The 282,792-nt window shown below is 43.0% G+C and overlaps 21 protein-coding genes and 1 non-coding gene across 69 annotated transcripts in view; 13 read left to right on the top strand and 9 right to left on the bottom strand.

Annotated features, from left to right (window-relative positions):
• LOC110491516 (rho GTPase-activating protein 44) overlaps nt 1-27,653 on the bottom strand; it is a 79,628-nt gene extending 51,975 nt beyond the window's left edge. For all 5 annotated transcript variants that reach the window (XM_036946392.2, XM_036946390.2, XM_090202126.1 and 2 more), the window contains exon 1: nt 27,328-27,653. In XM_036946392.2, the coding sequence (XP_036802287.2) occupies nt 27,328-27,380 (53 nt within the window). In that variant the 5' untranslated portion in view covers nt 27,381-27,653. The remainder of the gene's footprint in view (nt 1-27,327) is intronic.
• A 2,330-nt stretch (nt 27,654-29,983) lies between these two features.
• stx4 (syntaxin 4) lies at nt 29,984-37,010 on the top strand. Of its 2 annotated transcripts, none has more exons than XM_021565026.3 (11): nt 29,984-30,234; nt 31,165-31,269; nt 31,628-31,727; nt 32,043-32,117; nt 32,242-32,312; nt 32,427-32,535; nt 32,725-32,798; nt 34,932-35,069; nt 35,240-35,350; nt 35,435-35,523; nt 35,672-37,010. In XM_021565026.3, exons 1-10 carry the CDS (start codon nt 30,205-30,207, stop codon nt 35,510-35,512), a joined length of 891 nt encoding a protein of 296 aa, XP_021420701.1. In that variant the 5' UTR covers nt 29,984-30,204; the 3' UTR covers nt 35,513-35,523; nt 35,672-37,010. The 2 variants fall into 2 exon arrangements, with proteins under 2 accessions (XP_021420701.1, XP_021420700.1); XM_021565025.3 differs by having other exon boundaries at nt 29,985-30,234; nt 35,435-35,551.
• Nucleotides 37,011-37,267: 257 nt separating this feature from the next.
• Nucleotides 37,268-66,813, bottom strand: srcap (Snf2-related CREBBP activator protein). 5 transcript variants are annotated; one of them, XM_090202120.1, is made up of 33 exons: nt 66,713-66,813; nt 64,345-64,419; nt 61,019-64,221; nt 60,284-60,331; nt 59,704-59,958; nt 59,348-59,533; nt 58,676-59,015; nt 57,809-57,987; nt 57,590-57,668; nt 57,402-57,491; nt 57,049-57,225; nt 56,673-56,884; nt 56,238-56,415; nt 55,980-56,116; nt 54,406-54,575; nt 53,943-54,135; nt 53,663-53,799; nt 53,249-53,435; nt 52,808-53,129; nt 49,013-49,219; nt 48,666-48,830; nt 47,820-47,969; nt 47,328-47,720; nt 47,104-47,246; nt 46,571-46,881; nt 46,128-46,330; nt 45,599-45,768; nt 45,193-45,389; nt 44,802-44,916; nt 44,581-44,706; nt 44,082-44,264; nt 43,884-43,967; nt 37,268-43,762 (listed from the first exon to the last, which is right to left on the bottom strand). In XM_090202120.1, the coding sequence occupies exons 3-33, from the start codon at nt 63,938-63,940 to the stop codon at nt 38,792-38,794; spliced, it is 13,230 nt and encodes a 4,409-aa protein (XP_090058246.1). In that variant the 5' UTR covers nt 63,941-64,221; nt 64,345-64,419; nt 66,713-66,813; the 3' UTR covers nt 37,268-38,791. The 5 variants fall into 5 exon arrangements, with proteins under 5 accessions (XP_090058246.1, XP_090058243.1, XP_090058244.1 ...); XM_090202117.1 differs by lacking the exon at nt 66,713-66,813 and adding an exon at nt 65,897-66,161 and having other exon boundaries at nt 49,013-49,222; XM_090202118.1 differs by lacking the exon at nt 66,713-66,813 and adding an exon at nt 65,897-66,161.
• Nucleotides 44,452-44,531, bottom strand: LOC118939614 (small nucleolar RNA SNORA11). The gene has a single exon (XR_005036647.1). It is a non-coding gene; the product is annotated as a small nucleolar RNA SNORA11 (small nucleolar RNA).
• A 128-nt stretch (nt 66,814-66,941) lies between the features above and the next one.
• Nucleotides 66,942-82,250, bottom strand: fbrs (fibrosin). Of its 4 annotated transcripts, none has more exons than XM_021565021.3 (18): nt 80,403-82,250; nt 77,825-78,010; nt 77,111-77,146; nt 76,963-76,992; nt 76,794-76,842; nt 75,317-75,677; nt 74,935-75,149; nt 74,415-74,713; nt 74,265-74,306; nt 74,039-74,137; nt 73,849-73,932; nt 73,156-73,194; nt 72,624-72,695; nt 72,071-72,224; nt 70,925-71,002; nt 70,559-70,642; nt 70,237-70,441; nt 66,942-70,034 (listed from the first exon to the last, which is right to left on the bottom strand). In XM_021565021.3, exons 1-18 carry the CDS (start codon nt 80,700-80,702, stop codon nt 68,441-68,443), a joined length of 3,927 nt encoding a protein of 1,308 aa, XP_021420696.3. In that variant the 5' UTR covers nt 80,703-82,250; the 3' UTR covers nt 66,942-68,440. The 4 variants fall into 4 exon arrangements, with proteins under 4 accessions (XP_021420696.3, XP_021420697.3, XP_021420698.3 ...); XM_021565022.3 differs by having other exon boundaries at nt 73,849-73,917; XM_021565023.3 differs by lacking the exon at nt 73,156-73,194.
• A 473-nt stretch (nt 82,251-82,723) lies between these two features.
• Nucleotides 82,724-86,541, top strand: chmp2a (charged multivesicular body protein 2A). The gene is given in 6 exon segments (NM_001165070.2): nt 82,724-82,859; nt 84,416-84,583; nt 84,685-84,864; nt 85,052-85,182; nt 85,351-85,412; nt 85,562-86,541. Coding segments are annotated over 5 exon segments (663 nt in total). The 5' UTR covers nt 82,724-82,859; the 3' UTR covers nt 85,684-86,541.
• Nucleotides 86,542-87,323: 782 nt separating this feature from the next.
• Nucleotides 87,324-95,039, bottom strand: msl1b (MSL complex subunit 1b). 6 transcript variants are annotated; one of them, XM_090202124.1, is made up of 10 exons: nt 94,743-95,039; nt 92,967-93,742; nt 92,669-92,865; nt 92,260-92,588; nt 90,864-90,928; nt 90,646-90,713; nt 90,334-90,458; nt 90,100-90,172; nt 89,631-89,692; nt 87,324-89,068 (listed from the first exon to the last, which is right to left on the bottom strand). In XM_090202124.1, coding segments are annotated over exons 2-10 (1,578 nt in total). In that variant the 5' UTR covers nt 93,624-93,742; nt 94,743-95,039; the 3' UTR covers nt 87,324-89,066. The 6 variants fall into 6 exon arrangements, with proteins under 6 accessions (XP_090058250.1, XP_021420692.3, XP_090058249.1 ...); XM_021565017.3 differs by having other exon boundaries at nt 94,107-94,789; XM_090202123.1 differs by lacking the exon at nt 89,631-89,692 and having other exon boundaries at nt 94,743-94,843.
• Nucleotides 95,040-102,450: 7,411 nt separating this feature from the next.
• gip (gastric inhibitory polypeptide) lies at nt 102,451-104,416 on the top strand. The gene is made up of 5 exons (XM_036946382.2): nt 102,451-103,231; nt 103,469-103,564; nt 103,683-103,820; nt 103,963-104,059; nt 104,196-104,416. Exons 2-5 carry the CDS (start codon nt 103,479-103,481, stop codon nt 104,196-104,198), a joined length of 324 nt encoding a protein of 107 aa, XP_036802277.2. The 5' UTR covers nt 102,451-103,231; nt 103,469-103,478; the 3' UTR covers nt 104,199-104,416.
• A 1,832-nt stretch (nt 104,417-106,248) lies between these two features.
• Nucleotides 106,249-113,276, top strand: snf8 (SNF8 subunit of ESCRT-II). The gene is made up of 8 exons (XM_021565018.3): nt 106,249-106,625; nt 106,732-106,782; nt 107,431-107,569; nt 107,714-107,818; nt 107,909-107,981; nt 112,196-112,337; nt 112,596-112,670; nt 112,843-113,276. Exons 1-8 carry the CDS (start codon nt 106,572-106,574, stop codon nt 112,978-112,980), a joined length of 777 nt encoding a protein of 258 aa, XP_021420693.1. The 5' UTR covers nt 106,249-106,571; the 3' UTR covers nt 112,981-113,276.
• A 25-nt stretch (nt 113,277-113,301) lies between these two features.
• Nucleotides 113,302-122,122, bottom strand: calcoco2 (calcium binding and coiled-coil domain 2). Its single transcript, XM_021565013.3, has 16 exons — nt 121,954-122,122; nt 121,246-121,421; nt 120,934-121,036; nt 120,553-120,713; nt 120,221-120,346; nt 119,997-120,113; nt 119,400-119,525; nt 119,185-119,307; nt 117,481-117,596; nt 115,912-115,981; nt 115,590-115,763; nt 115,315-115,503; nt 115,038-115,133; nt 114,758-114,935; nt 114,591-114,613; nt 113,302-114,404 (listed from the first exon to the last, which is right to left on the bottom strand). Exons 2-16 carry the CDS (start codon nt 121,411-121,413, stop codon nt 114,240-114,242), a joined length of 1,935 nt encoding a protein of 644 aa, XP_021420688.3. The 5' UTR covers nt 121,414-121,421; nt 121,954-122,122; the 3' UTR covers nt 113,302-114,239.
• A 16,430-nt stretch (nt 122,123-138,552) lies between these two features.
• Nucleotides 138,553-158,560, top strand: ttll6 (tubulin tyrosine ligase-like family, member 6). The gene is made up of 15 exons (XM_090202115.1): nt 138,553-138,753; nt 139,716-139,829; nt 143,721-144,081; nt 148,307-148,425; nt 148,536-148,666; nt 150,831-150,987; nt 151,288-151,431; nt 151,735-151,820; nt 151,941-152,166; nt 152,691-152,869; nt 153,571-153,759; nt 153,929-154,079; nt 156,056-156,298; nt 157,064-157,337; nt 157,481-158,560. The coding sequence occupies exons 4-15, from the start codon at nt 148,405-148,407 to the stop codon at nt 157,723-157,725; spliced, it is 2,046 nt and encodes a 681-aa protein (XP_090058241.1). The 5' UTR covers nt 138,553-138,753; nt 139,716-139,829; nt 143,721-144,081; nt 148,307-148,404; the 3' UTR covers nt 157,726-158,560.
• A 1,209-nt stretch (nt 158,561-159,769) lies between these two features.
• LOC110492883 (homeobox protein Hox-B8-like) lies at nt 159,770-161,220 on the top strand. Its single transcript, XM_090202114.1, has 2 exons — nt 159,770-160,291; nt 160,613-161,220. Exons 1-2 carry the CDS (start codon nt 159,874-159,876, stop codon nt 160,909-160,911), a joined length of 717 nt encoding a protein of 238 aa, XP_090058240.1. The 5' UTR covers nt 159,770-159,873; the 3' UTR covers nt 160,912-161,220.
• Nucleotides 161,221-163,739: 2,519 nt separating this feature from the next.
• LOC110491505 (homeobox protein Hox-B3a) lies at nt 163,740-187,385 on the top strand. Of its 2 annotated transcripts, none has more exons than XM_090202113.1 (3): nt 163,740-164,270; nt 185,258-185,673; nt 185,930-187,385. In XM_090202113.1, the coding sequence occupies exons 2-3, from the start codon at nt 185,349-185,351 to the stop codon at nt 186,556-186,558; spliced, it is 954 nt and encodes a 317-aa protein (XP_090058239.1). In that variant the 5' UTR covers nt 163,740-164,270; nt 185,258-185,348; the 3' UTR covers nt 186,559-187,385. The 2 variants fall into 2 exon arrangements, with proteins under 2 accessions (XP_090058239.1, XP_036802271.2); XM_036946376.2 differs by lacking the exon at nt 163,740-164,270 and adding an exon at nt 179,696-184,341.
• On the top strand, nt 164,278-168,619 carry LOC110491508 (homeobox protein Hox-B6b-like). The gene is made up of 2 exons (XM_021565007.3): nt 164,278-166,969; nt 167,534-168,619. The coding sequence occupies exons 1-2, from the start codon at nt 166,552-166,554 to the stop codon at nt 167,785-167,787; spliced, it is 672 nt and encodes a 223-aa protein (XP_021420682.3). The 5' UTR covers nt 164,278-166,551; the 3' UTR covers nt 167,788-168,619.
• On the top strand, nt 168,850-171,334 carry LOC110491507 (homeobox protein Hox-B5b). The gene is made up of 2 exons (XM_021565006.3): nt 168,850-169,853; nt 170,375-171,334. Exons 1-2 carry the CDS (start codon nt 169,262-169,264, stop codon nt 170,620-170,622), a joined length of 840 nt encoding a protein of 279 aa, XP_021420681.3. The 5' UTR covers nt 168,850-169,261; the 3' UTR covers nt 170,623-171,334.
• A 131-nt stretch (nt 187,386-187,516) lies between the features above and the next one.
• Nucleotides 187,517-190,109, top strand: hoxb1b (homeobox B1b). Its single transcript, XM_021565005.3, has 2 exons — nt 187,517-188,962; nt 189,247-190,109. Exons 1-2 carry the CDS (start codon nt 188,344-188,346, stop codon nt 189,549-189,551), a joined length of 924 nt encoding a protein of 307 aa, XP_021420680.3. The 5' UTR covers nt 187,517-188,343; the 3' UTR covers nt 189,552-190,109.
• Nucleotides 190,110-199,970: 9,861 nt separating this feature from the next.
• LOC110491502 (src kinase-associated phosphoprotein 1) lies at nt 199,971-235,503 on the top strand. 2 transcript variants are annotated; one of them, XM_021564995.3, is made up of 13 exons: nt 199,971-200,527; nt 201,775-201,880; nt 202,324-202,349; nt 202,535-202,651; nt 216,185-216,265; nt 216,354-216,437; nt 216,563-216,687; nt 216,796-216,859; nt 217,649-217,852; nt 218,444-218,497; nt 218,860-218,969; nt 231,731-231,834; nt 232,481-235,503. In XM_021564995.3, the coding sequence occupies exons 1-12, from the start codon at nt 200,488-200,490 to the stop codon at nt 231,821-231,823; spliced, it is 1,104 nt and encodes a 367-aa protein (XP_021420670.3). In that variant the 5' UTR covers nt 199,971-200,487; the 3' UTR covers nt 231,824-231,834; nt 232,481-235,503. The 2 variants fall into 2 exon arrangements, with proteins under 2 accessions (XP_021420670.3, XP_021420671.3); XM_021564996.3 differs by having other exon boundaries at nt 199,972-200,527; nt 235,371-235,503.
• Nucleotides 235,248-253,224, bottom strand: LOC110491501 (uncharacterized). 6 transcript variants are annotated; one of them, XM_021564990.3, is made up of 8 exons: nt 251,623-251,948; nt 251,463-251,539; nt 250,968-251,026; nt 250,464-250,550; nt 237,914-238,014; nt 237,689-237,784; nt 237,266-237,487; nt 235,248-236,782 (listed from the first exon to the last, which is right to left on the bottom strand). In XM_021564990.3, exons 3-8 carry the CDS (start codon nt 250,992-250,994, stop codon nt 236,092-236,094), a joined length of 1,224 nt encoding a protein of 407 aa, XP_021420665.2. In that variant the 5' UTR covers nt 250,995-251,026; nt 251,463-251,539; nt 251,623-251,948; the 3' UTR covers nt 235,248-236,091. The 6 variants fall into 6 exon arrangements, with proteins under 6 accessions (XP_021420665.2, XP_021420664.2, XP_021420667.2 ...); XM_021564989.3 differs by having other exon boundaries at nt 251,463-251,542; nt 251,623-251,934; XM_021564992.3 differs by having other exon boundaries at nt 251,463-251,542; nt 251,728-251,934.
• On the top strand, nt 250,784-261,629 carry cbx1b (chromobox 1b). Of its 19 annotated transcripts, none has more exons than XM_090202106.1 (7): nt 250,784-250,958; nt 251,290-251,369; nt 254,190-254,274; nt 255,701-255,872; nt 255,989-256,151; nt 256,241-256,335; nt 260,905-261,629. In XM_090202106.1, the coding sequence occupies exons 3-7, from the start codon at nt 254,220-254,222 to the stop codon at nt 261,041-261,043; spliced, it is 624 nt and encodes a 207-aa protein (XP_090058232.1). In that variant the 5' UTR covers nt 250,784-250,958; nt 251,290-251,369; nt 254,190-254,219; the 3' UTR covers nt 261,044-261,629. The 19 variants fall into 19 exon arrangements, with proteins under 19 accessions (XP_090058232.1, XP_090058231.1, XP_090058224.1 ...); XM_090202105.1 differs by having other exon boundaries at nt 255,677-255,872; XM_090202098.1 differs by having other exon boundaries at nt 255,437-255,872.
• A 181-nt stretch (nt 261,630-261,810) lies between these two features.
• nfe2l1b (nfe2 like bZIP transcription factor 1b) lies at nt 261,811-269,502 on the bottom strand. 4 transcript variants are annotated; one of them, XM_021564986.3, is made up of 6 exons: nt 269,262-269,502; nt 266,923-267,764; nt 266,053-266,274; nt 265,865-265,957; nt 265,552-265,710; nt 261,811-265,458 (listed from the first exon to the last, which is right to left on the bottom strand). In XM_021564986.3, exons 2-6 carry the CDS (start codon nt 267,475-267,477, stop codon nt 264,076-264,078), a joined length of 2,412 nt encoding a protein of 803 aa, XP_021420661.3. In that variant the 5' UTR covers nt 267,478-267,764; nt 269,262-269,502; the 3' UTR covers nt 261,811-264,075. The 4 variants fall into 4 exon arrangements, with proteins under 4 accessions (XP_021420661.3, XP_021420663.3, XP_021420662.3 ...); XM_021564988.3 differs by having other exon boundaries at nt 265,865-265,918; nt 269,262-269,497; XM_021564987.3 differs by lacking the exon at nt 269,262-269,502 and adding an exon at nt 268,509-268,894.
• Nucleotides 269,503-272,267: 2,765 nt separating this feature from the next.
• si:ch211-194k22.8 (uncharacterized) lies at nt 272,268-275,329 on the top strand. Of its 3 annotated transcripts, none has more exons than XM_021564998.3 (7): nt 272,268-272,570; nt 272,698-272,793; nt 273,214-273,273; nt 273,399-273,504; nt 273,608-273,849; nt 274,077-274,263; nt 274,623-275,329. In XM_021564998.3, exons 1-7 carry the CDS (start codon nt 272,493-272,495, stop codon nt 274,775-274,777), a joined length of 924 nt encoding a protein of 307 aa, XP_021420673.2. In that variant the 5' UTR covers nt 272,268-272,492; the 3' UTR covers nt 274,778-275,329. The 3 variants fall into 3 exon arrangements, with proteins under 3 accessions (XP_021420673.2, XP_021420672.2, XP_021420674.1); XM_021564997.3 differs by having other exon boundaries at nt 272,311-272,579; XM_021564999.3 differs by lacking the exon at nt 272,698-272,793 and having other exon boundaries at nt 272,311-272,570.
• A 5,036-nt stretch (nt 275,330-280,365) lies between these two features.
• cdk5rap3 (CDK5 regulatory subunit associated protein 3) overlaps nt 280,366-282,792 on the bottom strand; it is a 4,666-nt gene continuing 2,239 nt past the window's right edge. Inside the window, exons 8-14 of the mRNA XM_021564985.3 lie at nt 282,714-282,792; nt 282,409-282,519; nt 282,164-282,242; nt 281,935-282,023; nt 281,472-281,677; nt 280,668-280,839; nt 280,366-280,561 (exon numbers count right to left, since the gene is read on the bottom strand). The exon at nt 282,714-282,792 is cut by the window's right edge and continues 66 nt beyond it. Coding sequence (XP_021420660.1) covers nt 280,496-280,561; nt 280,668-280,839; nt 281,472-281,677; nt 281,935-282,023; nt 282,164-282,242; nt 282,409-282,519; nt 282,714-282,792 — 802 coding nt within the window. The 3' untranslated portion in view covers nt 280,366-280,495. The remainder of the gene's footprint in view (nt 280,562-280,667; nt 280,840-281,471; nt 281,678-281,934; nt 282,024-282,163; nt 282,243-282,408; nt 282,520-282,713) is intronic.

Here is a 282,792-nt window from a genome sequence, read left to right as displayed (position 1 = left end):
ACTAAGAAGGATTAGTAAGACAGTCAGTGACAAATATACAGTAACACGACCATCTAGCATATTCTAGCATCTAGCATCTTCTAACAAGTGTTAAGATATATGAGCTTGGTTGATTAGCTGGCCGGCGTATGTTGCGGACATATATGACATGCACAGAGACATAGAATCATATGACATGATTGATTTGGTAGGCACAACTGGGACCTGTGGTCCGGTCTGTGGAGTAATATTGAGGCTCCTGAAAGTGAAGACAGGTTGTGGGGAAACAGGATTGTGGAGATGGAGTCGACGTGAGAAATCAGGTCACCAAAACAGAGAAACCCACTTAGCAGGTCGGGAAAACTGGGTCAAAGCTTTGTTAAGTACGCCAGAATAGCTGCAAGTAGCTAACACACACACACGCACACACACTCACTCACACGTACACAAACACACACACACACGCTTGACATATAGAGGTGCCTCAAGAAGACAGCTCGCAGCCTAAAAGCTGACAATAGATGGGCGAAAAAGTATACTGAGAGACAGGATAGTGCTCTTCACAAACTGAACAGGTTTCTTCAGTGGGAGCAAAATGTCTGCAGCACAAATCAAGGAAAGGCTCATCATTAACCCTGTCAATCCCGAGACGTCCAGCCCTTATATTTAGCCTAAAAATGAAGTGTTTCGCCATTTTATTTTCAGGACAACCAGGGCTACAAGTAGAACACAAATTGATGTAAACAGTTGCATCCATGGGTTTTATTGATAAATGTCAACAACAACAAAGAGAGGGTCCACCAAAGCAAAAAACCTGAAAACCCTCATTTATATGAAATGAATGCTGTAAGTACAGAAATGGTTTGCTCAGCGGGAAATTAATATCCAACTAGGCAGTGACAACTGAGTGGACAGTAGATGAATAGGGAAGGTGTGTACAGCAGTAGTTATATAGGATGAGCCTTGACTAGAATAGAGTATATAGATATGAAGTGGGTAAAACTGTGTGTAAACATGATTAAAGTGACCAGTGTTCAATGTACATTGGGCAGCAGTCTCTAAGGTGCAGGGTAGAGTACTGGGTTGTAGCCAGCTAGTAACAGTGACTAAGATCAGGGCAGGGTACTGGATAATAACCTAAAACACAATGTCAAATATACACTGGAGTTGCTTACCAAGATGACATTGAATGTTCCTGAGCAGAGTATGTGAGCGGAGTGGAGCGGGATTTTGCTCATCGCTCGTGGAGTGGTGCTCCGGGGCTCCACGTCCTTTCCAACCACTCTGCTAAAAAACCTTCCCTGATCCCAGAAAAAAAAACTGCTGCTTCAAATTCGCTCCATTCATTAAAATCACAATTTAACCAACACCCATCTATTTTTGTGACTGCCTAGACCTACCATTTGGTTTTGAAGTTTTGAAACCAATCCATATGGATTTGAATGAAAAGTATTTGCATAAACATGAAAAGGTGAATATAAGAAGCATTCGTCATTTTAAATAGGCTATATGTCATATTACACAGCATATAAACACTCTATTAAATACAAATTAAACAAAACATTTGGCGCAGTCTACAGTGCATTTGAATTCATTTTTAGAAACATGAGTTTGGCCAGAGTCTGTGGCTTCATGCGACGGTGCCTGGAGAGCAGGCCAGCAGCCGAGAATATCCTCTCCAGCTTGCAGAGCCACTGGGGATGCTAAACACCCTTTTGGCCACTCTTTCCAGGCTGGGCAGAGATGCAGAGTTGTTTTTTATAGGTAGGCCTAAAGGTTTTTAGGCAAAATAACCCAATCAAAACAGAAAGCTCCTTGAAAGTGGGAATAATGAACGACATGTTTAAGAGATCTGATTTTTAGTTAATAAATACTTTACTACAATGGCGCAGTTATCTTCCCACGTCCTTCCTTTCTTTTAGCATGTGCACGTAGTAAGTACACCATCATGCTTTCGGGATAAGTGTCTTTTCACATTCCACATTGACAATTGAGTTGTGGACACTACATCACTGCATTCTCTCTCTTGTTCTTGGTCCTCATCTTTGTAAGCCATCTTGATTTTGCACCTGTGTGTTTTATTAGTTCCTGCATGAAAATATTTAGCCAACTCCATGACATTAGCTAAAGCAAGGGGCTATAGCAGCACACAAGTAGACTACAAATGCATGCTGGGTATGCCCTGAGCTCATGAAGTGAGCAGTACTGGAGCGCTACTGGAGCGAAATTGGAGCAGGCGAGAAGCCCGAAGCTCCAGCCTTTAGGAATCTCGCTCCTCGCTCCAGTCAAAATGGTCACGCTCCGCTCCTCGCTCCAGCTCCGCTCACATACTCTGTTCCTGTCACACCCTGATCTGTTTCACCTGTCTTTGTGACTGTCTCCACCCCCCCACCCCCTCCAGGTGTCTCCCATCTTCCCCATTATCCCCTGTGTACTTATACCTGTGTTTTCTGTTTGTCTGTTGCCAGTTCGCCTTGTTTTTTCAAGTCAACCAGCGTTTTGTGTCTCAGCTCCTGTTTTTTCCAGTCTCTCTTTACTCGCCCACCTGGTTTTGTCCCTTGCCTGTCCTGGCCCGCCTGCCTGACCACTCTGCCTACCCCTGACCCTGTGCCTGCCTGCCGACCTGTACCTTTGCCCCACCTCTGGACTACCGACCTCTGCCTTACCCTGACCCTGAGCCTGGCTGCCTTCCGGTACCGTTGCCCCACCTCTGGACTACCGACATCTGCCTTAAAGTTTTGACTTAAATCGTCTTGAAAATCTTTGGCAAGACTTGAAAATGACTGTCTAGCAATGATCAACAACTAGTGCTGAGTGATTAGTTGTTTTTGAAGTCGGTCCGATTCTTAAAAAATAATCACGGTTTTCAATTTCGGTTTCGATTAGGCCTATTTGGGTTGAATGCTGTAACAACACAGAATATTTTTTTTTATAAAAGTCCCATGATGGTAGTGACTGACATTACGGCTTGTCACTTATTAAGGGAAATGAGGATACCTAGTCAGTTGTACAACTGAATGCATTCAAACCATCATTTATTCACATTACTTTACTTTAATGAAATATTTCATTGATGTGTATATTTGTTGTATTTGACGACTTTATTATATAATTCCAAGTCATCATCTCTATAGAGCCGCTGTCTGACAAAATCACTATTCTGTAGTTCTTCAAAGTAGATCTGGCATACTTTAATGACTGCTGAATACCAACTATCAATGACTTGGATTATGTATTTTCAGGTAGAGATACCTCGTTAAGCAACAGCTGCTCTCTATATCCCCTCACGATCGCGCATTTTTATGTCTCTTCCTTAGCAGGCATAGAGAAACACCGACCGACAAGTAGATGTGCAATGGATAACGGTAATTGTATTTATTTACTATGTTTTATGCGCTAAACTATGTAGAATATTGGCCTGTTAGAACTCCCTACTACATCACACAGTTCAGGCTGGATCTGATTTACCTCTAGAGAAACTGTGCAATGTGCGCTTGGAGCTCACAGAAAACAAACGAATGAAATGTAATTCAAATAATTGTCTGTCAATTATTTGTTTAAAACCATAAAATTACAGACATTTCGATAAATCGCTCAGTGATATTCACTGCCATAAAACCAGTGCGGTCACCGAGGAAATGGCCTGTATCAATGTCCTACCAGTTATGCAGAGATCAATGAGCCAGTGATTTAGCTGGCAGAGATCAGCACTGCACTGAGTTATTCACACGCGCGCACAACCCACACACACAACAGGAGGCACGTGAGAGTGCATGCTGCCCACTTCCTGGTGTGAGACATTTATCGTTCCTGAATGAGGGTGTTGGCGTGTTTGTGTGAAGGAGCTGCCTGACGAAGTCCTACAGGACAGCCTTGCTGTGGGCTAACCTTTCCAGGTTTCGTCATTCATTCAAGCCATTCGATACGGTGCCATTTGATGCGTTGCTGTTGGTATGTTTAATGTTTGTTCCTCACCTTAGGGTGCAAAGACATCCTTTCAAATCAAATCGTATTTGTCACATGCGCCGAACACAACAGGTTACTTACAAGCCCTTAACCAACAATGCATTACAAAGTATTAACAAAAATAAGTGTTAGGTAAAACATTGATAAGTAAAAAATTGCAAATAAAAGTAACAAACAATTAAAGAGCAGCAGTAAAATAACATCAGCGAGGCTATACACATGGGGTACCGGTGCAGAGTCAATGTGCGCGGGCACCGGTTAGCCGAGGTAATTGAGGTAATATGTACATGTAGGTAGAGTTTGATTAGCTGTTCAGGAGTCTTATGACTTGGGGGTAGAAGCTGTAAAGAAGCCTTTTGGACCTAGACTTAGCGCTCCGGTACCGCTTGCCATGCGATAGCAGAGAGAATAGTCTATGACTAGGGTGGCTGGAGTCTTTTACCATTTTTAGGGCCTTCCTCTGACACTGCCTGGTGTAGAGGTCCTGGATGGCAGGAAGCTTGGCCCCAGTGATGTACTGGGCCATACACACTACCCTCTGTAGTGCCTTGCGGTCAGAGGCCGAGCAGTTGCCATACCAGGCAGTGATGCAACCAGTCAAGATGCTCTCGATTGTGCAGCTGTATAATATCCTTTTGAGGATCTGAGGACCCATGCCAAATCTTTTCAGTCTCCTGAGGGGGAATACGCTTTGTCGTGCCCTCTTCACGACTGTCTTGGTGTGTTTGGACCATGATAGTTTGTTGGTGATGTGGACACCAAGGAAATTGAAGCTCTCAACCGGCTCGACTACAGCCCCGTCGATGAGAATGGGGGCATGCTCTGTCCTCCTTTTCCTGTAGTCCACAATCATCTCCTTTGCCTTGATCACGTTGAGGGAGAGGTTGTTGTCCTGGCACCACACGGCCAGGTCTCTGACCTCCCCCTATAGGCTGTCTAATCGTTGTCGGTGATCAGGCCTACCACTGTTGTGTCGTCGGCAAACTTGATGATGGCTTGGCGTCGTGCCTGGCCATGCGGTCATGAGTGAACAGGGAGTACAGGAGAGGACTGAGCACGCACCCCTGAGGGGCCCCCGTGCCGAGGATCAGCGTGGCGGATGTGTTGTTACCTACCCTTACTACCTGGGGGCGGCCGTCAGGAAGTCCAGAATCCAGTTGCAGAGGGAGGTGTTTAGTCCCAGGGTCCTTCACTTATTGATGAGCTTTGAGGACACTATGGTGTTGAACGCTGAGCTGTAGTCAATGAATAGCATTCTCACATAGGTGTTCCTTTTGTCCAGATGGGAAAGGGCAGTGTTGAGTGCAATAGAGATTCCATCATCTGTGGATCTGTTGGGGGGGTATGCAAATTTGAGTGGGTCTAAGATTTCTGGGATAATGGTGTTGAAGTGAGCCATGACCAGCCTTTCAAAGCACTTCATGTCTACAGACGTGAGTGCTACGATCTGCTTGAAACATGTTGATCATGTTGATACAGACTCAGTCAGGGACAGGTTGAAAATGTCAGTGAAGACACTTGCCAGTTGGTCAATGCATGCTCGGAGTACATGTCCTGGTAATCTGTCTGGCCCTGCGACCTTATGAATGTTGACCTGTTTAAAGTTCTTACTCACATCGGCTACGGAGAGCATGATCACACAGTCGTCCGGAATAGCTGACGCTCTCATGCAAGTTTCAGTGTTACTTGCCTCGAAGCGAGCATAGAAGTAATTTAGCTCATCTGGTAGGCTCGTGTCACTGGGCAGCTCATGGCTGTGCTTCCCTTTGTAGTCTGTAATAGTTTGCGAGCTCTGCCACATCCAACGATTGTTGGAGCTGGTGTAGTACGATTCAATCTTAGTCCTGTATTGACGCTTTTCCTGTTTGATGGTTAGTTGGAGGGCATAGCGGGATTTCTTACAAGCTTCCGGGTTAGAGTCCCGCTCCTTGAAACTGGCAGCTCTACCCTTTAGCTCAGTGCGGATGTTGCCTGTAATCCATGGTTTCTGGTTGGGGTATGTAGGTACAGTCCCTTTGGGGATGACATCACAAATGCACTTATTGATGAAGCCAGTGACTGATGTGGTGTACTCCTCAATGCCATCGGAAGACTCTTGGAACATATTCTAGTCCGTTCTAGCAAAACAGTCCTGTAGCTTAGCATCTGCTTCATCTGACCACTTTCTTATTGACCGAGTCACTGGTGCTTCCTGCTTTAGTTTTTGCTTGTAAGCAGGAATTTGCCAAAAGGAGGACGGGGGAGAGCTTTGTGTGTGGAGTAAAAGGTGGTCTAGAGTTTATTTCCCTCTGGTTGTACATTTAACATGCTGGTAGAGATGAGGTAAAACGGATTTAAGTTTTCCTGCATTCAAGTCCCCAGCTCTAGGAGTGCCGCCTCTGGATGAGCATTTTCCTGTTTATTTACGGCTTACAGCTCATTGAGTGCGGTCTTAGTGCCATCATCAGCTTGTGGTGGTAAAGACAGAATATAGATGAAAACTCTCTTGGTAAATAGTGTGGTCTACAGCTTATCTTGAGATACTCTACCTCAGGCGAGCAAAACCTCAAGACTTTTTTTTAGATTTTGTGCACCAGCTGTTGTTTACAAATATACATAGACCGCTGTTCTATCCTGCCGAAAAAGCTTAAAACCAGCTGTATGTTATTCATGTCATGGTTCAGCCACGACTCGGTGAAACATAAGATATTACAGTTTTTAATGTCCCATCGATAGGATATACGTGCTTGTAGCTCGTCTATTTTATTATCCAATGATTGTACATTGGCTAATAGGACCGATGGTAAAGGCAGATTACCCACTCGTCATTGGATCCTTACAAGGCACCCAGACCTTCGTCCCTGATATCTCTGTCTCTTTTTCCTGTGAATGACGAGGATGAGGGCCTTGTCGGGCATCTGAAGTAAATCCTTCCCGTCCGACTCGTTAAATAAAAAGTATTCCCCCGGTACGGGGTGAGTAATCGCTGTCCTGATATCTAGAAGCTATTTTCGGTCATAAGACAGGGTGGCAGAAACATTATATACAAAATAAGTTACAAACAATGCAAAAAAACACACACAATAGCACAATTGGTTAGGGGATCGTAAAATGGTAGCCATCTCTTCCGGCGCCATTATCATCAGGGCCTTGTCTATCACATAAAGCGGTAACAGGTAAGCTGTGTTAGTGAAAGAGTTCAATCTCCCCTTCCACCAACATTTACCTCTATCAGATCTGAAACCGCTCGCAGCAGGAGGCTACAAAGAGCCACACTTCTCCTAAAAAGCTGTTGAATATGGCTTGAACGAAGCCAGAATCTGGGCTAACATTGCCCCTGGTGTTTACTGGCTCATTATCACTTTGTCATCTTCGTCTTTCATCAAAGATTTTCATCTCTGAGTTATGATTGGTGCTGTGCGAGGCTTCTAGACAAACATGGAAACTTTTTTTGTAGAGAGAGAGAGAGAAAGAGGGCAACTGAAGTCCATGAGTTAAAATGAGGTTGCTCCTTGTCAGTGGATGGAACATGAACAATTCACAAACCCAGAGGGAGGCTGGGAGGGCTTACCAAAGTCACATCGATCTCTCTCGGGTTACCTGTCCGTAAAAGCACACCTGTTTATTCGTGTGAGAGGGTGTGTAGGGGCGGGTAGTGTGCCCTGTTTGACTGTCTTGTGTGTCTGTGTCACCTACTGCATTTCTCCTCCAATACAGGAGTTGGCGGTTTCTATCACAGGAAAGTTGTTACCATAGTGCACTCAGAGAGTCACAGTGTGTACCCAAGGTTCTTCAGAAGTGTTGATACTGTATAAAAGGACCAATTCATCATCTTCATTATCCTGTTTTGATGGAGGATTTAGTGAATGGAGTTTGCCAACGAGTTTTGTTAAAGACTCAAATTGGAACTCCACTTTGTGTGGGGCACTATAATGCTGACAAGGACAAGAGGAGTTATTTTAGCATACGACTCTTACTCAAAAATTGAGCGTAGAGAAATAAAGGAAAAGCTTATGTCTATCCAGACAGTGGAGTCTGAGAGGATGCCGGTGGCCTAGTTTTCAGTGTCTCCACGTCCAATATAATAGCGTTAAAATCCAAAAAGGAGGAGTCCATTTGCATTTTTCTTAAAAGGGGCACATTGCTCTGCTCATGCAGCGCTGTCCAATTATGTTACTTTATTATGAAGTGTTGGAAAACTGAGCTCAGTTAGAGCATTAGCCACGATGCTGTTCTTTACAAGGTGTGTGGGGATAAGGAGATTTGAGGCCCCTGCCAGGAAGGGACATCTCTGATTTCAGCAGGAGCTAGCTCACAATGTTTTCTATCTCTGCACAGCAAGACAAAGCTGAGAGTCCAGTCCTGCACATTGCTCACCTCAATGCAATTCCAGCATTATCCAAATGAAGTTCTGCATTGATTTCAATGATTCAATAATTGAAAATAAAACAGAGGTTTAAAACCGAGCTCTTTCCAAGGTCCATAACAGCATCTTTCACACAGAGACAATAGCCATTGTGTTGTTCAAAGGATATCCTATAATGAAAACATGATCTGGGGGGGTTGGAAAGCTTATAACATCTACTCTCTGAAAATGATGAAAAAATCCTAAGTATGCTCATGTAACCGATGTGAAATGGCTAGCTAGTTAGCGGTGGTGCGCGCTAATAGCGCTTCGATCGGTGATGTCACTCGCTCTGAGACCTTGAAGTAGTTGTTCCCCTTGCTCTGCAAGGGCCGAGGCTTTTGTGGAGCGATGGGTAACGATGCTTCGTGGGTGTAAGTTATTGAGGTGTGCAGAGGGTCCCTGGTTCGAGCTCAGGTTGGGGCGAGGAGAGGGACGGAAGCAATACTGTTACACTCATAGATGATTCTCCCCAGCTGATATTGTTGATATTGTTGTTAAAATATGCTTAATATCTGTGCTCAGGAATGCAACACATTTACATCACTGCCGTGGCCTCCTGCGTGAATAAATCAACCGTTGCCATGGTATTCCTGTGTGGAAATGAGAGCGTGTGGGCCGGGGCCTATTAAAGTGATATGACAGAAACTAGCAACTCAAGGGGTTAATGCTGCGCTGAGGAGAGACATACGCTACAGAGCAGGATGCAGGAAATTAAGGGGAGAGTTTTTCAGCTCTCTGCCCTTTTCCCTTCAGGCATCCCCTTTCTCTCTCTCTCTCTCTCTCTCTCTCTCTCTCTCTCTCTCTCGCTCTCTCTCTCTCTCTCTCTCTCTCGCTCTCTCTCTCTCTCTCTCTCTCGCTCTCTCTCTCTCTCTCTCTCTCTCTCTCTCTCTCTCTCTCTCTCTCTCTCTCTCCTATGCCAGTCCAGTCCTCACCTTTCCTCTGTCGACCTACCCAGTACCCCAAAGCTGCCCTCCTTGGTTGGCATGGCAGCTCCACTGACACCTGAGCCCCAGAGGTTTGACTTGCCATTAAAGTTTAACTGGCAGGTGAGGAGAGGTGGTTTGGCATCCTGAGTTCACAAAGCAAACTCCAATCAAAGGTAGGCGGAATGATCTTAGTGGTTATTTAGAAATGTATAACACATGCACACACACACACACACACACGCGCGCACGCACGCACGCACGCGCACACACACACACACACACACACACACACACACACACACACACACACACACACTGTAATGAAAGGGGGCTTTTTGTATTATTAGATTACCAACATTTCATTTAATCAATTATGAGGTCTCGTCATCATCGTCATCATCGTCATCATCTTCAAATCAGATTTGCCATAGCTGAACTGACTTTCCCTTTACCAGTGTCGGAGGTGGAATTCTGTTACGGCCCATATTGACTATGGACGAATTTGCACGATGAAATCGCACGAAGCCATTCATTTTCAGTGGAAGGTGATGCGAGCATGGGCGAAGGAGCGTGAACAGGGCCAATCGAAGCTCACAATTGCCTCCAGCCCCGACTGGATTGGTTTTTGATACATAGCACTACCGAGCATGCTGTCGGCTTGTTAGCACCCACAAGACAGGCGAAGCATCGCTGTCTGTCAATCACGGCCTGTAAGAGCCTTCAAATCCACAAGCTGCTCCCGGCATTATACCTAAAGTGGACATTACCATTGGCTGCACGGAGTCTCATTTAGAATTCATCTGCAGACGTGTTTACAAATTCGAACACTGGAATGTGTGATGCAATCTACACCAAGATTAGATTGATAGAAATCCTCATTATTTTGTTTAGTGAGTTTCAATTTGAGTGTCATTATTTCTATATACAGATGTAGGATCTCAATTTGATCACTCTTTTGTTGCTGAGAATATTCCTGCACCGCAGAAAATACAGATGAGCTTTGTGATTTACATAAATTCACTGAAAACCCACACAAAACACTTGGTTATATTAACAGTATTGCACTTTTCATGTAGCCTACTTTTGGCCAGCTAATAGCCTAACCACAAAACGTTAAAATCCTGTTGCTGGAGGATTATTTTGCTGTGACAATATAGGTCAAATTAAGATCCTACATCTGGAGCCTCCACTTTCTTGTTCTGAACTTCTAACACGAGTGGGACGGGAGCGGTTTCATGACAATGACCACACGAGCAGCCGCTCACCGATTTGACAGCTCGAACGCCGTTACACCTCCGACACAGTCAAAACACCAGCTATGCGGGCGTCGGCTATTATGGCTTAACAATTGATCTGACGGAATCTAGGCTTTAATTGATCCTTTATACAGGTGACCCAATTGTACACAAGATCTGTGACTCCCCAGAGATGTCTGTAACCCCCCCCCCCCCCATATGCAATAGTCTCAACACAATCTGTCTCGGTCACAATGGTGCACCAAATATAAAAGCCCTGTAAAAGGAAAAAGAAACCAACGACTATCCACCTGGGCAGCCAACCCCACTGGACTATTTCTGAGAAGATTAGGCTCAGCCAATGTCACTCCACAGGGGTAGTAGTGTGCCAGCCAAAGGCCACCATTACAACGAATGAAAAACAGCCTCGGAGGACGGATATGTGGAGGGAAAGGAGCATGAAAGAAGAAAAATGTTGCCCTATAGAATGTGGGGAATGAGTCGAGCTCTCCCTGTGAGGAGCATCGAGCTAATGTGAACAAAATGAGGACGGTCCCTCTCTTTCCTTCTCTCTCTTCCATCAGCCTCATCGTCCTTTATTCCTCACTGTTACACTGCTTGACGGGGAGCGTGGTGGAGAAGGAGATCTTTAACCATGCAAGCGCCATTGGCTTATGATAATGTTTATTAACTACAATGGAATAAGAACGAAGAGGACTGACACTGTGATTACTCATAAAACCTCATTATTGTTATTGCATAGTATTGAGTTGAGCATTTTTGTTGTTATTACACAAATGGAACAAGGACCATTCCTTACTATCTACTGTAACAATATGTTGTTACTATAGTAATTACAATGCTACTGAATTACAATAAGAACAACTTAATGTAAAGTGTTACCTTCGACTAATCTAATAACAGAGAAGAGTGAAAACACTAATGGTGCTTTTCCATTGAGACAGGTGTCAGCCCCTGTAGATGGAAACAGGAAAGTCTGACCCGTTTGGGTAAAACACTAGGGTAAATCCTCAATAGAGGCGGCAGGTAGCCTAGTGGTTAGAGCGTTGGGCCAGTAACCGAAAGGTTTCTAGATCGCATCCTCCAGCTGACAAGGTAAAAAGCTGTTGTTCTGCCCCTGAACAAGGCAGTTAACCCACTGTTCCTAGACCGCCATTGTAAATAAGAATTTGTTCTGACTTGCCTAGTGAACAAAAAAAAAAAAATAGAAATGTGCATAACAGGAACGAGAGGTTCCGTCAGTGCTTTTGAAATGTTTACTCACTGAATCCTCTCATCATCCCTGATTAATGGCCAATGTAACCAATTATATGTGGTGACGACAGGAGGACTATGATGTGATGTATTTTCTCTGGGACCTTGTCTGACAGCACTCGCAGCAGTCGACACTTCAGTGTAGAGAATGTGACAACTCTGAGTTAGACGTCAACGTACTGGAAAGGAGATGTGGTCACTGAGTGAGATTCATACATACTCCCAATCCCAACAGGCAACAATTAGCCTAGCGTATATCATTACAACACCGAAATCTCAGCTAGAGCCCTGGGATTGATACTCAACCCAACTCATTTCCTGTCTAGCTGAGACCAGGTCTTTTCGTTCATGTTGACGAAATACTCGTGTTTCAGAGTCGGAGGCGTTTTATGTGTATGTAGAGTCATTTTATTGAGTGTGTTCACAGAGAAAGTCAGTTTGTTTTCATGCCAGGTGGGATCTCAATCTGTTTTTGTAATGTTGAAATTCAATCACAGAGTTTGGCATGGCGTGAGGCGGGCATGCAGGAAAGGTGTGGCGGGTTGTGATGCCACTCACGGGCATTGCCAGAGTAGGGAACACCTGGCTCTTAATGACCTGGGTTGCCCCGGTGATGGAAGAATATACAATGCTGTAATACCCATTGGCCCCCTCTCTGACTCACTCGACATCATTGGTTCCTTCCCCTCCCTGCACCAGCCCTCTGGATAACTCTTTGAGGATATGCTACACAGCTGCATCGTTCTGACAAACACTCACTTTCCTTGCCCCTTGACTGTGAGAGACATGGAATGGAAAATTACGAGCCAAAATGACCAAAAAGGCTGCCATTTTGGAGCTAATATTTCTGTCATCGTGGATAAACGCAGTGTTTTTCTCCGCTAGGAGAAAAACACTGTTCCTCCAGTCCACCTCTTATCCTCTGATCTAGAAGATGCTGTCATCGGGTAGAGCGGAGAACGGTTGGGTGTGGCGTCTGCATGGTCTGCATGGTCCTAAGGGGATCCAACTCACACTCCAGTGGCTGCAGCAACACTTGTCTGCAGACAGCAATGTCTCTGACTGAGATTCTCCCAAGGTTAAAGAGAGAAGAGGACAGATGATGTCCCACAGGAACATACTGAGAAGCCCTCACAATCTACTGTATCTGTCTCAGTCAGATTACTTTTGACTGAGACTCTAAAATCTAAAACCTCTAAACCTCTAAAACCAATGATATTTCAGTAGAGGCCTATAGGTACTGGTAGGGCCCTGAGCATTTCCTGACCAGGAAAAAAATCAGGGTCCTACCCCTAACTACTGGGCCACTTCCAATTCATTCAGAAGGTCCTGTTTGATCATGATCAGTGGCACGCACAGAAAACAAGATTGTTTCATCGCTCAGAGGCACATTTTCTGCACCACCATATCTGGAGAGGCTCCCCCCCCCCCCCCTCCACAGAAGGATAGACTGCAGTGGAAGAGGAGTGATGCCAGAGTGACATGACAAAGTGGAGGGAATGAGGAAGAGAAGAAATGGAAAGGTAAATGGATGAGTGGAGCAAGTAGAGAGAGATGCATAGGGAGAAAAGAGATGGAAAGTGTGTGTGTATGCTATTGGGAGAGAGACGCGGTGTGTGTGTGTGTGGGTGTGTGTGTGTTCAGCTCTTCCCAGCCCCCTCTGGCAGCTTCCTAGCGCCTTTCATTTTCTTCTAATTACAGTGTAGCCCAGAGATAGCGCCCGGCCCTAATTGCTTGCAGGAATCTGTCATTATTACTACACTATCGCCATGATTAACAAACACACACACACTCATCGAGTGTGAAGAAGGTGATGGTGTTGGTTGTTCTCACCCACTGTGCCTCAAAGCCTCTCAACACCTCGGTGAGGTGCAACACTTCACACTATAAAGGTAATGTCACACCTGTCAGCACCCATTAACTGGTCCACTACTGAACCCCCTGTAGCAATACAGCACTCAATTCATCTGGATTGAGACCTTAAGAGTCGCGTTAGCTCCCCCGAGCTAATGCCTTGACTTTAGCTCAAAGGGCTAACACAATATTGTAGAGTGCAAATGATGGTCAAACCTACATGATTTATTTTGACTTGCACAAAAAAAAAATCTAATTGTATTAGGCAGCTGAGACACAATACTGATTATGTTCCAAGTAAAGGACAATCAATTCATAAGCCCAGTTGTGAAAATTACCATACATTTGGGCACTGATGTTGAGCGATTAGGCCTGGCTCACAGTCTGCGTTCAAATTCACCCCAAAGGTGTTCGATGGGGTTGAGGTCAGGACTTTATGCAGGCCAGTCAAGTTCTTCCACACCGATCTCGACAAACCATTTCTGTATGGACCTCACTTTGTGCACGCTGGCATTGTCATGCAGAAACAGGAAAAGGCCTTCCCCAAGCTGTTGCCATAAAGTTGGAAGCACAGAATCGTCTAGAATGTCATTGTATGCTGTAGCGTTAAGATTTCCCTTCACTGGAACTAAGGGGCCTAGCCCGAACCATGAAAAAACAGTTCCAGACCATTATTCCTCCGCCACCAAACTTTGCACTGTGCATTCAGGCAGGTAGCGTTCACCCAGATTAGTCCGGCCATGGGGACATCCATGCAGATGTATATGAGGTCAGGGATTGACAGGGAATTCCAGACTGGATTTAGAATCACTGGGGAATTCTAAACTGTTGACAGACACAGTCAAGTGCTACACGCCAGCCCTTGTATCAGCATGTAGGAAATGCTGATTCAACATTGAGGAAAAACTCAACTCCGAGATGAACCACCACCGTTGCCCCTGGTAAGAAATGAACTGGTTTGATAGTAAATGTTCAGAGAATTAGGTCATAGAGACATAGGCTTACTGTAAGTACAGCAGCTCGAGGGAGAAACTCTGGATCTGTCTTCAATGAGACCTCAGACAACTTGGGGATTCCACATGCAATGTTTGGAAGCCATGTCCCATCATTCTCTTCCCTGTCATGTGTGTCACTGACTCTGCATGCTGCCACAAGGTATGTAATGTCACCTATCTTCACACAAGGCATTGAACAGGGTTCACCATCTCCAGTGTGGCACTTAAACTTCCACGACCAAGGCCCAGAGAAAAGCCAAGTATAGTTTGTTGTTTGTCATTGAACGACCCCATTCATCAATCAAATAGTCCAGACACGGCTATACATCATACTCTGCCTTAGTTTTGACAGGGAAATAGTAAAAGCATAACATGGATACCCCGAAATTGAAGACATTAGTAGCCTGCCTGGCTTTTTCCCTGAGAAAAACATGCAATGGCTTTAATCATCAGTCATAGCAGGGCAGAATGACCGTCAGTCAGTAATGGTATGGCCAGAAATTTATGGAGGCAAATAATGTTCCAAGGTCTGACAGTCTAAACAAATCATAAAGTGACCAAAAATAAACAATGTCCCAGACTGTTTCTGAGGATAAGGAACGCATTTTCTAAAATCCCCATTCACTGGAAAACATTTCCGTAAAAAACGTTATCAGTCCCCACATTCTTTCACTTCCTTTGCTGACCCAGCAGTTTGACTGACGCAAAATAAGAAAAATCCCCGTTTTGGAGATGAAATCATCCTTTCCTAAAGAGATAGCTTTCCTCTACTTCCAGCTAACATAACAGTTTCCCCTATTCACGACCTCACCTCTCACAGAAAGTCCAATCAACACAAAAACCGTGATTGAGAAGATAGCTCAAAATAAACAGCAGAATAGTGATCCAGCCAGACGGATAAAAACACTCCTCTTCATGACTTTGCCTCCCTCACCACAGCCACAAGACAGACCGTCGCACATTTTCACACAGACACACATTTTTATAACACACCCTTACACAGGACTAATAATGGAGGTTCAGGGTTTGCAAATACTCGTTACTGGGTGAAACCTTTCGATCATGTTCACCATGCTAAAATAGAACAACATATCATTGAAAAGGCCTTTGCATTTGCACATGCTCTACCTATAGCCTACTGAGTCAGCAAGTGAAAGCCAAGTATAGTGCCGACGGCTGCCAAGGTCACAGAGACATCCCCATTTACGTACATGGATCCCCAGCAGTCAGGAGCCATGCTGGAGCCGCTGCCCTCTAAATATGACTAATTGCCCCTGCTGTTCCACTTCTTAGGATACAGGTTATAACTCATTACTGGGGTGTTACGCCTCAGTGAGCTAGTGCTCCATGCAGCAGTGCCAGCTCACAAGGAAGACAGGGAAACACACAAACACAAACACACCTACATATACACTTCTGCATGCATGCACACATACACACACCCTTGTGCATGCATGCATGCACACACATGCACACACACACACACACACACACATTCCCAGACACACACAGCTGGCTCGGACAACACGTTGATGCCATCACAAGCGTGCAGTGATATAAACACACCCCACCTGGCTGCACCCACAGGGCAGGGGTACAGCATGCACGCTTCGAATCTCTTACGAAGATACTAAATGAGATAGCAACACTTCCTCTGCTTCTCGTGAGGCACACATAAGACTCTACTGTCTAGCAGCAAGACAAATCTAATCTAGCTCCAGATTGCATTCCATGGTCAAAAGGGAATCCTCCCAAGGCTTTAAATAGTGACTCATCCTTTCTAAATGCCCTGATGATACTGGTTGGAGGATATGATCCAATACCCCTCCTGAGTTCCAGTAATGACTTTTAACCAGCCATTAAACTGCTTTCATCACAGTTTCCTATTACCTCTGCCTGCCAAGTCCAATCTGTTGAGAGGTAATACCTTTTGCATTGATGAACACCTATATCATTGTCCGACTGACTGACTCACCGAAGGGAAAGTCAGCAGGCGAGGCTATATGGACGGTGTGACATAGAAAATCCTGTAGGTGTGTGCCAGCGTCATCCGTTAACATCGTGTCAGACCCAGGCATGAAAAACAAACTGGTTGTAACATACTTATACCACCGCAAGGATGTATCGGAGTCAAATTGAGATGAACCTGGGAACTGAAACTGGTTAATCTGGTTGTGGCACATAAATCATCGCCTTTGTGTTTAATCTGACTTGCAGGTTCTGTTTGCCAATTTTCATTACCTGAAGAATAAGGAGTTGAGTTTCAACAAATACAACATTGATTCTGCATGGGGTTATGCAACAGTGACAGAAAGAAGCTTTTCAGTCAAGCGACAAAGACACACTGTTGACATGAGTTTGACTTTTAGTTACCGTATGAGGTTGAGTGGTACAAATAAAAGAAAGAGAAAAAAATATAAAACCAGATTACTGAGGGAATGGAGCTAAAATCTCACCCCTTTTCTGGTCTCCCGTTCTCTCCTACTGTATCCCTGTCACAATTCAATTTGGCCCCAGAGTATATGCGTGGCCTTCACCCCACTGACATAAAAACCACTAGTGCTCTTGGCTCTGCTGTTGCCGTAGTAACTGAGACACAGATTTTGTATTTCATTGATTTTTTTTATTTATTTAACCTATATTTAACTAGGCAAGTCAGTTAAGAACAAATTCTTATTTTACAATGACGGCCTACCCTGGCCAAACCCTCCCCTAACCCGGACCACACTGGGCCAATTGTGCACCGCCCTATGAGACTCTCAATCACGGCCGGTTGTGATACAGCCTGGGACCGAACTAGGGTCTGTAGTGACGCCTCTAGCGCTGAGATGCAATGTCTTAGACCGCTGCGCCACTCGGGAGCCCATAAACACCAGTTCAGACTATATGACATGCAGGCCTTCTGTCCATACAGTACATGCAAATATAGAACAGGGCATCGAACCTGTGTCTACACTCTTAGAAAAAAGGGTTGCAAAAGGGTTCTTCAGCTGACCCATAAGAGAACACTTTTTGGTTCCAGGTAGAACATTTTTTGGTTTCAGGTTGAACCCTTATGGGTTCCATGTAGAACCCTCTGTGGAAAGGGTTCTTTGTTGAACCCAAAAGGGTTCTTCAAAGGGTTCTACAGGGACAGATGACGAACCTGTTTAGGTTCTAGATAGTACCTTTTTTTCTAAGAGTGTACCAAGGGCATTTCTAGGATTTGAGGCCATCAGGGGCTTAGCCAAAATCCAGAGGTGGAACCCTAATAGGGGGGTCCGGGGTATCCTCCCCCGGAAGAAGAACATTTTAATTTCAACAGCTAAATGCATCAATCTGGTACACTTTGAGATGAATATGTAAAGATTGTATCACTAAAAAAATACATAAAATAATAATGAATATGTAGAGGAACCATCCCTTTAAAATAGGGCTTGAAGAAAGCCCTGCAGAGGGGGATGTTTTTATGTTGATGGTATAATAATTCCTTTCTACAAGTCACAAAACCTTCAAGACAAATCTAAAGGTGGTTGAGGCTGACTAGTTGTAGACACTTGTCATCTTGCAATACATACAGTAGGCATGATCTTTTGCATTTATGAGCTATTGAGAGTCCCTTTGCCATCTCTGACCAGAGGATTGTGCACACTACTAAAATGACAAAATCATTTAGTATTGTATTAGGCAGCTGAGACACAATACTGATTATGTTCCAAGTAAAGGACAATCAATTCATAAGCCCAGTTGTGAAAATTACCATACATTTGGGCACTGATGTTGAGCGATTAGGCCTGGCTCACAGTCTGCGTTCAAATTCACCCCAAAGGTGTTCGATGGGGTTGAGGTCAGGACTTTATGCAGGCCAGTCAAGTTCTTCCACACCGATCTCGACAAACCATTTCTGTATGGACCTCACTTTGTGCACGCTGGCATTGTCATGCAGAAACAGGAAAAGGCCTTCCCCAAGCTGTTGCCATAAAGTTGGAAGCACAGAATCGTCTAGAATGTCATTGTATGCTGTAGCGTTAAGATTTCCCTTCACTGGAACTAAGGGGCCTAGCCCGAACCATGAAAAAACAGTTCCAGACCATTATTCCTCCGCCACCAAACTTTGCACTGTGCATTCAGGCAGGTAGCGTTCACCCAGATTAGTCCGGCCATGGGGACATCCATGCAGATGTATATGAGGTCAGGGATTGACAGGGAATTCCAGACTGGATTTAGAATCACTGGGGAATTCTAAACTGTTGACAGACACAGTCAAGTGCTACACGCCAGCCCTTGTATCAGCATGTAGGAAATGCTGATTCAACATTGAGGAAAAACTCAACTCCGAGATGAACCACCACCGTTGCCCCTGGTAAGAAATGAACTGGTTTGATAGTAAATGTTCAGAGAATTAGGTCATAGAGACATAGGCTTACTGTAAGTACAGCAGCTCGAGGGAGAAACTCTGGATCTGTCTTCAATGAGACCTCAGACAACTTGGGGATTCCACATGCAATGTTTGGAAGCCATGTCCCATCATTCTCTTCCCTGTCATGTGTGTCACTGACTCTGCATGCTGCCACAAGGTATGTAATGTCACCTATCTTCACACAAGGCATTGAACAGGGTTCACCATCTCCAGTGTGGCACTTAAACTTCCACGACCAAGGCCCAGAGAAAAGCCAAGTATAGTTTGTTGTTTGTCATTGAACGACCCCATTCATCAATCAAATAGTCCAGACACGGCTATACATCATACTCTGCCTTAGTTTTGACAGGGAAATAGTAAAAGCATAACATGGATACCCCGAAATTGAAGACATTAGTAGCCTGCCTGGCTTTTTCCCTGAGAAAAACATGCAATGGCTTTAATCATCAGTCATAGCAGGGCAGAATGACCGTCAGTCAGTAATGGTATGGCCAGAAATTTATGGAGGCAAATAATGTTCCAAGGTCTGACAGTCTAAACAAATCATAAAGTGACCAAAAATAAACAATGTCCCAGACTGTTTCTGAGGATAAGGAACGCATTTTCTAAAATCCCCATTCACTGGAAAACATTTCCGTAAAAAACGTTATCAGTCCCCACATTCTTTCACTTCCTTTGCTGACCCAGCAGTTTGACTGACGCAAAATAAGAAAAATCCCCGTTTTGGAGATGAAATCATCCTTTCCTAAAGAGATAGCTTTCCTCTACTTCCAGCTAACATAACAGTTTCCCCTATTCACGACCTCACCTCTCACAGAAAGTCCAATCAACACAAAAACCGTGATTGAGAAGATAGCTCAAAATAAACAGCAGAATAGTGATCCAGCCAGACGGATAAAAACACTCCTCTTCATGACTTTGCCTCCCTCACCACAGCCACAAGACAGACCGTCGCACATTTTCACACAGACACACATTTTTATAACACACCCTTACACAGGACTAATAATGGAGGTTCAGGGTTTGCAAATACTCGTTACTGGGTGAAACCTTTCGATCATGTTCACCATGCTAAAATAGAACAACATATCATTGAAAAGGCCTTTGCATTTGCACATGCTCTACCTATAGCCTACTGAGTCAGCAAGTGAAAGCCAAGTATAGTGCCGACGGCTGCCAAGGTCACAGAGACATCCCCATTTACGTACATGGATCCCCAGCAGTCAGGAGCCATGCTGGAGCCGCTGCCCTCTAAATATGACTAATTGCCCCTGCTGTTCCACTTCTTAGGATACAGGTTATAACTCATTACTGGGGTGTTACGCCTCAGTGAGCTAGTGCTCCATGCAGCAGTGCCAGCTCACAAGGAAGACAGGGAAACACACAAACACAAACACACCTACATATACACTTCTGCATGCATGCACACATACACACACCCTTGTGCATGCATGCATGCACACACATGCACACACACACACACACACACACATTCCCAGACACACACAGCTGGCTCGGACAACACGTTGATGCCATCACAAGCGTGCAGTGATATAAACACACCCCACCTGGCTGCACCCACAGGGCAGGGGTACAGCATGCACGCTTCGAATCTCTTACGAAGATACTAAATGAGATAGCAACACTTCCTCTGCTTCTCGTGAGGCACACATAAGACTCTACTGTCTAGCAGCAAGACAAATCTAATCTAGCTCCAGATTGCATTCCATGGTCAAAAGGGAATCCTCCCAAGGCTTTAAATAGTGACTCATCCTTTCTAAATGCCCTGATGATACTGGTTGGAGGATATGATCCAATACCCCTCCTGAGTTCCAGTAATGACTTTTAACCAGCCATTAAACTGCTTTCATCACAGTTTCCTATTACCTCTGCCTGCCAAGTCCAATCTGTTGAGAGGTAATACCTTTTGCATTGATGAACACCTATATCATTGTCCGACTGACTGACTCACCGAAGGGAAAGTCAGCAGGCGAGGCTATATGGACGGTGTGACATAGAAAATCCTGTAGGTGTGTGCCAGCGTCATCCGTTAACATCGTGTCAGACCCAGGCATGAAAAACAAACTGGTTGTAACATACTTATACCACCGCAAGGATGTATCGGAGTCAAATTGAGATGAACCTGGGAACTGAAACTGGTTAATCTGGTTGTGGCACATAAATCATCGCCTTTGTGTTTAATCTGACTTGCAGGTTCTGTTTGCCAATTTTCATTACCTGAAGAATAAGGAGTTGAGTTTCAACAAATACAACATTGATTCTGCATGGGGTTATGCAACAGTGACAGAAAGAAGCTTTTCAGTCAAGCGACAAAGACACACTGTTGACATGAGTTTGACTTTTAGTTACCGTATGAGGTTGAGTGGTACAAATAAAAGAAAGAGAAAAAAATATAAAACCAGATTACTGAGGGAATGGAGCTAAAATCTCACCCCTTTTCTGGTCTCCCGTTCTCTCCTACTGTATCCCTGTCACAATTCAATTTGGCCCCAGAGTATATGCGTGGCCTTCACCCCACTGACATAAAAACCACTAGTGCTCTTGGCTCTGCTGTTGCCGTAGTAACTGAGACACAGATTTTGTATTTCATTGATTTTTTTTATTTATTTAACCTATATTTAACTAGGCAAGTCAGTTAAGAACAAATTCTTATTTTACAATGACGGCCTACCCTGGCCAAACCCTCCCCTAACCCGGACCACACTGGGCCAATTGTGCACCGCCCTATGAGACTCTCAATCACGGCCGGTTGTGATACAGCCTGGGACCGAACTAGGGTCTGTAGTGACGCCTCTAGCGCTGAGATGCAATGTCTTAGACCGCTGCGCCACTCGGGAGCCCATAAACACCAGTTCAGACTATATGACATGCAGGCCTTCTGTCCATACAGTACATGCAAATATAGAACAGGGCATCGAACCTGTGTCTACACTCTTAGAAAAAAGGGTTGCAAAAGGGTTCTTCAGCTGACCCATAAGAGAACACTTTTTGGTTCCAGGTAGAACACTTTTTGGTTTCAGGTTGAACCCTTATGGGTTCCATGTAGAACCCTCTGTGGAAAGGGTTCTTTGTTGAACCCAAAAGGGTTCTTCAAAGGGTTCTACAGGGACAGATGACGAACCTGTTTAGGTTCTAGATAGTACCTTTTTTTCTAAGAGTGTACCAAGGGCATTTCTAGGATTTGAGGCCATCAGGGGCTTAGCCAAAATCCAGAGGTGGAACCCTAATAGGGGGGTCCGGGGTATCCTCCCCCGGAAGAAGAACATTTTAATTTCAACAGCTAAATGCATCAATCTGGTACACTTTGAGATGAATATGTAAAGATTGTATCACTAAAAAAATACATAAAATAATAATGAATATGTAGAGGAACCATCCCTTTAAAATAGGGCTTGAAGAAAGCCCTGCAGAGGGGGATGTTTTTATGTTGATGGTATAATAATTCCTTTCTACAAGTCACAAAACCTTCAAGACAAATCTAAAGGTGGTTGAGGCTGACTAGTTGTAGACACTTGTCATCTTGCAATACATACAGTAGGCATGATCTTTTGCATTTATGAGCTATTGAGAGTCCCTTTGCCATCTCTGACCAGAGGATTGTGCACACTACTAAAATGACAAAATCATTTAGGGAACAGGCATTTCAATATAGACTATTCTCGTTTTTATTACTTAAAATCAACATGTACATGGCATAGTAAACTTACACACAGCTCTGACACACACACTTACCCCACCAGACATGCAGCCAGGGGTCTTTACACAGTCCCCAAATCCAGAACAAATTCAAGAAAATATACAGTAGTATATAGAGCCATGTTTGCAGGGAACTCCCTTCTATCTCAGATTGCTCAAGTGAACTGCAAACCTGTTTTAAAAAAAAAAACAGATAAAGAAACACCTCAAGGCGCAACGCTTCTCCCCTATTTGACCCAGTTATTTTGTGTGTATGTACTGATATGTAGGCTATGTGTGACGTTTACATTTAATGTCGTTCTGTCCTTGAGCTGTTATTTTTTATTCATGTTCTGTATTACGTCATGTTTCCTGTTTTGTGTGGACCCCAGGAAGAGTAGCTGCTGCTTTTGCCACAGCTAATGGGGATCCTAATAAAATACCAAACACCAGATAAGCAGTTACACCTGAAATATTAGGAAGAAGTGGAATAATAAAAGAAGTATGAGGAAAAACAGTAGCCTCCTGTCATTTCTGACAAGCATACAAATGATCCTATTATATGATAGCCCATCATAAGAAATAGAAATGGTTCCACTGACTTAAAATAAAAACAGAAAATATCCTGAAGACAACATGGTATAGCCTAAATCTACCCGGGACACACTACGCAAATTACGTGTATTTATTTTTGTTCCACTCCCTGTGGAGAGGAAATGTTACCAGGTTGTTAGCTGTCCAGTTACCAGATTGTTAGCTAATAAGGTAACACGACGGAACAAACATATTTGTTATTGAACAAATAAGTTAATTAGCAGTCCATGAGTAGCCTAGTTTTAAAAGGGCCCAGGACATGGTTTGTTTATCAAATGGTTCCTGCAAATTTGCAGTAGAAAAAAAACCCTAGCTCTGGTAAAATGGATCATATCTTTTCAATGGTTTGGGCTAAAGACAAGGTTTTCAGTAGATGAATGGTGAATTATGGCATACTGTCTAGTGTGTAAGTGATGCATTGTTATGGGAACTCATATCAGACATAGATCCTGCAATCAAGGTTTGGAACCGGTTAAGGGAACAGAACCGAAAACCAGAAAATAACTAAATTATTTGAGGAACAGGACCCGAACCGAAAATGAAAGTGATCTATACTGTTCCGGAACAGAACCATATAAAAGCATGGGAACCGGTTAATAACATTATTTTACATTCCGGACATTTTTTTCCAGTCCCACAAAAATCGCAACAAAGCCCTATGCAAAGCCCTCACTCTGTCACTCAGATTTTTTTTTCTGGTGGTGCTCTGCACACACAAGCTAGCTAGCTAACGTTTGCTCTGGTCCAATGTTAAACCAACTCGGAAGTTCAAAGACATTCAAAGTTCCTCCATAGAAGCACTCCTCCGTAGGTATAATTCTGTGGGACTAATTCAGATAATGAATATCATAACAAGATGCTGAGCACTTCAAGGCAAGCTTTCTCCATCCTCTCTCCTCAAAATGTCAGTTGCATCTCGCACCCTACACTCTGACTGGTACAGTGCCTTGCGAAAGTATTCGGCCCCCTTGAACTTTGCGACCTTTTGCCACATTTCAGGCTTCAAACATAAAGATATAAAACTGTATTTTTTTTGTGAAGAATCAACAACAAGTGGGACACAATCATGAAGTGGAACGACATTTATTGGATATTTCAAACTTTTTGAACAAATCAAAAACTGAAAACTTGGGCGTGCAAAATTATTCAGCCCCCTTAAGTTAATACTTTGTAGCGCCACCTTTTGCTGCGATTACAGCTGTAAGTCGCTTGGGGTATGTCTCTATCAGTTTTGCACATCGAGAGACTGATATTTTTTCCCATTCCTCCTTGCAAAACAGCTCGAGCTCAGTGAGGTTGGATGGAGAGCATTTGTGAACAGCAGTTTTCAGTTCTTTCCACAGATTCTCGATTGGATTCAGGTCTGGACTTTGACTTGGCCATTCTAACACCTGGATATGTTTATTTTTGAACCATTCCATTGTAGATTTTGCTTTATGTTTTGGATCATTGTCTTGTTGGAAAACAAATTTCCGTCCCAGTCTCAGGTCTTTTGCAGACTCCATCAGGTTTTCTTCCAGAATGGTCCTGTATTTGGCTCCATCCATCTTCCCATCAATTTTAACCATCTTCCCTGTCCCTGCTGAAGAAAAGCAGGCCCAAACCATGATGCTGCCACCACCATGTTTGACAGTGGGGATGGTGTGTTCAGCTGTGTTGCTTTTACGCCAAACATAACGTTTTGCATTGTTACCAAAAAGTTCAATTTTGGTTTCATCTGACCAGAGCACCTTCTTCCACATGTTTGGTGTGTCTCCCAGGTGGCTTGTGGCAAACTTTAAACTACACTTTTTGTGGATATCTTTAAGAAATGGCTTTCTTCTTGCCACTCTTCCATAAAGGCCAGATTTGTGCAATATACTACTGATTGTTGTCCTATGGACAGAGTCTCCCACCTCAGCTGTAGATCTCTGCAGTTCATCCAGAGTGATCATGGGCCTCTTGGCTGCATCTCTGATCCGTCTTCTCCTTGTATGAGCTGAAAGTTTAGAGGGACGGCCAGGTCTTGGTAGATTTGCAGTGATCTGATACTCTTTCCAGTTCAATATTATCGCTTGCACAGTGCTCCTTGGGATGTTTAAAGCTTGGGAAATCTTTTTGTATGCAAATCCAGCTTTAAACTTCTTCACAACAGTATCTCGGACCTGCCTTTTGTGTTCCTTGTTCTTCATGATGCTCTCTGCGCTTTTGACGGACCTCTGAGACTATCACAGTGCAGGTGCATTTATACGGAGACTTGATTACACACAGGTGGATTGTATTTATCATCATTAGTCATTTAGGTCAACATTGGATCATTCAGAGATCCTCACTGAACTTCTGGAGAGAGTTTGCTGCACTGAAAGTAAAGGGGCTGAATAATTTTGCACACCCAATTTTTCAGTTTTTGATTTGTTAAAAAAGTTTGAAATATCCAATAAATGTTGTTCCACTTCATGATTGTGTCCCACTTGTTGTTGATTCTTCACAAAAAAATACAGTTTTATATCTTTATGTTTGAAGCCTGAAATGTGGCAAAATGTTGCAAAGTTCAAGGGGGCCGAATACTTTCGCAAGGCACTGTATGTGTGTTTGTCTTTCATTATCATTAAACCAAAATCAAACCAAAATACAAAATATTTTCTCTCTAATTCTCTCTTTCTTTCTCTCTCTCGGAGGACCTGAGCCCTAGGACCATGCCTCAGGACTACCTGACATGATGACTCTTTGCTGTCCCCAGTCCACCTGGCCGTGCTGCTGCTCCAGTTTCAACTGTTCTGCCTTATTATTATTGGACCATGCTGGTCATTTATGAACATTTGAACATCTTGGCCATGTTCTGTTATAATCTTCACCCGGCACAGCCAGAAGAGGACTGGCCACCCCACATAGCCTGGTTCCTCTCTAGGTTTCTTCCTAGGTTTTGGCCTTTCTAGGGAGTTTTTCCTAGCCACCGTGCTTCTACACCTGCATTGCTTCCTGTTTGGGGTTTTAGGCTGGGTTTCTGTACAGCACTTTGAGATATCAGCTGATGTACGAAGGGCTATATAAATACATTTGATTTGATTTGATTTGCTCTTAACGACTTTCCTATACAGATTAAATCGCTTAATCACTCCACAGCAAGCTGCTCTACTCGCACTGACTAGTGAAATAATGTAATGTTGAGGTAATGTAAAAAAAAGAAAAAGTATATTTCAGTGGTTTAAAAAGGAACGGAAATTAACGATATAAAACAGTATTTATTTTGGTTTAAACCAGTTCAGAACTTTATTTTGCTGGTCAGAACAGTGGAAAAAATATATATATTGCTTCTGTTCAGGATGAAAGATTGGAAAATAACTTTGGCTCCAGCCCCTGCATCAAAAGACCATCAAAAGGTTCAGGGCTGGACCAAAAACATTCGGGGCTGCAGTCCTGGAAGCCTAGGCCTAATGACGCCACTGGAGTGTACTGTGACTGTGGGCTTCATGATTTTCTAATGCAATGCAATTTGGACGTATTTTATCTTAATATGGTGGATAATACTCTTTAATGTAGTGAATAAATGGGTTTATTACCCGGGATTAGCGGTGCAACATTGTTTTTTACATCAAGACTCTCCCTTTGATTGGCGAATAGGCTAGCCAACATGAGATTTGTCTGGATTGGACCTTTAAATTGCATAGGCTATGCACCAGGCCTATGCTATTTAATCACAGTAAAGCATAGAATAATTTGCGATGTCCAAGAGTGCAGCATCAGCTTGGAATGGTGATGGTACCCAAGCAGTCACATTATTATTTCTCACCCTCCCCGATTGTGCGCGCGCTACCACTGTTAGGCTACATAAATTACGGTCATATTAGGCATAAAGAAAAACTAAAACCAGCAGTATTGCATACAGATCATCTGCTATATGAAAGCTGTAACTTCACATACGATTCATTCAATCATTTTCGACCGAGATGTCGGATGGAGCATAATGGCAGCCTATTCTGCCACATCGAAGTCCTTACAAGATTGCAGAACTGAATGGGTTTCTCAATACATTTGTCCTTACCTGCCCACTGTTTGGTTGGCGAGCTGTCGCATTCGATTGAATTGCTTCTTCATCTTGTATTTTCTGCGTTAATACCGATGGATAGAGCGACTCCACATATCTCATTGACAAACAGTCCGGGTCTCCAACGAGAATAACGAGACAGTCCACCCTTTAACAATCCGAATGTCCATAGCTATAAGGAAGGCATCGCTAATAAAGAGGTATATGTGAGATACTTTTCAACGCATTGTATGGTCCCTGTCACCCAGTCAGTCCACTGCTCAGAGATGCTATACCAATTTCTCCCCGGGCGAGTGACAGCTCACGACACGACGCTGCGCACTAGCGCAGTATGGGGAATGTAGTTTTACCAACCAAACGTTAAGCCTACAACGAGACCATAGCTGTATTTCAGTGGTTCCCAACCCTTTTCGGTTACTGTTCCACCAACTGAATTTTTCTCTGCCCGGAGTACCCCCAAGTTCCTCCTCATGTGCATTTTACCAGTATAGTCTCATGAGTCTTCTCAAGTACCCCATGTGGATAGACCAAGTACCCCCAGGGGTCCTAGTACCCTTAGTTGGGAACCACTGTTTGATATGATACCGTGTTCAAAACAAGGTGAATCTGTTTATTTCAACCTGACAAAAACAAATGTAGCGTATACCCTTTTACCCTTGTTCAATTTTAAAAGTGATTCCATTGTTCTATTGCAGTGGTTCCCACATTTGTATGTTCCGGGGGCCACCAAATCACTGCCCAAAGCTCTTGAGGACCACCAGTTGCAGAACATTAAAATAAAAGATCTAGTCAATTTTAGCAGTGAATGTAACAAATTAAAGGCCTATTTGCATTGTAAAAAGACATCTGACATTGATTATAATACCATTAACCACTAATAACACACATAATACGACTAACTGTTACTATGTTTGAAAGAAGAAGAATTGCAGAGCACCTGCGGTAGGCTACTCACGTTTTTTAAATGTTTTTTTATTTGACTAGGCAAGACAGTTAAGAACAGATTCTTATTTACAATGACGGCCTAGGAACAGTGGGTTAACTGTATTGTTCAGGGGCAGAATTACGTAATTTTACTTGGTCAACTCAGGGATTTAATCTAGCAACCTTTCGGTTACTGGCCCAATGCTCTAACCACTAGACTACCTGCCACACCGTTACTTAGTTGAAAACCACTGCTCTATAAGTTACATTGAAAAACAAGAATTGAGTGGGATTTTAATGTTTGTATAGGCCAAGGTCTACTACTTACAGACCCAAAATGGCAAAATAAATATTTTGTATTTCATTATGGGCAATGCAACCTACTTACAATGTTAGGTGAAATATGCATCTGAAACACCATATCAGACAATGTCTGAGTAACCTGGTTTGATACCTGTAGGGTCAGTCACACACATACCCTGGCACATGTCCCTAGAATGTTCTTTAGGCCTACATTGACCAATTTGGTTTGTTAATAGTATAATAAAGTATTCTGATAGTGTAACTAGTTTAGGCAGGCCTACTCAGCGGAAAACTTTGATTCTGTGGTTTAGTAAGGCAAACAGCATCATCTTGTGGCTATGAAAGCAGAGTATCCTACCACACACAGATTTCTTTATTCATTTTGTTCATTCTGTTCCCAATACAACATTTCCAAGGGAATAAGCTGTCATCAAAGACATAACTTTGGGTGCTATTCAGTAATTATTAGGCTACCATATCTGGGAATTTCCTCAGTACATGCATTATATTTCAAAACATTACTACACTGAGAACGTATGTTTAAATTGATAAGTGATGTTGTGTTCTCTTAACCTAGAAATTCTAATTTAGGTTTTAATTGAATCTGATCTGATTTGGATGATCACAGTGTATTGTGTATTGTATCTATACCTTCCATCCTCTCCCTTTGTCGATTTGGAGGCCTCCTCGTAGATTGACCAAATTCAAATGAATTCAGTTTAACACCAAGGAATATTTCACTTGCTGTAAGGTCTGGAATTCCATATTCCGAAGCCATTTTGAAAGATTGAAGCATCTGAAATAGATAGCGGGATGTATGTTCTTCTTATAGACACGTTATAGCAGGTGTTCCAATACGTTTTTTGACCAGAGACCCCATTTTGACATCAACATTTTTCCCCCTACCGTGTAAAAAAGTTATGTATTCAGCAGCAAGAGTTAACTTTTCTAATTGGGGCTATGACAGTCTATTACATTTGTTGAGAGTATTTCAATCTGAAGGAAGTATGGTTTGAAGTGACTGAAATGCATCAGAAAGGTATTGTGAAGTTCAGAAGATCATCAGGCAATAATTGTGCATGATGTAGTCTGATTTAGTGCTTGGTCTTGTCCACTTTGTTCTAATGAATCCTGAGCTTGTGGGCATTGTAGAAGGAAACAGAAGACACCTATGAGTTCCTGGGAGTCTTATATTCCAGGAATGGGGTCATAAAGTTAGAGCCAAATTTGTAGGAAGAAAACAGAAACTGCTCTGTTTATTACAACCGCATTTAGCTGTTAGCGAAGGTTACTGACATACCTGCAGTTCTATGAACCAAGCGCAGAGTTCAATGAAGCACAAACTAATTATAAACGTAACCATGTTTAATAACAGCGGAGGGCTAAATGAACTAGCGTATTTAATCGACAGTCAAACAAAGAAAAAAGCTCCAGTACGGTAGGTGGCGTAGCTCAATGTGTTCTAATGTGGGCTGTCTTTCTCTCTAACATCCTAAAGGGAAGACTAGTTTAGCCGTGTAGATTACTTGTTGAATGACACAAGCACCAAAGTTATTTTTGTGTATGTTTTATTGCTCATTTGTTCCAATTTTTCTTCACCTTGATATAGGATATCGTAGTAATACATTGCATTTGGACTGAGAAGAAATGCGGGACCGAACCAAGGAACTGGGCAATGTGAGTTTCAAGCTAACTTATGCTAACCAATACCAATTAATTTAGCAATTGGTCAATTTGCAAGGGAAGGTTTAATGCAGATTTGTTAGCTATTTCAGGGTATTCTTTATCTGGTAACTAGTTATTAGTGCTAGCTACATTGCTTTTTAATCGGAGAACTTTGCTAAAGTTAACGTACTTGTTAACTTGGCTAGGCTAGCAAGCATAGCTGAAATAGTCTACACCCCAAGGATAGGCCAGTGGGTAGAAGTGTATTAAAAGTTAAATGCCGCACTCATGGGTTGCATGTTGGATTTACATGGCAATGATGTGCAATAGAGCTCGCTAGCTCGTAGTCCTAAAAAACGGAAATAAATTACCTATGGTTCGTTCAGCCATTCCTATGGGGGAACTTTTGATTTATTGTTTTTTTTTCAAAGGTATTTTTCTTAACTGCATTGTTGAATAAGGGCTTGTAAGTAAGCATTTCACTGTAAGGTCTACTACACCTGTTGTATTCGGCGCATGTGACAAATAGAATTTGATTTGAAATTCAAGGGAAAGGTTGGGACTTTGGGATGAACGCCGAAAATAAGGTCTGAGGTTAACACAGGTTTAGGAGATCTTAAACGTTTTGTTCTATGATATATCATTCAGTTAACTTGGCCTTTATGAAATGTGAAGCCTTTATGTGGTTGTTTTGATTACATAAATACTTCCAAATGCACAGTAAGTGACGTTAACTGATGATTATCTCATAACAAAACTATAAGTTCTCCTAAACCTGTTTACCACAGACCTTTTTTCCGCGTTTATCAACATAAAACCCCCACAAAAAAAACACAAATTTCCCCATAGGCGTTGGCCAACGAGCCATGACGGAGTTAATGCCTACAAAAAGTTGAGGATTGTGTCCATTCTTTCCCCCTCTTGCTCTTCCTCACACACCAGACTGCCGAGGTGTCAGACGAGGATGAAGAGGGCAGGGCACTTATGATCAAACCAGGGACTTCTACAGTGAGGGAGGAGAAGGAGAATGATGCATTTTTCAAGAAGGTGAAATCATGCAACCTAATTCAACAGTCAAGCCATCCGTTTGCATTTTATAATGACTTGCTGTCAGTTTCAAGTTGTTGTTCTGCAGTACTTTTCTCTTGGCTTGTGGATGCCAAGCACAGGAACAGTTTGTTGTGTCAACATGAAATTACTGTGCCAATGTGATCTGGCAAGTTATAATCTGAAATACTGTCAAGTTAAAACCAGCAGCTTTTCTGTATGCACAATTTACATCTTATGCAAAAACATAGGATGATGCAGAATATGTCTCCTGGCCCGTTCTCAAGTGCCCCAAACAACCAAATTCACTGATTTAGCTCATCTTACGTTAACCAGCCTGTTTATCCCTTCATATCAGGTCCAAGAGATTCGAGAGGGACTGGAGACGCTTAAAAAGGTGGTTTCTGACCTTGAGAACAAACAGAAGACCGTGTTGGGTGTGGCACTGCCAGAGGACGGTCAGTAGATCAACACTAACACATTGATGTTAGTGCTAATATGCTGTATGTAAATATATGCTATGGTGGTACTGTTAGGAGTTATGATATGCATAGAATGTATAATGTGAGCTGTAGCCTAATTAATCACTGCACCTCAAAGGATCACATTCCACTAAGAAATGTCTCTTTTTATCATTTTTGGTGATAAAGCAGTTGTGCTAATTATATGATTAGGTGCCATTATTCCCCTCAGGCTGCCTATTCTGAGGGATTAGTTAGTCTGCCTGTTGACAGTTACTGAAGGTGATGTCGTAAGGTTTCTTTCTGGTTCAGGCATGAAAAGGGAACTCCAAACCCTTCGGGAACAGATCAAAACAATGGCAATGCAGATCCATAAGAAACTGAAGAGTGAGTATTCTTAACTGAAGTGACATGATCAGCTATTGACTATTGATCGCGGGTGTTTCGGTGCCCCCAGCGGATACACCTGAATTCAGAAATATCAGACCCATTGTTTAGTTTTCTTTCACAGTCATTGAACCCAAGAAAGGAGAAGATGATGGGAAATACATCCCCATAAACCTAAGGATGCAGAGAGCCCAAGTGAGGCTTCTAATTTCCGAAAAATAAATAGATTTTCAGTCATATAGTTTTACTGTAGGCTGCCATTTAAATGAACACTTTCCCCATCCCTCTACCTCCTTTGACTCTCTCCAGCATGGCGTCTTGTCTCGGGAGTTTGTGGAGTTGATGGGCCACTGTAACACCATCCAGGCTTCCTACAGAGATCGCAACGTGGAGAGGATACAGAGGCAGCTCAGAATCAGTGAGTCTACATCTATTACTGTCACTGTGTGGCTGTTCAGAAAGGGGAATCGTAAGTGATTTCAACACCATGGATTTTTGTCTTCTGAATTCAAGACTGCAATGCAGAAGTTCATCCACAAAGGTGATTTCCTATGAAAATTAAATATACCCAAAAGCAGCAACTGATAAAGTTATTATATCCCTCTAGCTGGCACCAATGTAACAGATGAAGAGTTGGATGTTATGCTTGAAAGTGGACAGACTGATGTTTTCACACAGAATGTGAGTATGACTGACTGACAGATTCACTGACTGACTGAAACTAACCACAATTAATGAACTCATCTGGAAACCACCTGCTGGCAATCACACAAGTGTTTTCTTCCTCTTTATGTTGGGTAGTATTCTGACTTTTCTCTTACTCAATCAGGCTCTGTGTTTAGCTGAATAACAAAAAAAAGCATACAGTGCATTTGGAGGTATTCAGACCCCTTGACTTTTTCCATATTTTGTTACGTTAGTCTTATTCTAAAATGGATTAAAAAAGAAAAATCTACACACAATACACTATAATGACAAAGCAAAAACAGGTTTTTAGAAATATTTGAACATTTATTTAAATTACAAAACAGAAATACCTTATTTATACATAAGTATTCAGACCCTTTGCTATGAGACTCGAAATTGATCTCGGGTGCATCGTTTCCATTGATCATCCTTGATGTTTTTACAACTTGATTGGAGTCCACCTGTGGTAAATTCAATTGATTGGACATGATTTGGAAAGGCACACACAGTTGACCGTGCATGTTGGAGCAAAAACCAAGCCATGAGGTCGAAGGAATTGTCCGTAGACCTCCGAGACAGGATCGTGTCGAGGCACAGATATGGGGAAGGCTACCAACAAAAGTCTGTAGCATTGAAGGTCCGCTAGAACAGTGGCCACCATCATTCTTAAATGGAAAATGTTTGGAACCACCAAGACTCTTCCTAGAGCTGGCCACCCGGTCAAACTGAGAAGGGCCTTGGTCAAGAACCTGATGTTCACTCTGGCAGAGCTCCAGAGTTCCTCTGTGGAGATGGTTGTCCTTCTAGAAGGTTCTCCCATCTCTGCAGCACTCTACCAATCAAGACTGTTATGGTAGTGGCCAGACAGAAGACACTCCTCAGTAAAATTAACATGACTGCCTGAGTGGAACTTGCCAAAAGGCACCTAAAGGACTCTGACCATGAGAAACAAGATTATCTGGTCTGATGAAACCAAGATTGTACTCTTGGCCTGAATGCCAAGCGTCACGTCTGGAGGAAACCTGGCACCATCCCTACGATTAACCATGGTGGCGGCAGCATCATGCTGTGGGAATGTTTTTCAGCGGCAGGGACTGGGAGACTAGTCAGGATCGAGGGAAAGATGAACGGAGCAAAGTACAGAGAGAGCCTTGATGAAAAATTGCTCCAGAGCGCTCAGGACCTCAGACTGGGGTGAAGGTTCACCTTCCAACAGGAGAACGACCCTAAGCACGCAGCCAAGACCATTCAGGAGTGGCTTTGGGATAAATCTCTGAATGTCCTTGAGTAGCCAGGACTTGAACCTGATCAAACATCTCAGGAGGGACCTGAAAATAGATGTGCAGTGACGCTCCCCATCCAACCTGACAGAGCTTGAGGATCTGCAGAGAAGAATGGGAGAAACTCCCTAAATACAGGTGTGCCAAGCTTGTAGCGTCATACCCAAGAAGACTCGATGCTGTAATCGCTGCCAAAGGTGCTTCAACAAAGTACTGAGTAAAGGGTCTGAATACTTGTAAATGTGATATTTCATACATTTGCAAAAATGTCTAATCCTGGTTTTGCTTTGTCCTTATGGGGTATTGTGTGTAGATGAGGGGAAAAAAACATGTAATCAATTTTAGAATAAAGCTGTAACGTAACAAAATGAGGAAAAAGTTGAGGGGTCTGAATACTTTCCGAATGCACTGTATGAAAGCGGTACTGTCTGGGACGACGACAAATGTTTCTACATTCTCTTGGGAGTAAAATGATGACAGATTTGTTTTGTTTAAGACACTCTACTCTTGATGGCTTGCACTGGACTACAGGTTTGAATTTGGTAAGCACTCATTGAGTTGCCTGTGCTGTACAGGACATCTTTAGACATCTGTAACCTGTATAGTCGCCATAGCTGTGAAAGAGAACCCCACGTAAATGGAACCCTTTTGGCCCCCACTTGCTTTTAGAAGATTGACAACTTTAGCTGTTTCAGTTCAACTGTAGTTCTCTTTTGCTGGATGTGTTTTTTTTTTATGAGCAGTTAAATAGAAATGTGTTGTCATTTCTCAGACATCATCCGTGTGACATTTTTTTGTTGGTCAGGCTCAACCTGATTTGTAACATTTACACTCTTCCGCTCTGTAGATCCTGATCGACGCTAAAGCCACTAAGCAGGCGCTGAATGAAATTGAGTCCCGGCATGACGAGATCCTCAAACTGGAAAGGAGCATCAGGGATCTGCATGACATGTTCCAGTACCTGGCCATGGAGGTGGAGGCTCAGGTAAGACTGTCACCCCCAGGAGGACAGACTGGAGCCATAATATTTTTCCCACCCAAGTGTGTACTTGTTCACTCCCCGTGAAAAGCACATTTTCATGAAATGGGCTTTGAGAAAGTTGGTTGGTGGAAACCTTAGTGAGGTGTTTGCTGAATTGACAAACTGTTTTGCAGGGGGAGATGGTCAACCGCATTGAAGCCAACGTCCTCAACTCAACTGATTATGTGCAGAAGGCAGTGGTGGAGACCGAGAAAGCTGCCACCTACCAAAACAAAGCACGCAAGGTAGGAATTAATTTAAGGTTGTACGGCTAATTATTGGTCAGGTTGGCTAATGATACTTGATACTACCCTTCTCTCCCGCTACAGAAGAAGATATGGATCGCGTTATGCTGTGCCATTCTCCTCCTCATTTTAGCCATCTCATTGGCGATCACCTTCTCCTGAGATCCAGACACGTGAGTTCACTCTTGACGTGCACACGAGGTTTGCAAATATTGCCATTTCATATAAATATCATATCAACGTGTTCATTTACTGCAAATACAAAGCTTGGAAGTATTGGTTGATTAGTAATCAAAACCTACTTTTTTTGTTATTTTGCAGTGTCTTCCCTTGACCCACTCTCCTGCCCTGGGACCTTGGAAAAAAAGACATGTCCTGTCTTACTGATATCACTGAACTTTTGACTAACACCACTCGCATATAGACAGACACAAACAATCATAGTCTCTCATGTTAACAGCCCCACTCTCAGCGAAAGGCCATGCTGAAGGCTTTTTGGCCCCCCTCTGTGGTGCCCTTTTCCATTTAGGATGCCATTGAAGAAATGTGTGGACAACTCATTACTCAACGTGCTGGACCCCTATGTATCCACAAGCACGGAAGAATGCAGTATTGGAACTGGCACTGATCTGATTTACTCAGGAAAAACCATAGCTAAGGTGGTTATTTTACGAAGTGAAAAACTTTTTAGGGCTTGTTTTTAAATGCAGATATAGAATATAATTGTATATCGCCCATTTTCTTATTTGTTGAGTAATTAAGACATTAAGGCAGTTTTATAAACCTTTCGAGATGTCTGAACTGGCTTCCATGTTGCCCCTGAAATTGATCTCTCATTAAGACTATATTGTCTGATCACTACAATGAATGGCCCACTCCCATGTTGTCCTATTTACATCAGTATTTATTTATAGTTTGAATATTGTTGTGGAAGCTGCTATTTTAATAGTCTTGCCACAGCAACAATCAATGGGAATCCTTATGGTTATGGTGCCTTTTTCCGTATGTGCTGACGGACAGCGCCAAGGGCTAAGAACAATGTAGTGTACTACCTTATTTTGTAAAGAAGGGATGGAAACTGCTGTAATTATTCAATGCTTCCGCTTCAACGCATTACCCATTTTTTTTACATCTGTATTTTTTCCAAACAGTTAAGATCTTAGCCTTATTGAACTGTGCTGACATCACAAAAATGGGTCAGAAGTCTGTGTGTAGTGAATCTGGATGGCCAGAGAGCTAGCAACAATGACAAGCTGCCATGTGAGGAATCGTAGGTGCTTGTTCAAGTGTTGTTTTGTCCATGCTGACCAACTTAGTCCATAAGGAAATCAGTGAATTTAAATGAATGCATTTCACATAACTGGGAATACCCATACCATAACCCCAGCACAAGGTGCACCTGTGTAACGATCATATGTCAACTTTTAGGTGGATGGATTATCTTGGCAAAGAATACTAACAGGGATGTAAACAAATGTGTGTACAACATTTCAGAGAACTAAGCTTTTTGTGCATATGGAACATTTGCTGGGGTCTTTATTTTCAGCTCATGAAATATGGGACCAACACGTTGCATGGCTGTTTAATTTTGTATAGAACTTTCAGCTCATTTTAATGCATTGTTCAAATAAAGTTGCCTTCTGTGCTTGTATGGGTTTAACTGTTGCCCAGATTCAAGTTTGTGAAACGTGTGTGCCTCTTTTCTGCTACAATGTTCGGAGAGAAATGGTACGATCCCCAGAATTACCTGGATAATCGCAAGAGGGACATCTTGCAGATTTTATTGTAAAATCCAGTACCATATATGATGTCAAAAGCGATAAGATTGACAAAGAAATGGCACCTACTGAGATGTGTCATGCAAATACATTTACACTTTATTTTGCAGATGGTCTTATAAAAAGGTTAGACACCCAATACATTTTTGGTCTTTTATTCAACTGTCATTTTGTCTTTCAAGTAAAACAATGTGGAATTACAAGGGAACAAAGGAATGTAACAAATTAAAGGGACAAATCAAGATAAGACCATCACCATATTCCACCCATTCACTCAAACATCACCCTGCCCAAAAACTGCTTTGACAAATGCAAGTCCTCAAAGTTAATTGACAATTTATAGAGCCATCTGCACCATTTTAAGTCCTTACATGAAAGAGGAGCAATGAAATGATAGAAATTCAGATTTAAAAAAATAAAGAATTTGGTAGCACTGGTGCATTACGGTGCTTTTCTCGTGATTTACAGAAAGCATATCCTTTTTTAGTGACAAATGACAACTCAGTAAGTTCCACACCCCAACGTCAAGTACTTTACAAAGCAAACTGGGATCTCCATTCACCCACTCGGCCTAATAGGCACTAATGTTTTTTTTATTCACACTGATTCAATACCCTTTTAGTATAAACTACATGAAATGTTGACCATACTGTCTGACTTTGGAAAGGTGAGGAGTTAAATCAAGGTTCTGCTCCCGTTTCTTTCTGCATTGCCAGTGAGTAAAATAATTTGCATCTTCGAGATGCATAACAAGCTTGAGAGAGACAGCCATATTTGGAGTTACATTTGTGTGAGGTACCAGGAACGTAGTAGTAATTTGATTGAATTTGATGTAAAATACTACACCACAATGCACTCAGATGCTGAGGACATGTCAGATGCAAAGGAAAAATGCAGGCTGGATTTAAAAAGTCAGATGGACAGAAAATGACAAGATACAGAGGCCAAAGCAAAGAGTAGCTCCAGCATAGTGCAGCAAAGATCACATTTACAGATCTGCTCTCTTCCTGGAAGAAACCATAAAATATCCATAACTTATCAACAGAGGTCAGAACAGCTGACAAAATGTCCAGAACCCAAAAAGTCTAAAACCTTCAAACGTACGATACAACTGTCACTCAAAATATTATTTTGAATGTCGCATGAATGATTCCCACCGATAACCCTGGCAGAGGATAAAATCTGCATATTGGGCGCAATCTAATCCTCTCTCGAACACATACATCTCTTAGTATTCCAGTCTTTTTAAATGTTTTACAGTACATAGTGTGAACTAACAAATAACTCACTCGCACCCACCTCGTCCCAAAGTCCCCGGTGTGCAGTCAAGCCACTGTCCGTATGAAGTGACACCTTCAGGACTACAACACCTCACTTCTGGAAGGGCTCTACCATGGTGGCACCTTTCTCTCTGCAAACAGTCGGGCATCTCTAAGCCTTTCCCCAGTTGATGATGGCTGAACTGGAGAGGAGACCAGCTCTAATGTGGGGTGGGGGAAGAGGGCCCAAGAGGGAGGGAGGTCACTGACCTGCACAACACAGTTCTGCTCTGGCCTCCGTCAGTGTAGACAAAGCAGCAACTTTAGAGGCCATTTCCCCTCCATTTCCCAGTCAGAATCCCTCACTCCCTCTCCCAGTTTAAAAAATATATATTGTTATTCCATCATGTCTTGTTGTGTTGGGCAGAGGAAGACCGGGAGGAGCGGGTGTTGGCTGCCGGTGTGCGGGCCTGAGCTGCTGCCATAGCCGCCACGCTGCGCAGCACCCTGTCCGGGGTGCCCTCTCCCGAGCCAGCGTTCCCTTCCTGCGAGAGCCTCTCCCGCTTCTGGGCGTGCCTCTCCTTTCTTTCCTTCCGGGTCTCCCTCCCCCAGCCTTCTCCTTCCTTCCTGTGTCTGCGCCTCCTGCCCCTCTCGGTGCTGCGTTCACGTTCGCTGCTGGAGGATGGTGCTCGCGAGCTGTTGAGCCTGGGCCCGGTGCTCTGGGAGCTGAGGCTGTGGGTGCGCTGGCTGCTGTTGCTGCTGCTCAGGCTACTCCCTCCACCATCGCTACTCACGCTGCTGCAGGCGCTGTGGCCCCTGGACGAGCGAGTCTCCCTCTCGCCCCCCTCTTCCTTCTCCTCCGAGGGCTTCTTTTTTTCTTTTTCACTCTCCTCCTTCTTGCTCCCCCTCTTGTTGTCTGTCTCCAGGGGCGGGACGAGGGCGCCAGGGCACTGGCGGGTGGAGCGGGCGGCGGTGCGGCTAGACTTGGTGGGAGTCATCTTGCTGATTCCTGCTTTGTTGTTGCAGTTTGTTTGCGGAGTGGCTGGTGCACTTTTAGATTTGGACTTGTGGTTCTTGTCAGAGGAAGCGGGAGAAATGACATTCTGCCCAGCAGCCTTAGCCGCAGGGTCTTTCCTGCTGCCAGGGGTGTCGACCCTGCCTCGCATGGCAAGGAGTTTGGCTGCAGCGTTCAGGGCTGAACATCTCTTTCCCAGGACCTCTGGCTGGGGAGGGGTAGAGGGCACGCTGTTAGACTGGGGTTTACTCTCCGAGGTGGGCAGAGGACCAGAGGATTTCCGGGTGACTCTCACAGAGGATGTCTCGCTACCAGACTCCCCAGTACCGGTGTTGTTGGACACAGTCCTGCCCTCCCATTCAGAGCTCCTGGCAGGTCTTCTTCTCCGCCTGTTGCCCTCTCCATCCCCCTCTTTCTCCTGCCAGCTCTGGGACGAGCGGGTGAGGCGTTCTTTCCTGGTTTCACAGGGGTCCGAGTCTGAAGAAGAGGACCTGGACTGCCTCCTCCGAGTGGCGTTGGTGGACTCTTTCTCAGTCTTCCCCTCTCCCTTCTCTGGGTCAGACAGAACCTCTCCTCGCCTCCTCTTGGCAGGTGCTCTCTTCTCTGCACTCTTCTTGTATTGGGCTGACCGGGTGGGATTGGATGTGGAGCACACCGAGGAAGGAGAAGAGGAGCGCACCGACTCCTGACTGCTCTGGCGACTGAGAGGCCTCTTCTTGCTGGCGGCTTTGTCATCTCCGGCGCTCTCCTCTATCTTCTTGTTATCTGTTTCCTCTGGCCGAGGAGCCACTGGAGTCTCTGGGTCAGCGAGAGAGGGAGTGGAAAGGACACTGTCTTTGGCTTCAAGAGAATTCTCAACTTTCCTCTTTTTCGGTTGAGAGTCACTAATCTCCTCTTCTCCATCCTCCGCCTTTTTGTCCACTTTAACTGCCTGGGTTTCCACCTCCATGTCTATTATGTTCTCTGAATCTGGATTCTGGGCAGTCTCCACAGCCTGGTTCTCTGTGGCAGCCACAGCAGTAGAGTTGCTGGAGAGGGTAGATGTAATAGGAATTTGGGCCAGGGGCAGGACTAATGTTGAACTTGGAGTGGGGGCTGGGGTGGATATCTGGGTGACGATTTTGTTGGTAGTGGAGTTGTGTACTTGGGAACGGGTGGGGTTTGGGGTAGAGATTGGGGTAGGAGTTGATGTGATGGTTGTGGCAGCGGCTGCAGTAGCAGTGGTGACAGTTCTGGGTGGGGGTGGTGTAGAGGTGGTGACAGTTCTGGGTGGTGGCGGTGTAGCAGCGGTGACAGTTCTGGGTGTGGTTGGTGTAGAGGTGGTGACAGTTCTGGGTGGGGGCGATGTAGAGGTGGTGACAGTTCTGGGTGGGGGCTGTGTAGAGATGGTGACAGTTCTGGGTGGGGGCGGTGTAGAGGTGGTGACAGTTCTGGGTGGGGGCTGTGAAGCGGTGGTGACAGTTCTGGGTGTGGTTGGTGTAGAGGTGGTGACAGTTCTGGGTGTGGTTGGTGTAGAGGTGGTGACAGTTCTGGGTGTGGTTGGTGTAGAGGTGGTGACAGTTCTGGGTGTGGTTGGTGTAGAGGTGGTGACAGTTCTGGGTGTGGTTGGTGTAGAGGTGGTGACAGTTCTGGGTGTGGTTGGTGTAGAGGTGGTGACAGTTCTGGGTGTGGTTGGTGTAGAGGTGGTGACAGTTCTGGGTGGGGGCGGTGTAGAGGTGGTGACAGTTCTGGGTGTGGTTGGTGTAGCGGTGGTGACAGTTCTGGGTGGGGGCTGTGAAGCGGTGGTGACAATTCTGGGTGGGGGCGGTGTAGCGGTGGTGACAGTTGTGGTAGGGGCTGGTGTAACGGTGGTGACAGTTGTGGTAGGGGCTGGTGTAGAGGTTAGTGTGGTGGTCGGTGTAGGGGCTGGTGTGGGGGTTGTGATGGTGATTTTGGTAGAAGTTGGTATGGAGGTTGTTGCAGTGATGGCGGCGGTTCGGGCTTGTGTGACGGTGGTGACGATTATACTTGGGCCTGGTGTGGAAATGGTGGTCAGATTTGCGATTGAGGTTGTGGTGAGTTTGGTGTGTGTTGGTACATGGGTTGCAACAATTGTGGTAGGGCACGGAGTAGGGGTTTGTTTGACATTTGTGAGTGTTGGTGTAGGGGCTGGAGTGGGGGTGATGGTTGGAGTAGAGACTGATGTGGCCATTTTGGAGATTTGAGCTGGTGTAGGGATAGTGATTTGGGCAAGGGGAGGAGTGGAGATCTTGTTGGGGGTAGGGGTGACGATTTGTGTGGTAGTTGTGGAGATTGGTGGAGAAGTGGAGACTCTAGGTCTTGAGGTGAGGAATTGGGCAAGGGTTGAGGTGAGGACTGCAGTTGGAATTCGAATGAGGCCAGAGGTTGACCTTGAGGTAGGGCTAAAGGGCGGCCTCGATGTGGATACTGTGGGTAAGCTTAGGATGGAAACTGTGGATGAGCTTGAAGCAGGAACAGAGATTGAGTTTAAGGCGGGGACTGTGGGTGAGCTTGTGGCAGGGACTAAAATTGGAACCGGGGTGGAGATGGTTGCTGAGCTTGAGGTGGAGACAGAGATTGGAATTGAGATGGGAACTGGAGTTCGGCTTGGCGCAGGAATAGCGGTTGTGGTAAGGATTTGAGCTGGGCTTAGTGCCAGGATAGCAGTTGGGGTTGTGGTAAGGATTTGAGCTGGGCTTAGTGCCAGGATAGCAGTTGGGGTTGTGGTAAGGGTCTTAGTGTTTGGTTTTAATGTTGCGGTAGAGTCCTCAGCTTTGGTAGACAGAGAGTCTTGGCTGGTGCAGATAGCAGAGGCGGCCATAGTTTGAGGCTCAGTGGGGGCAGATGGGAGTAGTGGTTCTGGGTTAACAGCCTCAGACAGGGAACCAGGTTGGCTGGTGGTGCTGGAGGTTGAGTTATGTCCTGCACCCACAGCATTCTTTACAGTTGTCGAGTCCTTGCGGGGACGACCCCGCTTGCGTTTTGGGGAGAGAGCGGGGCTCCCCTCACTTGCTGAGGTGGGCTGGGGAGGAGATACATGCTCTGGCTGGGATACCGCCAACCTGAGGGGAGTTTTGGGGGGTCGGCCCCTCTTTCGTTTCACTGGTGGGGTCGAGTTAGCATTATTAGCGGGTGAGGACACGTTGCCGTCTTTTCCTGGCTGATTGTCCATTTTCCTGTGGTAGTTCCCTCCCCTCCCTCGGCCCAGCTCTCCTAACTGCGCCGCCACGCGAGACTCGCTCTCCAGCCGCTGCCGCACCGGCAGGTTCCTCAGCACCGGCATGTCAGGGGATTGGTGGGGCGGGGAGTAAGGGAGGTAGCTTCTGGCAGGATAGGTGTGTGTTGAGGGGGATTCTTGGTCCTCTGTGAGTTTGGTGGTCGTTGAGTATTTTGAAGCAGTCCCTTTCTCTTCGGGTGTCTGGCTGGTTTTGTCAGGGGTTTGGGAGTCTCTGCTTAGCTCGTCTGAGACTCGGCCCGACTCAGCGTTCTCCGTCTCCTCTGATGAGCATCCTCCTGTCCCGCTGCCTCTCCTCCTCCTCTTCCTGGGCTCCTTGTCCTCCACCACCGTCACCAGGCGACCAGGGAGCTTCCGCAGGACCTTGGCCGACGGGGAATGTTCCGGAAGGCCTAGCAGGACCTCCCCGTCAGCCGACTGGCGCTTGCGTGGCGACCGGGAGAGAGGGCACACAGAGTTGGGAGACAGGGACTCCTGGTCCCTAATGTCATAGTCCCTGGCCTGGGCAGAGTATGACTGGTGGTCCACCGGACACGTGGACTCTGAGGTGATACACACTGCCCTCTCCCTGCTGGGTGACCAGGTGTGTGAGTCCCCTGGTAGTGTCATTGATTTCCCAACTAGAGGACTGGTGGCAGTGGAAGGCACTGAGCTGGAATGGGACTGGGATCCGAGAGGTGGCGCTGCCGACCCGGATTTGAGGCTGGAGTCTCTAGAAGGAGAGGCCGGGGTTGTGGATGCAGGTTTGGCAGATTCCTTTGATGAGGAGGTGTGGGCCCTGGGGTGCTCTGTGCGGGACGGTGTGGTGGTAGTGTCTTTGGTCCCCCCTCGTCCTCTCAGAGCTGAGCGGAGCCTTTCAGGCACTTCTCTGGGGGTGGGGGAATCGGACTCTGGCTCTGGGGAAGTGGGCGGTGGGGAGGCGGTGGCTCCTCGGAGCCTACCGCTGATTCTGGTGGAGGGAGCGCCTTTCTCTTTGTGTTTGCGTGGGCGACGGCCCGACCCGGGCGGCGAGGGCTCCTCCGCTGGCTGTGATGCGAAGTCCTCGTCGTCCGAGGAACCTGCATGCAGCTTCAGGCCCTCCTCCTTGGCCTGGTCCAGCCCCTTCCTGGCAGCCTCCACCTGCTCCTGTAAACACAGAGCAGAGAGATGGGCTTTTTATTCGAACCCAGGTCTCTAATAGGGTGAACCAATTAAACATGGACACATGGCAAGCTCTCCTAAATGCACTGAGAAATATCAATCTAACCTCTGCTTGCTTTAACTCCTCCTTGCACACGTCCTCCAGCGAAGCCTCCAGGAAATTCATAGCGTAGCGCTCTATAGGAGTGAGCTGAGATACGAGGGGGAAAAAAGATAGGTTGTCAGGTTTGGCAAAAAAACTCAAAATAGTCAAACAACACAGATGGAATAGCCAAAAAAAACAGGGATATTGAACAACAATCACCTGCTCCACAAGAGCCGCTATCTCCTGCTCGGCCTTGGAGAGCTCCTCCTCTTCCGGGTCCCTCCCTTCGCCAGCCTCGTCCAATGGGATGGCCTCGTTGAACTCTGCCAGTTCAGCTACCTGCTCTGCTTTGGCTTGGGAGGCAGCGACGATGTCCTCCTCATCCTCGGCACGACAAAGGGCCTGTGGCAGAGAGAGAATTCATTTTTGGGAACAGTGCCACCTGGAGTAGAGATTGATGTGTCTTGCTGACTTGTACAATTCCTAAAACAGTCATTTGACCTCAAATAATCTTGTTTATTTTATCAAATAAAGCTTGTTTGTATGGAGTCAGTGCTGGTCCAAACACTCAGCTGCTGGTTTCTGGTTGTCTTCTAGACTCCTGCTGTTGTATGGTGTGGTATAAACAGGTGTCTATGGTCTGAGAGACACCTGCTCTGAACACACCAGTTAAACTCAACTACATACTGTTATTACCAGTGTTTTGGGTGTGACTGACCTGCTCCAGGATGGTGGTGCTCTGTTTGTTGCCCGTCTCTTCCTCCTCTGGCTGGGGCAAAGACGGCTCTGGGGTCACCTCCTTCTTCTCCCCCTCATTCACGTCAAACAGCTCCCTGATGGTTTGCTGAGAGGAGAGAGGGGAGCGTAGTTCGTCTTGAATTGCCCTCGATTCAGAGTGAATGGACGACGTCACAGAGTGTTACATCGGTGGAGACGTACCTGTTTGAAGAAAGCGGTGGTGAAGTTGCCTCCTTCTATGGCCATGTCTCCCAGCATTCTTTTCTGGTTGGCCTTCTTCAGGATGTTCTCCTCCACCGTGCGCTCACTGATCAGCCTGGGGGGGTGGAGAATAGTCACACCAGATGCTCAACAGACTAGCTAACATAGTGGCAGAGTAGTAATCACTGGCTCTATGCCTACCACATTAATATCTTCAAAGTAGAGGTATGCACACTGTTCATGCTACTTCCGGAGACTTTCAGATCCTGCTTGTGTCCAATCTAAAGGAAACTAAAAACCGACTGTAGTGCTGAGACGATTTGACTTAGAGGGAGTTAAGTGTCAGCTTGGTTCAACAGCCTAAGAGGCAGGGGAGGGTTTCACGGTGTACCTGTAGATGTGGACGTCGCGGGTCTGTCCGATGCGGTGGCAGCGGTCCTGGGCCTGGGCGTCCATGGTAGGGTTCCAGTCACTGTCGTAGAACACCACCGTGTCGGCGCCCGTCAGGTTCACCCCCACGCCGCCGCTGCGCGTGGACAGGATGAAGCAGAAGATGCGGCGGTCCGCGTTGAAGCGATCCATCAGGGACTGAGGGAGTGGAGGACAACAGTCAGCATCCTTTATCAGTTTCAGGACAATATTGATATCCGGGTCAATTCCGTTCAGCTCAGCCAATCAAATCGCAAAATGTCCAAAATATATTACATGGAAATGGAATTGACCCCCAACTGAGTTGCTGAAGTCCAACACAACAACAGTATCCCATAAAGCTCAGGTCTAGTCACGGCGCCCCTCACTTGTCTCTGCTCAACGCGGGTGCTGCCGTCCAGGCGGAGGTAGATGTGTCCGTGGTAGTTGAGGAACTGCTCCAGCACGTCCAGCATGCGGGTCATCTGGGTGAAGATGAGAACGCGATGTTGGCCCTCCTTCAGCCGACGCAGCAGGGTGTGGAGCGTCTGCAGCTTACCTACACACACACACACACACACACACACACACACACACACCAAAGTGTTATCATTCAAAGGCTCATACCGTTTCTCCTCATTTTAAAAATACCTCTCGTCTTCAACTGAAGGACACGCTGCTCTGGAGAACTGAACGTGACCCTGACCCAGTGACCCTAGAGACAGACTGTGTCCGTATCATCGCTGAAGTAACAGCACTTCCACTTAAGTGTCTTTTCATGTCATGGCCTTTGCAAACACATAGCCAAACTGATTGAGGTGTCAGAGTTAAAATTCCTCAGCCAATGCCGAGGTAAAACAAGACAAGTTTCCTAAGTCCTAAGGAACACACAGTTGTGTTGTCTGAGTGAGGACTCACCGCAGTCGTACTGGATCAGCCTCAGGTCAGGGAAGTGGGTCCTCATGTTGCACTGGATGCGGTGCAGACTGCGTGCGAGCGGGGCCACCTGGGAGGAGAGCAGCGAGGTGAACACGGCCTGCTGGTGGCTCAGAGACGGAGGGGGGTGGCAGCTGTGCATGGTGATGGCTGGAGCCTCCACCGGCGGGATCACAAACGTAAACCTGAAGGTTAGGAAATAGGGTCCGATTAGAAATGGTCATATTTACCCTTCATCAATCCCTGGGGCATCACAAGAAAGATAAACAGAAGGTGCTTGAAAACTGACAACCGATTCAACTCATGAAGGGCTTGGTGATTAGTGTGGTGATTTGTTAAATCAGGTGTGTTAGTGCAGGGATAAAACAAAAAATGTGGACCGTCTCGTGGTTCCAGACAGTGGACAGCAGCAGTCAGCGTGTTACCGTTCGATCACATCTTTGAGCAGCTGCAGCCTGTCCTCGGTGGTGTGGATGCCCTCCCTCAGGGCGCAGCTCTGGTCCCAGTAGTCTGTAGTGCTGTGGGACTGGGCGAACAGGCAGGCGGCGTGGCCCGAGCGACCCCACTGACCCAGGGCCCTGGGGGCCGGAGCAGGGCAGGAGCCCGGGAGGAAGGTGAGGAAGTCCAGCACCTCATGGCCAAACACGGGCTTGGCGCTGCAGTGCAGGTCGTTGATCCGGATGATCTGGGCCAGGCGGCTGTCTCGCTGCTTCTTGCGGCTGTCTGCCAGCCATGACTGACGGGGGGAAAGGGACAGTTTGTCAGTTGATAGGACAACAACAGTTAAAGGGACATGACAGGAGTCAATTTAAGAATGTTGCTGTGGGCTGATAACTGACAGAACTAAAAAAAGGTACTACTGTGGGATATACGCAACATCAATTTCATACACAGTGATTGAAACAAGTCACAAACAAAAGAAAAGAGGTTTGTAAATGAAAGCAGATGTAGCTAGTACCATGTAGAAGGGGGAGCGAGGAGGTGGGCGAGGTTGTGCCCGAGGTCGAGGGGGGACAAATCCACCCACATGGGACCCTGATTTAGGAACGGCTGATTTGGTGTCGCTGCTCTCCTCACACGTCAACGTAGAATTCACACGCGCTAGAGTGGAGAATTTACTTGTTCAATACAGGGATTGTAAATACAGAATCATAAAATTATTCTTTGCATTCATCTCTTCACCTTTCTGTTCTGTGCTGGTTTCTGCTGGTCCCGTTACTACCTTAAGCACTGGGCGAGGGGGCTGGGACTGACTGAGGGCTGAGGTAGGATTACGGGGGGGGGCAGGGGTTCGAGGGGGGGCTGGGGTACAGGTTCTAATTGTGACTGAGGTAGGGGTTCTAGGGGGGGCCAGGGTGTATTGAGCAGTGGTGGGCCCGGGGTGGCGATGGGCCGTTTGCTGGGGGGCAGGAGTTCTCACAGCAGTATTAGCATGATGGTGCATGGAGGTTGACGCCTGGGGGGCTACGCGAGGAGAAGGGGGCACTGCCAGGGTGGGTACACCCCCTCCCTCCTTGCTTGACTGGCGTACCACGATCTTCACAATCCCAGAGCTGGTCACCACGGAGGAGGGCACTGGAAAGGCAGGTAAGAAGACAACCGTCACTGAACCAGGGCAAAAGACCACGAACGAAGATCAGTGACCATAGTCTTAAAAAGGGGATGCTGCTGTACCTTGAGAAGAATTGCAAGGCAGCTGGATTCCCGAGGGTACAGGAGAGGTGGGGACAGCGTGGGTATTGGCTGAACTGAAAACTGCTACTTGGGCTGGCTGGCTGATGAGGTGGTGCTGCCCTCCGCTGGTCACCAGATGCATGACGTTACCTGCAGAGCCCACAGTAAGAACCACACAATTTAGACACCCCTGTCAGTACAGGATAGATACTGTACCCCTGACTTAAATAGAACACTAATATGGCTGTCTATATCAGCACGTTCTAGAGTTTAATGACATAAGCCATTCTGGTAATATACACTGAGTGTACAAAACATTAAGAACACCTTCTTAATGTTGAGTTGCACCCCCTTTGCCCTCAGAACAACCTCAATTCATCAGGATATGGACTCTACAAGGTGTTGAAAGCGTTCCACAGGGATGCTGGCCCATGTTGACTCCAACGCTTCCCACAGTTGTGTCAAGTTGGCTGGATGTCCATTGGGTGGTGGACCATTCTTGATACACACGGGAAACTATTGAGCGTGAAAAACCCAGCAGCGTTGAAGTTCTTGGACACAAACCGGTGCGCCTGGCACCTTCTACCAAATATTTTGTCTTGACCATTTACCCTCTGAATGGCACTCATACACAATCCACGTCTCAATTGTCTCAAAGCTTAAAATGTCATTCTTTAAACTGTTTCCTCCCCTTCATCTCCAGTAATTGAAGTGGATTTAACAAGTGACAATAAGGAATCCTAGCTTCACCTGGTCAGTCTGTCATGGAAAGAGCAGGTGTTCATAATGTTCTGTACACTCGGTGAATCTCCATGTAGTGTAGTTAGTGCTGGGATCTGACCTGACCTTGTACTGGGCGTGGAGGTGCCATGGGAACCTGGTGGAGCTGGGTCCCAGACAGGGTGAGCTTGTTGCCCTGCAGCTGGAAGGTGACAGGCTTACTGCCCTGGCACGATGACACAGGACGCCCGGCCAATGAGGCCAGTTGGGCGATACTCACTACCTCCCCAGCTGAGATAGAGAGAAAAATGGTAGATATTAAAATGTAGATGAGTTTCATTTCACCAGTAGAGATAAACAAAAAAAATATCATGAATTTACAGTCTAATACATTTTCAGTTTCTTCTTATGCACTGTTCATGCACATTCGTTGCCCGACAGAGAGAGTGTTTGTGAGAATGGCAGGTACTCACAGGGAAGCCGGGCCTGCATGTCTGGGCTGAGCAAAACCCGTTGGGTCAAAACGTTGCTGGGAGGAGGGGTGAGATGGGTGGCGGGGTTGCAGGAGGTGGTGGGTGGGCGTACGGCCAGGACTGGCATTGGGGAGCCGGACCTCATGACAGAGGGGCCACTGGGGTGCAAGGGCGGGCGAGGAGGGGCTGTGGGTGCCACTGAACACACTGCTGAGGGTTCATGGAAACAAGGGAAGAAAGTATTACATTATGTCTGTTTGTGTAGAATAGAATCGTTTGTCTGGCTTAGTAGAGGTTTCCACAAAAAATGTTTAACGGCATTCAAGGTTAAAGGAAAAGTCAAAAAGTATATATTTTGGTATATGTTTTTTATTAGTCCACTGTTGATAGTCCCAGAATGTTTTGCACGTCGGCAGTAAAGTTAAGATATTGGACTTTCAAGAAGCATCATGATGCAAGAAACATCATCAAGTGGCAGGTGACACTATGCTTCTTGAAAGTCCTATATCTTGACACTAACTGCTGACATGCAAAACATTCTGGGACTGTATCAGTGGACTAATGAAAAAAATCTAAATATAGTTGGAGTAGAATTTTCCTTTAAAGCTGCAACATGCTACTTTTTGGGCTTGCCCCCCAAAAAATGCACATAGAAATGTAAGTTATAGATCTGTCACTCTCAGAAGCGGTAGAGATCGGTTTCTATGTGCGCCATTTCTATGCTTCCCGTTAAGTTTCGCGTTTGCGTCTTTTACCTTCGGTTTCGTACACCAGCTTCAACCAGCTGGAAATACAATACGTTTGGATATGTAAAATATATTTCACAGCGGTGTAGATGGTACAATGTTTCTCTACACAAAACACTTGCTTGATTTTGTCACAAACTGAAATTAGGCAAACTATTTGAATTTTAGCAACCAGGAAATGGCAGAGCGATTTCTGCATAGTGCATCTAAGATCAGACCATTACAAAAACACTTGGATCATGTTTGATTTTTTCCCATGTAAATTTAGCAACTACTCAAGCAGTATTTACAGTGCATTCAGACCTCTTGACTTTCCACTTTCTTACGTTAGACTTATTCTAACATGGATTAAATACAATTTTTAAAAAAATCCCCAATCTACACAAAATACCCCATAATGACAGAAAGAAAGGTTTTTAGAAATGTATAAAAAAAACAGAAATACTTTATTTACATAAGTATTCAAACCCTTTGCTATAAGACCCAAAACTGAGCTCAAGTTTCCATGGATCATTCTTAAGATGTTTCTATAACTTGATTGGAGTCTACCTGTGGGAAATTAAATTGATTGGAAATGATTTGGAAAGGCACACACCTGTCTATATATGGTCCCACAGTTGACAGTGCATGTCAGAGCAAAAACCAAGCCATGATGTCGAAGGAATTGTCCGTAAAGCTCTGAGACAGGATTGTGTCGAGGCACAGATCTGCGGAAGGGTACCAAAACATTCCTGCAGCATTGAAGGTCCCCAGGAACACGGTGGCTTCCATAATTCTTAAATGGAAGAAGTTAGGAACCACCAAGACTCTTCCTAGAGCTGGCCGCCCAGCCAGATTGAGCAATCGGGGGAAGAAGGGCCTTGGTCAGGAAGGTGACCAAGAACCCGATGGTGACTGACAGCGCTCCAGAGTTCCTCTGTGGAAATGGGAGAACCTTCCTGAAGGACAGCCATCTATGCAGCAATCCACCAATCAGGCCTTTATGGTAGAGTGGCTAGACGGAAGCCACTCCTCAGTAAAAGGCACATGACAGCCCACTTGATGTTTGCCAAAAAGCACCTAAAGACTCTCAGACCATGAGAAACAAGATTCTCTGGTCTGATGAAACCAAGATTGTACTCTTTGGCCTGAATGCCAAACATCACATCTGGAGGAAACCTGGCACCATCCCTATGGTGAAGCATGGTGGTGGCAGCATCATACTATGGGGATGTTTTTCAGAGAAGAAATTGGTGAAACTACCCAAATACAGGTGTGCCAAGCTTGTAGTGTCATACCCAAGACCACGAAGCTGTAATCACTACCAAAGGTGCTTTAACAGAGTACTGAGTAAAAGGTCTGAATACTAACACTACCAGTCAAACGATTGAACACGTCTACTCATTCAAGGGTTTATTTTATTTGTACTATTTTCTACATTGTAGAATAATAGTGAAGACAAACTATGAAACAACACATATGGAATCATGTAGTAACCAAAAAAAAAAAACACAAAAAAAGTGTTGAACCAATCAGCATTTATTTTATATTTGAGATTCTTCAAAGTAGCCACCCTTCGCCTTGATGACAGCTTTGCACACTCTTGGCATTCTCTCAATTAGATTCAACTGGAATGCTTTTTCAGCAGTGTTGAAGGAGTTCTCACTCTGTGGTCCAACTCAACCCAAACCATCTCAATAGGGTTGAGATCATGGCATTGGGAAGGCCTGGTCATCTGATGCAGGACTCCATCACTCTCCTTCTTGGTCAAATAGCTCTTATACACCTTGGAGGTGTGTTGGGTCATTGTTCTGTTGAAAAACAAATGATAGTCCCACTAAGCCCAAACCAGATGGGAATGCATTTCACTGCAGAATGCTGTGGTAGCTATGCTGGTTAAGTGTGCCTTGAATTCTAAATAAATCACAGACAGTGTCACAAGCAAAGCACCGCCACAGCACCTCCTCCATGCTTCAACGTGGGAACGAAACATGCAGAGAACATCTGTTCACTTGTGTCTCTTGAATACACGGCGGTTGGAATCAAAAATCTCACATTTGGATTCATCAGACCAAAGGACAGATTTCCACCGGTCTAATGTCCATTGCTTGTGTTTCTTGGCACAAGCAAGTCTCTTCTTATTGGTGTCCTTTAGTAGTGGTTTCTCTGCAGCAATTCAACCATGAAGGCCTGATTCACAGAGTCTCCTCTGAACAGTTGATGTTGAGATGTGTCTGTTACTTGAACTCAGTGAAGCATTTATTTGGGCTGCATTTTCTGAGGCTGTTAACTAATGAACTTATCCTCTGCAACAGAGGTAACTCTGGGTCTTCTATTCCTGTGGTGGTCCTCCTGAGAGACAGTTTCATCATAGCGCTTGATGGTTTTGTGACTGAAAGTTTCTTCAAGTGCAATGTTCTTGAAATGTTCCAGATTGACTAACCTTCATGTCTTGAAGTAATGATGGACACTACTGGTCTTTTACCAAACAGGGCTATCTTCTGTATACCAACCCTACCTTGTCACAACAACTGATTGGCTCAAATGCATTAAGGAAAGAAATCCCACAAATTAACTTATGCACACCTGTAAATTTAACGGCATTCCAGGTGACTACCTCATGATGAGAGAATGCCAAGAGTGTGCAAAGCACTCAAGGCAAAGGGTGGCTACTTTGAAGAATATCAAATATATTTTGATTTGTTTAACACTTTTTTGGTTACTACATGATTCCATATGTGATATTTCATAGTTTTAATGTCTTCACCATTATTCTACAATGTAGAAAATAGTAAAAATAAAGAAAAACCCTTGAATGAGTAGGTGTGTCCAAACTTTTGACTGGTAATGTATGTAACTGTGATATTTCAGTGTTTAATTCTTTAGAAATTAGCAAAAATTGCAAAACTGTTTTTATTTTGTCGTTATGGGGTACTTGTGTGTAGATTGATGAAAAAATGACTTAATCCATTTTAGAATAAGGCTGTAACGTAACATTTGGAAAAAGTCAAGGGGTCTGAATATTTTCTGAATGCACTGTACTTGTAAATCCAAGGTATTTAGTACTAACTTTGTTGGACTGGCGGTGTAGGGGTTGGCGTCACATCCTGGATGAGAGGGGTCCTTGAGGCCTGAGCAGCAGGGGTGACAGGGCAGGTGGGTCGGGGTTTGTTCACCACCAGCACCGTGCGACCATCAGCCTTAGGTAAGGGCTGGAACATCCTGTTGACCTTCATGCGAACGGGTTTGGGACGGGGAGGGGGGTCGGGAGACTCCATGACCTCCTGGATCAGCTGACGGGTGACCTTCCTGGAAGGCAGAAACACGTCGGCCTGGTACCTGGACACGTTGGCCTCCAGACCCACCAGGTCAAACATGGACAGGTCGCAGCGCTGGGGACGGAGGAGGAGGGGTAAGGTTATGGACGTTTAGATAAGTACAAATGCATTTCAATTAGACTGCACAGCTCCAGTGACACACCCCATCCCCAGGGGGCAGTGGGAGCAGTAACCTTGAATGGGGAGACGTCCAGGGCTCGCTGTACCAGGGAGGCAGTGTGGAAGACGATAGGCTTGGTGATGAAGGGGGAGTGAATGGGCCGAGGGTCAAACAGGTTGGGGTGGTTACACACTTTACGGAGCTGCATCAAGATGTTGATCACAGACATGAAGTGACCACTAGCCAGCGTTTCCCGGGTCCTGCGAGAAATAAAAAGGGTGAAAAGGGGTTTCCTTTACAATATTAACTAGTAGATGATCTAAGCAAACCTACAGTAGAAGCTGACAACATCATAGTGATGTAATAACATTCTGGCAATGAAGAATAAGAATATACAGGTAAAAAGCGTATTACTGGCAGAATTTCAAACCAATGAGCCCTCCTGCAACGCATCATTTGCTTCCAGTAACCCCCTATAGATACTTACGAGGCCTGTGCCATGAAGTCATCGTAGAGGAAGCGCTGCCTCTTGGACAAACGGCAGCGCACCACATGCTCATATTTCTTAGGCATCTGCTTCTCCACATCCACCTTGATTCTCCTCAACAGAAACGGTCTGAGCACCTAGAAGGAAAAACAGAAAGTGGTGATATGTCAGGTTAGGGAGCAGAATGTCGTTGACAACATCTCAACGTGCATTAACAGTTCATTTGGACCCCCCTACATACTCTGACCAATCCACACCCCCTCGCAGCCGGAGTCCTTACCTTATGTAACCTCTTGACCAGGCCCTCGTTGTATTCCTGGCTACCCTCGATCATACCGGTGAGGGGGTTGGAGAACCACTCCTTGAACTCTCGGTGGGACTGGAAGACGTGGGGCATGAGGAAGTGCATCAGGGACCACAGCTCCATCAGGCTGTTCTGCAGCGGGGTGCCTGTCAGCAGCAGGCGCCTCTGACTGGGTCCAGGGAGAACGTTAAAATGACACTAGGTTAGGATTTAAGTTGATTATATTCTAAGTGGACGAAGAACTTTCAGCTTAAGTTGTCGTAATTTGGACTGATATTGGTTCAGGAAGAATGCAGAGAAATGGGAGCGCGTCGTTTGAAGGATTTTAGAAAAGCGCTATAAAAATGGTGTATTATTACTATTCATAAAATGAGGATTAGGATGTTCACTGGCAACACATACTGGCCGTCTATAAACATCCCCTTCCCTTAGTGCGGACCTGTTGAAGTTGAGCAGGCTCTGCCAGCGCTGGGACTTGAAGTTCTTGATGTTCTGGGCCTCGTCCAGGATGAGGTAGCGCCAGGACTTGCGTCGGAAGGCCTGGTGGTCCTGCAGCACCAGCTTGTAGGAGGTGATGCACACGTGGAAAGCGTTGGGCTTGGTCCAACCCTGAGTAGAGAAAGGAGAGAGAGGACTTTTTTCATTAGCTTATTGAAACAGTGACACTTCAGAGGGCCAGGGCTTTTTGTTCAGTTGGAATGAGGAAGCACCAGAAAAGAGAGATGATGCAGCACCAGGGAAGATTCATTTGGAACACGAAAAGGAAAAGAGGGCGCCAAAGAAACACAGGGGAGGCAGGAGTTTACGGCAGACACTAAGAAAACCGGCATGGGTGGAACTAGGGCTTTGTGATACATCAAATTAATTTGATTCATTAAAATGTGTGTTTTTGCGTGATATTCCAAATGCCTGTATCTCAATCAAGGTTTTGTTATTTTTTCGTTTATGTCCACTTGTCATGTTGTATTTTTGAGCTCTCCTTTTACACCAGAGATCTGCATATAATTCCAACACATTCCAACACACATATTCCAACACATTGAGACATTATTTACTGTAATAGAGAAGTTAACTTTTTAAACTATGCCCTTTTTATGTCTCAACTCCTCAAATAGCGCACAGAGCAGACACTACTAAAACAACAATCCATGTTTAGTCTGTAGCAAGCGGTATTGGTACAATGTACCATTAATATAACAGTGTGGCTAAAATGCTGCTGTCTAGTCTGTGTTTCATAAATGAGCAATAAGCATAAAACAATTATAACGAATTGGCAACTCGTTGTCATTCTGAAAAATAAGGTAGGCCACTTGATTTCAACGCCCGAACCAAGTGGACAGGCTAACATGCTTTTCAAACATTTGGAGACAGGCAGAAGGGTGTGTTCATAACAATTCAACTTTGTTAGCTAGCAAATAGATCCAAGTTGGCTAAACTTAAATATAAAAGGTTAGCTGGCTAATCACTAGCACGAGGCCTTGAGGTTGTTGAGACCCGTGTTCTTGTTCTATAGCCAGATGCCTACTACAAGAAGTTAGTGCATTATGCATTGTTCTAGTTAAATTTGTAACAAAAACGGCTTTCTTCATTGACTTGAAAGCCAGAAAAGTGATTATTGTAACAACAGAAAAGTAGCAATTTATTTTCATTATTTTATCAAAATAGTTTATTAGTGGGTCTTATGGTTGTGGAAGGCTTATATTTAGCCTAGGTATAACTTCACTAGCCCTTAATTATTCAGATCATTGCTGTCTGTTGAAATGCGTGTATTTTACCCTTAATTGCACAACAACGCTTATTTAGAAAATAAACATCACAAAAAAAATGTTTTAAAAAACTATATGATTTTTAGGCCATATCGTCCGGCCATAGACGGTACAAGCTGGAGGACTGCCCAGAACAAAGTGCGATGGAGAGCGGTCCTCGTGAGGAGCGATTTGTGCTGAGTTAGTAACAATTTGATGATTTGTATCCATTTACAAGGGGATTTGGTGATTGTTGGTAGTGGTTTACCTGTCTCTTGAGTTTCCTCTCCTTCTGACTGCCGTAGTAAGTGAGGATTTTGAATCCGGGACACCAGCGCTTCAGCTCCATCTCCCAATTCAGCATCACACTGGTTGGCACGATGATCAGATGGGGCCCCCAGTTACCTGAACAACCAACTTGATTAAGTATCCGATATCCAGGCTATGTGCATATCTTCTATTGTCCTGGTAAAACGTCAGTGTATGAATGGACGAAAGGACTGTAATGAATGACTCGATGTCTTACTCTTTTCACAGGCGAGGTGAGCCAGCAGGGCGATGGTCTGGATGGTCTTCCCAAGGCCCATCTCGTCAGCCAGGATGCCGTTGAGCTTCTTCTCGTACATGGTGACCAGCCAGTCCAGGCCGATGTGCTGGTACTCACGCAGCTGGCCCACCAGCAGGAAGGGAATGGGAGTTTTGACCTATTGACGAAGAACAAAAAAAAAATGACACAAATAAAGAGATGCAGACTAGTTACATTTCACTGCATCATGGTGGAATCCTAGCCACCCAAGCCAGCGGAGGCTGGTGTCGCTTTAGAAGTGGAGGACAGGCTTATTGGAAGGGGATGAATGGAAAAGTATCAACCTTCCCCTTAAGTCATCAACAAGTTTATAGCAAAGGATCCTTGTTTCATGTTTGATCATCTGGCCAGTGTCGGAAGGCATGGGTTACCCACCTTGGTTGTGGCCAGGGTATAGCCTTTGGGCTGGAGGCTCTCTGCAGTAGCAGCAATGTGGCTGATCTCCTTCTTGGGCCGCGGGCCGCTTGGCAGAGGGGGGCTGTGGTCCCCCTCCTTCAGCAGGATCTCCATCCCCTCACCGCACTCATCTTCCTCACTGTCCTCTTCCTCAATGTCACTGACCTCGTCCTCTTCACTGTCCTCGTCATCTGGCGAGAGGTTCATTGAGAAGAGGGGTAACGCAGTGAGGGTGGTATAATCAGGACAAAACGCACATGCGTTTGACATGAAGCAAAAGCACTTGAAAATGTAGATTCTTGGTTTGCAGGTCCATCTACAGTGAGAAGCTTCCAACATTGCTTGTGGGCAGTACCTGAGGAGGTGGTGTTGCTCTCCACATCACTTTCTTCTTCCTCGCTCTCCTCTTCCTCGTCTCCGGAATTTTCCGACTCCTCTGTGCTGGCAGGAGAGGCGGACGCCGAGGGCTCCTCGAAATCAGAGGCATACGCTCCTTTGTACTTCTCCAGCAGCTCCTCCACAGTCATGTCACCTGGCAGGGGAACGGGAAGAAAATAACGTTTAGAGCAGTCGTAAATAACAGATGTTACAGACAGGGATGTAACAGTTACTTGGGGCTTGAATGACAACAGCTTAAAAACAACTACGCAGCACATTGGAGTCATTATCTGTGCAGCAGATAGACGTTTTAGTAGTGTGGGTGGTAACCTTCTTTAGCCAAGTCATCAAGCTCTCCTGCGTGATCAGCTTCCCCTTCCACTACCTCCTGGGCCGCGATGGTGTCCTCCTCGTCTTCAGCTGAGCACCACAGACAGGGACAAATAATTACACCAATGCTCACAGCCAAGTTATCCATTGACCAATGCACAACTACAATGGTATTACTAGGGTCTCACCATCCTCTTCGTTGGCTGTGAACTCTTCGTCTTCCCCCACTGTTGTTGACGAATTGTCTGAGCACTCCTCTTCGGAGGCCTGGGGAAGGAACAAAAGTCAGTCTCCACCGAATAACAACATTTACAGTATGATCAATGAAGTTGTAATGTGCACCAACGTATACAAAGGAAGGACATAGGAGTGCGGTATGAGTGAGCGGCTTTGCCAGTGGTACCCACCTGTGAATGAGGCCGTTTGAGGGTGCTGAGCAACTCTGCCAAGGACATGGTCCCTTCCTGTCTCAGCAGCTCCATCTCCTTCCTCTGGGTCTCGGCATCATTGCCGTCCTGTGCCTCCTCCACGTCGATGGTCTCCTCGTCATCTTCCTCCTCGCCACAGGGAGGCTCAAAGTCTCGGTCTGCAGACGGGGGGGAAGAGAGACAGAGGAACGTTAAAAACCGGTCTGTTAAGGCATCTGGAAGCCGTGCAGGATTCAGTACCAGGATAAGTTTCGCTTCCATTAAGGCAGGCCAGGTCTGATGATTGGAATGTCAATGCACTTTAGAGAGGCATAATTGCATAATTTCTGGCGAGACATAAGGAGATGAGACTGGCCTCTTGTCAAGACAGCGCTTTCTCTAGTAGTTGAGCAGCCCCTGCACTGAAGTCACTGTTGACCTCCCAATGGCTTCCTGCACAAACAGCAATTTGTCAGCAGCCTAAACCAACAGCCACAGCCAGTCTGGTCACTGGACTGACATCACTGAGCCTGACAGTTGCTAATGGAGACTAAAATACAGGAGCACCACCTTAGCAACAATCTTACAGAATAAGCTTTGGACTAATATTAGCAATTGATTGCATTTACATAGCACGTTTCACAAGGTCTCAAAGCAACGCATCCACCAACAATGTGTAGCACCAACTGGTGGCACACAGCTGGTATTTCACACCAGGATGCACTACATACAACACATCAGCTGATCTAAGAGCTGTGGCTACAACAACCTCCTTATGTTGTAAATTATAGGTAGGCAAGGACTAGAGATTCTGAATTGGAGCAATCTGGATTCACAGGAACCAATTTGCAAAGAAACAGTCCTCACCATCCTCATCCACAGCAGGTGGAAGGGATTTTTTGGGTGGCGAGGGTGCAGGTTCACTGTTCCCAGCCGGTGCAGTTTCCAGGGCCTGACTGAGGAGGTCTGAGTATTTCTCTGTCTGGCCCACGATGAAGTCCAGCTGGAGGTCCAGGGCCTTCTTCCTCTTCTCCTCTAACCGGGACTGCTGCTTGTACTGCACCACCTTCTCAACACTGCCCCAGAAGGCCCGGACCTCCTTGGCTACGTTGGAGGCGACTCGTCTGATTTTGGCGTGCTCGTCCCGCTTGGCCTTCTCCTCCTTCTGCCTTAGCTCCTCGTGGTGTCGCATCACCATCCGCACCACCTGCAGAAACATACATATCTTTTTGAGTTCCTTTGAACTTTTTGAACATAACCTGAAATCATGATGGCAGTTAAAGGAGATATTCACCCATTTTGAATGTTATACCGTTTCTGTGCATCTCTGAGCGGTGTTCTATCGATTCCTGGGGTCACTTCCTGTTTTCATTTGTATCTGAACTATTGCCGTTGAAGCAGGCAGAAATACAGACGGTATGTTTTTACACCCCTGCTTTAAGCCATCAGTAGGTAATACCAATCTCTCTGCATTATGGATTCCACTTTGGATAGGTGCCAAGCGATGTGAAATGAAAATTATCTATGGGAGCCTCTGACCTTCCTGGCGACCCCTCTCTTCCACCTTCTCTCCTGGGCAAAGTCAGCAGAGAGCCACTGCATCTCCTCACACAGGTAGTCCCAGTGCACCTTGGGCCGGAGCGGCTCTGTCAGACGGGTCAGTCGCTTTATAGACCAGAAGCCTTCTCTCTTCAACGCTAGGGTCCTGCCCTCTATCTCAGCTTCCTACAACAACACAACACAGTTCACATCCGGAAGCAAAGAAATAAAGTTTTTCTCGTCTAGACAGTTGTTTAATTTTGATTATTCAGAACTATTCGATTGATTATCCAAAACTATTCAGTTGACATATAGGACCAAAGGTCAGAAGGATGAGCAGAAGAACGCTGACTCACGTGTTTGGCCAGTTCAGCCATGTCGGCGTGACGCTCCATGCGGGGTCGATAGGGAGTGACCGGGTCCGATGGGGAGGAACCTCCCAGGCCCATAGAGGGCGGGGAGAGGAACCTACCCCGGGGACCTCGGAGAGCGAGGGGAGTAGTGCTGGGAGTCCAGTCACTGGAGGAAGATGGGCTAGGAGAGGGGGGTGAAGAACAGGGCGAGAAGGGAGACGAACTTGGAGTGACCCTGTCTGCTATCCACTGGCGTACCTGGAGATGAGAAGGTAACGAGGACTTTTGAGCAGGACCATAACAAGACTGTGCCTACAGGAACAGAGGCCAAAACATGCATAAAGATCACAGAAAAACCTGTCTCAACACGATGTTGCACATCAAGCTGTCAACAATTCTCTTTGAAATCACATGCGGCACTGAAGACAAAACAAACAGATGAATATTCTGTAGCCTACACCCGTTCAAACTGTGCAGTGTGTGCGCCACCTGCCATCTCAGGTGAAAAATATCAGCTGAACGATGGTTCAGTGATCATTCTGCAAGTGTGATCCTATCGGAGTGTCTGGTACCCACCGCTTACCTTTGAGAAAAGGGCCTTTCTGTCTGGCCTGCTCTGTCTCTGCTCATGCTGGAAAACACACATGGCTTAACATGCGGCCAACTTTAAATCACTCGGGCAAAACACTGCATCATGACAGATCATTTCATGCAACAAATGGAGAAACAATTTAGAGAACTGAGAATGAAAGGCTATCATTTGAAAACATGCTGAAAACATGCTGAAAATTAACGTCTTAAATAAAAGCATTGAATTACGCCTGCGTGTTCATTTTTCATCACCTGAAAAAAAGTCCCATGCTCAAAAACTAATCTGAATGATAAACGTATGACTTGTAGCTTTGCACTTTCAACAGGATTTCATGGAATTGCCTCATTCAAATATAAATCGCAGCACCAACTGAGCCAGCTACATTTTCCTACATTTAACTAACCATTGCATATTAATTATAGGGCAAACACGGTCAACCAAGCCAAGCTCCAAATTCTTCAAACCGAAAGGGGAGTTTATTATATAGCCGAATTAAATGTTTCAAAATTGCATATGAACACATTATACCTTCATTAAACAACGAAAATATGCATAATAAACAAGTAAACATAAAAGTAGAAAAATGTTATTGTGTGCCGCTGGCAGAGCAATCGTTTTTATGCGAAAATAATTGTCTCTGTCGATACATAGCGATATAATTGCTGACTTGGCAGAACATCTTAAGGAAACAGCTAGGCCTACATGGAAAGCCATTTTGGGGCATACCTTGCTCTCTGCCGGGCTGTGGGTGACCATGCTCCTGCGGCCAGGCTTGGCCTCCACTGCCAGGTCAGCCTCCCCATCACTGCTCTCCTCCTTGGCGCTGCTGATCCCTGGGCCCTTCACACCAGCTAGCCGTGGCCGGATAACGGGGAGCGGTCCCGACTGGCTCCCATCACAGGAGGAACTGGAGAGACTACTCCTCATCACATTGCCTGATGTTGAGGGCAACTTGGGGTCAGAGAGGTGCTTGGAAGGTGTGTTGCAAATGGTGGGAGGGTTTAGGGTTTGGGAAACTGTCACTGCTTTCCCCATGGAAGTTTTGATCGAAGTTAATGCCCCTCTGTCAGATTTGCATGGCGTGGGACCAGAGGGTGGGAGCAGATGGGGCTGGGATGGGGTGTTTGTAGAGGGAAGTGCTGCTGTGGGTTCTCTCTTGACGGAGGGCTCTGTCTGGCCTCTATGAATGCAGAGAGCCACAGGCTCCTGCACAGAGACTGCGGCTGCCACAGCTTTGGGAGGGCACTCTACCACAGGCGCAGTGTCTGAGCCAGAGCTGGGGCTTCTAGCACTAGGAAGTGTCAAGCTGTTGCTTTGCTGCACGCACAAGCCCAACAATAAGGAGGGTGGATGTTTGAGGAGAGGGGTGTCCCCACGCTTTAATAGGAGGAGCTTTGGGTCGATGACGCCTGAGGAGAGCGCAGACCGGGAAGCCTCCGGTTTGACCTCGGTTGTTGATGTCACATTAACAGAACCATCAACATCCTGTTGGGTATGCACTGGGGTTTCTGTCAGAGTTGGACAGGGCTGTGGATTTTCAGGACCTTCATGAGAAGAAACACAGGACTCTGGTTCTGTAGTACTTTGTAAGGTAACTCCTGGTACCACTTTAAGAGGACAATTCTGCCCTTTACTCTCTGACAAGTGTACGGTAATTGGCGAGGAGAGGACCTCAATACTGTGTTGACTGGTTGACTGTACAACAACCTCTGTTAATTCTTCCATTGGGGAGACAAGAGAAGACTTTCTGGTCGTTGACCCTACTTCAGTTTCACCTGGCAGCTTTTGGGTGTCACTCAGATGGGTGGTTGGGGAAACGCTCACCCCTCTATGGTCTGAGACAGCTGTGCTGGTCTCCATACAAGGTGCTGTAGCTTGTGTACAAGTGTCCGCCTGTCCAACTGTTGTATCTGATCCTGGGACAGTTATGACTAAATCAACCTCACTTGAATCTTCCACCACAGCAGCGTCCACTTCAGTAGTTGTGTTTTCGGGTTCTAAATTATGTCTTTCATCAGTCATCTCTACATCTTGTGTGGACAGACTAGGAATAAAGTCATTTGAACAGACCTCCATTTCTGAGAGACCGTGATCTGATGAAAGGGGGCCTTGCTGGATAATGGCTTGATCATTGTCATTACCCGTTTGAGGGGGAGATGGCAGGTGTGTGTCTTGTCCCTCACTGGCTGTACAATTCTCAGAGTGTTCAATGAGTGGGTTGAATAAGTTTACTTCATAGCTTGGGGAGAGAGACAGTCTCTCTCCAACAACTTCTGTTGCAATCTCCTCCTCTGCAAAGCTATAAATCTCAAATTCTCCAGCAGCCAGTTGGGACATTTCGATATCCGAATGGGTCCCTTCAATAAACGACTTTGTTTCTTCAGAAGAAAGTTCAGAGTTTAATTCAATAACATCATGTTCTTCCAGGAGGATACACTGACTAACCTGCACCTCCTCAGACAACTCCAGGCTGGTCTCTCCTCCAAGCATCACAGCTCCTTGAGTGTCAGTTGAGAGGACATGCGCAGACACCAGTTGAGTCTCCATCCTTGTTACGTGCTCAGGATTAGACATCTGAACTTCAACAGATTGTTCTGTCTGCATTGAGTCTAGTTCTAAACTGAGGAGGTGGTGGACATGAGGGGTTGCTGCTGTTCTTGACGTCTCGTGTAGAAAAGAGCTTTGTGACTGGATTGTAAGGTTGGCTGAGGGTTCGGCCATTTCAGTCTCCTCCTCTGCCCCGTTAGCCTCAATCTGTTCCTTCGGTTGAGGTGGACTTTTTTCGTTATCGCTCTCACTCTGCCGGTCAGTTGAGTAGCTTGGGGTGGAATTTCCACTGCCAGGAGGCGTGTAGGGTACAAGTCCAGAGTATTTAGCTCCTGGCTGTGGGGTCCCGGATACATCAGTTGGTGGGGCTGGGAGTGGCATTTGTGTGTGTGAACTCCCAAGTGTGACATGTCCACTCTCAGATGGTTCTGTAGGCATTTCAGGTTCTTGTGGTCCCTGCTCCACAGCATTAGCTCCCGGCATCTCTTCTTTGTCATCATTCGAGTTCTGCATGGTGATTTTAGGTTCTGTGGAGATGTCGGTTTGTTTCCTCTCACAGTTGTCAGCGATGGGCTGCTCAGACTTTTGAAGAATGCCTGCTTGCTCTTTGACCTCAGACAGAGGTCTGTGGCTGGCCTGAATCGCCTGAGTAGGCAGAGTTGTTTGAGGCTGCTCCATCCCTCTGTCTTCTTTGTTGTCTGGGACTTTATCTTTATTTGGGCTGAGGGGAAGAGGGGAGGCCGTTGAGAAGGATTCAGAGGAAAGGTTTCTAGCTGGGTGTTCCTCCATTCCAGTCTCTTGTTTATATTCCAATTTCTCTGTCTCCGGGAGAGGCTGTCGATGTTCTGTCCCACTGACGACCACCATTCCACCTGCACCTCCCTGCTGCAGAGCCTGGTCCTGACCTGGTCCAGCAGCGCCCGTCTGTCTGTCTGTGTGGCTGCGGTTATCAGTTTGTGACCCGTAATGCAAATCTTGCGCTGTTCCTTCCGTCTGTTTGTCAGAGAATCTGTCTGAGTGAGACTCTGTAGAGACACTAGGATCCTTGGGGTGCGATGGGCCCAATCCTCCTTGGACAATCTCAGCACCACTATCCGACATAGCCCCTTCTTCACAGCTGTCCTTAGTTTTGCCGTTGGGGTGACTCTCTGTGGGTGAGTTCTTTTCACTGACGTGTACGCGTCTTTCTGGCTGTGACGTGGCCGTGTTATCCAGTGGTGGCAGGGGCGCAGCAGGGACTGGATGCAGGGCATGCTGGGATGACCCAGCCACATAATGCTCAGCCTGGGGGTCGCCACCCAGCACAGCCGGAGGGGTGCACTGTTGCACCACCTCCTCCCCAGAGCTTCCTCCCTCTGTGCAGCTCTGGCTACACACTGCACCTGGAAGAAGAGCGAGGAAGTTGTCAGTTGACGTAGATAAGTACAGTACATGTATTCAGAGATAAATTGTTTAATCATTTGTCAAACTAATTCAGTGTCTCTGGTTAAAGAATGACTACCTACCTGTCTGTGGTGTGGGACACAGATCTTCAGTGCTTTCCTCTTCCAGGATGCTGATTAAGGTCCGGTCCACATATTCTGATGAAAAATACAAGTGTTTAGAAGGTAACCTCAAAGAGTCCAATTATCTATTCCACTGTTCTCTGGTCTACAATAAAATGTCCCATACCATCATAGAACCACACATTATGGTCCAACTCTGGTTTCATGCGTTTCTCTGAAGAGTTGCATAGGTGTACAGTACTGGCCAATGGCAATTAATGAAATTGGCAACACAGTTAGGCCTACACTGTAAACTATTCATGAATCAAACATATTATATGGGGCGGTGGTTTGTTGTGTGAGTCAAAGTTCACAACGTAACGTTATAATGTTCCAACAGAATTGAGCAGATAGGTTTCGATTTAGCGACATGGCATTATCAACATATGCACGCGCTCTGGTTTTAATGTCTATGATTTTGACACACGGGCCTCCAGCCATTGAATTCACAGTGTAGCTACACTTGCAAATGCAATTCATTGCTGGGTCTACTAATCTGGACATGGCATGCGCAGTGGTAACATTCATTTGTGTTCTTATAGCAAAGTGACACTTTTCGTGCGCTCTTCAGATAGTATCGTTTCAATAATTTGATTAGCTAGTTTTCCAGTTAATGTAAGGTAGCAACAATAGTACTTAGCTAGCAAGCAACAATAGTACCTAGCTAGCTAACTAGCAAGCAACAATAGTACCTAGCTAGCATGCTTGCTAGTTGACTATACAGCTTTATCTATATGAGAGTTGTTGGCCCAAATACCGATGCATTCAACTAGGCGCGCACGCGCCCCCATCCCACCCGAAGTTATGTAATGGTCTGGGCCTTTATAAATGCATTTGTTATTTGCTTGAAGCGAAAAAGGTTTTAAAACGCCGAATTAAACCCCACTTCCCCATGCACTACTGAGGGGGACAATTACTCGTGACGTCATTGCGCGGGGTCAAATAACCACAAAACTAAACCTTGACATCATACATTTATATAGTGAATTAATATAAATAATTTACCTCAACATTAAAATAATTACAAAATAAATTGTTGCTGCAATGTTCCTTGCTAAAATTTTGCAACGATTACGAGGGGAATCAAGGGGGTTCGAGTGACCCCACACAGTCCAAGACGTGAAGTAACGTCTAACGGCGTGGAGAGCTGGTGGCAGTTCTTGCTAAATCCTTTTGCACCGCAGCAAAACGGACTGGTATAAGGCAAATTCCATGCCAAAGCCACTGTTTGGCCATGGTGTTAACTAGGTTACGTTACATGTTCTGGATGCAGGTGAAGTATACAGAACAATTAATTAACAACTTTATAATTGCGTCATCAACGACATGTGTTGTATCTATGCTGCAGTGGAGCATGCATACAATAGTAACTTTGGTAATTCTCAATTTCATAGATTGTCAGAAGTAGCGGAATCCTGTGTTCCGCCGCGAACAAGCCCCCTTAGTGTCCCCCCACTACTTCCTCCATAGCCCCCCCTCCTTCTCATGGCCGCCATCTTAAGTTCCCACCTACCTGAAATTTCCGAGCTGTTTTCTTTTACTAAATTCTTATTGAAGGAGTCGTCATCCGGATAAAATCTTACTCAATCCGTGATGATAGTATTCCAAACTGTCTCTCGGTACCCAACGAGGTACGACTAGGTCCGTGGGAAGAAGTTAAAATACGGACCGAAAGAGAGCGGGTTCGGCTCGCCGAATCTAGCATTTGCGGGGAGGAGACTTTAGACGCAGCGAAATGGTGGAGAACCGCTGCTGACAACGTGAAGAAGTATTATCTCGCGAGAAGTTGCCAGGCACGCCACTGCAATTTTTTGGGACAAGTAGTTGGAAGACAGTGCGTGGATTGCTTTAGTTGAAATTCTAGCAAATCCCATGATAATTTAGGGGTTCATGTTTTGTTTCTATTCTCTGGTTGGATTTTATATTATTTTCATTCAATGTACTCCACTAGGGTTTCATTCATTTACCTGGTTATGGCAAATGTTTATTCTATTTCCATAGAAAAGTACCCAATTCCCCTACACCTTTCTGTAATGTATTTGTGGTTTCTACAAACACAAATGGACTCAATAATGCAAAATAAGTAACCTTATAAACCTTACAAATCGAAATAGCATGTATTACTAGATACTGGTAGATAAAAGCTTTCATTGTAAATCATAACAGGGCTTTGAATGTGACAATAAGCAAATCACCATTGTCAAATCAAGAATCTATTTGACAAGGAATATGAATTACCATTACTTGCTTGGTGGTCACAAAACACTTTAGCCATTTACAATTGTACAGATGGGTCAGGATGCTGAAATTGGACTGGGTGCTTGCCTACCATTGTCTCTACTGAAGGCGTTAGTGCTGGGCTGGAACAAAATCCTGCTCTCCAAGGTCGGCGTTGGAGCTCCACGCTGTATGTGCTCTTCAAATAAACTTAAATTCTGGAAAGCACAAACATTTCAGAGTACATAAAGATGTGCTCAGTCATCCCTTTGCAGTTTCTGAACTCTGACATCTATTAAGACACCAAGACAACCCAAAAAAATAAAAGACCCACAATCAAGTAACCAACAGTTATTTTAATAATTCATCTTTGTGGACTATAGGGGAAGGGGTTTGAAAGGTATAAAATGGTCTTATTAAAATAAATCGACCCAAATGTCTTTTCCTTCTCTCAGTATACCCATAGTCCAGTCCTGTGTACCGATTCTTTTTTAAAGCCTCCTGTTCTTCCATGTATATAAATTATCTTTGTTCATGGAGCGTCAACGTGAAAATGACTTGCCGGCAGGCATTCATAGTCCAAAATGTGATGTGACACCAACACAAACCTCCCTCAGTGTAGTCATCATATATTCAAAGATCTGATCCACGAAGAAGCCAGAGGTTGTTATGGTTGTCTTACTCACGTTTACAAGCATTTCCTTTTTCCGTCAAACAACTGTTACTGCTTGATGTGGAACAACTTGAAATTGTTACTGAAAGGGGAGTGCATTGGTGATACCTGAAACAATGACAAATAACAGTGAATATATTTATTATCATTATAGAAGATAAAATGTTAACAATAATAATTACAAAGGCAATTTCACTAGACTACTATATTAGGGTCCTGCTCATATGTCAAGTCAGAAGAGAAATATTGTCCACCGTGTCGGCACAGTATACATCAGTCTTTCTTCCTATTAAATACAAGAGGTGGAGCCAAGGATCTTAGATCACAGAGGAGTGGTGAGGAGAAGAGGTACAGAAGCATACGGTTCTTTATAGATTTAGAATCTTCAAAAGTTTCATCAATAATCTAGTCTTTTCACAATTACAGTGGACAAAAAAAAAAGAGAATTATACTGTGCTACCATAATTATTTTGCTCATCCAGAAAACATCCCAACGTTTTATTTATGCAAAGGGATTTATATATCCCCATGAGTTGGAACAAGAGAAGGATGAACGATTCATGTGTACAAAATGTGCACATCTCTCAGAGCTCATCTTATCACACCTGAAAAAGCTTGCTTGAAACCTGATCATATTCAATTGGGAAAGCCTTCTCTCTGCCTCTTTGTACAGCTACCATTATTGTATACATCATATGGACAAAGAACAAACCTTAAAATAATAAAACACTAGGAAGCACAGAAACCATGTACCTTAAAATTGCACTGATTGAACCATTGTGAATGTGCTGTGTCGCCCCCATACAAGTCTCCTCATATCTATCCCTATCTTCAAACCCAGCAACACCATTTGGAGGGCTCATTGGTCGAGATCAGAGATGGGCAACTCTAGTCATCAGGGGCCTGATTGGTGTCACACTTTTGCCCCAGCGAACACATCTGACTTAATTATCAACTAATCATGATCTTCAGTTTATAATCACATTCATTTGAATCATCTGAGTTTGCTAGGGATGGGGAAAAAGTGTGACACCACTCCAGCCCCCAAGGACTGGAGTTGCCCATCTCTGGTCTAGAGCCTTAGTGAGTTGTGTGTTTCAGGAAGCAGAGTGAGAGCAGCAAAGTAATCCTGACATTTCCCTTTGACTCCTCCGGTGTGTCCCTGTACTATCTGGACTCGCTGTCTTTGTGAGAGTACATGGCCAAGTCCCCAGGCCCACCCAGTCTACGGGTTGGGGTGGAAGACCTGCTGGTCACAGATGGAATGAGCGGAGGGGGGGCTCCTACGGACAGTGCCCCCACCAGGCCAGCAGGGGTCTTGGCCAGGATGCCATTGGGCACGTGGTGCGCGTGTAGAGGCCCCAGGCGCGAGTAAAGGCCGGGGTGGTGGGGCGAGTGGTTGGAAGCTCCAGGCTGGTGGAGGTGTGAGTGGGAGAGCATCCCAGCATGCAGCTGCTCCAGGTGGGCAGAGTGAGAACCCGGTGGGAGGTGGGAGCCCGAGAGGTGCGGGTGAGAATGCATCCCAAAGTAGCGTGCCCTTTCAAAGTCTTCCCTCAGGATCTGGGCACGCTGCTGCTCATCCATGAGCCCGCCACCTTGGGGACCCAGCTGGGGAGGGCGGTCAAAGTTGTGGGCCATCAGGCCAAACTCCTGGCGGGCCGAGGAGGCGGAGGAGGTAGGAGGGTGGTGGTGAGGGTTGTTTGCAGCCACCGCTGCTGCCATGGCAGCCGCCCTCTCGGCCTCCAAGAAGCGCTGAGCGTGCTGGTTCTGGAGCAGCCGGGCCAGGTGGGGGTCGGAGCGCAGCGCCAGGTGGGGGTCTGAACGCAGAGCCATGGCCTCCCGGCGTTGCTGCTGCTGCTGTTGGGCGGCGAGCTCCCTCCATGGGTCCCATGGGAAGCTGTGGGGGTGCTGGCCATGCCCCTGGGGCAGGCCGTGGGGATGGGTGGAGAACCTCTCTCCCCCTGGACCCACTACTATCCCACCAGCCCCTTGTGTGCTCCCTAGGTAGGCCTCAATGGCGGCCTGCGCTCGGGAGCGCTCCAGGATGGAGAGGTGATGGTGAGGGTTGTGCGGGGTGGGAGGAGGCAGGGGCAAGCTGGGTGTGGGAGTCAGAGAGCGAGAAGAGGGGGTGGCGGAGCGGTGGTGGTGAGGGCGGCTGTTGGGCCGATCGTAGTTGTGGCTGGGGGGCAGGGAAGGCGGCAGGGAGATTGGCACGGGCTCCGGTTCTTCCTTCCGCTCCTCCTTGACCTTGACCGGGGGGAAGAGGGGTGGAGGCTTGGGCAACGGGGTGGTGGTTCGGTCAGGCTTCTTGCCCTGGGACAGAGAGGTGACTGTGGCTGAGGATAAGGCAGGGGGGCCTCCCTCTCTTTGTGAGGAGTGGGGGAGTTCGTTATGTAATCCGTGCTGCGCTGGAGGCTGCTGACGGGGGTACAGATCCAAGGGCGAGGGGGCACCGGGTCCCGAGGGTGGGGGAGTCGTCAGCACGGAGGAAGAAGAGGAGCGAGGCCTGTCTCTGTCTGCTGCAGCTGCTGAGGACGAAGGGCCTGGTGGAGGTGGCCTGGAGGAGAGCTGTCGCTTGTCCCCGTCTCGGTCCCTGCTGTGGCTGCGTGTCAGATCCTCAGTGAGACCGCTGGGGCCTCCAAGGGGGCCCCCATGTCCGTTGATGTGGGAGACAGGGGTGCTGCTGCGATGCTGCTGGAGCTTGAGGGCCGGGGAGACCGGAGACATCCGCACAGGTTGACGACCATATAGCATATTGTCTCTGAAAAAGAGGATCGAAGTTGATTGATAAGTGGTTGCGGGGAGAGATATACCAATTAAGCACTCAAATCAAAAACAGCATTAAAAATGTGTTGAGTAACATGAACCGAATCAGACAAAACTACTATAGAAAGATAAGTTCAAACAACATATTTAGGAACTAGGTTGATGAAATATGTTTGAGTGAGGCCGTTGTCTCTTACCGGTCTTTCTCGTCTTTGATGTGAATAATCTCTCTCCTCTCCATGTCCTTCCCCTGGTCCCGCTCATCCCTCTTCTCACTCCCCTTGGCCCAGCTGGGGCCGGCGAATGGGGGAGGCCCATTGTGCAGCCGGTTCCATGGGTCATGAGGGTTGGGTAAGCTCCCGACTGCAGGAGGCTCCTTGTGGCCAAACACTGAGCTGTTAGCTAGAGACAGAAAGATGTTGGAATAATGTTAGTGATTTCAGTAGACAGTACAAATTATTATCCAAGGAGTAAGGACAAATGATTGTTCCTTTTTGAGGAAGAGAAATGGTGACTCACCCAGCGTAGGGCTGCCCAGTCCCCCGAAGGCACCAGAGCCCAAGGCTCCGAGAGGTGCGAACGGAGGTGAGCGGCCGTACGGGTCTGCAACACATGCGCATATAAACATCAGGACTGAAGCGGACACAAACCTTACAGCATCAAACCTCTGGCAATACTCACTGTTATTGTTCAGACTCACTGGAGCACAATCTACTTTAGTCGCATGTTCTAAAGTCACTATGTTTAAATTGATTATCTAGGCTAATACAGTGTTTCAGAGACCTGTGAATATGCTAAACAAAGCAGTTTGAGACAGTATCAAAATAAGAATTGTTTACCAAGGGTGCAAGTGGCACGGATGCGACCTTTGAAGCAGTCTCTTACCTAAGTGTGCAGTTGGGGTGAGGAAAGAGGAGTGGGGCGTTGATGGTGGGATGAAAGGAGATGATGGATTGACTCCACCTGAGGGAAAAGGGAGCACACACCAAAATGTCAAATAATATGCACACCTCTACATAATACTTTAAAAAAGGTCCTCAACAGTCATTCTGAAAAGTACTTTCTCTCTCATATCTAACTAAGTTTGAAAAGACAGGCTGAGTGGGCGAGGAGCTTATATTCATGAGCTCGCCTTGACTGACAGCTCTTTGAAACGCCCATGCCAAGCAACTTGGATGCAGTGAGAAATGTTGCAGTAAAATCCTCTCAAGCGAATTTGGTGACACAGAAAGCAACTCATGATAGAATTGATGCAATTTCACTAACAAAAATATACATCTCCCGTTTGGCATGTCTCTTGTGACGCATTTCTCAGCAGCACTGATGGATGTGTTGACAACTGCGTCTGCATTTTTAACAACCCCCTCCTTTTGTTCAATGCTATCGGAAGACCTAGCTAGCCAGTAAGAAGCTAACACCAGACATAGATGAAAGGGGAAACACAAGTATCTTTGCCATCAATGACTAGGGTAAACTTTTAATTACATTTGCTAGCACCGTACAGTGACATTTTGGCACCAGTAGAGTAGTTATCTAGCTATACAAACCAAGTCCCTCTGCAAACACGCCTTCTCCGATGTTGGTTACAAGGCGGTACTTACTTATATTTGGTACGTGAATATCATGTTACCATTGGTGTATTAAAATGAGAGTTCAGGTGATGTCCCGTAAATAATGATTCAAAGTGTTTGACATGGGGGAGCGAACCCGTAACTTTATCAATGTAGAAGCAGTCATTTTTCACACGTCGGTCATCATACTGGTTTCCTTCAAATATCATCCCATTTCATGAAGAACATGATTGACTGTGTTCATGACCTTTAAACATTGCACATATCAGATGTCAAATTTGATAAATCCACTATTCATAATATAAACTATAAACAATTTACTAACTATTTGCAATGTCAGGGAATCTTTTCTCTTTTCCTGTGTTTTTTGAACAGCTCATAGCTCTCTCTCTCTCTATGGTGCAAACAACTGCTGCCCCTTTTCTTCGAACATATCTGGCAAGACCACAAAAGCACCCACCAGCAGCTGTGAAGAGGCTGGCAGGTCGGTTCAGGTCGTGGGCAGACGGAAGGCCACCTCCGAGGGGCCCCAGAGGGCCCAGACCCCCGGCCCCTGGAAGACGAGCCAGCAGCTCGTTACGGAAGTCCAACTTGTGAGGATCTGCTTGCATCAGCTGAGAAAGAGGGGAGTGGTGGTTAGTCAATGCAATGACCATAGCATTTTTCAAGTGAGATGAGGGCAGTGGAAGGTAGGCCCCTAAATGGCAGGTAATCAAAGAAAGAAAACAAGTCAGTGGGCAGTATGAGCCAGAAAACTTTAGAGAACCAGTTACAGATAATACATATAAATAAGAGCAGATTAGAATATTGTTTACAGATCAGCAATTGCAAATAGCTTTTTCAATAAACATGGACAACTAAACCAATATTATTACGATTTTTTTATATTGAACATCTGATAAGAAGGTTTGAGTGGTCGAATTTCCCCGAAATACTTTCTAATACAGACTGGATCCGAATGAAGTCAAATAATAAACATTTTAAAAAGTGTGAAATGTTTCACAAGTCATTACCTTCACCTTCTTCTGATGGCTCAGAATCATCCATGCCACACGTACATGCATTGCACACCACTTCCCTGGTTTCTGTGTATTCAAAAACACATGATTGACTGTGATCCTGTTTAGCTTGCATTAAGACTTAAGGCCTTTGCACAGAGTCAGATGCAATGGTGTTAATGTCTGCCGTATGAAATGTTTGTCTGGCATAGCATGAACGTGAGTATGGTGGAAGAAGTACAGTTAAGTAAGGCAAACAGCATTAATAAACAAATTATAGGTCAGTTTCTTTTTCCTAGACAAAAAAAAAAGTTAAAAATGTCAGAATCCTTCTGATTCCAAAATGAGTAATGACGGAAAGCTGCAGAGTTTCACAGTAGGTGTGCCAAAAGTCAGAGAAGAAGTCAGACTTGGTGTGCAAGGGCGTTTAGTCGAATAGTTTTGAATCTGACCAAGAGTTAGTAGGAACACCAACAGAACAGTGACAGTGTGATAACACTTTAAAAAAATGTATTCAAGGGCTGATAAAGCAGCCGACTTTTCTTACATTACTGACTTTCAACGACGTCCCAAATGGATCAGTTAGCTATAAAAAATAATAAAAAAAGGAGCAGTAAACCATGTTTGTTAAAGGCCCAATGCAGCCGGTATTATAACAATATCAAATCATTTCTGGGTAACAATGAAGTACCTTGCTGTGATTTTAATTGAAAACAATGGTCAAAAAGAAACAAGTAGCTTCTTAGCAAAGAGCAATTCCTCGAGCAAGAATTTTGCTATGGCTGTCTGGGAGTGTTCTGACTGGGAAAACAGATAATTAGCTGTCATTGGCAGAAGTTTGGAACTCATTCTTATTGCTCTATTAACTAATTTACCACACGGTGATGTCATCATCAAAGGCTAAAATGCCATTCAACCCAAACAGGCAGAAATTTCAGGCGGTCTTTTCAAACAGCTCTTGTTCTTTTAGTGTATTATAATAATTTAATGAAATCGTTCCAACCTCAGTGTGGAAATATATATAAAAACACAGGAAAATAATTTGACTGCATTGGACTGTTAATCTGTTTGCTAATTGTTGTCCACTTTTTCCTACATTGACTACTAGGCCCAAGTCTTCGCAGATAATGTCTTTATACTCACGCGTATCGTCTAGCAACTCAATCCTATACTACAAGCTTCCGTTGTAACCATTGCCATGATATATTCTATAATGTCACAGTTATACGGAGCATCTTACCCTGGGGTCTTTGGGCTGCAGGTGGTGAGGCACACCCCCCAGTCGAGCGGTCATCTCAGGACTCGTTCTCTGGGGGGCAAGAGGCTGTATCAAAACACAGCAAATGGTTCTTCATCTAGACAACAACATATAATCCATTGACTTGTAAAATAACAATCTCTCAGGGAAATGTGGCGAAAGCTCCACTCACCTTAGGCTGGAAGGCTCCTTGCAAAGAGCTGAAGGGCCCAGTGGGAGGAAGCACAGGCTGGATGCCTGGCGCCGAGGGAGCAGGGTACTGTGGGAAGAACTACACCGGCCACACATACACAGAGAGGCTGGTTAAAACGATACTCTTCAGACCCCTACCACATTCATCTCAACATCCACCTCAAATGTATAAACACACCAATTCTGGAGCATGTAAACAAACTCACAGTGTTTCTGTAGAGCCCCTCCATCTTGCCATACTTCTCAAACTAAAAGATTAATACAAAAAGTGGTAAGTTACATGCCAACACTGGCATTTCAAGGCAGAAGCTGCTCAATGAAACCCAATGTGAGAAGGGTAGCATGTCCTCTCTTACCAGGTGCTGAGGCGGTGGTGCGGAGGTGTTGGGGTGCAGGAAGGGGGTGAAGTGTTGGTGTGTATGTGTGTGCTGGTGCTGGTGGTTGTGCTGGTGGAATTGGAAGGCCAGTGGCTGGACGCTGGCCTGTGAGGAGCGGCCTGAGGAGCCCGAACTGGAGCTGGCCCCCGACGGACCTCCGGGAGTTGAGCGGCCTGGCCCGCCACCGTTACTCTCAGCCCCAGGGACGCTGCGGCGGCCCTCGCGGTCCTGTGAAGCCAGGAAGTGAGAGTTCAGGCCCTGGCGCAGCAGGTCTTGTTCTGCAGTAAGGGAACAAACAGATCAGAATTAAGTTATTATTAAATCAGAAACATAGAAGTCATTTTACTACACTGTAACATTAGGCTGTCCATGTACCCATATGAAGCTAAGAGCAGCCCTGATTGGTAAATAAAACCCAAATTTGCAATTATGGTTGACGATCTGACAGGCTGTGGGGTGAAAAAAATAGCACTACACATTGGTGCCAACTGTACACTACCTGCTCCTGAGTGGGACGTGAGGAGAGGAGGTGGCGGGGGAAGCCCAGGGGAGGAGGTGAACAGGGAGCCGGAACGCGAAGGGGGGCGTAGAGATCCTGACGACCCTGGACCTCTCATGAGGGACATCGATAAACCGGTAGAGGGAGTTGGGGGTCGCATAGACGACAATGAAGAAGCAGCAGAAGAGGACTGGGGTTTGACTGAGGTACCGTTCCTAAGGAGAGTGAAAACAAGTTTAGACAACAAAAAAAAGTACATTTCCTGAAGAAAATGCGTGTTTGCTTCAGCTGTCCAAAAAGTTGTGGTAGTGGAAGTAGTTGTTTTTACTGCCGAAGTAATAGTGCAAACTGCTAGGCAGACCTGGTAGTACCAGTGACTGACCTGTTGTTGATGCCCATGTTGTAGATGGATGGGTGTCGCCCGGGGAAGGTGAGGAAGGGCTTGTGTTTGGAGCGCGGTGGGCTGGGGTCGTGGTGGGGGTGGTGGTGAAGGCCGTTGCTGCTGCCGCCGTTGAGCTGGCCGGGCCGTGTGACCGTGGCCGGGGAGAGGGACGGCAGGCAGGAGAAGGAGGTAGACAGGGGCTCGGGGTAAGGCGGCTCCAGGCTCCTCTCCTGGCTGCGCTCCAGGCCAGAGACACGTGGGGTGACCGCCAGCCGCGAGAGGCCACAGCGGCCTGGTAGTGGTAGTAGAGGGCAGCCTTTGCCCATAGAAGAGGCAACGCTCACAGGGATAGGCTCCATAACTAAAGGGCGAGAAAAAAAAACACTGCATAATTTCAAATGAGGAATCAGTACCCTTACCGATATCATGGACAGTAATGGTTTGAGAAGATTCCATTTTAAAGATACACACACATTACCAGGCAACTCCTTTTTTCAATGTTTACAATTTAGGTCAGCTATGCTGGCCAATGGAGTCCCTTCGGAAACCCACCTACCGAAACATCCAATAATGGAATTTATAAATAAATTCTCTGGGCTCTCGAAAAGACTGATCGCTATAATATATAAACATCTTTTTGGAACGATAATATTCTGAGCTAGTCATTAAAAAAAAAAAAAAAGAGTATGGTCCACAGATCTAATTGAATCTGAACCACGCTTAGAATATGGAAAAACTTGACCTTGGCATCCCGTAATCCGAACGACCAACTACAAAATGCATGAATTCAAATATTCAAAGCCTCCATCTATTACGTTACTTAACAATGATAGTTCCTTGAATCTCTCAATCAGAGAAGAATACTGCTAGCAGGCAGCACTGCCGCAAAAAAAAAAAAGAAGATGTTGGCTCAGATGCAAACCACATCACTCCCTCCCATTTAACCTGTGAACACAGTTACTATTAGAAGTTAAAACAGAATTATCGTTAGTGAGAATGAATGATAATAGTCAAGGAACAATTGGGGCCTGGGCAAATATACTTCACTCTAAAGAACAATCTCAGCTAAAGCCCAACACCTTCAAACCAATTCTATATATTTATATAGACTATTGTTACTTTCTTTGCTTTCAGGCCCACGGGGAAGCGGTGGTACGGGGGAAGGGAATATAAGTGGAGAAACGGGGGATGGATAGGTGGAGAAATAAGCAATCCTGGTTTTTGGGTGGATTGGTAAGGGGTGGGAGGCATGGTTTCTGGGTGGGAGTAGAGGATGCGGGGAGGTGGCATGGGTTCTTTGTATGCATTCATTTGATTGTTTTTGTACCTGCAACCCCCCTCTGAAAAAAGAAAATTACAAAACTGAATAAAAAAATAAATCAATGAGTGCACACTGAAAACAAAAGTCACCAAATGACAAGAGCATATTTATAAAGCAAAGGCATACAGCTATGGGAATGAGAGAACAGCATTTTACCTTTCCTGGTGCTGACAGTGAACATTGGCTCCATGTCATTGTCAGAGGCCTAGGGGGATGAGAGGAAAAACACAGTAGGTAAATCTAAACCTAACAATAGGCAGGAACAATAGTGCAACTCCAAAAATGAATCTTCATTTTGTGTGGTTTGATTGAAGCAGTCCCTTACCTTATCTGCTGACTCGCTCTCTGTGTCACACTAAAAGAAAACATTTTTTTTAATTGCTACATTTAGATGTGCCACAACATTTGAAAAACGCAGCTGTATCCTATGGACAGCTTTAGTACTGTATCAATAGAAGTATAAAGAAACTTACAATGTAGCCAGTCTCCAAGAAGAGGATGCTCCCAACCTAAAAAAAATTATAATAGTTAATATGTAAAATATATGGTATTCACCTTCAACATAAATGTTGGCCCAAGCCTTAGGCAGAGCAGGTGGGACATTACAGGTTAGGCAGGATCTGTATCCTGGGATAGTTCAGACGTCAAAGCCTTTCCAGAATCAATTTGTACTTCTTCTGCAACTCCCAGCCTAGTAGTTTTGAGGAGGTCCCTTGGTTTCAACTTTGCAGATGGTTTTATTGAGTTGCTATTCTTGCCTTCACATTCTTTGACTATGCCTTTTTCAGGACTAAACACCCTTGAATTTCCTAATTATAATGTGTAGGCTAACCGTTCCCTAGGTTGGGATGCATAACACCTGAAAATCCAGTGTCAAAGAGCAGTCGTACTCTAAATATAGTTTCCCCATCGACAGGGTATTTAGCAACTTGAAATAATCTTCATGTCTGTCTGACCTGGAGTTAATACATCCCCATCGTTCCATTTGAAGCTCGGCCGACACGTTGCTATAAGTTGTCACTATTAAGTGTTACTCAGCCAGTGCTCCTACTAGCCCTGTAGGTCATTAAAGGTTTTGAATTCACTTCAGTCTGAATATTTGAGATCAACAGGCCAGCTAGTTCCCAAAAACAAGAGACAAATGGGTCGTAATAGCATGGCAACCATACCGCCGGTGTGCTGCTTACCTTAACCTCGGTCTTTCTTCTCTTCTTTCTATTCCTATTACAACAGCTGCGGGAGAAGCTGGGTAGGGCCCCTTCCTCTGGCTCTGAGACGAGCCCTCTGCCATTCTCCTTTGGGCCCCTTTTTCTCTTGCTCCCCCTCCCCATGAGCATGGCGGCACGTTGGTTAGGCTTCATGGAGCAGTCCATCTTGATAGAATATACATCGCAGTGTTAAACAAGCGGTACAAAACTGTTACAAGCTGATCAAACCGGACGCCTGCGTGTGCAAGTTGATTTTGCACCCCCACACCAGACACGATCAGGATACGCAGGTTGAAATATCAAAACAAACTGAACCAATTATATTAATTTGGGGACAGGTTGAAAAGCATGAAACATTTATGGCAACTTAGCTAGCTTGCTGTTGCTAGCTAATTTGTTCTGGTATATAAACATTGGGTTGTTATTGTATCTGAACTGCACAAGGTCCTCTACTCTGACAATTTATCCATGGATGAGAAAGGAATTCGGTTAACCGTTTTGTCACCTTCCTTGGGCTTCTTTTTTGCTTCTTTGGACTTTATATGGCGGTTGGCAACCAACTTAACAGTGCATTACTACAACCGACTGGAGTACGGACGTCAGTTCATCTTTCAAATCACCCACGTGGGTATATGCTCCTAAACACCAATGTGTAGATGGCTTGTGGGTATATGCTCTTAAAAAACATTGTGGAGATGGGAGAGAACGGACTTGCAGCGCGTTGAGCGTCACAAATAGAAACCATTTCTATTTTAGCGCATGGCCACGCAGACGCTTGCTGAGGCGCACAAACAGTGTGGGTGCAATGATTGATGTATGTGTACACTTATTTTGCAACGCACGTGAGTGGTGTGGTCAGCATGTTAGGTTTACTGAAACAATGACAACGATTTGATTGACTTCCTAGTATTTCGCACAAGTTTTAAGCAGCTCATGTCTTGCCTTGATAGCCACCAAGGACATTCTTGCCACCGACATTTAATTGGCCAGAAAACTAACGAGGAAGCCTCGACTGAGAAATTAATAGCATAGTCAGTGATGACTTGCCGGACACGATTTCAGATTGTTTACAATGATATTGCATGTTTCAGCAACTCAGTTTTGAAGGTTGTCTAAAGTATGGATACTAGATTGCTGCCATTCAACTGCCCCCAGAGCATGCTACACTACCTGACCAAAAGTATGTGGACACCTGCTCATCCAACATCTTATTCCAAAATCATGGTCATTAATATGCCCCCAACCCCCTATGCTGCTATAACAGGCTCCACTCTTCTGGGAAGGCTTTCTACTCAATGTTGGAACATTGCTGCAGGGACTTGCTTCTATTCAGCCACAAGAACATTAGTGAGGTCAGGCACTAATGTTGGGTGAATAGGCCTGGCTCGCAGTTTGGAATTCCAATTCATACCAAAGGTGTTCGATGGGATTGAGGTCAGGGCTCTGTGCAGGACACTCAATTTCTCCCACACCGATCTCGACAAACCATTTCTGTATGGACCTCGTTTTGTGCACGCTGTCATTGTCATGCTGAAACAGGAAATGGCCTTCCCCAAACTGTTGCCACAAAGTTGGAAGCACAGACTCATCTAGAATGTCATGCTGTAGCATTAAGATGCCCTTTCACTGGAACTAAAGGGGCCTAGACCAAACCATGAAAAACAGCCCCAGACCATTATTTCTTCTCCACCAAACTTTACAGTTGGCACTACGCATTCGGGTAGGTAGCATTCTCCTGGCATCCGCCAAACCCAGATTTGTCCCTTCGGACTGCCAGATGGCAAAACGCGATTCATCACTCCAGCCGACACTTGGCATTGCTCATGGTGAACTTAGGCTTGTGTGCAGCTGCTCGGCCACAGAAACCCATTTCATTAAGCTGCTGACAAACAGTTATTGTGCTGACGTTGCTTCCAGAGGCAGTTTGTAACTCGGTAGTGAGTGTTGCAACTGATATTGCATGGCTGTGTGCTCCATTTTATACACCTGTCAGCAACAGGTGTGGCAGAAATAGCTGAATCCACTCATTTTAATGGGTGTGCACATACTTTAGTATATATAGTGCATATCAAATACGTATCCTGAAATACTGGATTGTGTGGGGTTTAAACTCAAGAGAAGAACAAGACTAGTTATTGTTGGTCTAATGTCAAGCAGATTCCTAAACCTTAGTATAACCTAGGCTATTTGTATTTACATAGGGTGCTTAGTGTACACAAATAATTAAGGTTGTTAAGACATATTAGAGAAGATCATTGTATCCAATGGCTTTCATTGTGGTTGTTGATTGGATTGTTCAAAGTGTAAATTAACTCAATTGTAAGAAGTTCAATGCACAACTGATTCACACCTGGAGGGGGTGTTAACCTAACTAGTGACCAAGTAAAGACAAAGAGATAGAGGGAGGACAATCCACTTCTGTGGAGACCATTGTGTGCCTCCAAAAACTGTTGATGTGTGTTAGTTTGATTTATTCCAGGACCAAATGTTATTTACATGAGGTTGAAGTTCATCATATCTGAGTATTGTGTTTACATACGGAAATACAGAGACTTACCTCCAGGGCCTCAATGCTGATGAAGCTGGCAATTGAGAAGCCATCGATGATGTCCTCCTCGCAGGACACCGACACTCGCTTCCTCCGTCGAGGAGGCCTGTGTCTGGGGCTGGTTCGAGATTCTTTACCTCCAGGACCGTGTACAGATCCTGATCCACAAAGCTCCCTTTCCGAGCCCGAGGAGGGCGATGTGGCCCGCTGCACAGCGAGGTCTACTCTTCTCCTGCGCCGCTCTCTGTCTCGTTGAGAACGGGAGCGTCGGCTGTGTCTGAACACACTACTTCGAATCGGACCTTCCATGTCAAAAAAAAGCACCAGTCCCAGTCTGACCGAAGGCACTTGAAAAATCCGGCACGGTGGCACTTTCCTTAGACCAAAAAGAAACACCAACACAGGCCCACAACGGAGCCCCTGTTTAAAATGGCGTTAATAGTAGTCTATTATTTAGCGTCTTTTGCGGACAGGATGGCATCTGTGCTTTTCTCTCGGCGAACTTTGACTGTCATGTCAATGCACGAAGATGCTATCTTTATTTCCAGAATTGTTGGTATTACTGTTCAGCAGGAGTAACCCCAGGAAGCTATTGTCAAGACATGGCTGATTCTAAGTCTCAAAAGCTAGCTGGCAAGACAAAAACCAAATATGCGTATGTAAACAAAATCACTAACTCTAACCAACTTCCGTTGTTAGCCGTTTTTCCCCCAAAACGTGTATTTTATAGCAATGTTACGTTTACTGATGTAATACTGAAATGTGAAGCATACCCATCTCGTTCCAATTAAAATTTCGGCAAGAGCTGACAAATGAGCTCGCTAAAATCGCTCATTAGCCAATGATAGCTTAACTGCTAACTAGCTAAACGGACAATAGCTCGATAGATAGCTTACCTGCCACGGAAAATAACCAGAGTAAGATATGTGTTGCTAGTTTAAAGCATATATCACTGTTTATCCAACTAATTTAGCGCAGCCACACTTATAAGCAGCTAGACAGTTAACTGTTTTTGTAGCTAAGCTAACTTGAGCAATACATGATAATTATGTCCACTTGCTAGCTAGGCTAATGCTACATAGATACATGTATGTACATACATGTAAGTGCTTTATTATGCTAACCTTAGGTAGCTAATTAGTAGCTAATTAGCATGTGTATCGCAAACTCAATGTAGCTAGTTATCACGGAGTAGGCACGTTACTTGAGTAAAACGCATTCTTTAAAAACCGTCTGAAATATTGATTAGCACAAAATCCATAACTACCCTGCAGCAGCTGGGAGTAAAGCTAGCTAACATTTTCCAGTCTGACGATGGGCCCGATACGAATGGTTGTATTATCGTATAAGACCTAACTAATCCACAAAAATTGTTTTGTTTACACCAAGACTGAAGTTATATGGCGACTGTTTGGCCACCCACCATCCGTGTGTTATCGATGTGTCTCTTCCTACACCAATTTGTTTTCGCATAACAGTCATTAAAGACGAAATTATTCAAGGCCCTATGGAAGCCTCGATCTGGAGTTCCATTGATAAGGGTGTCGACCAAACCCCTGGCAGAACAACTCCGTCAGCGGCCCACACAATAATGCACTGTGTAGGGGGAAGTTATTTGCCGACGTTTCCGGTCGAACCAAATCTACGCTGACCACAGTCTTCAAATACACACAAAATAGCACGATTCTCCAACGACTTATTATATTTTTAAACAAATAGGATATGAAGATTTAGGCGATACTACCCTTGTCAGAAGTGCATTGTGTGCTTCAGCGAGTCCTCTTCTTCAATCTGGGTAGTTGGGAAATTGATACCACTGCAAGTACCTTGCTGCCACCAAGTGGACATAGTTGGTCTGAACATGTCAGGGTCTGTTTTATCAGATTTGTTAAACCAAATGCATTTCAAACGTTACACTTTATGGATTTAACGTTAAGTCGTTAATTTACCACCTATTGAGTTCACTCTAAATGGTTATATAATAAAGTCACTGGTCTGTGTCTGTGATTATCGCACGAAGAACATGAACGCCATGACTTTTTGGTACGCTCGATTTGCAAGACACCGTGCCACGAAATTATTAATAAATATACCAATAAATAGGTAATACTGCCAGTCTGTTTATTGACTGTCTCAACCAAGTGTGTTTATTTGGTGTTATACTTACTACCCAGCAGTGAATATTAGTAATTTAACGACTTAAGTGTACACTGCCTAACCGGGACAGAAACGGTAAAAGTCTCCCTTCAAAACAAACGAACCAGTAGCATTTATGACTCAAAAATCTTTATTACGTCACATCCTGCTGGGATAGAAGTGGAGATATCTTTATGCGGAAGTATGTGAAAGAAAACAAATAGGTAGACTATTCCCGAATTAAAACCTTTGAAGACCTCTCAAACAGTATTTTCATTTGCAATTGTCATTATCGTGACATAAACAGCCACACGAAAGACCTCATACACGGTAAGCTAACATTGAATAACTAAGCATGTGACCAACACATTTAATTTGTTACTATGACTCAACTTCTTAGCTTCTAGCAGCTAATGTTAGCTAGATTGCTAGCTACTAAACTAGCAAGGAAACAAGCATTATAGTTTAAACAAAGACAGTACTCTGGTGTAAACGTCTACTCACCAGAGTAACGTAATCAGTCCATTTATATGCCAGTTAAATGATTATACTCCGATCAATAACCTTAAAGAGCAATTTCACAACTTTAACCTCATTTTCATTATCTACTGTAGAATAACAATATCTACATATGTGAAAACGGCGCATTTCTCTTGGGAAAAATAAAGTTCTACCAGTTGACAGTGAAAGTTGCAACATTATTTTCAAAGACTATTGCCCTGTTCAAAACAACTGGTAACTCGGATATGAGGTCAACTCATGACGTCAGTGTTCTTCAGGTCGGAAAGTCGGAGCTCTAGAAAGAGGCCCGAGTTGGATAACCGTTCAAATAGATTTTCCCAATCGGAGCTCGTTTTTTCCCGAGTTCCCAGTTGTTTTGAACGCAGCATTAAAAGCACCAAATGAGATTCGTGGTGACATTTGGAGCAAGAAAATATCCTCCCAATGGCTAGAAACTCGTTGCAGGTTTTGTCAATTAACTTTAATGGTGCTTTCAAGACAACTGGGAACTCGGGGGGAAAAAAAACTAGGTAAAATCATGACCACAGCGATCTTCAGGTCGGAAAGTTGGAGCTCTTGAAAGATGTCCCGTTCAAACAACTCGGAAATCTCCGACTTCAGTGCGTTCAAGAGAAGTGGAAACTCAAGGGAAAAAACGAACTCCTACTGGGAAAAAATAGTTTTTAACGGTCATCCAAGTTGGAAACTTGGGCATCTTATTAGAGCTTTCACTTAACGACCTGAAAATCACCGACGTCATGATTTGACCTGCTTAATATTTTTGTATATATTTTTTGAGTTCCCAGTTGTCTTGAAAGCACTTAATTCTACCATGTCACAGAGAAGCATTTAAGGCCTTATTTTTTTTAACCACAGATCATAAAAATGGGCCTTTTTAAAATCTGTTTAATTTAATTAAAGGTTAACTAGGCAAGTCAGTTAAGACCAATTTGTTATTTACAGTGACGGCCTACCAGGGAACAGTGGGTTAACTGCCTTGCTTAGGTGCAGAACGACAGATTTTTACTTTGTCAACTCGGGGATTCGATCCAGCAACCTTTCGGTTACCTGCCGCCCATTTACACATATGCAGACACTGGCATGGTGCTAGAGATGATGAATATGAGGTTGAAAAGTGGCGGAATTGTCCTTTACTCTTGAATGTTAAAAAGCAGTTAAATCAGGGTCCAGCTATCTAGCTACAGTAAATGTATATAATCTACATTAGCTATAAACAAGAAGTTGTTTAGGTGCAAACAAAACGTATGCATAAAACATATCTAAAATGTGTGCCTCTTCAGGGAAAAACTGGCACATTGTAAGTAATAATGACTGACGAGATAGTTAGATTTGGATTGTTTGTATTTCCTGTTTTTGTTTCTTAGATGGAGTTCTTGTTTGGGAAGAGGAAGACCCCGGAGGAGATGTTGAGGCAAAACCAGAGGGCACTGACTCGGGCCATGAGAGATCTGGACAGAGAGCGACAAAGACTGGAGCAGCAGGAGAAGAAAATCATAGCTGACATTAAGAAAATGGCCAAACAGGGACAGATGGTGAGAGAATAAGGAGGGCAAAGATAAGATGCTGTAAAGGGGAAAAGTCTTGATGCTTTAAAAAATATATATATATTCTCACTCCTCTGTTACCATTACAGGATGCTGTGAAGATCATGGCGAAGGACTTGGTTCGTACAAGGCACTATGTGAAGAAATTCATTATGATGAAGGCAAATATCCAAGCAGTCAGCCTGAAGATCCAGACTCTAAAGTCAAACAACAGCATGGCACAAGCAATGAAAGGTGTCACCAAAGCAATGGCTACCATGAACAGACAGGTGATCGTTTCATTGTATCATTTGATTGATTCCTGTTGAACACAATCCAATTCTGTTTAAGATAACTTGCCAGTAGAACTGTAAAACACTATTAATAACCCAAAATGTCTGTAGTCATTCTTGTTACCAGTGAATTGTGCCAATACATTCTATTGGCTTACATCATATGTTCACTTCCCCTACACAGATGAAGTTGCCACAGATTCAGAAGATCATGATGGAGTTTGAACGACAGAGTGAGATCATGGACATGAAGGAGGAGATGATGAATGATGCCATAGACGATGCCATGGGTGATGAGGATGATGAAGAAGAGAGGTAGGGGGTTCATGACGCAAATCTCCGGCCAAATCATTTAAATCTCAAACCAAAGCCAGTACTACCCCAATTTGATCACATCGTTATTTGTGAATGTCATATTTTTTGGCATACTTATGTTAGCTGGTAAATCTATAGAAACACTAACTCTCTCACTGTTTTATTTAGTGATGCTGTTGTGTCCCAAGTGTTGGATGAGCTGGGTCTCAATCTCTCTGACGAACTCTCAAGTAAGGAACACAGTCAAGTTATTGCGCTTGCTGTTAGTCAAATTTACAACTGCTTTCAGAAAAATCTTGTAGTAGTGATAAAGCTGGTTGTCTCTTCATCAAGATTCCTATGAATACTGATTGATTTGATTTCCTTCCTGTTCATTTAGATCTGCCATCCACGGGTGGTAGCCTCTCCGTAGCAGGTGGGAAGAAAGCTGAACCCCAGCCAGCCCTGGCAGATGCAGATGCTGACCTTGAGGAGAGACTGAATAACCTCAGGAGAGACTGAGTGTGGAAAAACTGGCACGCAACAGCACTTTGGCAGCCTGGCGTTTAATACAGATACACATGTACTCAGCAACTCAAATCTCTGTACATAGATTTATTTGGGTAACACTGGAGGGTTTCAGTGAGAACTCTGTTATGGTATATAAGCTTTTTTGTTGCAGGTATTATTTTTTTGCTTGCAGTATGTTATCTTTAATCAATGACGGATCAGAATCATTATCCATACAATTGTTCTCTTAAAAATATGAAGCATTCTCTTTAGGGGGTATATTTTAATGGCGTTTAAATACACCCAGAGGCATGCATTACACTCCTTGGGTAAATTGAACACTATATTCACTTTAAAATCATTAGACTATCCTATTAAAGTAAACATTTTGTATATTTGATGTACAAGTATCATTACATTTGTACATAATGTCAACTTTTAGTGGTGTGCAGGCATACAGTATACATTGCCAGATAACATTAACATGATTTAGTAAGGGTTTTACTGTTTGTTACTTGCTTGCTTTTTATTTACTTGGTGACTTTGAATAACATAAGGATTCAGAGGTTTCAACAATACCATTATCGTAACGTCCTTTGTGAGTTAAATGGTTTCAACAAAAATACTTAAGTGGGGTAAAATATGTCTACTGTTTGGCAAATGTTTCTCCATGTCAAATGTCCAAAAAGAGGACACTCACTTGATGGTGCCTGGTAAAACTGAAATAGCCTTTTTTATCCTAGGACTGTTGTCATTGAGTTGTCATGATAATCAATGTAATATTTATCGAAAGGGTGATGGAAGGTGTGGTGGTTTGTATAAGAAATTCATATTTTGCCTTTATTCAATAAACATTTTTTTTTACATTTGACAGTAAGGGGTCTGTCTTCAATAGCGAAAAATGTGCTAATTTAGATTCCCTAACCCCCATGACTACATTTGGCTAACAAGATCAATCTCATTTATGTCGTGGTAATACACTAAACTCCCACGGTTTAACCTTGCGTAGAGGTTTTTTAACCACTAGATTCACATAGCTGCTGCCTTGTTTCATGGTGTGTAACGTTTACGCTTACATGCCCATTATGTTCAAACTCAATTATGCCAGCAGCATGCCACCCTGCATACCACTGCTGGCTTGCTTCTGAAGCTAAACAGGGTTGTTCCTGGATGGGAGACCAGATGCTGCTAGAAGTGGTGTTGGAGGGCCAGTATGAGGCACTCTCCTCTGGTCTAATACAAAAATATCCCAAATCCCCCAGGGCAGTGATTGCCCTGTGTAGGGTGCCGTCTTTCAGATGGGACGTTAAACGGGTGTCCTGACTCTGAGGTCATTAAAGATCCCATGGCACTTAACGTAAGAGTAGGGGTGTTAACCCCGGCGTCCTGGCTAAATTCCCAATCTGGCCCTCAAACCATCACGGTCACCTAATAACCCCCAGTTTACAATTGGCTCATTAATCCTCCTCTCCCCTGTAACTATTCCCCAGGTCGTTGCTGCAAATGAGAACGTGTTCTCAGTCAATTTACCTGGTTAAACGGATTAATACAATTATACTATTGGGGAAATCTGAGTTCTCTCCTCATGGATATGGCCTACCATTATCAATTTCAGAACTCGTCAATCTACGAAAAAGAATTGAAGACTAAACTCAATTTTTATTTTTATTCCAAAACAAACTTTTGTAAATTATTTTGTCAACATACAATCAATTATCATAGAACAATATTGAATGTACTCAACACAAATATTTAAATAATACAAAAATAAGCCATGTATTTCATATTTACAACATTTGCTCCTGAAAGCTATGTACAGAAGAACAATTTCGCATTATTTCAAAACCAGCCTGTATGGTGTGGTCTGTAGCGTCGGAGAGCCAGGAAGCCATCGAGCCAAAAGTAAAAATGTTGACGCGATAACACATGACAGAACACAAGCTTAACATCGCCAGGTGCTCGATGCCAATATCGTTAGATATAGCTAGCATTTAAGAGAAGGAAAATACCCAGCATTAAGTTTGTGCACTCTAGCTGATTAGGCTACTCTAATGCCAACCCATGTTTTCCAAACTGATATCCATCTCAGTTGTCTACTGCAATTTGTGATGTCATGGGGGAAAAAACATCCTAAATTGAAAAACACGAGCAAATTCCTCACAGAGAATGTTCTAGAAACAAGGCAGTTGTCTAAACAAAGCAGTGTTTTTATGAATAATGCAGCCAGAGTCATGCTTTCGAAATTAAATCAGATATTACTCTTCTCTGAATTGTACTCAGCGGAAATGTTTAATTTACAGATCTACCATGCTGATAGTTGATATAGCCTGGAACAGAGTTGTCACCTCAAAAAAGACCATGCAGAATCGCATGATTAGCATACTGTAGAAGACACATGGTTCTCAAATTAATTTGACATTTTTTTCTGCCAAGAAGTACTCATTTAAACAACCAACTTCTCTTCATGATGCAAAGTATGGACAATCATTTTAGCATCAGAAGAGGACATTTCTCATATTTACTGCATTTGTGATTAAACATACATGCAGAGTGAGGATCAAACATATATCCACACTTTAGTGCACAATAATAAAACCTTTTGCTTGAAGCGGTGTCCACACAAGGAAATATTATTACAGTTGATACACAGACAGGGAAAATAGTTCAGTTTCAATCTAAGCAAAACACCGAGCATGTAAATGCCAATGGAGCTTCCAGCATACAGGGTTAGTTGTAGCAATGTGCATATCGTACAATTCAAGCACTGACATTCAGTCAAATCGGAAAATATCACTTCTCTTACCCTTTAGATCACAGTCCCCAAGTTAAGTCAGGTTGACAACTATGTAACAATGTAGTAATGATCAAAAGTTACACATTTTAGTGATGATGCAGTAATTAAGTATTACATTACACCAAATTCCAAAACATTTGGGAAATGTTTGTGCTCCCCAGGTTTGCTTCACAGAACATGCTTATTACTAAATAGTTACTTACTACAGACATTAAGTAACAGTTGTGTTTTACCTTACAATCACAACGGCAGCTTTTCATTTATTTTGAGTAGATTGGGCACCAAATTTACCATAGCTAACCAATTTGGTAGCCATTTTCTTTATCTCCAGCAGCTCCGTCTCCAGGCCAGCTGGCAAGTAACCACACGGGAAGACAGTGGTTTACTTTTCCACAGACTACTGAGAGGTGCCTGCTACACCACTGACGGCCTAAACCCACAAAATGAAACTTTTCACATCTGGGAAAGGAAGGGTGTGCTCTCTCTCTTGCATGACACACGCAGATACCACCTCACTTCCGACAGGTCCGGTGTGGTGTGTGTTTCTTGGGCACCTCAATGCGGCAGCGGCTTCGCTCGTCAAGCCAAGGCAGGTCAAAGTTCCTACAGAGGAAGACACATTTCAGCAATTGAAAAGTTGCCTGGAGAAATCAGGGAAAGGGGAAGGTCACCGGGAAAATAGGACCCCTGTAACTTGAAAAGCATTTCACATTGGGTTATCATTCAATTGGCACATCATGTGCAAATTGTTTTCAGCATGCAGACATGTTAATAATAATATTGATAACTGTTGGAATGGACAAATGTATAACATTTCTTATCTAGGAAAGTGCATTATTGTTTTTTTTGTCTTTGTGAATTTTCTTTAAAAGGATTAGCAAAACTACTGGTATTTACATATCCAGTGTCAATATTTACCCCTTCAGATTCTATGTTAAGGCCCTCACCATGTCTTCAAAATGGCATTAGTAAATCATTCATGAGACCCTTTTTGAATTTACACCAGTGTGCATTCATATTAACCTGTTTTTGTAAAACATCTTCTTTAAGAACAGAGGAAAGAATAGGCAAGAAAATGATTGACTTTGAGACGAGTGTTTTGGGTGACAAATGTTCAGTTTACTTAACTTAAAAGACATACTTATGGGGAAGAATAAATACTTGCATTTTGATGAAAGGTCTTTCTGTGAAACTCGCCCTGCCCCGCCACCTGCACCATGGTACCATCTTGAAAAATAAATTATGCATAGTAATGGATGAACTCAAGCTAGTGGGCGTAATGATTCACATTCCTAACTTATCCCCTAACTCACTGTACAAAGAAATGTCCAGCGAAAAGCCGAACAGAAAAGTGACCCTATAGGAAAATGTCAAAACCTGACAAAAAAAACACAAAAAAAGACAAACAAATAACATCTCTGCATATGAATGGTACATCACAACCTATATCCTTTGCATGAAAAATACATCTATGCATCTGTGTGTGTTTGGACCAGGTGCTTGGAAAAGGGTGCCATGATAAGATGATTCCGGCATGTTGAACTGAAACAAGTGTTGCAGAGAGAGAGAAAGAGCGAGAGAGAAAGGGAGAGCGAGAACTACTGGTGGTGGAAATCATAAATACAAAGACTTACTGTTGAGTGAGCTTCGGCAATGGCCGGCCAAAGGCCACCACAGGCAGGAAAGGGGTGATGATTATGGACTCGACTAGAGAAGGGAAAGAAAAGGAATCAAGAGTGTCTGCGCGCAATGAAAACATCGCTCGAAAAACTTTTGCAACTAAATTAACAGTATTAAAGGTGATGCAACTTCATGGTTCTGAGAAAAAGACAACATGTTTACACAGCAGATGAAGTGGCCAGTCATACCATCTTCAGTGTCCGGGTAAAACGACGAGACCTCTGGCTCACTTTCCTGGATCCCCTTCTTCTTGTTCATGCGCTGCTGCAGACGCTGAAACATGCGCTGCTCGCGGATACGCTGAATGTCCCATCTACAAAAAAACAGGACAGTTACGGAGGGAAGATGAGAGCGCAAGGAAAGGATGAAAACGCTGGTGGCTCAATGTAGTAAATCAAGATTGAATTACACAAAAACACAAAAGGAGCCTTAGTGTGTGAGGATAAAGATGGTTCATGAGGCATTGAGAGTAACTTCAAAGTCGTAAAACCCATTTGTACCTTTTTCTCCTCTTCTCATCCAACTCCAGCTTTGCATGGCGCTTCAAAAAGACACTGTCTTCCAACATCTTGGTATAATAACACAAAAACATGGTTGATGTGGTTAAGGACCATTTGCATGGACAAATGACGAGGAGAATATTGTGTGGTATTACTTTATTTTTGACTTTCTCTATACAATTCTGTAATTGTATAGCCTGTGTGCTCTCCTCTCTCACCTCTGGGATGACACTGGCAGCTTCCTCATCCAAGGGCTCCATAATGTTTTCCCTCCAAGAGGGGACTGGAAGACAGAACAGTGTATACAGTGGCAAGAAAAAGTATGTGAACCCTTTGGAATTACCATGATTTCTGCATAAATTGGTCATCAAATTTGATCTGATCTTCATCTAAGCCACAACAATAGACAGTGTCCTTAAACTAATAACACACAAATTATTGTATTTTTCTTGTCTATATTGAATACATAATTTAAAACATTCACAGTGTAGGTCGAAAAAAGTATGTCAACCCCTAAGCTAATGACTTCTCCAAAAGCTAATTGGAGTCAGGGGTCAGCTAACCTGGAGTCCAATCAATAAGACGAGATTGGAAATGTTGGTTAGAGCTGCCTTGCCCTATAATTTTTTTTTGTTGCTACTCTCCATAGGAGTGGCCGTCCTGCAAAGATGACTGCAAGAGCACAGCACAGAATGCTCAACGAGTTTAAGAAGAATCCTAGAGTGTCAGCTAAAGACCTACAGAAAACTCTGGAACATGCTAACATCTCTGTTGACGAGTCTACGATACGTGAAACACTAAACAAGAATGGTGTTCATGGGAGGACACCACGGAAGAAGCCACTGCTGTCCAAAAAAAAAACAATTGCTGCATGTCTGAAGTTTGCAAAAGAGCACTTGGATGTTCCACACCGCTTCTGGCAAAATATTCTGTGGACAGATTAAACTAAAGTTGAGTTGTTTGGAAGGAACACCCAAGGCTATCTGTCCGCCAATTGAAGCTCAACAGAAGTTGGTTGATGCAACAGGACACAGAAGCAAATCAACAACAGAATGGCTTCAACAGAAGAAAATACGCCTTCTGGAGTGGCCCAGTCAGTCCTGACCTCAACCCGATTTAAAATGTTGTGGCATGACCTCGAGAGCGGTTCACACCAGACATCCTAAGAATATTGCTGAACAAACAAAAAAATTTCCTCCTGACCGTTGTTCAGGTCTGATCCACAACTGCAGAAAGCGTTTGGTTGAGTTTGTTGCCAAAGGAGAGTCAACTAGTTATTAAATCCAAAGGTTCACATACTTTTCTACCCTAAACTGAATTTTTACACAGTGTGTTCAATAAAGACATGAAAACGTATAATTGTTTCTCTGTTATTAGTTTAAGCTGACTGTGTTTGTCTATTGTTATGACCTAGATGAAGATCAGATCAAATTTGATAACCAATTTATGCAGAAATCCAGGTATTTCCAAAGGGTTCACATACTTTTCAGTAAGGGACATAAGCCTAATTATGACTCTACTTGGATTCTACTTTATTCTTCTTCATTGTGAAGCAATACTACACAGCTTTACACTTAGAACTGAACAACTGGCTTGTGTGGTAGGTCTACTCACTGGCCACAACCTCCTCTTTCTTTGGGGATGGGGATGGCTCGCGCTGGGGGGAGGGGGGAGGCTGATGCCAACGACACAGGTACATCTCAGTAGTAGACATGAAAGGGAGCTCCTCCATCCGAGCGGTGAGCTCCGGGTCCTCATTGCTCGATTGCAGAGTACCCCCCTCTACCGCTGACCGACCAAACCCTGTCTTCTCCGGGGTCTCTTTATTGCGCAGCTCCCTCTGATGGGGAGAGCCAGCTCCACACTCTGACTTAGAGGGGGCGAACTTGGAGCCTTTGCCCCCTCGTGACTTCTGGATTTTGGAGTCCAGGAAGCAAAATTTCCTGCTTGGGCAGAGCAGAGAGATTAGTGAATGAAAGAGTTTGACTGAGAAGTGAATGCAGAGTAGCATTTGGGATGTTACCTTTTGAGGCCTTTGTCTCCTCGGCTGAAGGGGAGTGACCTAGGGATGGGAGTCTGGGGGCTGTCACCCACTTCTAGATCCCACAGGTCCTCTTTATCTGGGGTCCAGGGCTCTAGCGGCTGAAATAGGCGCTTATCACGTGGGTCTTTCCTCGTCAGCTGCAAACGGCGCTCCATACGCTCAATACGCGCCAGCAACTGTGTATGCAGACATGTTTTTATAAATGATTTGGTTCTAAAGAAATGACAGACTTACTGTCATCTAAAAACAATTAGACACTTCCAGATACTGTGCATACCGTCTCCTTGTCCGCTTTCAGCTCATCTATCTCCTTGTCCTTGGACTGCAGCTGTTGTTGCTGTTGTTCAATCAAGTCCAGCTGAAGCAGGAGAATCTGCTGGAGGCAGGTGGCCTGTGTGTGGGGGTTAGCAGGGGTTTTCCTGATGTTCCTCCACTTGCCCTCTGTGCTGAGCTCAATGGATGCAGTGTTGACAACTCCTCCAGTGGAGACCCCTCTGGTGCTCTCATCAGTACCAGCATCCTTGGAGTTATTGTTTGAAACCAACTCTGTATTATCCATACTGTCACTCAGAATGAGTTTACCTTTAATTGGGATTCCCTCACCCCCCATTTGTCTGCCGGAATATGACAGCACCCCGGTGCTTCCCCAATTGTCGCCTTGAACCAGTGCCCCTTCCGCTTTATTTTGAGCAGCCACTGGGGTCCGAATGATGTAATTCTGGTCTAGGAACTTTGTTTTGCTGAGGAGCTCCCCTCCAGTCTTGTGGATTGCCCCATGTACGTCATGGACATCAATGACAAAGTCACAGGATTCTCTCTTGATGGTTATGGAATTCACGACGTTTGCAGTTCCCACTTGTGATTTGTCAAAGTCAAGTTTCTCTGTGTCCAGCTTAAATCCTGCATTAGCAAACAAAGTTGATCTCATAGTCATGGCTAATAAAACGCAGGTGTTATTGAACTAACATGACAGAATAACTGCTGGTCTTGCAAAGCAGTCAAGTGTCATTGGAGTCTATTTTCTGTTTCATTGAGCCTGGATCAGACTTCGTCCTGTAACAGAAAGAAGTGTTTATCAGTTTTGAAACCAACATAACAGTTAACGGGTCTAAATAACAGACGAAAAGTGCTAGCTAGCTACGCTGGGCACCATGTTGCTCCATCACTGGCAACCTCGACACTAGCTACTACAACTGACTGACGCATAAAATACTGCACTGCGTCTGACTGCTGAGCTTCATTTTTACCAGTTGTACATCTAAAAACATTCACAATTTCAGCTAGCTAACTTACTAACTGTACGGGACAAACAAGGTAACAAAAACTCTCCCAGCATCTAGTTAGCATTTAGCTAGCTAACTAGCTTGCTACGTATGGTCTATTATTTTCCAATCGGATAAAAATATAGTTTGCACACCCTCATGGTCCTGCAGGAAGGTTTGGTAGTTAGCCAATTATATTGCAAGCCACGAGGACGCGCGGGGATATCGTTTGACTAGAGTGGCTCGTGCTTTAACAAGTGATAGCACTTCGACATTTCCTCCATTTTGGTCCTGCACGCATTGATGAAAAACATTATAGTACAGACCCCTTTCTGTGTTTGCAAACATTGCCGCACGAGGGCGATAAGCGCAAATTGGTGGGAAAACAGAGGGGAGTTCTTATAGAACGCCAGCAAAAAAAGCATCTATTTACATGTTGCATGAGTGCATTTCACACTTCGTTTGGATTTTAAGGCTCGTATTAAATGTCCTGCTTAATATAATGTTTGGGTCATCATCAGAAATTAAGCACATTATACTTCAAAAAACAACAGCACTTCAACCAATAAAATGGCTCTCCAGCTAGCCTTTGCTACAGCCTAGCAATGAGCGATAGCATTCTAGCTAACAACTGCTGCATCCAAAATAGTTATTTTGCCAAGATCATAACCAAATATAATCTTAGCGACTCTTCAAGCAATAATCAAAATACAATTGTAAGAGTATGAGAACACAAAAAAACAATTTTGTTTAGACTGTTGAACGGGTGCAGATTGACATGGCTTTCTTACAGCCGCGCGCATGTGTCCGTGACGTCACTGTGTCGCGTACTGGAAAAGGGTCGCAGCACAGACTCGCTGCATGCGATAGGGATGTAGAGGACCTATGTAACACACCCTACTGAAAATAAGTTATCTTAGTTTCAAATAGCATGGTATTTTGTGTTATCCTTAATTTTTGAACGTCAGTTGGTTAATTTTCCAATTTTGCAGACTATTGCGCATGCGTAATTACGCCAAATGTTTATGTTTTGGGAAGAATGAAGTTGCAGAAAAGCTTTAGTAGGGAGCGTTGAGCTGGAAACGCTTAATAAAAGACACACCCTCGTCCACTTAATACCATTGGGGGAATCCACGTCGCCATCTTGGTGGACGGTCCAAATGATTAGCCAAGCAAGGGAAGTTTGCAACGTAAACCCACGTTTGTAGTCGGTTTTGCGAGTGTACAATTATGTTCACTTCGAGGCCTGATACTCGCGACGATTGTACTTCCATTAAGAAAAGTCAGCGAAAACTTAAACATCAATGGAAAAGTCAACATACAACTAAGTAAAAATGAATGCAAATAAGTAAAATTGTGCTACGAATGAAGATCACGGCACAAACACGTCTCGTAAAAAGTTCATGTTTGGTTATCTTTTGGTAGAAAATTCCTTCAGAAGTTCCAGCTAGGCAGGCTAATATTTGCTAGCTATCATACAGTAGGTGTATATTAAATTGTTTAATATTAGTAGACAGGCCCACAATTGACTGTAGCACAAAGCGCCCACCAGTTACAGGTGGATGAAAACAATCATGGGATGAAGGAGGGAATTTCCAGCCAAGGGTGGTCCATTTAAAAATAATTCCTCCCTCACCCTGTAAGTATATACTCATCTGACGTCATGATACGTCATCAGAAGTGTCCACTTAATTTGAGGCCTGAGGGGGGTAGGGTGGGTCTTAAATGACTACACCCTCCTTTCAAAGAGCGAGTCCTCGCGCTAGCTTGCGACTTCTACGTCTTACAGGAACGCGTTCACCGGCCAAGCACACGCACTGTCGCGGATGCAAGGTCCGATCCCACTTCTGACACCAGTGTAATGAAACGGCAGGGCTCGAACCCTCTATCCCGATGTCCAGCACGCTATCGAAAGCATGCTCGAGCGGCAGTCGAACTCAGCACTCATAAACCCAGGGTCGTTACAATATAGGTATGATAGCTAGACAATTAATTAGCCAACTGTTAGCCTGTCCAGATGGAACTTTCGAAGGAAAATGTTTTCTACAACTTCCAAAAGCTAACCAAACAAGAACATTTACCAGACGAGTTTGTGCATTAGTACAATTTAACTTATTTACATGCGTTTTTACTTAAACTTGTATGTTGACTCCATATTGACGTTTAAGTTTTGGCTGGCTTCTTAGCGGATGGACAAAACAGCGCAAATTGAATTATGGGGCCATTCAGGCACAGAAGTGAACATAATTGTACACTCGCTAACGCCATTAAAGCTGAGGGGCTTAAGTTGCAAATTTCCCTTGCTTGGGTAATCATTTGGACCGACGACAAATGTGTCCATGGAGATTCCCCCAAGGGCATAAGGTGAGGGTGTGTCTTTCATGAGTTTGAAAAGCATAGTGTCTGCAGGTCTTAGCTCCTCCCTTGTACTTGATTTATGAATCCCTGTCACCTGGATTGTCTTGATTGAAAGGAAAAACCTGTGGACACTTGGCCCTCCATGGAATGAGTTTGACACCCCTGATATATACTGAATAAAAATATCAATGCAACATTCAACAATTTCAAAGATTTTACTGAGTTACAATTCATATGAGGAAATCAGTCCATTGAAGTTCTTTAGTCCCTAATCTACGGGTTTCACATGACCGGGATGCATACAGTACCAGTCAAATGTTTGGGTTTTTCTTTATTTGTACTATTTTCTACATTGTAGAATAGTAGTGAACACATTAACTATGAAATAACACATGGAATCATGTACACTGTCTTATTGTTGTGACTTAGATGAAGATCAGATCAAATTTGATGACAAATTTTTGCAGAAATCCAATCCAACACATATGGAATCATGTACTTTTTTGTGGGCTCCAAAAAAGTGTTAAATAAAAATATTTTATTTTGAGATTCTTAAAAGTAGCACACTCTTGGCATTCTTTCTTAATGAGGTAGTCACCTGGAATGCTTTTAAATTAACAGGTGTGCCTTGTTAAAAGTTAATTTGTGGAATTTGAGCCAATCAGTTGTGTTGTGACAAGGTAGGGGTGGTATACAGAAGATATAACTATTTGGTAAAAGACCAAGTCCATATTATGGCAAGAACAACTCAAATAAGTAAAGTCCATCATTACTTAAAGACATGAGGGTCAGTCAATTTTAAACATTTCATCAAGCGCTATAAAACTGGCTCTCATGAGGACTGCCACAGGAAAGGGAGACCCAGCGTTACCTCTGCTGCAGAGGATAAATTCATTACAGTTAACTGCTCCTCAGATTGCAGCCCAAATAAATGCTTCACAGAGTTCAAGTAACAGACGCATGTCAACATCAACTGTTCAGAGGAAACTGTGAATCAGGCCGTCATGGTCAAATTGCTGCAAAGAAACCGCAGCTAAGGGACACCAATAAGAAGAGACTCGCCTGGGCCAAGAAACATGACCGGTGGACATCTGTCCTTTGGTCTGATGAGTCCAAATTTGAGATTTTTGGTTCCAATCGCAATGTCTTTGTGAGACGCAGAGTAGATGAACGGATGATCTCCGCATGTGTGGTTCCCACAGTGGAGCATGGAGGAGGAGATGGTGTGGGGGTGCTTTGCTTGTGACACTGATTTATTTAGAATTTAAGGCACACTTAACCAGCATGGTTACCACCGCATTCTGCAGTGATACACCATCCCATCTGGTTTGCGCTTAGTGGGACTATCATTTGTTTTCCAACAAGACAATGACCCAACACACCTCAAGGCTGTGTAAGGGCTATTTGACCAGGAAGGGGAATGATGGAGTGCTGCATCAGATGACCTGGCCTCCACAATCACTTGACCTCAACCCAATTGAGATGGTTTGGGATGAGTTGGACCACAGAGTGAAGGAAAAGCTGCATTTGTGGGAACTTCTTCAAGACTTTCGGAAAAGCATTACAGGTGATGCTGTTGGAGAGAATGCCATGAGTGTGCAAAGCTGTCATCAAGGCAAAGGGTGGCTATTTTCAAGAATCTCAAATATAAAATACATTTAGATGTAACTTTTTTGGTTACTACATGATTCCATGTGTCATTTCATAGTTTGTCTTCACTATTATTATACAATGTAGAAAATAGCACAAAAAAAAATAACTTGAATAAGTAGGTGTCCAAACTTTTGACTGGTACGGTGTCTCTTGGTCACAGATACCTTTAAAATAAATGGGCCTCAGGATCTCGTCATGGTATTTCTGTGCGTTCAAATTGCCATAGATAAAATGCAATTGTGTTCGTTGTCCGGAACGCTTTCCTGCCCATACCATAACGGAAGTTGCGAATGTAACTATGGTTCTACGAATAACGTCAGTACAGTTGAAAGTACAGTTTAAGTCAGAAGTTTACGTACACCTTAGCCAAATACAGTTAAACTCAGTTTCACAATTCTTAACATTTAATCCTAGTAAAAATTCCCTGTCTTAAGTCAGTTAGGATCACCACTTTATTTTAAAAATGTGAAATGTCAGGATAATAGTAGAGCGAATGATTTATTTCAGCTTTTATTTCTTTCATCACATTCCCAGTTGGTCAGAAGTTTACATACACTCATTTAGTATTTAGGTAGCGTTACCTTTAAATTGTTTAACTTGGGTCAAATGTTTCGGGTAGCCTTCCACAATAAGTTGGGTGAATTTTGGCCCATTCCTCCTGACAGAGCTGGTGTAAATGAGTCAGGTTTGTAGGCCTCCTTGCTCGCACACTATTTTTTCAGTTATGCCCACAGATTGTCTATAGGATTGAGGTCAGGGCTTTGTGATGGCCACTCCAATACCTTGAATTTGTTGTCCTTAAGCCATTTTGCCACAACTTTGGAAGTATGCTTGAGGTCATTGTCCATTTGATAGATCCATTTGCGACCAAGATTTAACTTCCTGACTGATGTCTTGAGATGTTGTTTCAATATATCCACATAATTTTCCTTCCACATGATGAGGTATATTTTGTGAAGTTCACCAATCCCTCCTGCAGCAAAGCACCCCCACAACATGATGCTGTCACCCTTGTGCTTCATTTTTGTTTCATCAGACCAGAGGACATTTCTCCTTCTGAGGTCTTGGCTTATTTATTTTGATTTTCCCATGATGTCAAGCAAAGAGGCACTGAGTTTGAAGGTAGGCCTTGAAATGCATCCAGAGGTACACCTCCAATTGACTCAAATTATGTCAATTAGCCTATCAGAAGCTTCTAAAGCCATGGCATCATTTTCTGGAATTTTCCAAGCTGTTTAAAGGCACAGTCAACTTAGTGTATGTAAACTTCTGACCCACTGGAATTGTGATACAGTGGATTATAAGTGAAATAATCTGTCTGTAAACAATTGTTGGAAAAATTACTTGTGTCATGCACAAAGTAAATGTCCTAACCGACTTTCCAAAACTATAGTTTGTTAACAAGAAATTTGTGGAGTGGTTGAAAAACGAGTTTTAATGACTCTAACCTAAGTGTATGTAATCTTCAGACTTCAACTGTACGTTTTAAAACCTCTACCCATACTGTGACTGTAGCAAACATGTTCTTGCATGGCAAGTGGGTCAGGTGCAGTGGCGACCTGTCATTCAGGGCAGGTAGAGCCCCACCTGCCTGACCTGTTGAGCAAAAAATATAATGTTGCCTGTTTTGCATGTTATTTTGGCATTAATACGTGTCACATATCAGTTTGCAAACAATGTCAAAAATAAAACAATTATTGAGTTAATAAAGCCGCATACAAACATGGTCTCTTTTTTGCTTTCTTGAGAAAGGCAGCTCCAAAATGCAGGTTTTTCAGCCTAGTTCAGTGCTTGAACTAATGGCACCCTTAAAGATTATTGTAAATAACATCTACCAAAATTAAACCACAATATGCCCCCTTTATTTATCGTACGGTTCTGACTTGGTGTACAGGGAGAATACTGTAAGAACGGTCTAAGTTCTGAATTCTGTCGCTGTACATTTCAAAAGTGCTGAACAAATAGGTATATTGACTATGTCCATCCTAGCTCGATCATTAATGTCTTAACCGAAATTATGTATTGTTGTTGTAATTGATTTAACTTGCCATCATTTGTACATCTCAGTAGAAACCACATTTGTTTAAGCAAGTAAACCATATCAGCTATGTTTTTTAAAAAGGCAGTAAATGAGGCTGAATACAATGTTTTTCTGCCAGACAAGGCTCTGCTGATAGCCAGGTGTGTAAGTGGTAAGGTGTTGGAATTGCTGTTGGGACTTTGTTGTTGGGACAGCTTTATGTAGGCCCTAACAGTTAGTGGGCACCGTTTGTCACCCTTATAGTCCAATTCATGTATTGTTTAGGGTTGTGTTTTGTTATGTATACAAACATGGTATACATGGCATACAAACATGGTCTCTTTTTTGCTTTCTTGAGAAAGGCAGCTCCAAAATGCAGGTTTTTCAGCCTAGTTCAGTGCTTTCTGTGGTGGTGGGACAGCCAGCGATAAATACGGAGCGAAGGGGTTGGTAATGTTCTGTAGTTGCTCTGTGATTGGCTCAGTGTTCTTTCACTCATGGGAAACTATGTCACCACAAAATCTACGGGAGAACTCAAGAGTTCAAGCTCCTTTGGTGTAGCCATAGAGTTACATTAGAAGTGCCCATCCAAGAAGGCTCAAGGTCATTGGCCATAGATAAAATTATGTCAAATCACTTTATATCTACATTAGCTTTGATTTGACTGATCATGTCAACATCATACTTTCAAAATCTTAACTAGTGAGCTAGCAGTTATCATCATTAATCAAGTCTACTGGCAAATTTTTGAAGAGAAATTATAGATAAAACTTATCGGTGCTCATCGACCATTGGACATAAACATTACACAACAAGTTGTAAATCGCAAGTTCAACAATAAGTGGTTTGGAGGGAATCAGTGGCTAACTGCAAGCATTGCAAAGCAATCACTAGCCAGCTATTCAGTGGAGTTGATGTGTGGTCCAAGTCTGGGCTTAAAGATCTCTTTTCCAAAGAATAAACATATACAATTGGCCATGCTGTCAATCCAACATGACTTCTACTGCTTTCAAAACAACTGGAAACTCTGAACTGGGAAATATCAGACTTCAGTGAGTTCAAGACAACTGGGAACTTTGAAAAAAATGACCTCCGACTGGGAAAATACATTTTGAACTGTCATCCAACCCGGCATTCCAAATCGGGAACTCTGCCTTCTTTCTAGAGCTCCGACCTGAAGGTTACTAACGTCATGATTAAACCTTGTTTTTTTCCCAATTTTCTTGAAAGCAACATAAATCCAGAGAATGCCAGACTTTGATGACAAAGTTTGAAGACAATATTTTCCCATGAAGGACCCCCGCGCCACCTTCCTTTTCAAGTGAGCACAGCACAACAAGATGAGTCCAAAAATGTGTTGTTTATTGCTGCATAAATTCTGTACTATGCCAGGGAGATATGTATACTAAGTGTATGTTGTGTAGTAAGCTGTTCGTAGCCCATGAGCCTTACCCTAATAATTTGGTCCCCTTTCCCCTCATAATTTGGCCTACTGTTCTGACTTGGTGGTGCAAATGTAGCCTATAGCCTGTGTCATCATTGAATATTATAAGATCTTTCATTGTCTGCTTACAGTGGTCTCCAAAATTACTGGCACCCCTGACTGCCAATGCACAAGCAATACTTTAAAAAATATAAACAATATAATAATAGAGATAAACTCAAAATATCAACATGTGACAAATACTGTACTTTATTAATGTTTCAATGGAACCAACCAAAATAATTTATTGATTTAATTAAAAATCAATGTCCTCCAAATCAAGGTTTCACATTTAATGGCACCCTTAAAGATTATTGTAAATAACATCTACCAAAATTAAACCACAATATGCCCCCTTTATTTATCGTACGGTTCTGACTTGGTGTACAGGGAGAATACTGTAAGAACGGTCTAAGTTCTGAATTCTGTCGCTGTACATTTCAAAAGTGCTGAACAAATAGGTATATTGACTATGTCCATCCTAGCTCGATCATTAATGTCTTAACCGAAATTATGTATTGTTGTTGTAATTGATTTAACTTGCCATCATTTGTACATCTCAGTAGAAACCACATTTGTTTAAGCAAGTAAACCATATCAGCTATGTTTTTTAAAAAGGCAGTAAATGAGGCTGAATACAATGTTTTTCTGCCAGACAAGGCTCTGCTGATAGCCAGGTGTGTAAGTGGTAAGGTGTTGGAATTGCTGTTGGGACTTTGTTGTTGGGACAGCTTTATGTAGGCCCTAACAGTTAGTGGGCACCGTTTGTCACCCTTATAGTCCAATTCATGTATTGTTTAGGGTTGTGTTGTGTTATGTAGTGGATTTGCTGGGATGTGTCTCAAAGCATTTTTTTTTGTTTGCCACACCAAGATTTACATGCTAAAATCGCCACTGGTCAGGTGATTCTCTTCCATCACCAATATGTCACACCTGTGTGCTCTTTATCCTGTACTAATAAACATTTCCATGTTTTTGCTTTTAGGGATGAATACGAGGGCTTAGTTGACATTCGGCCGGCAAGGTAGAGACAACGGGGATGTGTTGGTGTTTTCTGCTTTCTCTGTGATGCATATTATTGACATTTTTTTTCTTTCTGCATTGTTAGGAAGGGCCCGTAAGTAAGCATTTCACTATTAGTTTACACCTGTTGTTAACAAAGTATGTGACAAATACAATTTCATTTGATAGGTGGGTTTAGCCTTGTCACTCCTTCAGCAACCTAAAATGACCATGATGAATAAAAAACAAACAGTAACAGCATTAGCATATTTACCATTACACCACCGTTCATATGTAAGACAAATCATGTTTTCCGATCTCAAGGACCATTTTAGATTTAAATTTAGCTACACGTAACCCAAAACAGGTTACAGCATTGAAAACATTCACCTTTTACTTCATTCCCTTATCTTCTAGTGTGACCATTAAGCTGTTCACGTCTCAATTGTTTCCCATCTAGCACCATTCAGATTAGCCTAATAGCCCAGAAAGGTTTCCACTGATCATATTAAGGGTAGTTACCTCCAATCTAGGGAACAATTTTAAACATCCTATTATTTTACTCAGTTTTGAATTTATTAGAAAGCTTGCTTATCGGAAGTATGTGTATATTATTGCCCTAATGTAGTGGAACTAAGGTGTTATTCCTGTTGATATGCCAGTGTTGCCACAAATCACCTCTGAGAAACTGTATAAAAGGACCAATGTCTTGTAGCAATTCACAAAAAGCCTGCATCTCTCACTGAAGAATATCCATTCACAAGGTAAGATAGTTTTCAAAATATACCCTTCCAGTATTCTGTTGTTCCAATTATACATTTCTGCTTAATACATGCATTCTTGTGTCTAGCTTACCGTATGTGTAATACATTTACAGAAATATAACAGTTATTTAGAAATATAAAGGAACCCCTGTATTGTTAAGTGTAAGACATTCTCCACAATTGCAGGTTTTTTTCTCTTCCTGACTTTCTCTGCCTCTCGCTTCTCTCCTCGTTTAGTTTTGTCACCATGAAGGTAGCTTTGTTTTCACTGGTGGTTCTCTGCGTGGCTGGGATGCTGCGTGCTGAAGTCCTGTCCCAGTCTGACGAGAACAGGTAAGATTCCCATCCTGCGTTTGAGATGTCTGATCATATTTCCTTTTGATGTTGAGTCCCCTGCATTATCAAATATGTCCATTCCTCTCGCATGTTTGTGTTCATGTCTGCTTGTTAGTCTCACGGAAAATGGACAGGGTTTGGGGAGAAGATACGCAGAGTCAACCATCGCCAGTGACATGAGCAAAATCATGGACTCCATGGTGCAGAAGAATTTTGTCAACTTCCTGCTCAACCAGAGAGAGAAAAAGAGCATGTAAGTCAAATTGGCTTTGAAATTACTATAATTGCTATAGTTCAGAACTTGAGATATGCAGAAGCTGAATCGGAGAGATGTGCAGAAACGGAGAGCAAATTCAGCCACTGGCAACGATAATAATAAAATAAAACTGTCATAGGTCTAATGTCACTCCAGAGGAAGATCCAGAGGCTCGCCTGTACAACAATCTCCTGAAAAAGCTTGCACTGTGCATACGCAGCAAGGGACAGATCCATGTGAGTTCATTCTGTGAACTACTTCAATAGAGTAAATTGTAGTAAATATAGTAAATTGTTGCCAAATTATTGGTTGTGTCATATTGTTTTTATTATAATATTTTCACATTTGTTTCCTCACTACAACCGAACACAGTGATGTTTTGAAGAATATCAACAAATGATCGACATTGGTGGGAGAGTAATGCAAAGAGAAGTCAACAAAAACATTATGACAATTTGGAGGAAAATGTATGCTATCTATTTTTGTGTACACAATATATATTGTAAAGTTAGAAATATGAATCCAGCATCTCTGAACTTTTTCATAAATAATAGCTAAGGGGAAATAAAATATCTTGAATTAAAAAACAAAAATTGGCCTCACTGAGTTGTTAATTGCATCTAGCATTTTGCACGAGATAAACATTTCACAAAAGTAAAATCTTGAATTGCAATATTTTCACAAATGTTCACATTTTTCACAAATGTCACACCTTAAAGAGTCCTACTGGTCATATTGAAAGAATAACAAGGTCCTTTGCGTATCTTGAGAGGAGGCTTCATATACAGTGCATTCGGAAAGTATTCAGACCCCTTGACTTTTCCCACATTTTCTTACGTTACAGCCTTATTCCAAAATTGGTTTAATTATTTTTTTCCCCTCATCAATCTACACAAACATATTACATTTTTGCAAATGTATTAAAAATAAAAAACATAAATACTTTATTTACATAAATATTCAGACCCTTTGCTATGAGACTTGTTTCCATTGATCATCCTTAAGATGTTTCTACAACTTGATTGGAATCCACCTGTGGTAAATTCAATTGATTGGAAATTATTTGGAAAGGCACACAACTGTCTATATAAGGTTCCACAGTTCACAGTGCATGTCAGAGTAAAAACCTAGCCGTGAGGTCGAAGAAACTGTCCGTAGATCTCCGAGACAGGATGTGTCAAGGCACAGATTTAGGGAAGGGTACCAAAAACATTTCTGCAGCGTTAAAGGTCCCCAAGAACACCGTGTCCTCCATCATTCTTAAATGGTAGAAATTTGGAACCACCAAGACTCTTCCTAGAGCTGGCCGGCCGGCCAAACTGAGCAATCGGGGGGACGGCCTTGGTCAGGAAGGTGACTAAGACCCACCCCAATGGTCCCTCTGACAAAGCTCCAGAGTTCCTCAGTGGAGATGGGAGAAACTTCCAGAATGACAACCATCTCTGCAGCACTCCACCAATCAGGCCTTTATGGTAGAGTGGCCAGATGGAAGCCACTGCTCAGTAAAAGGCAGATGACAGCCCGCTTGGAGTTTGCCAAAAGACACCTAAAGGACTCTGTCATAGATCTAGGTTTCTTGAAGGTGAGAGATGTTGAGGAATGAGATGTTGAGGATTCAGTTGTAAGTGTACATTTAGGAACACATTACTATCCTTTCTTGAATATATTCACAAATGGATCTAAGGGCCCTAAAAGAGGAAAGATAGGTGCAGCTTTTAGTGTTCCTGAGTTTAAGGTGGCAGGGACAAAAAGAGCAACAAATAATTTATCTGTTTACACAATGGAGTTGTTGGCCATACTATTGGCTACAAAGTGGGTGGAGGAGGTGAGGCCAGACAGTGGTAATTTGCTCTGACTCCTGTGCAGCACTGATCAGCCTAAATGCATCTGTCTCAGAGCAGACCGGATGTATTGTATGAGGTTTTTTAGTGCTTGTGTAGGGTGAAGCAGATGGGGGTATTGGTGATGTTCCTCTGGTTACCATCTCATGTGGGAGTTAAGGGGAATGAGGAGGTGGATGTTATCGCCAAGTAGGCTCTTAAGAACAGTGGTTAAAAACAAATGGCAAGAGTTGTGGAACAGGGAGAGAAACGGAAGACACCTTTATAAGATCCATGAAAAGGTGGGGGCAGGGAGGTCCTCAGGCCAAGAGAGAAGGGAGGAAAGTGTAATCAGAAGGCTGAGACTGTGACACACAAGGCTCAATAGTACCATGAAATTGGTGGGGAAATCCAAATGGGAGGTGTTCTGTGTGGCTCAGTTGGTAGAGCATGGTACTTGCAATTCCTGGGTTGTAGGTTCAATTCCCATGGGGGACAAGTATGAAAGTGTATGCACTCACTCCTTCACCATCTCTGGTTCACAGTCGAGTTGGTGGCAGAAGAAGTATCTTGCCGAGGCAGTAGGTGGCAGTATTTGCAATGCCATATTTGATGGCATTGCCTCTCGTCAAACTCAGGAGGAAGTTACTTCCGGGTTCCTAAACTAAGCAAATAGACCTTGCTAGCTCTCAAGTTTCGCGAAATGAGTCGATTTCAAAGTTGTGTGCATAGAAATTATTATTGAATAAGAACGGAATGCTGAGAGCTATCATATGGCTGCAATAGGGTAAAAGCACCTCGCGACCTAACAAATTACTTTGACCGTGCAACTGGAAACTACCTAGCTAGCTAACGTTAGTTGGCAAGCATAACAATAGCGGTGTCAACTTTTTCATAGCTAGCTAGTCCTTTTTTTCACATCAACAAGATGCATAGGAGAGGAGTAGGTGCGGGAGCTATCGCCAAAAAGAAGCTTGCAGAGGTAACCTTGTCTAGATGAATGGGCCCATCTACAAAATGTAAACAATGAATCCAAGGCATTTCAGAAATACAACCATCTTATCCAAAACACTCTTATTTTTTTGTAGGCCAAGTATAAAGAGAGGGGGACAGTGTTAGCTGAGGATCAAATTGTTCAGGTAAGCTCAATAATAATATTATAATAATATGCTATTTAGCAGACACTTTCATCTAAAGCGACTTAGTCATGCGTGCATGCATTTTACTTACGGGTGGTCCCTGGAATCAACCCACTATCCTGGCGTTGCAATCAATCAAATGTATTTTATAAAGCCCAGTTTACACCAGTAAGTGTCACAAACTGTTATACAGACACCCATCCTTAAACCCCAAAGAGCAAGCAATGCAGATGTAGAAGCACAAAAACTTCCAAGTTCCAACGAATGCCTCGACCATGCTGTACATTTTAGCTAAGGAAAAACTCCCGAGTGAGGAGGGAACTAAGGAAGAAACATAGAGGTGAACCAGTTCTCTTCTGGCTGTGCAGGGGGGAGATTATAAGAGTACGGCCATTTAGGCAAGATGTATAAATGTTTATAGGTGACTGGTAGGGTCAGATAACAACCACAGTGGTTATAGAGGGTGCAGCAGCATAACACTTCAGGAGTAAATGTCAGTTGGGTTTTCATCGTCAAGCAGCGCCATACTCTACCAACTGAGCTTATGTGTGGGTGTGCAAGTGTGTCTTCATTGGAATGTTATTCAATCCATGTAGCTAGTCAAGCTGTTGCCGTTGTGGAAATATCTAAAACATCATGGTCTTTCAGATGTCAAAACAGCTGGAGACCTTCAAATCTAACCTTGAGGAATTTGCCAGCAAGCACAAACAAGAGATTCGTAAGAGTTCCCAGTTCCGGGTCCAGTTTCAGGAGATGTGTGCCACCATTGGAGTTGACCCACTTGCCTGTGAGAATCACAACTGTGTCTGTTTAAAATAGAAGTTGTTTTTGCCCTACATTAAAAGACCATTAAAATGTCCTTTACTCATATGTTGTATTTATTCAAGGAATTGAAATGCAACCAATTAAGTGTTTTCTTTGTCATTGACAGCTGGCAAAGGCTTTTGGTCTGAGATGCTTGGTGTGGGTGACTTCTATTACGAGCTGGGTGTGCAGATCATTGAAGTATGCCTGGCACTGAAACACAGAAATGGAGGTGAGGCTTCTTTGGAACATCATCAAAGTCATAGCAAAACACTGCATTTTGAAATGTGTCGTTCATTGGTGTTCCATCTCTGTGTTTTAGGACTTATTACCCTGGACGAACTGCATCACAGAGTGTTGAAGGGAAGGGGGAAATTTGCTCAGGATGTGAGCCAGTGAGTACTATCTGACAAATATCAGACATGATATAATAAATGCTCTCCTAAGTAATGCAGAAAGTCAACATTTATCATCATATTTAATATTAGAGAGGATCTCATGTCAAATGCTGTTGAAGTAATGTGGCTACAGGTTCACTTGCCTCACCTAAACCCTATTCTTGTGCAAAGTGGCTATAGGCCACCAAGTGCTAACAGTCAGTATTTGGATAATATGTGTGAAATGCTTGATAATGTATATCATATTAACAGAGTGGTTTATTTTCTGGGAGACCTAAATATTGACTGGCTTTCATCAAGCTGTCCACTCAAGAAAAAACTTGAAACTGTACCTAGTGCCTGCAACCTGATTCAGGTTATCAGTCAACCTGCCAGTGTATTTACAAACAGAACAAGAACTAAATCATCCACTTGTATTGAACACATCTTTACTAATGCTTCTCGAAATCTGATCTAAAGCAGTTTCCACACCTATCAGATGTAGTGATCATAATAGTCATAGCTAGGAAAACCAAAGTTTCAAAGACTGGACCTAAAATAGTGTATAAGCGATCAAGAGGTTTTGCAATTATTCTTATGTTGAAGATGTGAAAAATATGTGTTGGTCTAATGTGTGTAATGAGGAACATCCTGATGCTGCACTTTAGGCATTTATGAAATTGCTTCTTCCGGTTACTGACAGGCATGCGACAATAAATAAACGTACTGTTAAAACTGCCAAAATCCCCATGGATAGATGATTCATTTAAAAACTGTATGCCTGAGAGGGATGAGGCTAAGGGAATGGCAAGTAAGTCTGGCAACACAGCAGATTGGCAAACAAAGAGTAAATTGAGAAATCACACGACTAAACAAAAATAAGAAGAAACTATACTATGGAACAAATATACATTCTAGAAAGAATAATAGTGAAAATCTCTAGAGTACCTTAAAGGAAATTCGAGGCAGAAAAGTCAACTCTGCTCCATCGACGTTGATGGCTCATTCATAACAAAAACCTCTGATATTGCCAACCACTTTAATAACTTTTTTGTTGGCAAGATAAGCAAACTTAGGCATGACATGCAAAAAAATAAAATCTTGAGCCTTCATATTCATGCATAAAGGACCAAATAATGAAAGACAAGCACTGTAGCTTTAAATTATTCCAAGTGGGTGTGGAAGAGGTGAAAAAATTATTGCTATCTATAAATAAGGGCAAACCACCTGGTACCAACAACCTGGATGGTAAACTACTGAGGTTGGTAGCGGAATACATTGCGACTCCTATATGCCACATCTTAAATGTTAGCCTAGAAGACGGAGTGTGCCTTCAGGCCTGGAGGGAGACAAAGGACATTCCGCTGCCCCAAAATAGCAAAGCACCCTTGAATGATTCAAACAATCAGCCTGTTACCGGTGCTTAGAATCATTTTTGGGGGAAAAATCGTGTTCGACCAATGTTATTTTACAGAAAACAAATTAACAACAGACTTTCAGCATGCTTCTAGGGAAGGGCACTCAACGTGCTTGGCCCTGACACAAATGACTGATGATTGGCTGAAAGAAATTGATAAAAAGATTGTGGGAGCTATTTTGTTAGACTTCAGTGCAGCCTTTGATGTCATTGAAAAACATAGTTGTTATGGATTAACATAATTTGCCTTATCATGGATGGACTGATATCTGTCCAATAGAAAACATGGAAGTCTCTGTAATGCAAATACGGTTGAGTGTGGTGTACTGCAGGGTAGCTGACTTGGGACTATTATTGTTTTGTGTTTAGTAAGGACCTTCCACTGACCTTGAATAAAGCCTTGAATGTACGCAGACGACTCCACAGTATACACATCGACTGTAACAGTAAAATAAATAACTGACGCCCTTAACAGTTTTAGAATGGGTAACTAGCAATAGGCTGGTGTTAAATATCTCAAAAGCTAAAAGCATCATTTTTGGCGACAAATCATTTTCTCAACCCTAAACCTCATCTGTCGATTATTGAATAGTGTGGCTATTGAACAAGTTAAGGAGACTAAACGAGCTATCACGGTCAAAATATATACAGTGCATTCGGAAAGTTATGTTGCAGCCTTATTCTAAAATGGATGAAAAAAAAACACACTTCATAACCTTTTTTTTTTTTTTTTTTAGCTAGCTACTATCTTGCCTCATTGCTACAACTCCCGTACGGGCTCGGGAGAGACAAAGGTTGAAAGTCATGCGTCCTCTGATACACAACCCAACCAAGCCGCACTGCTTCTTATTACAGCGTGCATCCAACCCGGAAGCCAGCCGCACCAATGTGTCGGAGGAAACACGTGCACCTGGCAACCTTGGTTAGCGCGCACTGCGCCTGGCCCGCCACAGGAGTCGCTGGTGCGTGATGAAACGAGGATATCCCTACCGGCCAAGCCCTCCCTAACCCAGACAACGCTAGGCCAATTGTGCGTCACCCCACAGACCTCCCGGTCACGGCCGGTTACGACAGAGCCTGGGCGTGAACCCAGAATATTCATCATCAATCTACACACAGTACCACATAATGACAAAACAAAAACAGATTTTTAGAAATTGTTGCAAATGTATTTAAAAAAAAACTGGTTGGTTGTCATGTGCCTTTTACTGAGGAGTGGCTTCCGTCTGGACACTCTTCCATAAAGACCCGATTGTAGGAGTGCTGCAGAGATGGTTGTCCTTCTGGAAGTTTCACCCATCTCAACAGAGGAACTAGAGCTCCGTCAGAGGGACCATCGGGTTGTTGGTCACCTCCCTGACCAAGGTCCTTCTCCCCCGATTGCTCAGTTTGGCCGGGCGGCCAGCTCTAAGAAGAGTCTTGGTGGTTCCAAACTTCTTCCATTTAGGAATGATTGAGGCTGTTGTGTTCTTTGGGACCTTCAATGCTGCAGACATTTTTTGGTACGCTTCCCCAGATCTGTGCCTCGACACAATCCTGTTTCGGAGCTCTACGGACAATTCTTTCGACCTCATCGCTTGGCTTGGTCAGCCGTGGGACCTTATATAGACAGGTGTGTGCCTTTCCAAATCATGTCCAATCAATTGAATTTAGCACAGGTGGACTCCAATCAATCTGGAGAAACATCTCAAGGATGATCAATGGAAACAGGATGCACCTGAGCTCAATTTCGCGTCTCATAGCAAAGGGTCTGAATACTTATGTAAATAAGGTATTTCTGTTTTTTATTTTTAATACATTTGCACACAAAAAATGCTTTCTCAATATGGGGTATTGGGTTTAGATTGATGAGGGGGGGAACAATTGAGTCAATTTTAGAATAAGGCTGTAACGTAACAAAAAGTCAAGGGGCCTGAATACTTTCCGAATGCTATGGTTACTTAATTAGGAAGAGGTCTGGACATGATAAGGCATTGCTCTGCTTTCTTGATATCCCAGTCAACCAGACAGGTTCTACAGGCCCTAGTTTTGATGCACTTGGACAACTGTGCAGTTGTGTGGTCAGTTGCAGCAAATAAGGACATAGGCAAATTGCAGTTGATCTAAAACAGGTCAGCATATATTAATTTCTCTTAGATGTACGGAGGGAAAGTGTCAGTAGCATGCATGTCAGTCTCTCCTGGCTCAAAGTTGAGGAGAGATTGACTGCATCACTATTGGTCTTTGTGCACCGTGTTGAAGGTACCGAACTGTCTGTTCAAGCAGTTCGCAGACAGTTCGGGCACTCCTCGGTACAACACTAGACATGTAACCAGAGGACTTCACTGTCCCCAGGTCCAGAATAGAGGCTGTGGGAAACACAGTATTAAATAGAGCCATGACTAAATTGAACTCTGCCAACTCAAGCTAGCAAATAAACAAGATAAAAACTAAGTTAAAGAACACCATACGGCACTACCGGGACATTTTTATGCATTTTGTATTGTATTTAGCATTTTATTATGTATGTGATACCTGGTTGGGATAGGACTTTGATATGTGGTTGACTCGCCTGGCTGTGGGTCGCTCTGTATGGAAGTATCTGCTGAATGGCTCAATTGTAATGTAAATTTAGTGCTATGTCTATTATGTATTTTATTTGTTGTCCTGTTTCCTGTTTGGACTCCAGGAAGAGTAGCCTCTGCCTCCCCAGCAGCTAATTGGGGATCCCAATAAATACTAAATACAATAATGTAAACATATTGATATTTATCCATATCAACTTTAGTGGACTTTCATTATGAAGTTGAAATTGTATCTCTATTCTCCACTCCAGAGATGACTTGGTGCGGGCCATAAAGAAGCTGAAAGTCATGGGGAACGGCTTTGGGATGATTCCTGTTGGAGGCTCTTACCTCGTGCAGTCAGTGCCAGCAGAGCTCAACATGGACCACACTGTGGTACTTCAGCTGGCTGAGGTAAATCTTTCATTTCACCTCTTGAGTCTGTATTGTGTGGCTGCCTCATCAGTAATTATGCTAAATGACTTGTCAAAAATGTCTCAGAATACTGATTGTGAGATTAAAGAGTGGCGCTGTTTGTTTTTCCTTGTGAGCAGTTGCCAACATCATGCTTGGATCCAGAACATGCTGCTCTGATACTTTTGCTGAGTCATTTAGAGGAATGCAAATATGGTGCCAGGTGTCATGAATATTTGTTTTTCTGCCAATTTGCAGAAGAAGGGCTACGTTTCAGTGAGTGAGATCAGAGAGAGTCTTAAGTGGGAGCGAGAGCGAGCCTGTCATGTGCTGGTAAGTCGCCTACAGAGGAAATGCAAAGAAAAGCTGCCAAGAGTTAAGGAGGATATTTTACAGAACAAAATGTTTACAAGAAAATGAGGAGTGACAAAGCACCATAGAACCATGGTTCTTGATTTGATTTAGCTCACCACCATCCTAACATACACACTCCTTGTTGTCCTAGGATCACCTATTGAAAGAGGGCTTGGCGTGGTTGGATTCCCAAGCTTCTGGAGAGCCACAGTATTGGCTGCCAGCCCTCTTTTCTGAGCTGACTTCCCGTGATGTCACACCTGAGGAGGCCAATCAGATAACGCCTTAAGAAAGATAGGATTTTTGGTACGTGGGATGTCTCGGTAACTTCTTGAAGAACAATGTGTGCCTGTTGGGAAAGTCCTGAATTGAAATGGGGTGTATTTAATTTTTAAAGGGTAGGTACCAATTATGTATATAAATCATTGGTATGTACACATGATGTTGCTTCCCTTCAGCAATTGTGGAGATGAAAACTAGGTTACAAATGTTGTTTTCTGTGGCAGTTGTCAATCATGGATTTGTTTTTTTAAATGTCATTATATTCAATTTCCTTCTATTAAAACATTTTAGGATTTCTTGGCATATTGCAGTTTGTGCTACAAAAACATTTTTATTTTCATGTCAACACAACTGTGAAGACAACTTTATTTGTTGCTTGAACATCCCACATGAATCTCATTTCAACCCTTACATTATCAGAGAGCATCATTTGACCATGAGTCATTTGACTTTATTATGCAACACATCATTTACATTTAAGCGGCAGGTTTTTTTATTTTATTTTACCTTTATTTAACCAGGCAAGTCAGTTAAGAACAAATTCTTATTTTCAATGACGGCCTGGGAACAGTGGGTTAACTGCCTGTTCAGGGGCAGAACGACAGATTTGTACCTTGTCAGCTCGGGGGTTTGAACTCGCAACCTTCCGGTTACTAGTCCAACGCTCTAACCACTAGGCCGTTAAAGGGGAATATAGGGAATATAGTGAAGTTAGCCAAAGTAAACATACAGTAGTTCAGAAGAGATAATAGCAGTAGAGTAAACCTAGGAAACGTATTAAATAGCAGATCCATACAGTCCTATCCATTAGCGATGGAGGCAAATTAAGAATAAACAGTCAACCCTAACCCTAATCATCAAAGTGTCTAAAACAATATGATCAATTCAGGCAAATTAAGAATAAACAGTCAACCCTAACCCTAACCATCAAAGTGTCTAAAACAATATGATCAATTCAGGCAAATTAAGAATAAACAGTCAACCCTAACCATCAAAGTGTCTAAAACAATATGATCAATTCAGGCAAATTCAATTAGATACAGATTTCCCAGACATTAAATTCACAACCCTTAACGTTACCAGGTTCGATAACATTGACAGTAATAAACAGGGACCTTTAAATGTTTGTCTTACAATGTCGTGGATAGGTTGTTAGCCTGTATTTATTTGTCCCCCCCCCCCCCCACCTCTTAGAAATATAATTAGTAGGGTATCAGCTTTCCTTAACGAGTAGTCAACTCTCTGGGTCGTGAGGATGTGGCTTCTCTACACCTCATGGCTGTAGACGTGTTCCTCATACTTGGTCTGCTCCATTCCGTCACAGATGAGGGTGCAAAAGGGGCACACTCTGTGGCTGTCCTCGTGCAGCTCCAGCTCATTCGGGGTGATGCCAGGGAAGCACTCATGGCAGTGACGACACGTCAAGGACAACTATGGGACAGACACGGGTCATAAGTGGTAATAATATCGGATCTAGACTGGATAGTTAACTGTACTCTAGCACAAACATTATAGAGCATTATGAAACCAACTCTTTGATCCCAAACCACTAGTGTATGTTGTTGCAAACATAATCTGCCGTATAACCATGTATATCATAGGAGTGACTTAACATACCTCCTCCGCGTTTGTCGCAGGGCCTGCAAACAGAATCATATGTCAGCCATAGTTGAACCTGTTTTGTTATTTTCCAAGAAGGCGTGTCCGTGAGGTACAAGTGGCGTTCATGTCTCATTTGAGAATATTTAGGTGAGGCTTTCCAACAGCTGGAATATTGGGAATACCTGGGGTCTCATAAGGGTTCCCAAAGTGGAGAGAGGCAGCCAGTGTATCTTGCTGCTGCTCCTCAGTGGGGGTGGGGTCAGTTGAAGAGCCATAAGGGTTGGGATGCTGCATGGACACTGGAGCAGCCTGGATGTCAGCAAACTCCTTGCGAAGTCTCTCAACATTTCTTTTGAGATCCTGACAGATAGAATACAGTGGCAAAACCCCAATGTAAGCAGATGTCCCTAATTGTAAATAATGAAATGACTAGTAAAGAGTATCAACATTCACAGCAATCACCTGATTTTCTCTGGACAACTCCTCTTTCTCTACTTTAGCGATCTCTGCCATGCTTTCTTTCTCCTCAATGAGTCTGTGGAACTCTATAAGTTGCATCTGAGGGGAGAGAACAGGGAACTTGTGATCAGACAAGAGAATACGTTTAGTACGTTTTATATTCATTTGCTCTCGCAGGTGAACTACTTTCCCAGAACAAACAACATCTTGGTAAGAAAAAAAATGATATCGCTGACCCTGTCTGTGGATCGAAATAGCGTCAAAGATATTCTCTAAGCACCTCTAGTTTTCTGCTTTTCTGCTCCGCCTGTGTAGACCTCATGACTATGATATTCGTGCACTCATTGACCTTCACCAGTTCCCCCTCTGCTTGCTCTGCACGTCTGCGTGTGTTGTTGGAAGCCTGCAGCTCCTGGTGCAACTGTGTCCGAGCCTCCTGCAGCTGGCCAAGAAGAGCTTGGTATTGCACCTGACGGCGCACAAGAAGACGACAGTATTACATTTCATAATGGCGTGTACAGGAAGGACATAGTTATTTTACCAACTTGTTCCAACCTTCAAATCACTGTCCACCATCTCCTGCTGTGGCTGGTGCCCCTGCTCTGACAGGCTTCTGTGTAAGGCCTTGTTCTCCGTCTTCAAGTCATCCAGGTCAAGTGTGAGACCACGCAGTTTGCGCAGCTCCACAGAAAGCTTTGCCTTCTCTTTCTCACTGCTCTGGAGATCCACCTGGAAAGGGTCAACATGAGGTTCTGTGATTGACAGGTTTTTTTCACATCAAAGAAAGCACTAAATTAATTGGCCAACAGGTCTTTTAAATAGTGTGTGTGTGTTACAGGCATTCATTTACATCAATTACTCTGCTGAGTGTGCTGACCTGTAGAAGCTGAATGTGATCCTTCAGTCTGTAAGACTCCTGCTCAAAATCTCTGAGGCTTGGACTCAGCCTGTTGACACAGAAACGGGGGCATGAGGAACAGCATTGTTACACAAGTGTAAAAAATATATATATATATATATATATATAAACTCAGCAAAAAAAGAGACGTCCCTTTTTCAAGACCCTGTCTGTGGAACGGTCGTTAAGACACTAACAGCTTACAGACGGTAGGCAATTAAGGTCACAGTTACAAAAACTTAGGACACTAAAGAGGCCTTTCTACTGACTCTGAAAAACACCAAAAGAAAGATGCCCACGGTCCCTACTCATCTTCGTGAATGTGCCTTAGGCATGCTGCAAGGAGGCATGAGGACTGCAGATGTGGCCAGGGCAATAAATTGCAATGTCCGTACTGTGAGACGCGTAAGACAGTGCTACAGGGAGACAGGATGGACAGCTGATCGTCCTCGCAGTGGCAGACCACATTTAACAACACCTGCACAGGATTAGTACATCCGAACATCACACCTGTGGGACAGGTACAGGATGGCAACAACACATGCCCGAGTTACACCAGGAACGCACAATCCCTCCATCAGTGCTCACTGTCCGCAATAGGCTCAGGGCTTGTAGGCCTGTTGTAAGGCAGGTCCTCACCAGACATCACCGGCAACAACGCCGCCTATGGGCACAAACCCACGTCGCTAGACCAGACAGGACTGGCAAAAAGTGATCTTCACTGACAAGTCGCGGTTTTGGTCGGATTCGCGTTTATCGTCGAAGGAATGAGCGTTACACCGAGGCCTGTACTCTGGAGCGGGATTGATTTGGAGGTAGATGGTCTATCATGGGGCGGTGTGTCACAGCATCATCGGACTGAGCTTGTTGTCATTGCAGGCAATCTCAGCGCTGTGTGTTACAGGGAAGACATCCTCCTCCCTAATGTGGTACCTTTCCTGCAGGCTCATCCTGACATGACCCTCCAGCATGACAATGCCACCAGCCATACTGCTCATTCTGTGCGTGATTTCCTGCAAGACAAAAATGTCAGTGTTCTGCAATGGCAATCGAAGAGCCCGGATCTCAATCCCATTGACCACGCCTGGGACCTGTTGGATCGGAGGGTGAGGGTGAGGGCCATTCCCCCCAGTCCGGAAACGTGCAGTTGCCTTGGTGGAAGAGTCGGGTAACATCTCACAGCAAGAACTGGACAATTTGGTGCGGTCCATGAGGAGGAGATGCACTGTAATAGTTAATGCAGCTGGTGGCCACACCAGATACTTTTGATTTTGACCCCTTCCCTTTGTTCAGGGACAAATTATTAAATTTCTGTTAGTCACATGTCTGTGGAACTTGTTAAGTTTATGTCTCAGTTGTTGAATCTTATGTTCATACAAATATTTACACATGTTAAGTTTGCTGGAAAATAAACACAGTTGACAGTGAGAGGACGTAATTTTTTTTGCTGAGTTTATATATAGACAGGATGATATCATGATATGACTGGAAAGGTGTTGTACTAGAAAGATATGTCCATTGAATGGATTGCTCGAGACAAGTACTCACTGTGCAATCTCCACACTTTGAACCTCAACCTTTTCTTTCAACTCCTCTCGCTCCTTCTTCAGCTGTTTGATCTTGCTCAATGCTCGTTCATATTTCTCACAAATAGGAGTCAGAGACTGCAGGCATTTGTGAAGAGAAATAGCAAGTTTAAAGTGATTCAGACTTTGTCCCTTTTTAAGGCAATTTTTGCGAGTGCAATTTGCTTAATATTTTGTGTAGTGTAAACACTCCAAAGGAACTCAGACCCCTCAAAATATACCCCGAAGTGAACCGAACTGAGACCATCTCGAGAGGTGGTCTGACTTCGGTTCGCTTGAATTCTGCAGGCCGGTTCTTTTTTTTTTTTACACCAATGTGAACACAAAGCTCCCCAGGTTCGCTTGTCGTTATTCCTGCACCACACACTACACTACTTTATTAAAGACGACTGACTATACAGTGCCTTCGGAAAGTATTCAGACCCCTTGACTTTTTCCACATTTTGATAGGTTCAGCCTTATTCTAAAATGTATTCAATCTACACACGATACCCCATAATGTCAAAGCAAAAACTTGTTTGTAGAAGAAAAAAACGGAAATATCACATTTACATAAGTATTCAGACCCTTTACTCAATACTTTGTTGAAACCCCTTTGGCTGCGATTACAGCCTTGAGTCTTCTTGGGTATGACGCTACAAGCTTGACACATCAGTATGTGTGGAGTTTCTCCCATTCTTCTCTGCAGATCCTCTCAAGCTTCTTCAGGTTGGATGGGTAGCGTTGGTGCACAGCTATCTAGAGATCTCATCTAGAGATGTTTGACAGGGTGTAAGTCTGGGCTCTGGCTGAGCCACTCAAGGACATTGAGACTTGTCCCGAAGCCACTCCTGCCTTGTCTTGGCTGTGTGCTTAGGGTTGTTGTCCCGTTGAAAGGTGAACCTTCGCCCCAGTCTGAGGTCCTGAGTGCTCTGGAGCAGGTTTTCATCAAGCATCTCTCTCTACTTTGTACCCTTTCCCAGATCTGTGCCTCGACACAATCCCGTCTCAGAGCTCTATGAACAATTCATTTGACCTCGTGGCTTGGTTTTTGCTCTGACATGCACTGTCAACTGTGGGACCTTATATAGGCAGGTTTGTGCCTTTCGAAATCATGTCCAATCAATTGAATTTACCACAGGTGGACTCCAATCAAGTTGTAGAAACATCTCAAGGATGATCAATGGAAACAGGATGCACCTGAGCTCAATTTAGAGTCTCATAACAAAGGGTCTGAATACTTATGTAAATAAGGTATATCTGTTTTTGTTTTTTTATACATTTGCATTTTCGCTTTGTCATTATGGGGTATCGTGTGTAGATTGTGGGGGAAATTAATATATTTAATCCATTTTAGAATAAGGCTGTAACATAACAAAATGTGGAAAAAGTCAAGGGGTCTGAATACTTTCCGAAGGTCCTGTATGTGAATACACCCTTCGATACATGACAAGGAGACAGAGAAAGTGTGGGGGAAAAAAAGAGTAGAAGAGGCATTGAAAAATATTGATGGTATACAAACAGCCTGTCACATGTATTGATACGTTCACCAAATATGTTTTATGAATTGGGGCCAGAGACTGCAGCCTTTCATGGAAAGAAACTGTTAGAAACAAGACAAAATGTACTCCATAGTAGTAGTAGTTCTTTGGTAGGCCCAAATGGGAAATTGGTTTGCGACAGTTACCTCCTGTCCTGTGTGTGATTCATCCATTGATTTGTCCTTCTGTGTCAGTTCTTCATGCTCTCTAGCATTCTGTTGCTGTTGCTCCAGTTTGCTCACTACCTGTGCAAGTTCCTCTTTAGATTCCTACAGGAACAATATATAATTCATCATCCTCTCAGCCTGATTAGGGGCTAGAAGTAAAACTGCTGGTGGAAAGAAAAGACTTTCAAACAAACCTTGAGGCGGTCAATCTCTTGCTGTTGCTCCTTTAGGGCACGTGTCAGAGTCTCATTTTGCTCTTTCAGTTGCCCCAACTCCATGGCCAGCTCTTCTTTCTCCCTCTCACTTTGCACCACCTGTTCCTAGATTCAGAAATGCTCAAATCATGTCCATAACCTCTACTGGTTATGGATATGGAACACTAGTCACTTTAATAATGTTTACATACTGCTTTACCCATCTCATATGTATATACTGTATTCTATTCTGCTGTATTTTAGTCAATGCCACTCCGACATTGCTCGTCCTAATATTTATATACTTCTCTATTCCATTATTTTACTTTTAGATTTGTTTATTGCTGTGAACTGTTAGATACTACTGCCCTGTTGGAGCTAGGAACACAAGCATTTCGCTACACCTGCAATAACATCTGATAAATAGGTGTATGTGACCAATACACTTTGATTTGATTACTCTGTTTGGAAAGTTCCATCTATCCATCAAGTATAGTTCCACCAGTTATGTTGAAAAGCATTTATGTTTCAGTATGGAAAGAGTTTCTTAGTTGTCAGATGATTTGTGTTGAAGACACAAAATTCACCAAATATTACCTCCTGTCCTTTGCGTGAGTCTTCCATTGATTTAGCTTTCTGTGTCAGTTGTTCATGCTCTCTTGACTTCTGCTGCTGCTTCTCCAGGTCTGCCTTGTATAGTTCCTCGTTAGACAACTGCAGAGATAATGTTACAATTCTGTTACCTCACATTGTAATTTCCATTCTCACACATGACTAGTGGCTAGAAATTAGCAGATGTAACGAACTTCTTGAAAACAAACCTTGAGGCAATCAATCTCTTGCTGTTGCTCCTTCAGGACTCCTCTCAAAATCTCATTTTGCTCTTTCAGTTGCCCCAACTCCATGACCATCTCTTCTTTCTCCCTCTCACGTTGCTCTACCTTTTCCTAGATTCAGAAATGCACATCATGTACATACATAACCTCTCCTACGGATAATTCTAGCTAAAATGTTCTTGTGAGGGACATCATCTCCTTGACCTTTCACTAAGCAAGCCTAACAAAAAGTTCTGCATTTTTAAGTATTTCAAGCATGGTCTTTAAAACACAACCAAATCAACTTTTAATGTTAGGTATGGTGGATTGCGTTGTACCTGTGTTGTGATGACCAAGAGGTCGTTTTCCAGGCTGCCGTCTGTGCTTTGTTCCCCTGAGGTTTTAAAGCAGAAGGGGGTGCTGGCTCCTCTCACTTGGCCGTTGCTATCAATATAGCAGAACTGATAGAACTCTGCATCATCCTTTGGCAAGTAGTATGCTATCAGAATAACAACATCATTGTCAGTGCCAGCATAATATTGATCACTTGAATGTCAAATAAATGTCATTTGTATCTAAAATTAAGAAATGAACATGGGCCTATAACGAATCCACCTAAAACCCACCAAAAACGAATCCACCTAAATCGATCACAATCATTCATATCAATGTTCATGTCAGTTGAAAAGTTTGAGGATAAAATGCACACATGGTCTTACCACTAAAAAGCACTTGTTTTTTGTTTGCATCCTGTTTTATCAGATCCAATGATGGTTCTATCCACACAAATGTGTAATAATCTTTTGTGGTGCTCCAGCCCACCTGCACAACATCAGTTATAACACAATCAGCACAACATCAGTTATAACACAATCATGACTGACTGACAACTGGGAGGCATTCCAGACTGTGGATTTATATTGTTAAATATATTAGGTTAATATTTCCTTTGTGGAAATACAATCCATATCATAATCTCTGATGAACCAGACCACTCATGAATATTATTGACAAAATATCTATAATCTCACCTTGAATATCCCCACCCAGTCTCTGGGGTTCTGTTGAATGGCTGCTGTCAGAGTGTAGCTGCAAGTCACGGCAATATTTGGCGCGTAGGAGTGGGGGATTTCCTGAAATACAACCTGGGAAAAGGTTGTTGACAATTCCATGTTGGCTGCACTTTCGACGCTCTCCATGGTGACCTCTGAAATTGAGAATATAGCAAAATGAAAACAAGTAGGCCCCAAATGCGCATTAAAAAAAACTAACAGGATGTACAACTCGAATAAAAAAACAATTTATGTTTTCAACTGAACGCCGTATATGTATCTAATCTGTCAGCACACGTAGATGGTTCGTATGTTAATTAGAAGGCCAAACATTTTATATCACATAAAAATTGCATACAATGTTGCGTCGCAAAACTAAGTTTCACTTTCATTTAACGTTTGAAACGTATCGCCTATTTTTCACACTTGACAATCACATTTAACATACCCATAAATGTTTTTTGACGACTTTTGGACGTCAATTTGATGGTCAAACATATACTTCTAACCCAATAACTTATTAGAGGGTGATTTATTATATTTGATCAAGCTACAATAAACCATAAAAGGCCACAAATAAAACACTGGAGAGAAAAAGAATATGAAAGTGAACACAATTCTGTCACTATTAAGATCAATGTGTTATACCGTTTAGCTAAAATAATGACATTAAATGGTTGAACTTACATGAAGTTTGGACTGCCAACTGCAACTGCCAGTTCAACTCAGCAGTGTCGCAACTCGGACAGCAACAAGAAGTACTTACTGTCCCTAGGTTTAATTTCCAGCAGAGAGGAAGAGGTTAGGGGAGAGGGATAAACAGGGCTAAAATCTATCTTCTCCAACAGGTGGCGTTGTTTCGTTTTTTTCGCTCAACAAGCGAGGAGCTTTTGAATGGAGGTCAATGAGAGAGTGTCGAATTTGGTTAACACAAAAATGCGATGGCTTATTTTCTATGTGTGGCTTATTTGATCAAATAGAAGTATCATAATGATGAGATTGTTACGAGTGTACGGATAGAAATAGGACACCTGACATCCCGGGAACTTTGAGAAAACACATATCGGAGTTGTGGCTGGTCGTTACTACTTACCCCAGCCACAAAGTCATACAGCCCATTTCTACAATGTATCTTCTTAAAACGTGATTTTAAACCTAACCTTAACCACACTGATAATCCTATGCCTAACCATAACCTTAAATGAACACCAAAAATCCGATTTTTGTTTTCATAAATTTTTTTATGATAACCTATAGCCAATTTAGACTTTGTGGCTGTGGTAACTTTTGGAAACCCTTTTGCCTGCAGTTCGTACATGTTTATACTTTCCCTTTCGCCTAGACCAGTGTTTGCCAGTACATGCATTTGTTGTGGCCCATGACAAGCACACCTGATTCTACTTGTCAACTAATCATCAATCCTTTGACAAGTTAAATCAGTTTTGTTTTGTACTTGGATTCATCAGAAATGTGTGCTGCAGTTGAGGGTACTCGAGGATCGGAGTTGGGAAACACTGATCTAGACAGTTGGGGAGATTTCACAATATGAAATGGGATTATAGCCTCTTCCCTCTGGAAATTTGGATATTGACCTGTCCCCATTATTAAAGGGTTGATCTTATGTTGTGACTGTGGATATTGCTGATGTCAATGATTGGCATTGCACTAGTCAATATAGCACTATATAATAGGAAATGGGTTCAGGTAGCCTTGGTGTCAGACTGTTTCTGTATTCAACTATGACAGTTCAGCTAAAGCAAAAATAGACTGTCACCCAGGATAGATGACAGGATGGGAGATAATCGTGATCAACTTTCAAATCCCTGTATCTGCTGTAGTGCACTCAGATAGCTGCATGTAGCCTACAGGCTGCTCCTCGGTTAATCCGTTGTTTTCTAGAGGAAACCAACAACATTTCATATTGTTGGTTGAATTACACAACAATCTCCTGATTTTACTTGAGTACTTGGTCAATCTGGTGTGATAGAAGGTGCAAGTATCCCTCCTTCCATTGGCAAACAATAGCAGATGAAACAAGGGCCATAGAGGATGACAACCAATGGAAATCTAAGGCATACAATATGGGTAAAACTTTGAAGGGTGTTTATTTAAATAATAATAAATCACAAAGAAAAGGATAGGTCTCCCCCATGAGACCCTCTGCAGGATACTGTCTTCTCGGCTCCGGGTCTTGCTGTATCCTGTCGGGCACAAAAACTGAACTCCCTACTCATAACTCTGCAAACGTCCCCAACTATACTACTAGTCCTTTCTTCCCCCCACTCTCTCCTGTGTGCTGCCCTTCTGGCAGCTTTATGGGCCTTGCACAGCTGGTGAGCAATCAGCCCTTGATTACTCACCAGCTCCCAATCATTCCCAATTAGTCCTGGCCGGAGAGCTCGTCGAGACCTGGCACATCCAGCAGATGGAGCCATCGCCTCGTGATGTATACTCCGTCTGTCACCAGGCCTCGACGAGTCTCCCCCTGGTGGCTGACCTGCTGTACACCACAGTAGCCATTTGATTAGCTGTTCAGGAGTCTTATGTCTTGGGGGTAGAAGCTGTTAAGAAGCCTTCTGGACTTAGACTTGGCGCTCCAGTACCGCTTGTTGTGCGGTAGCAGAGAGAACAGTCTATGACCAGGGTGGCTGGAGTCTTTGACAATTTTTAGGACCTTCCTCTGACACCGCCTGGTATAGAGGTCCTAGATGGCAGGAAGCTTGGCCCCAGTGATGTACTGGGTCATATGCACTACCCTCTGTAGTGCCTTGCAGTCAGAGGCCGAGCAATTGCCATACCAGGCAGTGATGCAACCAGTCAAGATGCTCTCGATGGTGCAGCTGTACAACCTTTTGAGGATCTGAGGACCCATGCCAAATCTTTTCAGTCTCCTGAGGAGGAATAGACTTTGTCGTGCCCTCTGCACGACTGTCTTAGTGTGTTTGGACCATGATACATGTACGTTGGTGACGTGGACACCAAGGAACTTGAAGCTCTCAACCTGCTCCACTACAGCCCCATCAGTGAGAATGGGGGCGTGCTCGGTACTTATTTTCCTGTAGTCCACAATCATCTCCTTTGTCTTGATCACGTCGAGGCAGAGGTTGTTATCCTGGCACCACACGGCCAAATCTCTGACCTCCACCCTATAGTCTGTCTCATCGTTGTCGGTGATCAGGCCTACCTACCACTGTTGTGTCATCAACAAACTTAATGATGGTGTTGGAGTCGAGCATGGCCTGGCCATGCAGTCATGGGTGAACAGGGAGTAGAGGAGGGGACTGAGCACGCACCCCTGAGGGGCCCACGTGTTCAGGATCAGCGTGGCAGATGTGTTGTTATCTACCCTTACCACCTGGGGGCGGCCCGTCAGGAAGTCCAGGATCCAGTTGCAGACGGAGGTTTTTAGTCCCAGGGTCCTTCGCTTAGTGATGAGCTTTGAGGGCACTATGGTGTTGAACGCTGAGCTGTAGTAAATGAATAGCATTCTCACGTAGGTGTTCCTTTTGTCCATGTGGGAAAGGGCAGTGTGGAGTGCAATAGAGATTGCATCATATATGGATCTGTTGGGGCGGTATGCAAATTGGAGTGGGTCTAGGGTTTCTGGGATAATGGTGTTGATGTGAGCCATGGCCAGCCTTTCAAAGCACTTCATGTCTACAGACGTGAGTGCTACGGTTTGGTAATCATTTAGGCAAGTTACCTTAGTGTTCTTGGGAACAGGGATTATGATGGTCTGCTTGAAATAGTTTTTGGTATTACAGACTCAGTCAGGGACAGGTTGAAAATGTCAGTGAAGACACTTGCCAGTTGGTCAGTGCATGCTTGGAGTACACGTCCTGGTAATCCATCTGCCCATGCGGCCTTGTGAATGTCGACCTGTTTAAAGGTCTTACTCACATTGGCTACGGAGAGCGTGATCACACAGTTGTCCGGAACAGCTGATGCTCTCATGCATGCTTCAGTGTTGCTTGCCTCGAAGCGAGCATATAATTAATTTAGCTCGTCTGGTAGGCTTGTGTCACTGGGCAGCTTGCGGCTGTGCTTCCCTTTGTAGTCTGTAATGGTTTGCAAGCCCTGCCACATCCGACACGAGTCGGAGCCGGTGTAGTATGATTTAATCTTAGTCCTGTATTGATGCTTTTGCCTGTTTGATGGTTCTTCTGAGGGCATAGCGGGATGTCTTATAAGCTTCCGGGTTAGATTCCCGCTACTTGAAAGCGATAGCTCTACCCTTTAGCCTCTCTTGGGTAGGGGGCAGTATTTTGAAGTTTGGATGACAAACATGCCCAAAGTAAACTGCCTGTTACTCAGGCCCAGAAGCTAGATAGGATATGCATATGCATGGCAGTATTGGATAGAAAACACTCTGAAGTTTCTAAAACTGTTGAAATAATGCCTGTGATATGGCTGATATGGCAGGTGAAAACTTGAGGAAAATCCATCCAGGAAGTGGGATTTTTTTTTATGTGAGTTGTTTTTCATTGAATGCCTATTGACTATGTTCTGGGTTAGGGCCCAGATTGCAGTTCCTATGGCTTCCACTAGATGTCAACAGTCTTTAGACATGCTTTCAGGCTTGTATTTTGTAAAACGACGAGTAAAAATACCTTTTGGTCAGAGGACAGGGGAAGAATGCAGAGCTGCTTTGCGCACGTGAACAATAGCGCGCCATTCGTTGTTTTTCCTTTCTATTGAAAACGCTATTGTCCAGTTGAAATATTATTGATTATTTAGACAATAGACAACCTGAGGATTAATTATAAACATTGTTTGATATGTTTCGACAAACTTTACCGGTACTATTAGGATGTATTCGTCTGCATGTTTTGACCGCCCTGGAGCCAGGCGATTACTGAACAAAACGCGCCAACAAAACAGAGTTTTTGTGACATAAAGATGGACTTTATCGAACAAAACAAACTATTATTTTGTAACAGGAAGTCCTGTTAGTGCAACCATATGAAGATCATCAAAGGTAAGTGATTATTTTTATCGCTATTTCTGACTTTTGTGACTCCTATACTTTTTTTTTTGTGCATTTTTCGCAGAAGTGTTTCAGGGAGCGTTTGACAGTGATGAGGGGTGGTCGTTTGGTCGCAGTCCCATTATGGATGCAGGCAATTAGGCAGTGATCACTGAGATCTTGATTTTAAAAAATCTGAGGTGTATTTGGAGGGGGAGTTAGCTAGGATGATATCTAAATCCGTGTTTACGGATTTGGGGTTGTACCTGGTAGGTTCATTGATAATTTGTGTGAGATTGAGGGCATCAAGCTTAGATTGTAGGATGGCCGGGGTGTTAAGCATGTCGCAGTTTAGGTCACCTAGTAGCACGAGCTCAGAAGATAGATGGAGGGCAATCAATTCACCTATGGTGTCGAGGGCAGAGGGTGGTCTATAGCAAGCGGCAACAGTGAGAGACTTGTTTCTGGAAAGGTGAATTTTTAGAAGTAGAAGTTCGAATTGTTTGGGTACAGACCTGGATAGTAAGACAGAACTCTGCAGGCTATCTTTGCAGTAGATTGCAACACTGCCCCCTTTGGCAGTTCTATCCTGTATCCAGTTCTATCCTAAATGTTATAGTTAGGGATGGAGATTTCAGGATTTTTGGTGGTTTTCCGAAGCCAGGATTCAGACACGGCTAAGACATCCGGGTTGGCAGAGTGTGCTAAAGCAGTGAGTAAAACAAACTAAGGGAGTAGGCTTCTAATGTTAACATGCATGAAACCAAGGTTTTTACGGTTACAGAAGTTAACAAATGAGAGCACCTGGGGAGTGGGAGTGGAGCTAGGCACTGCAGGACCTGGATTAACCTTTACATCACCAGAGGAACAGAGGAGAAGTAGGATAAGGGTACGGCTAAAGGCTATACGAACTGGCCGCCTAGCACATTCGGAACAGAGAGTAAAAGGAGCAGGTTTCTGGGAATGATATCATAGATTCAAGGCATAGTGTACAGACAAAGGTAAGGTAGGATGCAAGTACATTGGAGGTAAACCTAGGCATTGAGTAATGATGAGAGAGATATAGTCTCTAGAGACGTTTAAACCAGGTGATGACATCGCATATGTAGGAGGTGGAACAACATGGTTGGTTAAGGCATGTTGAGCAGGGCTAGAGGCTCTACAGTGAAATAAGACAGTAATCACTAACCAGTACAGTAATGGACAAGGCATATTGATATTAGAGAGAAGCATGCGTAGTCAAGTGAACATATGGGTCCAGTGAGTGGTTGGGCTGGCTGGGGACACGGCGATTCTGACACTTAGCAGGCCGGTGCTAACTGTTATGTTTGTTCCTTATATAATGACAAACTGGGGCATAGGTTTAACTACTTTTAATGAACATATACTTCAGCTAGAAAACTCCATGTTTAACCATGCAAGGCATTCTTCAACCATCTGTCGCCCGCATAGCCTGCTGGGTAACGTAGTCTAAATGTTATTAACACATGACAAAACATCTTCTCTCCTTTAAAATAATACTTTTCTATGTGACTACAAATTTTCAATAACACACATTTCTTTCCCCAAATGTTTGTCCTTCAAAATAAAATAAAAATGTAAACTAAATATAGTCTCTAGTCTCTACAATACTCTATTGTGGCTCTATTTCCTTTCACAATAACAAAACATTCAGTCCAGGTGCCCCTTGTTTGAGATTTTTTAGCAATTCTCCGTAAGCCTTTCAGAGTCCTTTTTGGTTGTTCTGCTGAAGTGCTTCCTGAAACAGTTGGACAGCGTTCATTGTCAGTCAGGGTGTTCTGACTGAATTGTCCATTTCTAAAGGCATCTGACGCTTTAGCAGTATCCTCCTGATGATCCTCAGTCCCTTGAGTGAATGGCTGCAGCCTTAGATCCACTCTGTTTCGTCTCAGTTGTGATCCATGCTCCGTTTGGATCTCATAGGATAGCGGTGCAACTTCTCTCTGCACTCACCCTTGCTGCATCCAGGTTCCTGTAGTGATGTCTCAGAGTCGTACATGATCTCCAGGTTTCAGTTCAGGTAAGTGTCTTGCACTTTTGTAGTGTCGCTGTTTTTGTTTGTTTTTCTGTTTTTCCTTTGCGAGTTTGACTTTGTGAGCACCTCTGGGTGTTAGCAAGTCCTCATGGATGGGTAGGTTGGTTCTGATGCGACGTCCCATCAACATTTGTGCAGGTGAAAGTCCGTTCTGCAGCGGTGTGCTGTGGTAGATCATCAGATTTTTTAGGAAATCCTCCTTTCCATCGTGTGCCTTTTTCATCAGACCTTTGACAATTTTGACTGAACTCTTTGCTAAGCTGTTGGACCTTGGGTAGTTGGGGCTGGAGGTGTTGTGTCGGAATCCCCAGTCGTTAGCGAACGATCGGAATTTGGAACTTGAGAACCGCAGGCCATTGTTCGAGTACAGTTCAGACGCAACCCCATGTCTTGCAAAGACTGTTTTCAGGTAGGTGATTACAGCTTTGCTGGAGGTAGTTGGCAGTGTTGCTACTTCAGGGTAGTTTGAGTAGTAGTCGGTAACAACAATGTGACTTTTGCCATTGCAGTCAAAATGTTCAACCCCAACTTTGTAGTAGGGTCTTTGGTACTGGATGAGGCATTAGCGGCTCTGCTTGCTGCTTTGGCCTGTAGCTCAATCACAGTTCACATGAAGCAGTGGTCTGGATGATTTCCTGGTTCATTTTTGGCCAGTACATTACTTATCTTGCTCGTTGTTTGCATTTTTCCTCACCCAAGTGGCCCTTGTGTATTTTCTGTAGCATTTCTCTGCGTAGTGTCATGGGAATGACAATCTTGTTGCCTTTGAACACCATGTCATCCACAACGGTGAGCTCTGCTCTGCATATCCAGTAATCCTGTATTCTTCTTGGACAGTTGTTGTTCTGTGCAGGCCATCCTATCAGTGTTGTTTCTTTCAACTGTCATTCTTTGGTCAGCTGCGGTCTCTTTTTTGATCTGCTCCATTCTCTCAGAAGACGCAGGAAGTGATGCTACGATCATGTCGACGTAGGCCTGAATCTCAGTGTTTTTCTGTGTGTCGAAGCTCTCCTTCTTGTCGACTGCTCGAGAAAGAGTGTCGGCGGCGAACATGAACTTTCCCGGGGTATAGATCATCTTCACATCATACTTTTGCAGTCTGATCAACATTCTCTGGATTCTCATTGGACAATCATTCAGTGCCTTAGACATGATTGACACCAATGGTTTGTGGTCGGTTTCTACTTCGAAGTCTCGTCTGTAGACGTATTAGTGAAACCTTTCGCAAGCGTACGTGCTTGCCAGTAGTTCTTTCTCTACTTGTGCATACCTTGTCTCTGCGCCTGTCAAGGCTCTGGACGCATAAGCGATGGGTTGCCATGTGTCGTCGTGCTGTTGCAGAAGAACTGCTCCCAGGCCAAACTTTGAACTTTTCCCTCAGTGCAAATGGAACTTTTCTGCATGCATGCACAACTGGAGTCATTTTGTCATCAGCACATATTTAGTGTTCTCCTGGTAAACATCCAAGACCCTCAAACACATCCTCATACTCAGCCAGTATTGATTCTTGGTCCTTTTCAGTCTGTGATGTCACTACATACACTCTTTTCAACAAATTGAGCTTTTCACATGCATTGATTCCTAGAATAGGCTGTACACGCTTTTCCAAAATCAGCAGCTGTGCTCTGAACTGTTTTCCTTTGTGCTGTAAAGTTACTATGCAGCTACCTTTGACTGGCACGTTCTCCCCCGCATAACCAGTAACCTTAATTTTCACGGGTGTACTCTTTGCTCTTCACCTTCAGTGTTTTGTAGTCATCCAGCGATAACAGGTTTACCTGTGCTCCAGTATCAGGCTTGAATGGTATTATAGTTTAATTCACCTTCAATGGCACAATCCATTCAGCATTTACTGCATTGCATATTTCCACAGAATCAACAAAGAATTCTTCCATCTCCTCGACTACGTGAACCTTTTTCTTTGTAGCCTCAGCTTTGCAGCATTTTGAGAAAATATTATTTTTCCCACAGTTGTTACATGATTTGCTATATGTAGGGCATTTTGTTTGGCTTGTGGATAAATCCACATTTCCTACATGTAGTGTTTTGATTTCTCTCTTTTGCTTGTTTTTGTTTTGTAAGGCGTTGTGTGTTTTGCTCCTCTCTTTTTATTGCACTGAAGTCCCATCCCTGCGCAGCTCTTTAGCTTGTGCTCTGGTGGTTTCAGCTGCTCGACACATATTCACTGCTTTATCCAAAGTTCAATCTTGCTCACTCAGCAATCTCTCCTTGAGTCCATTATCAAGTATGCCACAGACTATCCTGTCTTTCACTAGTGAGTCTTTCAGATTTTCAAGTTCACACGTTTTGCTCAGTGTGTTCAGCTCAACCAAACACTGGTCAAAACTGACTCCCTGTTTCTGATCACGAGAGAAAAACTTGTATCTCTCAAACGTGACGTTCTGGCTTGGTACAAAGTACTCCTCAAATTTAGCCATTAGCACAGTCAATGTCAAGTTTGCCTCGTCTTGCTCTTCTTGTAAATGTCCAATGCATCCTCTGCAATAACATGCAGAAAAATGGAAGCTTTCAATTTGTCATCATCTCCCCCTGCACCACTGGCTGATATTGAATCTCTGCTTGAAACGTTTCCAATTGTCAGCTAAATTGCCTGTTAACTGCATAGGAGTAGGAAGACTAAGCCTATCCATGACGGAGAACAGGAACAGTGTCAATGTATCTATGTTGCTCATCAACTTGCTCGTCAACAGATTCCAATGCAGCCTCGCTCTCGCTGCTGTCACTCTCGCTGCTGCGGCTCGTTGTCCTCGCTCTTGCAAGCTAGCATCTTCGACTACTCACGTCACTTGACTTGTGGTAGAATGTTCAATTTTCGGCGCGGATATTTGTTTGAATGTTAAATGACGAGACAGAGGCATTGATGCGAGTAACCAGTCTTGTTCAGTACATCACAACCCATCCGGGTATCTGAAGCACCCCGGTAAAACACAAGAGTTGCAGTAATGAACATTTACCAACAGATGGCATTACTGTGCCATCTTACACCCATAACATCTTCCCTTTAATAAAATAGGACAGGAGGTGTCAATTCACTAACAAAACAAACCTAGTAACAATTTCCAACATGAACAGTTTAGTATTTATTTTTTTTATTTTTTTTCCAGAACAACAACACATTTTGATATTCTCTTCACTTTTATCTCTGTCAACAATCCCTGATGGGAAACCTACAGATTAAGTCTTTTTGGTGGCTGGGACAGACGCCCGCATCGTGAAAAGACAGGGGGCTTGTCTGCGAGGACTGCGGGTTCCCGCACAGGCGTGTCACCTGAATGTCTAAGGGGAGAATTGATGGGTGAGGGAGCGGCCGACCTGTGATCCCCTGGCTCTTCGCCCAGTGCCTCAGGCCCCATGTGACTTGCTGGGGTTCTGTCTTTTGTCATGCGACCCCTTTGACCATCAGGGTTCTGAGTAGGTGCTGGCTCAGCAATCCGAAGGTCAACCCTGTTACGACGGTACAGTGATCCATTCACTTCGACCAAGTAGGAGCGTGGTGCCACTTTCTGTACACAGGATCCGAGTCTCCAGAGGCCTGTCCGGTCCCCTGGTAGTGGCTTCATTCGCACCGTTTCACCCACCCTGAGCTCAGGTAAGTCTTTTGCTGATTTGTCGTAGATGAACTTGGAGACCTGTCTTCTGTGACGTAGCTTCACCAGCACGTCTGTCACCACACATGGCTCCAGGAGAGTGCTGGCTACTGGCAGAGCTGCTTTTAAGCGCCGTGCCATGAGGCGCTGTGCCGGGCTGCTGTCCATGCCTTCTGTCGGGGTATTGCGCCACTGCAGGATTGCTTTCCAAGCATCTTTGCCCTCTCGCAGAGCCTTTTTGCAGAGGTTCTTTGCGATTTTTACTGCGGACTCTGCCTTCCCATTAGCTTTTGGGTGTCGTGGTGATGAAGTGACGTGCTCGAATTCCCATCCTGCAGCAAATTTTCGGAACTCAACTCCGGAGAATTGGGGTCCATTGTCTGAAATTACCCTATCTGGCTGGCCATAGCGGGCAAACTGAGCCTTGCAGCGTTTGATCGTTGTCTCTGCTGAGAGGTCGGGGAGGAGGTCAATCTCCCAAAAGTCTGAGTAATGATCGACTACCAGCAGAAAGTATTTGCCACTGTGCTGGAAGAGATCTAGACTTACTATCTGCCAGGGGCGCATCGGTAGCTCGTGGGACATCATCGTCTCTCTCTGTTGCTCAATGGCATATTCATTGCAGATTGTGCATTTACTGACATAGTCTTTAATTTCACTCTGCATTCCTGGCCAATACAGTGTGTCACGTGCTTGTCTGTAACAGGCCTCACCTCCTATGTGACTTGAGTGCACGCGTGCCAACATCTCAGGGCGCAGAGACCGGGGAATAACGACTCTCTGACTCTTGAATATTACTCCGTTTTGAACACTGAGCTCCTCTTTGATTGGCCAATATTCTCTGACGGCTAAAGCAGTTTCTTCCCTGCAGTCGGGCCAGCCCATCATAATCACAGACCTCAATGCCTGGAGTTGCCCATCCCTGTCTGTGTGCTGTCTGATTTGTATAAGGCGCAGGTCCGTAACATTAAGGTAGTCAGCCTGGTTGATGTGTTCAACATCCACTTGCTCTGTTTGTAAGCTGCACACTGCGTGTTGTTCATGCATGGAGCGTGTGTGTGTGCCTGATGCAGTAGCCCTGCTGAGCGTGTCACTCACATACATCTCTGGCCCTGGCTTATACACCACCTTGAGGTTGTAGTTTTGTAGGGCCAGTAGCATGCTCTGCAGTCGTTTTGGGGCATTCAGGAGAGGCTTGCTGAATATAGCAATAAGGGGCTTGTGATCGGTCTCTGCGGTAATATTGTCGCGCCCGTACAGGTAGTGGTGGAAGCGTTGGCATGCAAACACAATGCTGAGGCACTCCTTCTCTATCTGGGCATAGTTCTGCTCTGTTGGGGTGAGTGCCCTAGAGGCGAATGCCACAGGCTGGCCCTCCTGCATGAGGCAACAGCCAAGTCCATACTGGCTTGAGTCACTCTGAATCGTGACAGGTTTTGACACATTGTAGTATCGCAGTACAGGTGTCTGGGTGACCAGTTGTTTTATTTCCCTCACCGCTGCGTCATGTTTTGGGAGCCAATGCCAGATGGTGTCCTTGTCCATGAGCCTCCTCAGTGGCTCACACACTTCAGAGAGCCGCGGTAGGAATTTGGCCAGGTAGGTGAAGAATCCGACGAAGCGCTGCACTCCCTTCACGTCAGATGGGTGGGGCATTTCCAAGACAGCCTTCACTTTTTCAGGATCCGCCTTCAATCCGGTGGAGGACAAGATGTGCCCATGAAAGCGGACCTCTGGCACTTTAAACTGAAGCTTTTTTATGCTTAGCCTTAGCTTGACCTGTCTGCATCTGACCATCAGGGCCAGCAGCTTGGCATCATGGTCACATTCTGCCTCCTCATCACTGTCCCCACAGCCCACTACAAGAATGTCATCTGCTATGGGTTCCACGCCACTGAGTCCCATCAACAGCTCATGCTGTTTCCGCTGATACACCTCTGGAGCAACGGAGACACCAAACGGAAGCTTCAACCACCTCTTCCTGCCCCAGGGTGTCCAAAAGGTGGTCATGTAGCTGTTGGGCTCGTCGAGCTTGCATTGCAGAAAGGCATCTCTGGCATCCACGAGCGTGAAGACTCTGGCCTTTGGGAGCTTGTAAAGAACATCCTCCAACGTGGGCATAATGTAATGTGAACGTCGCAGAGCCCGGTTGAGGTGTTTAGGATCAATGCATATCCGTAGCTTGTCTGGTTTCTTGACGATAACCATATTACTTATCCAGTCCGTAGGCTCGGTGACGGATATGATGTGGCCATCTGCTTCCTATTTGTCAAGCTGAGCCTTCGTAGCTGCTTTCATGGCCACTGGTACATTGCGGGGTGCACACTGGACAGGCTGGATTGCTGCGTCCAACTCAAAGTGGACTTCCCCAGGAACTGACTCGACCGGTGCGTTGAAGACATCATGGTACTTGCTTAGGAGTGTCTCCTTGCTCAGGGGCCCAGCCTGGACTTTGTCTATAATGTTAAGATCAGCTGGGATGGTGAAGTTAATAAGTCCAAGGCGCTCGCATGTAGAACCTGACAGTAATGGCTGTTGACTAGCCTCAACTATTTCAAACTCAAGGGTGTATTTCTGGCCACGTAAAACACACTCTGTCACAAACAGGCCTAAAGAGGTCATGAACTGGCCTGAATACAGTTTCAGCTTGGTGCTACTCTGTGTGAGTTTGTCTCTGTGCGCGAGCCTCCTTTTGTCTTTAAGGCTCATAACGTTGCATGTGGCCCCTGAATCTAGCTGGCATTGCTGTGGTTTATTATTAAGTAGCAGAGTGACAAACCACTTTTGTCCTTTTGCCCTCACTGCCCCTATGCACTCGCTAGCATGTACATCCTCTGTGCTGTCGTTCCATTCATCTGTGTTTGTTTCCATGGAGTGCACTTTACCCTCCTTTCTCTTGCTTTTCATGCAGACCCTTGCGAAGTGATTAGCTGTACCACAGGATTTGCATATTTTTCCATAGGCTGGGCAGTGTTCTTTTCCTCGTCCATGAGAAATGCCACAATATCGGCATGTATTGAGGTTGTCTACTGCAGAGTTGGCTGTAGTATTAGCATTAGCTGTGGCAAAGGGGAATTTCTTTACTGGCTGCCTGAATGTAGCATTTACATTGTCCGTATGTTGCCTTTCTAGCTCCATGGACCTCATCCGTATATCAGTAAGCTCTGCTGCACGGCATGTCTCCACTGCCAAGGCCAGCGTCAGGTCACGTTCTCTCAGCAAACGTCTGCGGGTGCCCTCATCCGTTATGCCAAGCACAATCGTATCTCTGATCAGTTCATCTCTTAAAGCACCATAGTCACATGTAGCTGCCTTTTCCCTTAACCTAGTGACAAAGCTGTCAATGGACTCCCCGTCCTCCTGTTTGCAATGACCGAAAACATAACGCTCGTAGATTACGTTCTTTGCTGGCGTAAAGTAATGTTCAAGAGCATCAAGAATAGCTATAGCGTTACCTTGCTGTGCTGCTGTTAGGTTCAGGTTGTGTTTGTATACGTGTCGGCATTCAGTTCCCATTATAGTCCTCAAAGTGGCAGCCACTACCTCATCTTCCTTTTCCAGAAGTCCCGTTGCTAGCGCGTAGTCCTCCCATTCACCTCTAAACGTATCCCAGTTCGTGCTCCAATCCCCGCTGAGCTTCATAACGGCGGGAGGGGGAATGTTCGCTGCCATGTCTAACCGGTGCTAACAACACTGAAGCTAACTAGCAAACTCACTCTAGCTTAAGGCCAATTCCGGGCGAAATTTTACACAAATAAGCATTTGTTTGTAAACCAGAGCAGGTGACTCTAATTTGCGGAAAGCATGGTTAGTTATCCGACTCTGACACCATGTTTGAATGTTAAATGACGAGACAGAGGCATTGATGCAAGTAACCAGTCTTGTTCAGTACATCACAACCCATCCGGGTATCTGAAGCACCCCGGTAAAACACAAGAGTTGCAGTAATGAACATTTACCAACAGATGGCATCACTGTGCCAATATTTGCAGAGTTACTCCTTTTTTTTTTCTCCCCTTTTTCTCCCCAATTTCGTGGTATCCAATTGTTTTTAGTAGCTACTATCTTGTCTCATCGCTACAACTCCCGTACGGGCTCGGGAGAGACGAAGGTTGAAAAGTCATGCGTCCTCCGATGCACAACCCAACCAAGCTGCACTGCTTCTTAACACAGAGCGCATCCAACCCGGAAGCCAGCCGCACCAATGTGCCGGAGGAAACACCGTGCACCTGGCAACCTTGGTTAGCGCGCACTGCGCCCGGCCCGGGTGCGCGATGAGACAAGGACATCCCTACCGGCCAATCCCTCCCTAACCCGGACGACACTAGGCCAATTGTGCTTCGCCCCACGGACCTCCCGGTCGCGGCCGGTTACGACAGAGCCTGGGCGCGAACCCAGAGTCTCTGATGGCACAGCTGGCGCTGCAGTACAGCGCCCTTAACTACTGCGCCATCCAGGAGGCCCGTTACTCCTTTCTTTACTCTGTCTCGTCATAGCGACTACCAATCTGACACCATGTTATGTTTGTTCCTTATATAATGACAAACAGAATAATGAACATATACATCAGCTAGAAAACTCCATGTTTAGCCATGCAAGGCATTATTCAACCATCAGTCTCCCACATAGCCTACTGGGTAACATAGTCTAAAAAACAGATCCACGCCACATTGGCTGAGGCGGGTTGCAGGAGAGTATTTAGGAGTTGAGGTTTAGGAAAATATTTTAAAAAGATATGCAAAGAAAAAGATGTATACAAGGGACACGACAGGACAAAGACGTCTGACTGCTACGCCATCTTGGATCTCCAGGTGACACACTGGTGCTGCTATTCCTGTAACACTAGCCCGCTGCTCTCCTTCTTCTTCCCTGGTTTAGTGTACAAAAGGAGATAACCTGCTGAGCGCTCTATCAGAGAGGTGTCCGTGTGACTTGTGTGTAGCCTAGTTGAACAGACAGCAGCTCCCCAATGTATTGCCCAGCTTAAAACACACTAATGCATAACCCTAACCTTTCTGACGTTAGCCAGGATAGTGTAGTATTAGGCACAGAATGGAGCATTGAAATGCTCTATGCACCTGTTGAAGGCCGGGTTTGGCTTTTGGCTTTTTTTCTTTCATTGCTCTGATCCATATTGCATTTTCTGAAGGATTTATTCTTATGATGGTTTGTTGATTTTGAGGTTGATGTTTCCGGGTTGAATTTAATTCTGCCCCATTTTATTTGATCAAGGCCTTGTTCTGTGCTGCTTCATTTAAAGATACCACAGATCTGTATGTAATGACGAGATGACAAGTTTAGATCCAAAATAAGCCCATAGAATCACACTAGGCTTATTTTGAACAGATTTTGGCAATAGTGAAACCTTTTGCTTTGTCTTTTCATCTCTGAAGATACTCTGTGCAGCCTGGTGGGTAGGCTACATACCACCTGTTTCCTATTTTGAAAATGTTTCACACTATACTGAAGAATAGTGCTCAGATTATACAATAATTTTCTTGTGTTACATTTTCTCAGCATCCTGAACCTCAGTATAATCTTCCAGAAGTATTGAGTGTCAGTGAACTGAACGTCAGTATCAACCTCGCCTCTAGATGGCGCAAACTGACATACATCCTTTTTCAAACCTCTCCTCGGGGACCCCTAGAGGTTTTATAATTGTGTTGTAGCCCTGAACTAGCAAACCTGATTCAAGTAGTCAAGGGCTTGATGATTCCTCGTTGAAAAGTTCAAATACATGTTGAATAGTTCAAATGTATGAAATGACTGGGAGTCTCTGAGGAGAGGTTTGAAAAAGGCTGCTCTAACTTACCATTTGTCTGCTGTTATAAATATCAGGGGCGCAACTTTCACTCGGACGGGTACAAAACGAGGCAACGGTATGCTTTAGGACAATGCCGGCACCTCCGAACGGTCGGGTAGGCTGTTTGGAGTGTTTATCCGACAGGATAAAAAAATATAAAAAAATGATATACCCCCCCACTTCTAAAACCAAAATTGCACCCCTGATAAATATAGTGGCTTTTGCAAAGATGTAACTAACAATATCTTGATAAGCTGCTTGAGGACCTTGTCAAAGCTGGCAGGATTTCTACCCTTCTCTGATTGGCTGATCATGGAGCAGCTTTCCGTTTCATTCTGTAGCTTCAGGAGATGGATGAAGCACCTGATTTTAATCTATTTTCACCTAATAAAGTGAACATTTTGTTAGGGATATGTACATAATACCGATACACTGACTTCATTATGACTGACCATACCTTGAATGTGGAATACCAAGCGATCTAAAACGGCTCAAAAGCCGTGTAAAATCTGTCCATGACTCAAGGAGAACCTCAAAGGCTGATGTGTTTCTCTGGTGCAGAGGTCATCAGTTAGTACAGTGGTATTTCACATTTTTCAACAGGGCCCCCATTTTTTCGCGACCCCACTACAAATCCAATGGCACAACCTTACAATTGGTACATTTCTACTTTAACATCAACAAATAACCTTCGTTTAATTACATGTTCATCACTCATCAAAATTAAGAGAACCAATATATACATTTACTCAATAAAACGTTGTATTTTTCAAATGACCTTTAAAAAAATATTGTTTATAGTCCAACACAATAATCTGTAGAATACTCTTATTTTTTTAAATATTTTTTTTAGGTACAAACCCCCCACTAGGCGTTGCTGAGAGCCCGTTGGCTGTCGAACGAACAATGGGCTGTGTGATTGGACGAAACTACAGCCTGTTTGTGTAGGAGGAACTTCAGCGCAGAAGAACAGGACGTCAGGAATGTTTTTAAACAATATTGACACCGTGTGCCTGCCACACTAACACATATTGTGCGGAACGAAAAGTAGAAGGTAAGCTTTACTATTTCATTTTGACAGTGTATGGTTTGCCATTTTCGGGTGAGTGAGAACATGTTTGAGACTCAGGTGTTGATACCTACTTGCTGCTGCTTGCCCTGCAGTCAGCGAGCGTTCTGTTACCATAGCAATGCCATGCGCTATCCAGCCAAGAAGCTAACTAGCATAGCAGCAGGGAAGTCAAGTTATCACAGTGGGTTTATATTTTGAACTCACTATTTGCAATGCCAATTATTCAGTTACTTTTCTAAAAAGGTTACTGTTGGCTCAGTAGGGAATGGATAAACTGTAATGTGTGAAATAACATTTGCAGCTTGTGAGGTAGGGTATGTTAGGGGTAAGAAGAAAGCAAGTGTTAACATAGCAGAGACTCGGTCAGTGTGTGCGCGATAGTTAGGAGATGACTGATACCTATTAGTTACCATGACAACAAGGAAACATAAGGTAAAGTGACCCCCACACAGATCAAATTACCTCATAGGCTATAATCTTTGTATGATGGGGGGCTAGTTGTAACTCATATTTGGTTAGAATAAAACAAATATAGCTATGAAAGATAGAGCAGAAATTCTTTATAAATCCACAGGTTAGGGTAACAAATAGACCAGAGCATCCCTTTGAACAACTACGGTTCCGTTCCGATTATCTGTAGTGCAGATTTCTCCATGGTCATTGCAAAGCATTCATTTTGCTAATGTGTACTGTAGCTAGTGGTTTCTGCACAGATTTGAATGTCTCCCAGTGTCAAAGCACTTGTCTAATTACCTTGAACAAATATGAGGGATTAACCCTCTACTTCCACAATGTGATCTCCTGCTCATCATTTTCTCTCTGTCAGGTGTTTTTCCCTAGTTTCATATTGGCCACCTGACCCTCTGGCCCAGCTATTAGAATGTAAGTCAATCTGAGTAGGGCCACCCCTGGGCTCATAGTACAAATGTGCTCTTTTTGTTCAGGATTAGGACCAGACCAGAGGTGGATATGTGGCTTTGTGAGCTGCCTTCTGTTGGGAACGACCACATCTTGCTGGGCCCCTGAAACTGAGGGGCCACGACCAACAAACAGAGTGGGTGAGTTGGACAGGTGGAGGGCATCGTCTAGCAATACCACCCGCCTTAAATGCACAGCACAGGTTTGTGTACCTTAAAAAAAAGTATATATATATATATATATGTATGTATGTATGTATGTATGTATGTATGTGAGAGTGCTGTTCATTGACTACAGCTCAGCGTTAAACTCCATGGTCCCCTCCAAGCTCATCACCAAGCTCGGGACCCTGGGACTGAACACCTCCCTCTGCAACTGGATCCTGTTCCTCGGTGTCCACATCACTAAAGACTTAACATGATCCACACACATGGGCTGCACACTCGTGAAGAGGGCACAACAGTGCCTCTTCTCCCTCAGGAAGCTGAAGAGATTTGGCATAGGCCCTCAGGTCCTGAAGAGGTTCTAAAGCTGCACCATCGAGAGCATCTTGACTGGTTGCATCACTGCTTGGAAAGCAACTGCACCGCCCTCGAACGCAAAGCTCTACAGAGGGTGTTGAGGACGGCCCAGTACATCACTGGGGCTGAGCTCCCTTCCATCCTGTACCTCGATATCAGGCGGCGTTAGGGGAAGGCCCGAAAAATTGTGAAAGACTTCAGCCACCCAAGCCATAGACTGTTCTCTCTGCTACCCTCCGGCAAGTGTTACCGGGGCAACGTTTCTCGGACCAACAGGCTCCGAGACAGCTTCTATCAACAAGCAATAAGACTGTTGTATAGAAAATCTAATTATTACCCGGACTATATGCGCTGACTCTATTTTGCACTGACTCTATGCACACTCACAAGACTATCCACACACACACACATACACACACTTACATACGGACTCACACAACGCAAACACACACTTACGTACAAACACAGTTAACGCACACACACACACACACACACAACACACGCATACTGACGCCACACACACACACTTTCACACATGTACACATGCTCTCATCATACAGTGCATTTGTAAATTATTCAGACCCCTTCCCTTTTCCCACATTTTGTTACGTTACAGCCTTATTCAAAAATGTATTAAACATTTTTGCAAATGTATTTAAATGAACAGATACCGTATTTACATAATTATTCAGACCCTTTGCTATGAGACTCAAAATTGAGATCAGGTGCATCCTTTTTCCATTGAACATCCTTGAGATGTTTCTACAACTAGATTGGAGTCCACCTGTGGTAAATTCAATTGATTGGACATGATTTGGAAAGGCACACACCTGTCTATATAAGGTCCCACACTTGACAGTGCATGTCAGAGCAAAAACCAAGCCACGAGTTCCAAAGACTAGTTCATAAAGCTCTGAGACTGGATTGTTATAAGGCACAGATCTGGGAAAGTGTACCAAAAAATGTCTACAGCATTGAAAGTCCCCAAGAACACAGTAGCCTCCATCATTCTTAAATGGAAGAAGTTTGAAACCAACAAGGCTCTCCGCCAGGCCAAACTGAGCAATCGGGGGAGAAGGGCCTTGGTCAGGGAGGTGACCAAGAACCCGATGGTCACTCTTGACAGAGCTCCAGAGTTCATCTGTGGAGATGGGAGAACCTCCCAGAAGGACAACCATCTTGCAGCATTCCACCAACCAGGCCTTTATGGTAGAGTGGCCAGACAGAAGCCACTCCACAGTAAAAGGCACATGACAGCCGGCTTGGAGTTTGCCAAAAGGCACCTAAAGGACTCTCAGACCATGAGAAATGAGGTTCTCTGGTCTGATGAAACCAAGACTGAACTCCTTGGCCTGAATGCCAAGCGTCATGTCTGGAAGAATCCTGGCACCATCCCTAAGGGGAAGCATGGTGGTGGCAGCGTCATGCTGTGAGGTTGTTTTTCAGTGGCAGGGACTGGGAGACTAGTCAAGATTGAGGAAAAGATGAACGGCGCAAAGAACGGAGAGATCCTTGATGAAAACCTGCTGCAGAGCGCTCAGGACCTCGGACTGGGGTAAAGGTTCACCTTCCAACAGGAAAACAACCCTAAGCACACAGCCAAGACAACGCAGGAGTGGCATCGAGACAAGTCCTTGATTGGCCAAGCCAGAGCCCGGACTTGAACCCTATCGAACATATCTGTGAGAGGATTTGCAAAGTAAAATGGGATAAACTCCCTAAATACAGGTGTGTCAAGCTTGTAGCGTCATACCCAAGAAGACTCAAGGCTGTAATTGCTGCCAAAGGTGCTTCAACAAAGTACTGAGTTAAGGATCTGAATATTTATGTAAATGTGATATTTTGGTGGTTTATTTTTTTCTAAGAACCTGTTTTTGCTTTGTCATTATGGAGTATTGTGTGTAGATTGATGAGGGGGAAAACTATTTAATAAGGCTGTAACGTAACAAAATGTGGAAAAGGTCAAGGGGTCTGAATACTTTCCGAATGCAATGTATATGCTGCTGCTACTTAGTTTTTAGAAATCTTATTATTATCAACCCTGATGCCTAGTCACTTTACCCAGGCCTACATGTACATACATAACTACCTCAGCTACCTCGTACCCCTTCACATTGATATGGTATTGGTTCACCTTGTATATAGCTTCATTCTGGTGTTTTTTTTTCTTATTTGACCTCTGTGTTGTCAGGAAAGAGCTTGGTAGTAAGCATTTCACTGTAAGTATTCGGCGTATTGACAAATAAAATGTGATAATAAGTGATAATGAGGGAAAATGCAGTGAGCATTGATCAGAGAAAAACATGCAAAGTCAGGTCAGTGGTTGACTGAATTGTTGATTTGAGTTGTTTTCAGAAGTTTTTGACTATGACTTCATAACTTTTGCATGAAATAATTACTTTGTTTTTCCATCTTGAGGGTAGAGATTAGTGAATTGAAAATTAGTTATTAGAAAGTAATAGACCGATATCGTTCTTAGACTAGAATTTACATCTGATATACTAGAAAGAATATGCTTGAGAACACAGAACTGCTAGGCCTATTTAAAGACTATATTTATGCAATTGTTGTTGTTTTGGATAGGTCCTAAAGAGAGATCCTATGAGAGTGCTGTTGTAACAGTATACCTGTAGAGGTCACTGGGCCGTCTCGGCCAAGCTCAATTACAGGAGTTCAGGGCCAGGTTTATCCAGATCACTGGCTCAGAATACTGTTACCCAGCACCAGAGGAGGCTGGTGGGAGGATCTATAGGTGGATGGTCTGATTTATAATGGCTGGAATGGAATCAATGGAACGGAGTCAAACATGTTGTTTTCATGTGTTGGATGTGTTTGGTACCATTCCATCGATTCCATTCCAGCCATTAAAATTAGCCCATCCTCCTATAGCTCCTCCCACTAGCAGCCTATGCCCAGCACCCAGGCCTCCCGCAGCCTGACAGGGATGTCCCTCCTCACCCTCCCCTGGGCCCTGTCCAGCACTTACCCTTATCATTACCAGCAATTAGCCTAGTCTCACCTAGCCTTCACCTTAGGGACGTGAGATCGGAGAGAGAACCCCTCAGTGATGGTCAGGGCACACAAGGACACTTCAAGGGGATTTAGGCTAAGTTACTGTCTGAGGAGTCTTGTGTTTTTTTCCAAACGGAGTGATCCGTCTGAACTCAGTTGCAAACTTGATTCGCTGCCCAATAACTCTTGAATGACCCTCTGCTATGGATGGAATGTTGACAGGCCGAGTACCTACCTGAGAAGAGAAATGGAAATAGAAACATGATTCCCTGTGTACATAACAACCTGGATTCTGATCCAGTTGATTGTTTTTCAGGGTGGGGGTACTTGTATCCACATCAAAACACAATTATGTAAATGTATGCAAATTGCTTAATGTAGGTTGGAAAACAGAATGTATTTTAATTTGTGTTAATTGATGCTTGATACCTCAAGTTAATTAACTAGTGTTACTGTTATGTAAGCATATTTTTATTCCTCTTTGTGTATCTTCTTCAGGATGGACCTGCAAGCAGAGAGCCCTGACAAAGACTCTGAAGATGATGCCTTCAAGTGTGGACCTGAGGGAGGAGAGGAGGGCGAGGGCTGGGGGAGCGATAGTCAACCCGAGGCCTGCACCCCTACTCCTCCATCCGCTGGCAAGAGGAAGAAGAAAAGGAAAAAGAGGTACTTAAAGTTAAAATATGTAACTGTATGGATGTACTGGTGCTTTGATGCTTCCTCTTCCCCAGAATGCTGGCAAAAGTTATTGGGGAAGGATGATTACAACCTTGCAGCAAGGCACGTCTGTCCCCCTCTCTCTGTTTCTTCTCTCCCAGATGACTGTGGATCAATATCGTCAACTGCAAATATGAAAGTGGTGAGTTATCCTGCGTATACCAATGTGTGAATTGGTGTGATTTTATATTTTCAAATAAAATCAAATTTATTTGTCACATACACATGATTAGCAGATGTTAATGCAAGTGTAGCAAAATGCTTGTGCTTCGAGTTCCGACCATGCAGTAATATCTAACAAGTAATATAACCTAACAATTTCACAACAACACCTTATACACACAAGTGTAAAGGAATGAATACGAATATGTACAAACAAAACATATAAATGAGTGATGGCCGAACGGCATAGGCAAGATGCAGTAGATAGTACAGTATATACATATGAGATGAGTAATGTAGGGTAGGAAAACATATAAAGCGGCATTGTTTAAAGTGGCTAGTGATACATTTAATTACATCAAGATGCAATAGATGGTATAGCGTACAGTATATACATATGAGATCAGTAATGTATGGTATGAGAACATTATATAAAGTGGCATTGTTTAAAGTGGCTAGTGATACATTTAATTACATCAAGATGGCAAGATGCAATAGATGGTATAGAGTACAGTATATACATATGAGATGAGTAATGTAGGGTATGTAAACATTATATAATATATAGTGGCTAGTGATAAATTGATTAAATCAATTTTTCCATTATTAAAGTGGCTGGAGTTGAGTCAGTATGTTGGCAGCAGCCACTCAATGTTAGTGATGGCTGTTTAACAGTCTGATGGCCTTGAGATAGAAGCTGTTTTTCAGTCTCTCTGTCTCTACTTTGATGCACCTGTACTGACCTCACCTTCTGGATGATAGTGGGGTGAACAGGCAGTGGCTCGGGTGGTTGTTGTCCTTGATGATCTTTTTGGCCTTCCTGTGACATCGGGCGGTGTAGGTGTAGGCAGGTAGTTTGCACCTGGTGATGCGTTGTGCAGACCTCACTACCCTCTGGAGAGCCTTCCGGTTATGGGCGGAGCAGCTACTGTACCAGGCGCTGTTACAGCCCGACAGGATGCTCTCGATTGTGCATCTGTAAAAGTTTGTGAGTGTTTTTGGTGACAAGCTGAATTTCTTCAGCCTCCTGAGGTTGAAGAGGCGCTGCTGCGCTTTCTTCACCAAGCTGTCTGTGTGGGTGGACCATTTCAGTTTGTCTGTGATGTGTATGCAGAGATGAACTTAAAACTCTCCACCCTCTCCACTACTGTCCCGTCGATGTGGATAGGGGGCTGCTCCCTCTGCTTTTTCCTGAAGTCCACGATCATCTCCTTTGTTTTGTTGACATTGAGTGTGAGGTTATTTTCCTGACACCACACTTCGAGGGCCCTCACCTCCTCCCTGTAGGGCGTCTCGATGTTGTTGGTAATCAAGCCTACCACTGTAGTGTCGTCTGCAAACTTGATGGTTGAGTTGGAGGTGTGCATGGCCACGCAGTCGTGGGTGAACAGGGAGTACATAACGCACCCAGTGTTGAGGATCAGCGGGGTGGAGATGTTGTTACCTACCCTCACCACCTGGGTGCGGCCCGTCAGGAAGTCCAGGACCCAGTTGCACAGGGCGGGTCGAGACCCAGGATCTCGAGCTTAATGACTAGTTGGAGGGTACTATGGTGTTAAATGCTGAGCTGTAATCGATGAACAGCATTCTTACATAGGTATTCCTCTTGTCCAGATAAGTTAGGGCAGTGTGATGGCGATTGCGTCGTCTGTGGACCTATTGGGGCGGTAAGCAAATTGGAGTGGGTCTAGGGTGTCAGGTAGGGTGAAGGTGATATGGTCCTTGACTAGTCTCTCAAAGCACTTCATGATGACGGAAGTGAGTGCTACAGGGCGGTATTCATTTAGCTCAGTTAGCTTTCTTGGGAACAGAAACAATGGTGGCCCTCTTGAAGCATGTGGGGACAGCAGACTGGGATAAGGATTGATTGAATATGTCTGTAAACACACCAGCCAGCTGGTCTGCGCATGCTCTGAGGACGCGGCCGGGGATGCCGTCTGGGCCTGCAGCCTTGCGAAGGTTAACACGTTTAAATGTTTTACTCACATTGGCTACAGTGAAGGAGAGCCTGCAGGTTTTGGTAGCAGGCGGTGTCAGTGGCACTGTATTGTCCTCAAAGTGAGCAAAAAAGTTGTTTAGTCTGTCTGGGAGCAAGGCATCGTGATCCGCGACGGGGCTGGTTTTTCTTTTGTACTCCGTGATTGACAGTAGTCCCTGCCACATACCTCTCGTGTCTGAGCCGTTGAATTGTGACTCCACTTTGTCTCTGTACTGACGCTTAGCTTGTTTGATTGCCTTGCGGAGGGAATAGCTACGCTGTTTGTATTTGGTCATGTTTCCGGTCACCTTGCTCTGATTAAAAGCAGTGGTTCGCGCTAATACTGCCATCAATCCACGGTTTCTGGTTGGGGAATGTTTTTATAGACGCTGTGGGTACAACATCACCGATGCACTTGTTAATAAACTCGCACACCGAATCAGCGTTTTTGTCAATGTTGTTGTTCGCCGCAGTGCGGAACATATCCCAGTCCACGTGATCGAAGCAATCTTGAAGCGTGGAATCCGATTGGTTGGACCAGCGTTGAACAGACCTCAGTGCTGGTGCTTCCTGTTTTAGTTTCTGTCTATAGGCTGGGAGCAACAAAATGGAGTCGTGGTCAGCTTTTCCGAAGGGAGGGTGGGGGAGGGCCTTATATGCGTCGCGGAATCGATATGCTGATAGAATATGGGGAGCCTTGTTTTCAGATTAGCCTTGTTAAAATCCCCGGCTACAATAAATGCAGCCTCAGGATATGTGGTTTCCAGTTTACATAGAGTCCAATGAAGTTCTTTCAGGGCCGTCGATGTGTCTGCTTGGGGGGGAATATACACGACTGTGATTATGATCGAAGAGAATTCTCTTGGTAGATAATACGGTCGGCATTTGATTGTGAGGAATTCTAAATCAGGTGAACAGAAGGACTTGAGTTCCTGTATGTTGTTATGATCACACCACGTCTCGTTAATCATATGGCATACACCCCCGCCCTTCTTCTTACCAGAGAGATACTTGTTTCTGTCGGCGCGATGCGTGAAGAAACCAGGTGGCTGTACCGACTCAGATAGCGTGTCTCGAGTGAGCCATGTTTCCGTGAAACAAAGAACGTTGCAGTCTCGGATGTCTCTCTGGAATGCTATCCTTGCTCGGATTTCGTCTACCTTGTTGTTAAGAGACTGGACATTGGCGTGTAGTATGCTCGGGAGCGGTGCGCGATGTGCCCGTCTTCGGAGCCTGTCCAGAAGACCGCTCCGTCTGTCCCTTCTACGGCGCCGTTGTTTTGGGTCGCCAGCTGGGATCCGATCCATTGTCCTGGGTGGTAGGCCAAACAGAGGATCCGCTTCGGGAAAGTCTTATTCCTGGTTGTAATGTTGGTGAGTTGACGTTGCTCATATCCAATAGTTCCTCCCGACTGTATGTAATAAAACCTAAGATTACCTGGTTAACAATGCAAGAAATAACACATAAAAAAACGAAACGTTTCCTTGGAACGCGAAGCGAGGCGGACATCTCTATCAGCGCCGGAAGTAGTCAAAGGTCACCCATGTCACTTGCTTTGTTACCCCCATGTTGGGGTAATCTGAGAACATCCATTTATTTCCTCACAGTCCTACAGTTTTGCTACTTAGTCTAGTCAAATACATTTGAAGCACAGACATACACTGAGTATAGCATACATTAGGAACACCTTAATATTGAGTTGTACCCTCTTTTGCCATCAGAACAGCCTCAATGTGTCAGGGTAGGGACTCTACAAGATGACGAAAGCGTTCCACAGGGATGCTGGCCCTTGTTGACTCCAATGCTTCACACAGTTGTGTCAAGTTGGCTGGAAGTCCTTTGGGTGGTGGACCATTCTTGATACACACGGGAAACTGTTGACTGTGAAAAACCCAGCAGCGTTGCAGTTCTTGTCATAAACCCGTGCACCAGACACCTACTACCATATCCTGTTCAAAGGCACTTAAATCTTTTGTCTTGCCCATTCACCCTCTGAATGGCACACATATACAATCCATGTCTCTTCTTTAACCTGTTTCCTCCCCTTCATCTACACTGATTTGATGTGGATTTAACAAGTTACATCAATGAGGGATCATGGCTTTCGCCTGGATTCACCTGGTCAGTCTATGTCATGAAAAGAGCAGGGGTTCCTTAATGTTTTGTATACTTAGTGTAGATTAATATTTGTCATCTAATAGGAAGTCTTTCTTCCTCACCCTGTCAGTGCGACGTGCTGCTCGCAGATATGGCCTTTGGGAAGCAGTGGAGGGCGAGGACTGGACTCTCTTCTGGACAGACTGCTCTGTCTCACTGGACAGAGTTATGGACATGAAGCGCTACCAGGTACTCAACATCTCCCAAGTGCACTTCTCTCCTCATAGAGTTCTGAAAAGGTTCCTCTGCCCCTGTTGATTTGCCACATTCAATGCTATGTTTCTGCTGTACCCTTACAGAAGATCAACCATTTTCCAGGGATGAGTGAGATTTGTAGAAAGGATCTTCTGGCTCGAAACATGAACCGCATGCTAAAGCTCTTCCCCAAAGACTACAATATCTTTCCCCGAACATGGTGCCTACCAGCAGAGTGAGTTCTCATTGTCAATGTGCTTAAGAGTCTCGTTATTCAAAACACATACAGTACCAGTCAAAAGTTTGGACACACCTACTCATTCCAGGATTTTTCTTTATTTTTACTATTTTCTACATTGTAGAATAATGGTGAAGACATCAAAACTATGAAATAACACATATGGAATCAAAATATATTTGAGATTCTTCAAAGTAGCAATCCTTTGCCTTGATGACAGCCTTGCACACTCTTTGCATTCTCTCAACCAGCTTCATGCGGTAGTCACCTGGAATGCATTTCAATTAACAGGTGTGCCTTGTTAAAAGTTAATTTGTGGAATTTCTTTCTTTCTTAATGTGTTTGAGCCAATCAGTTGTTTTGTGACAAGGTAGGGATGGCATACAGAAGATAGCCCTATTTTGTTAAATACCAAGTCAATATTATGTCAAGAACTGCTCAAATAAGCAAAGAGAAAAGGCAGTCCATCATAACTTTAAGACATGAAGGTCAGTCAATCTGGAAAATTTCAAGAACTTTGAAAGTTTCTTCAAGTGCAGTCACAAAAACCACCAAGAGCTATAATTAAACTGGTCTCATGAGGACCACCTCAGGAATGGAAGACCCAGAGTTATCTCTGCTGCAGAGGATAAGTTCATTAGTTAGCTGCACCTCAGCTTGGGCCAAGAAACACGAGCACTGGACATTAGACCGGTGGAAATGTGTTGTTTGGTCTGATGAGTCCAAATGTGAGATTTTTGATTCCAATCGCTGTGTCTTTGTGAGATGCAGAGTAGGTGAACGGATGACCTCTGCGTGTGTGTTTCCCACTGTGAAGCATAGAGGAGGAGGTATGATGGTGTGGGGGTGCTTTGTCTGTGATTTATTTAGAATTCAAGGCACACTTAACCAGCCTGGTTACCACAGCATTCTGCAGCGATACGCCATCCCATCTGGTTTGCGCTTAGTGGGACAATCATTTGTTTTTCAACAGGACAATGATCCAAAACACACCTCCAGGCTATGTAAGGGCTATTTGACCAAGAAGGAGAGTGATGGAGTGCTGCATCAGATGACCTGGCCTCCACAATCACCCGACCTCAACCCAATTGATGGTTTGGGATGAGTTGGACCGCAGAGTGAAGGAAAACCAGCCAGCAAGTGCTCAGCATATGTGATGGGCGGCAGGTAGCCTAGTTGTTAGAGTGTTGTGCCAGTAACCGAAAGGTTGCTAGATCGACTCCCCGAGCTGCCAAGGTAAAAATCTGTCATTCTGCCCCTGAACAAGGCAGTTAACCCACTGTTCCTAGGCCTTCATTGTAAATAAGAATTTGTTCTTAACTGACTTGCCTACTTAAAAGTTAAATCAAATGGGGCCAAGCTTCCTGCCATCCAGGACCTCTTTACCAGGCGGTGTCAGAGGAAGGCCCTAAAAATTGTCAAAGACTCCAGTCATAGGCTGTTCTCTCTGCTACAGAATGGCAAGTGGTACCGGAGTGCCAAGTCTAGATCCAAGAGGCTTTTAAGCAGCTTCTACCCCCAAGCCATAAGACTCCCGAACACCTAATCAAATGGCTATACAGACTATTTGCATTGCCCCCCCCCCTCCCCCTTTTACACCACTGCTACTCTCTGTTAACATCTATGCATAGTCACTTTATTAACGTTACCTACATGTACATATTACCTCAACTAACTGGTGACCCCGCACATTGTCTCGGTACCGGTACCCCCCCCCCCCCCCCCCCCCCCCTGTAATTATAGTCACGCAATTGTGATTTTACTGCTGCTTATTAATTACTTGTTGCTTTTATTTCTTATTCCTATCTGTAGTTTTTTTAAACTACATTGTTGGTTAGGGACTCGTAAGTATGCATTTCACTGTATTCGGCGCATGTGACTAATAAAATTTGATTTGATTTGAAGCTGTCATCAAGGTGGCTACTTTGAAGAATCTAAAATATATTTTGATTTTTTTTAAACACTTTTTTTGTTTACTACATGATTCCATATGTGTTATTTGATAGTTTTGATGTCTTCAATATTATTCTACAATGTAGAAAATAGTACAAATAAAGTCAAACCCTGGAATGAGTAGGTGTGTCCAAACTTTTGACTGGTACTGTAAATGATCAGGAGAGTAATCAATTGAGAATGGAAGTGTTTTTTTGTATCTCTGCAGTTATAGTGACTTCCAAGCTTACACCAGGTCCAAGAAACATAAGACTTACATCTGTAAGCCAGACTCCGGTTGCCAAGGGCGAGGCATCTTACTCACCAAGTCCAGCAAAGACATTCGGCCGGGGGAACACATGATCTGCCAGGTGTATGTCTCCCGGGTGAGACTCACTCCCTTCTCAGAGAGGGATCCTTCTAGACTTTTGTACATATTGTGTAATATTCTGCGCAATCAATTCAACTCGTAGTTCAACTGAGATGGCAGTTGCAATAAATGTGATACCTTATTATGTGACAGTATTTATGGGACCAATCAGAGAGAAGAGTTATGACAATGTCATTATGAAAGGACCAATCAGAGAGCAGGGCTATGACAATGTTATTACGACGGGACTAATCAGAGAGCAGGGTTATGTTGATGTCATTAGATATATCATAACGTCAAACGTCCTCTCCCCCAGCCATTCGTTATTGACGGCTTCAAGTTTGACCTGCGTATCTATGTGCTGGTGACCTCCTGTGACCCCTTCCGCATCTTCCTGTACAACGAGGGGTTGGCTCGCTTCTGCACTACCCAATACAACGAGCCCAGCAATGGCAACGTGGTAAGGTGGACAACACAGATACTCCGTTAACACTTCTAATGCCAACTGTTACGCAGCATTACACACTTCTTATTGTCCTATCTCTCCCTGTTCTTTGACAGTTAATTGGTAGTTGTGGTGTTGGTTGTGTCGTTGATGCTCTGAAGCATTCTAGATAACCATTTATAATGGGGAATCGCATCTTTACAGTATTCATATGTTTATTCCAGAGTGATAGCATATTTTCTACCGTGTCCTTTCTGATCCCTTATTTTACCTTTACACATCCCCGGCTCTCCTTCACAAACGTTATATTTGTACAAGGATGATGTTTGCATGCATCTGACCAACTATGCCATCAACAAGCACAGTGAGAACTTTGTCCGTGATGACGACACTGGCAGCAAACGGTAAGCGGGTGTTTGTTTTCTTCAAATACCTCTCGAGTTGACCTTTAGCTTTGTTTGTTTGTATAATTCATCTCATGATGCAACGCCTGCATCTCAGTTCCCTCCTCCCTGTCGTTCCAGGAAGCTGTCCACCTTGAACAAGCACCTGGAGGCCATGTGTTACGACACAGAGAAGATGTGGTTGGACATTGAGGACGTGATTATTAAGACGCTCATCTCTGCCCACCCCATCCTCAAACACAACTACCACACCTGTTTCCCCAACCACGCGGCCGGCAGCGCCTGCTTTGAGATCCTTGGCTTTGATGTGCTACTGGACCATCGACTCAGGCCCTGGCTGCTGGAGGTGAGGCCTTAAAGAATCAGGATGATGTATTGATTTGGCTCCGGTTCAGTGTTTGTTGAGCTAAGAAATGTGTTATTCTAATCTACTACACTCTCATCATGCAGTGTCCAATAGGCATTTCGCTAGCAACTTATAATAATTTAATTATTAAAGCTAGATAGCAAACAAGGAATATTCATGATGTTCAATTATGTTCGTATTAACATATGGGCGTGTTTATTAAAGGGATACTTGGGGATTTTGACAATGGGTCTTTTTATCTATTTTCCCAGAGGCAGATGAGCTCGTAGATACAATTTTTATGTCTCTGTATCCAGTATGAAGGAAGTTAGAGGTAGTTTCACGAGCCAATGCTAACTAGCGTTAGTACAATTAATGGGAGTGTAGCATCCTAACAGAGACCCATAAACTTACTCATTGTGCTAACGCTAGTTAGCAATTGCGCTAGCATTAGTAAATTAGTAGGAGGTAGATAACGTTCCTCATTACCAAAATCCTGAAGTATCCCTTTAATGTTTGTGCAGGTGAACCACTCCCCCAGTTTCACTACTGATTCACGGTTGGACCGGGAGGTGAAGGATAGCCTGCTGTATGACACCCTGGTCCTTGTAAACCTGGGTGCCTGTGACCGCCGTAAGATCACTGAGGAGGAGAAGCGCAGGGTGAAGGAGAGGCTGCAGCAGAACCGCTCCAGAGAGGCTAGGTATAGTCAGGACCATGTGATGGATAGGAAGACAATGCGGAACTTTGATTTCAGTAGGCTTGTATGATGAGTTTGACCATGTAACAATAAGCTATGATGGGTCATTTTATTATAAATCAGCATCGTTATAGACATGTAACAAACAAAGTGAGTGTACAAAACATTAAGAACACTTTCCATGACAGACTGACCAGGTGAATCCAGGTGAAAGCTATGATCCCTTATTGATGTCACTTGTTAAATCCACTTCAGTCAGTGTAGATGAAGGGGAGGAGACAGGTTAAAGAATAATTTTTAAGCCTTGAGACAACTGAGACATGGGCAAGACTAAAGATGTAAGTGACTTCGAACAGGCTATGGTAGTAGGTGCCAGGCGCACTGGTTTGAGTGTGTCAAGAACTGCATCGCTGCTGGTTTTTCACGCTCAACAGTTTCCTGTGTGTATCAAGAATGGTCCAACACCCAAAGGACATCCAGCCAACTTGACACAGCTGTGGGAAGCATTGGAGTCAACATGAGCCAGCATCCCTGTGTAACGCTTTCGACACCTTGTAGAGTCCATGCTTAGACGAATTGAGGCTGTTCTGAGGGCAAAAGGGGGGTTGCAACTCAATATTAGGAAGGTGTTCTTAATGTTTGGTATATTCAGTGTATATTGAGTGTATACATTCATTCAGTTGTGGTCATTTCTGTGTTGTCAGGAGTGAGGAACTGCGTCAGTCCCAGGCAGCCAGTGTAGAGCAGATGCGGAGGTATGAAGCCAAACACCTGGGTGGCTTTCGTGGGATCTACCCCCGCGAGGGCGGAGAGAAGTACGAGAAGTACTTCAAACACAGCAGCTCCCTGTTTCAGGAGACTGCCGCCTCTAAGGCCAGGGAGGAGTGTGCGAGGTAGAAACTATCACCCAAACACTCACACACATACGCACGCACAGGCTTCTTGACAATACCATGAAAACATTCAACAGAAAATACAAAATCGTTGTACCTTTAAATTAAACGTTTTCATTGTTTCATGTACAACTTGTTTGTGTGTGACTGTGTGTGACTGTCCACTCAGGCAGCAGCTGCAGGAGCTGCGTCTGAAGCAGGAGCAGAAGGAGAGGGAGCAGAAGGGGAGCCGTAGACGAGACTTGCAGGGGGAGTCTGCAGGAGAGAGGGCCAAACCACACAGAGTACAAGTTCGTCAGACCAACTCCCAACAGGTTACTGTGAGTCACATCACCCTGCCCATCAGTTTTATGTAACATTTTACCTCAGGTTTTTAATGTATTATTTCCTACAGAATCTAGCAGTCAACAACCCTAAAGAGAAGTCCAAAGTCTTGTCGTATCATTGGGGGTGGCAATCTTAGTGGACTTGTAGTTGCAGGGCCTTTCAGTAGCCACAAGGGGGAGCCAAATATCTTCTCCACTGAACACCTTACATACAGTGCCTTGCGAAAGTATTCGGCCCCCTTGAACTTTGCGACCTTTTGCCACATTTCAGGCTTCAAACATAAAGATATAAAACTGTATTTTTTTGTGAACAATCAACAACAAGTGGGACACAATCATGAAGTGGAACGACATTTATTGGATATTTCAAACTTTTTTAACAAATCAAAAACTGAAAAATTGGGCGTGCAAAATTATTCAGCCCCCTTAAGTTAATACTTTGTAGCGCCACCTTTTGCTGCGATTACAGCTGTAAGTCGCTTGGGGTATGTCTTTATCAGTTTTTCACATCGCGAGACTGACATTTTTTCCCATTCCTCCTTGCAAAACAGCTCGAGCTCAGTGAGGTTGCATGGAGAGCATTTGTGAACAGCAGTTTTCAGTTCTTTCCACAGATTCTCGATTGGATTCAGGTCTGGACTTTGACTTGGCCATTCTAACACCTGGATATGTTTATTTTTGAACCATTCCATTGTAGATTTTGCTTTATGTTTTGGATCATTGTCTTGTTGGAAGACAAATCTCCGTCCCAGTCTCAGGTCTTTTGCAGACTCCATCAGGTTTTCTTCCAGAACGGTCCTGTATTTGGCTCCATCCATCTTCCCATCAATTTTAACCATCTTCCCTGTCCCTGCTGAAGAAAAGCAGGCCCAAACCATGATGCTGCCACCACCATGTTTGACAGTGGGGATGGTGTGTTCAGCTGTGTTGCTTTTACGCCAAACATAACGTTTTGCATTGTTGCCAAAAAGTTCCATTTTAGGTTTCATCTGACCAGAGCACCTTCTTCCACATGTTTGGTGTGTCTCCCAGGTGGCTTGTGGCAAATTTTAAACGACACTTTTTATGGATATCTTTAAGAAATGGCTTTCTTCTTGCCACTCTTCCATAAAGGCCAGATTTGTGCAATATACGACTGATTGTTGTCCTATGGACAGAGTCTCCCACCTCAGCTGTAGATCTCTGCAGGTCATCCAGAGTGATCATGGCTGGCCTCTTGGCTGCATCTCTGATCAGTCTTCTCCTTGTATGAGCTGAAAGTTTAGAGGGACGGCCAGGTCTTGGTAGATTTGCAGTGGTCTGATACTCCTTCCATTTCAATATTATCGCTTGCACAGTGCTCCTTGGGATGTTTAAAGCTTGGGAAATCTTTTTGTATCCAAATCCGGCTTTAAACTTCTTCACAACAGTATCTCGGACCTGCCTGGTGGGTTCCTTGTTCTTCATGATGCTCTCTGCGCTTTTAACGGACCTCTGAGACTATCACAGTGCAGGTGCATTTATACGGAGACTTGATTACACACAGGTGGATTGTATTTATCATCATTAGTCATTTAGGTCAACATTGGATCATTCAGAGATCCTCACTGAACTTCTGGAGAGAGTTTGCTGCACTGAAAGTAAAGGGGCTGAATAATTTTGCACGCCCAATTTTTCAGTTTTTGATTTGTTAAAAAAGTTTGAAATATCCAATAAATGTCGTTCCACTTCATGATTGTGTCCCACTTGTTGTTGATTGTTCACAAAAAAATACAGTTTTATATCTTTATGTTTGAAGCCTGAAATGTGGCAAAAGGTCGCAAAGTTCAAGGGGGCCGAATACTTTCGCAAGGCACTGTATATGTCCAGCTACCAAACTATATAATGGCCATTTATCATATTTACATAAGCATCTCAATGAATACTGAAGAATGATTATACACTGTGATTAACTTATTCCTTACTGTATGGTGTGAATTGTGGCTGTCCAGCTCCTGACCATGCCCCTCCTGCCTACTGCTACCAACGGTTCCCCTACGGTGCAGGACCTCTCTGATGAGGAGGTGGAGAGGGTGAGTGGACTGCTCCAACGGGAGAGTCTACTGAGGGACCTCGGGGTGGTGGACCAGATCTATAAGCTGTTGCAGGGGAGAGGCCAGTCCATGCCTAATGGCATTACACCCCCCCGTGAGCAGAATGAGCTGCCCCTACACAGACATGAACGAGCCAATAAGGTAAGGCTACACCTCCATAGTCACTCACTGGCCTGTTTAGTAAGTTCCGTTTATTGTTTCCCTAGCAAGGAAATGTGTCCTCTATATTTTTCCTAATATGGGATAGAAGAGCTTGCCAGCTTGTAGTCCTAAAAAACAGAAATGAGTTATCTCTGGTTCGTTTAAGCATTCTTATGGGGGAAATGAATGGGAAAAGAATGAGGTTTTGGGATAAACGCTGAAATAAGGTCAGAGATTAACACAGGTTTAGGAGATCTTATACATTTTGTTCTGTGAGATAATATAAAATACAATTGTATTTGTCACATGCGCCGAATGCAACTGGTGTAGACCTTACAGTGAAATGCTTACTTGCAAGCCCTTAAAAAATAAAAGTAACATATTTACAGAGAGGCAATAGCGAGGCTATATACAGGGGGGTACTGGTACAGAGTCAATGTGCAAGGGCACCAGTTAGTTGAGGTAATTGAGGTAATATATACATGTGGGTAGAATTATTAAAGTGACTTATGGATAGATAATTATTAAGTGATGTTAGCTGATGAAGATAATCTCATAGAACAAAATGTATAAGATCTCCTAAGCCTGTGTTTACTACAGACCTTATTATTTCTCCATAGGCTTTGTTTAACCAATGAGTTATGGTGGAGTTAGTGCCTACAAAAATACACCATTACTCTTGCTCTCTATGGTCACTGCATTGTCTCAAACATTACTCAATTTGTAATGAGATGCTTAAGTCTGTCCTATGTGATGTCTTGCCAGTTGGACTCCCTGACTGAGTTCTCCTGGAGACCGAAGCGTCACTGTACTGTGATCCAACACCAGTTGCCTCCAGGGGCCAAGCCCTGCCGTCAGTACGTCCATTCCCAGCTGCTGCAGCAGCGCTGGCCCTGGCCCAGTCTGGACAGGGGGCCCACTCATACTGAGTCTGCCTGCCTTCAATACTACACCCCAGAGGACCACGTCCTAGAGACGGTCCGCCGGGCGCCAGGGGACCTGAGGAGGACCAACAGTGCCCAGCGTATCCCATGGACAAGTGAGCACACCCACAGCACCTCACTTTATTGTGTCATTACTGTACCGCCACTGATCTTGGGCATTGTACTTCTGGATAATTGGATGGCATAGTATTGATTTTCTCTACCTCTCTCTCTTTTTCTCTCTCTCTCTGACTCTTAGTCAATGGTGCTCGCCAGGGCAGTATGAGCTCGTCTTATGCAGAGTCCAAGGCCCGGGCCACAGTGTCAAACATCTCCCAGCTCACGCCTGGACGGCTTCACTGCACCCCCATGTCCTCCGACCCCAAGGCCCTCCAGAGCCTGTTTGTCATCTCCACCCCAGCCCTACTGATCCAGAGGCCCGAGTTCCCCCACCCCATCCGCAAACCCTTGCGCAAAGTCCCCCAGCACGGACAAGGGCGCTAGGGAGCAGGGACGTTTACCAGTCCAGCCATAGTGCCATAAACCACGAGCGGGGCAGAGTGAACAAGCTTTCCTGGCAAAACTGTACACAAGTTGTCCCCGAAATCCTCTCCCTATACTGTGTACATTTCTTCACTTTTACATCATCAAAATGAAATTCATTTCTACATTAGCACTGAGCTACTGAGAATTGATTGGAGAGAAATGGAGAATAGATAAATGGAATAGGTCTTATTGTGAAAATATTGAAGCAATGGTGCCTATCGTGACTTAGGTATTGTGTGGTACTTGGTAGGAAGACGTGTCATCTTATATGTCTACGCAAACACTGTGGCCTTTACAGAATTGAATGTAAGTGAATACTATCTGTGTCTTATCAAATATCTTGGGTTGTTAAATATCACTATAACCACTGAGCCAATAGTGAAAACACGTTTTATTTTAAATAATTCTGGAAATCTGGATGTTTTACTCAGTAATGTGAAGGGAAGATGTGACCATGTAGGCATATAGCAAATTTGTATGACTTTGATTTTGATGACTTTGCTATTATGCTTTGTTATCATATTGATTTTTGTTTAGCTAAGCAGGAAATTCTAATTTTGCAATGGGAACCATAATCAATCATGTGTGCCAAACCTTAGAAGAAAAGCTCAGGATACTGAAATGACCACCAAGCTGGACTAACAAATACTCCTCACATTTCACTGACTTTAATTGCGAATTTACCCACAGTATTTTCATATGGTTATTTTAGATTTGGGATGGGGTGTACATTTACTTATTGAGCATTCTTTTACTTGAGTTGGTGAGAAATATAGACAAATGCCTTCAGAAATGATATGCGTTGATCATTGCTCATGTAGAAATTAGGATATTTGTTCAATTCAGGATTATATTGATAATAGTACTAGGCATATTATCAATATATACTCCATATGAATAATCAAATAGTTTCCTAATTTATGTACATTATTTGGAAATCTTAGATTTGCACATTTGGAGGCCTACAAATTATGAGCGAAATCTTTGGAAATGCAAACTAATATTTCAATGAAAATGTAAGTATATTTTCTTTAACAATGATCTTGTTTGATTTTATTTATTTTTTTCATCAAGCTCATAAACATTATCGGCCTACTACTGTATTTAAATGGTAATTCGATATGTCGATGTGTTTACATTTTACCTCAAGAATTATTTGGAAAAGTAGGCTTTAATTACAATCGAAATCATTTAACGATATTTTTTTCGATTTGAATATGTGGGCCTTTGTAGAGTTTCGATGCGCGTGAACTCAAGTCTATGATCTCAAGACCTATGAGCTGTTGCTATCGTTGTCATAACAATAGTTTCAGTTACATAGTTAAATTACACAGTTTAGTTATAGTTTTATATAGCTTTCAACACACTTTATCACAATATTTAAATTTCAATAAAAGCACATTCGTTTTATTGTAATCTACAAACACAATAACTCAAGCCCCGTATATACGAATAATGATAGATTTGTAATCGCCAAAATAAAGTAGCCTTTACTTGTCACGCTGAAACAGGCTGCTGATGCTGCACAACATCTTATTATTGACGTCTTTGAATGCCAATTAAAAATATAGGTTATCCGTTTGTTGTTAGAAATGAATCCTAAAATGTAAGCTGTGTTATTGTCTATTCGATCCAATGAACTAGCCTGTGCATCAATATTCTCTAGTATTTCAGCTAATAGCTAGCTCTTCACAGTTTAATATTTGTATCAGGTTGACGTAAATTCAACGTCTATTCCACACTGGTTCAAAATGACGTGTAAAAAACGTTGATTCAATCAGTGTGTGCCCAGTGGGTTCCCTCGTCTCCCAATCACCCCCTCCCTCTGTTGGTTTCTCAAACTTTGCATTCAAGCGCGAAATGCTTTGTCTGTAGTCTGGAGATTTTCGTTTGGAGACATCATCGTATCCAAAACAAGGCAGGATATACCCTGTGAAGCTATAATCCATATAGTCTGCCCGATCATTCATGGACTTCAGAGAGGTAGGCGATTGAATTGACCGAGGAAAGTCATGCCTAAACTTAAAAAACCTTGCATTTATTCCATAAAGTGTAATATATGCTAGTAGCCTGACTTAAATAAGATTTTAAACATCAAAGTTGAAAATGAGCTCTTATTTCGTTAATGCTCTATTCTCAAAAAACAGCAACAGCGAGTCCTGGAATTCCGATTATGGGCTGGCACATGATTTGGGAAGCACATCCTCTGCATCTTACGGATACGGTGCCGGTGGCACCATCCAGCAGCCACATCCCACGCAGTTAACGGTATTATACAATGGCACATCGTTGTTCAAAACCGCTCACCAACACCAACTAAATCCGTGCGTATTATCGCTGCCAATGGGCAACTTGTATCATGCCCACGATGTGATACAGAGACCAACCTTTTACGCATCCCATAATAGGAATTGTATCCAGTACAGTGATTATCATTTGAAATCCACCGAGGTTGCAAATGATTCCGTGTGCGCAGAACAGTGCTCCTCTCTACCGGACCTCTTTCCCTGGATGAAACCACAAGGTGAGTCACTTACCCTTAAAACACCTAATTTGAGAATTTGATTGACCTCGGAGATATGTGAGACCCCCCCCCCCCCCAATAAACTTTGTTTCAAATGACCCACAAGAGTGAGAGGACAATGGCTCGTTATGGTGTCAAAAAGAAACTGTAAATCTATTTATGATGTGAGAAAGGTTTCTGCTTTGCCTGATTTTCTTTTTTTTTCTTTTTAGGTGTGTGTGTGTGTTTTCTCTAACGTTTTGGTACGTGGTAGCCTCTGTTTAGGCCTATTGAGTCAATGTTAATCTAAATGTGCAGCGTGACTAAAATGTTTTGTCTCAGCAGTTACCGGACCGAGAAGAGGTAGACAGGCATACAGTCGCTTCCAGACTCTGGAACTTGAGAAGGAGTTCTTATTCAACTCTTACTTGACCCGCAAGCGCAAGGTTGAAGTGTCGCACGCTCTGGCACTCACCGAGCTGCAGATTAAAATCTGGTTTCAGAACAGACGCATGAAATGGAAGAAGGAGAACAAGAAGGACACATTTCCAATAAACAGGCCGGATCAGAATGAAATCAAGAAACAGAGCAAAGAAACTTACAAGAATATTCAGACGTCAGATGAGGAGGGTAAAGGTTAAGACTATCCTAGACTTGGTGATGGGATGCCACACAGTGATAACAAATGTGTTAATTATAAATTGTATTTCGAATAAAAAAAATCAACAACAGTGAAATCTATTGTCTTAGTTGATAATTCATTATAAAATAAAATTCTATAAAACTTGAGAAGACGTGCGCAAAAGAGTTTTTACGCACCATTGTACGCATCATTCCAATTAGAGGTTTGTGCATGTGAATCACTTCTGCAGAATAGTCTGAACAGGTGTTTATGTTGTTAGAATGTATAAGTATGTAATTTAGTGCAGTAAGGTAGCACAGCTGCCACACTTTCTGCCACTAATAATAATGATTCATCATTAGATGGCATTCCGAGTGGCGCAGCAGTCTAAGGCACGGCATCTCAGTGCTAGAGGCGTCACTACAGAACCTTTGGTTCGATTCCAGGCTGTATCACAACCGGCCGTCATTGGTAGTCCCATAGGGCAGCGCACAATTGGCCCAGCGTCGTCCGGGTTAGGGTTTGACCGGGGTAGGCCGTCATTGTAAATAATCATTTGTTCTTAACTGACTTTCCCAGTTAAACAAAGGATCAATAAAAAAATAAAAAAGCTGGGACAAAATCCTAACTTAATTAAGATATGCAGAGAACTTTTGCGTAAACCTCCAGTGGGCATGTTTTATGCAAAGAGAGTAACGTGCACATATCGAGTCCCTGTCATTTTAATTGGCAGTTTTGTATCTGTGTTATCAATGTTGTGGCTAGAGCTGTTGTCAAGCCTTGGCTGTGAAGGCTGCTACTGGATGTAAACTGTAAATAAAATGTAACCTTTAAAAATCGAAGCCTCTCCTTTATTGTGAAACATATAGGCCTACCTAATAGTGTAATTGCTCGGACCTTTGTTTGCTGAAATCCATACTTTTTTAATAAAACGTTTCAACCACCAACAGTTTTTTTAATAGATTCAATTGGCACATGCGCATTTGCTGAGTTGCCATAGAGCAACAGTAACGAGGAAACAGTCGGTGGTTGTATTTGACTAACGTTTAATTAAAAAGTATATGTTTCAGAAAACAAAGAAAGGCATACAACAACAGATGACAAACAGGTACACAGTAAGCGTGAAAGAATTAACATTTGGAAGTGTCGACGCATAGCAAATTGAAGGAGTCGGAGGTTAATTTAAAAAATCGAAACCTTGCTCAACTCTGTGGAGGAGTTAAGCTGGCTAACAACCGAGATCACATATTGCAGGTCTGTATCTAGTTTCCTCTGTGTTATATCGACATTTTGAGTAGCCTATACAGTTTGGAACTAGCATAACAAATTCAAAAGATCTAAAGATATTATAGGAAAAAATATTTGTTTTACTATGTCGGGTAAATGATATTTTGTACACCGCCATTCAGTCTAATATAAGCCTGGCTGAATTCATGCCAATTGTATATTCATTGGGCCTAGATTTGTAAAAAAAAGTGTCTGAAGGTTAATAAACAGTCTGAATTCCAGCTAAATTTCATCCACCTTTATGAGGCAAATACATTGTAGTTAATGAAAACCAAAATATATCAAAATGCTTCATGTTAGTTTATTGTTGATAGGTTGTTAGCATTTTTTAGCCTACAATACAATGTTCCAACGTAGGCCTATAGAACTACTTACAGGTCACATTCATCCAAAGTAGAATAATTTCAAACTGTATTTGACAGTCTACATAATATTTACGAATTTTATAGAAAATACTTGTAAAAAAACAAATGTTCCGTTTATTGTCGTGGAGGTTTAGGCCTATTGGTCTTACTAATGAAAAACATAACTGAATTAATATCAATAAAAAAACGTGCAAATTTCCTAGAATATGTTCGGTTTAGGCCACTCCTGTTTTGGATAGATTAGGCCGAATTTTCTCTGTGCGACCTTTTGCAGAAGGAATAGGTTGCATTGGGGGGTTTTATGGTTTTATTGCATCTATAAACGTCGGAAATCCTTTTGTCAATGACATTTAATTTAACAGAGCACCATGCAAACAGTTGCTTTGGCTATGTAACGGAACATTTTTCCATACATTTTATATAAATATTTGACCTTATGATTATATACATGCCTGATGACCACTGGGCACAGACGTCAGTTCAAACCCTATTACATGTTGGCTTAAAATAATTTCATTGAAATGACGTGGAAACAACGTTGATTCAACCAGCGTGTGCCCAGTGGGTGTTTTCATATAGGGATATCTTTGGTCTATATATCTTAACATACAACTATTTTACACGAGAGTAAAATCTTAAAATGGGCAGTTCAGTAGGCTATTGCAAAACTATAGGCTAATTACATGGATCCCTATCATATTTTGCTCGCATTTGTTTGAAAATCTGTGCTAAATGAAGGTAGGCCTATAGGATATCTAAGGGATTCATAAAGGGTTCACGGTTGATTATGTGGATATATAACTAGTTTAACTTAACTACATTACTAAATGTAATGCAAATGTAGACTAGGCCTTAAATAATTATCCGTTTACATAGTCTACCTATAGGCTTTTATCAATCATTTAAGTCAACTTATAATAACTATCCTATAAAACCATGTGAATTGTAACCAAACTTGTTTTACATAATGCTATATGCTATTGTGTGGAACTACAATATGGTCAAACGTTTCCGCTTTTTTGAAGCCTTCAACTGATAAGGAATGATCATCAAATGCTCTAAATAGGATACCGGACTGAAATATTATAGACCTAGCCATTTCGCTTAAAATACAACGTAGCTTTAAAAAAAGCCCAAAATGCTTTCCCATCTTTGAAAGAAAAAGATGGCGATGAAGAAAAAAATAACTTCTATTGAAGCATTCCTGAAAAATGCTATAAATTAGAGTCTGCTAATGAAAATGTACAACTTTATGATGGAACTTTACGACTGTCTGGGTTCTGGGATTGGCTGAGGTTGGTCATGTGGACTCTGGACAGGGAACTTTTTCCCCCTTGAGGTTATATTGCAGCTGTCTGTTTTCGACCGCTCATTCAGTAACACCTTCGTTTTCTTGGCTCTTGTATAAGCCACACTTGAATTCTGGTAGAAATGTGTTCTGTATCTACGGAGCTCCACCAACTGAGAGATGGAGTCAATGAGGAATCTCTCATCCAATGTTAGCCACATTAGCATAGGCTATCTCTGAATTGCAACGTCAAAGAAGACTCAATATTCGCAAGGACAATGGAATAGTTTATTTTTTATTTTTCACAGAGGGAATCGTTTAGTTATCGCTACTTACCGTATGCAATATACCAAATTAACAGTAATGGAAGACGTAAAAAGAACCGTGATAATCACATCCGGAATACCCACATGCGAAATGATGAATTATCAACAAAAGGTAGGTCGTCAAATCTCAATGTCCTATATCGCAACAATCATACTTGAAACCTATCTTATAAGGTTTTTAAAATTATAAAATGTTGAGTGGGTCATGAGGTGCAAATTATGTTCGATAAAAACCGTTACAAATGTAACATTGGTAGCATACAAAATGGCTAGTGTCCTAAAGTGTACAAGCATTGTATCGATTTGCAATACCTATAGTGTGTTAGTGGCAAGATGGCAGCAGTATCTTTGGCGGGTGACTGTGGCCTAAATGCATTTAGTATTTTGACGAAGGTTTCAGATAAATAGGTAGGCCTATATGATACCTCTTGGAAGCTGCCACAATCATTTGCGGACACTGAAAATCAGACAACCCAAAATATTTAGATTTCCATGATGTACAGTGTTTAAAAATATATATATTATATTGTGTGTAGCCTACGTTTGTATTACCCTTGAGCTAGCTGTAATGCTAAGTAGATATGCAACAATTGACTCATAACCAAAATGTTTTATGGGTAATTTAAAGAGTAAAATTGAGACATGATGTTAGCGATGTTCTCAATGGTCCGATGTAATTTTTCAGAATCCACTTTCCAATCATCTGCACTATTCGACGTCGTCATCATCATCATCATCAACATTATTGTCAAGCCTCAATCAATTAATTGATAAACTGTATGTTATTCACTCCATTTACACAGCAGTATGCTGGCACATTTTCTTTACAACCTGATCTCGTGTATTTCTCTTTGACTCCATCTAGTGGCGACAATAAGCCTACATTTGGACACCGAATTCTTGAGACAGAAGCTTTCAGAATGACATATTGGCGTATTGGTACAAATTATTTATTTTTTCTTTCGTTTTTTTCTTCAAATTAAACCAAAGCAAACTAAAATGTATTTTGCACAAACGCTATTGACGTTGAATAACTGTCATTCTGTATACAGACAAGTTGTAGGATACTTAGCTAAAATGTTTGATTAGTTGTGGAAACATAATTTTGTTGAAGGAAGTCTACACAGACTATTAAGTATCAAGTTTAGATAATACAAAATGATTTTGTTGAAATATCATCTTAAACAAGGTTTTTACAGTGAAAGAAAATAATATTGATTGGAAAAAGGAAATACGTCCTGTTGTAAAGAAAATGGCGTTGTTTATTTATTCAAATGTATTGAACTTTTTAGTCCAACAAAATAACGATAATAGCATAATAAATATTAAATAATATTATTCAACTCAATCATATGGGTCTACTGATATAAGAAGCAGTCAAAATAATATCAGACTAGATTCGATAATGACAATGTTTATATTCATGTAAATATATCTATTTGATAATATTCCAAAACATAGATTATTTATTTCAGTGGTTAATAATAAAACATGCTGCAGGTAATGTGGTCTACTTAGGCCTACAGGTTCCCGAAACATGAACCGCAATCTTTTAGTGATGAATGTTGAAACCAATGTGTAATATCCTCTGCATTGGCCTTGGTCAGTTAGAAAATCCTTTTGCCTTTTGTGAGTTGATTTGTCAGTGTAGATGTCTTGGTCGTGTTTTACTTTTTATATCCGGCCAGTGTGGGAATACCTAGAAAACATAACGAACACGTTAACTTATACATGAACGAATGATGAAACATAAATTATGTCAAACAGCTTAAAATAACAGCTGCATGAAAGTAGAAATTCAGCTGGATCAATTGAATAGGCCCACTTTTGATTGTGCAACTAGCCTACTTCTAGTAATCAATACTTTAATTGAAAGAACCAACGAACAACAACATTATTCTTCTTAAGTCAGTTTGATAAAATGGGAAATTGTACAGTGATTATTTCATGCAAACCAAAGATCGAATTAAGATCATATAAGGGTCGTGTGTGTGTGTGTGTGTGTGTGTGTGTGGTGTTGCCAGCATTATGTATTTATATCGTTTGTTTGCAACGAAATTAAGAACGAAAACGAAATGCTTCAATGTTGAATGAATCAGAGGGCGCAAGCTCATTTGATATGTGGAAAGACTGCGCGAGAAGCCTGGGCGCTTCGTTTCGAGTCACTGGGGACCCCTGTGCGCAACAAGAGCCCCCCCATGAGAGCAATATTGCAACCAGACGCTCGCGATTGGCCGGACGTTGATCAGATGGTACAGTTCCCTTCTGTCCTATTGAGTGGCACCTCGCAAGCCCCCTTCAGCTAAAACCAAATCTCCGATAAAGTAATGGCAAAACCACTTGGACTATAAAACATTACAAATCATATTCCTCGGAGCATATTTATCCATCCAATGAGTTCCTATTTTGTCAACTCAACTTTTCCTGCTTCTCTGCCCGGAGGACAGGAGTCTCTCCTCGCTCAGATACCTTTATATTCCTCCGGATATACTGACCCTTTAAGACACTTTTCCAACGCTACATATGGAGCTGCCAATATGCAAGAGAAGGTATACCCAACCTCATATTACCAGCAAACCACTGGTATCTACGGTCGCCCCAGCACCAGCGCTCCCTGCGACTATACAGCTGCCACTTTTTACAGTGACGGCTCGTGCGCTTTCGCAAATCGAGAGGAGCAGCCGCTCTTTTTAACTCAGGACCAGCGCAAGTCAGAGTGCCTCGAGCAGAATGTAAACATAACCACTGCTGTGGACGACAAGTCTTCTCTGCTTTATCCGTGGATGCAAAGGATGAATTCTTGCACCGCCGGTCAGTGAAACCTTTACTTTTGATTTTTGTTAACGTTTAACGTGTTTTATTGTTAATTTATTGAAAGGGGGTGTACAGTCAGCATGTTGCCTATCAATCAGATGACTACTGTAACAGTGTTGCCTGGCATTGTAGCTTATAAGTAACTATTGCTTTGAAATTAAGACGGGGAAAAAGAGGAATAATTTTACAAGTCGTTGTGTGAACACATGCATGATGATTTGATGACTGTGATATGTATTGCATTCTATCGCCGAGAATGTGATTGACATGAAAAATATATTAACAGATAAACTTGTTTTGTATAGGAAACGCGTTTACCTGTCAAAATACAGTGGGCTATCATGTTAATCAAATGGATAATTTCACCTAGGCTATGCTATTTTTAAGGTTTTACTAATGGAGGCTATTTTACATGTGTGTATATAGGCTAATTTATTACATCCATAATAGTGATTGTAGCAATAGTCTATAACAGCGATGATAGTGTAAAGGTATCCATCCATTCCATGTCTTTGTTTCTTACATAATTGCTGGATTTGGTTTGCTATTCTTTGTTTGTAGGGACATTGGGCAGCAGTGGACGCAGGGGCCGTCAGACCTATACTCGATACCAGACTCTTGAGCTCGAGAAAGAGTTCCATTTCAATAGGTATCTCACCAGGCGTCGTCGAATCGAGATTTCGCATGCTCTGTGTCTCACTGAACGTCAGATAAAGATTTGGTTCCAGAATCGCAGAATGAAGTGGAAAAAGGAGAACAAAGTTATGAATCCTTCGAAACCCAGCGATGAAGAGGAGGAAAAACAGACGGATTAAAAGACACTGAGTAAAAAAAGCTACACAAGCCATCCTATAACTGTTGTACCATGAATTGAGAGATGTTAAATTATTGTTGGCTGTTGTTTTTCATAAAATGGCTGCCTAGGCCTACACATGTTTGTGAAAATATGTAAATAGGCCTACTAGATAAATATATTTGCACGATGAAATAACGTCTGTTGGTTAGAAACAGGTTAAAACCAACTGAAGCTGGCTAGCCTATTCTTATTTGATTGTGTTTGTATTTTTTGTTTTGTCAATATTGTTGCTTGAAAGTAAAGTAGGGTTTACCACATCCACAAAGTCAAAATTGGCTATATCGTAAAAATGTATGAAAACATAAATGTGGTCTTAATTTAAGGTTAGGTAGTGTGGTTAAGGTTAGAAGTGTGGTAAAAGTATAAATTCACATTTTAGGAAAATCAATTGCAGAAATAGGCGGGGTTTATGACTTTGTGGTTGTAGTAACTGATGACGATCGTGAAATAGGCCTACACTCGCACATACTGGTTTCCTGGAGCGGCGTTGGAGAAGTGCAAAAACAAGCCTAGTCAAAATACTCGATAATTAAATATTTTTGCTTCAAAAATATTTTTTTATGGCCCCATTATCGATACAAGAGAGATGCTTTGGCCTAATAGCCTACCATAGTGTGTGTTGTATTTTGTTTGTTTTAGGCTTTTACATCGCTTTGTCATATTCAACTGGATAATGTTTTCACAAGTTGTTTATTGTGCACTTGCCATCTGGATGTCGTGTGCAATATTATGTAAGACATGTTTTTGTTGTCTTTTGTAAATGCAAATAAAGCGTTGGTAATTTCTGTAAATATTTCATAGAACGTTTTCTTGTTTTACTGATGTGAAGGCCATAGTCTTATAATAGTTATTATTATCACTATATCCTGTAAAATTGACCTAGTTGAGCAAGCCAGACATTTAAATAGGCAAGTCTCTCTTTAATGATACAAATGCCTAGTGTATTAGGTCTACTATAATATATATTTTTGTTTAACTTTTTTATACTGGGATACCTGTCTGAGATACCTATTGGTAAAATAGTTTAGCCTACTTTTGTGTCCTAGAACAGTCAATGTTTAAAAAAAAAAAAAGAACAATGAAAAAAAGTATTGAGCACCCTCTCTGACAGTTACCTCCACTGCCAGTAGATGACGCTGTCTGCCTACATGGATATCAGGGCGCAATGGGGAGGCACCATTGACTCGAGCATAACGACCATCATTTCGTCATCATTTGTAACCATAGAGCATGAATTACCTCTTGAAGTCATCAGTGAGAATTTACGACTGGTCAACAAATGCACGTGATTCCCGAGCGCTCTCCCATATTTGGCCGCATACCTGGCAAAGTACAGTAGGCTTCATTGCTATAATTCATGATTACATCATAAATCGTGAAGCAGAGGATTATAGCGACAAAGATCTACAAATCGAGCCTTTAAAAACAAGCAAATGAGCTCTTACTTTGTTAACTCGTTTTCAGGGCGCTATCCGAATGGCTCCGACTATCAGTTACTAAATTATGGGACTAACGGCACTGTGAACGGTACGTTCAGGGACCCTGGCACCATGCACTCTGGGTCTTTCGGATGCAACTACAATGGCATGGACCTAACCGTAAATCGCCCCGACACTGGTAGCCACTTCGCGGCTGTTGGAGAGGATACCCGTGGTTTTCCGTCCACTGGCCCGGATGCCCGGTACAGATTGCCGACCTGCTCGCTTTCGTCTCCAGATCCCCTTTCTTGCGTCAACCGCGAGTCTTTGGAACTAAAAAGCCCCTCTCCTCCACCTGACCGGAGCACGACCTCGGGCGGCAATAATAATCTCAACAAAGGCAACAACAGTCATTTTACAGAGATAGAGGATACCAGCGTTGTCTCTGAGACCGAGGAAGGCGCGCACACAAGCAGTACCAGCAGCATGGCTGCCCGGGCACAACAACTACAACAGGAGTCCAATAACGCAACCTCCACGACAATCTCAAACGATTGCCAAACGCCGCAAATATTCCCATGGATGCGGAAACTGCACATTAACCATGGTACATACATAGCCTACTTTTACTGTGTTTTGTGGTGGTCTTGCTTTGGAGTGAATTGCATGCTCGCTGATGTGCTTTTCTATAGTCCAAATTTGTAGCGTCATAAATATGTCAAGTGTTGCATGAACTTCGTAAGGATGGTAGGATATGGCCACGGATTTGCTTTTATGATATTGTCCAGTGCAATATACTTCTTAGTGGAAGATAAAACAATAATTGTTAGCCTATTAAAGTATATTTTAATTGTAATAAAGATTCACTTAAAGAAACATTGTTTAAATGTTGGAAAATTGGTGGGTATTTATGTTTAGGCTATAGCTGAATGCAAGTTCTATTTCTGGTAATGTAGGATAGTTGTGCGACAATCCGTGCATGGCACGCGCCCGCATGCAGCCTATTCAACACCCAGAATTGCTTAATATTTCATATGTGCTGTTAAACATGTTTCTTTTTCAAATGTTTAAAATCCTATTTCCACCATCTGTTGTCCACTTCTAATTTGGATTTTTCATGCAATTTAGAAATGGCTGGACCAGATGGGAAAAGGGCCCGAACAGCGTATACCCGCTACCAGACGCTAGAGCTGGAGAAAGAATTTCACTTCAATAGATACCTAACCCGGAGGAGGAGAATAGAGATAGCCCACACGTTGTGCCTCACGGAACGACAAATAAAAATCTGGTTTCAGAATCGAAGGATGAAATGGAAGAAAGACAATAAACTGAAAAGTATGAGCCTGGTTACAGGAGGTAGCGCGTTCCATAACTGAGCTCGAACTGCAAGTGATACGGGGGACATCAGGAGTACTGTAAGCTACAGCGCAGCACCTTTCAGCATGTTGTTGTGATTTTAGACGAAAAAATATTCTGTGGTCTTTAACAGACGTTTAGTTTGACGTTGTGTTACGGTAGCCTGTAGTTATCTTTGGAACTAGAAAAAGGTTAGACTCATTGTCTAAGGGTAGTATAAAGTCATGTGCTCTGTTTTATCTCTTGAATGTTGTCAAGTTTCACGTGAGCTGTTAGCCTATATTGTGTCATTTCTAAACATTCTAACAGGTGTAAAGTGTACAGTAGTCTATGTTTCCAAAACATATGCTGCTCTTCATTGAATGTAAACCTATAGATGATGGGATCATTCAAAGCGCTTCAGTGTAAGTTTTTAATGCTGTATTTATGCTTGATTATCGTGGTCAGCTCAGTACGTTTTCCAGGTTTAAAAATACAGGTAAAACTGTTATGTAGCCTATGACACGTTGTGCACAAATATATCCAATTGTAATTGTTTAGAACTAAGTACTTATTAAGTTGCATAAATGTATTGAACCTTTTCAATGTGATCAATTTGTATAGTGGACATGAAGGGAGTGGTATTCTGTGTGGTATACGCCTACAGTGATGGTAAAGATTTTGCCAATTAAGCTTTTTGTATTTCTATGTGAATCTATAGATTTGGAAATAAAGTTTCTCTCCATCGCTTGATATATTTGAGCATAGTAATTGCAATTAATTAACCTCTTCTTCATTTAACATATAGTAAATTAATTAATTAGGCCTACACATGTTTTAATGCACTATTCTATAGACACACATAGGCTATAACACTGGTGAACGTAAACCCTTCATGGCATTTTGGACATCTTGTATCAACAATTTAGGCTTACCTTGCCACACGATTAAACAAATTAACTTTATAAACAACATGTTCCTATAGATTTTGTACTGTTTTACATTGCTATAAAATAACACATTAGCAATAATAATTTCCATAGAAGTTTTCATGCTTATCATTGGTTTAAGATTACTTTTTTGTATAGGCCTATGACGTGAATTACATTTGAGGCAGGTTGTTGCTGATTTAAATATTTGCATTGTTTTCGTCCAAGCTATATTGTTTTAACCATGCACCTATACAGTGCCCACCATCATGTCAAGGTTATTAGATTCATTATTGGTTCCATGCTGCCATTATTTACCAGAAAAACAAACTCTGAACCTTTTAAACTTACCCTCTTATTGACTTCTTTGGGTTGAGTCGCACTTCTGTTTGCTTGTATTTAGTTATTCGTTTCCCCATCAAATGTCCCAACATGTAGGCTATCTTACAGGTACATGGCTCGAATTTACTAAATGCCTCCGTACGGTAGAACATATAATCCCTTCACTGACTCTGAAAGGTCACGTGGGGTCCATAAAGTTAGTTTTATGGTTTTGGGGAGTAGACAATGTACTATATAATTCACATTCTTGAATGAAAGTGACGTTTTAACTGCTGCGAAGGGATTAGAAAGGGTTGTGGACTGTACAGCACTAGTCTGGGCAGTGGCGATATCCTCGATATCAGGATAGAAAGTTCATATCAGAAATGCAGTGATACATTTAAATAAGTGTTCCACTGTCTATGATTATAAACCAAACATGTCTTATTCATGTTGGAATTAGCCTCAAAATAAAATATTTGGAGAATCCATGGATTGCAATCGATTTATCTATAAACACCAGCAAATAAGAATTAATTAATTTTGGTCAGCGTAAAACAGGAGGAAATTCTGCCTCTTCACGAACAGGACACAAACTAATTCAATTTCTGCAATGACTGCATTGAACCTCGTGTATTCGGTGTCATAGGTGCTGGTATGAGAAGGGCAATTGGATAATGCATGTCTCTGGCCTATAGACTCAGATCAGAAAACTGACAAATTTGAAGTGAAATTCAAGTCTGGATCCAAAAATTAGACCGTCTTGATAAAAGCGTGGTCTAAGGTAAAGCACGAACTTGAGCCGGGTTTTGTGTGTCCCATCAATCTCCAAGATACGCCGTTAAACAGTGCGTCTCTCTCCAAGGACAGGATAGGTGAATCCACTGTAAACGTTGGGAATCAGACCTCAGTCGATTTGAATCAATTATGCTGGATATATGGATGTCTAATCATATAAATATTAGGCTTAATAATTCCACACTGAACAAAAATATAAACGCAACAAATTGGTCCCGTGTTTCATGAGCTGAAATAAAAGATCCCAGAAATGTTCTGTATGCACAAAAAGCTTTTTTTTTTTTTTTTTAAATGTGCACAAATTTGTTTACATCCCTGTTAGTGAGCATTTCCCCATTTGCCAAGATAATCCATCCACCTGACAGGTGTGGCATATCAAGAAGCTTGTTCTTTTGGCCACTTTAAATGGCCACTCTAAAATGTAAGTTTTTTTGTCACACAACACAATGCCACAGATGTCTCAAGTTTTGAGGGAGGTGCAATTGGCATGCTGACTGCAGAGCTGTTGCCGGAGAATTGAATGTTAATTTCTCTAGCATAAGCCGCCTCCAACATAATTTTAGAGAATTTGGCAGTACATCCAACTAGCCTCACAACCGCAGACAAGGTATATAGCGTGGGTGTGGGCAAGCGCTGATGTCAATGTTGTTGACAGAATGCCCCATGGTGGCGGTGAGGTTATGAAATGGGCAGGCATAAACTACCAACAATGAACACAATTGCATTTTCTCGGTGGCAGTTTGAATGCACAGAAATAGCGTGACGAGATCCTGAGGCCCATTTTGAGGCTTTTGTTTAAAGGTATCTGTAATCAAAGATGCATATCTGTGTTTCCAGTTGTGAAATCCATCGATTAGTGCCCAATTCATTCATTACAATTGGCAGATTTCCTTATTTGAACCAAAATTCAGTAAAATCTTCGAAATTGTTACAATATTTTTGTTCAGTATATAAACGCATCAAACACTGATCCTGATTGTGTAGGCCTGTATGTCAAACTTGGAATTACGCCCAATTTTGTATGTTATATTATAATAACGTGTTGCTATTGTGTGTTTGTAGCCTATGCTAATGGTTCATGTCTTTGCGTAGTTGCCACCATGGCTAAATTGTATTTGTCCAGATCTGCGTGGTGATATCCAATCAAATTAGGCCAATATGAAAACACTGGTTTTGACATCTTTCGTCAATAGCTGTCATTTATTCATCTAAAATGTACCTAAATGCAACAAATATTCCCGATGTCTCAAACTTTTTTTGCTTAAATCATTTGCTTAAATCATTTTATATATTTAAAAAATATATATGCTAAAGAACACACACCAATGTTTTCTAATGGGTTGAAACAATTCCACTATTCATAACTGTTAAATAGCCATTTAACCAGGATAATAAGTATTGCATATTGATAGGGGTAATCTGTGCACGGATCTCATCAATAATTCATAGACCGGGATCATCGCGAGGTCACTAGACGAGAGCCACAGATGCTGAGGATCTAACCTACAATACCAATAGGCCTGTTTCTCTGGCATCGTCACCATCCTTGAAATCCATAGGCCTACACGAACGAAAAAGACAGTCTGAATAATTGTTTTAATTTGTGCTTTTGGAAGCATAAATGGTAGCCTATGGAATTGTATCTTGTGTTGGTTATTCTGTATGGATGGATTAATGCGTAAAATACGTTAGTGTTTTGTTTAAGAATTGTCTATGTGTCGTTTTACATTTCTAGGCCTACTTATTATTTATATGCGATACAATTGCTTGGAGATTATTGACACCTTTATTAGTGCGTAGGCCTTTTTGTTGAGCAGTTGGGAATAAAGTTTTACATTGAAAAAGCATTGATAGATTAACAGGCTATTTGTTCTTTATCTGAAAACTTGTCTTACAACAGTCGACACAAATATTGTAATATGCGTGGATAGATGGCATAATAATCGTGCCTCACAAAGTGGCCTTAAAGTAAATCTTAAAATATGCGATTGGAGCATAGGCCAATGCTTATTCAGTGACGTGATGTAACGCCACCTGCACACCAGCAGAGCCCGCTTCAGACCGGCTTCACTGTTGCCCCGCTCAATCGATCATGATCACCTATGACTATGTTATAGCCTATACACAAAACAATAGGCTACTGTATGTCCAATGGATAACATGTATGACGTCTAGACTACTCAAATATTTTAGCAAAGTTGTAAATTAAGCACAGTGTAAAAAAAAAAAAAGTCTGTGGTTATATGACAATGCCTGGCCTATATTTCCAATGAGAGAAGATAAAACAAAATGTCTCCCATTATCTCACTTTATCGAGTACCCTAACATGTAAAAACATTCTGGAACAAAATAATGTATTTATTTGGAAATATGTTTTAATTCAGGGTGTAGGTCTAGCCTACCCACTGTTTGCTATTTAACTGTAAATCACTATACATGTCATTGCTCCCTCTGCGCTCAGAATTATCAGCTCCAATAACTCACAGGAGCCTGGTTCCTATATATATTGGGCCCCTGCTTCCTTTTTGGTAGAAGGAGTAGGCCTATATTACTCAATATCATCGAACAAGTCAGAAATTGTTCATGTGTGAGGTCTTGAGGAAGGGGTGAAACGCAGGTCACTGCTTCTAACAAATATTAAAATGCCATGCGATTTGTGAGGCGCGGTGTCTATCAAAGGCTGTATGTCCAAAGACGACATTAATCAGAAAGCTCGTGTCCACCTCGTATGTGTTTTGGGATCTGGATTTTTCGGATGACGTAGCTCCAGCAGGCCATGTTTTTTAAACCCGGAGAGAGACAGTTGAATTCGGAAGTTTACATACACTTTGTTGGAGTCATTAAAACTCGTTTTTCCACCACTCCACACATTTTTTGTTAACAAACTATAGTTTTGGCAAGTCTACAAGTCCAAATCTACTTTGTGCATGACACAAGTCATTTTTCCAACAATTGTTTACAGACAGATTATTTCACTTACATTTCACTGTATCACAATTCCAGTGGTTCAGAAGTTTACATACACTAAAATGACTGTGTGTAACAGTATAACTTTAGACCGTCCCCTCGCCCATACCCGGGCGCGAACCAGGGACCCTCTGCACACATCAATAACAGTCACCCACTAAGCATAGTTACCCATCGCTCCACAAAAGCCGCGGCCCTTGCAGAGCAAGGGGAACTACTACTTCAAGGTCTCAGAGCAGGTGACGTCACCGATTGAAACGCTATTTAGCACGCACCACTAACTAAGCTAGCCCTTTCACATCCATTACATGTGCCTTTAAACAGTTTGGAAAATTCCAGAAAATTATGTCATGGCTTTAGAAGTTTCTGATAGGCTAATTGACATAATTTGAGTCAATTGGAGGTTTACCTGTGGATGTATTTCAAGGCCTACCTTCAAACTCAGTGCCTCTTTGATTGACATCATGGGAAAATCTAAAGAAATCAGCCAAGACCTCAGAAGAAAAAATGTAGACCACAAGTCTGGTTCATCCTTGGGAGCAATTTCCAAACGCCTGAAGGTACCATGTTCATCTGTACAAACAATAGTACGCAAGTATAAACACCATGGGACCACGCAGCCGTCATACCGCTCAGGAAGGAGACACGTTCTGTCTCCTAGAGATGAACGTACTTTGGTGGGAAAAGTGCAAATCAATCCCAGAACAACAGCAAAGGACTTTCTGAAGATGCTGGAGGAAACAGGTACAAAAGTATCTATATCCACAGCATAATGAGTCCTATATCGACATTACCTGAAAGACTGCTCAGCAAGGAAGAAGCCACTGCTCCAAAACCGCCATGAAAAAGCCAGACTACGGTTTGCAACTGGACATGGGGACAAAGATCATACTTTTTGGAGAAATGTGCTCTGGTCTGATGAAACAAAAATAGAACTGTTTGGCCATAATGACCATCGTTATGTTTGGAGGAAAAAGAGGGAGAATTACAAGCAGAAGAACACCATCCCATCCGTGAAGCACGGGGGTGGCAGCATCATGTTGTGGGGGTGCTTTGCTGCAGGAGGGACTGGTGCACTTCACAAAATAGATGGCATCATGAGGCAGGCAAATGGTGTGGATATATTGAAGCAACATCTCAAGACATCAGTCAGGAAGTTAAAGCTTGGTCGCAAATGGGTCTTCCAAGTGGACAATGACCCCAAGCATACTTCCAAAGTTGTGGCAAAATGGCTTAAGGACAACAAAGTCAAGGTATTGGAGTGGCCATCACAAAGCCCTGACCTCAATCCTATAGAACATTTGTGTGCAGAACTGTAAAAGTGTGTGCAAGCAAGGAGGCCTACAAACCTCACTCAGTTACACCAGCTCTGTCAGGAGGAATGGGCCAAAATTCACCCAACTTATTGTGGGAAGCTCGTGGAAGGCTACCCGAAATGTTTGACCCAAGTTAAACAATTTAAAGGCAATGCTACCAAATACTAATTGAGTGTATAAAAACTTCTGATCCACTGGGAATGTGATGAAAGAAATAAAAGCTGAAATAAAAAATGTGCTACTATTATCCTGACATTTCACATTTTTTAAATAAAGTGGTGATCCTAACTGACCTAAGACAGGGAATTTTTACTAGGATTAAATGTCAGGCATTGTGAAAAACTGAGTTTAAATGTATTTGGCTAAAGTCTATGTAAACTTCCGACTTCAACTGTATGTTTGCACTGGAGGAAATGACCAAACAACAGTCAAGACTCGGATAACGTCTTCAATGTCACCATTTTTAATCAACACTTTTTTTTATTGAAAAACAGTCTGCATTTAACTGCCAAAATAAAGGAAACACTTGAGTAAATGAGGGATACGAATTATATTGAACGTTAATTAAGCAGTTTTAACATCCTGTCATGCTTAGGGTCACGTATAAAAATTCCCAGTTGCCAATTTTTGGCTTAAAGAAGAGACCTCCGTGACAAGAAGAGGGGTTTCAAATGAGCATATGGGGTTTAAAGTGTGTGTGTGTTAGTCACTAGATCTAATCCCAATTTAACATTTATTGGAGATTCTGGATGTGTCTTGAGAGAGCGTTTTCTACCACCATCAACAAAACACCAGATTATGGAATTTATCGTGGAAGAAGGGTGTCGCATCCCTCCAATAGACTTCCAGACACTTGTAGAATCTATGCTAATGCGCACTGAAGCTCTTCTGGCCGATCATGGTCAGAGCCATAACCAGGGTTCGAGTTTTAGTGAGGTTTGTTATACAATTAAAAAACGTTACAATGCTATTTGGTGAACAGAAATGATCCGTTTGGCTGCTAGTTCTTTCACCTCAGTTGATCAACATCCACATAGCCTGTTAGCTAGCTTAAACAGTTGTAATGTTATGCGCCTGATTTGATTTGATTTGAAAGGGGGAAATATGAGAAATTACACTGACACAGCATCAGCGACTGTTCAGTCAGTTGTCATAATGAATTGTATAAAACCATCAACTCTTTACATAGATATCTCTTTTCTCAAATTCCATAGTGCTCACGTTTGTATTCCTAGGCATTACTCATCAAGCTCCACACAGGCGTCAATGGAGCACACAGATGATCGTATGTATTATCGCATTCACATGAATTATTAGAATGTTACTTACAATTCTGTATTAATATCAGTGATGTAGTGGGTGATGGGTAAACTGTAAACTCCAGTGGACGATCGATATAAGACTGTATTGTTTGCTTTTTGATTAGACAATATAGGCCTATAGGGAAAATAGGCCATGTGGAGATGTTCATATTGAAACATATATATATATATATAAATATTTGTTCACAACTTGTTCCATAAGTTTTAACAAGTTTGGAAACCAATTTACTAAACTCTCTCTCTGCCTGCTTGCTTGTTTCCACTATCTTGCGGTATTTCTGCTTCTTCCTACATGCATTGCAGCCTGCCTCAGCCTCACCACATCACTGGCTGTCTCAGTATAGCCTATTCTCTGTAAAGCAACGTTATTATTATCCTGCTGAGGTATGCTCCGTTTAACGTTCGATTCTTACTTCATCCTTCTATTTGGGATAAAGTAGCCCAATACAGAGCCTGCAATTTAAGTATCTGCGACAGCTAGCCACCCGACCGACATACTGTCTTTATAAGAGACTATTTACCAGTTGTGCACTCATTCTTTGAAAGACGGTTTTTGTTTGTTTTGGGGGATGTCTGTAGACACGGCAGGAGTCTCGGGACGGTTTTAAAATGGCCTTTTGTCCGGCATCTCGCAAACACACTCCACAGGGTCTCTAGTTACCTACTTGAGCCGACTCCGAGCTGGGGTGGTTAGATTCACATCTCAGGCCCTCGGCATGTGCACGAGAGGGCGGAGTTAGCCGTTGAGAGAGTGGTGAATGTAATGCTAAAAAGGCAAATCCGGGAGGCAAATCCAGGAGACGCAAGCGAACATTACGAACAGACCACTGTTCATGATTCCACTCGTTCGCAAAGATGCAGGCGCGATTAGAACTCCGTCAGATCAAGAATATAAGCCTTCTGAGCTTTGATCAACGCTGGGAGCAATATTTAGATGTTGACCCGTTATTTTTTTTTAAATTTGTACAATATATATATTCCCCAAATTACAGAGAACACAAGTATAAACGCAACATGAAACAATTTCAAAATATCACAGCAGATCCTGCAGGTAAAGAAGCCTGATGATGTGGAGGTCCTGGTCAGTGGTTGTGAGGCCTGTTGGACACACTGCCAAATTCTTTAAAACTACTTTGGAGGTGGCTTATGGTAGAGAAATGGCAACAGCTCTGGGGGACATTCCTGCAGTCAGCATGCCAATTGCACGCTCCCTCAAAACTTGAGACATTTGTGGCATTGTTTTGTGTGACAAAACAGAACATTTTCAAGTGGCCTTTTATTGGTCCAGCAATAATCAGCTTCTTGATATGCCACACCTATCAGGTGGATGGAATATCTTGGCAAATGAGAAATGCTCACTAACAGGAATGTAAACAAATTTGTGCACAACAAAGGAGAGAGATATGCGTGCATATGGAACATTTCTGGGATATTTTTTTCACCTTATTAAACATAGGACCAACACTTTACATGTTGTGTTTGTAATTATTTTACACTGAACAGAAATATAGAGGTTAAGACACTTTATGTTTGTGTTTCCTTTATTTAGGCAATTACATGGAGGTATATCATGCTAATTAGAATCGTTTGGTCCACCTTGACATAATTCCATTGAAGATCAATAAGATTGGAAATAAAACAAATAGCCTAAACGTGGTTCTCTTGCATCTAGCACACAAAAAATGCTTAAATAAGACATTTAGGATTTCGTTGGTATTGATTTAGGCGCCACTGAAGAATACCTGTAATCTATTCCCCCCATACCCCACTGAAGGTGCAGGCTGAGATGGAAATCATGGGCTTTGGAGCCACTGTGCAACAGGGATACATAGCCTATATTGAGAGATTGGAATTAACATGCAATTCTTTATTTACCCTCAACAGAGCCTACTGACCTTTTTGACAGAGAGAGCCTAATGTTGGACTAGATGTGTGCCAAACCTAGTTTATAAACTTTCTGTTATTATACCTTTTTTAATTATTATTTAATCGTGTTGCTGTAATACACAAACGGTCAAGATCTAAATTGTTATTTGTCTTATCCCAGTATCACTACTTTGAATATAATCCATACTATTTGGCTAGTAATGACCGCGAGTCCGTCTAAAGATTAACAGCAATGACATGGGGCGAGCTAAGGTTTACATTGTTCGGGGAGGTAGCCCTACCCACTCAGCATCAAGTGCCCAGTCTATAGACAGCCCCATGTTACTACTGACGATAGCCTTCCGTCTGCATTCATTTCGCCGACATATCCATCATGTCTCCTTTCAAAACTATAATGCTCAAAACTAGCTGCTGGCGAATACCGAGTGCTAACCTTTACGCCCGAGTTTTGTCTTTTGGATAATAAGATACGTTTTTAGAGAACCTCGGTAAGTGCCACTGTTGCTCATTACTTCCAGTTTTCAAACATAGGTCTATTGTTATAACGAAATGCACGTCTCATGTATTTTCAATGCAACTGATGGGTAAGCCATGAGGTGTTATATCTATTCTAAAAAGCGTTATTATATGAAAGCTTTCCAACTTATGACAGGGCTCTCCAACCCAGTTCCTGGAGAGCTACGGTCCTGTAGGTTTTGGCTCCAATCATAATAGCGCACCTGATTCTAATAATTAGCTGGTTGATCAGCTGAATCGGGTTGGTTACAACTGGGTTGGATTGAAAACATACAGGAGGATAGCTCTCCAGGAACAGGGTTGGAGAGCCCTGGCCTATACGATATTGATTGACTGGGCTAGTCCAAACTGGGCTAGTGCAGACTACATTTTATTAAAAGTGTAAGGAAGTTGGATAAGATGTTATTTTTCATGTTATTACATATTATCAAAGAGGATGGTGTACCAAACCCATGGTGAGACATGCTTTTTGAACGTAGTTCTTTATATTTATACTACTTGTACTTTTTACGCACACCCACACCCACACGGTTCGGGATGGATCAATACTTTGACGAGGCAGTCTGTTTTTGTTCAAATCTGAATGCTAGAATGTTTACTGTATGTTGTCCTAAATTTCGTCATGCTGACCATGAGGCCTGAAATTAATATTTGGGTCTGAAACGGCCTATATCCCCATGCATTTTTAAAATGATTTTCGCTGTTGTAGACTAAACTCAGAGGGTGTGTTAACTTATTTGCCTTACCTAAATTGATTTAGGGTAGTTAATTGCTGGCGTAAATATGTCTGCCTCTTATAGACTAGAATCAGTTGTTTGAACATTTGTAAATCTTGTTTATTGTATTTATGCGCCTGTTATCAATTGCCGTTGCATGAGATCAGCAGGAGGCCTTGCCGTTTCTAATAATAATTTGCCTTGTAGCAATCTGAACTAATCCATGAGTTTAGATTCTAACCGACCAACCATTTTCTGACAGAGAAATGAACGGCTCCATTCGACGTTTCAGTGTAGGCCTAAGAAGTGGGCATCGTTCAGGATAACATGTATTTCTTCATTCTTTAATACACTTTTGTTTTGCTATACAGTTTATCTATAGAGGACCAGACCGTCTGCCAAAGAAATCAGAGTTCTTATCTTCGTTCTCAAAGACAGCACTACAGTGCAAATCAAAAACGATATGGGTAGGTTTGACTTTATATTTGCAGCACCGTGCAAATAATACAACACTAAGTTGCATTGCTCTGAAGCCAGTTCCCACATCATAGGTCAGAGTAGCCTGGTGAGCAACCATCCATGTCACGTGATTCATTAACTAATTGAGGAAGAGGTTGCAGAGTAGATGCATGCATTCATCAGGCCAACCACTGTAGTGATTTGCCCGCTGATGTACAATGTATACATAGCTGGAATGAAGAAGATCCTGCAAATGTATTGTAAGTATAACATTTTGGAGAATCTGATTTTGTATTAATCAGGCTATGTGAATGACGTTGCAGGAAATGTATGGTCCAATTCAAGAAATGTTACAACAAGCATGAAACATAATGTTGTTTGATTTTCTATATTGAAGTTTCAATATGCGAGAGATCCATGGGCTAGACTATCTATCTCTTTTTAATTGATTTCGATGTTTTAGGTGATGTATACATTTCATCCTACACTATCTTCCTCTCTTTCCTGTCTGCCAGTCGTTCCATTTTGATTTATAGCCTAATGATATGTGAGCCAATGTCAGAGACAGCTGCCATTGTGTTTCTGGAATACTCTTGTTTTGTTTTTGTATGTGCATTACTCTACAGATCCACAAGTGATACGATTAATCGGTGCTCTTAATTGTCTTTCTCCATCCTTCATCTGGGCTGAGCAGACCGATATAAAGACTTTCTGCCTGGAGGTCTCGGGTTACATCAACTTGGCAATTACAGAGCCTTAACGTTTCATTTTAAGCCATGGAACCTTGAAATAAATCATTGTCTAATCTCGACGCCACATATTCATGCATCATTTCGAATTGATCATCGTTCCCCCAGGATAGGAGCTTTTTATGGAATATGATTTGAAACGATTATTATAGTATTTTCATGACAGTGTATATGGCAGGAATTTGTCTTGAGATTCGAAGAATAGGCACACATATATATTTGATAACTGAAAGATTATATAGCTAGGCTATAGGCAGACATCCTATAAATGTATAATGACAATGTAAATAGAAAAAGTGGGAAATGTATGGTATCCATTTGATAGCTAAATTCAACAAATCCATGTGCATGGTCTGAACCGGTCACGGCTAAATTACCTCGGCTAAATTTCGTTAGATTGGTCTTTGATCAAAAGACTGGTCAATGTTTAGATTATTTTGTGTTGTAGCCTAATTACTTTCGTGTAGTTAAACATTAGCTATCCTGCCTGGGGTATTAACTATTGTCCCTAATGAATGAATCGAGGGGATTGAGTATTTTCAATTAAAAGGTTAACATCAAAGATCAAAGCACCGCCACAGTCCCAATGGGTATCGATCCACTAACAACAATCCTATAGCGGCATGTTTGATCCTCACCTCCAATAGGCTCAATGTCTAACCTGTACAGCCAAGAGGCAGATGGTTCTCCAAAGAAACTGACGCAATGTGGGCCATGGCCTTTTGAGCACTAATATGCTGGAATATTCATTTATCTCTCAAACGGAATATGAGTGTTGGGTTGGTGTGTTTTGTCCTGATGTGTGCAAAATAGTTAACTTTTCGATATGGTTGTCTGCCAGGTTAGACAACCGCATAATCCTGAAATGTTTAATTAATATTATCATGGAAATACATTCTATTGATAGCCAGTCACATTCAACACGAACTTTTTGGCTAATTTCACATTGACATACATTATTCATGCAGGGGTCTTGCAATAGTATGCAAAGTCATAGTGACCAAATCAAAATCATAACCCCATTTTGACAATTTAGTTTGGCATAGTTCAATTGGTGCGTTTTGATTTCCTTTCTTTATTTTAAGACACCAATGCCATTCCACATGTTGGATACTATTCTCAAATTGTTATTTGTTTTCTGTTCTTATCTCCAAACACTGGTCTCTTGATTTTTATATGTATTTTGTTGATCAAATATGGCATATAACATCCAATGAGATAGCCCAGTCTATACTTTGAGTAGGCCTATGTTAGCTCTATGGCTATGCCATAGAGAAAAGTTGGGGCCTCAGGTCAGTTCATTAATGCAGATTGCTCTCGTGTGAATCAAATCGATCAAAGACCACTAGCCCCGTCCCACCATATCTGCAATTACCATAATTTTCGTTGTGGAAAGGCTATCCTAAACACACATTTTAAAATAGGCTGCTATAACTGCAGACAGCCCCTTACAAAGCATCATGGAGTAATGTATCCACATGTATTTGTCTCATAATTTACGGACTGAGGTCATGGTTTTCGGCGAATAGTGTTTTCAAATTTGCGATGTGGCCAGAATTCTTCTTCGCTGTCTAGTCAGCTGCGCAAAGGCTACCCATGTTCTCGTTCGACCTCTTCCATGCTGTGGGCGACTCCCAATGAGCTAATAGCAAGCCTATCATTGGAACTGGATTATAATACTCCTCGATGTTTTTGAAAGGAGAGACCTCTCGTTATTGATTCTGGATGTGAAATGAATCATATCTAGTCAGTATTCGTGGGGTCTACGTTATACGCTAAGGTAAGTCGGGCTGGTGAATGGTCGACTATTTTCTTTGTGATTTATGACCATATGACTCGTGCGCGGTTCAAGCAGAGTTCATAAAGCTGTACGCTATGCCTCCATACCATCCAACATTCGTTTTCTCTTAAACTATTTAATCATCTTCTGTTTTTACTTATTTTGGTTGCTTTTAAAGGCATACTCAGCATAATCGTTACAATGAATTTAGAGACCTTGAATATTTTGTTCATGTTGAAGATTTCAATGGAAATGTAAGGAAACGTGATTAGACATATACAATTATAGGCTACCATTAACTGTTAAGTTTATCTGATATTGAATAAAGACATTGGGTGTTTTTTTCCCCCTACATTGGGCTTTATGTAGGAGACTTGACACAGTTACCTTGTTTTTTTTTGTCGAGTTTTGTTGGCTAAATCTCTATCGACAGTTATATATTATAATAATGTTATCATTAGCCTATGTGTCTTTAATTAGTTGTATTTATTTAGGCTAGTAATTTAACATGTAGAGCTATTTATTTTTTCTCTAAAATAGCATAGTTTCACACAAGTTCTACAGGCCTCAAGCATTCTAGCATTAAATTCTTGAAAATATAAAAATAATGTCTTCCCTTTATGGAATTCAAATTGCATTGTTTGCATTCTTATTTGTTTCAGCCCATTGACGCGTCTGCAAAAGTAGGCCTATGTTGAATAACACTACTGGACTAAAAACTGGTGACTTGTTTCTCAACAAACAATTACTTGTTTTAGGGATGAGAAGGGAAAAGTAGATATTAGAGAGCATGGTTTAGTCTGACATTGCCTCTGTAAGCAGGTTGAAAGGCTCCTATTCACGTCATGATGCTATTGAGTTGATAAGATGGATTCATACTGTCACCTCCCTTCTGTGTTTTTTCATAACCTTTCAGAACAGCAACCAAGAGGTCATTGGAAGGAAACTGTCACGTGACTTCTGGGTGCCAATGTTCCTTCAGAAGGTCAAAAGGGCCCCAATAGCTGATGAGACATTTCTTGACAATGCAAAGAAATACCTACCAAGACGCCATAGCAATATTTGGAGAGTCCCCATACCATGGTGCCAGTGGATTTGGATACAATCATGACGCACCAGCCCACCAACCCTTGGCCTACCAGGAGAGCCAGGTCAACTTGAAGGAGTTGGATTGCTCATCGCAGTCAAATGGCAACAGCAAATCACAGCACCCAAAAGAGATTGACCCTAACTCAAATTCTACCTTCACCAAAAGCATATTCCCGTGGATGAAGAAGTCGACAATTCAGAAATGTATAAAGAACAACGGAGACAATCCCTTAGAAGTTAATGGTGTGTATTCAAATGCCTAGCCCAATACATAGTTGGACAGTAAAATTCCCATTTAGGTCTACAAATAATACTGTTTTAAGCTGGATAAATCCTAATTGTATTATATGATTACGACCAATGGGCGTTGGCTAATTGCATTTCCAGTTTCGAAAGAAGCTCACATGTTAATGTAATGTAATATAGCCTAATGTTAAGATTTTGTTTAGGTACTGTATTCAATTTATGAATGAGGTTACATTTCATTTTCTCTCGGCAGAACTATTTGGTGACGAGGAAAGCCCAACAACTGCAGTCTCCAAAAGGGCGCGCACCGCATACACAAGCGCCCAGTTGGTTGAGCTCGAGAAGGAGTTCCACTTCAATCGTTACCTTTGCCGCCCCAGGCGCGTGGAGATGGCTAGCCAACTCAGTCTAAAGGAGAGGCAGATCAAGATTTGGTTTCAAAATCGGAGAATGAAGTGCAAGAAAGATGGAAAGTTTAAAGGACTGTGCTCCTCTTTAGGTAGCCCTGGAACTCTTACCAATCTAGGTTATTTTAATGCAATGGGGGAGGATTATGACACTGTTTCCCCGCCATATTTAAAGCATCAACAAAACGATTATGTCAGTGCATCAGTCTACCCAAACTCAATGAAAGGGCAACAGAAATATGCCACAACCCCAGAATATGCTCCTTGCAGTATGCAGGACAATGATAGTAGTTTTTCCATTCATTATGCTCAAGCTGACCCTGTTCATGTTGATGTGAACTTGCCATTCACTGCATGCGGGATAAGAAATCAGTGTAATCAGACTGCACAGATGACGTCAAGCCAACACCATCCTAAACCTACACTATATGATCCAAACACAACATACATATTGGGGCATCATTCTTCTCAATAATGAATCAAGCAAGCTCCTAAACTGACTAATTTATAGCATATGTAGTCAAAATGTCACTTGACCATAATCAGATCCTTAGTGGACCGAATCCAAAGTTCAGGCCTGCACACGTTAAAAAAATAAATTATTGCGCAAAAGGCCAATTATTAGCTGTATCCAAATGCATGCAAATAGTGTTGAGTCATTACAGCAGAGTTACTAATATTTTACTCGAAAAGAGCAGCTTTAACTATTTTGGGAATTAAGCGACTGATTGTGACCACTAGAGTCGGAGGTAAAACACAGAGTTAATTCGACTAGAGTGTTTATGAGTATTGCTAGAGTCAATGTGATGCCATCCACAGATCAGCACCTGCATAGGCTATTCGTTCCTGTTGGACAGTTCTGTTTTTCTATTTTGATTTCTTATCCATATAGGATAAACCTGAAATTATTTAATGACATGAAACCACCGGATAATGTAAAACATCGAATTTAAATCATTATCAAGCAAAAACGTTTCTCACTTATGTTTTTGTACAAGACTTGACATTATGCAAGTCATGACCCAACTGTGTGCATTGGAATATTACAAACATATTTATTACAATGTTATTTATATGTTATTTATTAATTTAATTTATATTTATAATTGAATGTATTTAGTGATTTCTTATCATAGGGCTTAGTGTTTACAGACAGACTCTTATGCTTCAGGGACAGTTGAACCAATGTTCCTCAAAATGTCATTTCATTGTGAAATCCTTTTGGACACCCGTTGAAATGCATGTGTAGGCTATGCTGACGAATCATTTCTGTATATTGTTGAATAAATGCATTTGTTGATCAGACTTTCTGCAGAACTGTTTTTTTTTTTATACATCTTGTTATCAAAAAGAGCTTGCTCTACCTCTATATAGTTTAAAGGTGTCTAGTTAGAGTAAAATACATACCAAATATATTAAAATATGTCAAATGAAATAGGCCACATTAGGTATAGTCTAGTAAAGAGTATACGCAATAATACATTGTTAAAAGTCCATAAAGGCACAATGATTTAGGCTGTTCTTTGTTCTCTCTCGAGCAAATTGGAGAACCAGCTGTCAAGCGTTTAGAGGAGCAGAAGATTGATCGTCGCATTAATTTCAAGACTCCTCTGTAAAATTAGCTCTCAGACGGAAGAACACGCCGAGCTAATCAAGTAATTCACATGAGCTGCTATACTTATACACATTGGGCAACATAATTCTCATAGAGAACGTCTGGTATTATACACCAATCGTATATCCTCTTGTTAACGGCATGAATGACAATGGAAACATTTCAGTTCACTAAACTTACTTACTCTTATAATACTGTTAAAAAAGCACAGCCAAAATACTATTTCGATCACATAGACCATCCAAATCAACTGTTTGCTTCAAACTCTAAATTTTCGAGAGACAAAATTGAAATAATTTTAAAATCTTTCACTTTTTCAGACTATCATTCTCCCTCAGTCTGACCAGAAGGTCCTTGCAGAAGTGGTGTGACGTGTTTCTGTTCTTATCAGATTGATGGGCGAGTTTGACTGAAGCATTTGTCATGTAAATGTGAGACGTTTGATGGACGATCCTGACCTGACAAACTGCTATAGGTCCCAATTGCCATTGGCGTAAAGTGAGTCACATGGTCTGTCACTAAGGTGATATGAGCGTGGTAGGCAGTTTTACAGATTTGACATACTACCTAGAGGTTGTAGGGCACAGGGAAGAGCAATTAAGGTGGACTGACCCGTCTTCATTAATTTTGCCATAACAATACAGGATGAACTCTTACTTAGATTATACCATTTGTAACAGGGGGACTAACATATTCAATGCCAATGCCGGACACCACAATTTAAACCATGGATACAGGTCCTCCTTATCTTCCAATTCATGCTCAACAAGTGATAGTTTTGTGTCCGATGGGCGGTTAGTTGGTGGTTCTTCGGTGCACCAGACTTCGAGCCACCCTCTGCACCAGCCCCAGCTACATCATATAGATCTCCAGTTTGGCTCAACGGGAAACTTGGTGTATGGCTCGCCAACAGGGCCAAACTTGGATTATGGACCTCATCAATACGCTCTAATTCATGAACAAGAACGAGGTTTCATTCAGTCGCCTGGGATTCCTGTGTCAGCCATTGGAACGAACATGCCCCCCCTGGCCGAAGGGAACAGTGAGCCCCTGGCCGAAGGGAACAGTGAGCCAGGGTCTGCACCAAGCAGCCAGTATCTGCACTTTTGCAGTGGAGAACAGGGGCAACCAGAATACTTGGAGAGTATTTACTCGAGATTAGTTCCTTTCCAATATAGTGATAAGGATTCGGATGATTTCAATGCAGATTTAACTTCAAAAACTTTCGACTGGATGAAAGTTAAGAGGAATCCCCCTAAAACAGGTTTGTTAGCTCCTGGGACAGGGTCATAAATAACACTGTCATGACAAAGGCTAATTTATAGACAACATTACAATATATATATATATATATATATATATATATATATATATATATATATATGAGGAATTTATAGAGACACTGCCTAATCAATGTTTGTGCTTTGCATGTTAGTGCGTAAAATGCGCTTGGCTGCTCACAATCATCACAGTATTCCTGTTTTCATTTCTTCATTTAAAATGCTATTTATTCCATCAGTTCCTTCATTCATTCATTCACTTTTACAGTTTCAGAGTATGGAGTCCCCGGTCAACAGAATGTAATCCGTACCAACTTCAACACAAAGCAGCTGACAGAGCTCGAGAAGGAGTTCCATTTCAACAAGTACCTGACCAGGGCCCGGCGAGTGGAAGTTGCCGCTATTCTCGAGCTCAACGAAACTCAAGTGAAAATTTGGTTCCAAAACCGCAGGATGAAGCAGAAAAAGCGTGAGAAAGCAGGAACCATCTTTCGAAACACAGCAGTACCGGCAAATGATTTGGGAGAGATCACCTCATCTCCTGATGTGTCGCCAAGCTCGAAGACCGCATAAAGCAATCGTTTTACAAATAACATTTGAATTACCGCACTCATGGTGCTGCACTTTACTTGTCACATTTTCAAGGATACTGCAGGTTTACAGGGTTTAGGTGCACTAATTTCTGCAAACAATTTAGTTTCATGTTTGCACTATTTACGGGTATTTTCTACAAATACATTTAGATAATTATGTGAGAAGTTAGAAATAAAATGTTTGTTTTGAAAAGTCTGTATTTTTGTGCTGATTTGTACATTTGTGAGTGAATGAAATGTTCCCATACAGTAGGCTATAAAGTATTTATTGAATGTGACAATAAGGATATGTTGTAAGAAAATCTAAATCTTTGGAGCTAATTGAATTCTTCTTCGATGTTCTTTCTACGCAAATAGTATTTTGGGAGTCAACATTGTTTAACTGTTGTTGAAACTGTTTTAAATCTGCCTACTCATGAAATTAGGAATCAGATGGAAAAATATGTAATTTTCATTGAAATGCAATTCATATTGGCAATCACATATGACTGATTTCTAATAATAGTTTTTACAAAATTAAACTTTAACAAATATATCATGTTCTGTCTTTCATTGCTGTTGAGTTTTACCCATTCTTTTCCTTTGCATAATGTGACATGAGGAGTCTTTCACCACACATGGGGTGGCTACCAATGACCTCTTCACCTCAGAATACCCCCAGGGTTTCTAAACATGACAACAAACTCCAGGGTGCCAGGTTTCACACTAGATTTGTTACCCAAATTCAATTTGGCTCTGCACAAATGCCATGCCCTGAGATCCACAAACAATTGGTACAGGTTCCCACTTACACTTGCCACTTTCTCTTCTGATTGCTATAATAGTTCATTAGAAAACTAATTGGATAATCTACCACCACTAGAGCTAGATTTATAGTTGAACCTTGTATGCTGCCCTCAGCTCTTCCTTAAAGCTGCCAGGGCTTGACAACCCTGTTTCATCTCCTGATGTTATAGGCAGGCTCAATATTTGCACTGAGTGTTAGGTTTGCACAGTTCCTGCCCCAGAGGCACTGGCCTGTCAGTGCCCTCTCCCCCAAAGCTGAGGTTCATTCAAAGTTCACCCACAAATGGATTCACAAAGGCCTCTAGTCAATCTGTCAGGACACCAGAATGGCTTTGACGAGTCAACTGAAGGTCTCCCTCTCTTCCTTTTCTTTGCTTTTAATATTCAAGGCTAAAAAGCGGCAGGGGATATTTTTTCATCTACATATTGTATGGCTTATTAGACAATTGTAGTGTCATCATAGTTCCTTACATTTTTTTTTACCATGAATTATTAACAAAGAGAGAACTGGTGCTAGATGATGATCATTCCATTAAAAGTCCTATCTGCCTCATTGCCTCCTGCCACAACCCATGTGGTCCTCTCCTCCCTCGTTGTCTCTTTTTGAAGCTGACTCTCTTCCTCCCATTTGCCCAATTAGACTGTTTGAAACAAACAGTCATCAGGCAAGCCATGATGATTTGAAATACATCTGAATGAGCTTTTATGTTCTCTTCTAGCAGTTGGCGTCAATAATTGATAGATTTTCAACCAATCATCGTTTCACTTTAAACTTTACACTGAGCGTCACCAAAGAGAATATGTCAGGTTAGTTGCCATGTATCTTTTCTCTACCCTGACAGTCACAATGGGGCCTTGGGAGGTGATGGCGGTAGATATAGTGACGGCTGACAGGTCCAACAAAAACAGGGAAGGGACTAAGTGCAGGACTTGAACCCAGAGGTGTGATTCCTGTCCTCTCGCTTGGTAATACCTCAGACCTCCCACCGGGGCTCTCCACCTGCGTCACAGCCAGCAATGGAGGAGCCAGCACCATGGAGACAGATGTTCAACCAGGGAGATGGAGGAGGATTTTTCACCAGCCTGTCAGTGTGGCACTACAGCTCTAGGGATTTAGGGATTTAAATCCAGGGATTTAACATGCAATAAACACAGAGATGCAAAGGCAGAAACGCAGGCAGAGAATACTACTAGGCACAATGGTAATGGCGTAAGCTATAGCATGAATGCCAGCTGAAACACAAAGAGCGATAATACATAGCAACAAGTCAACATTTAGTCATATTTTTTTAACATCGTTATCTCTTCACTGTAACATTTTCTGACACCAAAGAGATGAATAGTGAGCCCCATGCTGGTTGCAGTTGTTGCAAGCTCTTTTACAAGTTGAATGCCTGGCTCACTTCCTTGGTCTCTGGTTCCACTGTGGCACGTCACACTGCAGGGACACCAAGCTTCAAGGCAGGGACAGCAGGCTTCAAGGCAGGGACAGCAGGCTTCAAAGGATCTGAACTGGATACAGTATTCATGGGTTAGGGGGTTGGGGATTGGGGAGTTCAGGGGCAGCACAGAGAGATCCCTTTTGTTGATTATCGAGCAAGAAATCAGGGTGGTATCCTAAACATTTTAGAACCAGGATAAAAGCTTCTTACAGGTGTTCAGTAGGCCTCAAAGATAATGGCACATGTCCCGCTTTCCGCGTGATTCCTTTGTTGTGACAGGGGTTCATTTGAGCCAAGGTAAGTGTCTCCAAAAATCATCCCCCTCCTTGGGAGGCTCATTCATATCTGCATCCCCAAGCCAACTTGCAAGCCAACCCCTCATGAGTGCTCCAGCAACTGCATCCATTCTCTACCCTATATGCAGGCTAACCAGGAGGGACAAGTGGCTGGGCCAGGGTTAACGTCTTGATACTTTCTGGAATTGCCTCCAGGATCCAAATGGCCACCCTAATAGTTTGCCACGGTGTGCCTGTCAGTTCACCATGGCTGTTTGGCGTAAGAAAAACAGGAACGGGAGAAAAGCAGAGTAACGAAGCAGCGCTATGGAAATAATGAGGGGTGGTGAAACGGGACGATTGTAACCATGGCAGGTCGAGTAGAATAAAGCTAAAATGCTGTCACAGAACATCCACCCTCATTCGGCTGCAGGGCCTCTTTCCATTCATTAAAAAAAAAACAGTTGTATTGTTCCAAATGGAGACAGCAGAACTCAATCAGTGTTGCGTCACATGGTTCAAAGCGGGCCAATTCGATGCTGCCAGGAGTTTGAGAAATGAGAGGTGACAGTTCATTTTCCCAGTGACAGTCTGTCGGTCTCGCTTGCTGGTTCCCCAGTCAATTTCCAGTGTGCAGTGAAGGCGGAGTGTTGGCTGAGATAGACAGCAACCCCCTTCTCCACCACTCTCTCCCATCGACCTCGCTGTGCTTTGTGTTCCAATTAACTGGACAGCAGTGGGTAAAATCACTGGGGAAGCCAGAAAAAAAGTCATATTACAACCTATGTGTTGTGATAATTGTGTTGTTTGCTCTATAACCTGTTAGTTCATATGCCTTGAGACCATGATAAATAGGCCTAAGGCTGAGTCAATGAGATGACACAGTGGCAGAATAAATTCAACCACACCTGTGTTTCATCACAAAACTGGAAAGCATCCTCTGTCAAGTGAGGTTCACAAAGCATTCTGCATGTAACAAACATTTACATGACCTACAGCATGTTCAACCAAGTTAATGTTTCCGACTAAACAACTATTGATTTAGAACCACATAGAGTTACTGCAAGTCGCAAAGAAAACGGGAGCTACCTCCACTATTCCAGCACCATTTAAACGTCAACATTTCAACATCATCAAATCACCTATGCTTAGTCTAACACAGTGACAACTAAAATATACCAAAAACAATTGAACCCAATCAACTTAAGATACATATGATTTCTGTGTGTATGTGTGTGTTTGTTCGTGCATGTGCGTTTGTGCAAGTAGAAAAAACATGTTGACTCACGCCAATGCCATCCTCCTCTCTTTCATGTTGAAGAAACAATCTATCACTCTGTCATAAATTACACACTTACATTTTTTGCGGTCCTAGGCTAACTGACTAAAGCTGGCTTGCTAGCCTAACTTCCTTTAATGGGAAACTTTAGCTAGTTAACATTAGCCTTCTACATTTAGCAACCTATTGAACATACATCTTCTCAGAATCGCCATTATAATCATTGGCCAGTACAGAGAATTAAGTAAAACCACAAGTCCAAATCCCTATCTCCATCCATAGCTAATTTAGGAAAGGGACAATTTTAGCTAGCTAGCCTCCGGAAGACTACAACACATCGAGATCCACAACAAGTTCTGTCAGTGACGTACACTCTCGATGTGATGGGAGTGAAGCCAAATCCAAACTGGCTTCCCATGACACTTTTTTTGGGTGTGCCAGGACCATTCACAGTTGAGCTCACTCAGTTTAGCTCAACGCTGATTGACTATTATTTGAAACTTTTATTATCAAGGGAGGCCAAACGCACGCTGGCTTCCGTTGCATTCAATGCTATGGGCGGCAACAATGTCATACTCTTTATGACCAGACAGTGTCAGATATATGGCCTACACATACAGAGACAGAGGAGCGCTGTTTCGCTCGCTCGGATGCCTTCTCTGGTGAGATACATCCAGCCTCTTGCGAATTGAAGGTAAATTATGAAACCCAGAGATACGAAAGATAAATTATTTAATATGTTTTTTTTGTTGGTCAATTTTTGGGGGGAAGTCTGGCTTTCCTTGGCGTCCATGAATACATGCCTCTGCTGGACAGAGAGAAGAGGTGACATGCAGGATCGGAAGCAGCTCCACACTCCTTGTGTCCTTCCAGTCTCTCAATCCACGATCCCATACCCCTGTGCAAAATGTTGCTTTTATTTTACTAGAGGGTGGAAATAGGGCAGATTCGTCTTTTTCACACTGCCTCAAGGGACAATGTCTGAACAGTGAAAATGTTTACAGTTGTTATGTATATCAGAGATAGGGAATTGTTCCGTAAAAGACAACGTTCTCCAGCCCAGCACACACTGTAGTGAATCGAGTTATGCAAAGACAGCTTACACCATGGTTTTGAATATGGTTTGGCATGATTTTCGTCTGTCTTAATTGATTAGAGTGACTCAAGCCTATACTTTCCTCAGTCAATACCTAACTGACCGACTGAATGCACAAGGTTCTCTACAATAGATCTAGCATAAGCGCTACACCTGACTCTGGTGCTCTTCATCTCACGTCACATCTTACTACCTTCCAAGACCAACCCACAGCCCTCCCCTCTCTCTCATATATTTGAGCAAAGGGTGGAAGGGGAATTACAATGATTCCCTAGGGAAATCCCTAAAGCAAACTACCTCTTTTCACCCTCTTCTAAAATGTAAACATTTGCAGACTCTTAAGAATTAACCCAAACGTCCTTTCAATAGTGCTTTTACATAAGTCGTGAAGTGTTTTAAGCAGACGAAGACCTTTAAGCAAATGGCCATGTTGATGGTCAAACTGTTCATGTCTCCTCAACTAGTTAGGTCCATTTGAGCACTGCGTTTCGAAGAGGTAGTAAAACCATCATACACACAATACTATTTGTCCTTTTACCCTTATGCATTGGTGCCTGCCTGCCTATCTTGAGAATGTATGTATTGGGAGTGAAGTGTGGGGGTGGATATACACACACTCTAGATACCCTCAGGTTTCTCCTGACTCTCTCTCTCCTGGCTCTATCAGATCAGAGACAGTCCCTCCCCACTGTCCCTCCCTTCTGTCCCTCCCCCACTGCAATGTAAATGGAAAGGAATGCACAGATAAAGAAGCCTGGCACTGGAGATGAGAGGGTAGAAGACAGGGGGAGTGAATGCTAAAGGGCTTTCTTGAGGAGATGAGAGGTGGTCGCGACAGTGTTGGTAGTGGGAGATCATAGCAGGTTCCCCTCAGCAGCCCAGGGTTGCGTTTGATACAGGGCTTTTGTCACTCTTTCAGCGCTGCATTGTTGGGTGGTGTAATCCCTGCTGGATTACAAAGGGCCTGTCCTTTCATATGTGTGAGCCCAGCAGGCAGGTGGTGGAGGAAGGAAGGCTGGTTCCTCTAGCCCTCACAGGAGCATGGCTGGGGGGACAGTGAAACACAGGTCAAAGGGACAATTACATCACTGGAATTCCTCTCCCTCTGACCTCATCTGATTTCCTGTGTAAAGGCTACAGGGTTAATGGGATATCAAGCTAAAATACTACTATACAGGATCTTTGTGGAAAAATGAACCGTGTGTAGTCATATTTGTAGTTGAAACATACTCAAAATAAATGTAATTATGAGAAGATTAAAACAGTTTTCAATGTGTACTGTGTATCACATTTGTTGATGTATCATATGGTTCATTAGGTTAGCTGGTTATGAAAAGAGAGTTAACTGAGTGTGCTGATCATTCATTTCCTGTGGGCCTCAGAGAGCACACCAGAACAGACCATAGTTATAATCCTAATGACAGGTCAAAGAGAGATGAATGGGCAGAGGTCAACAGACAGACATGCAACTGTGGCAAAAGCCTTTCATTTTCATCCAATTTAGATTCAATTATTTATTTGTTGAAGCAAAAATGCAATTCTCTCTCAGCAGACCCATAGCAATCATGTTAGTTAAATTGATTGGTGGTGGATGCGTAATCAACACATTTTAAATGGGATAATATCTCAATAAGATTTTTTTTCATCCTTAGAATAAAATCATATTTAAGCAATAAGGCCAGAGGGGGAGAAGTATATGGCCAATAGGGGCGTTAGGCCAGTAACCGAAAGGTTAAAAAAAAGTTGCTGGCCTAGTGGTTAGGGCGTTAGGCCAGTAACCGAAAGGTTAAAAAAAAAGTTGCTAGATCGAATCCCGGAGCTGACATCCATCATTCTGCCTCTGAACAAGGCAGTTATACACTGTTCCTAAGACGTCATTGTAAATAAGAATTTGTTCTTAACTGACTTGTCTAGTTAATAAAAATACCACGGTTAAAGGCTGTTCTTACGCACAAATGCAATGCGGAGTGCCTGGATTTAACCGTGGTATATTGGCCATATACCACAAACCCTTGTGGTATTATAAACTGGTTACCAACGTAATTAGAACAATAAAAAATATGTTTTTGTCATACCAGTGGTATATTGTCTGATACACAACCGCTTTTCAGGGCTCAACCCAGGATTATAATTGTTAATAAATAAATTTTGCTCGTGTGCATAACTATAGATACATCTGACGGGAGATTTGCGTGATGAAAGTTGAAATTTGACATTTCTCAAGAAACAATTGGACAAACTAAAAAAAATTGATGTTAGGCTATTTTCTGGCAATTGTGCCGTTATTATGTGCAAGATTTTAAGACTACAAACCGTTATAAATGGCCATTTGCGAGATTGAGTTGTTATTTCAATGGGCATAGACTAGACTAAAAATCTGGGTTTATGATATAGCCCACGATAGGCCTACATCTAATTTCAGTAGCCTATAGGCAAGATGTAAACAGAACGATTTAGCAGCTTGCTTAGTTCAAATTTACAGACGAATTTATTCAACATGAATGCCAGGCCATTTCAAGGTAAGAAGTTCTTGTGTTTCCCAATAGCCTGCTGGAATGGGCTACTGAGGATGGGGTCATAATTTCAATCACTAAATTAAATATGAATAATATTTTCACTACATAATTCTTCATTGAGAAATACACTACATGACCAAAAGTATGTGGACACCTGCTTGTTGAACATCTTATTCCAAAATCATGGTCATTAATATGGAGTTGGTCCCCTTTTGCTGCTATAACAGCCTCCACTCTTCTGGGAAGGCTTTCCACTAGATGATGGAATATTGCTGCAGGGACTTACTTCCATTCAACCACAAGAGCATTAGTGAGGTCGAGCACTGATGTTGGGCAATTAGGCCTGGTTTGCAGTCAGCGTTCCAATTCATCCCAAAGGTGTTTTATGGGGTTGAGTTCAAGGCTCTGTGCAGGCCAGTCAAGTTCTTCCACACTGATCTCGACAAACCATTTCTGTATGGACCTCCCTTTGTGCATGGGGGCATTGTCATGCTGAAACAGGAAAGGGTCTTCCCCAAACTGTTGCCACAAAGTTAGAAGCACAGAATAATCTAGAATGTCATTGTACACTGTAGCGTTAAGATTTCCCTTCAATGGAACTAGCCCGAATCATGAAAAACAGCAGAATCATGAAAAACAGCCCACAGTTGGCACTATGCATTGGGGCAGGTAGCATTTTCCTGGCATCCGAAACCCAGATTTGTCCGTCAGATCGCCAGATGGTGAAGTGTGATTCATCACTCCAGAGAACATGTTTCCACTGCTCCAGAGTCTAATAGCAGGGAGCTTTACACCACTCCAGCCAACGCTTGGCATTGCGCATGATGATCTTAGGCTTGTGTTCGGCTGCTCTGCCATAGAAACCCATTTCATGAAGGTCCCCACGAACAGTAATTGTGCTGACGTTGCTTCCAGAGGCAGTTTGGATCTCGGTAGTGAATGTTGCAACCAAGGACAGCCAATTTTTACACGCTTCAGCACTTGGCGGTCCCGTTCTGTGAGCTTGTGTGGCCTACCACTTTGTGGCTGAGCCTTTGTTGCTCCTAGACGTTTACACTTTACAATAACAGCACTTACAGTTGACCGGGGCAGCTTTAGCAGGGCATACATTTGACGATAGAGCTTTGATAACTTCCAATTAACTAAACATGGCCATTAATAATTGCATAATAACACAAGGCTACAACAAAAATAAACTGAAGTTATGGGCTATTTATTAAAACTGTTTACCAGCTCCAGGTAGGCTACACAAGTGGAACAAATTGATTTGCAATGACTCCAGTGATATGGTCATTTCAACATCTTTATTGTATCAAATGATAGCCTACAATGGCATGTAAATTAATAGGCAACTTCTTCTTTTTTAACTAGGCAAGTCAATTAAGGACAAATTCTTATTATACAATGCCACTTACTAGTAAAGTCCCCCAGGCCAAACCATTCCCTAACCCGGACGACCTAGGGCCAATTGTGTACCGGCCTATGGGACTGTGATACAGCCTGGGATCAAACCCGGGTCTGTAGTGACGACTCTAGACCACTGCGCCACTCGGGAGGCCAACAGATGCAAATGGTGGCCAATAGATGCAAATGTGTCATTATCCACATTTAATGTCAGTATCATTGAGACTTTTCCTCATAACAAGCACATGAGGAGTTCCATAACTTCCATTTCAAATTTCCACTCACGCAGCCACCGAAACCCATAACTGATCATGCATAAAACACTTTTTCATAAGCAGTCGACATTAGAATGGAGTTTAGACCACCTCCGTGCGAATTTATCTAATGCGCTCTAGTGCGCCCAAAGTCTTTTTCCAGTGCTTTGTCGCCGTTATTTGTTGATACGCATCAGTTCTAGCGTGTTGATACGTTTTATGGAAAAAGGGTTGAAAATAGGTGTCTCCATAATGACCATCTAAATATCCTGCCTACAACTGGTTAATAAAAAGTTTACAAGACGTGCGCGCGTGCTGCTCTGTCTCCTCTCACTCACGCGACTCAGCCAATAGTGGACTCTTGCTGTGTTAAATGCTAGTCGGAACTAGGAAAATTGGAAATTTCCGACTTGATGATTCGTTGAACGTGGCACGTGCATACCTACAACCGTTTAGCAGCTTCGACATTTCAGAGTTTCCTAGTTCTGACTAGCACATAAACGCAACATAAACTGCGTGCGGCAGTGCCCTCCCCACCACTCAATCACGCAGTAACAGTGTGCCTCACTGCCTGATAGTCATTAGCAGTAGGTCACAGTGAAATATTATACACTTATTTATTTTTAAAGAGAAATGCCATGGCGGCCGCGGTGTAATTTTAAAGTAGACCAAAAACCTGCAACCGATACATTTTCACACGTGACATCGTTTTTAAAGTAGGCCGAATCTGGAAAATTACGACAATTACGAACATGGCAACCCTGAGTGATAGGAAGACAAACTGTTTTCGAATACTCATACTAACCGCGGAAACCGTACTATTTGTGACGTGAATTGAGTATATAGTATGTAGTATATACTCATTAAGTATGTATTTGTATACAGTATGTTAGTATTGGTATTCGAACACAGCTAGAGTTTCTAAACCCATAGACGCAACATTGCATAAAATCAATTAGAGAAGTGAAAAATTATTCCTTAGCTGTTAATTTTCTCGAAATCTAAAGGCACAACCTTTCTTAAGTAGTTGAACATGTTATTACTCCAACTTCTGAAAGTGACAAACTGACACGTTTTCATTTTCGTCAACAACAACTTTATATCGAAGGATTGCCTTTGATTTGACGGCCTGCACACGCGCAGTTCAGCGAGAGACGACTGTTCGACGCGTTTTTTAATATATATTTTTCTCTGTTAGACGTGTTTCTGCGCATGAGTTTAGCTAATAAACGCCGCCATGATATTGCCTACAAGCGTGATCGTACTGTCTTTGGTAGCATGCACAAACACCTCCACCCAATCAGTCTACAATACTGCACAACACCCTTCGTTACTATGACAACTAGCGTATCCATGTTAGCGAGTTACTGGTGGCTGAACACACATTCGTTTTGGTAACTTCTAACTTTCAGTTTGGACAGTCAGTATCCCAAAATGAATGTGAAAAACAAATCTGAATTGAGGATTATGGCCTGCAGTGTGAACAAAGGCTTTATTCATACTTGAAGTTGGATGCATACAGGGACTTTGAACAAACTGATGTGACGAGGTGATATAGACCTAACAACTGAACAACATCATTCAGAGGAAGCATTTAGTCACATCATGCTCCGCCCCATTTTTGAAATTCTTATTTTGCATTAGATGCATGCACGGAAATAGTTTTTGTAACAAAAGTGTACAGGTGTTGCATGAGTGTATTAGTATAGTGTGTGAGTATCCACATGCTTTCATTTCAAGCAGGGAACTGTTACAATATGACTGGAGTCCGGTCTACACAGATTCCATAACTTTTCAAAAAGTATAGTTTTGATTGACTTTATCAACATTTGTCTGAAAATTCCTCTGGCACTTTGATGGAAGGATGGGGACAGTCTCTGAAGAAGTTAGGAGGCTTTTGAATGGTAATGTTATATATATTTCTATTGATTTTAAGCAGTATGATTTAATGTAAGAATATTATCATAAGGATGGAATAGAAAATCATATACTGTGCGATTTTCGATATATTTGTCTTTCTTATAACTAGAATCATTGTAAGAGGACACATTGTATAACTTTACTGCTATACGTAGGCCTACTGATAGTTTTGAATTGCTACAACTTAAAATGCCAATAAGGCACTGCACATGTCTGTCAACATTATTATAATGTGCTACAGAATTCAGTGGTTTATGTTCAAAGTGATCAAACCATCTGGACTTGTTACTATGCTTTTATCTACAGTGGCTCTGTGAATAACTGCATGTGCCTTACTGTATTTCATATTCTATCGTCTTTATGACAAGATAATATTACAGATTTTTAGTTAGTTCCTTATGGATATTCCTCATAGATTGCCATCTGATTCACACTGTAGAGTAACTGTCAATGTTTGCAAACATGAACACTGGCATCTGCCGTATTTGCATGTACTACTGAGCAACCTGACTTGGCCCTTTGACAAATATTTGCATATGTCAACGCCTTAATGTGATAATAAGTGGTGGAAAAAGTACTAAATTTATATACTTGAGTAAAGTAAAGATACCATAATAGAAAATGACTAAAGTAAAAGTAAAACTCACCCAGTAAAGTACTACATGAGTAAAAGTCTAAAAGTATCTGGGTTTTAAAAGTACTTAAGTACAGTAGTGGGAAAAGTACTCAATTGTAATACTTAAGTCAAATTAAAATGTATACGTCAAATTCTTTATATTAAGCAAACCAGTAAAGTACAGATACCCAATAAACTACTGTAGTACTTTAAAGTATTTTTTTACTTAAGTACTTTCACCCCTGGTAATATTACAATTATAGGAAACAAAGAAATCTAAACAAGCGCTGTAGTTCAACTTGTTTTTCCTGGTCCAGCATGAAAGATAACATTGTTTCTGATATGCTTGTGACTTGGAATACAGTTTGTGATTACATGTCAAGGTGGAAATTGTAATGGAAGAGATCATAGTATCATAGTATGGCTTGAGGCACTTAAAATTATGTGCATTTCTGTAAGAGTTCATGCTCCAGGTAATGAATGACAAAATATCCTAAATGGCCACTTAGTAAATCATAATATATTTTATATGACATCTTCTCAGGATTGAGGTGTACAGGTATATCTTTTTTCTTCCACTTATTAGATGTGTGACTTGCCTGTCTCGTCTTTCAGACTGTGAGCTGTTTGTATCAGATATCCTACAGGATGAGAACCTCAGTAAACATGCCAGGGAAACACGGGACGTCCTACTTAATAACTTCAGGGTGATCTACTCCAGGTATGTAAGGCCTACCAGACTGTTCCTCCTAGTTGGCCTCTTTACCTCCCTATGCACACACAGAATAATGAAACAACCTGTGTCACTTAAATTTTACATTAGATGTTCACATTTCCTGAAGCTTTTTTGATGATGGAAAGAAGCGTTAAGAATGATATTTTTAGAAATGTGTTGTTGAAAGGAAAAGAGGTATGAAAGTAAAGCACATGAGAAGAAATGAATCGTCTCTGCATCAGAGATGTCTGCACCGGAAGCCTTTCACTGCTTTTCACTCTGTGCATGGTGAAGGTTGTACTTATTTGCGAGAGGTTGTGTCCTGTGGTCTGAGAGGCAGGAAACCAAAGTAGGGTGTTTGGTGTCGTTGACAGAAGTGTAAGCACCTGAAGAACCTTATAACCTAATTTGCAGTCTAAATTTAACTTATCCCCACTTTTATTTTGCAGAAATCCTCAGGCGTTTCCCTTCAGATGTAAGTGACTGCATATTTTACACCATAAAATGGTTGAATCCTTACTTGGGATATAACTATTTTGTGCGCCATTGACATACATTTGTGCAGCTAACCCATTTGGCCATATCAGGGCATTTCCTGTGTGCTGTTGAAAGTCCTCCCCCTGGCCTCCCGATCCTGATGTAGTGTTCTTACCCACCTAGCTGAGTCCAGACAGGAGGACAGTTCAGATGACAACCAGAGCTCCAGTCTGGGCCGGTCGGCCCCCTCAGAAGACCTGTCAGTGGCCTCTGACTACCAGGACGAGGGCTCTCCCGACTGTGAGTAAAGGCTTGGTTCTGTGTGTGTGCGCTGTGTACGTGTGTGAGTGTGTGTGACTCAATGCAACGTGCTTATGTGCTAAGCATGTCTGAGGGTGTTTGCTACATTATATTTGGGGTTTGTAAGTGGAACATAGGGACTCCTACTGTGCGTTTAACCTGAAAGATATCAGCACATAGAAGGGGTGTCAAGTAACAGCTTGCCCTCTAGTGGTTGGGTCTGCTGAATGAATGGAGTGTTGGTGGGAATACTAAGGGTGAGGATGAGGATGGGGTGGGGGGGTATTCACACAGACCTGATAGGTGACCTAGAGCTCTCTCTAGTGGTGAGAGTAGTCTGGAGCCCTCAGTGAATTCGTTCTGTGTGTATCGGATGGGAGGCATAGGCCCTAGTCAGTTTCTCTTAGATCAGCCCACACAGAGTGTGCTCTGTAGCTCGAGGCTAATTAGCTGATTGATTAACCCTAACCCTGGTCTCCTCTCCCAATTCAGTTTGAAATACAACACTGTACCTGAGGGGCCATGTGTGTTCCATCTCTCTCCCTTTATCTGTCTGGCTCTCTGTCTTCCATTCTCTCTCTTCTCTCTCTCTTCCTCTCTCTTTCACTATCTCTGGTTCTATGAGACATGGTAGTACTTGACTGGTTGTTCAGAAGTGACACAATGACTCACCTAGAGCCTTGGGTGTCCCATGCTCTCAGTGGGTGTCATGCGATGATGATGATGGGCATTCCTACATATAACTTCTCCACTTTGTGAATTTAGCATGTTGCAATATCTATTTTCAAAGGTCTGTTTGACTGTGCTTTTTCCTCATTGGTTGTACACCGTTGCTTCCTGAACTAACTGTCTGCACCAAAGGGCAACTGGAGTTCTTAGTTCACTGTCTGTTCACTAGCCAGAGTAAATTACAGATATGGCTTTACCCGCTTTGCAGGGCAGTCCATTTTAAAGGAAGAGGGTGTGTGTAAAAATAATGAAATGATGAGCCAATGGAATCATTTTACATTTTAGGAAGAAAATGTATTAATGGTTTAATTACAGAAGCTGGATATGCATGACTGATTTTAGGAGTACTGCCGTTCTAGTCACCCGTTCTAGTCTAGTCACAATTGCCTATAGGAGGTCAACTTTTGCTTTTGCCTCAGTAACAATCCCAACTTTTTCTATTTAGCCTTATGATATCAAACAAGGTAACCTTTATCCTAAAACAATTGAACAAATGTACAATGATTGAAAGAATATCAAAAGTAAGAATAGGAAAATATTGATGATATGGGTTCAGTTCCTGTTCACCTATGTAGAGGAGAACCATGACAGTTGGTATTTGACTTGGGAGTTGACTGCCTCAACTTCTCTGCTCCCTAACCTGTGTTGAAAAAGTTTGTTCAATCCAGGTAGGAAACATAACACCTACTGTTATTTCACTAAATGGCCTGGCTTGTTTTCTCCATGGCCCAGTTCCTCAAAAGGTCTCTATCTGGATTTCACCAATTGGATAGGATTAAATGCATAGAAATAGAATGAATAGAACGGACAAGTCATTGACTTGAATGGGGAGTCCCGTTCTATTCAGTATATTTCTATACATTTAATCCTATCCGATAGCCGAAATCCAGATAGATAACTTTTGAAAAGCTGGGTCCAGTGGACTGGCTGACACCAGATTTGTAATGGCTGACAGGAACAGATGGATCCTCCATTGTTTTCCTCTGTGTCTGCATGGTAATGTGAACTGTGTTTCACCCATCGACTGCACGGTTGACCTGACCGTGCCTGCAGCCTCACCCCAGCCCCAGTCTGGTTGACAACAGCCCCCATCACCACCCAGTACTCCCCCAGTGTGAGGAGGACTTGCAAAGTGGAGGGAGGGAAGCAGTAGATGGGGGTCGAAGTACTATGAGCCTTGGCATGCCGTTTTGCAGGGTCAAGTTTACAATCTGTCTTAAAAAAAGTATAGGGATGGTGTGTTTGTTTTGTGGCCATTGGGTGGTAGCCGAGGCGATGCCAGTATTGCAGGAGCATTGTATCAGGAGCAGTCAGAGTATTTTATTTATTTTTTATATATCAACGTTTTTGTGGTCATAAGGATTGTTTTCATACATTGTTATCTCCCATATTTGTTCAGGTGTAGAGAAAAGGTCTCGATTATTAATTTAGTAATAAAACATCTAACGTCGATTCACAGTGCACATATTTGTTGTTGAAAGCATACATGACCAGTTCAAGCAGAAACCAACTCCAGCTCTCAAATTGGTATCTCACCAGATGATTAGTGTCTGTTTGTTGATCCATTTGATGAGTATGATCTATGGACAAACACGTCTGAGTGGTGAGAAAGATATGTTTGTTAGAAACAGGGGAAGGCAGAGGTACTGTGTGGTATCAGAGAATACAGGTGGCGTTGGGCCCTTGTGTCTGCTGACTGTGACAGATATCAGAGACAATGGGCAGCAGGCTCCAGCTCTGCCAGTGCCAGCACGATTTCCTGCACCAATCACGTCCAACAGGAAAAAGGCCAAGATAACCATTTTAGTTCAGTTGGATCTCATTTTTCTTCAATTGGGTCATTAGCGTATCAATCTAGAATGTTCATTTCCAAAGAGTGTGCCGGCATAAAATTGTTTGAGTTTTTGATTGGTCTAATTTAGTGCAGAGAGAGTTCAACAGGTGTACTTTCAATTATATTCTAACTATGCTATTGAGAACAAAATGACATTGAATAACATAAAAAAAGAAAGGTTTGTGGGTTGTATATCTAGAGATGTTCCTGACCCAGTCAAAGCTGTAACACAGAACATAAATAAATAATGATATGTGGGGCTGTAGCAAGACCTTGAATGGCCTCTGTAAAGTTTGTGGTTTTAGTGGAGGAAGCTGTTGTACCTCAGATCCAGATTATTTTTTTATTTTAGCTGGTACTTCGCTGAATTTCATACAGTACTCAGCACTTTGGTGAGAAACAGACCCTGAATTCTCCCTGTACAGGAAGTGGCCATGCTACCTATCCACTGAGTGAACTTCTGACCCCTGGCTTCTTAGCTGGTCGACCTGTCAAACTTCCGAACCTGTCTTGAGCAGGGCTGGGTAAACTGGAGGCCCACGGGAACTCAGTCGGGGTCTCAACTTACTGTGGAGAGTTAGAATAGTAGAAAACACAAGGTGCAATTTCGAAATTCGGTTGGGCATCAGCAGTTTTTCTCTGATTATGCCAGTCACTGACAGCCAAAATGTTTTGGATTGGTGAATTAGTCTAGCGGCCAGCTATCTAAACATGGCTAGGGCCGGCTCTTACTGCATGTGTGGTTTTGGATGTGGGTACGCAGACCCGTGAACCACTGCGGCCCCTAATGATGAGTTCAGACTTTTGGTGGCCCCCACCTCCATCAAAGTTGCCCATCCCTGGTCTAGAGTTACCCTGTCTAGAATATTGATCTGGCTGCCCATGGAAACTCCATATATCTACGTTTCTTTGGCTTGGAAATACCCACCCTTCAGAAAACAGAGCTGCTGGGAGATTCATTTTCCAGTGTTCATTGGTGCACTTGCAGGACGCACATAACGTGTTAATGACCATCTTTTTTTCCCCCTTTCTCCTTCACTCTCTCCTTTTCCCTCACTCTCCTCCTCTGCTGTAGTCGTTGAGAAACACATTACAAGACTGGAACAGGCTCGCCATCATGCTGGCCCAGCCATCGGGGTTCAAAGGTTCACGCTGTTCCCCCGGGGCTACTGTGCTGCTGCAGATGCTAGTCGTTTCTTTCTCTGCTCCTTTTCTCCATCTTCGCTCTCCCTCTGCACCCTCTCTCCCTGTTTAGACTATTAATCTCCAGCTCTCTCTCTCGCTCCCGCACTCATGCTGCCTAGCAAGAGGAGATGACTGCTTGAAGGGGGGATTTTGACTGTCTAACTGAGGGGCATCCATCACTCACGTCTCCTCGCCCCCACTCCAAGCGTTGCCATGTTGTTTTCTGTCTCCTCCTGTAAAAATCTATTTTGTTTCAGCTTTCTCCTTAACTTCCCTTGTTTAATTGTTTTTCTTAATTAGAGTACCTCTCCCCTCTGGTGTAAGTATTTGGTAAAACACACAGTGAAAACAGGCATTGAGAATATCGATGTGTAACAGTCCACCCATTCTCGAACAAAACACCAACCCGCGGCGCAATTGAAATGTTCTACTTCATATTCATAATCTCTAGCACCACCCCAACATAAACATATGTGAAAATGTCGCGTGTTGTTTTGTAGTAAAAAATATAAGGTTAGGGTTAGGAATTCATTCCGAGTGGTTCAATTAAGGATTAAGATTTGGGAAAAGCGGCACTAGGATTGGAAACGCGACCTTCGGAGCTGGAGCCTGCGGTTTAAACGCCCGTTAACCATACCAATCCACAACGCACTAGCAAGTCTCCTAGACGTAATAGGCGCTCACATTGCCCGTAATGGACAGTATAGCGTCCACATTTCGCCAGGTCGAAATGTAATCTAGTACCTGCATAATTGGCCCTTCCTGGCGTATTCCATAAGAAAATGGGCTGGTAACAGTCTACATAGACAGCATGCAGAGTGGGAAGCCCAGGCTGGGTGGTTCTAATCTCCCCCTTAGCTGTCATTGTCACAGACAAATAGTAAAACTATCAGATGCACTGGGTTCACCCAGAGGTTAGCCTTCCCAGGTACCTCTTGCATTCACTCCGGCGCCTCTCTCTCCTGCCTTGCAAATTAGAATTTGATTTTGCTCTCCACCGGAATCTATTTCTGGAGATGAATGAAGTTTCGATGCTAAGCCAAGGTGGCCCCGCTGATTTCTTAGGGAAATAAATGGAGATTGGAGAGACGTGTTGGCCTGTACAGACAGTGACACAACAGCTCCTAACACCTCTGGGATTCCTTTGTTTAATTGTGGCTGTAATGTAGCAATTTGAAGTCATTAACATGCCTGTGTGGAGTTATTTGAGGATGCTGAGGAAGAAGCATCCCTCTTATTCACCAGGGATACCTCTGGATCATCAGGGATACCTCTGGATCACCAGGGATACCTCTGGAGAGCCAATCGCACTGTGTGCCAGGGTGACAGCGTTGCCTCTGTGTGGAACCATGTGCCTGTGAGCAGAGTGTTTATTTACAATGGAAATGATCTCCAATGATTTATTGTGGCCTGTGTTGTAACTTACCCTTATCTCAGGGAAATGATACGTGATTACTCTGTGCATGTGGAAAAGAACACACCTGATCCTGGAACAACACAGTGGTAATATTAGATTGTTCTACTCATAATAGTCATGAGAGGATTCATCCTGAGTTTGGGAGTTTGTCCTAATGCATACCCGTCTGTCTGTCTTCTAAAAGACAGATAAGGCTTTGGGTCAGTAATTGAAAGGTTGCTGGTTTGAATCCCCGAGCAGACTAGGTGAAAAATCTGCCAGTGTGCATAGAATTGCTGAGGATAAGAGAAAAGATTACTTAAATGGGTATGTCAAATATTTTATTTCAATTCAGTGTAAAATAGGCCTATGTGGATAGATTTAACTGTCAACATTATATTTCCATGATGTTGATACATTTTTTTTTAACCTTTATTTAACCAGGCAAGTCAGTTAAGAACACATTCTTATTTACAATGACGGCCTAGGAAAAGTGGGTTTGTTCCTTGTTCAATGATTTAGGGGCAGAACGACAGATGTTTACCTTGGGGATCTTACCTTTCGATCTAGCAACTGGCCCAACGCTCTAACCACTAGGCTACCTGCCGCCCCATAGGTTAAATGTATTTAAAAATCATGTTTTTTGGGGGGGTAAAACCCCCCACTAATCAGTAAGCACACCACAATGCTAAAATAATGGACTGAATCTAATAAAATAGCCAGGCTTATTCTATACAAACAGCAGCTTTTTGATTAGCTTTTTGTCTCTACACTAATATTCTAAATGATGTTTATTGTTTTGTTGTGTTTATTGTTCTCATAAATGATCAGTTATGTTACCATTAATGATACATTGATTAAAAAAATCAAATGCCTTCGTTGTTTATTCAGTGAAGCCTATATTATGTCTAAGAAATGTTAATATTCTATAATCCATGCACATTTTCTGGAGCCTATTATAATGTACAAATAATCAACCTAAAGGCAGCATAGTATTTGAATCCCATTTGTTTTATTTCGTTCCGTTGAAAACTGATTTTATATTAGAACATGCTCAAAAACCGTATGGGCTACTTCTTAAAATGTGGACGGTCAACTTTACGAACCCATCGCATTCCGTTTCAGCTATGTGATAAGAATGATTGTGTAGGCTATCATTTACATGTTTCTGACAGCAGACACGTGTTAATTTTCTTTAATTTAAATGAAATTTTCCTTCGGCAAATGCTATAAATATTATTTTCTAATTCTGAATTCATACAGTATTTGCCTACTACAACATTCTACTTACAAACTGACATGTTAGATTCGTGATTCAGATAGCAGCAGCCCGTTCATTTTGTTTTGAATTATGCTGTTGATTTTAATCAATAGGTCTAAATTTGAGGTCAAAATGTCCTTGTTGGCAAAAAGAAAACATTGATGGAAATGTGTTTAAGACCTACTCTTGTTTATTTGCTATTTATTTATTGCAGAACTATGTATAGTATCTTCCACCAGTTTATTCTTGATTCTCATCAAATGAAATCTATTGGTACATTATAATGGTTAATAATTATCAATGTTTCCCCACAAAATTAGGAATCACTGAGATTGTCATTAGACAAATGACATGATCAAGGACACATTAACGTTCTAGACCTTTCCCTCCCATATTGGCTGGCTGATAAATCTTAATTTAGATTTGGATGTTTAAAAAAAACGATATTCTTTTATATTTTCAGAGAAAAGCATTGTATTGCATTTTAAAGCTGTGATCATAAGCTATATTTTAAATATAAAACCACTCAATTAATTTAATAGCCTATATCAAAATATACAATTAGTGGGGCAATGAATTATTATCTTATCCAAATATGGATTTATTTTAATTTTTTTAGATACAATTCTACATTAATCCCATGTTTTGTTTGTTTGAATTTTTTTACAACTATTTCTCAGCTACCCACAATGTTCAAACAAAACAATTGCACTTTGTCTACAGAGAACTTTCTGGCAACTGCAAGTATGTAGTGAATCCATCTCAATCCCTATTTCAGTTTTTATTCCCACTCTATGCTGACCTAGACTTGTACATCTTCACCCAATGCTCCCTCATTGACTTGCCACTATCACCAGTGTTTTATCACAAACAGACAAGCTCTCCTGTTGGCTGTGCTCCTCTGTTGTTGCGGTCTATATCCCCACTGTAGTTTTTTCCAAGTGTCAGTGAGGCAGCTGAAAGCCATTCCCTGTGATTTGAGGATTCTTATATCTGCAGTTAAGTATTTGAATAGTGGTTGTTAATCTATGAGAGGGAATTTAGGGCGCTGCAGTCGCTCCTTATTGCTACCCAGGGGGAACACGATGTCACATCGTAATATTTCTCCCTCTGGCCCTGGCCTGAACACTGGCATGGGGAATGTGAAAGCACCAAAGCCTGGCAGGACTGACATAATATTATTACCCTGCAGAGAGACACACAAAGACAAGCGATCTGCTCCCTCTCAGAGCCACTGGGAGGAGGAATCTTCATACAGGGGCGAAGATTTTCATCCTTGCTTTGCATTATTCGACCTCTCGTTGCCGTCACAGTACAGATACATGACATACATTCCGTTTACATTTAAAAAAAAAACATGGACCTCTACTAATGTAATGTATGCTTTTGCTCAGATGCGTGCATTACAAGATGAATTCTATATGCTCTACGTATCGATGAGTGAAATCATAATCAGATCACTGGTTGGAGAAGGGGGCAGGGAGGACATTTGGTCTTTAACCTCAGAGCCTCTCTGTCTCTCTCCTACTCCCCCCTGATGGTGTCTTTGTGGAGGGATGCACACACAGGGAAGGAGGAGGCTCTCGTGTAATGAGGAGAAATGTCTCCATTTAGCCTGGTCTGTGTGCAGATGGAGCTCTGGGCGGGTTGAGGGTGCACTTAGTAGACCCTTTTTCCTAATCAAGGACAGCGTCGGAAGGGATCGCAGTCACACTCGCTGTGTCTCCCAAAGCCGCATTCCTCCCTCCTACTCCAGCCCCCCTAGCCCTGGTGGGGGAGGGCTCCCTGTGCCTTCTTGTTCACCTCATCACCAGGGTTCACACGGAGTTCAGGTCTTGGCCCCGTTGTATCTCCGCTACAACACAATGCAGTATCTCCCACAGCAAAAGACACAGGGGAAGAGGCTGGCACCAGAGATCCAAGGACTAAACTGAGAAGAAACAGTATGGTTCCTACCCAATCTGTAAAGAGTTGTGTCATCAATTCACCTGCTCTACTAACCCACCTGGACCAGCTTGGACCGGTCTGGGACACACCCATTTTGGCTCACCTAAACGCAAACAGGAAAAAGTCCTCTCCTGTTGGCAGCTGTGTAAGGCATGGCCCTCCAGATAATGATGAGTAATTTAACCCAGGCTAATGTTGACACCTACTCAGGGTGGTTTCAGATTGAGCCGACACACTGAGTCTGGGCAGCACCCTGCACACCAGGCAAGCCTACCTCCAGATTTCCATGTGACTCAATGTAAATCTTCCTGTCTGTTGTAGCATTGCCCTCACCCCATGTGATCTCGCTTCCTCTGCCTACACCCTGTCATTAGCAATGCTTCATGCAGATGGGTAATGTTTTTTTTTAAACAATTTTTTACAGATGAAAGAAAAATTGCGAAATAAGTGGGAACATCAAATACCCTACATTTTGGTGTGATTTCTCCTCATCCTGCAGCAACAAAAGCCTCTTTAAATCATGTATTATTTTCCCAACATATTTGTTGCGTTATAGCTGTATAGATATAAAATGTTAGTCCTCCCACCTACCATTTGCCTTCATTTTGATTCACTAAAAAGCCAGCCTCTGATTGACTTGCAGCATAACTAAAGTGGATTTTAATGGGCGACCACATTAACTCTTTCTGGTCATTATCACATAAATCAAGCGTTTCTTGCTGGATCAACTGCTGAGCTCGTAGCGTCATGCTGAGACTGAGGGGGGTGGGGGGATAACCAAATGAGAGAGAGTGGCCATGACACTGCTAAGGCAGCTCACATGCATCCTATATCACGTTGGTTTAGGGGTTAACATGGGATTTTTGTAGGTGTGTATAGCTGTGTTATTAATAACAATATAAATAATGTGAATGACACTAATTAAAACAGGAAAATAACGAACATGAAGTAGATGCATAGAGCTGAATAATTGATAATGTAATCTACGGTTGATAGAAGATCAGCCTCTATCTGGAATTTGGGTGATGCCTTCATTAGCTTTCAGTTTGGAGAAAATATCCTCTCTTTGCTTCTTTATGTGTTCGTCTGTTAAGAAAAATCATAATTTAAACATGTTGGATTCTGTATTTAGGGTTTATGTGAATCATACATGTTTTTAATCAGTCTTATTAACATTTGACTCAAACCAAGAGTAGATACATTGTTATAGCTGTTGATAAGTATTTTCATAAGATGAGGTATTGCTTGCTGTCAGCCAATCAGCATATGTCATACAGAGGGGTGGGATCAATAACATGTCAGAGGAGTAGGATTTCTGAATGCACAGTATGCAAACTTAACAGGTGCTACCTTGTGGTAGAACCCTGAACCATACAATAATCATTCAAAACCCCAGCCCCTTAACTGTTGGCAAATTTGGTCCTCGATCTATAACTCTGTCTCGAAATGCTGTCTATCACTAGCAGATCCATATTGCCAAGTAAAATTCTATGTGTAAATGTACTTGGTTGAATAAAGCTGATTCTGATTCTTACAAGCAATTCCCTGACCGTTCCGATATCTTTGAAACCCAGTATGAAACACATGCTTTATACCATGAGGCCTGGTCAAAGAGCTCTCTTTGGTCAAGCCGTAGCTGTGTTGTTTACTGATTCATGCAGATCTAACAGTCCCGTCCCTGTGTCGACTTTATATATCTCCTTGACTATTAACTGGGCATGACCTTTGAAATAAATGAAGATGGAAGGAAGTAGACAGATGAAAGGTGCCGTGACCGGGAAGCAGGCCTAGATAAATGAACAGAGCACTGGATGGATGAGGCGGGGGAAGCCTAACGACGGGCTTTTTGTTATGATGGACTCAATCAGGTTCTCTTTGACAAAACAGTCTGTAGCGGCTTAGCACCAGATGCTGACACGTGTCAGTCATCCACAAAGCAGGGTGACGTATGAGAGTGTGTTACTGTCATGAGGTGTCTGGGGCCTCACTCTGAGCTGTGACCGCCTCATATTTCAGTAGGACCTGCGAGGTACAGCGGACAGTGAAGGGTTACCTTGTTACACGTTGGCTTATAACATGACTCTCTAATGGTTCTTATATGGCATAACGTTCAGATATGACTTTGAATCCATTGCACTCTGGACCAGATTAATTTGCCTACACTAAAACGACAGGAGCAGATAGGCACAGACATTTTGGCTAGGGGAGAAGTGCAGTCTCCAGGCTACCAGCTCTCTCTCCTCCTCTCTCGTGTTTTGGGTTTTATAATAAACGAGAGAGAGGCTCCTCTTGGCTAAACATATACTTTGTTTGGACAAGAAGACACAGTTGTGGCGCGGCGTGTTTGGTTTTGTTCTTAGGATGTCAAGGTCTGGTTCAAAGGGGATGGATTCCAGGCCTCTTTCCCTGTCATCAAGAGTCTGAATGAAAGGTCACCCAGACTAGTATAAATGGGTTTTAAACGGCTCCTGCACTCCAAACCAAAGGAGGCCACCTGTTCCCCCATCCTCCCTCCTTGGTAACTAGGTCGAAGAAAGATCAATTGAGAATCAGATTTGAGTTTTGTTTTGCCATGTTCAGGAGGACAGGCACCTTGGTTGAATTCCAGTCAACTGTGGAATCCTACATGTAATCCTAAAGTGAGACAAGGAATGGCCATTTAAGATGTAGTGGATGTTTAAATGCCCTTAATTTACACTGCTACACTTGTAACATGGTACGGCTCTCTGTAGCACATTTGTTAGATCCCGGGTCAGTTAATAGCACACACCTAAAGGCCTCTGAGGTGCATAGTCAATGTATGACTGGAGCTCCAGGCCAGGGAGCCATACAGAGACCCATACTGGTCATTCCCCTTATCTGCTGCCTTGCTCATCTGCAGCACAACAGCAATAGCAGCAGAAGTGCTGTAAATGTATTGATCCCAGTTTCCCCAAAGCTGCAGTGGTGTATTTGATTCCGGACCTGCCGCAGTGTGGCCTGTTACTGCTCTCTGGGCAGGAGAGAACCATCTTCAACATGGAGCCCATGACAAATACCCATGACAAATATCCATGACAAATACAGAATTCGCTCAAAACTGAAGGCGCGATCCACTGTATTTAACCAGGGAAATAGGTCTGGGAATATGACTGAATATAAACAGTGTAATTATTCCCTTCGCAATGTAATCAAACAAGTGAAATGCCAGTACAGGGACAAGTTGGAGTCGCAATTCAACGGCTCAGACACAAGACGTATATGGCAGGGTCTACAGGAAATCATGGACTACAAAAAAAAAAACAGCCACGTCACGGACACCGACGTCACGCTTCCAGACAAACTAAACATCTTCTTTGCCTGCTTTGAGGATAATACGGTGCCACCGTCGCGGCCTGCTAACAAGGACTGCACCACCCCTTCTCCGTGGCTGACGTGAGTAAAACATTTAAATGTGTTAACCCTCACAAGGCTGCCGGCCCAGACGGCATCCCTAGCCGCGTCCTCAGAGCATGTGCAGACCAGCTGGCTGGTGTGTTTACGGACATATTCAATCGCTCCCTATCCCAGTCTGTTGTCCCCACATGCTTCAAGATGGCTACAATTGTTCCTGTGCCCAAGAAGGCAAAGATAACTAAATGACTACCGCCCGTAGCACTCACTTCTGTCATCATAAAGGGCTTTGAGAGACTAGTCAAGAATCATATCACCTCCCCCTTACCTGTCACCCTAGACCCACTTCAGTTTGCATACCGCCCCAACAGGTCCACAGATGACACAATCGCCATCACACTGCACACTGCCCTGTTCCATCTGGACAAAAGGAATACCTATGTAAGAATGCTGTTCATTGACTACAGCTCAGCATTCAACACCATAGTACCTTCCAAGCTCATCATCAAGCTGGAGGCCCTGGGTCTCAACCCCGCCCTGTGCAACTGGGTCCTGGACTTTCTGACGGGCCTCCCCCAGGTGGGTAAGGTAGGAAACAACATCTCCACTTCGCTGACCCTCAACACTGGGGCCCCACAATGGTGCGTGCTCAGCCCCCTCCTGTACTCCCTGTTCACCCACGACTGCGTGGCCATGCACGCCTGCAACTCAATCATCAAGTTTGCAGATGACACAACAGTAGTGGGCTTGATTACCAACAATGACGAGACAGCCTACAGGGAGGAGGTGAGGGCACTCGGAGTGCGGTGTCAGGAAAACAACCTCCCACTCGACATCAACAAAACAAAGGAGATGATCGTGGACTTCAGAAAACAGCAGAGGGAGCACCCCCCATCCACATTAACGGGACAGCAGTGGAGAAGGTGGAAAGTTTTAAGTTCCTTGGCGTACAAATCACAGACGAACTGAAATGGTCCACCCACACAGACAATGTGGTGAAGAAGGCGCAACAGCGCCTCTTCAACCTCAGGAGGCTGAAGAAATTTGGCTTGTCACCCAAAACGCTGACAAACCTTTACAGATGCACAATCGAGAGCATCTTGTCGTGCTGTATCACAGCCTGGTACGGCAACTGCACTACCCTCAACCGCAAGGCTCTCCAGAGGGTGGTGCGGTCTGCACAATGCATCACCAGGGGCAATCTACCTGCCCTCCATGACACCTACACCACCCGTTGTAACAGGAAGGCCCAAAAGATCAGCAAGGACAAGAACCACCCGAGCCACTACCTGTTCACACCGCTACCACCCAGAAGGCGAGGTCAGTACAGGTGCATCAAAGCTGGGACCGAGAGACTGAAAAACAGCTTCTATCTCAAGACCATCAGACTGCTAAACAGCAATCACTAACTCGGAGAGGCTGCTGCCTACATTGAGACCCAATCACTGGCCCCTTTAATAAATGGATCACTAGTCACTTTGTACAATGCCACTCTATATAATGCCACTTTAATAATGTTTACATATCTTACATTACTCATATCACATGTATATACTGTATTTTATACCGCTCGGCCATCGCTCATCCATATACTTACATGTACATATTCTCATTCACCCCTTTAGATTTGTGTGTATTAGATAGTTGTTGGGGAATTGTTAGATTACTTGTTCTATATTACTGTACTGTCGGAACTAGAAGCACAAGCATTTCGCTACACTCACAATAAAATCTGCTAACCAGGTGTATGTGACCAATCACATTTGATTTGATGATTTTGTTTACATCCTACTTTGTGATCTTCCACAGACTTTGAGGAGATCCAAATGGTGGCAGCCCAGGATCTCAGCAACATCTTGAAACAAGGCTACCTGGAGAAGAAACGACAAGGTAGTAAGATTACGGAGTCAGATATGTTGCACATATGTCACGTTGAGGGCTCATTCAAATGCTTGTTTTCATTCTGTTTTCCATGCAGATCACAGCTTCTTCAGCTTAGAATGGCAAAAGCGATGGTGTGTCCTCAAAAACACAATATTCTACTACTTTGGGAGTGACAAAGGTTGGTTTGAACCGCTCACATCACACTAAGGCATACAATTGATCCATGTACAGTTATTTATGCCTGGAACTCATACATGTGAACATTTGGGTGAGGAGATTGAGTTAACACGGTTCTTCCTTCAGACAAGCAGCAGAAGGGCGCCTTCTATATCAAGGGTTACAGTGCAGAGATGGTGGCCAACCTACGTAAAGACTCCAAGAAAAATGCCTGCTTTGAGCTGAGTGCCCCTGGCCGACACTCCTTCCAGGTGGGTGTGCAGTACAAAAGCAATACAAGGGACTCCTCACAGTGATGTTTCGTAGCGTACCAGTCTTACCTAACGATCATGTTGTATGATGGTGGCTATCCTCCCCAGTTCACTGCTAGCAGTGTGCGAGAAGCCATGGAATGGGTGGACCAGATCAACTTTGTCCTGAAAGGTATGTCAACATATTTCCAAATCTATTTCAAAGACACAGTAGTAGAAAAGGATATAGTGATGATTGTGTACGTTTTCTTGTCCTCTGTTAGATTGGTATTGCCTCACTGACTTTTTGGCCTGAAAGAGCAGGAAATAAACCATTTATATCCATTCCCAAATATATCCATCCACCAAACTGACCAACCAGACGCCTTCCGAACCTCCTCATCCACCACATCACAAGGAATTCATGTCACGCAGGCCACACCCCCAACCGATTTCCCCCTTACGGGAAATGTATTGGTAGACGTTCTGGTTATCCTCGAGCGGCATTGATTTTTTTCCTGGCCAATGGTGTATCACAGAGGACCCGATACCCTGTGTTGCAGTGCCCAGTCGCCAGCAATCACAGCGCTGCTCCGTCTGAGAAAGGCAGGCTGCACCGGCTGCTCTGAAATGGGCTGACTTGCGGGAAGTAACAGACACCACATCATTTGTCTTGTCCATTTTTACTACTATACAAGACCCAGATATACAGGGAGTTTTTCTCCCTGTTTGCTGTTGGTTTATGCTGGGTGAATTTGAGACCGTTCACTTCCTTTCCCCCCCGGCTGGTCATCAAAGGTGTCCACGAATGTCCATCAGAATGACTAGATATTTCACAGATCTTTTGAAAATACAATCAAATGGGGAAGTCGGATGCCATCTACTACTCTGGGTCCTATGGGTACTCAAGGGGATGTGACTCATACTGTGCTCTGTACAGAGATTCTGCTCATTATTTATGCCGTGCCTGTGTTCTATGCAGATTTGAGTTCCAGCTTTATCCCCTTTGAGGATGAGACCTATGATGACATTGAGGGGGTGACGGGGGTGGCCAGCCGTCCCCCTTGGCCCGCCCCCTACCCGGTCCTGCCCCAGCAGGTCAAAGCCTCTCTCAGTAGCCAGGAGGAAGGGAAGCCCAGCCAGTGGGAGGAACAGGAAAAGGATGATATCTACGAGGTGCTCCCAGGTATGAGAACAGACACACAGACACACGTTCCCATAACCCCTTGGAGGTGTATCACTATCACTGTAACTCAAAGACTAATTACACATTATAAATCATGTTATCCTAATAAGAATGTCAGAGGTGTGGCTGTTGTTATAGAGGAAGTACAGGACTGTCCCACAGGCAGGTGGGTGGCTAAATGGGTCCCGAGAACGACCAAAGGGGGTGACTTCTCCGTGTCATCATCCATACCTCTATTTGAGATACAACAAGGTTCTGTTTCCCCTTTGCTGAAGTCATTGGTAGGAGAGAAATATGACTTGCCTATTGTATTTTCACCAAAGAAAGCCATCTGGGATGGGTACAGAGTAGACCCTGGCCACAGATGGTGTAACGAATGACAGTCTGTTTTTTTTCTTCACTTTTTCACCCTGTCACCAATAAATCTCTCTCCCCTTCTTTGGTTGCTCTCACCTCCAAGGGAGGTGGTGGGAAGACAGGCTTCCCACCACCTCAGTACCCTACATCTCCACAACACAGAAAGTGCATGATTTTGTTTCAGGAAAGTTTTTTTAAATGTCTCGTCTCTTTTGTTTTCATTCTGTTTTCCAGAGGATGACATTCCAGGATCCATTGAGGAGATCAGTGAGAAGAGCACGAACCCAGGTTTGAATCACACTCACAGCATTCACTGACCAGCAAAATAGGAAAAAGTTTTAAAACATATAAAAAAAAAACATTTTGGATGACCCTTCAATGATCTGTATCAACTTTTCCTCTTTCACAAAGCCATCTTTGTCAGAATTTGCCAGCTGTTTATGTTAATACAAGATAGATGAGGGCAAGAAGGACATATGATATCAGCAAGCTGCTGTTCTAGAGAGGAGGTGTGTAGGTGTGTCTTTCAGATAAATATAGTTATTGATAGGGGTAGTACTCACTATTCAAGTTATTCAAAGTGTTTTGATATTTAGACTTTCGATTCAAGTGTAATATTTTAGGTAACAGCATTGTGTGTTTTTGCTCAGTGTGGTCCATAGACTATGCCAATTACTACCAGGGCTTGTGGGACTGTGAGGCAGACGAGCCTGACGAGCTGGCCTTCCAAAGAGGTGACCTCATCTACATCGTCAGTAAGGTCAGCATCAACAAGGCCTGTCACAGTTCCTTCATGCACTTCATCAACATGCTATATACAGGTAATTGCCAAAATAATGGAAACACTTGAGTAAACAAGGGATAGAAAGTATATTGAAAGCAGATGCTTCCACACAGGTGTGGTTTCTGAGTTAATTAAGCAACTGGTATCCCACCATGCTTAGGGTTATGTATAAAAATTCTGGGCTGGCCATTATTTTGCCTACTATGGCCATGCTCCCATAGGAAAACAATACCCCCATCGAAAGGGCACGAGAGGTCACTGAATGTTTTGATGAGCATAAAAACTATGTAAACCATATGCCATGGCCATCTCAGTCACCAGATCTCAACCCATTTGAACACTTATGGGAGATTCTGAAGCGTTTGCAGAGACAGTGTTTTCCCCCACCATCCACAAAACACAAAATTATGGAATTTCTTGTGCAAGAATGGCGTTGCATCGCTCCATTAGAGTTCCAGAAACTTGTAGAATCCATGCCAAGGTGAATTGATGCTGTTCTGGCTCGTGGTGGCCCCACGCCTTATTAAGACAATTCATGGTGTTTCCTTTATTTTGGTAGTTACGTGTAGATTCTATTCTATTCTAAACAATTATGTTTTATTCTATTATAATCAATGCTATTCTATTCCAACCCCTCAATTGTCTATCCTTGAGCCACTGGGGGAGAAATGCCCATCAGATCTTCTATAATGGGATTGGGGTTCATTACTCTGTATCATGAGGGTTAATTGAGAGAGCAGCCATGCAAAACCCCTGCTGTGTTGAACACAAACTGCAGGTGAAGCATCCTCCATCTCAGCTCTTTTCCCTCAATCTATTTCCCTGTGTTTTATGGCCATTGTGTAGAAACATGCAGTATATCTACGTGTTACAGCCACTCTACTGGAAATCAATGTGTTGCAATTTGGGCATTGCCGCCCTCTAAGCTTTTCAGGACCTTGTTTGCAGATTGAAGCAGTATTGGAAGGCTTGGATTTGTGTGTCATCATATATCCTGTTTTTTACAGTATGCATAAGCCGTACTATTTGACATGTTGTAGAAAGAGTTAAGGATAATTTCCAGTCTTCCAGTGGAATAGTTAATTAGCTCTTAGTTGAACAAGGTGGTCTCCTCTGCAGTGTCAGAATTAGAAGTGTCTTTAACAAACCTAACACAATGGTACATCTAGGACAGGGGGTGTGTCTGAAATATTTGTTGCTATATTCATAGCTGGCGGTGGCGCGAAAAAATAAATTTTAGGTGTGAGGAGGGCTTGGCCACGCACTGGCCAATCAACGTGTGTCATGACTTAATACCGCATGCTGCTGTCTCAAGTTCTGGAGGTTATTGACGGTCTTTGCGTTGTCATCATCTCCAATTCAGCTCAGGGCACAGAAATATTCTAAAACCAGTACATTGTGGATTGATACTACAGTTTATTAAATAGCATAGGCTACAGTAACAAGTAATAGTAAAAGTTTTTTTTAAAACATCCAGTTTTTGCTCAAAATGTTTGGAGTGTTGGCAGTCAACGTTGTAATTGGCTTCAAGGTCTTTACGCATCGCACTTCTCCTCAAATAAAAATACTAGGCTCTTGTAAATGGTACTGTATGTGTGAGGCATGTTCTCGGCCAACAGTTGATATGGCATTATATAACTGAATCATTTAAATATGTTTGGAGCAGCCCGTCTTTGGTAACCAGATGAGAGGTGTTTTATGGAAATGGGGATGGATATTTGAACAAGAGAAATGAAATAATGGCTAAAATAATGTACAATAGGCTACAACAAAAAAGGGGATGTCAGCTCAATGTTTTTCTGTTCCCAAACTTAATCTTTTAAAGGCCCAGTGCAGTCAAAATTATATTTTGACTTTGTTTTGTATGCTATTGTACAACAGGTGATGAAACTAAGACTGTAAAAGTGTGAGAGAAAAAAATTGATCAGTGTTTTTTCCTGATAGTTGCTGGTTGAAAATACAACTTACACAGGATCTTCTAATCAGCCTGATTTGCATGGGCTGGAGTTTTAGCTTGCCTGGTGGCATCGCCAGGCTGTTAATTGGTTAATTAGACCAATAATAAAGAGAGTTCCAAAACTTTCTGCCAATAAGAGCTAGTTTGAAGTTTTCCCTCCCCACTCAGACCACTCCCAGACAGTCCTAGCAAAATTCTTCCTTGAGAAATACACTACATTACCAAAAGTATGTGGACACCTGCTCATCGAACATCTCATACCAAAATCATGAGCTTTAATATGGAGTTAGTCCCCCTGTGCTGTTATAACAGCCTCCACTCTTCTGGGAAAGTTTTCCACTAGATGTTGGAACATTGCTGCAGGGACTTGCTTCCATTCAGCTACAAAATAATCGTTGAGGTCAGGCACTGATGTTGGGTGATTAGGTCTGGCTCGCAGTCGGTGTTCCAATTCATCCCAAAGGTGTTCGATAGGGTTGAGGTTAGAGCTCTGTGTAGGCCAGCCAAGTTCTCCCACACTGATCTCGACAAACCATTTCTGTATGGACCTCGCTTTGTGCACGGGGGCATTGTCATGCTGAAACAGAAAAGGGCCTTCCCCAAACTGTTGCCACAAAGTTGGAAGCACAGAATCGTCTAGAATGTCATTGTATGCTGTAGCGTTAAGATTTCCTTTCACTGGAACTAAGGGGCCTAGTCTGAACCATGAAAAACAGCCCCAGACCATTATTTCACCCCCACCAAACTTTATAGTTGGCACTATAAATTGGGGCAGGTAGCGTTCTCCTGGCATCAGGCAAAACCCAGATTTGTCCGTCGGACTGCCAGATGGTGACGCGTGATTCATCACTCCATAGAACACGTTTCCACTGCTCCAGAGTCCAATGACGGCGAGCTTTACACCACTTCAGCCGACGCTTGGCATTGCGCATAGTGATCTTAGGCTAGGCAGTGCGGCTGCTCATCCATGGAAACCCATTTCATGAAGCTCCCGGCGAATGTTGCTGACGTTGCTAGTGGGTGTTGCTACAGAGGATAGACCATTTTTAACCGCTTCAGCACTCCGCGGTCCTGTTCTGTGAGCTTGTGTGGCCTACCACTTTGCGGCTGAGCCGTTGTTTCTCAATAACAGCACTAACAGTTGACCTGGGTGGCTGTAGCAGGGCAGAAATTTGACGAACTGACTTGTTGGAAAGGTGGCATCCTATGACGGTGCCACGTGGACTGTGACTGAGCTCTTCAGTAAGGCCATTCTCTTGCCAATGTTTGTCTATGGAGAATGCATGGCTGTATGCTTGATTTTATACACCTGTTAGCAACGGTGTGGCTGAAACAGCCGAATCCACTAATTTGAAAGGGGTCCACATACTTTTGCATATATATATATATATATATATATATATATATATAGTGTCGTGTTTTTTTGCTATAAAGCTATTTCTGTCAATTTTAATGGAAAACTATTACCCAAAAATGATTTGATATTGATATAAATATGTCTGCATTGGGCCTTTAATAAAGCTTTGGCGATTTATTTCAAAGCAGTCTCAGGAGCCAAAGCCTTTATTGATAGGCTTGGCTTCTAGTAGGCCTACTTGGTGAATGCATTGGGCAGGATAGAAAAACAGCCTTCATTGAGGGGAGGCTATGCTTGATTTTTCAACAAATGATGCGAAATGGAAAAAATATATATATACATTTTATATATACGAGGGTTACCGGCACAAAAAGCACATCTCCTCTCTTTTTCCATGAGCATATGGGCACTGTGCGTCACGGGTAGATAGGTAGCACTTCCGCAGGACAAAATCCTTTGTTTGGTCTTAAATATCCCCACCAACACTTCCTGAAATTGACACTTTTTAAGCACACACCTCAGGTATTGCCACCCCTCCCACCTCAGCGCAAGCGAGCTGATATATGACAGGTAAACTACCAATCCTGGTGCAAGGGTTGTAAAATAGCAGAGCACCGGCTTTAACTGGTTGAAATTGCCAACGAGCGTGGTTTAACACCAGCCGAAAATAGAGCCCTATGGGTACTAGTTTATAGGGGAATGTCAAAACAACCCATTACATTTTTTCCTAGAAGAAGAATAAAGCCACCTGCTCTGAATCTATTGGAGGTGTATCAGGAAGACGTTACCAGAGTTCTACAGTATTACCTTTTGGTGTAGGTGTTGGGTTACCTACCTTTCACTGTAACAGACCGACTCTTGGTTGGTTGTAGCTGTACTGTCTGGTACACAGCTTTAGTGACACAGATTACTCTTGTTTTGCCAAGCTTTTCCCCTTAGTCTTCATAATAACACGATAGTCTACAGAGCATTATAACAGTCCCTTGATGGATTAAATGTGAGGACCTCATTGTAATTCATTTAGAGGTAATTCCTTCCTGTCTGTTTCTGAATGGAAGGTTTTGGTTTAGTGTGACATGAGTCCACTCGTGCCCCATTCAGAGTTATAACCTTGTATCATATTTCCCTCATGAATGACATTAATGACATGATTAGGACACTACATGGCAATCGTGTGTTTTAATGAGCCTTAAGGGAGGGGAATCCCTGTTCCGTCTGGTTCAACAGTGGAGCAGACTATTTAGTTGAACGGGGGTTTCCTTGGAACCCTGACCTCGAGGAATGAAATACAGGCCCTTGGCTGCAGCTCAAGCTTTGCTCTAACTGGGGAACACAGACATAAAATGGCCATATAAAACTAAGACCCATAAATTCTCCTGAACCGAGGCTTAGGGTGCTGGGGGGAGGCTGAGTGTATGGGCTCTATGTCAACACTGACCATAATTACAAGGTAGAAAGGACACGCTCTAAGTGCTAAATCAATGGTGCTAACAAACTGTTATTTTTAAGCTGCGATTTGATTGACTACCGGAGTGCAGACCAGGCTAGGGGCTAGCCACAGGCACTGTGTCGTATGGCTGTGAACTGAGTAGAACATGACGATTATACAAAGAGCCCCCATCAATCATTATTGATCTAGCGAGAACTTACTGTAAAGAGGTGCATTTTTTTGTGTGTGAGGAGTGTGAGTGTGAGTGTGAGTGTGAGTGTGAGTGTGAGTGTGTGTGTGTGTGTGTGTGTGTGTGTGTGTGTGTGTGTGTGTGTGTGTGTGTGTGTGTGTGTGTGTGTGTGTGTGTGTGTGTGTGTGTGTCAGTGGGAAAGTAAATATATGAGTAAAGCCACAACTCGTATTCGTTCCATTCGTTTTACTAGATTAATCTGGCAGAGTCTGCCGCTGGGTTCACGGATGATGAACTTGGCTCCCAGTCTCCCGTCCACAAAGAAACACATAGCAACTATCTTGTCTTTGCACTGGCCTTTTATTGCTGAGAGCTTACACTGTCTTCTATAGCTTTTGGCTTTGCAATGACATTTTAGAGTGTGGGATTTTTTTGTTGTTATAGATTCTCCTGATAAAGATCCATACTATTTTACACTTGACCATTTTTATATCATTTTTGGATATACTATACTAACTACTGGATAGAGCCTACTTATTCATATGAAAATGCTAACTGTTTTGAGTTCTCATTACGCAGAACTGACAGGTTGGGCCTGTTTATTGTATATGTACAATATATCATGAATTTGCAGACAAAATGTCTGCAATTAGTACATCTTTGCTCTCCTAACATCCGTATTGCTTATATTGACTCCTAAGCATGTTTCTCACTACTCCATTGGGTTGTCCTGCATTCCAGGACTATAATTTATGTAGCTAGCTGGAATCAGAAGACAGCTCCACAGGTCAGCTGCCACATTCCGGTATTCCCAGAGGCACTCTTGTAGAATGGCAGGGTTGGAGTGGAGAGAGATTTACGATGTAAACCCATCCAGGCTCCTTTAAACTTTAGCAAACACTGCAATCTCTCTGCTCCCTCTGCTCTCTCTCTCTCTCACTCTCTCTCTCTCACTCTCTCTCTCTCACTCTCTATCTATCTATCTATCTATCTATCTATCTATCTATCTATCTATCTATCTATCTATCTATCTATCTATCTATCTATCTATCTATCTATCTATCTATCTACCCCTCTCTCTGATCTCTCTTCCCCACTCTGCTCTGTCCACCCGGGGAGTGCACCTCACAAGCAGAGAGAGAGCTAGGGGGCGGGAGAGAGGCCCTCATTGTCGCCAACCAAGGAGGGCCTATAGCAGCACCTAGATCTTCTGCACTCATTCTGTCACACCTGGGCCCTGACAGTAAATCTCAGTAAGACAAAAATAATGGTGTTCCAAAAAAGGTCCAGTTGCCAGGATCACAAATACAAATTCCAGCTAGACACCGTTGCCCTAGAGCACACAAAAAAACTATAAATATCTTGGCCTAAACATCAGCACCACAGGTAACTTCCACAAAGCTGTGAACAATCAGAGAGACAAGGCAAGAAGGGCCTTCTATGCCATCAAAAGGAACATAAAATTCAACATACCAATTAGGATCTGGCTAAAAATACTTGAATCCGTTATAGAACCCATTGCCCTTTATGGTTGTGTTGTCTGGGGTCCGCTCACCAACCAATAATTCACAAAATGGGACAAACACCAAATTGAGACTCTGCATGCAGAATTCTGCAAAAATATCCTCAGTGTACAATGTAAAACACCAAATAATGCATGCAGAGCAGAATTAGGCCGATACCCGCTAATTATCAAAATCCAGAAAAGAGCTGTTAAATTCTACAACCACCTAAAAGGAAGTGATTCCCAAACCTTCCATAACAAAGCCATCACCTACAGAGAAAGTAACCTGGAGAAGAGCCCCTAAGCAAGCTGGTTCTGGGGCTCTGTTCACAAACAGACCCCACAGAGCCCCAGGAAAGCAACACAATTAGACCCAACCAAATCATGAGAAAACAAAAAGATAATTACTTGACACATTGGAAAGAATTGACAAAAAACAGAGCAAACTAGAATGCTATTTGGCCCTAAAACAGAGAATACACAGTGGCAGAATACCTGACCACTATGACTGACCCAAAATTAAGGAAATCTTTGACTATGTACAGACTCAGTGAGCATAGCCTTGCTATTGAGAAAGACCGCCAAAGGCAGACCTGGCTGTCAAAAGAAGACAGGCTATGTGCACACTTCCTAACCTCCTGCCAAATGTATGACCATATTAGAGACACATATTTCCCTCAGATTACACAGACCCACAAAGAATTCTAAAACAAAGCCAATGTTGATAAACTGCCATATCTATTGGGTGAAATTCCACAGTGTGCCATCACAGCAGCATGATTTGTGACCTGTTGCCACAAGAAAAGGGCAGCCAGTGAAGAACAAACACCATTGTAAATATAACCCATATTTATGTTTATATATTTTCCTTTTTGTACTTTTAACTATTTGCACATAATTACAAGACTGTATATATACATAATATGACATTTGGAATGCCTTTATTATTTTTGGAACTTTTGTAAGTGTAATGTTTACAGTTAATTGTTTATTATCTATTTCACTTGTATTGGCAATGTTAACATATGTTCCCTATGCCAACAAAGCCCATAAATTGAAATTAGAGAGCAAGAGAGAGAGAGAGAGAGAAACTGTTCCATGCCGGCCTCCTCCAGTCTTCAATGGCTCGTTAGCGCCATCAAGAACATGGACACTGGGGACATCTAGTGGCTGACTTCAGTGCGAAACTAACTGATAATACTGAGAACGCTTCACAGTTGACAACACACACACTCTGAGACTGATTTACGCTAGTAGGCTATGTCCCACTCTTAAATCAACATGAACTTTACCCTAAGTAAATGGCTATCAATTATGTTGAAGTTTGCATCTAGAGGAAAAATCACAAACACAATTTAGAATTGATTAAGTTAATTAAAAGCCCTTATTAATGCTATTAAAGCAGAACTAACTGATTTGATTATTCTCATTACATCTATCTTGTTGTAAATTTAGAGAAAATTAATCAAATCAAATTGTATTTGTCACATGCACCGAATACAACAGGTGTAGACCGTACAGTGAAATGCTTACTTATAAGCTCTTAACCAACATTGCAGTTTTAAGAAAAATACCCCCCAAAAAATCAAGAAATAAAAGTAACAAATAATTAAAGAGCAGCAGTAAAATAACAATAGCGAGGCTATACACATGGAATTGTAGCCTACCTAAGTTGCATTCGTTTGTATTACATTTTATGTGATTAGTGTAGGGAATATGGGAGTATTTTATTTCCATAGGGCCATATTCTCATATCCTCAACTGCCTCAAACCCATGACAACCCCAGTTGGCCCATTGCCCGTAGGTCCCACCATGTGAATGTGGTGGAAGAAAGGGGAGAGGGAGGAAAAACAATCAGATGGAAAAGTCAAGCAAGAAAGACACAAAGGAAGAACCTTTTATCCCTTTGTGTGACCTTATATATAATTGTCTCTGTCACACATCCCTTTAAATTCCCTCGCTGCTTTTGTGGCTATAGACAGGGAAAGACGCCTTATTTACCACCCAAAGTAGCAGGGGGAGAGAGAGCAGAGTCTGGGGTTTGGGGTCATGTAGGAGGCAGCGGTCATCTACCGGTCAACTACAGTAAGGTCATTATTCAGGCCCAGCCAATAGCCCAGAACTGTGCCTGAGCAACCCCTATCCATTCTGCCTAATTATTATAAATGAGGGGCGGCGTAAACAGCTATCATTACAGACACTCAGTGGCATACACAAATCCACTTTAAATTGCTATTAAGTTAAAGAGCCATCCTGTAATCCCAAAACGGCCTTAGCAGAGAAGCGGCTTGTTTATTTTTTCAATTATTTTTGATTTGCTCCTTCATATTTTAGACGGCTCTGATGCGCAGTCATCTCTCGACTTTGAATCCCTCGCATTGATTAAATTACTAGATTGCCTGTTTATTACAGGGATCAAAACATTTAGAAGATTTTGTACAAAGAAATCACCAACTCTAAAAAAACAATGTGTCCAAATCTCTAAACAGGCGTTGCTGTAATTTATTTTGAATATTCATATTTATCAAAATAAGTATACTTCCCCCCCCCCACAAACGTTCGGATACATGTGTGTACAACAATATTTCCAGAACACCTAAGGAAGTCCAGTCCACCTGTGTGAGCAAAATTCTTCGACTAGATATGGTGTTGAATAGATCAGGAGCTGAGGTTTGTTAGAGGTGTCTGTTTCTTTGTTAGGGTGGCTAGTGGAGAGAGACGCAGCACTGCAGTGTGTGCCTCATGACTTCCCTTGTGGATGAGAGCGAAATAGAGAGAGGGAGAGGGAGCTAGAGAGAGAAAGAAGGGAGGGAGATGGAGGGTGGCGGTGAGGAGGGAGAGATTGTAACACCCAGGCGGCGGGTTCAGCGGCAGGGCAATGAGAGACTTCCTGTGCTCCATCACGCCCAAGGCCTGCTTCAGTCAGCTGGTAGCGGAGGGCAGATGCCTCATGTGTCAGTCTTATTAGCAATCCTCCTGCGTACGTGTGTGTCCGTGAGTGTGTATGTACTGTACGTGTGTGAATGTCTGTTTGCTTGCGCGTCCGTGTCTATGTGTTGTTTATACATCAAGAGAAATTGTAAAAAGGCAGAATATGACTATGCAGCGTGAGCAGAACCTGATGTTCTACAAAAGGATTGAATGCATAGCTCGAGGAGGAGTTAGGGAATAGGGTAATGTAGCTGTCACGGTGACCTGGCAGGCATACAAAGTGCTCCTTCTCCTGCATGAGAGACAGTCAAACCAACCTTCTCCCTCTTCAGGCATCGTTAGCAGTCAATCTGTCCTCCTGCCACCATTAGCCAGACCCTTGAGTGGTAAATAAACGATGCTGCTGGTGTACTGCAGGTGTTGTCATGGCAACTTGCTCACTCCCTCTCTTTCTTAGCTCTGCCCACGTTCATTTGCTCCCTCTCGGTGAAGGAGTCAAAGGGAGGTCAACGAGTCAACGCACCGCCACAATATGGCGCTGTTTTGTCCTCCCTCACCTCCTCCCAACACACAGTAGCTGATAAGATACACATTCAGGGCACTCAAACACGGGCAGACTTAGCGATTTGGAGGCCCCAGGCAGAGTCTGAGCCCGATCCAACATCACAGAAATGTAAGCCCGAACCGGAAAAAAATACAGATTTCTACAAAAATAGGCCTGTTGATGGTGTAGAGAACAATGCCACAGAGGCGGGCGGCAGCGGAGTGAGGAGAAAATGAAACAGCCCTTGTCTTAGAAAAGTGAGGAGGCAAACTCAATATTGGAATAATTAGAATAAAGTAGGCTAATGCAATTGAAGGCATGTATCAAATTGTTGCGTATAAGCCTACTGAAACTCCCAAAGTCATATCCAATCGTTATACTAAAATGGAGGTAATACCCGTGTGTGGTCAACTAGATGAAAATGTCAGCACTGTTTTGATTGGCAAAACGCCGTCGCCTGCTTTGAGACAAGCGTGGGGGACTCATCTTGATAAGTCAATTAGTGTCAGATTTTAGTTTTCCCTGAATGTCTGTTTGCATATTTGGTTAGCCTACAATTACCCTGGGAAAATGTTAGCTATGTTGAAGTGTTGTCTCTATTCTGTTATATATAATGATCAGAACATTCTGCTAGCATGTTATGTAGTTTAACAAGCGGATTTTGCTATTCACTCGCGTTGTAGCCTGGCCTACTCCGGATTTGTCTGATAATCAATGTGATTTTGTTTCACTGAATCTCCGTCTGTATATTCGCTTAACTGCTCTCTGGCTGGGCAAATAAGTGGAGGTGGTAGTTAATTTATTTGTTTGCTCATCTATCACCGATCAGAAACATTTAGCATGCAATAATTCATGTAATAATAATTATTGTAGCCTAAATCAATTGTATTATTTTGCTCATGACTGAGGTATAGGCTATAGTAAGGCTTTATATAATCAACTGCCGAGCTGTGAGAGTCCTGTTTTATCTAGCTTAATAACCAGAGGAGGCTGGTGGGAGGAGCTATAGGAGGACAGCTCATTGTAATGGCTGTATTGGAGTCAATGGAACGGAGTCAAACACGTTGTTTCCATGTGTGTGATGTGTTTTGGACCATTCCATCTGTCCTCCTGTAGCTTCTCTCACCAGCCTCCTCTAATCTTAATGTAACTTACTTCAACATATCTCAATCAATCATTCATGTCATTCATAGGCAGCTGTTATGAGATACAAAAATAAATATATTTTGTTACTACTATTTTGGGGTTTTATTATGCCCAGTTCATGAGGCCCCTGATGATGTGAGGCCTGAGGGAAATTCCTCTTCTGCCTAATGGTAAGTACACCACTGCACAGAAAACATCATGAAGGGCCTCTTGATTATTTTACAATTGAAGAACAATGTCTTGGTATGGAAATGGCATGGCATCCTTGATGCCCACAGAAAGGTGTTATCCATAACCCCACTGTATTTTCTCCTGAGAATTAAAGATCATTCTATCCAAAATTCAGATACGCATTACACCAAATTAAAGGGGGGAAATCTGTAGGAGGTAGGAGAGATTGAAGTTAGGGCATTGTCATAAGAATACATTTACTCCCTGTGCTTCTCTCTATACGAGACCTCCCCTTCCAGCAGGCGTACTCTGGATGAACCCGTAGTAAGCAGCGAAGAAGATGGAGTTGGCACGCTTGACAGACCTTCGCTGCCATTGGAACACTGGCGATGTAGCTGTTGTATTAAAATGGCGGCGCTGATAATCAAAAAGAGCTTTCTCAGGGAGGACGTTGGACTGTCTGGCTGCACAGATGGGCCAGGGAGATGAATACAACTTTCTGTCACTGGGGTTGGAGGAATGGATCTGCGACAGCCCCGTGGGAGAGAAACTGTTTCGTTCCTACTCTCTGATGCCCCAATCTGTCTGTTTCTCTCCTTTTATAGATTACTATTCAAGCTAGATTTCCACAATAAAACTTGTTTTTATGACTTCAGGTATTAGGGCCATGTTTTAGAAATGCACACAGGTAATAGAACATGTACCTTTCCAAATGAAAATGTGTATACTTGCTTCAGTTGTCTTAAAATCAGCAAGCACATGAATTAGCCATTGTGAGTGGAGTACTCCACCTTCAATTAGCCTGTCATTCCATTGAATCAGGGCTCTGTGTGGGCGAGCAGACAGAATGAAAATGTTCTCTGTTCGCCACATCTGGATGGATAACCAGCTTATCGTAGCTAAATTCACTTGCTCTAAGAACATGTCAGGCCTGGGCCATCACTCTGCTCAGTGAGCTCTAACTGGTCTATACATCATCTCTGTCCAGCCACCGGACATTAGGAGTAGGTCTGTTTCTCATTCCTTTGGCTCTGTAGTGAGGTGTCAGAGCTCTCTGTATTAGAGGATGTGGGATCTATCACAGCAGTGCCCAGAGAGACAGCCAGGAGAGGGGGCAAAGATTTGACAAACATGCATTATAAATGTAAACCCCATACAAATGGACTGATCGATATAAGCTAGCCTTGGGGTTTCAGATGCTGTACCCCAATAAGGACAACACAAGATATCAAGGGCCATTTTGAGGCCATGCTAAATTCTGTTATAAACCTATGATGACACAGGGAGAATCTCATTTGTATACTCCTCACGTTCTCTCCTCAAAACCCACTGGAGGAGAAGTTCAGAGGGAAAGGACCTCCTGGTTTTCTCCTCCAGTGAATTTTGGGGAGGCGGTGAGGAAAGGAGAGAGGACGCAAGGAGAATGCAATTGAGATTCTCCTATGGTATACTGTGCATCATTGTGCTTGTTCCTCCTCCTCACCCTGCTTGTGTCGCTCTGTTCCAGGAGTATAACATCAATGGCTGGTGGGTCGGAGAGCTAAACGGAACCGTCGGTATTGTCCCTAAAGACTTCCTCCATCCTGCCTACATCCTCTGAGCTCCCAAGAGGTACTGAAGCACTCTCATATTGTTACGATTACAGACTGATATAATGGGCTAATGTACCTTACAGGCCTCCTGACACCCATTGAGATAACCATTGAAATAGCAGGAGAGGTGTACATTCACAGCAGTGGACTGGCCATTTAAGACATCTGGTGGCTGAAAGTAGAACTGCAATTACTGCATAGACCCAAGGTGTGTCATTTTATCAGCAATGCTTAATTATAGCATAATTGACATAATTGAATTGGGAAATATGACTCCGTAGCGATATTAACTATACGCCAGATAAAACATACAGTATCATATTGCACTACTACAGGAAATATGTTATTTGACCCTGCTGGTCATCTATGAACATTTGAACATCTTGGCCATGTTCTGTTATAATCTCTACCCGGCACAGCCAGGAGAGGACTGGCTCATAGCCTGGTTCCTCTCTAGGTTTCTTCCTAGGTTCTGGCCTTTCTAGGGAGTTTTTCCTGGCCACCGTGCTTCTACACCTGCATTGCTTGCTGTTTGGGGTTTTAGGCTGGGTTTCTGTACAGCACTTTGAGATATCAGCTGATGTAAGAAGGGCTTTATAAATACATTTGATTTGACTATGTTTCTCTCTGACAGTTTATCTCTGTATTGTGCCTTACTTCCACAGTTGAGTGATGTGACTGACTACATTCTCAATCCCCAACACCGAACACTTCGAGATTGATGACAGATTGACCTTTTTTATTATTTCGTAATATAGCGTTATGCTGTTAGTGTCATTGTTGTTGTATGTTTTTGTAACAATATGCTTCATTTCCATGCATAAATTACATTACCATGGTTCTTTTGAGGCGATTGGTGTATACATCAAATTCTGGATAATGCTGATGTCACAAAAAGGTTTCCTCTGTTCAATTGTTTCCAATGTATTTGTGCCCATGTGTGTGAATGGAAATTGCCAGACATTGAGGAAACATTATGCCCCTGTGACAAAAATAGGAAATCCTCACCTCTGGTGAACTGGGGGGCTGTCTATTCCATATTATGAAGCATACGAACTGGTGCCTTCAACAGCCTTGTGTCTGAGGCTACAGTGCTTGTTATTTTGATGCTGACTTCAAATATGTAGGCCACAAGGGGTCAGGCATGCTCCCTGGTGCGATTTAATTATTTTTAATTAATCTAATTAATTAAGTGTTTGAAATTGGAATACCTGATCATTTGCAATAAGAAAACATATTTATTTTTATTTTTGAGCCTGTAAAAATATTGTTAGATATTTAAATTCCACAATATGATGTACATAAGAACTTGTTTGACTGTGCATATGAAAGTCTATGGCAATATAAATGTCTGGAAACGAAAGAAACACCTATTTAGGCGAGGTGCTGGCTAATATAAATGTTGAAATGTAATGCACTAAAATAGACTCAGATGCAAAGTACAGGTGGGGGAAAAAACTACAGTGCCCTCCACTAATATTGGCACCCTTGGTAAATATGAGCAAAACTGGCTGTGAAAGAAATGTCTTTGTTTATCCTCTTGGTCTTTCATTCAAAATATTCACAAAAATCTATCCTTTAATTAAAGTAAAATAATTGAAAATAAGAAAATAAATTCATAAAACAAATATTTTTCTAAAATATATGTCTGCCTCAATTATTGGAACCCCTTCATTCAATAATTTGTGCAACCTCCCTTTGACAAGATAACTGCTCTTAACTGATAACTGAGTCTTGTCCTATAATGCATAATGAGGTTGGAGAACACATGGTAAGGGATCAGAATCTCTCCAGATCCTTCAGATTCCGTGGTACATGCTTGTGGACTCTCCTCTTCAGCTGACACGGCAAGGTTTTCTATGGGGTTTAGGTTGTGGATTGGGATGGCCATGGCAAAACCTTGATTCTGTGGTTAGTGAACCTTTTTTGTGTTGAGGTGTGCTTTGGATCATTGTCCTGCTGGATGATCCAACCACGGCCCAGTTTAAGCTTTCTAGCAGATGCAGTCAGGTTTTGATTTAATATTTTTTACATTTAACCTTTATTTAACTAGGTAAGTCAGTTAAGAACAAATTCTTATTTTACAATGATGGCTTACCCCAGCCAAAACCTCCCCTAGCACGGATGACACTGGGCCAATTGTGCGCCGCCCTATGGGACTCCCAATCATGGCCGGTTGGGATACAGCCCGGGATCTGTTGTGACGCCTCTAACAAACTGTAGGCGCTTGGGTTTGTTGTTTGATGACAGCAAATGCCTTTTCTCTATGGCAACCATCCCAAACAACTTGTGGTTACGTAGGTGGCGTCTGATTGTGGTTTTGGAGAATTTCTGACCCCAAGACCCAACTAATGTCTGCAATTCTCCAGCTGTGATCCTTGGAGATTTTTTGGCCACTCGAACCATCCTCCTCACTGTGTTTGGGGTCAATATAGACATGCGTCCTCTTCCAGGCCGATTGTTAACATCTCCAGTTGCTTTAAACTTCAGTTAGATTTTACTCATAAGAATTTCTAGGGGTGCCAATAATTCTGACACGTTTCAGAGTAAAATATTTCAATCATTTTACTTAGATTTTTGTGAATATTTTGAAAGGCAGACATTTTTTCACAGCCCGTTTTGCTCATATTTACCAAGGGTGCCAATATTAGTGGAGGGCACTAACATTTTATTTCCAAGTACAATTATATTCCACAGAAATATTGTCATCAATAGGTGCATTCCTAGTTTATTTTTGACTATTTTTAGGTAGGTATATTGCCCTTGTACATCCTTATATGAACTACCTAAGTGGAAAAAACTGTCTGGTAATCATCTACATAACATAAAAGGGGTACTTCCAACAACTGCTATGCCACTTAAATAAACTAATGCACTGTTAAAAGGCTGAATATGAGAACAAACATCCCCAACATTGCAAAACACTGTACAGTGTGTTTGGGACTTTTACCATTGAAGACAATTAGACCATAACATTGAAACCAGTAGAACTGCTGTAGCCTGATGGTTTGCTTTTTCAACAGGGATGTTCTAACTAATCCAGACCTTTTCTGAAGGGAATAAACCACACACACGGTTCATTTTCTGGACACAGATTAAGCCGAAGAGATGGACAAACTGAAGGACTGGCTTGAATTGGGAGGATGATCATGAGCAAAAGCTTTTGGCTTACTTCCCAAAGTTGCAAAGAAAATGTTGTGATCCATTTAATAAACACAGGAGACTAGCCAAACTGATGACATGGTGTGGCAGTCAGGAACAGCGACTTTACATAATATGAAAAAGCAATACTACAAGGCGCAGCTCCATGTCAGACATAGCGAACTGATACTGTATACTGGTTATTGGGGTGGGGTTGGTGTAGTGTGGGGGGATCCATGGGTGGATTTGAATCACATCTTACTCATTTGTCAGGAAGAATGATAGTTCAAATAGGATGTTAGGTACTGTATTTATTTCTCAGAGATCAAATGATATTTCCACAAAATAATGTTTCTGGAATGAAACCTGTTTCTAACTACAGAAATAATTTCAGCACAATTCTTGTGTTTTTAGGTGGAACGACACTCATCCCCGTTTGTTCAAGCTGAACCCAGAAACCCGCCCCACAACAGCAACACAGAATGCCTAAGGATGACACTTTTCCACCCCAGAACTTATGAATAAAACACAGTCAAAGTGGATTGCATGATAAGTTGCAAGTGTCTTGAGTAACATTCACCCACACCAAACTCACGTAATCACGTTTTAACAGCATCACAGTTCTGGATCACACAGCATTCAGAAGGCATGTGAATTAACTGCCAAATTATTTGCCACATTAATGCCATTGGGGCAACACAGCCGGTTGAGTTAGACTAATTCCCTCTCCGACTGACATCATTGTTCCGCTGAGCATTGGGTACCTCAGGTGTTATTTCTTCATGTGAGGGATCTTGGTTAGTTTTGGGCTTTAGAATGTCTTGTTGAGGACTTGTTCTGCCTCTGTGTGGTCTGTTTTGTGATGTTCCTTCTCAGGAGCTGACTCCATGTAGCCATTTGTCTCGTGTCCTTGTTGTCGCTCTCCTTATTACTCCCATCGGATGTTGTAGTCTCCCCATTCCCAAGACTTTCCCCGTCCTCTCCATTAATTTCCTCGTCACTATCAACCTCTTCTGTTGTGTCCAGCTGATTATCTACTTGTTGAATGTCCAAGGGAGTCTTCCCTTGGGTTGCCTCATCGCCACTTTCCACCTCAAGTTGAGTCATCAATTTCTACCTTTTGGGTTGCAACGTCTCAATTTTCTACCTCTTGGGTTGAGTCATCAACACTTTCCACCTCTAGGCTGATCTCTACATGGGAGTTGATCTCATCCATGTGTCCTTGGCTGTCCAGCGCAATGGCTATTACTGTGTCTTTGTCACTGTCCCCTTCGGAGGTTGTTTCTTGAGCTTCCTCCGCAGGGTTAAGGTCCTCTAGAACGGTCTCCCTTAGGCCATCTTGAGGGGTTTCCTCATGGATGTCTAGCTCTGGGCTACTCTGTTTGGGAGGGATTGTCTGTGTAGTCGTGTCTGTATGGGTCTCCTCAATGACCCTCTCATTCTTCACGTCCGTTACACAGTCTTCCTCCAAGCCGGTGTACTTTTCAGAGTGCGCTTCCACAAGTGTCTGCTGTAGACAATCCCCTTGGTGGTGGATCACCTCCTCATGGTCGAGCCTTTCTAGGGTAGAGTCTTCATGGCCGTCCCACTTAAAGATGGTCTCCACTGGGCTGTGTGTCTCTAGGGCGGCCTCTACATGGACTACATCGTGGTCCTCTTGGGTGACCTCTGAGGAAGGGTTCTCACCGAGCTGTAACTCTACAGCGTCTATGTCATGGGGGTCAGCTAGGAACTTCTCAGTCCGTAGGCCCTCTGGCTCACTGGAGGTGAGGTTCACAGGGGTGAGGGGCTCTTCACATCGCAGGGTAGGTAGATGAGGAACAGGGCTGTGGGGAACGAGAAGGCCATGAAGTAACAACACTCAACAAGACCTTTATACTGACATGTAAAACCTGAAATGCAAGTCTGGGTAACGAATTGACGCCAAAGACTGATTTTTCACTTTAAAATGTATGCAAATAAAAAAAATACAATGATTGTAAAGTTAAACAAACCATACAACTCTGCACAAGGACTACTTAACAATTTCCACAAAAAGCCCTTTACTTGAAGCACAGTGCAGATGCAAAGATTTGTGCCATCATTCTGTTACCACAAACAGCACAAACCACCATTCTGTTACCAAACATTTCATCTGCCGGGATTCAATCCAATCGGCCCTTTTCGGCTAGGCACCATAAAGGCGGTCACGGAGATCGCATTCAAAGTGAACGCTGCAGATGTTGGCTCAATCGGAAATTAGTTATGCGGACCGGATTGAATGCTGGCCTACAGTTGTGCTATTTGGTCTGTTGACACTCCAGTCTTACCACTCCATGGACTCATAAGGAACTGGAGTAAGACTCGGGTCCTGGGCTGAGTCCTCTTCTGGAACCCGGCCCTGATTGGATGAGCCGTAGGTGAGAATGGCCTCCGTCACAGTGTAGGGGGTGTGGCCCTGCACACAGTCCCGGATGTGACCAACCGGCAGTTGGGTTTGCAGGAAGAGGTGGAGCTGGCTATCTGACAGACATACTGTCATGCTACACACTCTGAAGAAAGACAAACAACGTACACCAATGTCATGCTCAATGTTGGGGTCTCATTTTATCTGATTAGTCATGTTTTTTTTTAAAGTTTCCTTTGTGCTCATTTCAGGTGTGACAATATAATGACCAATAGAGGGAACAACCAAGCACTATAATTGAAATTGTGAAGTCATAGCTAATTATTAACTTAGGAGAGGAACTGACTTGTCCAGAAAGGACTGCAGGCCTTTCCTCCTCTTCTCCAGGAAGTCCTCACCACTAGAGGAGAAGAAGGGCTTGCTGGGCAGGTCTGGGACAGGTCTATAGGACAGAGAATAACCCAAAGCTCGCAGAACAGGGCAACTTCACATTAAAAGTTTCAAATTATTATTTTCTCTACAAAAAAAAGGAGTTAAGCCATGCACATTGGGGGACATTGCTATGACTTACACCAAGCCAGTGTTCTTCTGCATCCTCTTCTTGAGCCAGACAAACTCACTGTAGCGACGGCGCACACATGACGTCTTGGCCGTGAAAGCCTTGCTGTTGGTCTGTGAGTAAAAAGAGAGGGAGCACCATAATGTCATGTGGATACAGACAATACCAATGGGAGATATGGACAAAAAGTCACACTGTGATAAATTGATACATTTTGCACGATAGCAATAAATACAACTTTTTTACTTTCCATTAGCGGCAGGGCTCTAGACTGACTTTTTCCAGTACCAAGTAAAATATGAAAGAATTGAGCTATTTATCTAACATGTTCAGGGAACATCGATGGATGTTTTGATGTGCAACATGTCAAAATAGGATTCAGAATGAGCTGATTTATTTAGGCTCTTTACAGATCAATATGCCTGCATATTTTTGGGGCATATTGGTCTAGGATATGTTAGTGTTCAAATACTGGAGAGTTGAGACCAAATCACGGACGCTGGACAGAGTGGATTCCAGTTGTAACAAAAGACAGTTTTAATGAGTCAGAGATATCTTGTCCCGCAGTTTTACGTGCACGGACCTAGTTCACATAACTCGGCAAGGAGCCAGGTGAAAAAGAGGCCTATACAATGGTTACATACATTTTTATACATAGAATAAAGTAGGTGGAGTCTTGTCGTTTCGGTCTTCTTGACTGGTCGGAGGGTTGGAGGCGGGCCTTGCTCTAGCCAGAGCGGGCCCCATTGGTGCACAGCAAAAGTTCTTTGCTCTTGGGACCGGCCAGTTAGAGGGAGATGAGATGTGTGTTTATATAAGGAAGAGGGGGTCAGTCTTATGGCTGGGTGTATGTGTTCTTACGACGGAATGTCTTTGTTTATATGAGCTATGTGTATGAATATTTATATAACAGATATATGCGACATAATTCACCCACCGGAGGAAGCGGGAACTCAAAACACATGAGCTAGATTGCTAACTAAATATGACATTGGTGCTGGATAGCCATGTAATTGATCGAACAGTAATTGTAATGTCCTACAAAAATGTTAATCTCCATTACATACTCTGCCAAGTGATGGTATTTCCTCAATATTGAGAGTAACAATATGTTTATACTCACAGAAAGGTGAGACTTGTATCTTTAGCAGTAAATGTTTTTTTTTAAGTGTTTTGCCTCAATTATATTTTTAAAATGCTTCTCAACTTCCATGTGTGTGTGCTTATCAGAATGCATCTCTCCTTTCACTTCGTGCACAAAGGGGGAGAGGGAGTGAGAGCCAGCAGCGATACCAGGACAGGCCAGATATTTTCATTGCAGGAAGTAGGTTAATGCACATTACTGTTGACCTAGCCTCATTGAGAACCAGGCTTCCCAAATTGGAAAGCTTGGTGAAGTCAATGGCACAAAGTAGCTAAAAGGGGGAAGAAGACTCGGTGTCAATCAGTGAAGCCTCGCAACACGTCAAACCAATCAACTGCCTTGCTTGGGCAGAAAGTGTTCAAGCCATACAGTCATTGGTTCAAGCAGAGGAATTGTAAATGCCTTCAACTTGATTTTGTCTATAGAGCACACCTCTTGCAAAACAGAATTACGTTTTTCCTCAAGGTTTTCTTCCATTTTCTGCAATGTTGCAATCTTGCACACGCAACAACTCTGAGCACGCAGCACCCCTTCTACGGGCATGTGGGGGAAGGGTTCTTTAAATGTAACATTCAATATAAATTCCAGGAGACAATTATAGCCGTTTCGGCTAATGCAAAATTCTCCTGACCTTCAAAGTAGGGGTGAATTTGAGGTATGGCTAAGCAAGACTACTGTTGACCAAATAATGGTAAACAAAATTGCGTCGTAAGAGGGTAATGTCTGTGTCAGTAATTTTAGCTTTATCGTCCCAGCTCTAGCCCAACCACCTTTGTCCCTAGTATTGATAACTATTTGGAAAACAAAATTGACATTTACACTGAGTATACAAAACATTAAGAACACCTGCTCTTTCCATGACAGACTGACCAGGTGAATCCAGGTGAAAGCTATGATCCCTTATTGATGTCACTTGTTAAATCCACTTCAAAATCGGTGTAGATAAAGGGGAGGAGACCGGTTAAAGAAGGATTTGTAAGCTTTGAGACACGGATTGTGTACGTGTGCCATTCAGAGGGTGAATGGACAAGGCAAAACATTGAAATGCCTTTGAACGGGTTATGGTAGTAGGTTCCAGGAGCACCGGTTTGACTGAAGAACTGCAACGCTGCTGGGTTTTTCACACTCAACAGTCTCCAGTGTGTGTCAAGAAAAGGTCCACCACCCAAATGACATACAAACAACTCCAAACAACTGTGGGAAGCATTGGCATCAACACGGGCTAGCATCTCTGTGGAACGCTTGACACCTTGTAGAGTCCATGCCCTGATGAATTGAGGCTGTTCTAAAAGGCAAAGCGGGGTGGGGGGCAACTCACTAATAGGAAGGTGTTCCTAATGTTTGGTATACTCAGTGTATATTATTTTGTCGTTGTTGTACATTTGCTGTTGACAGTGCACAACAACGTAGCAGCATTACCCAACCACAATCACCACAATTTAGCACTTAAGAAAATCTGAAGTGTCAACCAGTCTTGCCACAGAACGAGACACAGCCTGCTTCAGAGAAGCCATTTAGTCTTGAGCCATAATCAATTACCCATTGAACTGATGGCTTCTCATTGATAACATTCCGCTCTAGAAAATATTAACATCTCTCCTAGGACTTATTCTGCTTTTATCAGGTAGTGCTTAGACGACAACATCCCCAGTCACTGTGCGTTCTTACCCAAACCAAAAGCCTTACATTAACGGTGACCTCCACGCTATGGCAAAGGCTAGAAATACGGCTACCACTGAGGGTTTCTCATTAGCTAGGTTTCCATCCAATTAGCGACAGATTTATGCAAATATTCTAAAAATGCACATAAAATATGCATAAAAACAATGTCCACTATTTTCCCACCGGAGGTGTGTTTCCATCAAATGTCCTTGTTGCAGGTATAAGGCTATGTGTGACGCCGTAGTGCACATAAAATTCCATGTACCGAATAAAAAAAATACATGTTAGGGTCTACAGAGTGACACAGTGGTCTAAGACACTGCATCGCTGTGCCACTAGAGATCCTGGTTAGAGTCCAGGCTCTGTCGCAGCCGGCCGTGACCGGGAGACCCATGGGGCGGCGGTGTCCGGATTAGGTGAGGGTTTGGCATGCCGGGATGTCCTTGTCCCATCGCGCTCTAGCGTCTCCTGTGGCGGGCAGGGCGCATGCACGCTGACACGGTCGCCAGTGTGTCCTCCGACACATTGGTGCGGCTGGCTTCCGGGTTAAGCGGACATCCTGTCAAGAAGCAGTGCGGCTTGGTTGGGTCATGTTTCAGAGGACACACGGCTCTCGATCTTCGCCCCACCCGAGTCCGTACGGGAACTGCAGCGATGGGACATGACTAACTACCAATTGGATAACACGAAACTGGGGACAAGGGGTAATTTAAAAATAAATAAGATATATTTTTAAATAAACAATAAAAAAAAAACGAGTTAAATGGGTTTCCATCACATGATCAAATCTGATGGTTTTGTCACAAAAAAATGTGATATATAGTCAGGGTTTTACAATAACTTTTCCACTGGTGTCACTGATGCCATCAACTGAGAAAGTTGGTGGCACCAGCAAATGATTTGGTCACACAACATCGTCGCCGTTACGTGCCGATAATGACCTGACCCGTGTCCCATACTGTACATGCATTCCATACAGAACTACCAAATGCCGACCACATTATCTACCAAGAGAATTCTCTTTGATCCTAATCACAGTCGTGTACATTCCCCCCCCAAGCAGACACATTGACGGCCCTGAAAGAACTTCATTCAACTATGTAAACTGGAAACCACATATCCTGAGGCTGCATTTATTGTAGCTGGGGATTTTAACAAGGCTAATCTGAAAACAAGTTTAGAAATTATATCAGCATATCGATTGCACAACCCGGGCTGGCAAAACCCTGGATCATTGTTATTCTGTGAGCGAGTCTATTAGCAAGTGCATCAGTGATATTGTACACACAGCGTCTATTAAAGCATTCCCCAACCAGAAACCGTGGATTGATGGCAGCATTCGAGCAAAACTGAAAGCGCAAACCACTGCTTTTAATCAGGGCAAGTTGACCGGAAACATGACCGAATACAAACAGTGTAGCTATTCCCTCCGCAAGGCAATCAAACAAGCTAAGCATCAGTATAGAGACAAAGTGGAGTCGCAATTCAACGGCTCAGAGAGGTATGTGGCAGGGTCTACAGTCAATCACGGACTACAAAAGAAAAACCAGCCCCGTCGCGGACCACAATGTCTTGCTCCCAGACAGACTAAACAACTTCTTTGCTCGCTTTGAGGACAATACAGTGCCACTGACAAGGCTCGCTACCAAAACCTGCGGACTCTCCTTTACTGCAACCAACGTGGGTAAAACATTTAAACGTGTTAACCCTCGCAAGGCTGCCGGCCCAGACGGCATCCCCGGCCGCGTCCTCAGAGCATGCACAGACCAGCTGGCTGGTATGTTTACGGACATATTCAATCAATCCTTATCCCAGTCTGCTGTTCCCACATGCTTCAAGAGGGCCACCATTGTTCCTGTTCCCAAGAAAGTTAAAAGTGCTGTGAGAGTGCTGTGAGAGACTAGTCAAGGACCATATCACCGCCACCCTACCGGACACCCTAGACCCACTCCAATTTGCTTACTGCCACAATAGGTCCACTGACGACACAATCGCCACCACACTGCCCTAACCCATCTGGACAAGAGGAATACCTATGTAAGAATGCTGTTGGGTCCCTGGGTCTCGACCTCGCCCTGTGCAGCTGGGTCCTGGACTTCCTGACGGGCCACAAGGTGGTGAGGGTAGGTAACAACATCGCCACCCAGCTGATCCTCAACACTGGGTCCCCACAAGGGTGCGTGCTCAGCCCTCCCCTGTACTCCCTGTTCACCCACTGCGTGGCCATGCACGCCTCCAACTCAATCATCAAGTTTGCAGACGACACTACAGTGGTAGGCTTGATTACCAACAACGACGAAACGACCTACAGGGAGGATGTGAGGGCCCTCGGAGTGTGGTGTCAGGAAATTAACCTCACACTCAATGTCAACAAAACAAAGGAGATGATAGTGGAAACAGCAGAGGGAGCAGCCCCCTATCTACATTGATGGGACAGCAGTGGAGAAGGTGGAAAGTTTTAAGTTCCTCTGCGTACACATCACTGACAAACTGAAATGGTCCACCCACACAGACAGCGTGGTGAAGAAAGTGCAGCAGTGCCTCTTCAACCTCAGGAGGCTGAAGAAATTCAGCTTGTCACCAAAAACACTCAAACTTGTACAGATGCACAATCGAGAGCATCCTGTAGTGCTGTATGACCGCCTGGTACGGCAGCTGCTCCGCCCACAACCATAAGGCTCTCCAGAGGGTAGTGAGGTCTGCACAACGCATCACTGGGTGCAAACTACCTGTCCTCCATGACACCTACACCACCCAATGTCACAGGAAGGCCAAAAAGATCATCAAGGACAACAACCACGCGAGCCACTGCATGTTCACCCCGCTATCATCCAGAAGGTGAGGTCAGTACAGGTGCATCAAAGCGGGGACCGAGAGACTGAAAAACAGCTTCTATCTCAAGGCCATCAGACTGTTAAACAGCCATCACTAACATTGAGTGGCTGCTGCCAACATACTGACTCAACTCCAGCCACTTTAATAATGGAAAAATGTATGTAATAAATGTATCACCAGCCACTTTAAACAATGCCACTATATATAATGTTTACATACCCTACATTACTCATCTCATATGTACAGTGCCTTGCGAAAGTATTCGGCCCCCTTGAACTTTGCGACCTTTTGCCACATTTCAGGCTTCAAACAAAGATATAAAACTGTATTTTTTTGTGAAGAATCAACAACAAGTGGGACACAATCATGAAGTGGAACGACATTTATTGGATATTTCAAACTTTTTTAACAAATCAAAAACTGAAAAATTGGGCGTGCAAAATTATTCAGCCCCTTTACTTTCAGTGCAGCAAACTCTCTCCAGAAGTTCAGTGAGGATCTCTGAATGATCCAATGTTGACCTAAATGACTAATGATGATAAATATAATCCACCTGTGTGTAATCAAGTCTCCGTATAAATGCACCTGCACTGTGATAGTCTCAGAGGTCCGTTAAAAGCGCAGAGAGCATCATGAAGAACAAGGAACACACCAGGCAGGTCCGAGATACTGTTGTGAAGAAGTTTAAAGCCGGATTTGGACAAATCTGGCCTTTATGGAAGTGGCAAGAAGAAAGCCATTTCTTAAAGATATCCATAAAAAGTGTTGTTTAAAGTTTGCCACAAGCCACCTGGGAGACACACCAAACATGTGGAAGAAGGTGCTCTGGTCAGATGAAACCAAAATTGAACTTTTATGCAACAATGCAAAACGTTATGTTTGGCGTAAAAGCAACACAGCTCATCACCCTGAACACATCATCCCCACTGTCAAACATGGTGGCGGCAGCATCATGGTTTGGGCCTGCTTTTCTTCAGCAGGGACAGGGAAGATGGTTAAAATTGATGGGAAGATGGATGGAGCCAAATACAGGACCATTCTGGAAGAAAACCTGATGGAGTCTGCAAAAGACCTGAGACTGGGACGGAGATTTGATGACAATGACATCAATGATCCAAAACATAAGGCAAAATCTACAATGGAATGGTTCAAAAATAAACATATCCAGGTGTTAGAATGGCCAAGTCAAAGTCCAGACCTGAATCCAATCGAGAATCTGTGGAAAGAACTGAAAACTGCTGTTCACAAATGCTCTCCATCCAACCTCACTGAGCTCGAGCTGTTTTGCAAGGAGGAATGGGAAAAAATTTCAGTCTCTCGATGTGCAAAACTGATAGAGGCATGCATACCCCAAGCGACTTACAGCTGTAATCGCAGCAAAAGGTGGCGCTTCAAAGTATTCACTTAAGGGGGCTGAATAATTTTGCACGCCCAATTTTTCAGTTTTTGATTTGTTAAAAAAGTTTGAAATATCCAATAAATGTCGTTCCACTTCATGATTGTGTCCCACTTGTTGATTCTTCACAAAAAAATACAGTTTTATATCTTTATGTTTGAAGCCTGAAATGTGGCAAAAGGTCGCAAAGTTCAGGGGGGCTGAATACTTTCGCAAGGCACTGTATATACACTGTACTCTATAACATCTACTGCATCTTGCCTATGCCGTTCAGCCATCACTCATTTATTTATTTCTATGTACATATTCGTATTCATTCCTTTACACTTGTGTGTATAAGGTAGTTGTTGTGAAATTGTTAGATTACTTGTTAGATATTACTGCATGGTCGGAACTAGAAGCACAAGCATTTCGCAACACTCGCATTAACATCTGCTAACCGTGTGTATGTGACAAATAAAATTGGATTTGATTTGATCCAGGCTAATAACGACTAGACATTTTTTACATTAGCATGATCTTACATGGATTTAGATATATTTACTCAAACCTACTGGCCCAAACAGAATTTCTAATGGCCCAGACATTAGTTATTTTATAAATGAATTTATTTTGGGAGATTGCAAAATATGACCTTCTCATTCAAGAAAGGATAAATATATTGTTTCGGATGATAATAAAAACCATGTTTTCTTTAGTTACTTTTTCCTCAACTTGTTTCTCTGACTTTATAGCTGGTCAAGCTAGCTTGGTGCTGAGTTGACAAGTTGAATCAAAAAGGGAAAAACAAAGATATGCACCCCTTTGGTTCCCCAGGACCAGGATAGAGAAATGCTACATTAGGGTTCTGAAGCTGACATCCTCTACCATTGCATATCGACTTCAATCATTTCTGTAAATCAGTGCTGTGATTTTCTCACTCCATCCTGCCAGCAATGGGTTGGGTCAACCCGTTCAGCACTGCACCTGTACTGCCACTGTAGCGCAAGTCCACCTCGCAAAGTTTGCATATCATCACCTTCTCATTTAACTTCTCAACGTTTTATTTATTTTACCTTTATTTAACTAGGCAAGTCAGTTAAGAACAAATTCTTATTTTCAATGACGGCTTAGGAACAGTGGGTTAACTGCCTGTTCAGGGGCAGAATGACAGATTTGTACCTTGTCAGCTCGGGGGTTTGAACTTCCTTCCAGTTACTAGTCCAACGCTCTAACCACTAGGCTACCCTGCCGCCTATTGCCATACACGACTTCACTGCTGTTGCTTCCCTGTGTCTCTCGCTCTACCATTTTTCTATTTGTTAATGACCATGACGTGCGGAGCGCTTTATATCCCAGGCAAATCATTTGAAAGACGCATATCTCCTCCTACTAAACACAAAAAGCATTGTTGCATTAGATGTTTGTTTAATTTTCCCTTTATGATGTTGATGAGCAGGGCCTGTGTTAGTTAGTGGTAACTGCACCATGATTTTACACTGAACAAAAATATAAACACGACATGTAAAGTGCTGGTCCATTGGTCCGTTGTTCTCCATTGACAAGATAATCCATCCACCTGACAGGTGTAGCATATCATGAAGCTGATTAAACAGCATGATCATTACACAGGTGGACCTTGTGCTGGGGACCATAAAAGGCCACTCTAAAATGGGAAGTTGTGTCACACAACACAATGCCACAGATGTCAAGTTGAGGGAGCATGCAATTAGCATGCTGACCGGAGCTGTTGCCAGAGTATTTAATGTTGATTTCTCTACCATAAGTAGCCTTCAACATCATTTTAGAGAATTTAGCATTACGTCCAAACGGGCTCACAACCGCAGACCACATGTAACCACGGCAGCCCAGGACCACCATATCTGGCTTCTTCACCTGCGGGATTGCCTGTGACCTGACTGCAGGTTGGTGTCGTGACCAACTTCAGTGTGCAAATGCTCACCTTCAATGGACACTGGCACGCTGGAGAAGTGTGCTCTTTTTGGATGAATCCCGGTTTCAACTGTACCGGGCAAATTGCAGACAACGTGTTGACAACGCGTTGTGTGGGTGAGCGGTTTGCTTGTAAACAGAGTGCCCCATGGTGGCGGTGAGGTTGTGGTACAGATTTATTTAAATGTACTATTTTCCTTATATGAAATGAAACTCGTTAAAATTGTAGAAATTGTTGTGTTTATATTTGTGTTCTGTGTAATTTGGCAAAATAAAATGATTTTAAAAAGTTTTCAGTAAGGGATGATTAACTTTTTGAAAAAATCCCTATGTCATTTAATCGTTGTCACCCCTAGTGCGTTCTTACCCAAACGAAAAGCCTTGGATTAACGGTGACATCCGCACTATGCTAAAGGCTAGAGTTACCGCTTTTCAAGGATGGTACACAGATGCAGACAAGTAGTCCCGCTACGACCTTTGCTGAGTCATCAAACACACCTGCCTCTTTTTGCCACCGCTTCCTCTTTTGAGTCCAGGGATTAGGGCCTGGTCCGGAGTAAACAGATTGTCTAGAGCTGTCAACTCAAGTAGAAATGTTCATCCAAATTGAGGTTAATAACAGCTGTTTTGATGTCCAGAATCTGTTTCGGTTGTAGGAAAAGATGGCGGAGACATGTAAAAACCAAAAGTTAAAATCAGCATAAAAAAAGAAACACTAAATAGGAGAATTGGTCAGGAGCCTGTAAGACGGATGACATCCACTGCTGTTGTGCAGTGGATCAATAACTTAAGTTGCTCGGGTGTCCACATCACTGAGGACTTAACATGGTCCACACTCACGATGCGGGCACAACAGCGCCTCTTCTCCCTCAGGCTGAATAGGTTTAAATATGCTATTGGTACTCCTTGTATATAGCTGATGTTCTTGTGTGTTTTATTTTCTTTTACAAGACCTTCCACAACGATGCAAAGTTAAGGTAAAGAAAAACACACAAGAATGTCAGCTATATACAGTGGGGCAAAAAAGTATTAAGTCAGCCACCAATTGTGCAAGTTCTCCCACTTAAAAAGATGAGAGAGGCCTGTAATTTTCATCATAGATACACTTCAACTATGACAGACAAAATTAGGGGGAAAAAAATCTAGAAAATCACATTGTAGGATTTTTTATGAATTTATTTGCTGATGGAAGGAGGTTTTCACTCAAAACCTCACGTTACATGGCCCCATTCATTCTTTCCTTTACACGGATCAGTCGTCCTGGTCCCTTTGCAGAAAAACAGCCCCAAAGCATGATGTTTCCACCCCATGCTTCACAGTAGGTATGGTGTTCTTTGGATGCAATTCAGCATTCTTTGTCCTCCAAACACGACGAGTTGAGTTTTTACCAAAAAGTTATATTTTGTTTTCATCGGACCATATGACATATATCATCCAAATGCTCTCTAGCAAACTTCAGACGGGCCTGGACATGTACTGGCTTAAGCAGGGGGACACGTCTGGCACTGCAGGATTTGAGTCCCTGGCGGCGTAGTGTGTTACTGATGGTAGGCTTTGTTACTTTAATATGTGGTAATTGAGGTAAGTAGGCAGGCAGGGGTAAAGTGTCTAGGCATCAGGTTACATAATAATAGAAGTAAAAAAGTAGCGACTGCGTGCATGTGAGTACGTGGATAGAGCTTGCCAGGCGGTCGTAGAGAGAACAGTCCATGGCTTGGGTGGCTGAAGTCTGGCAATTCCTTGTAAGAGAGCTTGTAAAGTAAACATTTCACCGGTTGTATTCGACACATTTAAAAAAAAATCTGCATTATGTCCTTCTGATGACTGAATCAAGCACATAAGCTAATGTCAGGAAGGGACAAGGACAGTACAGATTAAGAACTTGAACTGCAGGATTCCATTGTGTTTACAGAGAACAAGGTCAACACTAGATTGTCAAGCAATTTGAATAAAGCCGTCCAATGTTAAAAGGTAGACTCAGCGAAATAACCTTGCCACGAGCAGCAGCGCAGATATTGAGATGAGCGAGATGTAAGACTTCGCTCTCACAGTCACACAGTATCTGCGCATGTGCACAGGTTCGCTTCATGCTGTTACAGCGTGGTAGCCAGTGCACCAAAACAGCGGAGAAGTTGAGACTCGCACTTCAACGCTCTTAGTTTTTGCGGAAATTTACCCACTGCGGTTTACTTTCTGCATCGACATGTCGCCGAGTCTACTTTTAAGCATCCAGTTTCTCCAGCGCAAAATGTTGTTATGGGTTCGAGAATAAGTCTACATCAAAATAGCTTGATGCTGGTTTAGCTATTCATCACCATGAGTCAAACATCATAGCGAGAGCAAAGTGAACTGCAGAGATTAACAAAAGGCACATGATCGTTGTAGAATTCATAACAAACATGTTTATCTCGAGGACTTTAAATCAAATCAATCAAATTTTATTTGTCACATACACATGGTTAGCAGATGTTAATGCGAGTGTAGCGAAATGCTTGTGCTTCTAGTTCCGACAATGCAGTAATAACCAATGAGTAATCTAGCTAACAATTCCAAAACTACTACCTTATACACATAAGTGTAAAGGGATAAAGAATATGTACATAAAGATATGTGAATGAGTGATGGTACAGAACGGCATAGGCAAGATGCAGTAGATGGTATCGAGTACAGTATATACATATGAGATGAGTATGTAAACAAAGTGGCATAGTTTAAAGTGGCTAGTGATACATGTATTACATAAAGATGCAGTAGATGATATAGAGTACAGTATATACGTATACATATGAGATAAATAATGTAGGGTATGTAAACATTATATTAAGTAGCATTGTTTCAAGTGGCTAGTGATATATTTTACATCAATTCCCATCAATTCCCATTATTAAAGTGGCTGGAGTTGAGTCAGTGTGTTGGCAGCAGCCACTCAGTGTTCTGTAAAGCATATTCAGTTAATCAAGTATATTCATAGTGTAATTTGTCTAGTTGATCATACAGTGTTTTTTAGTATTTAGAAATATAACTTTGATGTAGTGGGAAACGTCATGTGAATTGAAAATAATTTGGCCTTGAGCTGGGCCTCTAGTGCCGAAATGATAAGCAGCCAGCAGCAAATCACATTTGTGCAGTGCGTGAAGAGGATAATGGACAGCTATGGAAAATGACCAGTTATTTTGTGGGAGTCATGTGCTGGCTGGAAAGTATATATAGAACTTTCTGTAACATTCATATTTTAGTGCATTTTCTTATGACACTTCTGGTTTATAAACGTTTGAAAGTCAGAGGTTTTGTCTCTGGTTCTGTTAAAAGGAAAATGATTAGGAAGAGAGTACAAGATTTATCCTTCATTCAACTCCAGCATTCTAACCCACAGGCCATCCACTTTAGTGACATGTAGGTTAATTTGGTGATAGGAGTAGTAATTTGTTTTTCCTGGTCCTGACTCATCTATGATAAATGAGTAAAGCACAATTGTAAAGAAATGTCAAACTAGCCCTTCCTGATTACTTTGGATCTACAGCTCTAATAAGGACTTACGCACTCATTGAGACAACTGCTTCTTTGTCAAGTTTAGACAGTGAATGGACACTCACATGTAGGAATATCTTGAAATCTACGTACGAATTCCAAGACCCGTCATTCTGAACCCGAGGATCTTGGACCCGAACAGCAACAAACTCCTGCAGAGACAAACAAAAGACTGCTTTCACTAACAGAGGCAGCTGCAGGCAGTTTGTGTTGCTAAATTGGTGAATCAACAGCTTGCAAAGCTAGGAGGAAGTGATACAACATGGTGTTGTACAACATGATGGTTCCATGTCATGGGGACAATCTCAATTGAGCATCCTCGGGTCCTCTCCTCGCCTCCTTCTCAAAACCCATTGGAGGATTAGGTCAGAGGGGCGGGACATTTAGATTTCTCATCAATGGATTTAGATAAGGAGGCGAGGAGAGGACGTGAGGAGTATGCAATTGAGATTCTCCCATGATTGCGCGACACAACTGTGTATCCTTTTTTCACCCAACAGTTTTGTTTACCAGAGCATACAGTGGAGAAAAGTGTCAGAGTAAATGGGGAGAGAATGAGGGTAACTTACATCTTCTTCGTGATTCTTAATCATCATTCAGAGTATCTGTTAATCCCTTGAAGAACAATCTGTGTAAAAAAATAAATTTTAAAAAAGTATGTTTTTAGTTCCACCTCTAAAAAAACAATATATCGGCAGATATATCGGCGACTTTGCTGCCTCCGTAAAAGAGGTATTGGAATCGGAAGCAAAAATCTAATTTCGGTCGGGCTCTAATTTACATATTTTCGTGATTCTTAATAATCGTTCCGTAGGCTACGCTGCACATGATACATCTGCCAAAGAGTCAGAGTCAGCAAAGGTGGAAACTGCCAATGCTTCTCTTCCACAGGTGGCACCTCTCAAGTCTCACTAAAGCACTCAGTCACATGAGGACAACGGTTCAGGGCCGCAATAATCTTTGTGAAAAAGGTACGCATCGATATCTCAAATGCAGTTAGTATTTTGCTTCTCTTTGCTGTTAGCCATGGGAACAGAAGATTGGGGAGGAATTCCTTCACTTGCCATTTGCCCTCAAGATAACCCCCCCTCCTCGTCTTGATAGCACAGAGACGCAATAGGTTTAACTCCACCACCAACCACTTCTGTGTAAAAAAAAAGTATTTGACTGTAGGCACATTGTAAAAATAAATGTTGATACAATTCAAAAGTCACTGACACTAACGTTTGTTTACCCACACTTCCTAGCTAGAGTAACAAACTGATTAATCATGTTTTGGAATGACAACTTGGGCTAGGCTAGCTGGTAACGTTCATATGAAGTCAGTACATTTGTAACGTCTTCTTAAAAATGTGTTTTGAAAGAGCCACAAATAATTAGCTAGCTAACAGTCGCTATTCAGAGTTGAGCGCTTCGACCGATATTTTGAAACACCAATTCTACAAGTGTCGAATTACAATCAATACAAAGATCTGCGGAACTCGGCGCAGTTTCGAGGAAATTGTAATTCACTAAAATCATGCCTTGGCATCAATTGAGACGCAATTTCCGTTTCCGGGCAAACTCAAACCCTTTAAATAAATAAATAAACAGTCGCCATTTTCCCTTCATGATAAATGTTACAGCACCGACATTTTTGACTTTATTAGCTAACATATTATGGACAGGAGGAAATCATACACATTTAGTAGAAAATGTTGTGTTAAAATCGAACATGTTCTAACGGGAGCGGACATATACCGCGTTGGTACACTCACTGAGCAGATCGGCCGACTAGCTAATCTCTAAATCATCTGAGACACCTACATGAGATAACTTTGGTTACGTTGGGAAATCCACACAATGTAGAATCGATGCACGTGTACAAAGAATTTTTGAGATCGGAGACGAAGGGGGCGGACACGATATTTAGCTTACACAAGCTCATATTTGATTGATAATAAACTAAACACATTTATAAGAAATTATAACCCATATTATTTTGCTAATAATATAAACATTTGAAAACAGACACTGTTTTTCCTCTTGAAATACTCGTTTTGAGGTGAGTTGCATTCTATCCTTGCTAGTCTTCGCTACCTGCACGTTTGTGTTGGGAAATAATGTAATTATAGCTAGCTACAGCGAGTATCTTGCCAACTACATAACGATAAGAATGCATTTCTATATACATTGCGCTTTGTTGGATTAACTAGCTAGCTAACACATTCAGAATGTGCATGCTAGCGATGCTTTTGTTTTCTATTGAAACCAATATGGAGGAAAGTGGCGTGTGTAACTAGTACTCGAGAGCTCGTCTGAATCGGGGATGAACCGTGGCTCTGTAAATAACAGGGAACACTAGCTAGACCGCTAGCTCAGTTTTCAAACGATATTAAACCATGTTTTGTCTAACTGATTATTTGTACTCCGGTCAAGCATGATGCCGTATCACCACAGAGTTTCTAAACGATTTTTGGTTCACCTCGTATTGTAGCCAGTGTTGCCAACAATTATTCAGTTGGGGCGGTAGGTAGCCTAGTGGTTAGAGCGTTGGTCCAGTAACCGAAAGGTTGTAGATCGAATCCCCGAGCTGACAAGGTTAAAATCTGTCGTTCTGCCACTGTTCATAGGCCGTCATTGTAAATATGAATTTGTTCTTGTTCTCTTTAACTTGTCTAGTTAAATAAAAAATAAATCAACTTTTTCAGTAAGAATCTATATTGGCTCCTTGCCTTGTCGCTAGAGGACCGTTTCCACGACAACGTCACAGCATCAATTTGCCTTGCTGCGGCACAGCTGATTTTTTTTCCCCGTGTAGCGTTTTTGTCCCCTTTCCCGCCGCACACCTCCTCCGCTTGTCTGTTCCACAGACAACTTCTCCCACTCTCGTTTGCGGCATAATTGTTTGGGAAAATTCGCTAAAGCTATCAAAACTCCCCCAAGGCTATCTGAAAGGTAGCTGAATTTTGTCGCTCGACTCTTTTACCAATATAAGTCGCCGAAGGTATCTGAAAACTCACCAAAATATAGCGACTAAGTCGCTAAATAAGCCCCTAGAAGGGTTTTGACTAAATTGAATACAGCTTTTGCCAGATTTGACTTTTCGTAATAGGTTAGGTGAACGTATGCAGCAAGTTAGAATAATTGACGTAGCAGGTTAGGATAATTAAGTTAGGGTTAGTTAAAATACCCAAAAAGCTGTATGCCTTCTAGTTAAGGACCCCCTAGTGAGCGTAGTTTTTCCTCATGTAGTAAAATGACAAACAACGTAAAGGGAATAATAGCGCCATCACCGGTTGTCTACTCGTATTGTAAGTGGTTACTTGCCCTCCAGTTGTTGCACAGATTGAAGGAAGTGTTTATACTCCATCTCCTGCATGATGGCCCCAGTAATTTTGCGAGCTACCGCAACATCTGTGGTCAATTGAGCCCCCCCCCCCCAAAAAAATTTGTAGCTGCTGGAGGCCACCCCTGTCCATATTCTTGTGCTTCTCTCCAGCACTGTACTCATTTGCTATTAGAAATTTGCATACGGGTACTCTTGATGCACATCCATTTTCAGTATCTACAAAAAGAAACAACTTACTGTGACATTTAGGCATAGTAAACCTGTAAATACCATTCACTCCCCAAAGTTCTCACAATTTTTTTGCCCAACTACATCAAGGGCCCATGTTAGAGCCCTGTAAAAAATGGTATAGACATGTAGACATTCATGAATCGCTTTCTCTCCAATGCTATTTTTTTTTAAATCCTGTCTACCTTGTTGATTCCTGACCCCCATCGCCCCTACTCTTGACGTTGACCAGGAACCAACTGCTGGTCCCACGGTCTACCTGATGAGTATGAGCGAGTCTACAGAACCTTCTAATGATGCTCCCACTCTCACTGAAGGTCTTATAACATTTTTCAAATATACAAGCCATTTCTCTGTTTTGTCTGTGTAAGGGGTAAAGGGAGTAGATGGTTTTACAAAAGTCAAGCTGCTATTTCTACTAACAAATCTTCTTCTGCAGCAGTGGGTAAACATAGGCGTTTATCATTTATGTGTGGCACTCCGTGATGTTGTGAGTTTCCCATCTACCTCTGTGTTTCACTGAATTACAGTATATAATTTCAAAAGGTGACGCTACCTCTCACAAGACGCCATAGAGCTTAGCATCTTTAGGCTTTAAAGGGGCAATCTGCAGTTGCTACATACATTTTTGGACTTATAAAGGAATGCTATACAGTCATGACTGAAGTTATTGGCACCCTTGGTAAACATGAGCAAAAAATACTATCAAATAAATAATACAAATACTGAGCTATATTGTATGCAACAAAAAAAGGGAACATTTTATACTAGTACAATTATTCAGAAATTGATTTAACAAGTAATTTTTAAAAAAAAAGGGTTATTTTCTGGTGTGTGCCTGGCCAAAGAGCTCTATTTTCAAAAGGCTCAGTGCTGTTATACTCGCAATGGGAGGATGCCAGAGTATTGAAAACGGGTGGTAATAACATTGACATATCTTTTTAGATTTGTTTTATTACTTGTCAAACAAAATCTCCTCTGAGCAAGTGTATTATTATAAAATAATTGAGCATACAATATAGCTCAGTATTTGTATTATTTATTTTAGTCTTTTTTGCACATCTTTATCAAGGGTGTCAATATTTTAGGTCATGATCCTACTGTATACCCGTTGATTCTTAAAGAAAATAACTTATAAATGCCTCATTAACTTAAACTGTCTTACCACCTCAGAACCCAAAATATAAGCTTGTTTTACTCCAATGTTTGTAAACATTGTAAATGTTATTAAACACATCAACATGCTTAACTATACTTTTCATATCTTGGTTGGTCAGTCCTTGTAGTATATGTATTTGAGAGTGGTTACATTTCTCCAGGCCCATCCCTTAGCTTTTTTTTTTACCAAAACAGGCGGGGAATTCGCTTTGTTATTGTTTCAACTGCGGATTACCCCTTTAGTGAAAAGTTCAGTATAAGTGTCACCTCAACAGAGTGGCCGTTTTCTGGAGCCGTGATTTGCTGCTCCTGCACCCACAGCCCACATTACCCCTGCATCTGCAGACAACATTTCCCCTGCACCTGCAGACAACATTTCCCCTGCACCTGCAGACATCAATCCCCCTGCACCTGCAGACATCAATCCCCCTGCACCTGCAGACATCAATCCCCCTGCACCTGCAGACATCAATCCCCCTGCACCTGCAGACATCAATCCCCCTGCACCTGCAGACATCAATCCCCCTGCACCTGCAGACATCAATCCCTCTGCACCTGCAGACATCATTCCCCCTGCACCCACAGCCCCCACCCAGTCTCAGGTGACGATGACAACGCCGGCTGAGAAGAAGGCAGAGGATGTGGTGCCCGTGGAGGAAGAGGAGGAGGAAGAAGAATATGTGGTGGAAAAGGTCTTGAATCGAAGAGTAGTGAAAGGAAGAGTGGAGTACCTTCTCAAGTGGAAAGGCTTTTCGGAGTGAGTTTCCACAATATCCCTAGTGTGTGGATTGCTTATACTGACCAATCAAAACACCACTTTCCCTCCAATGCCGTTTTCGGGCTTGATTAACACCTGCCTGTATGTTTATTCAGTGACGACAACACATGGGAACCAGAGGATAATTTGGATTGCCCCGACCTGATTGCACAGTTTCTGCAGAAACAGAAATCGGCCCATGAGTCTGTGGGTAAGAGGAAGTCTGCAGAGACCAGTGTGGAAGGAGAGGAAAGTCGACCCAAGAAGAGAAAAGATGACGTAAGTCCTAAAGACCGACGCATGTACACAGATGCAATCATTTGTCTTTGCTCTGTCACATTGATTGACTGCGATTCACTGTGTTTTAGCCAGAGAAACTAAGGGGCTTCGCTCGAGGTTTGGATCCAGAAAGGATTATTGGTGCCACTGACTCCACTGGAGAACTCATGTTCCTCATGAAATGGTTTGTTTAGCCTTTAATCGCCCTATTCATTTGAATTTATTTGAACCTTTATTTATACTGCTTACTAGACCTAATCATGGAGCAGTAGCATGTTAACTCCTGTTGTGGATACTGTCTACCTGTCAATTCCCAAACAGCGTAGATCAGCATACATTTCAAGCTAGTCCATGCTGGTCTGATGCTGGTCAAACTGGTCTGACCAGCATGGACTAGCTCAGGAATAGGCAACTAGATTAAGCCGTTGGTCGATTTTTGTAGGAGGGCCGAACCTAATCATTTGTAAACTGCAAATTGACCACAACTGAGCCCATAAAGAGATTGTTATTTTCAAATCCAATCATTCATACCTTGATTACATTGAGACACAATAATCTCTTTTTTCTTTTCTCGTGGGAATACTTGGGAACAGATTTCTTAAATGAAACACATTTTTAGCCAAATTCCTGGTGATTTTAGTAATTTCTGACTAAACCAAAAACCCTTAACGTTTACCGTAACCATTTTACATTTCAACTTCAATGGGGTGACTTTCCAAGGATCCCGTATAGCAATGACCTTTTTAGAATTTAAAAGCTCAGCAAAGTTCAAATTGGAATACAATGTCAGATATCTTGTTTATTTATAGAACAGATTAATGTGATATCACCGTGCAGACTTCATCTAACAGCAGAACCAAATGACCTGGATAACAGTTGCGATTACATTAAAAGTAAAAAATGTAAGTGATCAATGCTTTTCAAGATTCTCCACTGATTATTACAGTAATTGTGAAGATCTCCACAGACCTGCTATTACCTATGCATGCTATCTTCAACATTCATGCTTTATATGATTACATAGGAAGAAATGTACAGTGCATTTGGAAAGTATTAAGACCCTTGACTTTTTCCTTATTTTGTTACATTACAGCTTTTTCTAAAATAGATTTGTTTTTAATTCCCACATCAATCTACACACCATATCCCATAATGACGAAGCAAAAATAGACTTAGACATTTAAAACATGGAAATATCACATTTACATAAGTATTCAGACCCTTTACTCAATACTTTGTTGAAGCACCTTTGGCAGCGATTACACCCTCGAGTCTTCTTGGGTATGACGCTACAAGCTTGGCACACTTGTATTTGGGGAGTTTCTCCCATTCTCTGCAGGTTGGATGGGGAGCGTTGCTACACGGCTATTTTCAGGCCTCTCCAGAGATGTTTGATTGGGTTCAAGTCCAGGCTCTGGCTGGGCCACTCAAGGACATTCAGAGACTTGTCCCGAAGCCACTCCTGCCTTGTCTTGGCTGTGTGCTTATGGTCGTTGTCCTGTTAGAAGGTGAACCTTCGCCCCAGTCTGAGGTCCTGAGTGCTCTGGAGCAGGTTTTCATCAAGGATCTCTCTGTTCTTTACTCTGTTCATCTTTCCCTCGATCCTGACTAGTCTCCCAGTCCCTGCCGCTGAAAAACATCCTACAGCATGATGCTGCCACCACCATGCTTCACCGTAGGGATGGTGCCAGGGTTCCTTCAGACGTGACGCTTTGCATTCCGGCCAAAGAGTTCAATCTTGGTTTCATCAGACCAGATAATCTTGTTTCTCATGGTCTGAGAGACCTTTAGGTGACTTTGGGCAAACTCCAAGTGGGCTGTCATGTTCATTTTACTGAGGAGTGGCTTCTGTCTGGCCACTCTACCATAAATGCCTGATTGGTGGAGTGCTGCAGACATGGTTGTCCTTCTGGGACATTCTCCCAACTCCACAGAGGAACTCTAGAGCTCTGTCAGTGACCATCAGGTTCTTGGTCACTTCCCTGACCAAGGCCCTTCTCCGATTGCTCAGTTTGGTCGGGCGGCCAGATCTAGGAAGAGTCTTGGTGGTTCCAAACTTCTTCTATTTGAGAATTATGGAGGCCACTGTGTTCTTGGGGACCTTCAATGCTGCAGAAAGGTTTTGGTCCCCCAGATCTGTGCCTTGACACAATCCTGTCTTAGCGCTCTACGGACAATTCCTTCAACATCATGGCTTGGTTTTTGCTCTGACATGCACTGTCAACTGAGTGACCTTATAAATAGACAGGTGTATACCTTTCCAAATCATGTCCAATCAGTTGAATTTACCACAGGTGGACTCCAATCAAGTTGTAGAAACATACCACAACAGTGGTAGGCCTGATCACAGACAACGGCGAGACAGTCTATAGGGAGGTCAGAGACCTGGTCGTGTGGTGCCAGAATAACAACCTATTCCTCAACATAGCCAAGACTAAGGAGATGATTGTGTACTACAGGAAAAGGAGCACCGAGCACTTCCCCATTCTCATCAACGGGGCTGTAGTGGAGCAGGTTCAGAGCTTCAAGTTCCTCGGTGTCCACATCAACAACAAACTAGAATGGTCCACCACACCAAGACAGTCGTGAAGAGGGCACGACAAAGCGTATTTCCCCTCAGGAATCTAAAAATATTTGACATGGGTCCTGAGATCCTCAAAAGGTTCTACAGCTGCAACATTGAGAGCATCCTGACTGGTTGCATCACTGCCTGGTACGGCAATTGCTCGCAAGGCACTACAGAGGGTAGTGCGTACGGCCCAGTACATCACTGGGGCTAAGCTGCCTGCCATCCAGGACCTCTACAACAGGCGGTGTCAGAGGAAGGCCCTAAAAATGGTCAAAGACCCCAGTCATAGACTGTTCTCTTTGCTACCGCATGGCAAGCGGTACCGGAGTGCCAAGTCTAGGCCAAAAAGGCTTCTCAACAGTTTTTACCCCCAAGCCATAAGACTCCTGAACAGGTAATCAAATGGTTACCCAGACTATTTGAATTGTGTGCCCCCCCCAAACCCTCTTTTTACACTGCTGCTACTCTCTGTTTATCATATATGCATAGTCACTTTAACTATACATTCATGTACATACTACCTCAATTGGGCCGACCGACCAGTGCTCCCGCACATTGGCTAACCGGGCTATCTGCATTGTGTCCCGCCACCCGCCAACCCCTTTTTTACGCTACTGCTACTCTCTGTTCATCATATATGCATAGTCACTTTAACCATATCTACATGTACATACTACCTCAATCAGCCTGACTAAGCAGTGTCTGTATGTATCCTCGCTACTTCTATAGCCTCGCTACTGTATATAGCCTGTCTTTTTACTGTTTTATTTCTTTACTTACCTATTGTTCACCTAACACCTTTTTTTTCTGCACTATTGGTTAGAGCCTGTAAGTAAGCATTCCACTGTAAGGTTGTATTCAGCACACGTGACAAATAAACTTTGATTTGATCTCAAGGATACTCAATTTTGAGTCTCATCGCAAAGGGTCTGAATACCTATGTAAAAAAGGTATTTCTGTTTATTTGTAAAGAAAAAAAGTGCAAAACTTTTTTTTTTATTGAATCCATTTTAGAACAAGGCTGTAACGTAACAAAATGTAGAAAAAGTCAAGGGGTCTGAATACTTTACGAATGCACTGTATAATTACAGTAATCTCATTGTGACCATGACTATTTACTGTATTACAAAAATGTATATTGATTTGTTTGGTTGACAACACAGTCAAATATCAACATTTAGAGGAGATTTATCTACAGCTTGGATAGGTCCGTCTGAGCCGCAGGCTTAATCCCAGTCTTTAACTTTTTTAGTCGGAGACATGAATCCAATATATAATTTAACTTGTCGACAAGTTAATAGGCTGTTTATTGTATTTCAATAATAATAATTGACATGTTGGATTCACGTCTCCATCTCAACCAAAAATCAAAGTCATAGAATTAAATCAAACTTTAAAAGCACTTTAAATAACGTTTGATTTGATTTAGTCCTTGTATTTTCCATGTAGATTCCACATCGCAATAAATTGTCAAATTACATTGAAACAACATTAGTTCGACCAGCTGGTGCCCAGTATCAAAGTGTCCAAAACCCAACGTGTGCTGGTCTATGTGCATGTGCTGGTCTATGCTGTTTTTTTTCAGCAGGGTATGCATCAATGAAAACTACAATAATCCATTGCTTTCATCTCCCCATTCCCTGTATCCTGACCTACAGATGCGGTCAAATATATTTTACATTTTGAAATGTAACCTTTATTTAACAAAGCAAGTCAGTTAAGAAATTCTTATTTACAATGACGACCTACCCCGGCCAAACCCAGACGACGCTGGGCCAATTGTGCGATGCCCTATGGGACTCCCAATCATGGCCGGATGTGATATTGTTACCCTTGCACTTTGCAATGGAACTTTCTACTTGCAATTTAACACATGAAAGCTAAATTAACGAGAATCATTGCCTCCAACCTAGTTGGAATAATTTAGTCCAGGACATTTGAAGTGAAATCTAAATTTAATTTAAAAAATGTCTTGGTCCTGTGCGGTTGTAAATCAAACAAATACATGTGTAAACAACTTTTTTTCAACTTATTTTTAGAACAAACTGAATCATACAATGGTGCCAATATATTTGACCGCATCTGTATGCTTCATGGCGTCACTACAATCCCTGAACTAGCCACAACCCTCCACTTAAGTACTCATCCAACTCATAGTTCTTTCCACACGGCCTGTTCTTGTAGGAAAAACTCTGATGAAGCAGACCTGGTACCCGCTAAGGAGGCAAACGTGAAGTGTCCACAGGTGGTCATATCCTTCTACGAGGAGCGGCTTACGTGGCACTCTTACCCCACCGAGGAGAAGGAGGACGACAAGAACTAGCTGTTTGGTGTCAAGCTGGTTCTGAAGACTATAGAGGTAGTGCAAGGGCATATGGGTTCTAGGCAGAGGGTCTGAAAAAGCAAGATAGCATTTGGACTCCCTTTTGGCTTAATATCACCCATCAGGTTAAACTCTTATCTGGATATGATCAGTCAATACAGGCTATGGGTTATCTTGAGGAAACACAACCCTGGAAGAAATATATAATGCAGTGTTAATTTTTAAAGATTCACTTCAGTGATGGTTTATTTGGATACTAAAAGATCATTTTCACACTGCACCCTTGATTAAGAGGTCCAGACCTTTTTGCTATGACATTACTGTATAGGCTGGTGGAGATGTTATCATTCATAGTGTTGTGAACAAGAGAACAGTGCCATTTTGTCTTTTAACGTAAATGTTTTGTAGCGTTTAGTGCAAAACGATGTTAATCTGTGCTCATTTTGTGACGGTTTTATTCGTGTATTAAGGTGACTTGTTGAAAACCATATCTTTTTACTTTGCTCATTCATCCATATTATCATTCTAACATTTTCATAAACAGAACTTGCTTGTCTGTTTTTGGAGAATAAACAACTTTTTGTTACAGTTGTCTCAGTATCATTCTGACAAAACTACAAGTTTGTGTAAATAGTTGGATAGCTACATTTAGAAAGGCTTGATGTATTCATCTTCACAACTTAATGAACGGACATCCTATCCCCCCCCCCCAAAGTATACTTATGGACACATTTCACCCTGTTATTAATAACGCAAATGATGCACAGTCAGATGAAAATAAAAACACTTTATTAAATCAATAAAATAACAATCCCAGATTGCCAGCAAATATTTTAAAGTAAACCAAAGAAACTGCACAACCAAACCCAATGCAGGGGTGAGAAGGCTGTGCAAAACACACAAACTACAGAAATGACAAAACATGAAACATTTAAATATTTACAGAACAAACAAATGCAGTGCGCTAAGGGTAGTAATAACTTAGTGGGTTTAGCATTGTGTTGCAATGCAGGTGAACGTTGCATGTCTGAATATGTCAAACGTTTTCTCAAGTGCAAGAACTAACAACTTAACAGCCGTCTCATTTCTTTTCATTTAAATTGAGATGCCCCAAATGTATTTCCTGCTAAAAGTATTAGTACTGCATGAAACATTTGATGAAAAGCAATGTATTTTACTTGGCTCCCCTCTCAGGTTAGTGATGACAAGAACAATGAAAGTTATGTGAATGAATAAGAACATAGGTCATCCTCATCATTGCAGCAACTTAGTTCTTTTCCCCCCTTTACTGTAGATCTGGGGCTCTCAAATGTACTCAAATTCTCTTTAAACAGCCATCTCTGCCGCATTAAATGGAATACTAATCATCTTTTTGTTGTTAGGGGTACATGCTAAAACACAATTTTTGACCCTAATAAAACACAAGCTCAGATAATAGCACTTCTAACATAATGAAAACAGTCCAATAACCTTTGTTTGTAAAACCAACAAATGTATAAAATGTGCTTGTGAAACAAAGGCATTCGAAAACAAGGTGCTCACTTCACACATTCTTCTTGTCAGTTCGATTCAATAGATTGACTTCTCTAACGACACAAATGAATGACCCGTAAACTATTGCAGCTGACAACTAGGCTATTCATCAACTGAATCTTGTCCATTGCTTCAGATCACTATCAAATAGAATGACAACAACATCCCCAAGTTACTCTTTCAAAGACTACCACTCTGTAATTACTGGACAGACAAACTGCTTATCTCTGTCACCTTACAAGAAAACCAACCAACTTAATGTTAATGACAGTAAAGATGGGTGCATATGATTAGTAATTAACAGGCGAAACATCCACAGGGCTGCAGTTCATGCAGTAGTTCCTGCAAAAAAATGGCCTATCACAAATCAATATTGTGAGTTTCCCTGTCCTGCAACGTGGTTTACAGGCACAACACACGGTGTGTGATGCAATAAGGGCAGGGAGTAGACCTAAGATGATATCAAGCAAGACCTCTAACCTATCTTATTCTGGAGAGTATGAGAAATTGTGGAAAACTAAAACAAAATGACCAGAAGAGCTCATCCTTAAACCTGTGGCAGAGGGATAGCCAGAGACACGGCACGATGCATACAGCCAAGCCTTAGAAGGACAAATTACAGTGCTATGTATAGATATACAGAAGCTGTTACATTTGTTATGCAGTGTGTGCCTTCTTCCTCAGTGTCCCATCTCCTACACCCATCATGCTCCACCATCATGGCTAGCCCAAGAATACTCTCCAAGCCTCTCTTTTTTTGTGTTCCAGTGTCCTAGTTCTATGTCAAAGAGACTCAAAGTCAATGACATTGGTCAATCAAAAACGGTGGTGTTTGTAATACAAACATTTTGAATGAGTGCAGTGTCAAGACTACCTAGACATTTGCCTAGAAAACAAGTGAAGTGAACCATACAAATTTGGTTATTATCGGCGGTATAAGATAACGGTATCCCAGATGATGGACTTGCTTTTTATCTCAAGTTTCTCTTGGCTTTCCTCTTCTACTTACTCCAGAAACACTCCACCAATCACGTCAAGGCCCAAGCAAGAAATCTGGTTTAACAATCTGTTTGACGCTGACTAACAATGGGCTGGAATTTACACCCCATTTCATGTTGACTAAATGTTTGTTTTTCTTCAACTCCACTTGATACCAGTCCCTTCACTTCATAACATGATTTATCAACTTCCTCTTCACTGGGCTGGTGCCATAGGATCCAGAGAATCCTTTCAACCCCTTATTTTCCTTGTTTATTCCTTTTCCCCCACCTAAACAATAAATCCAGTACTCAAATGAAGAACTGCTTCAAAGTCGTTTTCCAGAGAAAACGCAGGAACCAAAAAAGAAAAGGGAAAAAAACCTAATGCAGGAAGAGTAGTCAACAATGCTATGTTTCTCTTCACAAGAATCTTCTTAAAGAAAAAAAAGACCTCTTGCGTCTGCAGAAATCGTTCTTAGTGATTTTAGCAAAATGAAAGAAAGGGCAGCAGCTTCCTCCTCACTTCTTTTTGTCCTTTTGTTTCTTGTCGGGCTTACGGGTCTGCTGATCTGTCATGTTGCGGGGCATGATCAGAACGCTGCCGTCGGCGCTGTACTGGAGTGAGTACTCGCTGGGGGGGTAGGGCCGGCCCTCCTCATCCCGAAGCTGGGTGAACACTTCCTGGTAGAGGCTTTGCACTTTCTGCTTCATCTGACGGATGGAGCGAATAAACTCCATCTTCTCCTTCAGAAGTCGCGCCTTGTCACGACGCATGTCGTGCACCCCTTGCTCCAGGTTGATGATGGTATCCAGCTTGCGCTTCCGGCAGTTCTGGGCCGCCATCTTGTTCTTGCCACGTCTACGAATGTCGCGAACAAGGGCCAGTTGGGCCTCGCTCAGGTGGTGCTTGGACAGAAGCTCGTTGAACTCCTCTACAGGCAGATTGATGATCTTCTCATTTGAGAAGGGGATCTTCATGGCCCGAGCCCGGCGCTCGTCGCGACTCGACTGTTTGTCCAGGAAGTCCTGTTGGGGCTGAAGCTTCGACTGCTTCTCGCGGCCCATTTTCTTGCCAGTGGGAATCGGTAGCTCTGGGTGTTCATCTACCGAGGAAGACAGTGGTAAATTGTAAGAGTGATTGTGGTTGATGTTGTCAAGCTGAGGGAGCCCATGGAACTGGGAAGGGTCTTGATAGCTCATGCGGCAGAGCTTGTTGAATTCGGGTTGGTAGCCCCCCACAGCACCTTCTTCTGGTTCCACAGTGACTGACTCAGAGTCAGTGCTGTATCCCACAGCCCCTTCCTCTGAGAAGGTGGCAGAGGTGGAGGAGGAGGAGGCGGCAGAGGAGCAGGAGGTCTCAGAGCTGCTCGGGGAGACCGGGCTGTGACTGGAGTCCAGTGAGAGGCCTGAGTCTGAGTCGAGTTCATCCTCCAACTGAGAGGCCTGGGCCTGGCTGAAGCCCTCCTCCATCGCCAGGTCCAGCAGGCTGATCTCATCCAGCATAGACTCCTCCAGCAGACTGCTGAAGGGGTCAGGCAACACTGGGGTCGAAGTGATGTTGTTGGTGCTGTTTAGAGGCGGTGGGAGAAAGAGTCCAGTCAGGTTGGTGGCTCCGAATGTAGAGTTGACGCTGGAGGAGTTGGAGCTGGAGGACATTCTAAGCAAGGGAGGGCGTGGGGTGCCAGTGCCATCAATCTCTGGATTGAAAAGCGTGGGAAAATCCTGACTGCAGCTAGGGAGGGAGGCCTGGTGAAGGCTGACATCTTGGTGTATAAGGGTGGAGGAACGAGTAAGTCCAAAGCTTTCAACCGAGCCTGACTCAGTTGTGCTGCCACTGGTATTGGCACTGTTGGAAGTAGTGCTGAGGAAGGAGTTCTCAGAGGTGTTGTTAACCTCCATTTCCTTCAAAGAGGAAAAACCTGGTTATAGAACATCTAATAACAAAAATATATATTTATTGGGAGAACCAGTTGTGATTAAAGCACAAGTACAAACCTGTAGTTCCATGATAGCCATGATGTCTTGCCACTGCTGCTCCAGGTCCAACTGGGGCACAGGCTGGGGCAACGGGGGAGGCAGTGGCAGCCCCTGAGATGTGGATGGAGCTTCTTCATTGGCCACTGCAAGCTCAGCAGTGACTACAGGGGCTACGAACTGATAAGATGTTTACCTTAAAAATTATCTCACAAACATGTTGAGATTATAATAGACCATAAAGGCAATCTACCTTTTGTAATATCATGGTTTGTTTAACTTAATTTAAATGAAGACATTACTGTCTCCTGAGACAACTTGCAAATGTCTTTACCTCAGGAGATTCTTCTCCGAAAGGGAAGGTGGCCTCAAGCAGCCTCAGGCATTCCTGCAGAGACAGTGAGGTCTGAGAGCCAAGGCTTGTGAGCTGAGGGGGAGGGGCAGACAGCACAGAGGTCACTCCCTTAACTATCAACTGCAGTGGACACAGGATCATGAAACACAATCTGTGCCCTTAGCTACCTGCTCTGGTATGCTTTCCCCTGTCTCTCCATCCACAGGCTGAGCCTCTTGAAGGTTCACTCCGTTCCTCCAGCTCTCCTGTGCCTCTGTCCCTTCCTTCTTCTCCTCTGGGCTGGGCTTCTCCGCCTCGCTCTCCTTCTGGCGGCTGCTGTAGTTGAACACTTCCCGTCCTGCGCCAAGGTCGATATCCTGTCGCCACAGGATGTCAATCAAATCAATGTCCTGAAAAAAACATGTCAGATGAGAAAGATGTCAGGACTACAAAGAGCCCTCTTGATTGAGTTGTACACCATCTTGTCTTACACAACTTAATTCTAAATCAAAAGCACTTCAAGGAGAGAAAACTACTTGACTGTGGTGCAATTGCCAAAAGATGGCTTCAGCTGTGATATGGTTGGCTTTACATTATATTTTCATCCTCAGATAGGTCAACACGTGGCGATATACATAAGATTTAAACTTCAGATCATGTAACTAGAAGCTAAGCCCACTGATTCAACTGTAGCCACTTAATTACCATAAAAGCATGTGATTCCACTCCAGTGGGAGACTCTGTTCATTCTAGAGCTTTAACAATGGCTTAGTGTTTGGCCCAAAACCACACTGCGTCTTGAGTGGTGGTCCTGTGACTATTAGGGGAAAGAATGATTCTAATGTAGGAAAAATTACATTATAATAATGCAGATTACACAATGCCAGAGAACTTCCATTTGATTACAATTGTGTTTTATCAAGGTTCAGACATACAATGGGTCTCTGATTGACAGCTAAATACAGTAAGCTCCTAGTAATATATCCCTGTACATTACGATAGACTTGCCCTAGTCTTGTGATCCTGAGTAGAGGTGAGATCATTGCATGCTTTCTTACCTCTTTGGTGAGGTCAGCGTTGCCCTCCCTGTTGCCCTGCTCCTGGCTGTCCTCGGGGGCCACAGCTCCCAGGGTTCGGTCCTCTCCACTCAGATTGTAGGTGGACTCAGGCGCTCCGCCGCCCCCCCTCATGACCGGGGCTTCGGAGTTGTTCACGTCCTCCAGGCCGGTCCCATTGTCCAGGGTGATGCTGGGGCTGGGCTGGCTGGCGGCGGACACCACAGTCTCAGGGTCGCGGTGCACCAGCCACGTGCTCAGTTCTGGACTGGGCACTGACAAGCAATCTAGCTGGCGCACCTGGTTCAGCAGCCGGCGGGTGGTAAAGAACTGGTCGAGGTCCACACTCTTGGGATGGATGCCATACCCGTCCAGCGTGTTGCGGAGGTTGTGGAACTGCGTCTGGGTGTAGGCCGAGCTGGGGCCTAGGATGATCTCTCGCAGTGGGGGCAGTTGATTGCTCAGGTAGGTGTCCAGGTCCACCCGCACCCCAATGAGACTCAGGAGGATGGTGAACTGAATCAGGCCCTCTGTGAAGTACTTTTTCAGGTAAAGCATTTCTTTACAAAGGAACAAAAAGTGAAAGTAAAAAAAATAAGTAAAAAATAAATAGAAACAGAAAAATTGAGCTCCACAATTGTTGATATTGAGATTGACTGATAAAGAATGAAAGTATGAAAATTGCAGATATGACAGAAGTGAAGAGCGACTTTTGGAGTTTGCTTATGATGTGAATAGAATGTAGAGGGTTTCTGTGGTCTTGTATGGGAGTCCAATATCAGTCAAAGGCTGAACTGTTTTCTAGGTCAGGTTTTGGTCTTCCCCATTAGTAAGTCCTCCCATATCTGCACAGAGAGAGAAAGAGAGAGAGAGAGAGAGAGAGAGATCAAGGACAAATTAAACATCCTTTTCTAGGTGTTGATGCCTTTAAAATGTAATGACAAGATTTAAAAAAAAATATGAACTTGTTGAGTAAATAAGTTTAGGTCAACCTGAGCCTGTGTTCTACCATCAAATTTCACTTAGTCACAGAAAAAAAGATTACATTACATAATGTCAAAATAATATGTCATAACAGCTGCAGAATGCATCAAACATTGTTTAGGCCAAATTAAATGTGAGTATGGCCTTATAAGTTGAAACAAACAGGCTTGTCAGCCACACATGATTTAAGATGACCAAATTCACTGATAAAACCAACATGAATAGCCAAATAAAATGCACACTGAACTCATAACCATAAACCAATCATATGCACTGCCAGTGCAGAGGCAATAAATGAGATAACAAACAGTCTCACATTCCACATATTTCTATGGGAGAGAACAATTAGAACCCTACTTCTTAGCAGCAAACCATTACATTTTCACTTTCTATAGCAGTGGTTTTTCTTCCTGGGGACCTCACACCTGATTCCAGATGTCAACTAATCATAAAACCCTTGACTAGGTAAATCAGGGGAGCTAGTTCATGACTACAACTAAATTGTGAACTGGGGTCCCCGCGGAAAGGTTTAATGGCCACTGTCTCTAGAGGACACACTGCACCTCAACCCCAATTTAAGATGAAGACCAAATAGACAAGCCAACCTGACAATGCAGAACAACTGAAATGGATCACCAAGGCCAGTGCAGGAATAGATAGGTGAAAGAGGGAGGGTCTCTTGGGTTCTCCTCCAGTAGCTACGCTTCCTGACACCCATCCCTAGCGGTCTCCCTCTCACCCATCCCTTGCAGTCTCCCTCTCATCCATTTTCTTTTCAAGAGCTCCAGTTTACCGATGTATACAAAATAACATTAAATTAATACCAATAAAAACGATGCATCAGTTTATACATCAATAGTGTTTAAAAGTAGGCAACCTAACAAAATCATAGCTAGCATCCAACGGTATTTATCGTCCAGACTCCAGTGGGAAGTGTTGATAGCGCTCACTTCCGCTATCAAGCAACCTCCCTAGCAACAAGTGGCGCAGTGACAACAGACAGGCTGGTGAACCATTAACAAAACAAGGGCACAAGCACAACATGGGATCCTCACAAATGTTTGCCAATGGGAAAAGATTGGGGCGGGATGTTGATGTGACAGCAACGGGGAAAGAGAAATTGCTAAAATGTAACGTTAGTTAGCTAGCTAACGTAACGGTTACAATGTATTTTAAACAATGTTTTGTATTGCCACTCAAATAAATGTAGACACAAGAAGCAGATAATCCATCTGCTAACTTTAAATCGCTTGTCAAAAAACACAAGCACAATTAGCTACAAGCTAACGCAATCTAACGTTCTGTAGCTAGCTAACAAAGCTAGTTGGCTAGCTAGCTAAAACCTATTTCATACTTACGCGTGAAGATTTTATACATTTGCCTGTATGCCCACAAGTCGGCCAACTTCTATAACCATTATCTGAATCCAGAAGAGTTCTCTCATATGTGTTATAAGCATTACCCAAAGTCATTATCCACCCTTTCCCCCCATTGAATGGCCCACCATGACTTGCAATATTTCCAATTTTCTAGCTAGCAGCAGCGCGTCTGACGCCAAAACAAGGCTTCCCACAGAGCATGCGTAGAATATTCTAGTGCGCATGTTTTCATCACCGCAGTGAAAATCACCGAATTTAATCCCTGGCTTCACAAATCAATTATTAACTTCAGTTAGACTGAAAAAAAGTAAACTCCATGTCATATTATAGATTTAAAATAGAAATCGAATACAACAATCCGCCCTTTCTATACAATTAATCGATTTTTGTGGGCTAAACGTCAAATTCGTTTCAGAAATAGGATGGGGCTAGGCCTATTAATTATATAATAATTCACACAGAAAGTGAACAACTGGTTTCACAATTATGCATTGGATATTATGCCTGTGTAACAGCATGTGTTTTATATCATGTTTGTTTCTTTACATTTTTATTTTACTTTCTATTATTTTCATCCTCTTATTTTAATCCCCAAACTGCTGGATGATCCAGGAGATAAGAGATACAATTTCCAACATAACTTCTTAAGAATGCCTGATAAATTGCTCAGAAATATATAACTTTTGATTGAAACTTAACTTAAGGCTAATTTCTTTTACAATTAACCTTTTTTAACTAGGCAAATTAGTTAAGAACAAATTCTGATTTACAATGACAGCCTAGGAACAGTGGGTTAACTGCCTTGTTCAGAGGCAGAACGATAAAGCTACCATACACCCCTCATAGTCATATGGCTCATTCCTTACACGTTATGTCACAGCTTTTCCCACAGAGACCACGCCATAGGGACAAAATCTTGTGTGAGCTTTTGTGTGTAGGCCTAAATACACGTGTTCCTATAATTTGTGTTAATAATACCATGGTATATCTGGCATAGGGTAGGTTTACCCCTAGAAATAGAATTAAGGTTTTCCATTATCTGAATCAAAAGCACTATTTATTTGTCAAGTACATTTACAGACAACTCAGATTTTTACTTGGTGATACCTGTATGTTGCTGCTTGTGGTAGACAACATTTAGAGACATAATACAGACAGCGGAATTTAAGCAAAGTCTACGTACTACTAGGTAGATTGAGCATAGAGCTATAAGAGAATGAACAGTCATCATGGTTTTGTCAGTAACTCCTACTGTCCCCCGTGAGAATCAAACCAACAACCCTGGCGATGCAAGCGCCATGCTCTACCAACTGAGCCAGACGTGACCGCAGATGTGGTAATGCAATATAGATGACGTCTGTAACGTGTTTGACTATGATTGTTTTTAATGAGGGAAAAAAAATCAGCATTTTGTATTATTGTATCATTGTGGAGTGACACGTAAATACATGTTTCTAACTCTACTGTCTGTATGTCTTTACAGTGTCTGCCATGTATCCTGCTCTCGTGTCCAACTATCACTCTGAGTCTGAGGCAGTCAGTGCATAACACAACTTTGTAGTATCAAGGCTCAGGAAAAGACCCAGATACAGACAGTTTCAAAGTAACAAAAGTTTATTACAGAAACAGGGGGGCAGGCAAATGACAGGTTAAGGGCAGGCAGAGGTCAGTAGTCCAGAGCAGAGTCCGAAATGTACAGAATGGCAGGCAGGCTCAGGGTCAGGGCAGGCAGAGGCCAGTAATCCAGGGTGGTGTGACAAGGTACAGAACGGCAGGCAGGCTCAGGGTCAGGGCAACAGAATGGTCAAAAACCGGGATAGCTAGAAAACAGGAACTACAGTAGAGCAAGACAGGAACACGGGTAAAACACTGGAAAGCTAGACGAAACAAAACGAACTGGCAACAGACAAACAGAGAACACAGGTATACGTACACTGGGGATAATGTGGAAGATGGCAACACTTGGAGGGGGGTGGAGATAAGCACAAAGACAGGTGAAACAGATCAGGATGTGACAGGTAAGGGTTAACCCAACAGCGAGGTAGTGGAACAGGAAGAGCAGCCCATGACTGTCCAACTTGGTTGAATAACCCAATCTTCATCTCCACACCATCTCCAATTTATGAAGTTTATTGGGATAATTCATACTTTCATAGGTTTTGTTACTCAAAGAGACCTCCGGTTAATTTCCACAGAGACAAAATCGGTATTTGAGTAAAGGATAATGGATTTTTGTGAGTGATCATGATGGATGGATGCTACCAGATCACAAGAGAGCACATTTAAGCAGGCAAAACATCCACTGTTTAATTAACTTTTTTATTTTTATTTTTTACAATTTATTAAAAGTTTAATTAAGATTGGATTGATACATATCCAGGATGTGGACAAAAAGTTGTTAAAAATGTAATTTTTATCACAGTTATCAACTTCAATTTGGCTTGCAGACATTGCTCAAATGCATCATGATGTGTCATTAAAAATCTATTTTTGGAGAGCATACATGCTCTTTGTATTTTGTGGCACATACAGTAAAGCCATTGTAATACACTATGAATACATATTTCTCTTAGTCTTTTCTGTGAATGTAATGGTATTTTTCTAAACTATCAATCGACCAGTATTTCAAAGAATGCATCTTCTTTTCAAGAAAATATGTTTATGAACTATCAATCTGTAGCAAATTAACTGAAACTGTGACGAATTTCTCAGTTACATCACCACACAAGCATATCATCTCTCAACAAAAGTATTGCTTTGACTGTTTAATGCAATGCATACATGCATCAAAAAAAGTATGCTTTGATAGTGTCAATAATTATAATAGAAAGAAAAAGGAATGAAAATACTCTTCCAATTCTTATTGGTAAAATTAAAAGTAATTTTCTGATTATCATCACCCAAAGTGACGTATTAGGTAGCAAAAGGTACAATGTAACTGAGAGGGATACAAATCATTATCGAATCATTCACGGCTACAACGTAACAGTGCCACGTTACGCCTCAGTGTATAAAATCCTCACTCCCTCTCTCTGTTTTGGCATCAAAGGGGATGTCTTCGAACGATGGTTCTGGAGTAGAAGAAAGACAGCAAGCGTCCCATCCTCCGTTTACCCAGGACACTTTCACTTATCAGTCTTCCCCAATATTTTGAACACGTGCAGTATGCTGGGCACAGTTTTTCTGCAAGGCAGTTAATGGAATAGAAATATGAGAAGGAAATCAAAGGCGAAACGAGTCCTTGACTACGAAAGTGAAGAAGATGAAGACGGGGCTCAAAAAGTAGATGTAAGCTTTGTAAGAGTAGCCTATTGTCATAACATTTTGATAACATTTTGATCTTAAAATATTAACAACTATGCTGTGAGTTTGAATAAACGTGTTTTAACTGTATCATGCCATAACTGTCTATCAGAATGGGGCGCAGAAAAGAAGAAAACAGATGTATCTTGATAAAGAGACAGTCGAAGAAAATTCTTTATCCTCAGCCGGCTTCCAGAAGTGGACACGGGTTTGTTACTTATACAGTTACATACTGTATATCTTGAAACATGTCTATTCTATAATAAATGCACCACCATGTATGGCATATGTTGTTGTTAGCTGTGATTTGACCAATGGACACTAGGCTTGGGGTGCAAGCATGGAGAACAACGGGGTAAAACATGGTACTAAATGAACTGCTTCTCCATTGAACAAAAGGCGGCTCTTTTTTGGACTGAGTGTAGTGTGCATTTATATGTTTTGTTACTTTATGTCACAACTTCAAAGTAGTCATTTTTTATGTTTTCCTGTTATAACGGGTATCTCATGCAATAGGTTTTGAAAGTTACTTGTCAATGTCTTATTTCAGAGAAAGTTCGTAATGGTAATAAAATAGTTAAAACTTTGGATGATTGTATACAAACGTTGAAATCCTATTTTTTTACAGGCTTTTGAGCTGGGCAGTCCTAACTTGTATCACCTGAGGGACAGCAATTCCAATACAGAGGTAAGCCTATACACACACACAACCCACTCTTTCTGTACAGGTGTGGACAATTTGTGATGTGATGTTATCTTGAACATTCCTTCCAATATCCAACATCCAATTCTGATTTTGCATTGTCATGGCAGGAGTCAGAGTTTCTGCAGTCATACTCCAAGATGAAACTCATTCCTATGGTGATTTGCATGCAAAGAGAGATGGAAAGCTTGAAAGACCAAATTCAGTGCCTTACAGGTGAGGGGATTAAAATGAATGAATGAAATCCTCTTGAAACTTTACACATTTGATCCAGAGTGAAGTTAAATGTTTAGGACATTTTGTGTGGATGACTCGACAGCTTGTGGAGAGCTGTCCAGAAACCTCAAAGCCCTGATAGAAAAGACCCAGAGGTGGTCGAATGAGGACAGCAAGACATCTGTCCAAGCATCACGTCCCAGCCTAACTGTAGGACTTGTCAGTGGAGATGCCATGACCCCAGATTTACTGGCCTGCCCAACTGGGATGATTGGGCAGTGGGAGAAACAGGGGGCCTTACCCCAGAAACTACACAGGCACCATAGGGATGGACTCTTCACTGAGGTACAGATAAACCACTACACTGATTTTTGGTCATGTTCAAGAGGCACGAAATGGGATAAAACATTTAAATAAATGGATGAGGTTCTACCAGAAATAACACTTATTTTAATTTTCCTGTTGGAATATTTGGTGTAAAAAAAAAAAAAACTTGACCTACACCCACACCCTCTTTTGAACTGGTTGTCAGTCTCCAAGTCTTACATATACACATCTTATTTTGTCCTCAGTTCATTACCCCAGAGTTGTTGGAACGGTGCAACACTGGCACTACAGCTCAGAAACTGACCAATGACCTGTTGCGAGGGCTGTATGAGAGGGACTGCCTAGCATCCCACTCCATCTCAGGGCTGGTGTACCACAAGAGGTCTCAGACCAAACCTGCTCTCCCTACTGAGGAGGTCCAGGCCATACTGAGTAAGCACCCTTTCCCTCAACATACCTTATTGGGAGACATAATAAAGACAGCACAGAACACTGAGGTTCAGTGCAAAATGCATTATTAGGCTAATGTTTATTTGATTATTGTTTGAAAAAGATAGTTGGAATGTCTTAAATAAATATCTACAATCGTTGTAGCCTTTGGTTTTGACTTGCATAATAACTGTACTGTCAATGTTTCCTAACTGTTCTTGACCTAGTTTTCTAACCTTCAACCACCTCTATGAATTGACGTACATGAGAGAAAAAAAAACACGTGTTATGCACAACTGTAATCATTTCTGTTTAAGGGAGTTCCGCCCGCAAATGTACATTTCATGTGACTATTTCCACAGGGACAGTTCAGTATTTTTTTCCTGGAAAGACAGATGTGGAAATTAAAGGATACATCCGGCAGAAACTGCAGAACGAGGCGAAGAGGCTGAGGAAGAAGCCTCCACTGTTGGGAAATATGGATTCCAGCTTTGACCTCCCCTGCCCCAGAACGTAGTGTTAACATGGATTTTGTCGAGGATCAAAGGTGAAATATCTGATTGTGGATAATTGACAAATGCATGGAGGTAATATTTAACTTTTTTTTTTTTTTACTTCAATGAACCATGTTTGACTGCTGACGTTTGTGAGAGGTTGAGATTTGAATAGGTGATCATGCAGAACGCAAGTTTATCCTCAGTTCAGTCAAACATGAATTCAAACTTTGCATTCACCCTGGCCTCTGGTTGCTGTAGATCTAAATAAAGCATAATACTGTAGCATATGTGAACTTTATGTCCCGATTATAAATAAATGCCAATTGTTTTTGAATTTTGTATTTTTAAGATAGTCATTTGCAAAACATTGGACCTTGCAAAATCAATGCTGAACGAGTGTTAGCACATTCTCAATGCCTTTGAAAATTAACTGTATGATGAGCCCCATGATGAGTTAGTGTTGTTGTTTTTGTTGCAATGACAACCTGATAGTTGATTGGATTGAACAAAATATATCTGGAAATGTGCAGTTTTTCCTTTATCCTGCATTATCAATAAAATACATAAGAAAATATATTTACTATATTTTAAAGAGGGTATGTATGTGCACAGACAATGCCATCAGAGAGAGCTGGTGAGATGAGAGGTGATCAATGACCAAGGAAGAGTGACAACAGCAGGGGACACTGAGCCAGTTGCCTTGGCAACCCTAGTCTTTTGGGCTACAGAGGCCCAACATCTGTCCACTCCACTGCTAGAATTATCAGTATGCTTATAATACATTCAAATCAAATCATATGTTATTTGTCACATGCTATGTAAACAACAGATGTAGACTAACAGTGAAATGCTTATGGGCCCTTCCCAACAATGCAGAGAGAAAGAAAATATAAACAATAGAAAAGTCATAACACGTAATAATAAAGGTAATAATATACACACAATAACTTTGCTATATACACGGGGTACCAGTAAATCAAATCTAATTTTATTAGTCACATGCACCGAATACAACAGGTACACCTTACCGTGAAATGCTTACTTAATGCAGTTCAAAAAAATACAGATAAGAAATAAAAGTAACAAGTAATTAAAGAGCAGCAGTAAAATAACAATAGCGAGACTATATACAGGGGGTACCGGTACAGAGTCAATGTGCGGGGGCACCAGTTAGTTGAGGTTATATGTACATGTAGGTGGAGTTATTAAAGTGACTATGCATAGATGATAACAGAGAGTAGCAGCGCTGTGAAAGGGGGGTGGGGGCAATGCAAATAGTCTGAGTAGCCATTTGATTAGGTGTTTTTATGGCTTGGGGTAAAAGCTGTTTAGAAGCCTCTTGGACCTAGACTTGGCGCTCCGGTACCGCTTGCCGTGCGGTAGCAGAGAGAACAGTCTATGACTAGGGTGGCTGGACTCTTTGACAAATTTTAGAGCCTTCCTCTGACACCGCCTGGTATAGAGGTCCTGGATGGCAGGAAGCTTGGCCCCAGTAAGGTACTGGGCCGTTCGTACTACCCTCTGTAGTGCCTTGCGGTCGGAGGCCGAGCAGATGCCATACCAGGCTTTGAAGGTGCAGCTGTAAAACCTTTTGAGGATCTGAGGACCCATGCCAAATCTTTTCAGTCTTCTGAGGGGGAATAGGTTTTGTCGTGCCCTCTTCACGGTTTGTAAGATGGCACCGGAGAAGAAGGCAAACGTTTTACTTGCCCCCAACCGATTGTGTTTTTTTGTTTGTTTATTTGTGTTGTTTGTAACTTGTTTTTGAAAACTTATTTTGTACATAATGTTGCCGCTACCGTCTCTTATGACCGAAAATAACTTCTGGACATCAGGACTGCAATTACTCACCACGGACTGGCAAAATCATTTTTTCCCTTTAACGAGTCTGACGAGGCCGACGCAAATTATATACTGCTTTCTTCGGGAACAGCCCAGATCCCCGTGAAATGCGTGAAGAGGAGGTGGAGAAAAAGGGGTTGGAGGGCGGGCTGCCTTCTGAGAATTTGTAGGCGATCGAATAAACCCCAACTTCCTTCCATTCTGCTAGCAATCTTGCAATCTTTGGACAATAAAATAGATGACCTACGCGGAAGATTAAACTACCAACGGGACATTCAAAACTGTAATATCTTATGCTTTACGGAGATGTGGCTGAACGACGACACTATCAACATACAGCTGGCTGGTTATACGCTGCACCGGCAGGATAGAACAGCGGCTTCTGGTAAGACAAGGGGCGGCGGTCTATGTATTTTTGTAAATAGCAGCTGGTGCACGATATTTAAGGAAGTCTTGAGCTATTGCTCACCTGAGGTAGAGTATCTCATGATAAACTGTAGACCACACTACCTACCTAGAGAGTTTATCTGTATTTTTCGTAGCTGTTTTACATACCACCACCATCAGAGGCTGGCACTAAGACAACATTGAATGAGCTGTATTCTGCCACAGGCGAACAAGAAAACGCTTACCCAGAAGCGACACTCTTAGTAGCCGGGGACTTTAATGCAGGCAAACTTAAATCCATTTAACCAAATTTCTATCAGCATGTTAAATGTGCAACCAGAGGGAAAAAAACTCTGGACCACCTTTACTCCACACACAGAGACACATACAAAGCTCTCCCTTGCCCTCCATTCGGAAAATCTGACCATAATTCTATCCTCCTGATTCCTGCTTAGATCAATAAAAAAAAAAGTGGTCAGATGAAGCAGATGCTAAACTACAGGACTGTTTTGCTAGCATAGACTGGAATATGTTCCAGGATTCTTCCAATGACATTGAGGAGTACACCACATCAGTCATTGGCTTCATCGATGATGCCGTCCCCACAGTGACCGTATGTACATACCCCAACCAGAAGCCATGGATTACAGGCAACATCCACACTGAGCTAAAGGCTAGAGCTGCCGCTTTCAATGAGTGGGACTCTAACCCGGAAGCTTATAAGAAATCCCGCTATGCCCTCAGACGAACCATCAAACAGGCAAAGCGTCAATACAGGACTAAGATCGAATCGTACCACACCAGCTCTAACGCTTGTCGGATGTGGCAGGGCTTGCAAACCATACTTCTATGCTCGCTTCGAGGCAAATAACACTGAAACATGCATGAGAGCACCAGCTGTTCTGGAAGACTGTGTGATCGCGCTCTCCGCAGCCGATGTGATTAAGACCTTTAAACCGGTCAACATTGGCAAGGCCGCAGGGCCGGGCCAAACGGATTACCAGGATGTGTACTGCGGGCATGCGCTGACCAACAGGAAAGTCTCTTCAATTACATTTTAAACCTCTCCCTGTCCGAGTCTGTAATACCAACATGTTTTAAGTTGACCACCATAGTGCCTGTGCCCAAGAACGCTAAGGTAACCTGTCTAAACAACTACCGACCCGTAGCACTCACTTCTGTAGCCATGAAGTGCTTCGAAAGGCTGGTCGTGGCTCACATCAACACCATCAACACCATTATCCCAGAAACCCTAGACACACTCCAATTTGGATACTGCCCCAACAGATCCACAGATGATGCAATCTCTATTGCACTCCACACTGCCCTTTCCCACCTGGACAAAAGGAACACCTATGTGAGAATGCTATTCATTGACTGCAGCTCAGCATTCAACACCATAGTGCCACCATCAATAAGCTAAGGACCCTGGGACTAAACACCTCCCTCTGCAACTGGATTCTGGACTTCCTGACGGGCCACCCCCAAGTGGTAAGGGTAGGTAGCAACACATCTGCCACGCTGATCCTCAACACAGGGGCCCCTCAGGGGTGCGTGCTCAGTCCCCTCCTGTACTCCTTGTTCACTCATGACTGCACGGCCAGGCACAACTCCAACACCAGCATTACGTTTGCAGATGACACAACAGTGGTAGGCCTGACCACCGACAACGACGAGAGCCTATAGGGAGGAGGTAAGAGACCTGGCCGTGTGGTGCCAGGACAACAACCTCTCCCTCAATGTGATCATGACAAAGGAGATGATTGTGGACTACAGGAAAAAGAGGACTGAGCACGCCCCCATTCTCATCGACGGGGCTGTAGTGGAGCAGGTTGAGAGCTTCAAGTTCCTTGGTGTCCACATCAACAACAAAATAACATGGTCCCTGCACACCAAGACAGTACCGAGTCGGTGTGCAGGGGTATGAGGAAACTGAGGTATGTACATATAACTAGGAATAAAGTAACTAGGCAACAGGATAGATAATAAACAGTAGCAGCAGCGTATGTGACGAGTCAAAAAAAAGCTTGTGGGAAAAGGGCCAATGCAGATGGCCAAATAGCTACATGGACTAACTATGCTGAACAAAAATAGTAGGTAGGGAGCTTGACCCCAGTGATGTAATGGGCAGCACACACTACCCTCTGTAGTGCCTTGCGGTCAGATGCCAAGCAGTTGCCTTACCAAGTGGTGATGCAGTCAGTCAATATGTCTCAATGGTACAGCTGTAGATGCCAAATATTGCCAAATCTTTTCAGCCTCCAGAGGAGGAAGAGGCGTTGTCGTGCCCTCTTCACAACTGTGTTGGTGTGTGTGGATCATGATAGATCTTCAGTGAACTTGAAGCGATCGTCCCGCTCCACTACAGCCCCGTCGTTTCGAATGGGGGCGTGCTCAACCCTCCATTTCCTGTAGTACATGATCAGCTCCTTTGTCTTTCTGACATTGAGGTTGTTGTCCTGGCACCACACTGCCAGGTCTTTGAACTCCTCCCTATAGGCTGTTTCACTGTTGTCTGTGACCAGGCCTACCACCGTCGTGTCGTAAGCAAACTTAATGGGGTTGGAGTCGTACATGGCCACGTGGAGGATATGTTATTTCCTACCGTCATCACCTGCGGGCGGCCCGTCAGGAAGTCCAGCATCCAGTTGCAGCGGGAGGTGTTCAGTCCCAGGGTCCTTAACATTGTTGTGGAGGCTGATTAAAATTGATTTCTATAAAATAATAAAACTTGACTAACTAACTAATGAGAAACTTTTAACATATTTCCATGAAATTGAGATAATGTTCTAATGTGGGATTGGTTTGATAAATGTTAAATTCTCGTCTCCATTGGATTTTTCTGGGGAACTGTACACACTGCTTATCACCACCATCACCATCTAGGGTATTTGCATGACAATAACATGCATCGATATTGGTGCAGATCATTTCAACAATACTGACTCCGCCTCAGCGTTATCCATAAGTGGTGTTCTTTGTCTGTGTGATATCAAAAGAAACCCCTCTAAGGACATCTACCCTCCTCTCCCTCCCTTTTATCCATCTGTTGAGATTCAATGATACTGGCCATTAGCCTCTCAATCTTGCGATCGCCATGAGTTTTGGGAGTGTGATTATGCAGCTAGCTGCCCAGGGGTGAAAAGGAGATCACAACATGTTAGAATCTTAGGCTGCAGTAACAAAGAGCTCAAGGAGAAAGCTGAGGTTTAGATCAAGAATTGTGTAACGGTAGGGGGAGTTGACATTGTGCGTCTCATTCAAGTGCAGAATGTGTATACTCACTCCCGAGTGTTCTTATTTCTGTTTCACATCTACTATCTATCTTGCCTAGCAACATTAGGAGCGGTTTAAAAACAGGTACAACAATGTCAGTATATTATTTGAAGAGTTGTTTACAGCAGATCATGAAAAAAGTATTCATAACAACACACCTTTACATCAAATCAAACATTATTTTTTTTCTAGGGAGCTATGGCGATTACACAAATCTGGGTGAACTACAACAGCTACACATTGACTCCCATTAGGTTGACAGGCCGGTTGTTGTAGCGTTTTGAAATGTCCGCTTCGATCTGTAAAACACAACACAAGTCACAGGTCAGGTGGGTCCCACACTTGCCCGTCGTCATTGTAATCTACCAGACAGAGACATACGAGAGAGAGACAGATGGACAGTACCAGTTTGTGGAGTTGGTGGGTGCGCTGAGCCAGGAGGTCGATGCGGGGCTCCAGGGTGGCCTGCTCTTCCAGAGCTTCCTGTCTCTTCTCGGCCAGTGTGGCCCGCTTCAGCACGAGGATGTCTGCCTGCTTCAGCTTCTGCCTCAGGACCTCCGAGACACGCTCCACGTACCTGGGACACACAGCATGGGGAGTTCCCCTGAATACCCTTTACAAGGAACCAGCTAATGGCAATACTGGTTGTTGTAAAGGTCTGAGAAGATGATAGAGATTACTTTTTTATTTATCCGTTATTTTACCAGGTAAGTTGACTGAGAACACATTCTAATTTGCAGCAGCGACCTGGGGAATAGTTACAGTGGAGAGGAGGGGGGTGAATGAGCCAATTGTAAACTGGGGATTATTAGGTGACCGTGATGGTTTGAAGGCCAGATTGGGAATTTAGCCAGGACACCGGGGTTAACACCGGGGTTAACACCCCTACTCTTACGATAAGTGCCATGGGATCTTTAATGACCTCAGAGAGTCAGGACACCCGTTTAACGTCCCATCCGAAAGACGGCACCCTACACAGGCCAATCACTGCCCTCGGGGCATTGGGATATTTTTTTAGACCAGAGGAAAGAGTGCCTCCTACTGGCCCTCCAACACCACTTCCAGCAGAATCTGGACTCCCATCCAAGAACTGACCAGGACCAACCCTGCTTAGCTTCAGAAGCAAGCCAGCAGTGGTATGCTGCTGGTAAATCATGGTGGTATGCTACTGATGAAGCTGACAGTTGTAGTGTTGTGGCGAAGACTCACCGTGGCGAGGCCTGGATCATGAAGAGGTGCTGCATCCGTAGGTTGGTCAGCCGTTCCAGCAGGTGGCGCACCTCAGCCAGCATCTCCTGGATGCGCTGGCAGGTCTGCCCCTGGATGATGGAGGGGGCCAGCTGGAACTGACACATGGCCACCACATTGCCCTCCTCTCCCATCTCACTCTGCCGCTGGGTCAGGAATACCTCCAACTGCCCAACACACAACCACACTGGCTCAGTCTGCGCTCTCATCTCCAGTCAGTAAACAATGGTGCGCTAAGACCAACTCGCCATGTACATTGCAATCTTAAGACAGAAAAAGGTAATACTACGCACTTCAATAGCACGCATTTCAAAGCATAATCTGATAAATGCACAATTACAGTGAGACTGGCTTGTCAAAATCTTTCAATAGAGTTGTCATACAACACCAGAGGGTTGTGCATTAGAGCCGGATGGTTACCTACCTCCATCAGCTCGTCGATGTACTGGCTGCGGGTCTGTGGGGTCTCCAATATTGACAGAGCATCCTCCCCCCGGGCCACACCCTCAGGACCTGGTCACACGGCCATAGTTTACGGTCACATTTCACATTCTTAATGTGCTGCTACCATGCGGAAGATATATTGCGCAGTAGAATTTATGAAACTTTTTTTTGGTCTACAGCTACAGTTATAAAAAGGTAAGAATACTCACAGTCTGTGCCCATATCTAAGATCTCAATTTCTATAGGGGTTTCACTCTCTCCCCAATCAATGACACCTGCCTCTGTGCCCTATGGGGGGAAAAAACACATGGAGAGATAAAAGGCATTATATGCCTCAAGCCACAAAGAGGATTAGAAAGTAAGTAAGAAAATAGAAAGTAAGATTCATACCAAACACTAAAATGTTCATACAGAAATGTATGAAGAACAAAATGTATGTTCTCTTAACTCTTACCTCAGAGCCAGGCTCCAGGCTGATGCCCCAGTCCACTCCTCCATCCTCCACCGTGATCACATCTTGTGTCCCTTCTGCCCCTGTCCCACACCCCAGGTCACCCCAGTCAATCTGAATGGACAAAGAGATACAGACACAGTCAGCATGACGTCTTACTATAACAATGAATTGTGTGTGAATTTAAAGTTAAGAGGATATTTTCAAATGCCCTAAAAAGTATTTTACACTAGTTTCAAGATGCAGCCCGGACACTGTCATCTTTTAGACCAATTTATAAGGATAGAGTGTGTGTAAGATCAACAAACCGTTTCCTCTGTGACCGTATCAGGGGGCGCCTCCTCCATTACAGGCCTCTCGATGACCGCTGGTGCTTTTCCAGTTCGC

Source organism: Oncorhynchus mykiss, chromosome 16 (genome assembly GCF_057628025.1).
Source record: "Oncorhynchus mykiss isolate SJ-2025 chromosome 16, ASM5762802v1, whole genome shotgun sequence".
NCBI lineage: Eukaryota > Metazoa > Chordata > Actinopteri > Salmoniformes > Salmonidae > Oncorhynchus > Oncorhynchus mykiss.
The sequence above is the reverse complement of the archived record's forward strand: the minus strand, read 5'-3'. Positions and strand labels throughout refer to the sequence as shown.

Bases quoted from the DNA above. Each gene is read 5' to 3' on its own strand.
- stx4 (XM_021565026.3), top strand. From the start codon at position 30,205: ATGCGGGACCGAACCAAGGAACTGGGCAAT. The intron at 31,270-31,627 runs GTGAAATCATGC...CCTTCATATCAG, and splicing joins ATGATGCATTTTTCAAGAAG to GTCCAAGAGATTCGAGAGGG. The intron at 32,536-32,724 runs GTGAGTCTACAT...ATATCCCTCTAG, and splicing joins ACAGAGGCAGCTCAGAATCA to CTGGCACCAATGTAACAGAT.
- srcap (XM_090202117.1), bottom strand. From the start codon at position 63,940: ATGTCGGATAGTGGTGCTGAGATTGTCCAAGGAGGATTGGGCCCATCG. The intron at 53,800-53,942 runs GTAAGGACTCCG...TTTTCCTTCTAG, and splicing joins TGGTCAAGAGGTTACATAAG to GTGCTCAGACCGTTTCTGTT. The intron at 46,882-47,103 runs GTACTAGCTACA...TCCCCCCGTCAG, and splicing joins CTCGCTCCCCCTTCTACATG to TCATGGCTGGCAGACAGCCG.
- fbrs (XM_021565021.3), bottom strand. From the start codon at position 80,702: ATGGAAGGTCCGATTCGAAGTAGTGTGTTCAGACACAGCCGACGCTCC. The intron at 75,150-75,316 runs GTCAGTCACTGG...CACTCTCCTTAG, and splicing joins AACATGGGCATCAACAACAG to GAACGGTACCTCAGTCAAAC. The intron at 74,138-74,264 runs GTGAGTTTGTTT...TGGCCGGTGTAG, and splicing joins AGGGGCTCTACAGAAACACT to TTCTTCCCACAGTACCCTGC.
- msl1b (XM_036946385.2), bottom strand. From the start codon at position 93,623: ATGACTATGAGATCAACTTTGTTTGCTAATGCAGGATTTAAGCTGGAC. The intron at 92,589-92,668 runs GTAACATCCCAA...CTGCCCAAGCAG, and splicing joins GGAGACAAAGGCCTCAAAAG to GAAATTTTGCTTCCTGGACT. The intron at 90,714-90,863 runs GTGAGAGAGGAG...TATTATACCAAG, and splicing joins CTGCCAGTGTCATCCCAGAG to ATGTTGGAAGACAGTGTCTT.
- gip (XM_036946382.2), top strand. From the start codon at position 103,479: ATGAAGGTAGCTTTGTTTTCACTGGTGGTTCTCTGCGTGGCTGGGATG. The intron at 103,565-103,682 runs GTAAGATTCCCA...TCTGCTTGTTAG, and splicing joins TCCCAGTCTGACGAGAACAG to TCTCACGGAAAATGGACAGG. The intron at 103,821-103,962 runs GTAAGTCAAATT...AAACTGTCATAG, and splicing joins CAGAGAGAGAAAAAGAGCAT to GTCTAATGTCACTCCAGAGG.
- snf8 (XM_021565018.3), top strand. From the start codon at position 106,572: ATGCATAGGAGAGGAGTAGGTGCGGGAGCTATCGCCAAAAAGAAGCTT. The intron at 106,626-106,731 runs GTAACCTTGTCT...ATTTTTTTGTAG, and splicing joins CCAAAAAGAAGCTTGCAGAG to GCCAAGTATAAAGAGAGGGG. The intron at 107,819-107,908 runs GTGAGGCTTCTT...TCTGTGTTTTAG, and splicing joins ACTGAAACACAGAAATGGAG to GACTTATTACCCTGGACGAA.
- calcoco2 (XM_021565013.3), bottom strand. From the start codon at position 121,413: ATGGAGAGCGTCGAAAGTGCAGCCAACATGGAATTGTCAACAACCTTT. The intron at 119,526-119,996 runs GTAATATTTGGT...TTCTGAATCTAG, and splicing joins ACTCACGCAAAGGACAGGAG to GAACAGGTGGTGCAAAGTGA. The intron at 114,936-115,037 runs GTGATTGCTGTG...TCTATCTGTCAG, and splicing joins AGTTGTCCAGAGAAAATCAG to GATCTCAAAAGAAATGTTGA.
- ttll6 (XM_090202115.1), top strand. From the start codon at position 148,405: ATGGACATGAAGCGCTACCAG. The intron at 148,426-148,535 runs GTACTCAACATC...GTACCCTTACAG, and splicing joins TGGACATGAAGCGCTACCAG to AAGATCAACCATTTTCCAGG. The intron at 152,167-152,690 runs GTGAGGCCTTAA...ATGTTTGTGCAG, and splicing joins TCAGGCCCTGGCTGCTGGAG to GTGAACCACTCCCCCAGTTT.
- LOC110492883 (XM_090202114.1), top strand. From the start codon at position 159,874: ATGAGCTCTTATTTCGTTAATGCTCTATTCTCAAAAAACAGCAACAGC. The intron at 160,292-160,612 runs GTGAGTCACTTA...GTTTTGTCTCAG, and splicing joins TCCCTGGATGAAACCACAAG to CAGTTACCGGACCGAGAAGA.
- LOC110491508 (XM_021565007.3), top strand. From the start codon at position 166,552: ATGAGTTCCTATTTTGTCAACTCAACTTTTCCTGCTTCTCTGCCCGGA. The intron at 166,970-167,533 runs GTCAGTGAAACC...CTTTGTTTGTAG, and splicing joins GATGAATTCTTGCACCGCCG to GGACATTGGGCAGCAGTGGA.
- LOC110491507 (XM_021565006.3), top strand. From the start codon at position 169,262: ATGAGCTCTTACTTTGTTAACTCGTTTTCAGGGCGCTATCCGAATGGC. The intron at 169,854-170,374 runs GTACATACATAG...CATGCAATTTAG, and splicing joins GAAACTGCACATTAACCATG to AAATGGCTGGACCAGATGGG.
- LOC110491505 (XM_090202113.1), top strand. From the start codon at position 185,349: ATGAGACATTTCTTGACAATGCAAAGAAATACCTACCAAGACGCCATA. The intron at 185,674-185,929 runs GTGTGTATTCAA...TTCTCTCGGCAG, and splicing joins CAATCCCTTAGAAGTTAATG to AACTATTTGGTGACGAGGAA.
- hoxb1b (XM_021565005.3), top strand. From the start codon at position 188,344: ATGAACTCTTACTTAGATTATACCATTTGTAACAGGGGGACTAACATA. The intron at 188,963-189,246 runs GTTTGTTAGCTC...TCACTTTTACAG, and splicing joins GAGGAATCCCCCTAAAACAG to TTTCAGAGTATGGAGTCCCC.
- LOC110491502 (XM_021564995.3), top strand. From the start codon at position 200,488: ATGGGGACAGTCTCTGAAGAAGTTAGGAGGCTTTTGAATG. The intron at 218,498-218,859 runs GTTTGAATCACA...GTTTTTGCTCAG, and splicing joins TGAGAAGAGCACGAACCCAG to TGTGGTCCATAGACTATGCC. The intron at 218,970-231,730 runs GTCAGCATCAAC...GCTCTGTTCCAG, and splicing joins TCATCTACATCGTCAGTAAG to GAGTATAACATCAATGGCTG.
- cbx1b (XM_090202097.1), top strand. The intron at 255,873-255,988 runs GTGAGTTTCCAC...ATGTTTATTCAG, and splicing joins AAGTGGAAAGGCTTTTCGGA to TGACGACAACACATGGGAAC. The intron at 256,152-256,240 runs GTAAGTCCTAAA...ACTGTGTTTTAG, and splicing joins CCAAGAAGAGAAAAGATGAC to CCAGAGAAACTAAGGGGCTT.
- LOC110491501 (XM_021564993.3), bottom strand. From the start codon at position 250,994: ATGATGATTAAGAATCACGAAGAAGAT. The intron at 238,015-250,463 runs GTGAGTGTCCAT...TTTTACTCACAG, and splicing joins ATTTCAAGATATTCCTACAT to ACCAACAGCAAGGCTTTCAC. The intron at 237,488-237,688 runs GTCAGTTCCTCT...GTCTTTCTTCAG, and splicing joins CTGCAGTCCTTTCTGGACAA to AGTGTGTAGCATGACAGTAT.
- nfe2l1b (XM_021564986.3), bottom strand. From the start codon at position 267,477: ATGCTTTACCTGAAAAAGTACTTCACAGAGGGCCTGATTCAGTTCACC. The intron at 265,711-265,864 runs GTAAAGACATTT...ACATCTTATCAG, and splicing joins TCGGAGAAGAATCTCCTGAG to TTCGTAGCCCCTGTAGTCAC. The intron at 265,459-265,551 runs GTTTGTACTTGT...TCCTCTTTGAAG, and splicing joins TGGCTATCATGGAACTACAG to GAAATGGAGGTTAACAACAC.
- si:ch211-194k22.8 (XM_021564997.3), top strand. From the start codon at position 272,493: ATGAGAAGGAAATCAAAGGCGAAACGAGTCCTTGACTACGAAAGTGAA. The intron at 272,580-272,697 runs GTAAGAGTAGCC...ACTGTCTATCAG, and splicing joins AAAAAGTAGATGTAAGCTTT to AATGGGGCGCAGAAAAGAAG. The intron at 273,505-273,607 runs GTGAGGGGATTA...ATGACTCGACAG, and splicing joins CCAAATTCAGTGCCTTACAG to CTTGTGGAGAGCTGTCCAGA.